This window comes from Sarcophilus harrisii, chromosome 1, assembly GCF_902635505.1.
Source record: "Sarcophilus harrisii chromosome 1, mSarHar1.11, whole genome shotgun sequence".
Taxonomy (NCBI): Eukaryota; Metazoa; Chordata; class Mammalia; order Dasyuromorphia; family Dasyuridae; genus Sarcophilus; species Sarcophilus harrisii.
The window spans coordinates 270,370,740-270,621,732 of NC_045426.1; the positions used below are offsets into that span (position 1 = coordinate 270,370,740).

General features: G+C 34.8%; 4 protein-coding genes across 12 annotated transcripts; 1 reads left to right on the forward strand and 3 right to left on the reverse strand.

The window, feature by feature from the left end:
• Window positions 1–5,355: 5,355 nt before the first annotated feature.
• Window positions 5,356–27,360, reverse strand: KDELR2 (KDEL endoplasmic reticulum protein retention receptor 2). Its single transcript, XM_031941912.1, has 5 exons — window positions 27,068–27,360; window positions 13,838–13,938; window positions 11,252–11,410; window positions 8,287–8,539; window positions 5,356–7,533 (listed from the first exon to the last, which is right to left on the reverse strand). Exons 1-5 carry the CDS (start codon window positions 27,156–27,158, stop codon window positions 7,499–7,501), a joined length of 639 nt encoding a protein of 212 aa, XP_031797772.1. The 5' UTR covers window positions 27,159–27,360; the 3' UTR covers window positions 5,356–7,498.
• A 22,901-nt stretch (window positions 27,361–50,261) lies between these two features.
• OTOA (otoancorin) lies at window positions 50,262–140,934 on the reverse strand. Of its 2 annotated transcripts, none has more exons than XM_031941922.1 (30): window positions 140,670–140,934; window positions 133,282–133,457; window positions 131,521–131,612; window positions 131,176–131,204; window positions 131,051–131,081; window positions 130,904–130,931; window positions 130,377–130,464; window positions 129,191–129,322; window positions 125,116–125,351; window positions 122,215–122,318; window positions 119,518–119,618; window positions 118,591–118,730; window positions 115,123–115,246; window positions 106,077–106,292; window positions 104,358–104,525; window positions 103,419–103,559; window positions 100,649–100,707; window positions 100,365–100,482; window positions 99,211–99,284; window positions 97,736–97,871; window positions 96,089–96,279; window positions 94,226–94,319; window positions 92,926–93,055; window positions 85,560–85,747; window positions 84,027–84,182; window positions 75,293–75,435; window positions 71,704–71,840; window positions 70,029–70,126; window positions 65,843–66,002; window positions 50,262–51,466 (listed from the first exon to the last, which is right to left on the reverse strand). In XM_031941922.1, exons 2-30 carry the CDS (start codon window positions 133,338–133,340, stop codon window positions 51,402–51,404), a joined length of 3,438 nt encoding a protein of 1,145 aa, XP_031797782.1. In that variant the 5' UTR covers window positions 133,341–133,457; window positions 140,670–140,934; the 3' UTR covers window positions 50,262–51,401. The 2 variants fall into 2 exon arrangements, with proteins under 2 accessions (XP_031797782.1, XP_031797779.1); XM_031941919.1 differs by having other exon boundaries at window positions 65,807–66,002.
• A 9,761-nt stretch (window positions 140,935–150,695) lies between these two features.
• On the reverse strand, window positions 150,696–224,879 carry METTL9 (methyltransferase like 9). 5 transcript variants are annotated; one of them, XM_031941936.1, is made up of 6 exons: window positions 212,076–212,355; window positions 210,857–210,964; window positions 193,750–193,940; window positions 186,596–186,805; window positions 175,460–175,644; window positions 150,696–151,413 (listed from the first exon to the last, which is right to left on the reverse strand). In XM_031941936.1, the coding sequence occupies exons 1-6, from the start codon at window positions 212,253–212,255 to the stop codon at window positions 151,211–151,213; spliced, it is 1,077 nt and encodes a 358-aa protein (XP_031797796.1). In that variant the 5' UTR covers window positions 212,256–212,355; the 3' UTR covers window positions 150,696–151,210. The 5 variants fall into 5 exon arrangements, with proteins under 5 accessions (XP_031797796.1, XP_031797791.1, XP_012398228.1 ...); XM_031941931.1 differs by having other exon boundaries at window positions 150,696–151,416; XM_012542774.2 differs by lacking the exons at window positions 210,857–210,964; window positions 212,076–212,355 and adding an exon at window positions 224,780–224,879 and having other exon boundaries at window positions 150,696–151,416.
• On the forward strand, window positions 152,744–165,239 carry IGSF6 (immunoglobulin superfamily member 6). 4 transcript variants are annotated; one of them, XR_004230118.1, is made up of 7 exons: window positions 152,748–152,871; window positions 154,395–154,757; window positions 158,078–158,184; window positions 158,919–158,972; window positions 159,247–159,324; window positions 161,057–161,358; window positions 163,003–165,239. XR_004230118.1 is itself a non-coding variant. In XM_012542778.3 (6 exons), exons 1-6 carry the CDS (start codon window positions 152,793–152,795, stop codon window positions 161,114–161,116), a joined length of 738 nt encoding a protein of 245 aa, XP_012398232.1. In that variant the 5' UTR covers window positions 152,744–152,792; the 3' UTR covers window positions 161,117–161,187. The 4 variants fall into 4 exon arrangements, 3 of the variants coding, with proteins under 3 accessions (XP_012398232.1, XP_012398231.1, XP_012398230.1); XM_012542778.3 differs by lacking the exon at window positions 163,003–165,239 and having other exon boundaries at window positions 152,744–152,871; window positions 159,250–159,324; window positions 161,057–161,187; XM_012542777.3 differs by lacking the exon at window positions 163,003–165,239 and having other exon boundaries at window positions 152,745–152,871; window positions 158,922–158,972; window positions 161,057–161,187.
• Window positions 224,880–250,993: the final 26,114 nt, after the last annotated feature.

The window sequence follows — 250,993 nt, forward strand, 5'->3', positions numbered from 1 at the left end:
AGCAGGGAGGGAGCATATTGGGAGAGGGAGTGATCAGGAGCAAAACACTTTTGAGAAGGGATAAAGTATAAGGAGAGAATAAAATGGGGGGGAAATAGCAACAATAATTGTAAAAAGAGTTTTGAAGCAAGTTTCTCTAAGGCGCTATTTCTTATAGAGGGAACTGAATCAAATTTATAAAAAATAAGAGCCCTGCCCCAACTGATAAATGACCAAAAGATGTGATCTATGCCAAAAGGCTATAATTTTTTTGATCTAACAACACCACTATTAGGCATGAATCCCAAAATAGGTTTTTTAAAAAGGAAAAGGACCTATATGTACAAAAATATTTATAATAGCATTCTTCTCAGGGTAAAAAATTGGAAATCAAGGTGATGCTTATCAATTGGGAATGACTGAATAAATTGTGGCATGAGATTATGATGGAATATTATTGTTGTATGGGAAATGATGAGCAGGATGCTTTCAGAAAAACCTGTAAAGTCCTTCACAAACTCAAGCAAAGTGAAATGTACCATATACAAAGTAATAGCAATGTTCTGGGATGACCAACTCTAAATGACTCTGCTATTTTCAGCAGTACAATGATCCATAACTACTCTGAAGGACTTTTGATGAAAAATTCTATCCACATCTAGAGAAGAAACCATTTGTGTCTGAATACAGATTAAAGCACTCTCTTTTTTTTTACTTTAAGATTTTTTAAGGGTTTTTTTTGGGGGGGGGGCATAACTTACATATGGTTTCTTAATAAGGGCAAGTAGAGAAAAGGGAAAGAATCTGAAACTCATTAGTTTTAAAAACAAATGTAAAAAAATTGTTTTAAAAGCAAGTGGGAAAAACTATTAAATAAATAAAGAACTACTCCACCATCCTAATTTTACAGACAAGAACACTAAGATCCTGAGGGGTAAATTAATCACACAAGCCAAGAACATATTCGAACCTAAGTTCTCAAGACTCCAAAATCATTGTTGCATCTAGTAGTTATACTAGCTACATTTAAGAATTTAATTTGTCTTTAGCCCTGCTTTTCTCTCATTACATTGTCATGCCTTATTAATATGTTACTTTATATTACACTAATCTGTATATATGCTCACAGCACTAATGTAAATTTCTTGAGCATAGGCAGATCTTAATTTCAAACCTCTATCTCTAGTGTCTAGGATAGTGTCTGTACACAATTAAACCTCTAAAAAAATATTTGAAGTAACTGAAATGTTGACAGTAGGAATGAAGAAAATATAAAAGATAGCTACAAGGAAAAAATGACAAGATCTAGTGACAGACTGAATATAGGGAATGAGAAAGAAGGAAAAAAACAATATTAACTCCATTGGCTAAATCTGGAAGAAGGTGGTTCATTAAAAGTTTTTCCCCATATATGTATAATAACCTTACTCAACATCAGTATTGAAAGTGTTAAAACAAATGAGGGTCAATGATAATATTTGGAGAAAGCATTTTTCTAACTCTATTGCACCAACTATGAAGTTAGATTCAAAACTCACAGCTCTTCCTGTTTTCATCAGCAAGCTATTTCTATTTAGGCCTCTCCATCTTTAAAAATTATTTTAAAGCTCACTTATAATTTTTATTGTTCTCAATTATCTGGTTAAGGGGAGGAGGGAAAAGGAACATTTATCAAACATTTATTATGTGCCAGGCACTGAACCAAGCACTTGGTAAATATTTATTGTAAATGTATCATAAACATCTCATTTGATACAACCCTAGGAGATAGGTGCTATTATTATCCCCATCATACAGTTGAGGAAACAGATAAAAAGAGGTTAGTTAAGTCACTCAGTAAAGGTCAGAGCTAGTAAGTGGCTGAGACTAAATTTGAACTTGCTGAGTCCAGGTCCAGTACTTTAGCCACTAATTATCAAAACGGAAAAAGAGATTTTGGTCACTCTACTATGTACCAAGCACTGTGGACACAAAGACAAAAGTGAACCAGTACCTAACCTCAAGGAGTTTACACTTTGGTAGGAGAAACAACATAAATACATAATCCTCAATACAAAATAAATACAAGGTGGGCATAGTAGTAGCTTCCAAGTGCATTAGGAAAAGCTCATAGAGAAAGTAGCATTTGAACTTTTAATTGGAGATTCCAAGAGGAAGAGATGCAGAATTTATATTTGACTTGAAAGATAATAGGAAGGCACTAGAGTTTGGTGACCAGAGATGAGATGACCACGCTACATCTAGGGAAATTACTTCCAAAGCAATGTGGAAAACAGATGAGTGGTGAGAGGCTTGAGAAAGGGAAACGAAAAAAGGTTATTGTGATGATCCATGTGAAAGATGAAAATCCTGAACTAAGATACCAACTGAGTGAATTACATGTGAGAAATGTGAAGATACTTGTGAAGACAGGGACAAAATTTGGCAAGTGAATAGACGTGGAGGTCAGTGAAGAATCAAGAATGACACCAAAGGTGCAAACTTGCATGATTACTGAGAAAAAGACAATGAGTTTTCTTTTAGATATGCTGAGTCTAAGATGTTTTTAGGACATCCATTTGGAAATTTCTAATAGACAGCTGGTGATACTGGATTTAGAACTTAGGAAAAAAAAAAACTAGGGTTAAATACAGAAATCTAGAAGTCATTTACATAGAGATAGTAATTGGATCCATGGGAACTAATGAAATCACCCAAAGAGAATACAGAGAGAAAAGAGGACAGAACTTTCAGATACATCCACAATTAGGAAGTCTGACATGGATGAACAAAGATCGAGACGGAGCAGAAAGATGAACAAGCAAGGGAACTGGGGGTTTTGAGACTTAGGGCAGTAATGACTTTAAAGAGTTTTAACTATGGAAATGGAATAGGTGAAACTTATATGAATATATTTCAAAATTGATAACCAATTCATAATGTCAATATTTAATAATATTAAGTAAAAAGTAGGTTAGGAAGTTAAAAAGAATTTTTAAAAATATCTAGTTACATAGATTAAAATATGATGTTCTGATAAATCTTCCTCAGCTTCTTCTTTGTACACATATCTATATCATTACATATACATATGATTCATCAACAATTAATTGATATTTGTAAACTAGCAGCCATCAAGTCTTTAGAAAAAACAATATAGCATATTCATTAACACATATACTCAAAATGAGGACTTACTTTTTAAAAATAGTATTTGTTAAACCAATAATTAGATTTTGCTTTTGTTATTAAAGTTAACTGTAACAACTTTCAATGTCATAAAAGCCACCATTAGTTAATTCTTTTATAGCCCTCAAAGTATTTCTATGAGACCATTCAACTTCTTAGTACCCCTGGGAGGTACAAATTATTTGTTCTGTTCTGGAATAGGAATATAAGTTTAGAAAGGTTAAGAATTTCTTTGGAATTCCTAGCTTAAAGTGGTTATATTATTATATTTTTAAAAATGATGTTCATATGCTCAAAAAGTTATCAAACTGTGCATACCCTTTGATCCTGCAGTGTTACTACTGGGATTATATCCCAAAGAGATTATAAAGAAGGGAAAGGGACCTGTATGTGCACGAATGTTTGTGGCAGCCCTTTTTGTAGTGGCTAGAAACTGGAAACTGAATGGATGTCCATCAGTTGGAGAATGGCTGAATAAATTGTGGTATATGAAAATTATGGAATATTACTGTTCTGTAAGAAATGACCAACAGGATGATTTCAGAAAGGCCTGGAGAGACTTACACGAACTGATGCTGAGTGAAATGAGCAGGACCAGGAGATCATTATATACTTCAACAACAATACTAGATGATGACCAGTTCTGATGGATCAGGCCATCCTCAGCAACGAGATCAACCAAATCATTTCTAATGGAGCAGTAATGAACTGAACTAGCTATGCCCAGAAAAAGAACTCTGGGAGATGACTAAAAACCATTACATTGAATTCCCAATCCCTATATTTATGCACACATGCATTTTTGATTTCCTTCACAAGCTAATTGTACAATAATTCAGAGTCTGATTCTTTTTGTACAGCAAAATAATGTTTTGGTCATGTATACTTATTGTGTATCTAAGTTATATTTTAATATATTTAATATCTACTGGTCATCCTGCCATCTAGGGGAGGGGGTGGGGGGGGGGGTAAGAGGTGAAAAATTGGAACAAGAGGTTTGGCAATTGTTAATGCTGTAAAGTTACCCATGTATAAATCCTGTAAATAAAAGGCTATTAAATTAAAAAAAAAAAATGATGTTCAAATACACTGCAATTTATTTCACAATTAGTGGGAAATAGGGAACACAAATTCAAACTATAATGCTCATATAAACTGTAATCCCATAGTGACTTGTTCCCAAGTTACTAACCAGCTAGGTATACATATCTATAGGACTGAGTTTCTCTGAGAGTTCCATTATTTCAACCAGTAGAGGGCAGAGGCCCACAAAATAAAGCAATATGCAATTCACACCAATATGCACATTTCACAGTCACTGGTGTACAAAAATCAACAGTTCTGGAAAATAAGTAAACATTATTTTTACACTCACATTTCCTTTGCTCATCCTACAACTGGTCAACTATCCTATAAAACAGATTGAAGGAGATAACCTCTAAGATCCATTCAAGCAACTTCTCAAAGCAATGTTGTTTCCTACAAATACCTGACTACTCCTACTTTATGATCTTTCAGTGTCTCATCACATCACACAAATATGACAGCCTAGGATTACCTGCATGGGTGCATGGCAAATAGAGCCCTTTAGGAAAAAAAAATGGGTGGCAACTTATCACTATAGTTGCAGTTAAGTGATATATGAGGTTCCTAAGCACTGCATCTTTCCTTTCATTTATTTACTTTGGTGCATCCCTTTCTTTTAGGGCATAGATTAAATCTAAATCCCACTTTGTTACTTCTTTTCTCTCCTAATACAATTCTTAATTCCTCAATAATGGGTTCTAATTCTCAAGACCTCTGTATTTAACTACAGAAAACATTCTAGAAACTCTGGAAAAATTGATCAGCACAATTTAATACTTTCTAGTCATTTCCTTTTTTTGTTGTGAAATTTAGTATGCATTAGGGAAGAAGTATTTGGATGGCCTTTATTGACATGTTATTGGAAGAAAGGAAACATTTGTCATACTTTGTATTCACCTTAAGAAGTTACTTGGAGAGATCAAGATTAATTTCTCATAAGTGTGAATGGATAGTAATTACCAGTTTATAATGTGTATAATTACAGCTTCTTAGTTGTATTAGATCACCTAGCTCATAAGATAAAGTATTCTCTAAATCTTAGAAGACTGTATAAATAAAATTATCATCTTTTGTTCATTTATGTATTTAAAAGAAGACAAAAACACTTTAGCAATGAGAGAGTATTACATTACCTGATAAACTTTATTCAGTAGGGCAAGGTAGCTATTTTAACATAGTGCTTAAGAAGATATATCACAGAAGATGCATTAAATTTCCAATGTGAATGAGAATTCTTCCCCAGCTTTCATCCCAACCCAAACACATTTATTTGAAAAATGTTATTCCAATCTTACCTAATTTTATTACAGCCTGGGAACAGTAACTAAAATAGTCATTCCATTATAATAAATCACAAAATGGGAATTTTAATTTTCAAAATAAGTTCATTTACTAACCAAGGTTTCAAATATTTTTATTTTTGGTTATTTCCATTTCTTTTTTGACTTATGATGCAGAAAACAGATGAATTATTTCATAGTGAATATATGATATTCTGTCAAACATATATCATATTCTTTTGCTTCTTTCCTATCCTCTCAGAATCACTCCAAGGAAGATGGAAAAAACAACACAAGAAAGAAAAAAAAAGCTGGAAAGCAGGAAAACGAAGAACTGGCATACAAAAGGGAGAAGAAAAAAAACAATGTGGAGGAGCAAAAAGGTATGAGATTCATAACTAAGCAGCTGTTCTGCTAGTTTAGTGACACTAAAAGAACATTACACAAAGTAAAACCCAATCAGCATATTCCCCTAAATAATTTTAGTGCAGAAGGCAAAACTATGTCCTTCTTGTAGTTAAGTACTGTTAGTATTCAACACTTATAATATTTATGGTGCATCACATAAAAATCTAACATCAATTTTTGTATAAATCAAAATGAAGCAATGCCAAAATACAACAGCAAACCAGAAGGAAACAAATCTAGGATTTTTACAAAATAGAAAAAGCAAGTATAATTATTAAATGGCCTTTAAGAGTTCACACCACGAGAGCTTTTGTTGCAAAAACAAAAACAAAACAAACAAAAAAAAAAACACCTAAATTCATTTAAACAGAATGCTCCAAAAGTTTAATTCATAAACAAAGACAGTTTATTCTGTGTTTCATAAAATGTTTATTTTGGATGGTAACACAGGGTAAGTCATGCAACAGCTCAGTTAAAAAAAAAAGTCATTATATAAAGAATGATAATTGGTGCTGTCAATTTAAAAACACAACTGTAAATCATAACTAATCCCTCAAAAGTGATATCAAATGAATCTGAATATGGATATTACTTGTAAAAATATTCATTTCGGAATACTTACTTTTTTACTCTTTATAAACAGAGAGCATTTAAAATGGGCTGCCTATAGATTACTGCAATCAACAATTAACAGTCCATTCTGTAGAGGTGCAATAATAAAGTTTGGGAGCATTTTATATTCAATATTATTAATACGCTTCTTATCTCAATCCACCAAATGAAGAACAGATATATGTATCACAAACCAAATAATTAAGAACCACTACCAATTTAAATCTAGGAGCTAAATAAGTCTTTTCTCATCAAAGCAGTGTCTTTGTTGTCTCCAATAATAGATTGTTCTCTCCAGTCACAACTTAAGGTTTTCTTTTTTTTTGGTAATGAAAAATACATACCTAGAAATCAATTTATCCTTGTCAACTTTAAATGGTACAGCTGTGATTTCCAAAGGTCATTTTCACATTAGGTGGTATAAGAGATACTGAACATAATGCTTCTCACTTTCCATGTTGGTATCTCAGACTTCAATTAACAAATATAATTCATCTTTTGGCAAAAATAAATATAGTGGAATGCAAGTGGAATTGAAGGAAAAATATATGATCTACCAACTGCCTAGTAGCACAATTTCATTGTAGACACAAAGTTAGCAATTTCAAAGAATTCTTGAAAATAAAAAAGTTTGCACTTATTCCTGGTTGTAAACAACCTCACAAAAACCTCACTTTTGGAACTATTCCAATTGAAACTACACACTGAATTTATTAATACAGCATTAAGTTTCTTTATGTAAAAAAATCTTTGTACATAGTAATAAAAAAAAGATAAGGCAAGATGCATAAAACAGAAATCCGCTGGTTTACTTTCCTCTGTGTTCTTACAGAGCCGCTGATGACTATCTGCAATAAAAAAGTTGAGTTTCTGATTTTCTGTCTCAAGCATCTTATGCCTTTGTTTGTGATAAGAATTCTGTCCAAACATCCTGAAGGACAGATGCTGGCGATGGTCTTTGGCACTTACGCTGGCAAACTGAGCTTCTTTCCCTTGAGTACTGGGAAGAAAGAGAAGAAAAATAATAAGAAAATGTTACAATATTGAGATTATAGGGTTCTCTAATTTCATTTGTCTTCATCCCTAAACATTTGAAAATGTATTACATATTGATTACACTTACATAGCATAAGAAAAATAGTCATATTACAACTAGAGTCAATTAACCAAGCATTTCTGAATATCAGAGTAGAAAATAGGAACTTTACTTGATTATACACTGACTGAATAACAGTCAGAAATGTTTGTTCAAGATACTTTATCTTGATACCCATTCTTTTCTTGTCATGTCTTAACTTTCACAAGGATTAGAATCCTATCTAAAATCTAATTAATATACTCACCAAAAATGTTCTCTCTTTCAAATTAATCCAAAACTAGATTCAAACTAGGTCAACTTTAAGAATTTATAAAACATTCAGAGAGTGAGAATATCTGATAAAGATGTTGAATAGTTATTTGCCTATTCTAGAACCAAACCTTTGACCTCACTGATGTAGGGAACTACTGAGGAAGAAACTATCAATTCAAATCAGCAAGTGCTTTGCATGTTATCATCTCAGAAGTGCCTCAGAGATTGAGAGATAAAGTGATCTGAGAGAGTCACAAAGTTAGTAGATTTCAGAAGTGGGACTTGAATCCAAGTTTTCCCAAGAGGACTCTTCTCTATCCAATGTCATCCATAAATTCAAGCTTATTCCCCCAGATTGCATTTATAAATAGTTGAATATATGAGATGCTCCACAATTCTTACCTTTTGTAACATACAAATAGAAGAAGTCACAGTAGAGAATAGTCTGGACCACACCAGCAACAACAGCTATGAGGTCAAAGAAACCCTCAAAATAGTAGCGCCAAACCCAATTAATTAGATACAAGGCACGGTATAGACCAAGGAAGAAAAGATAATGAGTGGTGATGGTTTCGGCTTCCCCAGTTTTGCTGATCATAAAAAGTTGTGGGAGGATGGCAACTGATTCAAGGTAGATTGAGAAGGTCCACAAGATCTGTAAAGTAAGTTAGTCAACTACAGTTAGTAGACTAATTATCACCACAAAACAGGAAAGGCACCTATGCTTTATAAATTTCTGCTTAAGATGAAGAATTACAGTAGACCAATTCTACTTCTTTGGTTGTGATTCTGGACTAAACCATAGTATCTTCTTACATAAAACACCACCAATTTTCTATACTTAATGGCTCTGTAAGGGGGAGCCAGCCCTTTATATGGGCAATATGAAACAGTAATTGTTTTCCCCCCATTCTTGATCACATACATTACCTCCAAAAACTTCTCTCTCACTACTTTTCTATATAGGTTAGCCTAGATTTTCTTTTTTTCAACTTGAGAACCCAATTTCATTTTAAAAAATCTTTAATATTTACATACAAGTTAAAAAATTTACATACTTCTTTTACATGAACTTTATGTTAAAAAAAAAACCCATGGTACTTCATATAACTTGACAATCACAAAAGTTTTAATACTGTTCTTAAACTATTAACAGAATCAAATTACCTATCAAACAGAAGCATAACAATATAAAACAATCTTATACTTTGAATGGTTAGAAAAAAGTTACTTCTAAGAGACACTCCTTATTGTGAACAATTTACAAACAGTATTAGTATGCAGTATTGTTTACATTAAAGAATGCTGTAAGATGTTGAAGAGAAATCATGGCTTTCAATTCTGAGGTACCACTTCATACCTCTCAGACTGGCTAAGATGACAATAAAAGACAATGAAAAAAGCTGGAGGGGATGTGGGAAAACTGGGACACTAATATATTGTTGGTGGAATTGTGAACTGATCCAATCACTCTGAAGAGCAATTTGGAACTATGCCCAAAGGGCTATCAAAATGTGCATACTCATCGATCCAGCAGTGTTTCTACTAGGCCTATATTCCAAAGTTCATAAAAAAGGGAAAAGAATCCACATGTGCAAAAAGGTTTGTAGCAGCTCTTTTTTGTAGTGGCAAGGAACTGGAAACTGAGTTGGATGCCCATCAGTTGGGGAATGGCTGAATAAGTTACGGAAATAAATGTAATGGAATATTATTCTACAAGAAACTATCAGCAAAATGATTTTGCAGAGGCCTGGGGAGACTTACATGAACTGACACTAAATGAAGTGAGTAGAACCAAAATAACACTGTACACAGCAACAACAAGATTATATGATGATCAATTCTGATGGACTTGGTTTTTTTCAACAATGAGGTGATTCAGGCCAATTCCAATAGATCTGTGACTGAGAGAGTTATCTGCGTCCAGAAAGAGGACTGTGAGGATTGAATGGATAACAATATAGTATTTTTCATTTTTTTGTTGTTGTTTGCTTGCTTGTTTTTTTTTCTCCTTTTTGATCTGACTTTTCTTGTGCAGCATGATAAATGTGGAAATATGTTTAGAAGAACTGCACATGTTTAACCTATATTGGGTTGTTTGTGTCTAGGGATAGGGAATGAAAGAGAAAAATATGGAATGCAAGATTTTCCATAAGTGAACATTGAAAACAATCTTTGCATGTATTTTGAAAAATAAAAAGCTATATATCCCAAAGAAATATTAAAGAAGGGAAAGGGACCTGTATGTGCAAAAATGTTCATGGCAGCCCTTTTCGTAGTGACTAGAATGGATGCCCATAAATTGGAGAATGGCTGAGTAAATTATGATATATGAATGTTATGGAATATTATTGTTCTGTAAAAAATGACCAACAGGATGATTTCAGAAAGGCCTGGAGAGAATTACATGAACTGATGCTAAGTGAAATGAGCAGAACCAGGAGATCATTATACATTTCAACAATCTTCAACAATGAGATGAACCAAATCAGTTCCATTTATTCAATAATGAATAGTACCAGCTACATCCAGTGAAAGAACACTGGGAAATGAGTGTGAACCACAACATAGCATTTGCACTCTTTAAGTTGTTGTTTGCTTGCATTTTTATTTTTCTTCCCAGGTTATTTTTACCTTTCTAAAAACGATTTTTCTTGTGCAAAAAGATAACTGTATAAAAATGTACACATATATTGTATTTAACATACACTTTAACATGTTTAACATGTATGGGACTGCCTGCCATCTAGGGGAGGGGGTGGAGGGAAGGAGGGGAAAAGTTGGAACAGAAGTGTTTGCAAAGATCAATACTGAAAAATTACCCATGCATATGTTTTGCCAATAAAAAGGAAGAAGAAGAAGAAAAAGAAAAAGAAGGAGGAAAAGGAGGAGGAGGAGGAGGAGGAGGAGGAGAAGAAGAAGAAGAATATAAAGCTATTATTAAAAAAAACAAAAAACAAAAAACAGGAAATCATGTCTTTCAAATAGTATCCACAAATACATTGTACCACAATAGGTAACATGTGAATCAAGATAATGAGATTCTGGTTTTGTTCACAACAAACATATATTGGGAAAAAAATTAATTTTTCTTTTAAAATCTTTGCCACAATGGAAAATGGATAAGGGATGAAGAAAATATACATTCTGAAATGAATGATATAAAAATAAAAGGCAATAATTAAAAAAACAACCAAGATTCACTTTATTCTTGAACTTTGGATATAACATTTTTTGTTCAATAACAAATTCCCACAATCACTGGTTTGAGGGAAAAAATATATATCATCTTAAAATCATCCCTTTCCTTAGTCAATATTCCCTCCCTAGACCTCCCCGTAAAGTTCCCAACAATATTTTAACTAACCTCAAGTGGAGAGAAATCATGATTGACTAGAAATGAAAGTCCTCCAACAGGGACAACCAGAAACTCCACTCGGAATGTATCGTGGTTTCCATCATACGTAGCCTTAAACTTCATGTAGATTAAGTACACAGTGGCATATGCACAAGCAATGTAGATAAGCTAATAAACAGAAAGTAAAAAATTAGAATATTATTAATTTATTCTGTAAGTCATCTCCTCCCTTCACAAAATATATGTGTAATAAAAGGAAATGTATTTTTCATTATAATTTGAAACTATAAAATATCAGGAAAAAATTTTAAGTTGAATTTAGTTTAGAAACCAGTTCATTCTTAAATTAGTAGAAAAGTATTTATTGGTTTGCTCTTTTCCAAGCATGGATAATTTAATTTACATGTTAAACTTATCAATCTAAATTAGTACTGATTATGATATATGTTGGTTGGACTCTGGACTTTCAAAAATAATAAATCACCATGCTTTCTTTGTGATGTGAATGTTTATTTGGTAAAGCTAAATCACATATGTGGATAGTGTGAAAAACTACAGGTGTTCTTAAAGGTATAATATATGTATATTATATAGTTGACCATTTTCCTGAAAATTATACTGTTTGCTTATTCTCATATATGTGCCTTTCCTGAAAAGACCAGCAAGATATTGTTTATGCTGAATATTTGAAAGATTTGTGATTTTATTTGTATAAGTGCTTTCTCTAGAGGGGAAATTGTACTTTCTCTATGATTTAGCAGATGATCTTTCAAGAATTGCTGTGATGATGATGAATTTTTCTGAATTTACCTGATGGGCATTTAGTTTATCAATGGACTTTTACTCAATCTTTTTTTTTTTTTTCCTAGTTTGGTAATAACCTATTAGATCTTAGCTTTGTGAATAGCCTTTGAGAACCTAGCATTACCTCCATGTTAATAAATAAGGCCGCATTTATGAAATTCTGTGGGCATAATTTTTAACATTCATAAATATTAAGAACAAATTATAATTGGTCTCATGTACAAATAAAATATACTCAAATTGGTTAAGCCAGGCAAAAATTCAACAATTCTGTGATTTTAAACTTGGGACACCCTAGGCAGGGCAGAATGAACAATCAATACTATTCTACTATTCAGGAAGTAGGGGTATGGTAGAAAAAGTACTGGACTTGGGAGTCAAGAGAAACCTGGGTTTGAATCCTACCTCCAACTTTTATTTTTATTGATTGTATGATCATGAGCAAGTCACTTTAATGCCTCTTCTATAAGATGGGGATAATAATATGTTTAATTCTTCTTTCACAAGATTGTATAAATCAAAAAAAGCAATTATGAAAAGGCCTGTATAAACCTTGATATGCAATATAAATGTCAGCCATTGTTAAATATCTTTTTTTTTTCTAATGGTAATTAAAATGGAATCATACTATCTATGAAACAATGAAAATACATCTTACATCCAACAACAAATGGCTGATTGGAAGAAAGGCTAATGGTGATGTTATTTGGATGAAAATATAAACCATTAGCAGAAGATTGTGAATTCTGATATCTGGTGGGATCTGTGCATTCTTTTTCTACTGAGTGATAGCAATTCCAAATAACTGAACATGGGAATATTAAACTCTTTAGTCATAAAGAACTGTCCTTGGTTATCTGGAGTTTCTAATGTAAGTTTATCAGTAAAGTTTATTAGTAAATAGTGAAAATAAAACCATATTTTACTTGATGCACCATTATCTACAAAGTTTTAATTTTATTCTTTTGAATTCCTTGTATACGAGAATAAGACTCTTATTTCCTTCTATCAAGCAGAATTCTAATTGAAAGTAGTACTTTTGGAACAAAAATAATCTTATCCATAAACATTTAAATTTGGAAAAAATCTGTACTTAGACCAATAAAGTTTTTTTTAAAGGCTAGAAGTCCCTGATAATTTTACATATAGCTCAAACCTTGTGATGCTAAAGTTAGTCAGTCACCCTTTGGGAACAATAACAAAAAAAAAAAATAGGATGAAATGAGAAAAGCTCATTCAAGACTCATAGGATCTACTTATTCAGCAAAGAAAATTTCAACTGAAGAAGGAGGAAGAAATTGGAATAGAGTCTGCACATATTTAACACAGTTTGAAAGTGCAAATAAATTCTGATTTCAATTCTTTGTTATTTATTCTTCCTGGGTTCCTTACTCAAACTAATTTCCCTCTCTGAATTAACAATACAAAGTTTAATAGTTGCTTTTCTTACATAGAGGGCAACTAGAAACTTAAAAAGTTTATAATTTTTTGAGAACCTGCAATGAAAGTTCAATGTATTTTAACTACTACCTATTTTCTCTAAAATAGAAATCAAATATCCATATAAATTTTATCAATTTCTAGTTATACTTTGTCCAAGTCATGAAAGCATATCTAAGAAATGGCCTTATGCTTGCAGCTCTTTATTAATCACACCGGTAAATAATAGCATACATGTAAAATATTTTACAATTTATAAAAGCATTTTCTGCACAATACCCCATTAGAGTTAAACAAAAATACAAAAGAGAATTATGGTAGCAACAAGCATTGCTAACTGGCATATTATACCTTCATAGATGTATTATACAGTGAAATAAATGAAGTGAAGAGATCCAGGTAACGAGTAGTGAAGACCAGTGCAAACAGAAGCTGGCTCTTCCCAGAAATACCTAAAGAAGCAAAAGGAAGTATTATTATAAGAAAATAATAAACTTTAAAATATCTCCAAGTGAATCTGTGAATTGGGTTCACATAAGAATAGAAAAAAGGGAAAAAAAACCTAAATAAGTGATATTCCAGGAATAAAAAGTATATAAAATATGACTTTATAAAAAAAAAACCCAACATACTAGAACACATAAATATGTATATATAGGAGGAAAGAGAAGGGAATAAGCATTTATATAGAACCTTCTCTGACAAGCACTGTGCTGATAACTAATTACCTCACAACAATACTGTGAGATAGTTGCTATTATTATCACCTTTTAGAGTTGAGGAAATTGAAACAAACAGTAAAGTGATTTGCTCAGGATCACACAGTATCTGTGTGAGGCTGATTTGAACTCAGGTCTCCCTGACTACAGGCTTAGTGCTCTATCCATGGTAATCACTTAGCTTGGCTTTGATATAATAATCTCCAAATGAGAATACTGTTTTTTCTTTTATTTTTCTTTCTTTTTTTTTTTTTTGCTGAGGCAATTGGGGTTAAGTGACTTGCCCTGGGTCACACAGCTAGGAAATGTTAAGTGTCCGAGGCCAGATCTGAATTCAGGCCCTCCTAACTTCTGTTTTTTCAAAGTCAAAAAGGAAGTGACAGACTTATTTCAAATGATGTTTTCATTGTTAAGAATATTTTTTGGATATTCTCTTCATAATGCCAGCAAATATTGCTCCTTTAAAGCTAGATTTTACTTTCAGAAACAAGAACTCATTTGGACTCAAGTATGGTAAATGATGCAGACAAGAAAAGAATAAAAAATGAAATGTGCTTATAAAATAAAGTAAGTTTTATTCTATGGCTTACAAATTAGTTTTTAAGACACACAGTATATACAGATAAACTAAAAGTGACAGCATTGTAATAAGCAAATAGTTTCCCAAGAGAATCACTTTGAAATAAGGAAAACACTCATTTGGATTTGTAAGTTCTAGGATGTTTGTTCTCTAACTCTAGTGATTATGTTATAGTTCTTTGGAGTTACAAAAACTATCAGACAGCCAGGTATGCCAACATTATATAGTTGGTAGAAAACAAGCTTCAGAATTGGGAACCTTCTGGCTGTGTGATCCTAAAGGACCAATCATTTAATCTCCTAGGAAGCTTTCTAAGACTGTAAGTTGCAAAGCAGTTGCACAGCTGCTTTGGTAGAGACAAGAGCTGCTCACTAGAAGTTCCCTACAGCAATGAAATGTGAGGTCAAATAAAAGGGGGGGGGGGGGGGGAGGAACACAATTATCCAGAATTGAAAGGTAGTAGTTGTGCTAATTACCTAATCTATTTGCTATCCAACAAGGTTCATGATATGAAAATAGTACATACTGTATATTAGTAGTAACACCAGAGACAGCATGGTAGAAAGGAAAAAATGCTGGATCTGATGTCAGGAAATCCAAGAATAAATGCCATCTCAAACTATTTCCTTTTGCAAAGTGGAGATGATGTTTTTACTATCTAGCAAAGAGAACTGTTGTAAGAAAAGACATTTATATATCTTGAGTGCTATGTAAATGTGAGTTATTAGCAATTCAAACACTGTGATCTTTAGATACACATTTGACATTTATGTAACCAAAAAAAAAATTACCCATAGGATTTTAAGTGCAATTACTGTAGAGTAGTATTATAAAAAGCACAATACTAGCGTTATGTCATTCACAAGGATCATCTCTATTGGAGAATCACAACTAATAGGAAACTTAGAAATCAAGTTGAACTCTATTTTATAAAAAAACTAAAACCCAAAGAAGTCTGACTTGTAGAAGTCAATGACATATTTGTTTTTTCTTTCTATGATATCATACTGTCTCTTTTCCCCAAATTCCAGAAGGTAATAATGAGAAAAATCACTGCTCAATCTCTAGTATAGTGGAAAATGTTTATTTTATTGGTGAGAAAAAGAGATGTTTCACATAAACTCAGGCTGTCACTTTCTTTCCTCCTAGCAAAGTAACTGAGATACTATTAACTGAATACATCAATTGATGAACAAAATATGGATAACAAAAGCCTTAGGAGCCAGAAAATATTGACTTCATCATGTTATCAACATATGAAACTCTACCATACATACAATAACATCATTGTTTTAGCTTTTTCTATATAAGAAAATATCCCAAATCAGTCACAACTAAGTTTATTTTCTACATATTTGCTCCCTTTCCTCCTTTATCAAATATCTAATTTGGGTTTATATACTCCTATCACATTTATACCTATTTTCACAGGACAGTATTTATGTAGTCTTAGCAAAAGACACAGTTTAATAAATATTTTGAATACCACTTCCTAGTTATAAAGCCATTTTATATAGTCCTTTTTTTGGGGGGGGAGTTAAAAATTCATTTATTTTCTTCCTTGGTAGAAGAAATAATTACAATGTTTAAGAGAAGATAAAAGGTAACTAAATTGTTACTTCAGAGTCATGGGAAGACAACAGGACAGAGCTAAAATTATCCTATCCCTCAAAACATCAAACCATTGCTGTACCTCAAGCCTAGAAGTGAAACCTATCCACTAAATTTTCTCATCTGTTGAAAATTCCTACTTCCTTTCCAAGGTCAATTTGTAAGTATTCCTTGCCATCTCTCCCAAGATAATTTTCCCATCTTCCAATTTCTCACTCATTAAGCATTTTTTAAACTCACTTAAAAGGCTTAATAGTAGGCACTGGGACACCAAGACAAATTGAAACAGCCCTTACCCTCAGAAAGCTTTCATTCTACTGGTAGAAACAACAAGTACCTAGAAAATTAACTATAGAATAATTTGAGGGGAAACATAGAACTATAACATGAAGGGCAGTCTCAACAATAGAATCAAGGGCAAAGAATAAAATGAAAGCATTTAAAAGCAGAAGAGAAATGTAACACTTCACTCATTTACTTTACAAAATTCAATGTTTTATTAGAAATTCAAATATTAGTAACTAGTTACTTAATTACTTATATCTAAATTTTATAATTTAAAATTGCATAAAATAGCAAAACATTTTTCAATTTTTCCTTCAGTTCTGTTTATGATACTTTTTTTCATGCATTCACATTCATTTCCCGCATATTATCAGTGGGTATGCCATTCTTCTACTTTGACTCTGTTCATTTTGCATTATTTTATAAAATTCTCTTCAAATTTTGTTGTATTCATGCAACAATTTGTTGCATTTATGAGCTCTTCAGAGAGTGCCCGATGCTAAGTCCACACCTCTCCCTATTCATGATTAGGTCAGATCATTATTATGACTATTACCATTATTACTGTTACTACTTCTTTCTCCTATATTCTAAAACTTCATTCTGATTTCTCATTAATTCTTTGACTCAGAAATTAAGGTAGATCACTTTCACTTTGTTACACTTTACAGAGGATGAATAGGATAAATAAATTCAACAATTGTTTCTTCATACTTTTCCCAACTTAATTTTCTTACAGGATTCTAATACATCAATGGTTATACTGAAGGATATTTAAATTTATTTTAGTTTTAGTGGCAATATATGATACAACTATGAAAATCTTTGAATAGTTAGTTTGTGATAATTCAGAGAATAATCCTAATAAAGAAATTAGTGAGTCAAAAGGAATTATTTTTGCAAGGTATTAGTTTTGTAACCTCTAATATGCTATCAGATTGCACTACAGAAAGATTCTAGTTAGAGTTTCTAATTAATTATATCATTAAAAACAAGAAATATAGGATCCTACTCAACAATTTTAAAAAATATACTTAAGTTCTCTATTATGTCCACTTAATGAATAAAAAAGAAAAAAAGCAATGGAACGAGATGAAAATCCTAGGAGGCATCGTTCCAACAAAGTTGCTAATAATTCCTCTTTGAGAGGATGGTAGGAATCTCTAATTTATAAAGGAAGAGGTTTTCCAGGATTTGCTATAAAAATACTTTCTTTCCTCTGGAGTTTTTGAAGCATATATATTCTTGAAAACCTCTTTTTAGTCTTCAAATGAGGAACTGGATTAGGGAAAGATGCCCAACATAACTTTCTAGGAAAAAAATTCAAAATATTTCATACTCTAATAGCCCCATTTATAACTGTCTTATATTTTGTGGTTTTGCAACTATCAACAGATACAGTATTACTTCTGGATATCAGGTATTTGGAGAGTTACATCTGGGTATGCTAATCTGAAATTCTCTACCCTCAACCCTATTTATTCTCTGTGAAGAGTAACTTAAGTGAAATTAGTTTGCATTAATTTATGAGTCAAAGATTTAATGAGAAGTCAGAACGGAGCTTTTAGAATATAGGAGAAGGAAGAAGTAGCAATAGTAATGGTGGTAGTAGTAATGATCTGTCCTAATCATGAATGGGAAGAGGTGTGGACTTTGCATCAGATATTCTCCAAAGAGCACATAAAACTACTGAAAATTTCCAGTAGTTTTATATACAGTATCATATCATTATTTTTTTTTTTTTAAAGAACTTTGTTTGGATTTCTTCATCTGCCCAAAATGCCCAGCTCACCAGCTGATGGCTAATAGTAGGTTTTTCATCTCACCCTCCCACACCCCCCCAAAAAAAGGTACATTAGCAGTCATGACAACTATAGGACATAGCTGAGATTCTCTGGAGGGAAATCAGGAAAGAAAACCTCTCTAGGTAAGAAATATGGCAGGTTAGAGTGATTCCTAAAAAAAAAAAGTTAAAACATTGTTTTTCTGTCAATGAGACATGCCAAAGACATCAGCAAACAGCTATTATTTCATGCAAATCACAATTTAGTAGCAATAATTAAACTAAATTTACTCCCTAAAGTATTTATATGAATTTTAAATTAATTAATTTTCCATGTTAAAGTGCAATTGCCTTGTCAAATCCAAATCAATTTAAAATTTAAAATACCAATGTTCTTTTGTGGGGTTAAATAAAATTTAACAAAAATTTTGCATTATAAATTTTGTATTAAAAATAAGAGCATAAAAAATTTGGTTATGTTGTACATTAAATTTGTTCCCAATATTTTTGGTGAAACATAAGATTATCATTTTCTTTAGAACATAAATAACATTCTTTATGTACTACAAGGACAATTAGTTCTGCAACAATACTAATTAAAACTCTAAATGCACATTATATACTAAATACAGAAAATGTTTACATTATTTATGAACCTATGGTAGGTATTTGTACCTGGTGAAAACAATGATTCATTCAGCCTTGTGTGCAGTTAGTCAACAAGTATCTGTTGATTGTGATGCAAACACCTAGAGAAATCATTACTTCAAAGAAGAGAGAAAAGGTATCAAAGCCAGAATACTGAGTAAAAAGGAGGTCTGGAATTGCCTAGAACTTAACATGTAAGGGATAGTGGTGGTGGCAGCATATACGTGGAATGAATAGTACCCTAAAATAAATTTTTAAAAAATAAATGCCTATATTTTAATACCCTTCACTCCTCAACATGTAAATTCAATTAAATATGTTGCATGGGAAAAGCTCAAAGCTTCTGATGACAATAGACAAAGGTGGGCACGATTTCTAAACTAACCTAGGGTAGAAGATTATTTTGCAATACTAAAAAAAAAGTGATGCAAAAATCTTCAAACCTCTGTAGTAATCAAAATATAAAGTACATTTTATTTGTTTTTAATACGAAAACCAACATATTAAAAATACAATGTGCTTTGGGGCATAGCGGATAAAGGCCCTGGAGTCAAGAAGACCGGAGTTCAAATCTGTCCTCAGACATTTAACACTTACTATTCCTGTGAGCCTGGGCAAGTCACTTAATCCCAAATGTCCCCTTCCCCCCAATGCAATGTGCCTCATTCTCAGATCTGAAGTATAAGAACTCTCCTTTATATCAAATGCCACTACAGATCCTTTCTTCAATTAACTTAGCAATAATTATAGATATCTGATTTCAAAAACTGAAATTTACAAAGGAAGAACCCACATTTATGGGATGGAAGATATAACAGAAGGATCAAAAAATATGAGACTATATTTTTCTTCTAAATTAAAATAAGTTATCTTCTTTCAAAAGCAGACATTTTATTTAAGATCATCTTATATGGGAATGAATTTAGTATTTGCAGACCAAACTACCCTAGTTGCTAAAGCTTCTAATCAATCTGTTTCCCCAAATACTATACAAACTACAAGCTATTGCAAAGTCCTTTATCAATGTTGAAAATGCTAATTATGAGCAAAATATCCAGGATTATAAAAAGTTATAGAGTACATGATAAAACCTTGTGTCGCACACTGCTTCTATGTTTCTAACAGTAGTAATTTCCATCAGTAGTAGTAAACTCAAATAGAAACAGATCCTTGTTGACAGCTGCATATTGATCTAGAAGACCATCCATTAACACTGATGCTGTATTGTATTTTTATTTATTGCTCAATTATATTTTATTCTGGTTCAGATTGGACCTGGGAATTGACCTTCTAAGTTTACATAAGGGCAGTTCAAGCTCCACAGCTACATTTTTTTTTTAAACATATATGACAATATTGGAAATATTGTTCAACAACGTGATAAAATATAAAGTGGAAAATATATTATTTCAGGACCAAGAAATAAAGAAACCAAAGGCTTATGGACTACCCAGAAACCTCATTCTCATACAATATGAATACCATGCTCAAGAAAGCAGAAAGTACTGAATTGGGCAAGTACTGATCATTGCTATCATTTAAAAAGTGAATCTGATTATAACGTAATAGAAATAACTTAAAAGACAATTCTGTGCTGTGAACGCAACCTATTTGTGTAGTCTCAAGATCTCAGAGAGTGATGCAATCTACAAGAATGGAAAAGATAATCAACTAATGGCATCTATACCCCCAAAATGGGAGACTGGGAAGCTATCAGTAATTATCTACTAATATACACCTATTTTCTCATTTTATAAAAGCTTAAAGTCCAAACATGCATAAAGGATGTGCCTCTATGAATCCAATTTGATTGAAATATGCATAGAGGCAGGTGGCATAGTAGATAGAAAACTAAACTTATGAGCCAGGAAGATCTAACATACTTGTTATACTAATTATGTGATTCTAGGAGTTACTCAACCTCTTTTTTTCATCAGCAAAATGGGGAAATTAAGAGCATCTATTTCATTGTTTTTTGTGAGGATCACAGGAGATACATGTAAAGCAATTTGTGAATCTTAAAAAATGAAAAATAGTGCTATTATTTATCTACTAATTTAAGCGTCTACTATATTCTATATGCTGAACAAGGATCTGACAATACAAAGGAAAAAAACAACAACATAGAACCTGCTCTCCCTACAGTACTTATAATGGGGACTTATAATAATAATAATAATAATAAAGTAATTATAATGTTCAAGTTAGGACACAGCATGCATACAAGTATACTGCAAGGTAGAATATGATAAGGGGAAAAGGGGGATACAAAGTTCTCTAAAAAAATTTGCAAAAACCCTAAATCACTAAGAGAAATGCATATTAAAATATCTCTGAAGTTTCACTTCATACCCATCAAAGATGACAAAAAAACATAAATAGTTAATCTTGAAGGGCTGTGAGAAGACTGCTGTGAATTAAAAAATAAAAAGGCAGAACCAGAATAATAATATACACCAGGATAATAGTATAAATAAGCAACATAAGTTAAAAAGTTTGTGCTCTTCCTACTACACCACATATTCTTCAAATCTAAAGAAAGCGTCAGAATGCTACCTAAAAGCATCTAGAAATCAAACTAAATTTTAACCAGAGAAATTTCATGTTTGGTTATGAATTTCCCCCAAACATAGGTCAGAAAAATACCTCCATCTATGCTCATCTAAATTGTTTTTTATGATGTGAATTTTTTACACTGAGAATCCTTAGGTGAGCAAAACATTTGACAAAGGCTTTCAAGCTAATCTAGTGAAAACACAGAGAGATGTGTATTGGACAAAGGACAAAAAAACACGGGTAGACTTGGAACTGGTTAAATGGCTGCACCCAAAGAGTGGTCATTCATTAAGGGCTTCGTGTCAACCTGCAAGATCCAGTAGAACACCAGAGAAATCTATATTTGCCCTATGCAGTTTAACATTTTAATGAATCACTTAAAGACATTGATCGCATATTCATCTAATTTAGAGAGAACACCAAATTAGAAGGGATTAGCACACATTGGATCTCAGGAGCTAAAAAAGATCTTGATAAATCTAATAAAATGATAGGGACAAATATAAAGTCCCACATTTGAGATCCAAAAAAAGCAAGTTCATCAATACACGATGAAATAAGTACGGTCAGATACCAGTTTAATAGAGTGGCATGGATAGAGAGCCAATCATTTAAATTCATTTAAGTTCAAGTGCCACTTTGTGCTTTATAATCCTGGCCAAGTCACTTGACTTTTCAGTGCTGTAGGGCCCAGCTTCTTCAATTGTGGTTTGAGATCCCATAAAGGACATCATAACCAAATGTAAAACTGATTTATTGTCAGTAAATATTTGATTTGCATAACTATTATATGTACCTACTTAACTGGGATCACATAAAAATTTCTTGGGTGAAAAAGGGGTCACAAGTGAAAAAAGTTTAGGAAAGTGCTGCTCTAGGGCATGAGATGTCAAACTTGAGGTCTGGAACCAGATTAAAATGTAACTGTAAAGTATTTAACAAAAATAAGGATAAAATACAACATTGATAATGTTAACTTGTGTGTATGTGTGGTTATTTAAAAAATCAATCTGAAACTTCCAGGGATCCTTTATTATAAAATTGCTAAGAAAGTATCAACCAATATTATTAAGGGAATTTCTTCAAGGGGGGGAAGGAAGTGGCCCTTTGATAATGAAATCTTAAGTCCAGGCCCCAGGTCAATCTAGATGTCTTGACAGACTTCATGTTCAATATAAGCTAAGAAAACAAATACAATCCTTAGGTTGTATTAAGAGAATAAGTGTCTATAAGACTAGGAAGGTGGTGGTCCTACTTGTTCATTCAGATCATATCTGGAATACAGACTTCAATTTTGAGCACCACATTAGGTTATTGATAAAAGTCTTGGAGAGGGCAGCAAGAATGGTTAAAGTCTTTAAGTTCATGTCACATGAAGATCTGCTGAATGAATTGGGAATTTTTAGCTTAAAAAGAAACAGCCAATAAGGGGGAATGCTAGTTTGTTTTCAAGTGTTTAAGGAATGTTATAGGATGCAAAGAATAGACTCCTGTTTGGCTAGAAGAAAAAAGCAGAAGGTATAAACAGTTTTAGATTTTGGTTATGGGAAAAAATGCTTAATGATTAGTTATCCAAAAAATAAATATGCCATCTTGGAAGCCAACGTCAAGTAACAATAGGCATCTTCAAACAAAATCTAGATAATTACTTGTATGTGTTGTACAGACTTTTCTGGTTTAGGTATAAATTGTTCTAGATGGTTTATGAGGTTCCATCCAATTAATACTTTGTGGAATAATGGAATCCACAGTCTGTGGAATCACAAGCAGATTTTTAATATTGTAGACCTCAACTCATAAAAGCTCAGCTATCTTATAAAAAATAAAGAATGTCTTAATAATCTGTCACTAAATGAACACAGATTGATAAAACAGGTTATCAAATAAAGATATTTCATCCATTTTATTGACCTGTAAATTTATTATGAGACTTTCAACACATCATTAAGTTTAAATTCAACATTTTGTGATACTAAAAGTTTATAACAATGATGAATTTTTGTTCCTATTTTTAATACACCAATAATAGGCACAAACAAGAAAAAGCTGAGCAAAAAGAAAATCTTTCAAACAACCTGGTTTTGATTAGACAGTCCAAAAAATAGCAGCAATTGGATTGTTTATGCAAGAAAAACACAAAGGTTTTCTTTATTTTTAACACTTGTAAAAGCAGTATTTTTTCTCACACTATTTGTGAAAAATAGTGATTTTGAAGTAATTTAAATAGCTTACCAAGGATGAACACTGAATAGATGCCAGAATTCCAACATTAGTCTAGATATCATTACTTTCAAAAGAACCAAAACATGTAATTGTCTCCTCTGACTCATCTGAGAAATATACTATGTAAAATGCTTACTTTTAAAAGAGAACCTAAACAATTTTTAAACTTTTATATTAGGATAACAAAGAATAGCAATTCAACTTTTTGTCCACATAGGAAACCATGTAACATAATTTGATATTTTTTAAATCAACCAAGAAACTCACATTAAAGAATTAAAATGATCAGAAGATCATCGAATACATTTCAAGTGTGAGAATCCATATTGTATAGTCTTCCAAAAAAGATTTATGATAGAAATGGTTTAGTTCTGCACTAACACTATGTTATTTACTTGCAAAAATATCAAAAAACACATAATACATTAATGTAATCTTTTCCCTTCTGATTTAGCAACTGCTAAGCTATGACATTTTCCTAAATTCTCCCAACCTATTACATGAAAACAACGAACTCTGGGAGACGGGGGTAAAAACTCTGAATTTTCTAAACTAATCCAAGTTTCTTTTAAAGAACTATAAAGTTTCCTAATCCCTAAATTTTTCCAAACCTAAATCTTCTATTTACTATCTTTTAATCTAATATGAACATTTACAAATTACATAAATAGGCCCCTCCTTACTTACTTTGAAGGCCTTTCTGTATTTTGGGAGGAAAATCTAAAGTATGTAATAGTAAATCACAAGTCATTTTTTTTTTTTCCACATGAAATAGAAGGCTAAATATACACTTGATGGAGTCAACAAAAAAAATGAATCAAGAATCTTTTTTAAAGGCCTAATGCTTATGCTAACATTTTATGATTCATAAGGGGTTATTATACCAATGTATTATTATAAATATAAAGAGAAAAGCAGGAATGAGTCATTTATAGGTAACCAAATATTCTGGATTGCTTAAACTATGAAAACTTTTTTATTTTAATTATACTGGATAAAAATTTTTCCAAAAGTATTACAGACTTGCAGGATTTTCAGAATATACCTAATATAGACATCATTTCTCGGTAACTCAAGGTTTGCAAGTGTGTACTTCTATTCTGCTGCATTAAAATATCTCCTAATTACTAAGGTGTCTAAGTCTGTCTTTCTTTAAATTAAAAGTCCCTCCAACTACTAAAATTTTTCTTAGTTGTGTTTTCTGTCTTTCTCTTGACAGTTGTTAATTATCACTGTCCTCCACGAGCATGACTAGAGTGGCTCTTTTGCCATTTTTAAACCACTGTTTCTTTTCTTCTGTGAGGCTGGAAACTAGATGAATCTTATTAAAATTATCTATAAGTGTAAGTGGTTTTTATATGGTAGCTGAAAAAGCTCTCCTATGAGTAACATGGATAAATTTTATTCATGGACTTTGTAAAATCTATTTTGGTTAGCCACATATTCCCCTCCTCCCTATTTCCTGATGAAGTTACTCATAGCAGAATTTCAAATAAATGAATTATTAGTATATTTGGGGAATAAGGAGAAAATGAGGTAAAGATGAATTAAAAAGACAACACTGTGGTCCTGAGGATCATGTTGAAGTCCACTTTTCATTGTCTCATCGACAATACTGAGAGTATATCACTTTCTGGAAAAAAAAATGTACAGCATTTGTCAAAAGTTCAATGACTCTTGATAATTATATGTTATAAAAATTATTCTTATTTTTTTTAAATACAAAGAGTCCTTCAGTTTCTAGGGCTGACTTCAAATTACCTCTCACCTCGATTGGTATGGCAAGGAATAAGTCTTTCAAATAATGTCTTCACAAAATTTATCAAGTTTAAGGGATGGGTCTAGATATTTAGTGATTTAGCAAAGTGAAAACGACACAATAGAGCACTATGTTCTATGGATTAAATATAAAAATCTAACTCTAGTAAAGTTAGTTCTTAAATGAGGGTGTATATAAAATCCAGTTTAATCCATAAAGCATAAACAGCATAGCAAATTTACACAAGGTCTGTTTGTTGACTCCTACCCATATAAACTGAGTATTTTTGCACATGACTCTCAAGCTTCCTTCACAGAAGTTCTTAAACTGAGTTTATTAGTTTTTATCTCAACCCAAAAGGTACGTACTAAGTCCTTGAAACCAGCAGGGACTCCGATATCATGACCTCTTCCAGCAGCATCCAGTGATTGCTACTGAATCCACCACACCTTCAAATAGCTGCCACGTCAGATGGGGCCAGGAAATGTAATCGAGTGCCCATCCTTCCAACGGATTCATTGATTCACAATTTTGAACCCAGAGACTTAAAACTTCTCTAACTCCGAATCCTCCCAAATGAAAATCACTCTCCGTTCACTTGCACGATAGAAAGACGTGAAAATTTATGGGGAGAAAAGCCACGGATGCTTAATTTCCGAAGTTTCAACTGTTCAAACAGGCAAAGGCCTGCGAAGTGCAGAATCAGCTAGATTTGTAACTTCACTCCCCAAACTCTGAGCACAGCATCTGAGGTTAATTGAGCGCCTCGATATCTATCTACACATTCTGCAAAAAGTTTAGCCACTGTAAAGGGTGCAGAAGTTACTTTCTCTCGGTAATTTTCCTAAGCTGAACTTTCCTCACTCCCTCCGCCCCCGCCCCATCACCTGGTACTCGGCTCGGGAAGCTACATGCATCAGGCTAAGAGGCGGGGGAAGAACTACAGACCCGAACTTTCTTTCCCTGCTAGGTGCACCGATTAGTGCACAGCCTTGGCTTCTGTGCGGCAGAGACTTCCCTGAAAGTAACCCGAGCCCTTCACCCAGGCGATGCAGGAAACCTGGCCCTTCCCCACCCAGGCAGCCAAGCGGCCCAAAGCCGAGGGGAGGAGAGGGGGACAACCCCGCGGGCTGCACAGGAGGAGACTGCTGGGGGAGCCAGGATGCCGGGGCCGCGCACAGGGCGACGCGGGGCTACGTCTTCCCCGTGGCTTCGGGAAGGGGCAAGGAGCAAGAGAAGTCCTTTGGGAGGGAGGAGGTGAGACAGCCCGGGAAGCCCGGTCCGAGGGGGGCGGAAAAGTGCAAGCAAGACCCGGGGTCCAAAGCAACGAGGAACCGCTAACCGAATCGGCCGCGGCCGCCCACCCCGCCCCCGGAGCATCAGGAGGCCGCTGCCGGCCCCCCGGGGCCTCCCTCACCGGCGCAGGAGCGGGTCTTCCAGATCTTCAGCAGCAGGATGATGATGGCCGCCAGGTGGGACAGGTCCCCGGTCAGCCGGAAGATGTTCATGGCGGCGGCGGCAGGAGCGAGCAAAGCCGGGGGCGGGCTGAGAGGGAGCGCGGTGGCGACTGGAGGGACTGGGAAAGGAGGCGGAGGCGGCGGCGGTTTAGCTGCTGCCCCTAAAGAAAGCGGCGAAAATGGCGAGATGAAGGAGCGACGTGGCCCGGGGACGTGGCCGAACAGCCAGCGCCGCGCCCAGGGTAGTCTGGGAAAGGAGAAGAGGCCCCCGCCCCTGTCTCCTGAGACCACGCCCCCTAGCATCCCAAAGTCACGCCTCTTAAAGGGAAATCTCCCTCTGAGAGGGCGCTTGCGCAGGAAGCGTGTCCGGGAGCTGTTGCATCTTCTTTCTCCTTTGAGTGGCTCTCAGACCGCCCGCACCCTTAGGGAGCTCGTGAGCTCCTTGCGTTGGCATCCTTTAGGTTTATGGCAGAGCAGGGCATGAAGTCTGATATCATGTGGCTCATAAACCGAGAACTTTCTCGCTTGTATTCTATGATGTTTTAAAGACTTGAAAGGGGCTTTGAAATCCCGTTCTGAACTATAAACTACGCGAGGGCGGGGAACTTCTTTCTACCTGTCCAAGTGCCTGGTACAATAAATAATCAGTGCGGGGCAAGCGGTTAAACTTTTTTTTTTTTTTTTTTTTTATTTAATAGCCTTTTATTTACAGGATACATACATGGGTAACTTTACAGCATTAACAATTGCCAAACCTCTTGTTCCAATTTTTCACCTCTTACCCCCCCCACCCCCTCCCCTAGATGGCAGGATGACCAGTAGATGTTAAATATATTAAAATATAACTTAGATACACAATAAGTATACATGACCAAAACATTATTTTGCTGTACAAAAAGAATCATACTCTGAAATATTGTACAATTAGCTTGTGAAGGAAATCAGAAATGCAGGTGGGCATAAATATAGGGATTGGGAATTCGATGTAATGGTTTTTAGTCATCTCCCAGAGTTCTTTTGCTGGGCATAGCTAGTTCAGTTCATTACTGCTCCATTAGAAATGATTTGGTTGATCTCGTTGCTGAGGATGGCCTGATCCATCAAAACTGGTCATTATAGTATTGTTGTTGAAGTATATAATGATCTCCTGGTCCTGCTCATTTCACTCAGCATCAGTTCGTGTAAGTCTCTCCAGGCCTTTCTGAAATCATCCTGTTGGTCATTTCTTACAGAACAGTAATATTCCATAATATTCATATACCACAATTTATTCAGCCATTCTCCAACTGATGGACATCCATTCAGTTTCCAGTTTTTAGCCACTACAAAAAGGGCTGCCACAAACATTCGTGCACATACAGGTCCCTTTCCCTTCTTTATAATCTCTTTGGGATATAATCCCAGTAGTAACACTGCTGGATCAAAGGGTATGCACAGTTTGATAACTTTTTGAGCATAGTTCCAAACTACTCTCCAAAATGGTTGGATTCGTTCACAACTCCACCAACAATGCATCAATGTCCCAGTTTTCCCACATCCCCTCCAACAATCATCATTATTTTTTCCTGTCATCTTAGCCAATCTGACAGGTGTGTAGTGGTATCTTAGAGTTGTCTTAATTTGCATTTCTCTGATTAATAATGACTTGGAGCATCTTTTCATATGACTAGAAATAGTTTCAATTTCTTCATCTGAGAATTGTCTGTTCATATCCTTTGACCATTTTTCAATTGGAGAATGGCTTGATTTTTTATAAATTAGAGTTAATTCTCTATATATTTTGGAAATGAGGTCTTTATCAGAACCTTTGACTGTAAAAATATTTTCCCAGTTTATTGCTTCCCTTCTAATCTTGTCTGCATTAGTTTTGTTTGTACAAAAACTTTTCAGTTTGGTATAATCGAAATTTTCTATTTTGTGATCAGTAATGATCTCTAGTTCTGCTTTGGTCATAAAGACCTTCCCCTTCCACAGGTCTGAGAGGTAAACTATCCTATGTTCCTCTAATTTATTAATAATTTCATAAAAACACTTTCTAATAATCCTTAAAGAACAGTACCAGGCGTGAAAACACATTTTATAATTGATTTATTGCTTGTCTTCTCAATGGATGGAGAAGATTTGGAGGAAAGGAGAGAATTTGGAATTCAAAGTTTATTAAATAAAGTTTTTTTTAATATAAATAAAATAAGATAATATTCATTTTATTTAAAAGGAAGCTGGAATAGAGGCTTCAACTGAGTCGGGAAGATCTAGGTCCAGAAGAGCATAATTTCTTAAGGAGTTTCCCACTTAAATACTTGGAGTTCGTGGATAGATTTCAGAGGGTCTGGGAACTTGAGTGGGAAAAGAATACATCTTTATTTTTATTATTCAAACTGAAATTGAGAAGGCAAGAAATATTAAGCCCCTTCTGTGAGTTAGACACTGTGGTAAGAAATGCAGATATAAAGAAAGGTAAAAGATTGACCCGAATTTCAAGGAGCAAGATCATAGTGTCATAGTGGAAGACAACACGCAATCAGCACAAATAAAATTCTATTTTCTTCCATTATGAATTTTTAAAAACTCAGTTTGAGAAAAGGTCCATAGTCTTCACCAGTTTGCCAAAGGATACACAATACAAAAAAGGTGAAAAATTACTAATGTAAACCAACTTCCTTCATTTTACAGATGAGGCAACTGACAGGTCCACAGGGACTTAAGCACTGTCACACAAGAATGTGTCAGAAACAGGATTTCCCCGAAAACTTTCTGACTCCTATTGTGGGTTCATTTTCTGCCTCTGGGCACATACTAGCTATGTGTTCCTGAGTATTATGTAATTTCTCAGTGCTATAGTCAGTTTCCTAAGACTATCAATTAAAAATGATTTCTTAGAATTAGAGGGCTAGAACCAGAAGGAAACTCAGAGACTATCTAATCCATCTTCTTTAATTTACAGATGATGGGTTTAGGAGATTAACTGACTTGTGTCCCAACTCCACAGGAACAGCAAGTGTCCGAACTGGGATTTGAACTCAGGTTCTCTGAACTCCAGTGAAAGTTACATTCCTTACTGCATCAGTGAAGGAAATATTTAAAGACTGTTTTTTTTTTTTTTCCTTTTTTCATTCTCTCTTCTGAGAATCTAGATACGATTCTGCAGTTTTAGAGTGTGAGAGGACAGATACCCTTTTTAACATTTAAAAAAGAAAAGAATTTCAATGTTTATGCAGTAAGAGTAAGTTTATTATTTTTACATTACTAACAACAAAATCTTAATTTCACATTAATCTCAATGTTAAACATTGAAACAAATTTAAACACAGAGCTCATTTATTAAATATCTACTAAGTACAGAACATTGTAGAAGAAATTGGGGAAAACAAAGTTAAGGAGATACTGTCTGCTTTCTCAGAGTTAAGTCCTCATATTGGAGGATCTTATATAACTACTATTTTCCCCACAATGAAAGAGGTATGTATATAGATCTCTGTTTATACACAATTTATGTACTTTTCCTTTAAATGACCAGGAAAATCAAAGACCTCTATCTCAGTGTTCTTGAAAGGGACAAGGTCTTTCTAGGTCTGTCTACATAATAACACATTGTCTTCATAACATATAGTTGAAGATGAGTTGAGAAAGAAAGTACATGTTAGTTATCTTTCCCCACTCCCCATAAAAATATAGGTATTATTATTATCACTAATTTTGACAAAATAAAAAGGTCAATTAATTTATTTATTTTTTATTTAATAGCCTTTTATTTACAGGTTATATGCATGGATAACTTTACAGCGTTAACAATTGCCAAACCTCTTGTTCCAATTTTTCACCTCTTACCCCCTACTCCCTCCCCTAGATGGCAGGAAGGTCAATTAATTTAACTAAAATTATAATGATGCCAAATTAGAGAAATGAAACATAATTGAAAGACATTTTAAAATTTCAATTTAAAAATTTTGTTATCACATCATCTTTGAAAAAAAGAAAAACCAACACTTTTTTTATTAAAGCTTTTTATTTTCAAAGCATATGCATGGATAATTTTTCAACATAAACTCTTGCAAAATCTTGTATTCTAATTCCCCCCCCCCTCCTCCATCCTTTCCCTTAGATGGCAAGTAATCCAGTATGTATTAAACATGGTAGAAAATATGTTAAGTCCAATATATACATACATGTTTATACAATTATTTTTCTGTACAAGAAAAATGAGGTCAAAAAGGAGAAAAAATGAGAAAGGAAAAAAAACCAAGCAAGCAATGACAAGAAAAGTGAAAATACTATGTTATGATTCATATTCAGTCCCCATAGTCCTCCCTCTGCATGCAGATGGCTCTCTCTATCACAAGTCTGTTAGAACTGTCCTGAATCAACTAGTATGCTTAGCATTGCACCTGACACATAGTAGGCACTAAATATAAATTCTGTTGTCATCATCATTATTTTTCTCAAAAAAAAAAAATCTTTGATTTTTAGATGAGCATCCCAGGAAGGAGATGGGGCAAGGAGACTTCCAATTACTAAGCACACCAGTTGGGGACTGTGCCTTGTATATGATTGTGGGCCCTGGCCTTCTGGACAGGTTACCCTTATCTTGCTACTTTCTCCTGTCTCTCCAGTTGACTTGTGTTGGTGGAGATGGCTTAAAATAGGGTTGTAGCTCTGATGTCATTAGAGATGCTGGTGCCAAGGGAAGGTACATCTCAAATCTTGAGCAGTGCTATGGTTGTAAGACTCAAGTTCTGTGAACTTGAGGGCTGGAAATGGGGTCAGTGGTCTTCTCTTGTTCCAGTGATCTTGACTCTACCAACTTAGAAGCCTTTACTGGGCAGTCATAAAGGGTCTGTGTCAGCTCCTCCAGCCATTCTCTAGGCTTTCTGGCAGAGAACCAGAGCCAGGTGCTCCTTAGGTGAAGTCTAAGGAAGCCTTATGTCTGGGGGTTGGTTACTGGGGCTCAAGAGAGACATCTTCCCTATCCCTAAGAAACCACTTTTTGGTTCCTTGTGGTCATTTTTTCCTCTTGTCAGTTGGATTAGAAATCTGGGGAGAGCCATTTTCTTGTTCCTTTCTTTTCTTTCTTATTTCTTTCTTTTCTTCTTTTATTGGAATTAAATCTGCAGAGAATGAATGGCTGTGTCAGGGAAGTAGGGAAATGTTTTTGTGTAAAGTCTCCTCTCCTTAAGACACTCATCTAGGAAGAGACAGAAAGCAGTTATGTGCAAATATGAAGACAGAATAAATGGGAGATAGCATGAGGAAGGCTTCTTGCAAAAGGCTCGAAGTCTCTTTAGTTGAGACTTGCAGGAAGCATGGGGCTGGAGGTGAGGAGGGAGAGTGATGCAGGCCAGGATAAAGCCAGTGAAAATAAATGGCCTTGTTGATTGTAATGTCTTGTTCAGGAAACAGCAGGGGGGCTGGTTTAGCAGAATTGCAGAGAGGAATAAGGTCTATGTGAGAAGACTGGAGAGGTAGGAAGGGGTCAGTTGTGAAGACCTTTAAAAGCTAGGTGAGATTTTATATTTGATTCTGGAGGTCATAGACAGCCACTGAAGTTTATTGAGTAGAGGGTTAAAATAGTTAGATCTGTGCTTTAGGAAAATCAAACCCAGTTCCAGCCCAGCTCACGTGTGTACCATGATTAGTTTTCCCCACAAACTTGTTACTTCTCCTGATATGCAGAAAGTGTTTGCTCCCTGGGAGTCTGGAGACATGAGAAATTAATAATAATTAGAGAAATTAAACATAATTGAAAGACATTTTAAAATTGAAATTTAAAATTTTTGTTTTGTCTTTGAAAAAAGAAAACTAACTTTTTAAAAATTAAAGCTTTTTATTTTCAAAACATATGCATGGGTAATTTTTCAGCATTAACCCTCGCAAAACCTTGGTTCCAATTACCCCTATTGCTATGTTGTGATCCACACTCAGTTCCCATAGTACTCTCTCTGAGTGTAGATGACTCTCTTCATCACAAGATCATTGGAACTAGCCTGAATCGTCTCATTGTTGAAAAGATCTGTACCTTGAGAAAGGAAGTTTCATTGTCTCTTCTCTGACACCTTCACTGCTTTTTTCCTCTTACTAGAGCTAAACTACCTTTAAGTACTCTAACTTACCTTGTTGTAGAGTCATTGTGTAAATAGTTCTTATAGTTCTGCTTATTTCATTCTGAATTACTTATATGTCAATCAAGGGGCAAGTTAAGTCAAAAAACATTTATTAAGTACTATGTGCCAGGCATTGTACTAGAGGTACCAAAAAACCCCAAATAGTCCCCAAATTGCTCACAACTTAGTGGGGAGATAACTTGCAAAAAAGAATTACAAACAAGTTTTATTCAGCATAAAATGGAGATAGTCACAGAGGGAAGATACAAGCATAAAGGAAGCCCAGTAAAAAAGGTTTCTTTTAGAAGGTAGGACTTTGGCTGAGAAGCCAGGAAAGCTAGGAGGTAGAGACAATTTTTCACAAAATATTTTAGTGTATAACAGACATTTGTTTATATCTTTGCCATCCTTAGGATCTATGCCCAATAATGGAATTGCTAGGTTAAAAGATATGGGCACTCACTTTTCTTGCATAATTCCAGATGAAAATCCCAAATCTTTGGTCCCCACTTTACAGCTTCACCAACAGTGTATCAACATTCTTATCTTCTTGCAATTCCTTCAATATTTACTATTCTCATTTCTTCTTTTTTCCCTCTTTGCCAATATGTATAATATGATATGAAACCTCAGATTTGTTTTCATTTGTTTTCCTCTTATTTTTGGTGATTGGGACATGTTTTCAGGAGAATATTTATAATTTGTAATTCTTCTTTTGAAAACTGTTCATATCCCACAACCATTTATTTATTGGAAAATGGTTTTTGGCATTAAATGTTTATGTTAATTTTGTTTGTTTTATATATCAAACTATTATTGATGAAACTTGATCAATTTTTTCTCATGTTAAACATTCTCTTCTAATTCCGTTTCCAGTGACTTTTTAAAAATGAAAATCTTTTTAATTTTATGAAGTCAAACTGCCTTTTATCTTTTATGATCACCATATCTCTTCTTTAGTTAGAAATTCTCCTCTACCCTAGTTGTGAAAGGTGTGATTTTCAATAGTGTGACATTTTAGCATAGAATTACTAATATATCATCTGAATAAAGCCATGGGAAGTGAGTGATCTTTTAAAAGACAAAGGAAAGTGGAGAAGAGACCTCTTATCAAATGGCAGAATGAGAATCTGGATTGTTTTTTTTTATTTATTTACTTTCTGCAGTTTTCATTAGAAAAACAGCTCTGTTTCAGTCTTTTCCTCACCCCTGGCATGTTCTGGTTGCCATGGGGCCAGAGGTATCTTGCAGATTTCCAGAAATGACTCCATTACAGCAGCCACAAAGGTTTTATTTGGTGATCAGTATCTTATTCTCTGAAGAACAGATGATTGATTTGCTACTTGGTAGGAAATTAATAATCATCTATGTACTATGACAATGCTTTTAATTCCAAGGGTCACAAGAGCATAAAACAAAGCAAGGTGAAGAAAAATTGCCCTGATAATTTCAGGGCAATTTCTTCCATGAATATCCTAAGTGTTGTGTCCTGCTTTCTAGAGCCCCCAAGTTGGGGTGATTAAAATGTTGTTCATTAAAATGTTCTACTTTCTAGAGCTCCCAAGCTAGGGTGACAAAATGTACCATTGCTTTCTAGAGTCTCCACACCGGGATGATTAAGATATACCTTCCTAGTGGAGAAGTGATGAGGCAGAACTCCCGAGGATTGGGGGGGGGGGGGGGGGGGGGGGGGGGGGGTGGAGTCCTTTTATTTCAGAGACCTTCCCTTTTATATAATGTAACAAAAACAACACTGCACACATGGGACCACATAAACAACTTGCTGTTGTACGTAGTTTGCCACCTGGTATCACTCTGCTTCCATCACAACACAGGTTGTCACGGCCCTCTGACTTCTCAGGAAGGCCGAGAGCCCTTAGGGAAGATGGGGAGCTGAACCAGACATTGTTTGTTAGCAGGTTCCTTCTGGGCTGAAGGGCCTTATACCTTACCCAGAGTTTCCCCATTGACTGTGACCTTCTACACCTAGGTACCTGAAAAATTTAAGAAATCAATTTAATGTCACACAGTTTTGTTGTTTTCTCTTCTAAGTAGTGTAATGACCACCAATGCATCAACTATTAGCTTGATTTCATTTAATTTGATTAACTTTCATTTAGGATTTCATTTAGTTTGATGCTACTAAACAATTATTTTATAGGGAAATAGCCAAAGATTTTAGCCATGGACTAAAATAAAACTAAAATGGAAATCTGATCCAATCCTAGTTGAAAAGAACCCACTTGAATTGTGTCTACCTCTCTGCTTGCATCACATTGAGATTTAATTTATAATCAAATTAGTTGCTGTCTTGGGAAGAGGGGAGATAAAGAGAAAAATGAATAATTAGAGGCAGTCAAGATGACAGAGTAAAGGCAGGGACTCACCTGAGCTTTTTCTCAAACCCCTCCAAATAAGTTTTAATAATGACTCTAAATAAACTTTAGAGCATCAGAACCCACAAAAATGGAGTCAGGTAGTTTTCCAGTAGGAGAAAACTTAGAAAGTCAGCAGGAAAGGTCTGTTGCTCCAGGGCGGGAAAGCAGTGAAGACCTGCCACAGGCACACCCCTGGCCCCAGTAAGCCAGGAGCAAGTCTTGGGCTTCTAGATCAGTGGCAGCACTGGTGGTTTCCGGACCTCTCAGCCCAGACACCAAAGACAACTTGGAATGTTGTCAGGAAAGATTTGTCTCACTAGGATGAGAGGGCCTTGGGAAATCAGCAAACCAGAATTGGGTTTTGGGAGTCATTGAATTGGCAGTCGTAGTGACAAGGGAGGCAGTGGGGGAGATGGCTTCTGGTGGGGGAGTATCAAATAGCTGGTCAGAAGAAGGTCTCTTTACTAACACTTAGGCAGGACTCTGTTGTTTTACCCACACTCAGATTGGGATATAGTTCTGACTCACATTCCCAGGGCAAGGAGGAACAATAGAACATTAGAACTTATAACCAGGGTGGATTGGGGACCTCCTCACAGTTCCAGGGCAGAAAAGAGTGCTTGTGGTCACTTACAGACAAGAATACAGTGCAGAAGAGTAGTTAATACACTTCTTCTTGGATCATACCACCTTGGAAGAAGTTAAAAACTTACAGGTCCTTAGAAGGATCTCTGAAAACAGATGCACAAAACCTCTGAAGCTTTGGACATTGCAACCTCCACCCTGAAAATAGAGTCATCCTTTAACAAAGAGTTAAGTAATAGGCTGGGGAAATGAGAAAACAACAGAAAAAGATTCTGACCATAGAAAGTTACTATGGTGAGAAGGAAGATCAAAGCACACAATCAGAAGAAGATAACAAGGTTAAATCTACTACATCCAAAGCCTCCAAGAAAAATAAGAATTGGTCTCAGGAGGCAGCTAGATGGTGCCGTGGACAGAGGAGAAGAATGCCTTAAAAACCAAAATTGACCAAATGGAAAAGAGATGCAGAAGCTCAATGAGGAAAATAATTCCTTAAAAATTAAAGTTGAGCAAATAGAAGCTAATGACTTTATGAGAACTCAAGAAACAACTAAACAAGACCAAAGAAATGAAAAAAAAAAAAAAAAAAAAAGAAACAATGTGAAAAATTTCATTGAAAAAAACAACTAACCTGGAAAATAGACCCAGGAGAGGTAATTTTCAAGCATGTGTGATGAAAAGACCACAGTTGAATGGAAAATTTGATTTTCTAACACAGGACTCTGGAGAAGCATAGAGAGATAATCAAGGATTTAATAAGGTTTAAGTAAAGAGCTGAAATTCTGAGTAGGTGCACTGGAATCAGACAATGGAGCACTTAAGGCTAATTATTTATTAGACAATACTCTATTAGCATATGGTTGGAAATGGCCCTTCCCACTATTCTGTGCTGGCTCAATCTTTTGGTGTATATAGAGAATTGTAGGAGGGATTAGGGGTTGGAGTAAAACAAGCCAGAGTCACTTTGGTGGTAGATGAGGAGAAGGGAGGTAGTGAAGAGCTTATGTCCATTCCCTTCACTTCTACCCCTAAAGACCAAGAACTTTTGCTTATCCTGACTCCAGCTGATTCTAAGGCATCCAGGATGCTAACTAGGACTTCACAAGTTTATCTGTCTATATTCTTACCTAAGAGAATGATACTTGTAACTCATAAGAATGTTCTCTTTATTAGAAGGAGTATGTCTCGATAGAGGGCACAGGTGTGAGTTCAATATGAAGGGATAATATCTAAAAATAATAAAATGAAAGGGTGAGAGAAATTACAGAAAGAAAGATAAAGGGAGAGGTGCAATGGCATAAATTATTTGCTACTAAAGAGGCAGTTGAGGGGAAGAGAAAGGAGGGGAGGGAGAGTGAATAAACCCTACTCCTATCAGAACTGGCTCAAAGAGGAAATAACATACACACTCTATATGAGTATAGAAATCTTTTTTTACCCTGTAGGAAAGTAGGAGGGGAAGGAGGATATTAAAAGGGGGGAGGGTGATAGAAGAAAAGGCATAGTGGGGGAAAGGGTGATCAGAAGCAAAAACACTTTTGAGGAAGATCAAGGTGAAAGGAGAGAGGGAGAAAAAAATAAATGGGGAAAATATAGTTAGCAAAAGTAATTGTGAAAAGAATTTTGATGCACATTTTTCTGATGAAAGCCTCATTTCTCAAATGCATAGGGAATTGAGTCAAATTTATAAAAAATAAGAGCCACTTCTCAATTGATAAATGATCATAAAATATGAAGTTTTCAAATGACCTAATAAATGACCATATGAAAAAAAATTCTTTAATTCACTAGGAATCTAAAAAATACTCTACCTTCCTCTTTCCTTCCCTCCCTCACTGAGTGGAGAAATGCTAATTAAAAAAATTCTGAGGCACTACCTCATACCTATTATATTGGCTAATGAGCCAGAAAAGGAAAATGGCAAAGGTTAAAAGGAATGTGGGAAAAATGAGACATTAATGCATTGTTAGTGGAATTATGAACTGATTCAAACATTCTGTAGAGCAATTTGGAACTATGCCCAAAAGGCTGTAAAATCATGAATATATCCTTTGACATAATAATACCACTACTAGGCATATATCCCAAAAGAGATTTAAAAAAAGAAGAAAAAAAAAAAAGGACCTATACGTACAAAAATGTTTATAGCAGCTCCTTATGGCAAAGAATTGGAAATTGAGGGGATGCCCATCAATTATAAATTGTGGTATATGATTATGATGGAATACTATTTTTCTATAAGAAATGATGAGCAGGATGCTCTCAGAAAAATCACAGTAATAGTAATGTTGTGGGATGATTGCTATTCTCAGTAATAACAATGATCCAAGACTACTCTAAAGGAAACAATACTATTCATATCCAAAGAAAGAACTGATTACAACTAAATGCATACTGAAACATACTTTTTAAATATACTTTATTTTCCTTGAGAGTTTTTTTTTTTTGAGGGTGGGGGGAAGTCTATGTTTTCTTTCACAACATGACTTTTATGGAAATGTTTTGCCTAACTTCACAGGTCTTCTCAATGGGGGGGGGGGGGAAGGAACTCAAAGATTTTTATTTGGTTTTTTTTTTCATCAAGGAAATGGAGGTTGTGTCTTGTCCAGAGTCACACAGCTAGTGTTAGGTATCTGAGGCTGGATTTGAACTCAGGTCTTCCTGATTTCAGGGCCAGTGCTCGATTCACTGTGTCATCTAGCTACCCCTTAGAATTCAAAGTTTTAAAAACAAATGTTAAAAATTGTTTTAATGTAAAAGGAAAAAATAAAATATTAAATAAAAAGAAATAAAGAATGTTGAAAACTATCTACATTTAATTGAAAACATAAAATACTATTGAGAGATTTAACTTTTAAATATGGATCTTCCATACCTTATATTTCATATCAATAGAAGTTCTTTTCCTTTCTATAATTTCTTTATATCTGAACAAGAAAATGAAACTGTCATAAGGACAAAGGCTGGAGAGATTTTCTAATAGTTGAGATAAGCCCAAGGTAAGAGACATGATAAGTCAAGAACAATATTATTTTAAAGTCAAGCAGAGCCAGGATAGCAGAGTAATAAGAAGTAATGTAGGCTAGTTTCATAAAATCCTCCAAAAAAAAAATTCTTTAGAAAATACACTAAACTAAACTCTAAGGAGGAAACCCCAAAAAAGTCACAATCAGTCCTTCATTCATCCCACATTAATATAAGGAGACAGACAGAATTCTGTTGAAAATGGGGACTAAATTTGGGGGCTCCCCCAGAGCCTATTGGTAGACTACTAAGGAAGAGGGTATGCACCAGGGTAAAAGGAGATTCTAAATCAATATAGGATACCTCTAGATTTATCTTGGGGCACTATGATGGGTATAAATGACCCCCAGCAGCTTTCATCACCCCCTGCACATCCAGGGTGTGTAAAGGGTATCTACTCACAGAAATGTTATTCCAGGTTAGGGAGGAGGAAGGTCAGAAGCAAGTAACAGTGGTTTGTCTGGGACTCCTGGAGCAGAATGTAATCTCATTTCTATTGAGTCTATAGAAGGATAGCCAGGGCAGGAATACTAGACCAAAGGGGAGCCTGTTCTGTCACTCTGAGCCAGTAGAACTTCCTAGCTCACTGCTAGGAATTGAGTCCTGCAGCATTCTCTTCTTCCTCTGACCAAAACCCAGGAATTTGCTGAGTTTGGAATGGTGTGGGGGGTAGGGCAACAAACAGACTTTGCCCTGGATCAAAACACTTTGTAAGCACTGAAGACTTGTAGATCCCTACTTTATTCTTGAGATTCTATAAAAACACAACACTCAATAACTGAAAAAAGCAGTAACAGTACTTAAACTATGCCTTCTCTCCAGAAATATGGTAGAACCCAGCCTTAATATCACATCTGAAGTTAGGAAGTAGACTGGAATAATAGGCAAACAACAACAAAAAAGAATCCCACCATACTGACATATTATGGTGTCTGGGATACTCAATATACAAATGTAGGAAATCATGACTCCAAAACATCTACAAACAATGCCTCATGGAAAAATTCAATTTAAAGATTTTTTTTTTATAAATGAAATAAGAATACTTGAAGAAAAATTGAAAAAGACATGAGAGCTATGGAATAAAGAAGGGAATTAAGAGGTTAGTACAAGAGATACAAAACTTTACTCAAACAATATACTCTCTGAAAATTGGAATGAACCAAATAGAAACTGATTCCATGAGACAATAAGATGTGTTTAAAAACAAAAAGAAGAAAAAAAGAAAAAAAACATTTCCCTGAAAAACAAATCATAGAAGAAAAGTTTAAGATTAAGATTAAGAATCATTAGACTTTCAGAATGCTATGGCCCTCAAAAAGTTTACACATTATTTTTCTAGAAAATTTTAAAACATCCTCTTGAAGCCAGAGGATAAAGTGGAAATAGAAGAATCTGTCAGACTCATTTTGAAGGGAATCCCAAAATGAAAACACTCAAGAAGCATAACCAAAATCCAGAGCTTCCAGGTTAAAGAAAAAAATACTAAAAACATCCAGAAAGAAAAATTTCAAGAATTGAGAGGCCATTGTGAGAACTGCACACAACAGTTACCACAACAAAGAATCAGAGAACTTCGAATATGATCCAGAAGGGGAAAAGATATGGATTTAACAATAGAGGAAAAAATAGATAATGATATAAAGCACTCACAAGTATTTCTGATGGAAAGACTAGAACTGCATAGAAACTTTGAAGTTTAAAAAGGAATTAAGAGAAACACAAAAAGTAAACATAAACAATGATAATTGACCAAAGATAAAGTGCTTACATTCTAATATAGAGAGATGATACATGTATTCTCTCTGATACAGATCATCTTGGATTATAGAGGAAATTAATAAGATAAGGTCTGGGAGTGGTTTTGTTATGTATTGATGTTCTTAATAGAATAATGGAAAGGAAAGGAAGGAATAATACACTGGGAGCCAGAGTGGAGAGGAAATGGAAGGTTAGGTAAAATTATCGCACATAATTAGGGTGCATAGACATATTTTTAATTTAAAGCTTTTTATTTTCAAAATATATGCATAGTTTTCCACATTCACCCTTGTAAAACCCTGTGTTCCAAATTTTTTTCTCCTTCCCTTCCTCCCACTCCCTCCCCTAGATGGTTAAACATGTTCAGTTCTTCTGTACGTATTTCCTCAATTATCCTGCAAAAAGGAGAAAAAATGAGAAAGAAAACAAAATGCAAGTAAACAACAACAAAAAAAGAAAAAAAAAATATGTTGTGATCCACACTCAGTTCACTCTCTTTGAATGCTCTCTTTGAATTTCTCTCTTTGAATGTAGATGGCTCTCTCCATCACAAGAAAATTGGACTTGGCCTGAATCACCTCATTGTTGAAAAAAGCCACATCTGTCAGAGCTGACCATCACAGTCTTGTTGCTGAAAACAATGTTTTCCTGGTTCTACTTACTTCACTTAGCATCAGTTTATGTAAGTTTCTCCAGGCCTCTCTGAAATCATCCTGCTGATCCTTCTCATAGAAAATAATATTCCATAACATTCATATACCATAAGTTAACTTTGTTTTGTGGTCCTTTAAATAAAGAAACTTCATAGCCCTGGGTGAGGAGGATAAATGTCCTCAGATGCTGTATCTGGCCCGCAGGCCGTGGGGCTTTAACAGATTCAGTGATTTAGGCTAAGTAAGAATTGAAGCAAAGAATGGCCTCTTTTACTTAGTCACAAAAAAGAAAAAAAATCCAATTTGGAAGAGGAAGACCTTCAGGTTTTCTAGTCGAAACAACTGCTATTTATATTCATTCTGAATCCATCAGAGCCCAAATAGTGACCAACTGGTCTCGACCTGGCACCTACTGTTGATCAGTTTATAGAGCCAAAGGGATTAGGATTTAAGGCATTTTCTTAAGGAAGAAATCTATCCAGTAAACAGCAAGATATCTTGGGAGGTTTCAGTGAAGAAAGAAGGGAGGGAGGGAGGAAAGGAGGAAGGGACAAATTAAAGGCAGGAAGAAAGGAAGGCAGGGAAAGAAAAAAAGAACTGTGCTGCCCAACTAATCAGTTCAGTTGGGTTTCCAGTTGGGCAACTACTCATGAAGATTGTTTGTTTTTTGTTCTTAAAGAAGACTATGGCATGGTGGGGATACCATAATATGCAAATGATTGGATTTAATTGATGGTAGGCTATGCAGAGTCACCAGCCTCATTCTCTGCTCCAGAACCATCTGGGTCCAGTTATAGGATATAGATTAGGGAATAGAGATGACCCCAAATAGGGAAATAGGAGTGTTAGGGGAAGAGGGAGAGGTAATTGGAGAGATAGTAATTTAAGGGAGGGATTAGTCCTAAGTAAAATAGATTCCAAGGATGTACAAATGTATTTATAGCTCTTTTGAAGTGTCAAAGAATGGAAATCTGAGGGGCTGCCTATAAATTTGGAGATGGATGAACAAGCTATGGTACATCAATATCATAAATATTATTGTGGTTTAAGAAATAATAAAAAGGATGTTTTAAAGAAACCTAGGAAAATTTGTATGACCTGATGCTCAGTGAAGTGAATAGTATCAAAAGAATAATTTCTACAATGGCAACAATATGACAAAGGCAAACAACTTTGAAAGAGTTAGAAACTTTTATCAATGTAACGACCAACCAAGTTTCAAGAGTGAAATATGCTACCCACCTCATGATCGAGAGGCTAAGGATTCAGAAAACATAATAAAGGAAATTTTTTGGACATAACCAAAGCAGAAATTTGTTTTTATATTTATGACAGGTTTTTATTTTCTTTAATTATTAAAGTTGGATGACTATTTGGGATGACAGAGTAAGAAGACCATGCATTACTAGTAGAAAATTGTTAGCAGTCTCACCTCATGACAAAAAATAGTAAGCAAATGAGAGTTCATAAATCTTAATATGAAATCAAGATATGTAATATTATTCTAAGAGTAAGTGTAAATGTAACTTGGAGGATAACAAATAGATGAGAAATGCAAACATATGCTTATGGGCAATGAGAAAAAAATCACTGCAGAACTCAATGTACTAAGTGTGGAAATGTCAGTAGCATTTAAGAAGATATTAGATCCTTTGAGTCAATAATACCACTAGGAAGTTTATATTTTGAAGAGGGCAAAGGCAGAAAGAAAAGATCCATATGTACAAAAATATTTATAGTATCTCTTTTTTGTTATGACGAAGAATTGGAAATAGAGTATGTATTCATCATCATGTAATGTAGGAACAAAATTATACTACATGAAAGTGATGAAATGTAGCATAATGAAGTATGGCCATGAGGGACTCTGAGTAGCCTGTAAAAACTTACATGAATTGATATAGAGGGAAATGAGTAGAACAAAAAGTAAAACAGCTATTTACTTAATCACTACAATAAGTAAAGGCAAACAACTGTGAAAAACTTAAAAACGTAGTGCAATGATCAATGTGTTGATTTGTTTTTCTTGACTATACACTTATAGAGAGAGGGTTTTTATGGGGAAAAGAAGGTCATTATAGTTTTGTAAAAAAAAGAAAAGAAAAGAAGGGAAATGAAAAGAAGAGACTATCAATGAAACATTAAAAAAATAAACATAAGGGAACAAACTGTTTCCTGTATATTTAAATTTTCATGTTTCTTAATGTGTGCTAAGTTCATCAGCTTTGGATAATAAAAAATAAAAATTTAAAAACAAAGACATCAGGAGGAACTACTAGATATGGCAATAGAAATCAGATCAAATTAAAAAAAAAATCCTCATCCTGCAAGTAAAATGCCATCCTGAAAAGCATATTGCTTTTGGAGCCATATTATCTAGATTTGAATCAGAATTCTGCTGCTTACTAGATGAGGTCTTTAAAGAAGTTACTTAACTTCTCGAGATCTCATTTTCTCGTCTATAAAATGAGAGGGTTAGAGTCAATAATCTATAAAGTTTCTTCCATCTCTACATCTTATGATCTCCTTGTAGAAAGTTTTCAGGCATAGATTTTCAAGATATCTAAAGCTGGTGCTTGAAAACCCCTTAATACAGTATTCATTCATTCTTTTCTCCAGCTCAGAAAGAAGGAGTCCTGTGAAAATAAATATAAACAAGCAATTTGGAAAACTGTAACACATCTTTTTAAGAGTGGGTAATTGTAGTCTTTTTAAAAGAGTCAGCAGAATTCAAATGTCTAGGTAAATTAAAAATAAAGTCACTTAACTGGAATTAAAATAAATCATGCATTTACCAACTTTAAATAAGAAACCAAACTGGTAAGTGGTACAATATATAGTTTCCCCCCCTGAAGTCAGGAGTCATCTTCCTAAATTTAAACATAGCTTCAGAAACTTAATAGCTATGTGACCCTGGGAAAGTCACTTAAATCTGTTTGTATCAGTTTCCTCTCTGTAAAATGAGCTGAAAAGGGAAAAGTCAAATCACTCCATTATATTTGCCAAGAAAACCTCAAATGGGATCATGAGAAGTCAGAAATGATTCAACAACAAGAACAACAAAAGTAAGAAACCAAATTGGAGGCAATGAGAAAACGAGAAAACTGAGAAACTGTTCAATTCTCATTAATGAAAATAAAGTTTTTTAATTAATTTCACCTTATTAAGAAAACATACTAATTTGCAAAAGAGAGACAATGCAGTGAAGAAAATTAGTTATAAGGGTGGTTTAAGATGATTTGGAATAGATTGTTAATTCCTCTTTTTATCTAAATGTTGTGATTTTGTAACTATGAACTATTATTTATTAATGGATTTATGTCTGGAAGGCAATGGCCTATCCTAAGTATTCAAAATAAGTATATTCATGTTTGTTAAAATTAACTCAGTACCTTGGAAAATGCATTTAGGATTGGGCCAAAAGAGAATAAATTTCAGTATAGTGATCCAAAATTGAAACAAAGATGTAATACTGATAAGTATGTGTGCATGTGTGTGTATATCAGTTGAATTACAGTGTATCCAGTGAGTTTCCATAGCTTTCATAGTCAGACAGTTCACCATATTTATAATTTTTTTTTTTGCCATAAGCAAAATTTAAACCATTCCCCAACCCCTTCTGCCCCACTTTTTTAGGCTGTGAATGTGAGTTTGTTTTGGGGAAAGTGATGTTAGTTTTTCTGTAAGACAATGTCTTAAAATTATCTTAGTCTCAGGATAGAATTTATAAGGTCCCTGTTTACATTCTACTACTAACCTAATCCTATCCTTAGCTTCTTTCACAAAGCTGATAAGAGTTTATGATGTTATTAATGTCAAAAATTCAGGGGCTCTGGTAGGAGACAAAATTTTTTAATGAAAATGGACTTCCCAAGGTAAGGAGATAGTTAACATGAAAAAAAAAAAAGAGAAAGTATTCAATTCTGATTAAGGAAAAAACAATTACTAGTAAAAATGTTCTAGTCCGTGGCTGGAACACATTGTGTTCCACAGACTTCCACTTTTCCCATCTCCAAGTGGGGTAACTTTGCCAAATATAATAATATATTCAAAACAATAGTTCCAGAAGCTATTCTCTGAGAAAAAACTGAGTTTTGAAAATTATCATGATCTTCAATTTTTGTTATTCCTTTTTATTCCTTCCCAGATTGATTGATTGATTCATTTGTTTGCTATTGATTTAATTATTTTTAAGAGAATATTTTGAATTTTGTATTGTTACCCACATGTTTTTGTTTTTATCACTACTATAATCCTCTTTAGACTAAGCATTTTATTTTGCTATGCAAATAATTGCCTTATGGTATTATGAACTCATACATTGAATAGGCCAAATTTGATGAGGAAATATCAAAGAGGGGAATTGTAGAAGAAATAGATTATGAGTTTTGGGGAAACATCTCTCCAGAAAAAATAAAAACAAACAAATAAAAACCCAGAATTCAAGGTTGTATAAATAGAGACTCAGGCCAGCAAGGACAAGATAAACCTTATAGACTTTTTATGGAGTTTTTTTTTTTTTTTTTTTTTTTTTGAGGCACTCCTAAGTGCGAATTTAGGGTTAGGGTTAAGTGACTTGTACAGGGTCACACAATAAGTGTCTGAGGTCAGATTTGAACACAAGGCCCAGAACTATATCTACTGTGCCACTTAGCTGCCCTAACCTTATTGATGTCTACCTTTTTTTCTCCTGATAAATATTTATTTATTTTAAAATTTTTAATAGTGTTTTATTTTTCCAAATACTTGCAAAGATAGTTTTCAACATTCATTTTTGTAAGATTTTGTATTCTAAATTTTTTCTTCATCCCTCCCTTGCTTCTCCTCTCCCCAAGACAGAAAGCAATCAGATGTAGTTTAAATATGTACAATTCTTTTTGTCATGAAGTACAAGAAAAATCAAACCAAGAGGAAAAAAAAAAACCATGAGAAAGAAAAAAACAAACAACAGAAAGTGAAAATAATATGTTTTGAACTATATTCAGTCTCCATATAGCTCTCTCTGGAGATGGCTCTTTCCATCGAAAGTCTATTGGAATTACCTTGAATCCTACATTATTGAAAAGGACCAAGTCCATCACAGTTGAATTGATTTTTATCTTGAACTAGACTTCCACTATCTTAGAGATCTCCTGATTCAACAGGCTATCCCGATGAAGTTAATTACAGAAAAGACATCCCCATTGATCCTTGACAACTCTTGAGACCCCAAAGTTAACATGTTTCAATTCCAAGGTTAATGCATTCTCTCCAAAATAACAACATCCAGGGCAGCTAGTTGTAGTAGATAGAGCACCAGCATGCATTCCTAAAGTCAGGAAGATTCGAGTTCAAATCTGGTCTCAGACACTTTAAAAACCTCCTGACTGTGTGACCCTGGGCAAGTCACTCAACCCCAATTGCCTCGGCAAAACAACAACAACAACAACAACAACAACAACAAAAAACAAAAAACAAAAAAAAAAAACACCCACACCTGCTCCCCAAACAAAGTGGATGAGTAGTCTCACTTGACAGGTTCATTTTGGTATGTCAGTCTTAAGACTGTATGTAACAATAAGTTTCCATTTCAAGAAAGAATATATAATAATAGAAGAGATTATATATTCATAACTGTCCATCTTTTCTTTGCTTCCTTGTAGGTTAACTTTTGTTTTCTGCTGTGCACTTTTTACTTTATTCTCTTTTTTCTCCTTTCATTCTCCTTATCTTCCTTCCCCAAGCAAGTTACAATTAAGCATGGGTACACACACACACACACACACACACACACACACACACACTTTTATTCTTCAAGTTATTTTCCACTTGGCAAATGTCCTTTCACTAATGTTAATTTAACTTTTATCTTCTAACTTTGACTCCTGATTTATTGTCCTCCAGGCAATGGAGCCAAGGTGGGAGGAATTACCTTGTGGATGGATCTTAGGATCTTTGTGTTGAGGAATTCCCCAACACAGGCTTTTTCAAGCAATATTCTATAGAATTCCTCATTTTCAAAGTGACACAAGTAAGGTATATGGAAAATATAAAAATCCTAAAAACAATGTACGTTATCTGTTAGTTACCAAAATATATTTGTTTCAGAACAAAAAGAAACTTTTCAAGTGCTCCTCAAACAAAGTTCCACATAAATGTTAAGATTATAAAAGATTCCATGGCAGAAATGACCATGGATGCATGGGCAATGATTAGTCATTGAGTATCAGGGTCAAGTAAGGAACTGGGAGGCAAATTCTCATTTAAAGGTGTTTCCAAGCATTGGAAGATGCCTTGTGCAAAGTTCAAATAGAAAGAGAATTCTGGACTTATGAAAAGATTTGACAGATACTTCTCTTTTGCAGATAAATATAATGGCTTTTTCTTAATCTTCACTTTTTTAAACTTTCCTGTGATACTCATGAAACTGATTAGATTACCAAGAAATATAGTATATCCAGAAAAGAGAAGAGGCACCAGAGCAGAGCCTTAGGGGACACCCTAAATTGGTGGGCATGATCTGGATAAAGATCCAGCAAAGGAAAATGAGGAAAAAACATATCTCCTGTTGTAGTTGGCTCAGTGTCTTATACAAAGTAGGTGTTAAATTCTGAATTGAACTGACTCCCATATAGTTTAACATAAATCTAATTTAAATCATAGTTCACTCTGCTAACCTGAAGTACTGACATTTTATAAAGAAAAATCTGTAAAATATCTATATTGCCATCTACTCTGAACACAATCTTTAACTTCCATGTTTAGACAAATCAGTAAAGTTTATGAAATGCAGAGCTGTTTGAAATTTGCATTCATAAAATAGATGAATACACTTGACATTATTGTAGCATTTTCAATTCAATCTCCTTTGACAGACTTTTATTAAGCAGCTACTATGTGCAAGGCATTAAGCCACATCAACATATGAACATGTTTTATCTCCCTAGCAGAATAAAAGTATAGGGTACAGGGACTGACTCACTTTTGATTTTGTAGGCCCAGTGTCTAGCATAGTGACTGAATATTTAATATAAATTTGTTGAATGACCAGAGGCAGCTAGATGCCACAATGGACAGAGCCAGGCTAGGAGTCAGAAAGATGCCAGTTCAAATGTGGCCTCCAATAGTTGTTGTGAGGATCAAATAAGGTATCTGTAAAACACTTAGTGCAATGTCTGGGATAAAATAGATCCTTGATAAATGGTTGGGAGGTAGAAGAAGGAACTACAGTCAAGGGCAGAGATACTAAGAAAGGGCTTGTTGAGAGTGACATTTGATCTGAATATTGAAGGAAATAAAGAATTCTATGAGATTGAAGTAAGAAGGGAGTATATTTCAAGCATAGGGAACAGAAGCATGGAAATACTACTTTATATGTGAAGAACAGCAAACTACTATGTAGTTATTTATTTTCTGTGTTATATCCATATCACAGTAGAATAAGCTGCTTAAGAGAAGGGGTCATTTTTCATTTCATCTTTTTATCAACAAACATTTATTAAATGCCTACTGTGTCTCAAATACTATACTAAGCATCAGGGGTATAGAGAAAGGTAGTATCTCAGACCTCAAGAAATATACATTCTGATGGGGGAGATAAAATGAACATAAATTGGTATGTAAAAATATGTATAGAGTAGATAGAAGGTAGGGGAAAGCTTTAGTAGCTAGGAGGAATAAGAAGGCCTCTTACAGAAGAGAACTTCTTAAATTGTGGGTTACAACCCCATGTAAAGTTGCAAAACTGAATATGAGAGTTGCAAAAAAAAAAAATTTGGCCACCATAAAAGATTTCTAAATGCACCAACGAAAAAGTAATTCAAAGTCAAATACATAATGGATCAGAGCTGTTTCTGGCAGTGCTTGTCTGTATTGCATTGTGTGACTTCACTGCAATCTTGATTCTGAACACATAATATATGCATTTTGCACTGGAAATGCATAAATGCTGCCAGAAACACCTTGGCTCAGATTTGAGAGAGTCCCATAAAAATTTCTTGGGCAAAGAGGGGGCGTGATTGGGAAAAGTTTAACAAGTCCTATTATAGAAGATATCCCCAGGACATCATAGGTGCTGAAAAAATGTTTATTGGATTGGACTGGAATAAATGTTTGTTGCACTGAATCCCAGAAAACAATAGGACTTTCTTTATGAGACCCTTAGTTACTAGAAAGAACTCATTCTTGCTTGTCCAGATTATAGCAGATAATACAATAATTTAGTCTATGGGGATAATGATCTTGATTCATGATCAAATAGGAGATTTGAGCCAGATCCTAATTAGGAAAGTTATCCACTGTTTTTAATGATCCCAGATAGTTCACTTGCTACTTCAAGAAGTTCTGTCTTTCATACCAATATTCTCCTACTGATGCTATGTGACTTCAAATGGCAGGATGTTTTAATTTCAGAAGAACCATAATTAAAGGTTTTGCCCAGAAGGCAACAGAAAGATGTTTAATGGATATAAGCAGCAAATTATCAATGATAACTTGTGCATGTGGAGATGCAGTATCAAAGACATACACAAGCTAAAAAGGAGCTGGGTCAGTCAGCTTTTAAGGGTGAAGGATAATGGAGAACTTGAATGTAGCATTTTCATCCAATTAACAGAGAAAGGCTTCTAGTGCATTAGATAAACTTTAGAAAAATACATGGACAAAAATAACACAAGACAGGGTGAATAACTTGTAATATATCAATTGATCAATCAACAATCAATCAGCAAACATTTATTAAGCACTTACTACATGCCAGGCACTGTGTGAAGTGCTGTGGATACAAAGAAAGGCAAAAAAAAGGCATGATCCTTGCCCTTTAAAAGAGCTTACATTCTAATGGATGAACAGCATGTAAACAACTATGTACATACTAGATATATACAATGTGTAAAAAGGAGGTAATCTCAGAGGGAAGGCAGTAATAGTGAGAGCAAGATAGTATTGATGAAGGTGGGATTTAAGATGAGTCTTGGAGGAAGTTGGAGAAGTCAGGAAGCAGATGTGAGGAGGAAAACACCAGACCTGGGGGACAGCCAGTTAAAAGCATGATCAATGAGCAAGAAGGCCAGTGTTGATGGACCATACAGTCTGTAAAAAGGAATAGTATTAGAAGACTGGAAAGATATGAAGGGGGCAGGTCGTAAAGGGTTTTCAAAAGCAAATAGAAGATTTTATATTTGACCCTAGAGGTAACAGAGAATGAAGAAGGCAGAATGATTTGGACAGATTTGCACTTTAGGAAGATCATTTCAGCAACTGAGTGGAAGGCTTGAGTGGGGAGGGACTTGTGTCACAGAGATCAAGCACAAAACTAGTATAGTAGTTTGGGTGTAAGGGAATGAGGGCCTGAATTAAAGTGGCTATTGTGTAAGTATAGAGAAAAAGGAATACACAAGAAATGTTGTAAAGGTAGAAATGGTAAGATTTGGCAAGAGACTGAAATATACAGAGTGAGTTGAAGGGTCAAAAAGGAACATGAGATTGCAAGCCTGAGATCATGGATACTTTGAAGTGATGTGTAACTTCTATCTTTTGCTGTTTAACAACCTAAAAAATAACTTCTCCAATATGATGATTATTTTTGGATTATCCAGGACCACTGGGAAAGGACAAAATGGAAAAAAAAGGAGGAAAGAGATGACTTAGACGAGCTGTAAAATGCTTAATGGAAACTAATCATAAAGATTTACAACAAAAGAAGTGACCTTGAATTCTTTCATAATTTGAACTCTCTTTTTCTTTCTATAAATTCTTTTGACTCCCAATTTCCTTGATGGTTTGGTACAGATGGAAGATTTTATGTTCATAGTAAGCTCACTGAAGCAGGATCAACATAGGCCAATATAGCCAAAGGCTAAAACCACTGAAGACTGGAGCACCTAAAAAAAAAAAAAAAAAAAAAAAAAAGAGAGAGAGAGAGATAAATACAGGGAATAATCTGTTATGACTAACAGTGAAGTCCACCCAAGTCTTCATACAGTGACAGGGCCAAAACAATAGGAACAATAATAAAGTAGTTTTTTTTTTTGTTTTGTTTTGTTTTTTTAGCTTTTAAGCTCTTAATTGATGTGTGGTATTTATTACATAGTTTTTCTCTTTTTTCCTTCAATAGTATGAATATTGAAAACTATCTTTACATGTATTTGGAAAAATAAAATACTATTGAAAATAGCAAAATCTTTTTAGCTTTGGAAGTCCTCCCTGAAGGTGAGCCTAGCCATAATAAATAAATAATGAATAAATAATAAATAAAATAAATAATAAAATAATAAATAAAAAATTGTTATTAACATCTTCTGGTTTTCTACATTGTCTAAATTTTCCCATGTCTTTCTTTCTTTTCTTTCTCACAGAGTCATCCTATATAACAAAGAAGAACAGTGGGATTTTTGGGGGTGAGGTAAGAATGAGAAAAAAGAGAAAATGAGCAAAACCAATTACATTGAATAGGTCTGAAAATATATGCAAAGTTCCATACTTGTAGACTTTCCACCTTTGTAAAGGAGTGGAGGGAGATGTCTTCTTAACTCCTCTCTGGGGTCGACTTGTTCTTTGTAATTTTGACACATTGTTTTGTCATTGTTGTTTTTTCTTTCCATTTTCATTGTTGTGGTCATCGTTTATATAATTTTATTGACTATGCTTACTTTACTTTGCATCAGTTCATGTAAATCTTTCCAAAGTTCTCTCTATTGATCACATTCATAGGACAGTAATGCTCACTGTTTCAATTTTTCCTTGATGCTTCTTTTAGTCAGCACTACTACTACAAGTCATGGAGACGCCAATGGTGGGAAGGATGAGTTGTTGAATTTTATAATTTTAATTTGGTTTTGTTGCATTTAAAAATTTTGATACATGATTTTTAAAGTACAGTTTTCCCTCTTTTCTTGCTGTTTTATTTCCTCTCTTTAACTGAAGTTTGTGGTTTAGTTTTTGTTTTGAATCCTCTTTCTGTTTTTTCTTTTGTTTTTCTTTTCTTTTGATTGTATCTGGGCCTACAGCTTCTTTCTTGTAGCTGATCTCAAAATGATGGTGGTGTTTACTTGTTCACTTGTGTTCCTGAGTCTTTGTGACCCTGTGGACCATACCATCCATGAAGTCTGGATTCAGACAGACCAAGATTAAGTGACTTGCCTAGGGTCTTACAGCTAGTGTCTGAGGCTAGATTTGAACTCAGGTCTCAAAGTATCTTCCCTCTTTATTCTCAATTTGCTGCATTCTTGCATATAATTTACATAAGAAAGCATGCATTTAATGGTGCCCTTAGTGATTCTGCATATTATTTAGATGCATGTGGTGGAAATGGAATGGTATTACTGTCATTACTACTATGCTGCCTATTATGTTACTATTATTTGTTACTATATTTTATACTTGTTACCATACTTTATCTATTGTTACTTAATTTGCTTGTCTGCTTTGCTGTTATTTGTTACAAATTACTTGAGATTTACTACTGGATGTAGAAAGATTACCTGCTTTGTTTTATCATTGTTATATAATATTACACAGCTAATTCACATTCATTGTGCAATTAATCCAATTAATAATCATTATGAACCAATATTTTGAAAAATAAGAGCTACATGTGAAATTATTTTCTATGGAGCATTAAGTACTGATATTTGGAGTAGACCCAGTGTAGGAGGCTAAGTATATTACAAAAAAGATTCTCTTACAATATAGCTATGGGCTGGTTGGGTGAACTTGTGAGAAAAATGATGATTGATTATTCTGATACAGATACCCTTTCCCAATGGCCATATAACACCAAACTATAGTAATATCTAAAAGACCAAAAGATGTACACACACACACACATAAATATATACACACACATCTATGTATATATGCATATACATATATGTGTATATACATATAGTCTTATATGCTATATTTATACACATATATGTATATATATAAACACACACACACACACACACACATATATACATAGCTAGAGTATAAGCAAATAGCAAAATAGCTGAAATTTTGAACTTCTGCCAGACAGTATGATAGCAATTTATGTGAATCTTGCTTTACTGAATCAACATTCTTCCTTTCACTTGTCTCGTTGATTGGCAGTGAGAATAGATGGCTGATGAGGGACTGAGAGAAATCACACAGTTCAAGAAGTGAGTTAGAAATGCTAAGACTCAAGCTCTACACTCTGAAGGCATTTTCTGTTAAAACGATGGCAGAAATTGGAGCTGTGTAATAGATAGTCCAGTGTAGTATACTGGACTGTCTCTAATCCACACAAGGTAGTTGTGTGAAAGCAGTTTGTACACCTGACACATCTCAGTCTATGGTCATGAAATATTTACATGATCATTTGGACTTATGAGTCAGGAAAGGACCCTAGCACTAGTAAGAAAGAAATTTTAGTGGCCCAAGATAAGTTGTTGCTATCACCAAGAAGTGTGAGACTTTGCCTTCCATTCATCTTTGAAAAGTAGCAAACCTTTGGATTTTGTCATTAATGACTTCCTATCTCTGGAAGGAGATCATAAAAACATAAATACTATGTAGATGATGACTGAACATTTGGTAAGATAAGCACAAACATATCCAAGCAGGAACCAGAAAGCTTTCATTATTGTTAAAGTGTTGTGGAAAAAAATTATTTCTCAAGGCATATACTTTTTATCAAGATCCATTTAAATCAAGGCACTGCTCCTGAAAACACATCTGTCAAGGAGAAGTGAGTTTTGGATAGCATCATCTAAAACCGTCTACACTTTACTACCCTCAAGGGGACCTATAACCTGAGTTTCCAATTGTATACTGCTGATCAAGTAAGGAACACAGATTGGAAGATCTCTATGGAGTCAACATGTGACTTTCCAAGTAAACACGTAAAAGTCCACTAGGAATAATGACACAGGCTCAATAATGACACAGGCTCCATATCCTACCTACTGATGTTTGGGTGAGAGCCAAGCTTACCTACTGACATGTTTTGGAGACTACATGGTGAGACTACAGACATTCACATCCAGTATACTTCTTGGCTGATGCACACCAGCCTCACTGGATTCTTGGTAAAAGATACCTACCATCAGTTGCACAAAAGCTATCTGAACCATAGCAGGGGTCCTCAAACTTTTTAAATAGGGGACCAGTTCACTGTCCTTCAGACTGTTGGAGGGCAGGACTATAGTAAAAACAAACACTTTGTTTTGTGGGCCTTTAAATAAAGAAACTTCATAGCCCTGGGTGAGGGGGATAAACATCCTCAGCTGCCACATCTGACCCGTGGGCTGTAGTTTGAAGACCCCTGAATAATGGCTCAGAAATTGACACTTCAAGAGAATTTGTGTATAAACCACTCCAGTATCTCTGTCAAGAAGTCCCTAAAATGGGGTCATAAAGAGTCGGACACAATTGAAATGACTGAACAAAAATGACAGAAAAATCCTTAGCAACTTGAATAAGGGGAGAAGACTCATTTCCTATCTGAAACTTCAATTGTTGAGATGTTTAGGGTATAGAATACAATAATGCTGCCAATTAGTCTGGGCCCTCCACATATTCAGATTCAAGATGTTAAACTATAATTCTAGAACTACCAGGGACAGATAGGTTAACATGTCATAAGCTATCTAAGTCTTTTAAACTTGTTTATTTGACTAATTTAAAGGAGAAACTAGAGAAATGGTTACACACATAGCTAGATGACATTGCTAATGTCTACCAACTTAACATATCTTTAGTATACAATTGTATATAGTTATATACTTGCTATGTTATGCATATATATGCATGTACTATTGTAACATGTGCATGTACTATGTTCTGCACAAAATTTAAATCTATATCACTAAAATTGCCCCTCAGGTATATTTTTAATGTTCTGTGTATTTTGCAAATATTGTTGCTGTATATTTGTACAATATATACAATAACTGGAGATGATTAACTAGGAGAGTAAGTTAATATTCCTTCTTCCATTAAGAGCTGATTATGATTGCTGTGATGTTTAATTTTACCTGTCAAGTGTGCTACAACTGTAAGGTATTGCAAAATTTTGATCTTTGGGGAAAAAGTAGTGGGATGCCAGAAACTGGTATCCTATATTTAACTTTAGAGCCTGAGAAGATTTACCCATTACTCATTCCTAAGGAAGCAGGAGGAAAAAAGGTTTCATGAGAGAGGATGATGTCAGAAAAGGTATTGGGGATGAGCAGAGAGATGCATGTTAAATGTCACTGCTGCTGGCACTGCCTTCCACTACTACCATGACTGAACAGTTAGGAAAGAATGATGAGATACAAAAGTTAGTTGCTGAGTAGCTACAGTTTTGTTATCTCTATTGCCAAAGTGGGAAACCCTAGTAGTATTTGAGCTTTTCCTATCACTTTTACACTCTCAGTTGAACTATATTCCCAATGTTTGTTTCATAAGTCCATTTGATTTCTGGGTTTGTTTAGGATTTTTTTGACCATTTGTTTTTTAAAACATTAGTTTTTGTAAACTGCAATGCTTTTTTAGGATAGAGTAGCAAGAGCTAGTATGTGTTTCCTATGGGGTTAAACAAAACTGAGAAAGAAACAATTGTGTGATAAAGTACCTATAAGGAGAGATTAGATATAATTCTAGCTGGGAGACATTAGCTGACAAAAATACAGAGGATCAATACTTAGAGATAGTTCTAAATACTCTTTTATCACACTCCAACAGCAGAGAAAAATACCACATGAATCTAGGAATAACCTGAGCCTAAAATAGCACATGTGAAAAAGGGAAAGAGACATCTGGAGTCTTTATAAATTCTTCTGAGGCCTATTGCTTCAGGTATCTTTGGTTCTTTTGCACTCAATAAACTCCAGTGCCTTTTCTTAGCTCCAGGATGAAATATAAAGTGCTGTTTGGCATTCAAAACCTTTCAAAACCTAGTCCCCTACTGTCTTTCCAGTCTTCTTAGACTTTATTCTTCTCCATAGCCTTTACAATTCAGAAACACCTTCCTTTTACTTGTTCTTCTCTTCATTTCTTGATTTTAAGCCTTTTGACTAAATGTTCTCTATGCCTGGAATGTGCTCCCTTTTCATTTTGGTCTACTAGTTTCCCTATGTTCCTTCAAGATGTTTTTTGTCCCACTTTCTACAGGAAATCCTTCCCAAACCATTTCTTTTTCTATTTCCCATTTCTAGTGCCTTCTCTTTGAGATTGGATCCTGATTGATTCAAATTGAATATAGATAGCAATCATTTCTGCTTTGGCTAGAAATCCTGAAGATTTTCCCCTCCCAGATTTGTTTATTTAGATTTTTCTCTTTTTTTTGACAAGTGAAAGAAGAGATTCTTTGCCTCAACATACCTAAAACCGAATACTGTTGAAAATTTTAGTTCAAAAAGGCCAAGGTCTCTCATTGCATCCAGGGCCATCTCCAGTCATCCTGATCTATGTCTGACCACTGGATCCAGCTGGCTCTGGAGGGAAAAGGGAGGCAAGTGACCCTGCCCAGTCCTCCCTCACTTAAATCCAAATTATGTCATGGCATCACTTCCCTGATGTTGTTATTTGTTCTTTGTTCTCACAGTCCTCTTCAAAGACAAAGAACAAACAACAACACATTCCATCTACTCTATACAAATTTTGTACATATATAGTTGGTTGTTAGTTGGCTCCTTCCATTAGAATCTTCCTGAGAGCAAGAACTCTATTTTTTTCTTTCTATATATCCCCAGTATTTTGCATGGTTCTTGACATGTGGATATGTGCTAATAAAGATTTGTTGACTGACTTTTAGCCTGCAAGGTTTGATGAAACTCCTTCCCCAAAGTGGAGAAAAGAGGGCAGAGACTTAAGAGAAAAACATATCTGATACCTAATGAAGAAATTGGAAATGAGAATACCACTGATGTAAAAGGAGGGAGGAAGGTCCATCAAGGAGTAACTACTTCTAAGTACAAACACCTACTACCCTACTCAACTGACAGACTATATCCAGACCCAAATGATGCTTAATATTCAGGTAATCCAAACATTTTGCTATCTGACCTATTACAATACACAGTTATTCTCATGACTTCTTATGTTTTTATCACTTGCTCTGGGAATAGTAATCAAAAACTACTTCCATTGCTTCTGGAAAGAGCATGACAATCTTTGCCCCTTTGTTCCACTCATCATTCTTGAGACTCACCAGGCCAAAACTACCACTATTTCATATATACCGTCTCCCCTAATTGGAAGATAAGATCTTTGAGGATAGGGATTGTCATTTTTGTTTTTGTACCTTACCTCCCAGTACCTAGCACAGTGACTGGAACATAGTAGATGCTTAATAAATGCTTTTTCATTCATGGAGAACAGAGAAAAGAAAGGTAGTCTAAGTTCAAAGAACTGAAACTTCATCAACTTTCACCTAAAACAATACTGCCTTCCTCAACTTTGTAATCTTGCTGAAAGATCTGTTTAAAAAAAAAAAAAACAGAATAGTGGGATAGTGGAACAATAGAAAAGAAAGAAAGAGTAGTAGAAGAGTGAGCACCAACCAATCAGAGTTACCCTGGTAATTGGTAGAGCAATTTCTTTACTAGAAAAATAGACCCACAAGAATATTCCTTTTAGGAAATAAAAAAGGATGAAAAAATTCTTTTGTGGGGAAAAAAGCTCCTCTGTCCAAATTTACTCTAATAAAAGATGAATCTTGAAGACTTAATGTACATTCAGACAGATTCTTAGTTACTCAAAAACTGCTAATCCATTATGGGAATTATTTTGGCTAATTTGCTTCTCCTCCTCCTTGAATTTATTGTTCATAATTTTATTATTATTTGTTAAGTTTGAGAGTAAAAAAGTAGGTAAAACACACATCAGGTAATATTACATATTGGGTCTAACTTTGGTAAATTAAATGCATTGGGGTGAATAGATACAAGCTATAGTTGAAGGAAGTTGGAAAAGTGATTTTTATTCCTGTCAGTGTAAAGGTGTGACCGCACATAACCTGAACCTTTGATCCTATGACAGTTTTTAACTACTAACATTTTAACTAAACTCTGACCTCAAGTGAGCAGGACATTGATTTAGCAATCTCAAATGAAATCAATAAGCATTTATCAAATGTTTTTCTATGTGCCAGGCATTGTGCTAAGCTCTAAGGATACAAAAAAAAGACAAAAAAAAAAAAAAAAAGCCCTGATTCCGATTCTCAAAGAGCTCACAGTTTCACTGATTCATAGTCTATTTTGCTTCAAGAAGGAGAGGGATTCAATTCTGTTTGTCCTTAGATCAAAGCAGTAATTGCAAGTAACAATGGCAGATTTAGTCTGAAGGGTAGGAAAACTTTCCAGAAATCAGACCTATTCACAAAGGGAATGGGCTGTCTTGAGAGAAAAAGTGACCTTTTCCTGAAGGTTTTCTAAAGCTAGAGGTCCACTTATCAGAAATGTCAGTTTGATTATTTTTTTTCAACAAATTTCCATTTTAATTGGCAACAAATCATTACTAAGCCAGTCAATTCCTTCAAGTGCTTGGAAGGAGCTAAGAGATTAAAAACCAGTTGCAATAGATTTGGGTCATAGGTAGGCTTAGAGTCCTGTCTTGATAACAAGTAAAATCCAGTAATTGAGGGATGGAGAAGAAAAAACTAGGATGCCAAAGTCAAAGGGACAGACAAAAAGTTATAATGAGGTCTGACCTAGGAGAGGCAGTGTGGTGTAGTAAAAAGAACACTGAAATTGGAGTCATAAGGCTAGATCTAAATTTTACTTTGCTTAGTTACTTGAGATGAGTGAATTTTAGGTAGAAGTTAGACTAGATAGCTTCTGAAGTCCTTTTCTCTTGGCTGCATGACCGTGCTTTATCCATTTCAACATCTAGCTGCCCCTTTATTTTCCCTCCCCCTTTTTTTGAGGCAATTGAGGTTAATTGACTTGCCTAGGATCACACAGTTAGAAAGTAAGTGTCTGAGGCTGGAACTGAACTCAGATCCTCCTGATTCTGAAATCCTTTCCAAGTCAGACTCTGATCTCAGTTGTTATCTCTTTGGGTCTCATTTTCCTCATCTGTAAAATAAAAACATTACATAGATAATTGCTAATGCCCCTTCTTTTTCTAACTCCTGTGATCCTTAGTTAGAAGGCCTGGATCCAAAGTCATTCTCCAAGATTAACTAGCTATGATACATTAATTAAGTCATTTAAATCTCTGAGACTCTATTTCTTCATCAGTAAGATAGGTAAAATAATACTTGTTCTAGATTTCTCAATGTTGCTATGACAAAAACTGTCACAAAATTTCAGAATTAAAAGGGACCCCAGAGTCTATCAAGTCCAATAATAAGTGAATGAATGATTAAAATTTTAAAAATCTATCCCTGAAATCTCAAAATATCTTACAAAATATAAGATCCTAGTCCATTACCAGTTGTTTTAACTTTTTGTCTTGCTGCTGGACTTCAGTGACTCTGGAAGAAAGAGTGAGATTGATGACTTTTCATAGCTCCACCTCACTTAAATTCAATTATCCTCTTGATATCTTCAAGAAAGAAGAACAATGAGCTGACCAAAAATCTACTCTTTAATACTTCTAACAAGTGATTATCGTTTCTACTTGAAAACTTCCAAAAAGAGGAAGGAAGAAATGAAGGAAAGGAGGAAGAAAGAAAAAAGAAAAAAAAAGAAAGGGAGAAAAGGGAGGGAGGGAAGGAGGGAGGGAGAAAGGAAGGGAGGGAGGGAGGGAAGGAGGTAAGAAGGAAAGAAGGAAAAAGAGAAAGAAGAGAAAGGAAGGAAGGCAAGGAAAGAGGAAGGAAGGAAGAAGGAAAGAAAGGGAAAGAAGGAAAGAAAGAAAAGAAAGAGAAAGAAGGAAAGAGGGAGATAGGAAGGAAGGAATGAAGGAAGGAAGAAAAGAAAGAAAAAAGGAAAAAAGGAAGAAGGGAGAAAGGGAGACAGGAAGAAAGGAAAGAAAGAAAGAAGGAAAAAGAAAGAAAGAAAGAAGAGAAGGGAAGGAAAGGAAGGAAGAAAGAAGAGAAGGAAGGGAGGGAGGCAGAAATAGAGGGAAGGAGGGAAAAAGTAAGAAACAAAATAGACCAAATTTGTGTCTTTGCAACTTTCATCCTTCGCTTTTAGTTCTGTCCTTTCATGCTGTTAGGCCCTGGTTGGCAGGCCATACACTGCCCCCCTGCCCTTTTTCATTTATGCAATTAGACTTGGAAAATTTGAGTTTAAAAAGAAAACTTTAAACCTTGAGGCTTTGACTCCCCTTCATATACCATTGCAACACAATGAAGGGTAGAAAAGAAAAACAGTCTTCAGGTGCTTGCCTCTCTGACTTCATCCCTATCCAAAAACTACCTGGGAATAGAATTATTGTTAAGGACAATCTCATGTCCTGCAGTTATGCCCTTGCTATAGCCCCTATTTCTCCAAGAATGGTCCTACTCCCCTGTCTGACAGGGCCTGAGCCACAATCTCCAAGCTGTAAATACCAAGTTAACTCCTCTCTCCCTGCCTTTGAAGTAAAGATAACAACAGCTGCAAGACTAATTGCATTCTCCCTTCTGTATTTTGCTCACTAAAAAACCTTATATATAAATGGTGTACCTCAGTAGCTCTGGACCGAATGCTTTGGGAGTATTTTCCCATTTCGGTCAGCTAGTTCAAACTCTCCACATTAAAGATCAAAACCAATCTCTTCTCGCCTCAGTTTCTCTGGCATTGCAATGCCAAGCAGAAGGCTAATTCCTCTTCCACATGAGAGGTATCACGTTCCTCCCAATTCTTTTTACCAGTATGAACAACCCCAGTTGCTTCAAAGGATCTTTGTGGGCAAAACTGAAGTGAAGTTGGGGTGATCAGAACTTTGACCCGGAGTGCTAAAATGTAGGGAGCCCTGATAGCCCAGGATAGCAGCATAGGAACAACTGAGGAAGCAACTAATTAGCAAAAATGACTAAAATAGGAAGCTACCATTAGGTGGCAGCATGTCCCGCTAGAGCTGCTCCGATATAATGAATTCTTCCTAGGGGCAGAGTTATCCCGAATCTTAACTGAATTTGTCTTTTAAAAAATTTGAGGGTAGGGCATGAGTTTGGAGAAGGTTTGTTCCAGGGCATGGAAAATGTCAGTTTGTATGATATGCTCTGTAGTTCCCTGTTCTTGGTCTTCTTGGTCAATATAGTTCCTAAAACATAGTCCTAAAACTAGACATAACATTCCATTTTTTTTTTAATCAGAGGAGAGTATAACATAATTTCCTTGTTTGGCAAAACTGCTCTGATGCAGAATTTGTGGGGTTTTGCTTTGTTTTTGCTTAACTCTTTTTGAGCTCATGAAGTACTAAAATCTCACAATCCTTTTTTTCCCACATGAATTACTGACTAGCCATACTTTGCACACCATAGAATTTGTAATAAATTTTTTTAATGCTAATGAAATTTCAGTTTTTTTAATCCATTTCATCATTCTAGTTTATTGACCTTTTTGTATCCTTATTGTCATCAAACTCTCCTCTCAGCTTCATGATAACTGCAAATTGGGTAAAAGTAACATCTCTCTTTTTGTCTGTCATGGATAAAAACACTGGAAAACACAGGGTGAGTTCAGATCCCTAGGACCTTCCAAGTTCGCTCCAAATTGAGATTGGCTTGTCAAGCCACTGGTTTGGATCATCCAACAGTTCTGAATCCGTGTGTGTGTGTGTGTGTGTGATTGTGTGTCCATCCTGTCCACAAGGAAAACATGTGAGACTTAAATGCCTTGTAATTTATAAAGCTCTAAAAACTTGGAAGAATTGCTATTGTTATTGTTGTCAAAGCTACTAAAATACAGTTAGGCAACAGAGGAACCAGGACAGAAATCAAAAGTCAGGAAATCAGGGAATTATTCAGGGGTGCACATAACTCTAAACATATTAAAGAAGAAGACAGGTTGCTGAGCAACCATGGAGCTCTCTCTCTGGCTTCCTCTTAACAGCAAGTTGGGGCATGTTAAGCTATTCCCTATGAACCTTTTCTCCCTTAAAGGAAACAAGGACCCAAAAGCTATTTCCAAAGTTTTCCTCTTATAAATCAAATTCAATTAGGATAAAAATTCTATAACAAAAACCTTATAATCCAATCAATGGTCCATTTGGCTGAAACAGTAGTCCAATCAAATTCCAGTACAGCCAATGAAGGGGATGATTCCTATCTATTTAATCTTTGGAGATTTGTCCTATGTAGACAACAAATCTCAGTAAATTATTAACTTTCTGTAGCTAAGCAGGAAGAAAAGGGCATAACATGATAATCGTGGCTCAAATATATATTGATAGATTTATATAGACATAGATACATTGAGGTATAGTTATACAGATATATATTTGTCTCATATCTGCCTTTTTATTTTGAAACACATACAGTGTGCCAAACCATTCTTTCCTCATAGAAATACAGAGTCTTAAAAGATAAAATCTGAGTTCTGATATGTTCTCTTAGATTTCTGCAAAGAAATATACATGCCAACCTCTACTCCTACTACCTTCATCATTTCCCCCAACATCTCATCACTTGCTTCTTTGGCAAAGTCTAAATTCCACCTAATCTATCATAAGAACTTATTAGGCACCTACAATATCCAGACACTGTATTGTATTTTGAAAATACAAATAGTAACATAAAATAATATCTATTCTCTATAAACAAGAAGAAGTGAACTTAGATGTTGTATGAATCCCAATTTTTGTCAGTTTTTAAGAATCCAGAAAAGTACATATGCTAACCCACCTTCATAGACACACTGTGCTCCACTCAGTTTGCCTTTAAGAAGCTATCAAGTCCATTGAAAAACAGAGAATTTACTACACTCTAATAATTTCTCTGGAGTTTTTGACTCATTCTTGTCTCCTCACATTCTTCCTACTCCATCTTCCTCTATTTAATCTGTTGTGCTCACTCTGTAAATTGTATCCACAGGTCATATTTCATTTACTTTCTGTGTGGAAGCCTGACTTTTGGCTACCTTACAATTTTGCTTTATTAAATATTGTTTTAAATAAATAGGTCATTGGCTAGAGTTTACAAATATCTCTGTTCACATAATTATTTCTGTTGTAATATTTATCCTTTGATCAGCACTTTAAATGAATGTTCATTTTAGATGATATACACTTTCTATTGGAACTTCTTCCCAAAGGAAGTAAAGATGGGGATTCTTTTTGTGATATTTTTCTTTAAACTTTCTCAGGTCTACTTTGACTAATCTGTTGGAGAACACTTAAATGCACTCAACAATGAAATAGCCCCTAACTGAAAATGCCATTAAGTACACATAATGGCAGCATTTCTATTATTTATGAGCTAAGTAAGTGATTTGTACTTGGATGTCCTAGGGGAGACTTTCCACATCTCAAGGAGTCCAGAATTTTATTTGTATTAAATGATACATCTCTTAAGTATCACTTGCATTTGTCCACATATACAGGATGATAACATCTATTTTCATAAATTTCCAAAATAAAATTTGATTTGAGTAAATACTTAAGTTGCTGGTGAAGAGGAATAAGAAGAAATAACTCTAAGTAGCTTTGATTCTATTTTATCTTCTGGATAGGTATCTAATATCTGTCCTATCTTTCCCTTCTCAATTTACCTCTTTTTTTCTTTTTCCTTTTTTCTAAAGTCCTAAACAAGAAGATGATATTTGGGGGAAGGGAAGTATATATAAAATTGGGGAAGAGATTCATGGAATTCCTTTTTTTCTTCCCTTCTCCGCCTTTTTTTTTTTAAAGAATATATACTCAAATATATATATATATATATATATATATATATATATATCAACAATCAAATCAAGTCAACATGCATATGGCTCTAAACCTATGTAGTCTAGAAACATCAACTTAAACCATTATTTTATGTGGGACAGGGAAGAAAAGGGGGAATTGCCATGATTCTCTTCCCTAATCTTGACCATGTTCATTTGAAATCAATTAGCAAATTTATGAAGCATTTGTTATGTATCAGACACTGTGCTAAGTGTTGGAGATACAAAGAAAGATAGAAATAGTTCCTGCTCTCAAGGAATTCAAATTCTAATGAGAGAGACAACATGCAAATAATTATATACAAACAAGATAGATTGAAAGATGATCGACATAAACACACACATATATACATATATATTAAATTAGAGATAATTTAAGAGGGAAGGCAAAGGTGTTCCTGGTGCCTGGGAAAGGCTTCTTACAGAAAATAAGATTTTAGCTGAGATCTGAAGGAAGTCAGGGAAGCCAGGAGGCAAAAAAAAAAAAAAAAAAAAAAAAAAATGAGGAATAGACTTCTAAACATGGGAGACACCTAGTAAAAACGTATGGCCTCAGGACATATGGATATATAATACCAGATCTGTGACTTCTTTGTTATGGACATCTTCTAGTAAGAAAAGATCTCCTAATACAGACTGGCAACTGTTCTGCACTTTATAATTTTAAAGAATGATTCAAAGAACTGATTTGACCATATTCGCACAGCTTGCAAACATAAGAAGTGAGATGAATCTATGTATTCTTGACTCCAGAGCCAGTTCTCTATCCACTATATTATGCTGTTTCTGATATCTATACTATATCATTTACTTTTTTATTATCAATGACCCATGAACTACATTCCATGGATTGAATATACCTTTAAAAAAGGGGAAAAAATACCAAGTGAGGTGAATTGTAGATGTAGAAACCAGATGGATGTAATATCCAAGGTCAATTTTAGATGGATGTGTGACCTAAAAAAATTATATAATGTCTTTCCTCTCTTATTCCATACCACTACTCCCTATCAACATTTTCATTCCAGGTGAAATTTGATTAAAATGAAAGGGTAGTCTTGAAGGAGAAAAGTAATCATGGGCCTTAATGAATATGGGGGAAGGACAGGATGCAATTCCACTTGCTCTGAAACCTCAATTGATGGCACCCTATATTTTTTTTTCTTTCTTGTGTACATTCATGAAAAATATCTATCTTATTACCAGCTAGTCGAAGCTACTTCCCCGTTCTAACATCATTAGCTAGTTGATCGTCACTACAGATAAATGGGACCTGAGTCCCCAAAACTTGGTACCTGAGTATTCACCCTAATTTGTTATATTTAAGGAATAACTTGAGCAGGAGAAAAGAAGGGAGAACTGTTTGAAATTTTCTGGGCACATCACTCTCTGGTGTAGTGTATTGCATACGTGTGTGTTGTAGGGAGGAAAAAAGAGGGATAGAAATGTGACTTTGCTCACAGTCAGAGGAAGGGGAATGTGTAATGCTGGTGGTACCCATGTTCAGGGATGCTTCTTGCTGGGAGCTGGTCTTGGCGCCATCTAGTGCCAATTGGAGACTCTGCAGCTGCAGCATGTTAAGGTGTCTCCTCTGGGGCTCTGTCACCCAAGCAGCATTCTCAGGACCCATACTGGAGATCTGCTCTGGAGACAGCTCCTGCAGGTTGGTAAAGAAGAAAAACACCTCTGAAAATGTCACCCCAAAGATTAAAAAAAAACTAAAGGTCTTCACATGTGCAAAAATGTTTGTGGCAGCCCTGTTTGTAGTGGCCAGAAACTGGAAACTGAATGGATGCCCATCAACTGGAGAATGGCTGAATAAATTGTGGTATATGAATGTTATGGAATATTATTGTTCTGTAAGAAATGACCAGCAGGATGATTTCAGAAAGGCCTGGAGAGACTTACACGAACTGATGCTGAATGAGATGAGCAGAACCAGGAGATCATTATACATGGTAACAAGATTATACAACGATTGCGGCTCTCTTCAACATTGAGATGAATCAAACCAGTTCCAATTGCTCAGTGATGAAGAGAGCCATCTCCACCCAGAGAGAGAACCATGGGAACAGTGTGGACCACAAGATAGCATTCTCACTCTTTTTGTTGTTTACTTGCATTTTGTTTTCTTTCCCAGTTTTTTCCCCTCTTTCTTGATCCAATTTTTCTTGTGCAGCAAGATAACTGTATAAATATGTATACATATATTGGATTTAACATATATTTTAACATATTTAACATGTACTGAACTACCTGCCATTTAGGGAAGGGGATGGGGAAAAGGAGAGGATAATTTGGAACAGGTTTTGCAAGGATCAATGTTGGAAAATTACCCATGCATGTGTTTTGTAAATAAAAAGCTTTAATTAAAAAAAAATTGTTTTCTATCAGTTGTTGTGTAGACCCTTTCAAATAACTTCCTTTCAACTTCCCCCTACTTTCTTTGCTCTACTGCATACTCAGTTTAGGGTCTAAGGTGTGTTATTCTATATTGGGGTTCTCTATCAGGAATCCACGAACTTTTTTTTCTTTATTAAAGCTTTATTTTTCAAAACATATACGTGGACAAGAGAACTGTTCGGTTCTGCACACATATATTGTATCCAAGATCTACTGTAACCTATTTAACATGTATAGGACTGCTTGCCATCTGGGGGAGGGGGTGGAGGGAGGGAGGGGGAAAATCGGAACAGAAGTGAGTGCAAGGGATAATGTTGTAAAAAATTACCCTGGCATGGGTTCTGTCAATAAAAAGTTATTTTAAAAAAATTGTTAATGTAGTCACAAACTATGAAACTATTAAATATTTAATTGGATATATTTTGCTTTGAAAAAAAAAACATATGCGTGGATAATTCTTCAACATTAGCCCTTGCAAAACTATGTGTTCCAATTTCCCACACCTTCCCTCACACCCTCCCCTAGATGGCATGTGGTCCAATATGTTTTTGTTTTTTGTCTTTGCTCTTTGTTTGTTTTTGCTGAGGCAATTAGGGTTAAGTGACTTGCTCAGCGTCACACAGTTAGGAAGTATTAACTGTCTGAGACCAGATTTGAACTTAGGTCCTCCTACTTCAGGGCTGGTGCTCTATCCACTGTACCACCTAGCTGCCCCAGTCTAATATATGTTAAATCCAATATATGCATACATATTTATACAACTATCTCTCCACACAAGTAAAATGAAATCAAACCAGAAAAAATAGGAAGCAAAATAAAATGCAAGCACACAACAACAAAAAGAATGAAAATACTATGTTGTGAACCACACTCAGTTCCCATAGTCTTTCTCTGGATGTAGATGGAGGAATCCATGAACTTAAAAAAAATTAATAATTGTATTCAATATAACTTGTTTCCTTAGTAAGTCAATGTATTTTATTTTATTCACTTAATTACATTATTCTGAGAAGGAATTTATTAGCTCCAGGTCACAAAAAAGATTAAGAACTCCTATTCTACATAATCTGGGCAGCTTTTGATCAAGGAGTTAAACTCAAGAAATATTTATTAGAGGAGAAAAATTTAGAACACAAGATTTTGTAAGGGTGAATGTTGGAAATTATCCATATATATTTTGAAATAAAAAGCTTTAATTAAAAAAAGAATACATCAATAACTAATGACTCAGTGCTATTTTCTTACTTGTATAACTTTTTAAAGAGATTGGTCTATGTACATATCAAGAGTATCTTTGATGAAATATAAGAAAGAAATAAGAAAAAAGAGAGGCCTTTCTTCATAGCAAATTGCTATATGGTTCCACATGGTTTATGGTTCCACAAATGATGACAATAGAAGTGGAATATAACATCCTACTGTTTGTTGCCAAGCTTTGACTTGGCATAACAAAATGTAATCTTAAAAGCTGTAGTCCAACAAAGTGCCTCCCATGCAAATATTGCCAGATGCACTGATAATGATAACATTGCTCAATAATCTTCTGATTATCATATCAAACAGGACATAAAATAGGGAGCTCACCACAAATATTAAGGAGAATGTCCTTTATATTTGAGTGGAGGAAGGATTTACTACAAATGATAACATTCTCCAGATGCTAGGTTGATTTTTTTTTCAGACATTGAGCTACTTGCATAGAGTCCTAAAGTATCATAGAATCATCTGAACAAAATCCATGACTATTTGAAAGTTGGCCCAGACATTCACACAGAAAATATGTGAAGCACAAAAAAAGAGTTGATTATGCATGGATATTGTTCAGATTATGACATTCAGTTGGGCAGGATAGGTCATTAGTACTTGTGTCTTGTATAAGCGCTAGAGCTAAACAAGGATTGGGCCCAGAACTAAAGTGAAAGAAAAAAATTAGCTGAATTTTTGGGGGGAACTGTGTAATGCTTTAACCAAATTGTGCCCTGATATAAAAAAAATCATATTTTTAACAATGACATTCTCTCAAATATGTTATAGCTACAAATTATGGGACACTATGATCTTAGAAGATTAAGTTAGAATTGACCCAAAAGCAACAGAATGATACATGTTAAGTGTAGGTAGCCTGCAGCATATTCCCAATGATGGTTTGGGTACAAAACGTGGTAGGGGATATCATAGACACACCTTTGCCCAGAAAATGTGGTGAATTGAGAATTGGGAGATAAGGAAGTGATCTGAATATTGCTGTGGTGACTGTAAAATATTAAAAAGACCGAGAGGAAAGTTTTTAACATTTAAAGGAGATTCTTTATGGGGGAGTTAAGATAGGATATAGACCAAAAGAGGCCTGGAGAGTTTATGATCCATATCAGAGAAGGGAGAACCCTTAATGATGAAAACATATGTCCATCAAAGCATCAAAATATGATTTTTCTTAGAACATTTTGTGCCATTCTATTATACTGAACATATTGAATTCTATACTAGAGTTATTTTTGTACTTTTCTTCTCTGCTCACTCCCAATAGATTATAAGCTCTTTGAGGGACAATACCATGATGCTTTTTTTTTCTTTGTATATATCTCAAAATCTTGTACAATATTTTGCACATAGGCAATTCCAAAAAGTGTTTCTTGCTTCTGCTGACCCATCCTTCTACTTTTTAAGACTAATGGTTAAGAGTGAAAATGACAATGCCCAGTGATATAACATAATGAGAATTTGTTCAAAGGAGTTGTGCAGGACTAGTAGACAATCTTGTTGGAGGGCAATGAGACTGCATGAGATAGTGGAGATGACTATCAAACAATGAAATTGTGCTTTTGACCTAAACTTGAATTGTGACTTTGCCATTTACTACCTATATAAGTATGGGCAAGTAATTTAACTTTTCTTTCTTTTTCCTCATCTTTAAAATAAAAGAATTGGATCAAATGATCTCCAAGGTCTCTTCCAGCTCTAGATCCTAAATCCAATACTCTACCCACAATAGCATTCCTATACTAACAGTTTATCTCTCTCTCTCTGTCTTTGTCTGTCTGTCTGTCTCTCTTACACACACACACACACACACACACACACACACACACATACACACACAAAAGAAACAGGACAGTTGCTTTAAAAACAAATTCATAACTCAAGATGATGAGGATGATATCATGGGACTCTATTAGGAGAATTCACACAATAATGTAGATTCCTTATTACTTAGGATCCTATTCCTCATCACTCTCTTGTATGAAGAAAAATTAGCACATATTTGTTCTTTACTACTTACTTTGAAGATCTTCTCAGGAATGCATTTTATGGCTGATGGCTGGAAATAAGGCATTAAATCCTTATTAAGCATCCTTAATTCTTCCTTTGTTAATCCAGCTAGGGAAAAAAAAATTAGGTTGTTTATTCCCTCATGAACACCTAGTTTTTTTTTTTTCAAAGTGCAGTGCAACCTAGAGATCTAATTTTCCCACACAATAATCATTCCTTAAAAGATTCTTAAATATTGCACTAGAAAAACATTACACTAGGAAAACAATTCTTTGCAATAATTCATCAAAAAAAAAAAAGAACACATTGTAAACCTCAGTCATTTCACTAATGTACTGCTTATGTCACATGCAAGAAGCCACATGCTTATTAATATACTAATGATTAAAATAATGTGGTTTTCCACATTAGATCACAAAATATTTACACAAACACACACAAGTGCGTTCAAATTTAGTTCAACTTCAGCCTCAGATAGTAATTAGCTGTGTGACTCTGTGCAAGTTACTGAACCTTTGGTTGCCTCAATTTCCTCCTCTGTAAAATGGGGACAATTATAGCACCAACCTCTCATATTTGTTGTGAAAATCAAATACAATAATATTTGTAAAGCACTTAGAACATTGCTTAGAACAGTAGATACCATATAAATGTCACCTATTGTTAATATTGTTCTAATATATATTATAGTTAGTAATAAAATGGTAGGAAGGTGATTGGATAGAGTACCAGGTCTGGAGTCAAGAATACTCATTCTTCTGAGTTCAAATCCAGCCTCAAACACTTAATAGCTGTATCATCCTGAGAAAATCATTTAACTCTGCTTGCCTCATTTTCTTCATCTGTAAAACAAGCTGGAGAAGGAAATGGCAAACTACTCCAGTGTCTTTGCCAAGAAAATCCCCAAATCAGGGCCACTAGATGGTGCAGTGGATAGAGCACCAGCCTTGGAGTCAGGACAACCAGAGTTCAAGTCTGCTTCAAACACTTAATACTTCCTAATTGTATATCCCTGGACAAGGTATTTAATCCCAATTATTTCATTAAAAAAAAAAAAGAAAAAAAAAAGAAAACCTCAAAATGGAGTTGCGAAGAGTCAGACACAAAAAAGAACTGAATAATAATATTAGAATTAGAAAATGAAAATACATTAGAATAAATACACAAATATCTATGTATATATAAAAAAAGATATACATATACACATGTGATATATATGTGTGTGTATATATATATATATATATATATATATATATATACACATTCATAGGATTTGATCTACAATTCACAACTATAAGAAACTCTTGAGATATCAATTCCCTTTTCCAAAGCAGAGGAGGTATTTTGAAGTTATGAAGTATCCAGGGTCACACAACTAATCATTGTCTGAAGTCAGATTTGAACTCGGGTCTCCTGAACTCCAGGCTGGAAGATCCACTGTACCACCTAGCTAATGTTTATGGGCATAGGAGTTAATTTCATTCATTTACCTCCAATTTGGATCTGAAACACAGTAGATTTTCTTGGTCTAAGAGAGAAAAAGTACAGGTGAAGAAGGCTAGTGTGTGGGCTAGCAAACTGTTCTATAATAAGATTCTATTTTTATTTTTATATCCAATTATTACGTTGGGATGGGATGGAAGGGAGAAATGGCAAGGCAAAGCTTGGATCAGAACATCTATTACCTGCAATGGTGCCCAGCTCCCATATCACTGAACTGCTCCATTCTGTAGGATCTCCAAACACAGCCTCCACCTTCCTCTTGAATGCTCCCAGGATGGGAGTACTGCAGAACAGAGTACCAATTCTAGCAGCAACAGTGCTAAGGAAAGAAAAGTTATAGTTATTGTTGTGTACCTTGCAGAAAAATATTTCAAATGTGATCTCATTTCTGAAGATGGATTTAGCCAAACTCCATTCCTTGACTCAGGCTGAGAGTGGGAAGTTGATCAAGAAATCAGAAATAGCAAGGTGATGATTTTATGTCTTTGATTTTGAATTTTCTTTATCAATTGGGAAAAGACAATATTCCAGGGGATATGTGTCTGGAACCGATAAGACTTTCACAAATTTCTTGATAAAAATAAAAAAAAAAAAAACCAAAACATAAATCCAGATAGAAGAGTATATAGCTACATGGAGGGACAGCTAGATGGGGCAGTGGATAGAGTGCTGGCCCTGAAGTCAGGAGGAGCTGAGTTCAAATGCAACTCATATATTTAGCACTTTCCAGCTGTAACTTAACCCTAATTACCTCACCACATTCCTGAAAAAAGAACAAATTCCATTAAGGAATGTTGAAAATTATCTTTACAAGTAATTGGAAAAACACTATTTAATAATAATAGTATAATATTTGAATTGATTTCAATTAAATAACTATGTGATTTAATTATTATTTAATTTCAATGAACAATGACTTAATAATGTTTAATCCTAAAAATTACTATTTAATAAAATGCTATTAAGTGAAAAAAAAAAAAAAAAGAATCTCACTAGGGATAGGGAATGGCCCTTGGAGTTCATCAGCATAGGAACTTCCCAGGTGAGGAGACTCCCTCTACCAAGACAGGTAGGAAGTTCCTCTACAATTTATAGTCTTAGAGAGCTGCAGAGGTCATCATCATGGGCTTAAGTGACTCATCCAGGATCCCAAAGACAGTATATATCAGAGGCAAGACTTAAACTAAGGACTCCCTGGCTTCAAGGTCTCTATAGGCTACTTCTCGAGAATTTATTATACTGATGAATTTCATGGAATTATAAATATGCAATTCTCAAAGAAATACAGTTTAAGAATCCAAAGTATTGGGGGAATAGATTATTTTCTTCATTTATTCAAGAAATATCAATTAGGCACTTGGTGTATATAAGAACTGTGCAATGGACAGCTGCATAGCACAATGTGTAGAGTACCTTGCCTGGAATCAGTAAACCACTGATTAGCTGTGTGACTCTGGGCAAATCACTTAACCCTAGTTGCCTCAGTTTCCTCATCTGTAAAATGAGTTGGAGAAGAAAATGGCAAATCCCTTTCAATACGTTTGTCAAAAAAAAAAAAAACCCAACCCAAATGGGGTCACAATAATTGGAAATGACTGAAATGACTCAATAACAACAAAAGAATTGTGTTAGGCTCCAGGAGAAATAGAAAATTTAAATAAAACATGCTTCCCATCTTCATGAATCTTGTTGACTGGGAGGGAGATAAGATACAAATACAGATTACAAACATAAATACACAATTTCACCCTAAGTGCATTAAAAATACACAGATGAGATCTGAGCAGGAAAAGGGTTTTAATGACTGTGGGAGAGAGAAGAGAGAAACCAGGGAAAGCTTAATAGGAGAAATGGTGGGGGAAGGTAAGAAAGTACATTTGTTTGAGAGATAGAGAGTTCTGATGTGGCCAAAGCATAGCTTATTTGGAGGCCAACAATATATGATAAGGCTAGAAAGATAGTTTAGATAAAAACAAATTGAGAAGGATCGCAAATGCCTGGCCAAAGAGTTTGAGTTTTATTTATTTGGTGACAGGAAACAACTGAAGATAGCTGAACCAAGAACAGTTCATAAAAATAATGTCCACCGCCCACTTGTCACAATGTGCTACCTATTAATCGAAAAATATGGCACGGAATCTTGAGAATAAATAATGAAATATAACTCCCTCTTCTCAGTTGAGAGATGAAGAACTATGGATATGGAAAGCATCGTATATTGTTAGACTCAGTTGCTTTGTGAATGATTTTGTTGAACTTTTTCTTATTAAACAGAAGGGTTCAAATATAGAGTAAGGGGAGGAATATTTTGGGAAATGACTAGTATAAAAACAAAAAAATTAATACAACTAAAGATAAATTAAAACAAAAAGTGTTATATAAGAACAGTTACTATAACCATGATTGTATTGTTATGTTACTATGACAAATTGCTCATTGGCATATTTAAATGAATGTTCTTCAAAGGATTAGAATAAGTATGTGGTGTTCCAAAGTGATTACTGTGAAGAGCACAATATTCATCCCAATTCTTAAGTTGTGGAACAAAATCTTGTATTCCAAATTTTTTCCTTCCTTTCCCCCAACTACCTCTCCTAGATAGCAAGTAATCCAATATATGTTAAACATGTACAATTCTTCTACACATATTTTCACGATTATCATGCTGCATAAGAAAAATCAGCTCAAAAAGGCGAAAGAAAAAAAAAAAGCAAGCAAACAACAATAAAGGTGAAAATATTATGTTGAGATTCACACTCAGTTCCCACAGTCCTCTGTCTGGGTGCAGATCGCTCTCTCCATCACAAGTCTATTGGAACTGGTCTGAATCACCTCATTGTTGAAAAGAGCCACGTCCATCATAATTGACCATGACATAATGTTGCTTTTGCTGTATACAGTATTCCCTTGGTTCTACTCCACTTAGCATCAGTTTATGTTGTCTCATGTAATATTTTTTAAAATCAGTTATATTATTTTATAATCAAACTTCAAGAACGGAACAAAGAATGATGGGGCCTTTAAGGAAGTACCTGAAATAGTTATGATTCTTTGTGCACTGAATTAGTCCAAATGAAAAAGCACTAAGTAAGTTTAGTTGTTTGTAGTGAGGCTCTATGTTAAGTTTTTAATAAATTTTTAAAAAATTAAAAAGCATATAATTTATATATCAGTATGTACTTTGCAGCAGAGGAAAAATATTAAGTAGATCTCAGATTCACATTTCATCAAGCTGGTTGGTTAGGCCATTATTTCACCCATATGCCTGCTCTTTCCCATCGGGACCAGCATTAACATACTTTCTAGAGTCTACAACTCACTCCTTGTGAAAATTAATCCAGTTATTTTTGGAGCTCCTTAGAGCCTAACCAGTTGATTAACGATACTGTGTGTATACAAACTAATTCATTTAATCTATTAAATAGACTATTCATCCAGGCTATCTCACTGCCACTAATTTATATCCTTCTTTCTCTTTTTTCTCCTTCCTAGAACAAAACTCTATCCCCAAAACTCTTCTTTTTATATGCTATCTTTCCCTATTAGAATGCAAGTTCTTTGGTGGCAGAAACTATCTCTATTTTAATATCTCTTCCTGCACAGCTTAAAATGGTACCTGGCAAATATAAGTATTTTTTTTAAATGCATTTTCATTCATTCATTTAAATATTGGTGATAATTTTGATAAACCTCAGAGACAGAATTTTATACTCAATGACATCTGGAAGACTTGATTCACTTGAGGATACCCTCATTTATATCATTTCTTACCTAAATTCTGGGATACTTATCAAAGGAACTTCATTAATGTTGATGGCACACAAATTTGTACCAAGTCCTACTAAATCAAAACTCTTTAATTCCTGTATTTGATGGCCTGAGTCTTCCAGAAATCCTCGAAGAATAGCACTAGCCTGTAACAACAAAAAAATTAGAGAAAAAGTAAAATATACATTAATGTATGAATGGAGAATGACAGAAAAATGAACTTGTTCCAGGAACACTATTCAGCTTATTTTTAAAAGAGAAAACAAGTTTATTATATTTTGAATCATCATGAAAGCTACTAAATATATGTAATTTTATTTTATTGACAATTAGGATTAAGTGACTTGCCCAGGGTCACACAGCTAGTATGTGTTAAGTGTCAGAAGTCATATTTGAACACTGGTGCTCTATTTACTACACCAGCTAGCTTCCCTAATATATAGAAGACACTTCATAGATTATCCACTTCAATCCTATTTTATACATGAGGAAACCAAGGTCCATAAAGATTACTCAGTTTACCTAAGATCACAACTAAAGAGAGAGTGCCAGGATTAGCAACTTCATCAGTTTCCAATTCTTGCTACCACACACAAAAAAGCTGTTATAGATTTTTCCTTCTGGGACTGGCTGAACAGGTGATGTTATATAAATGTGATGAAATCTTAATGTTCTCTAAGAAATGATGAAAGGGATGGCTTCGGAAAAACTTGAGAAAACTTATATGAATTTATGGAAAGCAAAGTAAGCAGAACCAAGGGCATAATGTACACAGTAAAAGCAATAGTATAGAAATAATTAACTTCAAAAGACTTAGTAATTCTGATCAAGACAATGACCAACCACAAATCCAAAAGGCTCAAGATAAAACATGGTATTCACTTCCAGAGAGAGATGATGGACTCAGAGTACAGACTGAAGCATATTTTTCTCTCCTTTTTCTTTTTTTGGCTAATGTGGCAAATTGTTTTCTGTGATCATTTATGTTTGTAGTGGGTTTTATTGTCTTTTCTTCTTAATCTCCTCAATAAGAGGGGAAAGGAAGAGAGGGAGAATTTAGAGCTGAAAATAAAACAAAACTGAATTGAAAAAATAGAGATTTATAGTCATTGTAGCCTCTTTGCTCTTGTATTTTTGAGCATATTTGCCATTATGTTTTCTTATGGACTTAAGCATGATCAGAGTTGAAATGCAAATCAAGCATTCCTTCTATTTTCTACAAATAATAAATAGAAAAACCCCTGCCTTGGTCTTTTTATTGCAACTAAGAAAAATACTATCAAAACACTAATTAATTAATTAAAAATCATGAATTGACACCTAACCATTTCATACATGAATTACCAAGAGTCCAATTTGCTTTTTACAAAGACTGTATAATTTTGGCGTCAATGTCCCTGTCTGTCCTAGAATGGAATTCAAAAAGGGCTGACAAAAATCCTTCCCCTTCCTATTCCTAACCTCCTAAGACAGGACTTGATAGTGTAGCTCCATTATTTCCTTGTTAATAATTCAGGTTCCCAGAATATCAGGCATACCTGTAATTAAAAGTGAATACAAACAATACATTTCAAAGTTAAAATATTTTCTTACTAGGCAGTATTAAATTGTTCTTGACACTAATGTCTATAAGAATGAAGCCCAGCACGAGAGATAAATCAAAATATATTCCCTTGTGTGATTTCTCAGCCTTTTCCTAATGATTCCAAGGCAATTAATGATATCACCTTCAAAGCAATACTGAGGGCCGGGAAATTAATAATTATAAGATTTCCATCACTCTGTTCATAACTGCACTTTTTTTTTTATCACTTCTTTCTTGTAATGGTTCTTTGGCTGAAGTAGCCATTAATACACTTTCAGGAAAGTTGACAGTTCCTATAACAGCATGCATTTAAGTAATGTCACATCACCACAGAATTTACTATTGCAAGGAATAAAATCTCTCTGAACACCCTCTTCATTTTATAGACAAAGAAACAGAGGTTGAAAATTTGCCCAAGATCAAAATGACAAGTGATGGTAGTGCTGGCACTAGAATTCAGAATGATTAGTTAAGAAAGGAGGCTGTCCAAAATAACTGTTTGGACATGTATACATATATGGTATTTAATTTATACTTTAACATATTTAACATGTATTGGTCAATTTGCCATCTGAGGGAGGGGGTGGGGAGAAGGAGGGGAAAGGTTGGAACAAAAGATTTTGCAGTTGTCAATGATGAAATATTATCCATGCATATATCTTGTAAATAAAAAGTTATAATAAAAAATAAAAATAAAATTAAAAAAATTAAAAAGAAAAAAAAGAAAGAAAGCTATCAGATGGCAGACTCCACCCCCATTTTCCTTTGCTGGCCTTTCTAGTTGAATGTATGTCTTATCCTACTGCTTCTGGGCATAAAAATTCCTAGTGTCCTACTGCACAGGTGTCTGGGGCTGCAATATTTCCTAGTATTCCTAGTAAATATTTAATGAAATAAATAAAAATATAATAGAACATAGATAATGTTAATACGTGGTTTTCTAAGTCAATAAGCAACCAACAGAAATCCTTAATGTATATATGTCCTAGTGGCCCTATTTCTATTTCAGTTTGACTACACTGCTCTAGATAGCACACCTTGCTGCCTCAAGTATTAAGCAGCAGAGATCATTTCCATCATTTCCTCATTCTGTCACACAATCTCTCTTATACCCAACAGTGTGCATCTGAAAAATGAGTGATTAAATTGAAAATACAGGCTGAGACCGTAGAATAGAATAAAGCTGACTGTCTCATTAGGAGACTGAGCCAATGCTTTGGCAGAGCTTAAATAAGCACAACAAAGCAACCAAATTAATCATATAGTACACATTACTATCAAAAGTGACTAACTCCTACTATCTTCCAAAATTCATTAAACGTTTCCTAAAACTAATAAGGAATAGAAAACATCAGAGGAAAGATTGGGAGACTCAAATTTTAGTCCTGGTTCTGTTGCTGTGTTGGATAAATCGTTTTATTTCTCAGGGCTTTGGTTTTTTTCATCTATAACATAAGGAGGTTAGATTACGAATCTATATTCCCGCTTCTTAAATTGTGGTTCATGAACTCATACAGAATCTCATAACTAAATGTGGGGGTTGCAAAATTATGATTTATTATCAGTAAATGCTTGATTTGCATAACTATTTTATATACCTATTATACCTGGGGTCATGTAAAAATTTCTCCAAAGAAAAAGGATTGTAAGTGGAAAAAGTTTAAGAAGCCTGGGTCTATGTCACATAAATTCCACTGAACAGGTGTTGGTATACTTTGATATTCCTTTATCCTCCCTCTCCATCTTCAACTGACACAATTTATAGACACTTTTGCATGAGGAATCATAACATCTCAATTAGTCTGTTTGTTCTAATTTCAGACTGGCATAATGGGTAAAGTGCTAGATTGGGTTTGAATTTTGCCTCAGATATTTGCCCACTCCTCTGCAAAATGGTATAATAATAGCACCTAAACTACAGGGTTATTATGAAAGTCTGATGAGATAATAAATGTAAACCCTCTGTAAACCTTGAAGAGTTTAGCTTTAGTTGCTTATCCTTAAAGTTTTTCTTGCTTTTGTTTGATGGTTTTAGTCATGTCTGACTCTTCCTGACCCTAGATGGAGTTTTCTTGGCAAAGATACAGGAGTGGTTTGCCATTTTCTTCTCTAGCTCATTTTACAGATGAGGAAACTGAGGCAAATAGGATTGAGTGACTTGCCCAGGATCATACAGCTAGTAAGTGTCTGAGACTGAATTTGAACTCAGCTCTTCTGGACTCCTGGTCTGTATCTCTATCCACTGCACCACCTGGCTGACACCATTATTGTTCTATTTTTTTCCTTATTATATTGGGATGTTTGGGTCTTCCCCAGTTGTATGCAAATTGTGAAAAATCTTTTTGTCCTGGACAGAAGGATCTTGTATGTGTTAAGTTCGAATGTGATCCTTATAAATGCTAATTTTCAGTAGACAAGAAATTGACTGACAAGAAACTGAAATAAATGGTTAAATGAATTGGTGCCAGTGCAGCTAGGGAGGTATGAAAGAAAAACAATGACTGACAGAAGGAGCTAAAGCAGTGAAAGGAAATAGAAAAAGGATGGGTGTCTAAACATTATGACTTTGGGTCAAAAGGAATTAATGAGACTTAAGCAATAAAATGTAGCTTCAATTCAATTCATTTAAACAGACATTTATCAAGCAACTACTTTGTACAAACCATTTGGGATACAAAGGAGAAAATAAAAATACCTGCTCTCAAGGTATTTATCTTTAATATGATTTTTCATATAACACATAATGATAAATGTGACACAATGTAGAAAATGATAGGGCAAGAGATAAATTAGATAACCTAAGCAGATGAAATTGAAAAGATTTTGTTTAAACAAAATTAATGAAACTAAGATAAAGGAAATTGATGATTGGAGGAAAATCTCCACATCAAATCTATATGATAATCTCATATTCACAATGTATAGAAAATTAACACAACACCAAAAGCCATTTCCTAATAGAAAAACAGTCAAAGAATATAAACAATTTTCAAAAGATAGATGCAAACTATTGATCCTATAAAAGATTGCACCCAATTAACAATAAAAGAAATGCAAATTAAAGTGAACTTCACATCCAGTAAAATGGAAAAGGTAAAAGATGAAAATAATGTGTAAAGAACTATGAAACACAGGCACAAATATGCCATCAGTAGAGCTAAGAATTAATCTATTTTTATAAAAAACAATTTGGAATTGTGCTTTAAAATTTTTTTTTAAATTTATGGCTAAAATATACAAATCTTTTGACCCAGAGATTCTTGTCCTAAGCATATATAATGAATATCTAAAATATTCATTGTGGTATTTTTTGTGATAGCAAAAACTGGAAAGTAGGGGCCCATGGAATGTCTAAACAAATTGTGATATGTGAATGCATCAGAACCTGAGAAAATGTACCATAAGAAGCAAAGATTATGAATAATTCAGAAAAACATGGTAAGATATATAAACACACAAATATATGTGTATATGTGTACATATATACACAAATACATGTAAATATAAATAAATATAAAAAAGTTACATTTTACAATTAATATAATGGAATCATCAAACCCATATACACAGGATCCATACATGTACACATATATGTGTATGAATATCTACATACTCACATCTGTGTATATATATATATATATATATATATATATATATGGAAAGAGAGAGAGAGATAGACAGACTGACTGACTGATTATAATGTAAATCCTAAGAACAAAAAGAAGCTAAATCCTGGATAATTAAAATCAATTAATCCAAGCTGAGATAATGTATTTCCTTTTCATTGCATAGAGGACAATATGTTATTGCACATATTCATGTGTTAGCTAGTTTTTCTGAACTGTTTTTTTTCTTTGTCACGAGGGATAGCTTGCTATATAGGGAAGGGCAAAGGGAAGGGATGTATTTGGAAGTAAATGTTATATTAAAAATCAAAAGGTATCAATTTAAAAATTCAAAACAGAATTTGGTATGCATGTATTAAGGATACAAAGACAAAAGAAAAAACATTCAGAATGAATTTCTAATTATAAAAACAAGAGGGACAACTAGATGGCACAGTGGATAGAACATGTGAGTTCAAATCTGACTGTAGACTCTTAACACTTATTTGCTGGGTGACTCTGGACTAACACTTAATCCCAATTGCCTCAAAAACAAATAAATATAAAAACAAGTTACATTTTAGAATCAATATAATAGAAAGAATCATATACCCAGATATACACATACCCATATGTGTACACATACACACATATACACACAAACACAACTGCCTACATCACTGCCTTGGTTTAACTATGGTATTTTAAATAATTTTAATTCTCATGTTTCAAGTGGCCAGTGAAAAGAGAAAATCTTATTTTTACAAGCCCATAGTTGTATTGCTCAATTTCCAAAATTAGTGGAACTAACTTTATGTTTGGGAGTATTTTAAAATGGAAAACAGATAATATTACTAAGAGAAAACTTCTGGCATAAGGCCAAATAAATAGGGCAAAGGGGCAGAATAAAAGAAGATAGAAGGTCCTTGTGAGGTGTGGCAGGAAGAAAGAAAATTGCATTAAAAAGCAGGAAGTAGAGAATGCAGAATGAAGGCTTGTACACTCAGATAACTAGAGAAAGTACAATTAAAATAAGATTTCTGGGCATAGAAATCAGGGAGAAAAAAAGCAGCCAATACTGTGCTATTGGATGAATAATCTTGGCTGAAATTTAGGGATTGCATCTGGAACAACAACCAAAAAGAACCAAAGGATCTTTTTCCTCCTCAAGCACCATGGGGATGAGAAAACCTAGTTGGTTTAGGGTGGGAGCAGGGTGAAACCTAGAGAGAAAACAGATTTCTCCTTCAAGCTGGGAAATTTCAGCTATGGATTCCATAGCTATGCTATATATTTGTTATTTATCAACTTGTATGTCACTAATACCTAGAGATTACTGAATGAAATTCACTATTTCTTTTTTTTTCTTTAAAAATTTTTATTGATATAATTTATTATTACATTGTTTAATTTCTTCTAGTACCCCTCTCTGTTCATCAGAGTCATTCCATATAACTATTTTTTTTAAAGAAAAAAATGGATAAAGAGGGGGGAAATGATAACAAAAGGATAAGCAACAGATTATTGGGTTTTATTTCTTTATTCAATCTGCTACATTTGTTTTATTGAATTATTTAATATATTTACATGTAAAGTTATAATATTTAGGTTTATGTTTTTATCCTTGTCTCTAATATGACTTTATTTTTCTGTAATTTGCTGCTTCCAAGGACTTATTATAGAAAGAAGGTCAATATCAACAAATAAAGGATTTTATTGGTAAGAAAATTCAGGCCACCCAAGCAAATCACAACAAATCTCTGTCTCTCCAAGTCTGCCTCAGCCTTCTGAAGGTTCTCTGAAGGTTCAGAGGTGCTCACTGACTTATCTGTGGTTAGAAAGTGTATGAGATAAGACCAAAAAGTTGGTTTTGCTGATTCTAAATTCTATGCACTTATAGAAGGAAAGCTAAAGAGAATTATATGTCAGAATTGCATTGCTAAGATTTTATTCTTCCAGAGGGGCAGAATATGAGGGATACAGGGAAATAGAGAAGGAAAGAGAGATGGAGATTCCCTTCATTTAATTAATTCATTTAATGAACATTTATTAAGCATCTGCCATGTGTCAGGCACTGTACTAAGTGCTGTATACAAAAAGAAGCAAAAGACATTCTTCTATCCTCAAGGAGTTTATAAACTAATGGGGAAGAAAACATACAAATAAATATATAGAAAGCAAACCACATGTACATATGGGATAAAAAAGAAATAATTAATAGAAGGAAAGCATTGGAATTATGAAGTTAAAAAAGGCTTCCTATAGAAGGTGGGATTTTAGTTAAAGAAAACCAGGGAGGTCAGTCATTGGAACACAAAGAAGAGTGTTCAGGTGGGTTCAGTCAGAGAGAATCCTTAGAACCGAGAGATGGATTGTCTTGTTCATGGAACAGCCAGGAGGCCAGTGTCACTGTATCAAAGGATCTGTGTTGAGAAGTAAGGTATAAAAAGATTATAGAGGTAGGAATGACTGGCATTTGTCCTGGAGGCAATAGGGACCCATTGGAGTTTGCTGAGTATGGAACTGAACTGATCAGATCTATGTTTTAGGAAAATCACTTTTGGGGCTGAGTGGAGAAGGGATTGGAGAGCAGAGAGATATGAAACAGGTGGTCCCAATGCAGACTACTGCAGAAATCGAAGCATGAGATGATTGTCTGCACTAGAGTGGTGTCTGTGTCAGAGGAGAAAAGGGCCATATTCAAGAGATGTTAAAAGCATATATTGGATTACTTGCTGTTTGGGGCAAGAAGTGTGGGGAAAGAGAGGGAAATTGGAACACAAGGTTTTGCAAAGGTCAGCACTGAAAAATTATCCTTGCATATGTTTTGAAAATAAAAAGCTTCAATAAAAAATAAAATAAGAGATGTTAAAAGATAAAATCAATAGGCTTTGGCAACAGATTGAATAAAGGGGGTTGAACGATAGTGAGGAATCCAGGATGACTCCTAGGTTTTGAGCCCAAGTGATTGGAAGGATGATGTTGCCCTCTACAGTAATAGGAAAGCTATTGGAGAAAATTTAGAGGGGAAGATAATGAGTTCTGTTTTGAGCATATTGAATTTGAGATACTAGATAGCAAAAGATCCGGCAAAGAGGCAGACAAGATTAGCAGCAAAATAATTCCTAGATGGTAAAAAATTCCTAGATGGTTCTTCTGAGCAAGGTGCAGAGAGAACTTGGGTGGGGCAGGAAGGACACCTGGATTTCCTTAGTTTACTAATAAAGAACTATGGTCCTAAACACAGTTTCAAAAGCAAAGTTGCTCCCAGGATAATATGTTCTTCTGGGACAATCAGCACCTGACCCTCTCCTGCCATGAAAACAAACCAAATTCTGGAGCTAAGAGCGTCTCCATGACAAGCAGGAAGAAGTCTTTGTTTCTAGATTGGATCTTTTCTTCTAAAAACTAAGCTAGCAGTTTCTATCCCTACCCCCTTCTCTGTCTATCCCTGTCCCTCCGTATCTATCTCTCTGTCTCTGAGTTTCTCTCTGTGTGTGTATGTGTCTGTCTGTTTGTTTCTGTCTCTCTCTGTTTCTCTGCTTACCTGTCCCAGAGTCCACTCTGTCTGCTGGCTCAGGGAGGTCACTGTGTCAATCGAGCTGAGATCCAGTTGTTTTAGTTCATTCTCATTCAGAGCCAGAGCTATGCGGCCCAGGGAGACGATGTGATGATTTTTCCAATAAGAAGGTACGTTCCAGACCTTGGGAAACAAATCCAGATTCAGAATAAACTTGTAGAATATGTGCTATACTCTCCCAATGTTCAATAGTCTTGGTATCCAGTACCTGCTATATTATTATCTATTGTGCAAGTACTAATTTGTAGGACCTAAAATAAATCCTAAAATGAGCTCTGAAAGCCAATTCTGTCTTTGCTCTTTCTGCCATTTTTCTGCTAGGTTATAAAGAAAAGTAGTAGGAATCTGGGCATTTGCTATAAGCAAGAACTTTGTTCTTTTAGTCTACCAAAAAGCTGGAAATCCTCAACTCAGAGCTAGAAGAGAATTTAGAGGCCATCTAAGAATTCTCCTCATTTTACAGATATATGCCTCTTAAAATCTCTGAATTCTTTTAAAATTCAGCTCAAAAGCCTTTCTTTGTTAGTTCCTCTAGGTGCTAGTGCTTCTACCAGTAGGGTTAACTACCTTGTGCACTACCTCAAATCTGTTTTGTTTATAAGTAAATGTCACCTTTTATGTCAGAATGTTAGCTCCTTAAGAGCAGGGACTGTTTTGCTATTTGTGCTTGCTCCAGCGCTTAGTCCAAAGTAGGTCCTTGATTGATTGCTAAGAGGCAGAGAAAAATAAGAAAGAAAGAAAGATAACCCTAGGAAATGTAGGCCTCTGTCCAGATTGTTAATATTAATTTTTGAAGACTGATGAAGAGGTTGTGTACCTTTTCTGTAAAACTGAGCTGCAATGGGCAGGTTAGGAATACTCACCAGCTAACTGTTCAGTCTGTGGATTATCTGTGCTCTAGATTATCTTGAACAATTTTGTGCCTTTTAAATGAGGAAAATGATATATTTTGCTAGTAAGCATTCACATATATCATCTCTACCAGATAATAAATGTGAAAAACAAAAGAAAAAGAAATCTCAATCTTGGACCAGCATTCAAATCCTACCCCTTACTATCTGTCTGATCACAGACAACTCGCAACCTCTGTGAGCTTGTTCCCTCATCTCTAAATGAGAGAGTTGGATCTGATGATCTCTAAAGTCTCTCCTAAGGGGCAGCTAAATGGGACAGTGGATAGAGAAGTCAGGAAGACATGAGTTCAAATTGGATCTCAGACATTTAACCCTTACTAGCTGGGTGACCCTGAAAAAGTCACTTAACCCCAGATGCCTTAAATTAAGTCTTAAATAAATTAAGTTTCCTCCAGTTCTAAATTTATGATCCAACATACTTTTGAACTTGTTTGTGAACATTAATAGTTATCACAGAGTTTGTGAATAGCCTGTGACCAGAAATCAATGGCCTCTCAGCCTTTTTCCTACTAAACCTTTGGCATAACTCCAACTGAAATAAGTGGGATTTTTTTTTTTATTGTTCCTTCTCTAAGGCAAGGTTGACCTGTTTTGCTTTCTCCTTCAGAGCCATCAGCTGAGACTGACTGAAACTCAAGATGGTCCCTAGCATCTCAACATTCTTGATAAATGTGTCCTCTTCCATACACAGCAGTTCTTGAGGAGACCAGCAGGCGTTGGCTTCTGCTAACTTTAAGATGTCATCTGAACTTGGAATTGTGATTCCTCGACATTCTAGAGGGGAAGAAATAAAGAAGAAATATTCTTCAGAAGGATTATTTCTTTTTTGTTTTTTAAATATTTTTTCCAGTTACATGTAAAACAATTTTTTACATTTTTTTTCAAAACTTCAAATTTCAGATTCTCTCCCTTTCTCCCTTATCACCTCCCCCATTGAGAAGGCACAAAGCATTTTCATAAAAGTCATGTTGTGAAAGAAAACATAGATTCCTCCCCCCAAAACCCCCAAGAAAAATAAAGTTTAGAAATTATGCTTCAATATGTATTCAGACACAATCAGTTCTTTCTCTGGGGATGTATGGCATTCTTCATTATAAGTTCTTCGAAGTATTCATGGTATTGCTGAGAAGAGCAAAGTCATTCACAATTGATCATCCCACAATGTTGCTATTAGTTTGTATATAGTATATTTCACTTTGCATGAGCTCATGGAGGACTTTCCATATTTTTCTGAGAGCATCCCGCTCATCATTTCTTATAGAACAATGGTATTCCAATCGTACATATATATCATAATTTATTCAGCCATTCCCCAACTGATGGACATCCTCTCAATTTCTAATTCTCTGCCTTGAGAAAAGAGATGCTATAAATATTTTCGTACATATAGGTCCTTTGGAATACATGCCTAGTAGTGATATTGCTAGATCAAATGGGTATACATAATTTTACAGCCCTTTGGGCATAAGTCATTTCTTTTGATCATTTATCATTTGGGGAATGGCTCTTTTTTAAAAAAAAAATTTGATTCAGTTCCAGAGGGATCATTTTAGAAGAATTTTGTTTAAGAAATGGAAGGGCTCTGACAATGGTCATCCTTCCAAGCTTTGAAGTAAAGCAGCAGAACAGGAAACCTGTCAAAAAGATTTTTCCCCTTGTAACTAAAATAGCTTGGATGGAGACTAAGAACTATAGAAATTTCACAAGCTATCCTATCTTGAAGGTTTTAAACCCTAGCAAACTTCCTTATTGGAATAATTTTAATTGTCATCTTTTGGAGAAAATTTATAAAGAAAATTGTATGAAGGATCTATAAGAAACTAACAAAACTATGTATTTTTAGATTGTTTGCTGTGATTACTGAAGAGTAGAAAAAGAAAGAAAAGTACTAATCCTGAGGAGAATATTGAGAAGATTTTTAAAGAATTTTAATCAATATTTCAAGTGAATTGAATTGTGTAAGACTGACTTTTTAGAAAAGCAAAGAGGAGTTAATTACTGTTACACTGAAAGTTTAAAGTGATTTAGTCTGTGATCAATCATAGCAAAAATAATGCAAATAGCATATTCCCATGATGTTAGGCTATTTAAAAGACTGCAGGACAGTAGGACATTGATGTTCCATTTCCCTAAAAAGTATAAGAAGTAACATTTCATTCACAGTCCTGATGGCAGGCATTCTTAACCTTTTAACATGTATGTCATGTACCCCTTTGGTTCACCCTTCTGGTGAAGGGCATGGAACCCTTCTCAAAATAATGTTCTCAAATGCATAAGATAGCATATGTGGAATTACAAATGCAGCCACTTATTAACATATAGTTATTAAAAACCATTAAAGTTCATGGATTCTAAGTTAAGAAACCCAGCAAAGAGTCCTAACTCTATTTATCATAGAGCTGGGAGATTTCACAGAGATTATAAATGCACAGGCTATTAGTCGGGCAGCTAGGTAACTCAATGGATAGAGTGATGGACCTGGAGGCAGGAAGACTCGCTCATCTTCCCGAGTTCAAATCTGGTCTCAGACACTTACTAGCTATGCAACCCTGTTTGTCTCAGTTTTCTCTCAAGCTGGAGGAAACCACTCCAGTAACTGGCAAGAAAATCCCAAATGGGATCATGAAGAGCCAGATATGACTGAAAAGTGATAAGGCTATTTAAGTAATCAGCTAGTCTAGCTCCCTCATTTTCCAGAAAAGGAAACTGAGTTCAAAAAAGTGATTTCATGGACATTAGGTTACATTTTTTTTGGATAACTTAGTTGAACAAGGATTCAGTTATCCTGTAATTTTCCTAGAAATTTTTAAAATAACACCTTCCCATGACATGAGGCAGAGAAAAATGGGAGTGAGGAGAATAAGATCATGATTATGGTTAGAGTTTTAAGAAATTTTTCTTGATAACCTAGCACCTTCCTACTTTGATGGTCTTCTTACACCTTACTCCCCCTTATGTACTCTGACCGCATTGCTATTCCTTAAGCAGGATCCTCCAGCTCCCAACTGAGTTTTCATTGGTTGTCCTCCATGCCAAGGATGCTTTCTCTCACCTCTGCCTCCTAGCTTCCTTTAAGTTCCAGCTAAAATCCCACCTTCTATAGTAAGCCTTTCAATTCCCCTTAATTCCAGTGTCTTTACTCTGTTGATTATTTCCAATTAATCCTGTATACAGCATGTTTGCATGTTATCTCACCCATTAAATTGTGAGTTTGAGAGCAAGGATTGTCCCTTGCTTTTCTTATCACTGCCTGGCACATGATAGATGTTTAACAAATATTTAATTACTGACTAATCAATTGATTGGTTAGCATTTTGACCCATAATAAGACCAAACAGAAGCACTCTGGTTTAAGAAAGTGCTACATCTGGCTTTTCTATTAGTAATGTGACTGAGTAAATCACTTTATCTCTCTCTAGGCTTAGTTTCTTCAAGTAAAAATACAAGGAGGTTTCTGGATCAGATAACTTCTAAAATCTTTTCCAATTCTAAAATTCTATGCTTCAAAAGCAGCTCATACTAACACAAACTAAACATTTAGACTTAAGGAGAGTTCTCAGTTAAACAAGGTAATAGAGGAATTGTTTAACTTTTATAGTCTAAGAAAGGAGAATAAACAAATCTACTTTTCCTTCCAGCAGATCTGGCCAGCAGACCTCTTTGGCTTTCTCTAAGAGACTAGGAAAGCCAAATAATTCCCTATACAGTTGATAGTTTCATATTTCCTTTTGTCAAAGGAACTCCTTTTTATGCAAAAGAAACATAATGTCTGCCATGGTTTATATAAAGAACAACCAACAAGCTCTGTCTTAGGAGAAAGTTTGGATTTATTTCCTGAGAACTGTCAACTAGAAATGCCATCCTCTAGTAGATAGCTATGATTATTTTTCCAGATGGAAAGCAGGTCCCTTCCTGTGGAGCTTAAGAGAATTTCTCTTTTATCCAACTTGACTGGATAATGGTAGTTATACATAATGATAAATTGTGGTAAATATATATGATATTCAGGTATTGGCACATCATTCTGGGATATACAATGCTAAACCCAAATTATATCAAACATGGTTGTAAGCTAACGAAGAAAGAATAGCAAAGAAAATACTAACTCCTCAAATTGGGGGCTTAGAGGAAAATAGTTAAAAACTAAAAGAGGACAATGAATATCAAGGCAGCATTCTATGAATATCAAGGAAATTAATGAAAAAATGCAAAAGAAAGTGGCTTAACCATACCAGACCTAAAACTATATTATAAAACATCAGACATTAAAAATCATTTGGTAGTGGTTAAGAAAGAAGTGGATCAGTGGAATAGGTTGAATACACAAGATACAATAGTAAATGACTTTAGTAATCTAGTGTTTGATAAAACCAAAGACTCAGTTTCTGGGATAAGAACTACTATTTGACAAAAATTGCTGAAAAAACTTGAAAATATTGTGGAAGAATCTAGGCACAGATCAGACCAACATCTCACAACTTATACCAAGATAAGATCGAAATGGATTCATGATTTAGATATAAAGAGTGATATTACAAACAAATTAAGAGAGCAAGGGATAGTTTACCTGTCAGAAATTTGAAGAAGGAAGAAATTTATAATCAAAGAAGAACTAGAGAACATTATGAAATGCAAAATGGATGATTTTGATTACATTACTTTTTAAAAGTTTTTACATAAACAAAACCAATGCAGCCAAGATTAGAAGGGAAGCAGAAAGCTGGGAAACAATTTTTATAGCCCGTGTTTCTGATAAAGATCCATTTCTAAAATATATATAGAACCGACTCAAATTTATAAGAATTCAAGTCATTCCCCAATTGACAAATGGTTAAAAGATATAAACAATTTTCAGATGAAGAAATTAAAATTATCTATAGTCATATGAAAAAATGCTTTAAATTACTATTGATTAGAGAAATGCAAATTAAAACAACTCTGAGGTACCACCTCATACCTATCAGACTGGCTAAGACGACCAGAAAACATTATGATAAATGTTGGTGAGGATGTGGGAAAACTGTCACTACCAAAGTGTCACTACCAAAGAGATCATAAAAGATGGAAAGGGATCCACATTAGTAACAAATGTTTGTAGCAGCTCTTTTTGTTGTAGAAAAGAGTTGGAAATTGAATGGATGCCCATTGATTGGAGAATGGCTGAACAAGTTATGACATTTTGATGTAATGGAATATTATTGTTCTTTAAGAAATGATGAGCAAGCTAATTTCAGAAAAACCTGGAACAATTTATATGAAGTAAGCAGAACTAAGAAAACATTGTACACAGTAACAGCAAGATTATGTCATGATCAACTATGAAAGACTTAGCTCTTCTCAGCAATGTGCGTTACAAGATATTTCCAATAAACCCGAGATGGAAAATGCCATCCACATCTGGAGAAAGAACTATAGAGATTAAATGTAGATCAAAGCATAGTATTTCACCTTTTTTGTTTGCTTTTTTCTTTCTCGCAGTTTTCATCTTTTGTTCTGATTTTTCTTTCACAACACGACTCATATGGAAATATATTTAAAGTGATTGTATATGTATAACCTATCAGATTTTGTTTGTTTTCTTGGAGAGAAGAGAGGCAAAGAAGGGAAGAAAAATATTTGGAACTCATATCCTTACAAAAATGAATACTGAAAACTATACATGTAATTGGAAAAATAAAATACTTTTGAGGGGAAAAAAGACAAGGTCCTGGTGTTGAACACACAAATTTGGAAGATACTGGAAATACATGTTTCTTACTGGTATTATAACATTTATCTCCAGTCAAAGATCAAACTTGCTTTAAGTTACTGCTGCTAAGGTACACAAGATTTCATAAGGAAAAACTTCCTAAGACACATAGTTATCGATATAACCTCCTAAGGAATCTTCCAATCTAAAAAAATTTACTATGGGATACAATTTATTTTTATTTTCAGTTCCAAATTCTTTTCCTCCTTCAACCCCCTCCCCCATCCATTTAGAAGGCAAGAAATAATGATACTTGTTATGTATATGAAATCATGAAAACCCCATTTCTACAAGGGATATATATAGTTATCTAAATAGATGATAGGCCTCAGGAGGCAGTAGGCTCCCTCTCACTAGAGATCCACACAAGCACTCCCTTTTTACTTTATTTTAATAATATTTTATTTTTTTAAATACATGCAAAAATAGCTTTCAACATTCATCTTTGCAAAACCTTGTGTTCCAAATTTTTCTCCCTTTCTTCCTGTCTCCTCCTTCCCCAAGAAAGCAAGCAATCTGATATAGGTTAAGCATGTGCAGTTCTTCTAAACACTTCCATATTTATCATGCCATGCAAAAAAAAAATTAGATCAAAAGGGAAAAAAACACAAGTAAACAATAACAACAAAAAAAGTTGAAAACACTATGCTTTGATTAACATTCAGTCTCCATATTTCTCTGTCTGGATCTGGATGACACTTTCCATCATAAATTTGTTGGGATTGCCTTGAATTACCTCATTGTTGAAAAGATCCAAGTCCATTAAAACTGATCATCACATAATCTTGTTATTACAGTATGCAATGTTCTCTTGGTTCTATTTCCTTCACTTAGCATCAGTTCATGTAAGTTTTTCCAGGCTTTTTCCAAATCAACCTGCACATTCTTTCTTACTGAACAATAATATTCCATTACATTCATACACTATAACTTATTCAGCCATTTTCCAACTGATGAGCATCCACTCAATTTCCATTTCCTTGCCACTACATAAAGGGCTGCTACAAACATTTTTTTCATGAAAGCACTTCTTAGACATATTAAAGAATGGATCCTGTTGAGGTACAATTTGGACTAGATTATTTCTGAAGCTGTGAATGAGATGTAGCATATGCATTTCTACAACATCCCCCTAATCCTCAGTGATCTATAGAGTTTGCCTCTTTGAAGAGATTCCATCCAGTACCTTGCTCTGTACACTGTGAACTTCCCCCCCCCCGAGGCAATTGGGGCTAAATGACTTGCACAGGGTCACACAGCTAGGAAGTATTAAGTGTCTGAGGCCAGATTTGAACCCAGGTCCTCCTGACTTCAGGGTACAGTGGACTTCTAATAAATCCTATTGGTCGATTGAGCCTTATACTAAAAAATTCCTCTCTTAGCTCTTCCCATAGTTTTCAGGATCATGTAATGAAATCTGGCATGTAGGTCAGGCTTATTTATAAACGTTTGATGATTTCAGGAAGGCTCTGCTGTACCTTTAAAGTATTATCTTCATTTTGCTGATTCTTGCGTGAAATCCCAGGTTAGGGAAACACTTTATCGTGAATTTTTTCTGTTGTTATTGTTCAGTCATCTCACTCATGTCTGACTCTTCATGGACCCATTTGGGATTTTCTCAGCAAAAATACAGTAGTGTTTGCATGAATATTTGACACCTTAGTAAAAATGAATCTCAGATCTTTTCCCAAGAGCAGTTTTCAACTGGACTTAGAGGAAGAAAGAATTAAGGAAAGGAAGAAGATGTACTTGGGATAACCCTTATGGGAAAAGAAAGATGTAGAAGAGACTAAAGGTGCTAACAATAAATTTTCCAGATTTCATGATTTTCCTTAGTCATTCTAGGTGAAATGTTAAGAACTTAGAGAAACATATCACCTGTTGATTTCCATTGTAAATTCATTCTCTGCTGAAACATGACCTAAGCAATTTTTTTTCATACGCAGAGGAGGATTTAAGAAAAAAAAAATAACAAGACATGAAATTTATCTCTGGAGCCTACCGGCTATGGTAATAAGCACTCAACCCTGACTAAAATGTTTTTTAAAAAGTCGAAATTATTTGACATTTGACTTTTTGTAATTCTGTCATTTAATAGACATTCAATTAAGCCCTGTGAAAACAAGAGGCCCCCAAACTTCTGGGAAGTCAGCCAGAAATGTCACTACTATGGAAATGGCCCAGATACCAAAAATGTACTCACCATCTCTGGGATCAGATGTGTAAACATTTTTGCTGGTGTTCTGGATGGATTCAAAAACAGTCCAGAGAAATTCTTTAGGGAGTTGGGTTCCCACCATTTTGGAAGCTGTTTGCTGAAGGAGATCAGGGAACTGTGTGGGGTGGAAAGGATGGAGAAGAAAGTGAAATACATTCATTAAAGCAAATAACTGCAACTGAGGATCATATAAATCTTTATTTAAACTGTAGCCCTATTACTTTCTCCTACAGCAGTTTCTTCTATTGATTAAACTCATTGTACAATTAATCCCAGTCAATTTATGTGTGGGCTCTGGCATTTGCTCCTTAGCAATGGACTCCCCAAAAGGTATTGTTATTAAGCTATTTCGGGTTTTTTTTCCAGTAGAGTTTTCTAGTAGAGTACTCCAGTAGAGTTCCAGTAGAGAAAAAAATTTAGGATTTTCTTGGCAAAGATACTGAAGTGGTTTGCCATTTCCTTCTCCATCTCATTTTACAGATTAGGAAACTGAGGCAAACAGTGATTTGCCCAGGGTCACATAGCTGGTAAATGTTTGAAGCTAGATTTGAACTCAAGAAGTTAAGTTTTCTTGATTCCAGGGACAGTACTCTGTGCACTATAATTATAACTTATTATAAATGTTTACTGAATGAATGATGTACATCATGAATGGATGATGTTCATTAACTCAGAGAATTAATCATGCTTTTCTATAAACCTATAGTTTTTCACAACAGATGTCATTCAAGTGATATCTTTTTTCCTATCACAATAGGCATAAAACCTAATACTTGTTGATAAGTAAGATTTAGATACCTCTGAATAAGAGTTTATGTATATACATCTGGAAATTCTTCATGGGTACATGTGAATGTGTACTGTGTTTATGTATAAGAATATATGCTGTCCACATGCATTGTGTGTAAGTGTTAGATGTTTTATATATACATATTTATGTAACATATCTGTGTATGCTCATGTATATACCATTATGTGGGGGCAGAGATTTATTAAAGTACATATGGGACCAAATGGCAGCCCATTAATTATATCAATCTCCCTCCATAAGAACTAGTAGAAAAGTCAATTTTAATTTAGTTGTTATTTTACTACTTCGTGGGTCTCTGCCTGCCTGAAGTAAAGGTACAAAAGTCCATTCCAAAAATTTAGTGAGAAGCTGGGCCCTCTAAGATGAGTCAGAGGTGCTTCTACCCTCACTAACTGTAAGTTCCTGAAATATATTATGTCATATGTTATCTTTAATCACTCAACTTAATCTCCTGAAATCTCTATTAATAAGTACCTTAGCAGCAATGACACTTAATTCATCTCTTGAAAAGAGAACTAGAAATGGCCCAATGTCCTTTGTTGTTTCAGCTGTCCAGTTTTGAGGGAGTCTGGAAAGGAAGGAGAAAAGCTGAAAACCACAAGGAATTACAAGAATGTAAGAGAAAAGTCACATGTTTTATCTATATTAGCAACAGAGATTCTTGTATGAGACAGAGTATTATTGGTTCAAAAATAATTTTCTCTTATATAGGAGGGAAAGAAGCCCATTAGAAGCAAATTATAGGATATTATTTCCCTGTACTTAATTCTGCAGGAGGGCCTAAAGTTAGAGAGAGATGATTTAAAAGTACATCACATTTGGTAGTCTTTTAAAGGGCCTTCCACATTGGCAGTTTGGTTTCTCCCTTCATAGTAGAGAAAAACTCGGTCCTTTAACTAAAGTAGTGCCTATTATTCAGATTGATGATAATAGAAGTACTACCCTGATTGTTGTTATTTAGTCATTTCAGTCATGTCTGACTTTTTGTGATCCATTTGGAGTTTTCTTGGCAAAGATACTGGAGTGGTTTGCCATTTCTTTTTCCAGTTCATTTTATGGATGAAGAAACTGAGGCAAACAGGGTTAAGTGACTTGCCCAGGGTCACACCTGGAGGTCACATTTGAACTCAGGAAAATGAGCCTTCCTGACTCAAGGCCCAGAACTCTATTCTCTGTGCCACTTAGCTGCCCAGTACTTTGTACCTGGCCAAAAAAAACTTAGAATTTCTTCTCTCAAATTCAAATTCTGTTTTCTCCAGAGAGATTTCTCTTGCCTAAAAGTGATAGTTCATTAAATATAATTAATTTTCTTTTACTTTAGAGGCAGAAGTATAGCATAGTGGATAAAACCAACCTCCAAGCCAGAAAGACAAGATCAAATCCCAAATTCTGATACAAGCTAGCTGTGTGACCCTGCTCAAATCACTTGCCCATTGGTATGGGATTCTCTCCCTGCACTGTGGAGACCAGTGTCCTGAGGCTGCATGAAGGATAGGGTAGAATTGGCCAGAGTTAGAGACGGAACTTTTCAGTTTCTTCAAGCTCTTGAGTCCATTGGTATCCACCAATGAGGAGACAGTCCCATGCCAAATGGGCTTTGGGATTGGAGTTACAGTTGACTGAAGAGAAGGTCCTGATCTACATTGATGGATGAAGTTTTCTTTACTAATGACATCATTGGCCTAATCCAGGGGTCCTCAAACTTTTTAAATAGGGGGCCAGTTCAAGGTCCCTCAGACTGTTGGAGGGCCGGACTATAGTAAAAACAAAAACTTTGTTTTGTGGGCCTCTAAATAAAGAAACTTCATAGCCCTGGGTGAGGGGGATAATCATCCTCAGCTGCCGCATCTTGCCCACGGGCCGTAGTTTGAGGACCCCTGGCCCCCTCTTCCTATTCCTATTATCCTATTAAGATCCACAATAATGTCAAATATTTTGCACAGCACCTTTTAACATTTTTCAAAGCCTGATAACAATTGCCTATCATGGATACAACCTACCTCTCTTAATCATAACCGTTTAACCCAGATAGGACAGATACCAATTTTAAAACACATGAAGAAACTAGCCCAACCAAGCTAAATGAATCCCTAAAGTCACATAATGAATCAGAGGCAGAGCCAAGACAAAGGCTCCTAAGCCTTGTGCAGAAAGAAAATTATGTCAATATATCATATGAGGGGGATCTGACTTCTGAATCAATTCAAGAGTTTCTCTGTTGCTAGAAATCTGTCTTTGCATTATGTCACAAGATAATAGAGGCAAAGTCATTAAGCAGAAAAAAACAAATAGAGACTAAGCTAGGCCTTGGGCAAAGCCAGAGGCTGACCATCTCACCCATGCAACTCCAGGAGCCTAAGTTTCACTTCAGCCTTTTGCTCAGGGCTGAGGCTGGTGCAGCTTTTGAGTCTGTCCATTGCTGTGGCCAAGGCCCTAGGGTGAATCCCACTTTGGATGATGGCTGGAGGCAAATGGCAGATGAGGTTTCCAATGATGTCAATGTCGTATTCATCAGTAATAGAATCATTCTGAAACCAAGAGGCCAGAGCTGGGGAAACTGTCTCCCAGGCACATCCAGGGGAATGTTTTGTTATAGTCACTTGACTTGAGATGGTTTTACTTACAACCCTATGACATGCCTTGGTTGTTAAAAGACCTTCATTCTCTTGGATTAGGCAGAAATAGAACATGACCTGAATTTGTTCTTGTGATGCAAGCATCAGGTTTTTGGAAAAGTGCATTGTGGACCTAGCATACATAAAACATAAACTCTCAAGGGATTAAACTATGTGAGTGGGGAGGGATAAGAAATAAAAAGTGGGTGCTTCATAGATGCACTTAGACAATTGTTTAAAAAACCAACAATACAACAACAAATCAAATAAACAGATGAATCTCTCTTTTAACAAAGTTTGAAAACGGTGCCACTGAAAATGGGCTGCTTCCAGTCCTCTGAAGAATTATATACCGTGGTTGGTCTTATACATACATCTTTGGAGTGGGAAGCAGCCAATATCCTGTAACTTGAAGAGTGCTCCCCCAAACTCTTCCCCCCTAAGATCTGACATTCCATCATTAGGGATTCATTCTTTGTTGTTAATCATTGTACTCAGTGTGCAATTTTCTTTTTAAGGGAATCTATCAAATTACTTCCCTTTCTCACAGGAAAGACTGGGACAATACAAAAACTGAAGGAATCCTAAGGCAAAAGAATAAGCCAAAAGGGCAGAGAGGGAGGGGAATGATAAGAAGGCAAAGAGTATTGAATAGACTTTGCTGCCTCTTGAATTTTGTATAGTATCAACCAGACTGAGTCATTTCTTTTTCTTTAGGATGCTGATACTTCCATGCAAAAATATCACTTCACCCTAAGAAAGGATGAATTGTCTGATGCACAGATGAATGATCTGATAAACACTGAAATAAACAGAACAATCTCCACAACATGCACAATGCTTACACATTAATATATTTGGAAAGATCAGAAAAAATGAAATGAAGCACCGTGTAACTATAATTAAATATAAATATAATAAATGCAATGACCAGTCTTAACCCCAGAGAATAGATGACAAAATATACCTATCTCCCTTTGCATAGATTTTTTTTCTTTGGGAGGGGAACTATAGGTTTGTAACACATTTAGGTTTATATATATGAGCAGATCAAATTGTGTGGGTTAGTTTTGCTTAGCTTTTTTTCCTTTTCTTTCATTTTTATTCTTTGTCACAAGAGATTTCTAAGGGAGGGAATAAGGTCTCTTGAAACTCAAGGCTTGAAGAGCAGAAGAATTTTTGTCAAACTGTTGCCATTCCTTTCTTCCCCCATTGTGCAGATTAAGAGGTGCTACTGAGATTTTACTTGAGAGGAACTGGCTACCAAAGGGATAACCAATGTTTACCTTGTGTAACAGAACTCTTGGGAAAGTGGAGGCATTATGCAACATAGGAGGGCTAAAGACAAACAGGAAGGACCTTTTCTTACCAAGCATTGCTGTATTTTTCTGATAATAGAATTCTTTTTGTGAGAATCTAAAATGAGATCATTCAGTCGGATCTTCCCTAGGCTAATCAGAAAGGGAACACACTGAGAGGTTGAGACCAATTCCAGATAACGGGCCCTGAAAAAAAGAGCAAAGGAAAGTGAGGAGGAAGAATGAGACTTTTCTGCAGCCTTTATTGGTCTTATCATAGTTTTGTATTTAGCTGTTTTCAAGTTGATTTGTGAGGGATTGCTTGATTAGATACCTGATGAGAAAGTCCTACTGGTCAGAAAGCATGTTTGATCCCCACAATGTCTACCACAGGTCTAGACATGTAGCATGAGCTAATAAATGCTTGCTGATTGAAGGGTTAACTTATTGGACATATGTAAAACACTTTGCAAACCCTCAAACTGCTATATACGTGTTTGATATTACTATTAAAGAGCGGAAAAGGTGGAAGGAGATGGAGAAAAGAGGAAAAGAAGAAAATGAGGAAACAAAAGAAGGGCTACTAGGAAAGTGAAAAGGGGAAGAAGAAAGGGAGAGGAGCAGGCAGGCTTTGCAAAGCTAGACTGTATTTCTTTGGAGGTTTGCCCTGAAATAATGAAAGCAAAACTTGTCAATGAATTAACATAGTGAGCCTTTTCTTGTAGCATCTGTAATTCCATCGAACTAGTGAGTAGAGCTGTAAGAATAAAGGATCTCTTTCTGATTTTTTTTTTAGAAATGCAATTTTTTATTTTTCAAAATATATCCAAAGATAGTTTTCAATATTCATCCTTGCAAAATCTTATGTTCCAAATTTTTTTCTTCCTTCCCTTAACTCCCCCCACCTCAAGACAGCAAATAATTCAATATAGGTTAGATATATGCAATTCTTCTAAACATATTTCCACACTTATTTAAATTTTTTTTTACACAGGAACCCAAAATTTAAATATGATCCTCTAGTGTGTAGATGAACTTTTTTTTTATCTTTCTGGCATTATAATGATTATTTTATTCTGTATATTAAAACTAAGTTCATTTTTTTAAGCAACATATTAGGAAAAGTCCAATTTACTGCCTTTAGAATCCCTTAAATTATTCACTTTATGGGGAGCTGAGGTCTCCAAGTTATTTAAAGGAGTAAAAGGTCATAGATCAAGCTTGCTTCCACTTAATAATAATAGTAGCTAATATTTGTATAATGCTTTTTAGTTTTACAAAATGCTTAACATTTATCATATTGTTTGATTCTTAAAAATATCTTGTGAGATGAGTGCTATTATTTTCATTTTGCAAGTGAGGAAACCAAAGCTAAGAAAAGTTAAATAACTTTCCTAGAGCCATATAGCAAATAACTGTCTTAGGCTGAATCAATATAGAGTTAGTGCATGTAAACTTGGAAGTGTTTCATGTAGATAAGGGAGAATTAGGATAAATTCCCATCAGTGTGACTGCTGAGCCAGGATTTCAAAAAATGCTTACTTACGGGAGAGCTGATAGGAGAAAGGGAGGCAGAGATGAACGAGACTCCTTCCAGTACTTCCAAGCTAAACAATTAACCTGAAAGAATAAAGTTGTGTCTGAAGACTTTTAGGCCTTACGAGATCTGAATGAGTTAAACCTAGTTTGCTAAAAGTAATTTAGATGAGCTTGACTTCTTCAAAGTAACAACATTAATAATATCAGCTATCATTTATATAAGCACTTTAAAGTTTGCAAAACACTTTAATTATGTTAACAACTCTATGAGTTGGGTGCCATTATTATCACTATTTTACAGAGAAAGTATAGTCTCAGAGTGTCCAATTCCCACCAATTTAATTGGGCGGGGACAGAGTCTTTCATACATCTAAGAAACAGATGCCAGGTTCTTTATCAAAAATTACCAGCCTCACCTAATAGAGCTATATTAAAAATATTTCTTTTCCATCATCCCTCAAAGAAAGAATTGAGTTAACTAATGGGATAAAAATCTTTTAATTCTAACATTAAACATATCTAAGTAAAAGGAAGAAAAATACTCTCCATATTCAACTGGGAAGGAGTACCTTCCTAAAGACCATGGGTTCTGCAGATATTGCAAGCTCTTCATATATATACACTATAATTTTAGTCACCTGATTCTCTCAAAAACTATGATAAATAAGATATGCTTTTGACATATCTTATTCACAGGATCAATCTCCCATTTGTTTGGAAGATAAAATTTTATATGAAAATTATTTTCAATATGTTTTAATCAAATTCTCCAATATAAAGAACAACAGTATATGTGTGGTAGGGGACATTTTTAATTCAAATAATTATCAGTACAAATGTAGTGATCTGAAAAACAATCACTACCCCCTACACACATTATAAATGCATTTATTGGTTCAATTTTGAATTTGGAATGATCATACCATGCTGGTTTTGGTTGCCAAGATATAAAGGTCACCAAGTTTAGATGCTTTGCCCCCCTTTAAAAATATGAAACTGGAGAAAACTTGGCTTTAGTCAAATACTTGGCCCCAAACTATCACTGGCATCGGAAAACCCTAGGAAAAAGACCTCAACCAGAGCAATCAATATTAATCCATTTGTGGGGGATGGGCAGAAAAAGAACCAGAACTGGGGGTTGAAAAAGGCTGCTAATGGTACCTGATATGGAGAAAGCAGGTGGAGATTGTTTTCAAAATACTTGAAATGGGTCAAAAATGAGTCAGAGCTCATGCTCTCAATCTGCTGGCATGTTATTCCTTTAACCAACTGCCCTACACTGAAAAGAGAGATGGGAGAAAAGGGTAGGGGAGGTGGGGAGGGAATCAAGTTAGAGACAAGAGGGATATAAAAAGGTCTTGAAGGCCATTTCATATCATTTTGAGTCACTGGGGTAAGACCCTAGTGGAAGATTCCATTGACACTGGTTAATTATTTTTTCTTACCTTAGGACGTCATCAGGCTTTCTCGTTGTTCTTGACAAAAAGTCATACAGAAACAAGGCCTATGGTGAGAATAATCAAAAGTAAGTTTGTGTGTATGTTTGCCATGGAGCAGAATGTTGAAAAACAAGTCTGAAGTTCTGTTTCCTGTGTTTTTCATGTCCTACTTATGAATTGGAAGGGGAGTAAATCAGGTTTTTGGTTTTGTCTGAAGCCCAATTTACATTCCACTACTCTTCCTAATCATGGTCCTCCATTCCTACCCCATCTAAGCAAAGGAACCTGGTCAGAAGTAATTGGAACAGAGCCCTAAGGAAAGTAGCTCTGAGGTATTCCTATCTTCCAAGGGACTGTTTCCAAACCTTTCTCCTACCAACATTTTCAGAAGAGAAAATATGCATTCAAGCTGGCTCCTGTTTCAAGGAAAAATTCATTTGCAGAATTTCTAACTTAGAGATTTGGGCATCTATTTGTTTTACAGAAGCTGTAATTTAACCCAAAGTAAATTACAGTATCAAATCAATAATGTGATTAATGGGGACCCTCCAGTTCTAGTTGACATAGAATTTTAGAAGATACAAAGAAACTCAGAAATCATTTGGCATAATCAATTCCCTAAACAGGAGAACCATGTCAGTAGTAGCCATCTAATCTCTACTTGAAAATTTCCTTTGGTAAGAGGCTCAATATCACTTGAAGTGGCCTTCTCTACTTTTGTACACCTCTAATTCTTTGGAGTTTTTGGTTTTGTTCTTGTTTCTCTCTCCTTCCTTTCCCCCATAAAAGATAGGTAGGTAGTGAGGTGGATGGAACACAGGTGTCAGAATGAGAAAGATCTAAGTTTAAATCCTACCTTAGATATACCTTAGCTGTGTGAAGCTGGACAAGCATTTAACCTGATTCTCAGTTTCTTCGTCTGTCAAACTGGAAGAATACATTATTCCTTACCCCACAGAGTTATTGTGAGGATCAAGTGAGTTAATCTTTGTGAAGCACTACACAAAACCTTAATGAGCTATATCCATGTTTGCTATCATTATTATCAGTCATCATTATTATTATCAATATAATCATCATAAGTGGAGCTAATATCTGGTTCTCTGAAACTTCTACTCATTGATCTCTGGGGCTAAGTAAAACAAGAGTTGTTCCATTTCTACATAATAGCTCTCCTGTCCGGCTTTCTAAAGGGACATAACACTGCATATTTCGTGAGGAAGACCTGTGTTAGAATCTTACCCTAGATGCTTACTATCCATGTGCTCCTATGTACTCCCTACTACCTAACCTCATTGGATCTCACTTTCTTGTTCTATAAAATCTATTTCCTATAAAATCTCAGAGGTTTTTTGCCATGATCAAATGAGATATTATATTTAAAGCTGCAAACCTGGAAGTGCTATATCAGTATAAACAATTGTCCTTCTAAATTTTTTCTTATTCAGATTAAACACCATTGTTTAATATATATATATTCACAGACAATAAGAAATGCCTGAGAGCTGCAGTAGAAAATATATGCCAGGTCTGAAGCCAGGAAGACATTTACTAGCCCCAGACATTTACTAGCTGTATGATCCTGGGCAAGTCACTTAAATCTGTTTGCCTCAATTTCCTCATCTATAAAATGATCTAGAAAAGAAAATGACAATCCACTTCAGTTATCTCTACCAAGAAAACCCCAAATACTATCATAAAGCATTGGATACAATCAAAAGAAATGAACAACAAAAAACATGTCAAGATCTATTTATATATAACATATGACATATAATATCATAATACTAATAATATATTAATATGATGTGATAATATATACCATGATATATAATAAGTATTATGTATTTTACAGTGAGGTTCCCAAGTCAAGAAAATATGGCAATATTTTGCTTTGGCATTTCTGACACCGCTATACCACTGGCCACAGTGATGGCCACATTTTAAAACTTTCCTCATTATTAAAATATCTAATTTAATCTGTTATTGTGGATTGTATATCTGATTTGATCATGTAGGGAAAACTTCTACCAATGCAAATTGGCACCAGGAGGTTCCAAAGTTGCAAAGAATTGTCTCTTAATAACCTTTGAAAGTTGCTTTAAGACTCAACATGAACTGATGTTAAGTGAAGTGAATAAAACCAAGAAAACATTGTACACAGCAACAAGAAGATTATGTGATCATCAGTGGTGATGTTTGGCTCTTTTCAACAAGGAAGTGATTCAAGGGAATTCCAATAAACTTGTGATGGAAAGAATCATTCATATTCAGAGAGAGAAAGAGAGAGAACTATGGAGACTGAATATGGATCATAGTATTTTCACCTTACTTTTTGATGTTGTTGTTTATTTGTTTTTTTCTTCTGTTTTTTTTTTCACCTTTTGATCTGATTTTTCTTGCATAGAATGATGAATATGAAAATATGTTTAGAAGAATTGCACATATTTAAGCTATATTGGATTGGGAGGAAGAAGGGGAGGACAGAGGGAGAAAAAGTTGGAACAAAATGTTTTGTAAAGGTGAATGTTGAAAACTTTCCTTGTATTTATTTGGCAAAAATAAAAAGCTTTTAAAAATGAGGAGGAGGGAAAGAAGAAAGTTGCTTTGAGATTAAGGGACTTACCTGATCATGTAGGGCTATGGTAAAATAGTATTATCTTTCAGATAACAATAAATAGTTAATAATAGTGTTATCTTTCAGAAGGCCAATTTACAGTTAGCTTTGCCATATGAACCTCTTTTCTAGAGAAGGAGATTCATGTAAACTAATTACCTGGCTCTTTCTGAGCTCCTTTTCTTTGACAACTGTAGAGTTAAAGCCTGGTTCTTTCCATAAATCAAAGAGAGATACTTCCTTAAAGAAAACTCCCTGTATATCCATGACTGTGGAAGAAACATCGCTGGCTTCAAGCATCTTACCAAAAACAAGAAAGAGACAGGTATAGCATGTAAGGTATATGATAAGGCTTTTAGAGTTAGCTTCTTGACAATTTCTACAATTGTATATAACATTTTTGATGACTAGATGGACCCTGAAAACTCTTTTATCTCTAATTTACTATGATCTTAGGATTCTAAGCAAAACATTAATATATACATTTTAGATAGGGGGAAGGGGAAGGGAAGATGCACAAAGCACTATTTTGTAGTAAGTCCAAAACTAGCCTTTGGGTTGGGAGAGATGGAGAAAATCTTGATAGCAATATCAACGTCCCTTCTAGCTCTAGTATTCTATGATAATATTACTAATCAATCAGCATTCATTAAGTATCTACTATGTGTATGCAAACAAGCCCAACCCTTAAGGAATTTACATATTCCTGGTGGGGAGGGAGTAAGAAATAATAGGATAAGAGATATATCAGTAAATATAAGATGCATATAAAATAAACACAAACTAGAATGGTACTAACAAATGGAGAAATCGGGAAAGATTCTTCAGATTCAGAAAGATGCCATTTATTAAAGAGTTAGGAGAGATCCCAAGCCAAGGGAGTTTTTGGTTGTTTTGTTTTTGCTTTCACTTTATACTTATGAGATCCCAAGCTAAGGGAGTTTTTGGTTGTTTTGTTTTTGTTTTCATTTTGTATTTATTTATGAGACAATCTAACCTAGAATTAATCCCATAGCCAAAATCACATTTCACCTACAGGGATTCTGAAACCAAGTGCTCTGGTTTGAAGTTACTGTTTATCAGATAGTTTCTCATTACCTTGCTGAGGATACCTTGTTGCTGGGCAGGTGACAAATCAGATATATGTTGGGAGATGGTGCCTTTAATGACATGTGAGAGCTCCTTTGGATCCATGCTGTAGAAAGCTTGGGTGCTGATACCAGCCAGCAACGCTCCCATCTGGCTGACGTTGTAGAATGATATGACCTAGTAGGGAGAAGAACAAACAGAAGCTTTAAAAGAAGATTTGGAGGCGATTCAGGATTCAGGTCATTTTTTTCCCCCATTAAAACCTGTCTAAACTTTAGAGCAGGAAATACAGCAAAGGAAAAATGGAAGTGTCCCGGTTCTCATTAGTGCTAAATAGGTGGGACTATATCAGTGGAACATAATGGGCAAAATGGTAATAACTCCTTGTATTTCTATAAGGCTTCAGATTTTTTCGTAACAACCAATAAAATAAAGAGTTATTAAGCAACTATTATATGCCCACCATATACTAAGGATAAAAATAAATAGTCCTGTCTATTAAGAATAGAACTTAAATTCTATTAGGAGAGACAAAATGTATCTAAATTCATACAGAATTTATTTTTTAAATGAAAGGTAGTTGGAGAGGAGGGACAGAAGAACATTTAGAAAAGAAGAAAAGCCAATGGAAGAGACTCCAAGAAGTAAAAGTGAATAAAAAGTACATTCCAAGAATGGGAGATAGGAAACAAAGAATTGGAGACATATGTGAGTTAAGGCAGAAAGCCAGTCTATCTGGATTATGGCATGTGAGAAGGGGAGTAATGTGTAATGAAGCTGGAAAGGGAAGTTGGGGCCAGATTACAAAGAACTTTGAATTTCAGAGAAATTCACATAGTATGGAGTCACAAGGGAGAATTAGGTAGGGATTCATGGTCAGACCTCCTCTTAAGGAAAAGTCCTCTGAAAGCTATGTGGAAAATGGATTGAAAAGAGGAAAGATTCAAGACACAGAAACCAAGTAGGAAACTATTACAAAGATCCAGACAAGAGATAAGGGCCTGAACTAAGGCTCTGAAAGTAATGATAAGGAGATTGATGCAAGAGATGTTTTTAGAAGAATGACTAGTATAATTTTTGACAACTTTTTGCTATGTGGGACAAAGAAGAGTATTGAGGATAATTTAAAATGTCCAATGGGCAGCAAATGTACAGAACTGAAACTGGGGGGAAATTCTGTGACTAGAGAGATAGAAGTGTGATTAATCTACACAGAAATGATAATTAAACCAATGGGAACTAGTGAAGTCATCCAGTGAGAGAATACAAACAGAAAAAATGGTCAAGGATAGGGCCCTCATATTTATTATTTCACTTCACTTTCTCAATAATCCTCTGAAGGATAGTAGGGATAGGCACCACACTCCCTGTTTTACAGATAGGAAAAGTGAATATCCCCCAGGATGGATGTCATAGATAGTTAATGTCAGAACCCAGACAACCTCCTACCCTTGTTCCCAGACACTTTGATTCCTACTCTAGCACCTTTTTTATATTATCTCTGTATAAAAAATAACTGTGGGATGACCCACTGAAAATAAATTTTCCTGATCAGGTCACAGATACTGAACTCAGTTTAGAATTTAAAAATAATTGCGTAAAACAAAACTATGGACTTTACAACTTAAGCTACTGCCAAACTCCCTAGTATTTATCACTGAAAGCATCTTTCCAATATTGACCTATACAATTTTTTTTAAAAAACAGCCCCAGTTTGAGTGAACTGACCTTCTCATGAGTCAAGTACTTGGTGGACAAGATAATGACCTGGCTCTTGGTCCACCCAGAGACCTGGTTGAGAGTTGAAATTGCATTGTGCACTGCTTCCGGAGACAGAGTCTCTAGCTGGCTACTTGTCAGACCCACCACTGCATCAGATAAAGAGCCAAGGGTATCGTTCAGGGTCTGGTTCTCCATAGCAATGTCCAAAAGTTCAGCCTTGAGCTAAAACAAAAGAAATCACAGTATGAATAAAGCAGAAACCAAGCGTTTGTCTACTTACACAAATTTGCTGAGACTGTCATTGTACAATTTCCTGGCTTACTATGATTTAATAACCAAGCCTTGGGAAGGTTTCCTGAAGCAGATAGGGGTTAAGTGATGAGTCCAGAATCAGATTTAGATAAGATTTAAGTCCACATTTTTATGACTCCTTTCCACAAACTGCTTCTTGGATTTGTTTTCTTTCTAGGAAATTCCTGTTGTCTGAATCCTTCAGCATAACCTGGAACATTCTCAGTCAAGTGTTGATGACTAGAAATAGCATGCAGAAAGAAGTGTTATAAGTACAGCAAACCAAAAGTGCTGCAGAAAATACTTTTTCTGGCTTTTCTGGCTTTTCTGGCCTTTACTTTGTCATAATTTACTCTGAAGCACCACGTTATCTGTTTTTGCCAAATGCTCCTGGCAGAGAAAGAGAGGATTTGACCATTCCATCTTTGAACAGGAAGGGAAGGGGGATATGTATATATAGAGACAGAAATATACAGATATAGATATACACATATAAATATATATATATGCATATACACAATATATACCATTATATACACAGAGGTACATACATATTACATATATGAACATACACACAGTAAATGTACAACATGCCACACACGTGTGCAGATATGTGTGCAGTGATACACATAACATATACCTATAAATATACCTACATACATGTACATATTATATACATACATTATAGAGACATATACATTATATAGAGACATATTGTATATATATATGTACACATTATATATATCTAATTTTTTTATTTAAAATTTAAATTTTTTTTTATTTTAACATCACAGTTATTTCTGATTATATTCTTACCCAGCAAACTATTTTTTTTTCTATATTGACAAGCACACAAAACTTTAATAACTTAAAAGTGCACCTAGTCTTTTGGGATACGCTATATATTCCTATCTATCTAAAATTCATTTTAGTATGTACATGTACATACTCTAGGCAATGTCTAACTGAAAGACAATGTGATCTAACAGAACAATTACAAGCCTGGGTGTCATAAAATCAGGGTTATATCCTGGCTTTACCATTCACAAACTGTGTGACCTAGAATAAAGTATCTCTGCTCTTTGTGCCTTAGTTTCCTCATCTGCAAAATGGAGGTGGAATACAACACTGACAGTCCTTCTAATTCCATGACTTTTTATGATAATCCACTTGCCTATTATTCCTTTTTTTTTAATAGCTTTTTATTTTCAAAATATATGCGAAGATAGTTTTCAACATTCACCCTTGAAAAACCTTGTATTCCAAATTTTTTTCCCTTCTTTCCTCCCCTCTCTTCTATTTCTTCCCTTCCCCTAGTCAGTAAGTAATCCAATATAGGCTAAATAGGTGCGATTCTTCTAAACATATTTCCAAATTTATTATTCTGTACAAGAAAAATCAGATCAAAAAGGAAAAAAATGAGAAAAAAAACAAGCAAGCAAACAACAACAAAAAATGTGAAAATAATATGTTGCAATCCACATTCAGTCTCCATGGTTCCCTCTCTGGAATCAGATGGTTCTCTTCATCACAAGTCTATTGGGATTGGCCTGAATCACCTCATTGTTCAAAAGAGCTACATCCATCAGAGTTGATCATCATATCATCTTATTGTTGCTGTAAGCAATGCTTTGTTGGTTCTTTTCACTTCAGTTAACATCTGTTTCTTACAGAATTCCATTACATTCATATACCACAACTTATTCAGCCATTCCCCAATGATGAGCATCCACTCAGTTTCCAGTTCCTTGCCACTACAAAAATGGCTGCTATTAAAAACATTTTCCCTTTTTTGTGATCTCTTTGGGATAGAGACCCAGTAGAAACATTGCTAGATCAAAGGGTATGCACAGTTTGATAGCTTTTTGGACACTCTACCAAATTGTTCTCCAAAATAGTTGCTTTAGTTCATAACTCCATCAACAATCTATTAGTGTCCCAGTTTTCCCATATCCCTCCAACATTCATCATTATCTTTTCCTGTCATCTTAGCCAATCTGAGAGGTGTGTAGTGGTACTTCAGAGTTGCCTTAATTTGTCTAATCAATAGTGCTTTAGAGCATTCTTTCATATGACTAGAAATGGCTTTAATTTCTTCATCTGAAAATTATCTGTATATATCCTTTGATCATTTATCATTTGGAGAATGGTTTGTAGTCTTATAAAACTATATATTTTACAAATAAGTCCTTTATTAGAGTTCTTGGATGTAAAAATTTTTTCTCCAGTTTTCTGCTTCCCTTCTCATATTGGCTGCATTGGTTTTGTTTGTATAAACCCTTTTTAATTTAATATAACAAAAATTATTCATTTTTCATTTCATAATGTTCTCTAATTCTTCTTTGACATAAAATCCTCCTTCTCCACAGATTTGAGAAGTAGACTATCCCTTGTTCTCCTTATTTATTTATAGTATCACCCTTTATGTCTAAATCCTGAACGCATTTCAATTTTATCTTGGCACAGGATATTAGGTTCTGTCAATGCTTAGCTTCTGCCATACTATTTTCTAATTTTCCCGAAATTTTTGTCAAATAGTGAGTTCTTATCCCAGCAGCTGGGGTCTTTGGGTTTATAAAACACTAGATTATTGTAGTCATTGACTATTGTGTCTTGTGAGCCTAATCTATTCCACTGATTCACTGCTCTATTTCTTAGCCAATACAAAATGGTTTTGATGTCCTTTGCTTTATAGTATAGTTTTAGGTCTGGTACAATTATTGCCTGTTATTTCTGATCAGTACTGCAGCTATCAAAAATGAATATACAACCAAAAAAGAGGGAGAGAAACTTAGCTATACATTGAAAGGGCAAAAACCAGCAAAGCTGGAAGGGGAAGAACTTGACTTTGGGTGGGACCCTGCCATCAAGCCTTTAAGTGTAAGCTTATGAGCCTTTCCCAGAAGTCATGTCTATATTCAAATATATACATGTATATTGACATATAATTGACACTTCTCCAGTTCCTTATTATTATTTTGTTTATGCCAGGAAGATTCTACTACCTGACAACTGCACAGTGGGCAAGTGAGAGGGAGGAAAGGGAAGGAGGAGAAGAGAAATGAGAAAGGCATCAAGAAAAAAAAGAAAAACAAAGACCAACCTAGAGCAGTTAGAAGTTATTCGAGCTCAAAGCATAGACAATGTTTGTCCACTGAGATCTACTCAGAGCTGGTGAGGCAGGTGAACTGTCCCTTCTATCAAATTGTTTAATTTTTTATTTCCCATATTTAATTCTGCAGATGCTACCTAGCCAAGGTAAGACCCTCTATAGCTGCTTGGTAGAGAAGGAAGTCAATATAATGCCTAGCATTTGAAAATGGAAGAAAAACCAAATACTGACTTTGTACTCCATGACTCCCAGAATGTAGAAAAAGCATTTTCAGACCTTGATTCAGGTTTTTTAATTATACCCTTCTCCCAGGCATACTCTCTGTATTTGAAAATTACACCTTCTATGTGTAATTTTTGTGATATAGTGGGTAGAGTGGTGGTTTTGGATAATGAAAACATCAGTTCAAATCATTTTAATGATAATAATAATAATAACAATACTTACATAATAGCTAAAAATTATATAGCACTTAAAATCTGTCAGACCCTATACTAAGCACTTTACAATTATTTTGATCCCTACAACAACCCTGGAAAATAAGTGCATTTTTATAAATGAAGAAAGTTAGATAAATGGAGGTTATGTGTCTTGCCCAAGGTCATACAATTGGTAAGCAGCCAAAGCCATTTTTGAAACTTAGACTTCCTGACTGCAGGCCCAGATCGCTAACTACTATGATCATGGGCAAGTCATTTAATTTCTATAAATCTCAGTTTTCTCATATATAAAATAGGGATAATAATAACTACAGTACCTCAGAGGTTTCTTGTGGAGCTCAAATAAGATAATGTATTCAAAACATTTTACCAGCTTTAAGTTACTATATAAATGTTAGTTACTATTATTATTGTCCCCAAAGACTTTAAACTTTTCTTTTAACATATACAACTTAGCATATATATATATATATATATATATATATACATGTATAGCACAAATATATATATACATATCTATATGCCACAGAAAATCGGATTTTATGACATTAAAATATGAAGGGTTAGGATTGGATCTATGGAATACAGAACTCCTCAGTGAGGATTTCCTCGTTCTACCAGTGTTTATCTGTATCTTTTCTGCAATTTACAGTCTCAGAAATGGGTTAGGATCAGAAGTGTCAAACACAGACCACCAAGGAGTGTGGCCCAATAACATTAAAATGTAATTGGGAAATGTCAACAAAATAAATAAAAATACAATTTGTCATTGTTCAGTCATTTTCAGCCATATCCAACTTTTTGTGATTCTATGGGATGTTCTTGGCAAAGATTTGGAGTAGTTTCCAGTTCATTTTACAGATGAGGAAACTGAGGCAAACAGCTAAGAAGTGTCTGAGATTTGAATTCAGGAATTCAGAAATCTTCCTGACTCCTGGCTTGGTACTGTATCCATTTAGTGTATCACCTAGCTTTACACCACTCAGCACCAATATGACAGAACATAGATAATGCCTAATAGGTGATTTTTTTCCTCAATAGCATTTTATTTTTCCGAATACCTATAAAGATAGTTTTCAACATTAAATTTTGTGAAACTATATCTTTTGTCTCCCTCTTACTTCCCCCTTCCCCAAGACCACAAGCAATCAGATATAGGTTAAATATGTGTAATTCTTTTAAACGTATTTCTACAATATGTGATTTTCTAAGTCAATATGAGACCCACAGAGATGTACAGTGTAGTAGTCCTTCTTTCTCTTCCAGTTTGACACCATTGGCTTATTCTGAGAGTTTCAAAGAGTTGTCCAGAATCATACATCCAGAGGTGAGATAAACTCAGGTTTTCCTGACTTTTGAAGCTAGTTCTCTGTTCACCATCTATGCCAACCTGCCTTTCATTAAAACATGAACATTTGGGGCAGCTAGGTGGTGAAGTGACTAGAACACCAGCCCTGAAGCCAGGAGGACCTGAGTTCAAATATGACCTCAGACACTTAACACTTCCTAGCTGTGTGACCCTGGGCAAGTCACTTAACCCCAATTGACTCAGCAAAAAAAAAAAAAAAATTTACAAAAAGTTAGTTTTATAAAAGTGTTTTTTGTCATTTCCATCCTTTCCCTGGCTGATATTGCAGAATGCTCTGATCTTCCCTATCTTTTCCATTCATATTGTAACCTGGGTATCTGCTTACCTTTTCCCAAGTATAGCTCTAAATACCATATTAAAGAAATAATATACATACATATTATATATATAAATAATAATATTTTATCATATTAATGTAAATGCCACACTAAAATAATATATATGCATATTATGTATAATATTTTATCATATATATTATAGCCTTGGACTATTATAATAATTTGTAGTTACTACATGTAGTAACTATAGCATCTAGATTGAATGTAAATTCTAGAGACTTCAGAGTTGAAAAATATTGTAAAGATAGGGAAGGGCAGGGGAAGAGAATAAACATTAATGTAATACTTACTATATGCCAGACATTATGCTAAGCACTTTACAAATGCTAAGCACTTTATATTTGACCCTCACAACAACCCCACAAGTTGGTGCTATTATTATCTCCATTATATACTTGAGGAAACTGAGGTAAATAGAGGTTAAATTAACTTGTTCATCATCGCACAGAGCTAATAAGTCTCTAAGGCTAGCTCTAAACTCAGGTCTTACAGAAGGAAGGTTAATTAACAGATCTGCAAATTGCCAATTTATTTTCTCCCTATTCCCTATTGATTTTCAGTCACATTCGACTCTTTCTGATCACATTTGGGGTTTTCTTGGCAAAGATATTGGAATGATTTGCATTTTCTTCTCCAACTCATTTTATAGATGAGGAGGGTTAAGTGACTTGCATAGGGTCACACAGCTAGTTAGTGTCAGAGGCTAAATATGAACTTGAGAAGATGAATCTTTCTGACTGCAGCCTTGGTATCCTATCCATTGCACTCCTTAGCTTCCTATTTATTTAGGCAGCATCAACACATTCCTTTGGGCTTACTGATCCTTTGGCATAGTTATAGATTAATTCCTGAGTATTCATGATAGAATATATTGAGACCAGAGTATGGATCCTATGGAGAACCTAATGTGGAAGGAGAGTTTTTAGACTCCTGGTCAGAATGATTGATTTAGTACAGAGCCTAAGTATGTTAGAGGAAGAAAACATGGCAAGATATTGAGCTGGAGTGTGGGTTGTTTGCATTTCAAGGGTGTGTTTGGGTGTGGATCCCCAGTGAGTTGAGTTTACTTGTAATGATTTAGGGAGCAGAGAGAAAAGCATAAATTTAGGTGGTCCCTGCCTGCGGTGGAACTAGCCAGCAAAATTGTATGCATATTGAAGTCCTAGTCTCTCTTTCAGAAAAGATTCCAATTTTTGAGAAGCAAAATTATAAACAATCAATTTGAATGGTACAATTCTGAGTCCTCCAGGAGTTTTTTCATAGAAAAAGTGTATATCTCCAGAGGTTCAAGCAGATCAGGAATTTGGAGTGTGTTTAAAAACAATGAGCATTGAAAAGAAGGTCTGAAACACCAGAAAATCTTTAGTTGTTCACTATTTTCTCTGGGATAAAATTCATACTCCTTAACAAAACATTTAAAGTTCATAATCTGTATGTGATGATCAAATATGATGAATTTGCCTCTTTTCAACAATGAGGTGATTTAGGCTAATTCTAATAGGCTTATGATGGAGAAAACTATCTGCATCTAGCAAGAGGATGGATATAGGGGACTGAATGTGGATCATAACGTAGTATTTTGTTGTTGTTGTTTGCTTGTTTGTTTGTTTTTCTCATTTTTATTCCTTTTTTGATTTGATTTTTCTTGCTTAGCATGATAAATGTGGAAATATGTTTAGAAGTACTGCATATGTTTAACCTATATTGAATTACTTGTTGTTTAGGGGAATAGTATGTGGGAAATAAAGGGAGAAAAAATTGGAACACGAGGTTTTGCAAATGTTGAAAACTATTTTTGCATCTATTTTGAAAATAAAAGGCTATTATAAATAAATGAGTAAAAAAAAAGCAAAAGTAAATAAATAAATAAACAAATAAACAAACAAATAAATAAAGTCCATAATCTGGTTCCAGCCTACCTTTTCCATCTCATTTTACATAGTTTCTCTTTATACTAGTTGAATTACTACCTATTTTCTGAATTCAACTGAGCATTTTTTGCTTCTTAGATTTAGTTTATCTCACAGGCCGAGAATGCAATTACTTCTCATTCTCACCTTTCAATTTCTTCTCTTGTTCAGAATTCACTTAGTGCTATTTCTTCTATATGAATTTCTCCAATTATCCTAGACAAAAATGTTTTCTCCATCATCAATTATTGTGTGAACATGTTGTCTTTGTTCCTAAAACTCTTTATGTTTTATTGTAATTATTTATGTACATGTCATCATCCTCCCAGTAGAACATAAGGTCTATAAAGGTAGGAACTATTTTAGGGATGTTCTGGAATCTGCTCCAGTTTCTTAGAGCAGATTGTTAAATTTTTAGTAGAAGCCTTTCCATTTCAGAAATTGACAAATACTTCATATCAGGACTTGATTTATTTTTTATTGACTTAAGAAAATAATGGTGAAATGGTAATAAATGCACTTTAAACTTAAAAGTGTGCTATGTACACATTTTCCCCCCAGCATACCTTTGGGATATTTAACTTTTTTCTTTTTTTGTTTTTGTAGTCCCAGCACTGAACATAGTACCTAACACAGTATTACAGGTGCTTGATAAATGTTTATTTGGTTGAACTGAAAGAAGGAAGGTAAAGAGAAAATGAAAGGGGAAAAAAGATGGAGGAAGTTGAGATGGAAAGAAGGGAATAGGAAAGAAGGATAGATAAATATTGCTGGGGGGATACTAGACATATGAATCTGCACAAGGTACAGACAAGGTATCAACAAATGTAGAGATCTGAGCAAGTGACACCATATAAATGTAAGAATGACTAGCAGAATTTTATTTTCTTTCTCATTTTTTCCCTTTGTGATTTAATTTTTCTTGTACAGTAAGATAATTGTATAAATATTTTACCATATTTAATATATATTGGATTACTTGCTATCTAGGGGAGGGGATGGGGAAAGGGGAAATTATTGGAACACAAGGTATTGCAAGGGTTAATGTTGAAAAATCATCCATACATATCTTTTGAAAATTAAAAAATCTTTAATAAAATAAGTAAATAATTGGAGAAACTACAAGGCCTTATAGGTAGGATATGATAGCGTAATAAAAACGATGCTATAAATTTTTTTTTTAAAAAGAATGACTAGTAGAGATGGCTGAATGGTAGACATCCAGAGTGACTACAGGCATTCCTAGAGCCTCCAGGCTGAAGACATTATTTGAGTGATTCTTCTGTATTTCTCATCTCTACCTTTGGTTTTCCCTATTCTCAATTATCAGGCCCCTGATCCAACATTTCCATGATGACTGCATTCTGTCCTCTGGATTTTTCTGGGTTTGCATTCTTGGTCTTTTGTCCTAATTAAGCATTCTTTTCCTTTCCAAGTCCCAGGTTCCTCACAAACCAGCTCTCCCTTGTTACACTACTCCCCCCCAAAAAAGATCCTGCCATTTTTTTTCATCAGCCAGAACCTTCTGAGTCTTCTCTGTCCTTACCAGTTTGAAACACAAGCTATCATGAGCTGGATGTGGGCTCACTCACCTTCTGAACATCAGCCTGGAAGCCTCTAAGTTGGTTGCACTTGATCATTTGATGTAGCAAGACTTGGGCTACTGTGGCTTCTAGCTCCTCCAGATCACCATAGAAACAAACAAGTAGCCCCAATCTGGGTAAGGAAATGAGAGTGGGTTGGTCAATAATCCAAAAGAATCAGAGTGACATAGAAAACAGGGTGCAGTTCATCATGTTTAATAACTCAATTACATCCAATGGAGCAGTAATGAACTGAACCAGCTATGCCCAGCAAAAGAACTCTGGGAGATGACTAAAAACCATTACATTGAATTCCCAATCCCTATATTTTTGCCCACCTGCATTTTTGATTTCCTTCACAGGCTAATTGTACAATATTTCAGAGTCTGATTCTTTTTGTACAGCAAAATAACAGTTTGGTCATGTATACTTATTGTGTATCTAATTTATATTTTAATGTATTTAACATCTACTGGTCATCCTGCCATCTGGGGGAGGGGGTGGGGGTGGGGTAAGAGGTGAAAAATTGGAACAAGAGGTTTGGCAATTGTCAATGCTGTAAAGTTACCCATACATATAACCTGTAAATAAAAGGCTATTAAATAAATAAATTAATTAATTAACTAAAAAATAACTCAATTACAGTATAACTCTCTATTATCCATGAGAGAGTTATCCATTTTGTAGATTATGTGGGCAAAATTTTATTAGGGGGTCAATCGCATCTGTCAGCTACCGTTTTTTCTTTCCATCTTCAGTAAATATGTATTCAGGAAGTGTCAAGTAGAATAAACAAACCAAATTGGGTACTCTCAAAGATTAATTTGTGGGGGGAAAGAAAAATCTCACACACCACAAAATGAAAACTATAGTTCAACTATAGGCAAAATGACCTGGAGATCATATCTGGTCTCCTTGCCATGGTCCTACTATATGAACATCTCCAGCTCATCAGAAACTTAGATTCCACCCCCTCTAATTGGTGTGGTTTTTCCTTATTTATCTGTGAACTAGATCTCCAAATTACTTCCTAAAGTCTCTTCACCATCCTTCCTACCCACAAGCACTTCCTACTTTCCATTAAAGCTTAATAAATGCTTTATCCAGTCATCCTGATCTATATCTGGCCACTGGACCCAGAAGACTCTGGAGCAAAAAGTGAGGCCGGTGGCCTTGCACAGCCCTCCCTCCCTTAAATCCAATTCACTTGCATGTCTGGTATTACCTCCCTGATGTCTTGATTCTCTTTGAGAAAGAAGGACAAATGAGACAAATGCAATAAATGCAATAAATACACTTATACACCTATCAATCAATCAATCTATCTATCATCTATCTATCTATCTATCTATCTGCTATTTTAGGGGATTTCTATGCCATTGCTTCTCTTACTTAACATAAGTGAGTTTTTAAGCAACAGAATCTAAACTCCAGAGAAGATATAAAAGAATAAAGAGGAGCCAGGCCTTGCCCTTAAGGCAATTCTCCTGAGTGCAATGAAGGGGGATGTTCTTTCTAGTTCCAAGGCTAAACAGAGGAATTCAGTTTCAGGGACTTGCCAAAAGCCATTTCTTAGATTACTGATATAGTGAAAGCTGTTGTTATCATTTGTGAGTTCCTGGCTCCAAGAATAGCAATCAACAAGTCTTGTTAGGCTGGCCACCCAGATGGCCAGATGATGCTGTGCTCAATAGTGATCTCTGATTACTCATAGCTTCTGACTCCCCTGACATGAAATGAATTCAATAGTGAGATGCTGAAAAAATTTTCCTTCTGGAAGAAACTTTAATGATCAGCTAGTCTAGAAGTTCTTTACCTGTATGAACTTTTTTAAAAAAACTATTTTTATTACTAAATTTCAACATAATTATTTTCTTTTATAATCCAACATATATATGTTAATAGTATTTTATTTTTTCCAAATATATGCAAAGATAATTTTCAATATTCATCTTTTGTGTCCCAAATTTTTCTCTCTCCTCCCCTTTTTTCCCTCACCAAGGCAGCAAGCAATCCAATAAAGGTTAAATATATGTAATTCTTCTAAACATTTCCATATTTGTCATACTGTACAAAAATATCAGATCAAAAAGGAAAAAAAAAACACAAAAAAGGGGGGAAAAAACCAACAAAAGGCAAAAATACTATATTTTGATACACATTCAGTCTCCATATCTCTCTGGATGTGGATGGCACTTTTCCTCACAAATCTTAATTGATTAAAGTAATTTCCAATGTATTCCTTCCCCTCCCAGGCTCAACAAGCCTTTCATTATAACAAAAAAAAAAAAAAAAACAAAAAAAAAAAAAAGAGGGGGGGGGAGAAATGTAGCTAAACAAAATCAAACATCAATTGTGTCTGATAATATAAAACACATTCTATCTAGTTAATCTCCAACTCCTGGAAAAAAGTAGAGGGAAGTATATTTTCTTTATTTTTCCAGGGCCAACCTTGATTATGACAATATATAAATATTTAGATGTTTTTGCTTGTTCTTGCTGTTTCTCATACATCTTTCCTTTAGCAGGTTGCATCTGCTGTATGTTACTTTCAAAAAGCAATATTTAAGAACGAGGAGGGGGGGGAAATGAACTATCCTACATCAGCACAATAATCTGTGGGTCAATTAAAAGAAAAAAATTACAATTATTCCCCCCACTTTATTTTAGCTAGGGGAAAAAAAGACCCTTATTTACAAAGAAAATGCTGTCCTCTGTGATAAGGTCCTGAATGGTGGGTGTGTTGGACAGAGAGAAACTAAAGGACTGAAATCAGTTTTGTCCCATGATCTCACCCTCTGGAGGTAACCAGTCAGAAATCCAACTTATGTCAAGTCCCTGAGACTAAATTCTCCTTGTATATTTACTTTTTGCCCATCCACTGCCATAACCTTCCTTTGGGTCACTCCCTCACCGCTCTCTGCCTGTAGGAATCTCTCCTTATGCTCCCCCATGCCTCGAGGTATCTCCTAACCCTACCATTGTGGTGTCTCTCCAGACCCTGCTTCTCCTCCAAAGAGTTAGCTAAGTCTGCCAGCTAAGGACATACCCTAACCCCATGGTTTCACCTTTCTCCTGGTGAATGGCAAGTTGTATTATTTCTATTATTAATTTCTTTTATTATTTATTAATTATTAAATATTATTTTTCTATCATTGTTAATGGATAGTTATTAAATTTCTGTTATTTATTGTTTCTATTATTAATTATTAAATTATTATTTTTCTATGATTAATTATCATTATTATTTCTATTCTTAATTATTTCCTATTCTTAATTATTCAAATACCTTTCTCTGCTCTCCCACTCTATTTCATACTTACCATCCCCAATGTCTATTGTATTCCATCATTTTGTCTGTAACCCATTCCCCAAAATAAATCTACCTTGTGCAAAATGAATGGCTATTGTGAATTCTTCACCCCAACTAGACTATCTGTGAGGAGTTCAGAGAGCTAGAAATCTTTGGGTTTTTACCTGTGAATGGTGGAGATGTTCCTCATGTCAAAGCTGGAAGAGTTGATCCTCTCCAGGAAAGCGTGGGCCAGCTTTGGTGTGATGTCATACACGGTATCCAGCTGCTTTGTGGCATTGTCATAGCTGATGAACAGCCCAATCTGATGGACAGAGATCCCAGAGGAGGCCAGAAGTCCCCAAATGTTATGATAACAACATCATTAATAATAACTACTGATATTTATATACTGCTTATTTCTCGCTCACAAAATCCTTTACCTGCAGTATCTCTTTAGACCATAACAACATCCCCAAAAAGTGAATATGAACAAGAATTATCATTCCCATTTTTTGGATAAGGAAACTGAGGTTTGGGTGAATTAAATGACTCGGTCACAATCATATGTCAAGTAAACACTGAAAGCAGGATGACCCCATCATACTCTTTCTCCTCCACTCTGACTTTCTGGGCTTTCTTTAAGTCCCAACTAAAAATCCAACTTTCTGGAAGCCTTTCAGAGGCTTCTTAATTCCAGTGTCTTATCTCTGATAATTACTTCCTATTTGTCCTGTACATAACTAGCTTTGTGTATATTTGTTTGCACAGCTGTCTCCCCTATTAAATTGTAAGTTCTTGGAAAGCAGGGACTATGTTTTGCCTCTTTGTATTCTCAACTTTTAGCACAATGTCTGGCACATTGTTTCTGCTTAATAAATATTGATTGATTAATTGCTGTTTCTATAATCTCATAATACCTCTCGGACTTAGCTATTTAGTGTGACCTTGATCAAGACATTAACAATCTTCCTTATCTGTAAAACAAAGCAAAGTTGACTCTGCGATCCTTTTCCTTTTCAATCTACTAATGATAGAGAACTGAGGGGTTTAGAGCACTCCTCACTCTAATCAAAATGGATTTGAGAACATGAATGGAATCTTACACTTACCTCAACAGGACTAATTTTTGTAATTTCTTCAAATGGGAGGTGAACCATGTATCTTCCCAAAATCCAAAGGTTTTCTGCACTAACCCATGATATAGAGTCATCTGGCCAGTAAAAGAAAACGTTAGAATAGTCACAGGGCTTTGGAATATTCACAGGCATCTTTTTTTGTTCAACAGTTTATTCAATTAAAATTTACTAAGAATCTACTAGATGCATTCAGCAGGGTATAGTGAGTCACAGTTAAAAGAGCTTTGTCCAGGAACCGGAAATTTAGTGGATGCCCATCAATTGGAGAATGGCTGAAAAAGTTATGGTATGTGAAAAGGTATGGTATGGTACGTGAAAAAGGTATGATATGGCAATGGAATATTATTTTTCTAGAAAAAAGATGAACAGGCTGATTTCAGAAAATCTTAGAAAGATTTAACATGAACTGATACAGAATAAAGTGAGCAGAACCAATAGAACCCTGTACATAGTAACAACAAGATTGTCATGTTCAGCTGTGATAGGCTTGATTCTTTTCAACAATGAGGTGAATTACAAAGTATCTACAATAAGCTGGGATAGAAAGAGCCATCCACATTTAGAGATAAAACAATGAAGAACTAATATAGATCAAAGCATAATATTTTCATCTTTGTTGTTGCTGTTGTTATTTGTTTGCTTGGTTTTTTTTCTTTTGATCTGATTTTTTTTTTTTTTTGCACATATTTAACTTATATCAGATTTCTTGCTTTCTTGGGAGAGGGGAAGGAAGAAAAGAAAAAGAAAAATTTGGAATATAAGGTTTTACAAAAGTGAATGTTGAAAACTAACTTTGCATGTATTTGGAAAAATCAAATATTATTAAAATTTTAAAAGTAAATAAAAGGGTATTGATCTTGGAGTAAGAAGAGTTCAAGTCTCAGTTTTGTTAATTATCTATGCAGCTATTTGTCTCTTTTATTTGGGCCTCAGTTTTTTGTCTCTAAAATAAGAAGATTACATGATATATTTTTGAAGGTCCCTTCTAGGTATAGCTAGGTGGTGTAGTAGATAGAGTGCTGGGCCTAAAGCTAGGAAAACTCATCTTCTTGAGTTCAAATCTGGTCTTAGATACTTATTAGCTGTGTGACCATGGAAAATTCTATTTGTTCTAGTTTCCTCATCTGTAAAATGAGCTTAAGAAAGAAATGGCAAAACACTTCAGTATCTTTGCTAAGAAAATCCCAAAAGGGGTCGTGAAGAACCAGCCATAGTTGAAAATGACTGATCAATAACAACAAAACTTAGGTTAAATGTTCTAGGAAAGCATTCCAATAAATAAAATTAATTCTAGATTTTCAACACTTGAGGTAATTTCAATTCTTGCATTCTAATCCTTTTTAGTTGTTTGAGCCACACTCATTTGCAATGGAACATCTGAAATTCATTCATCAAACAAGGCAATTGGACTATATGAGATTAAGATACTTTACACTTTATGATTTCTTAAAAGAAAGGTAATATACCAGCACATGGATATTTTTGTACCAGCATGGTCTCTTCTCAGTTAAGAATATCTGGAAACTTGGTAATGGTAATGCAAGATGTCTCAATCACATTGAATACTCTTATGAAATTCTTGGGGCAAACATTCTTGAATCCAACCCTTTTAGTAAGGAAGAAATTAACTGATCATATCAGAGAGATATTCATCTGCTTAGAACTCTAGAGTTCACCAAGAAAATGGTTTCTTCTGGTCCATTGAGGTACTAAATTGTAATTGAGTAGCCTGAAATTCAGGCCAGTAGATTCCTTCATGATCTCAGAATCTATCTTGCTGCCTATGTGTGCAAAGCAAACTGCTTATTAATTGGAATTAACATCATCACTAGGTTGTCTTCATAGAAACAGGTTTTGTGACTCTGTAAGGTATCTCCACTTATCTCAGAGATGTTATAATAAAAATAATAGTGATACATCTATATATTTATATTTTGCTTTACAATGACATTTCCTCATTTTATTATTGCAATGATTCTTTAAGATAGGCAGTGCAACAATTAATATCCCCTTCTTACAGAGGAAGGAACTGAGACTTATAAAGAAAAAATGAAATTTTTCCATTGTTACACAGCTTGTAGATATCAGAACCCGGACTCAAATGTCCAAAGTAAATTATTTTAAATTAACTTTGGTTAAGAATAAAATATGCTCCCTGAAGAATGTTTAAGAGGAAGGTGTCAAGATCTCTTGAAATCAAAGGCAATTAAATGTCATGATTCCAAGAAGTTTTGGAATTGCTGGTTTAGACAGAAAATGAATTGTTAGCATTTCTGAGAAAAGTTGTTCACATCCACCTTCTTTAAAGCAGTTCAGGTTAACCGAAGGATTTAATTAATTTAAAAATGATACATTAACTATGACATTTCCCCCTCTAGCAGACACCCACATCTTCTGAATGTACTTATTAATTATCGAGAATTTTGCTCCCTAAATCACTAGTTGAAAGGGTCCCATTATTTCTGATTTATAGTGGAAGGTACAAAAAACCTTGGGTGTAATGGATGTTCTTGACTTTGGATAGCTGATGCAAACAAGAAGCTAAGCAAGTAATTTTCCCCTCTCTCTTCCACAGAGGGGATAAGCTGCTATTTAGAAAGCTTTCCCTCTTTCTAGCATAAAGAAATGTGCTAGACTCCATGGCAATATTCTGTAGACTTTAAGTCTCACCAGTTGAGTTGACAGATTTCTGTAAAATCTGAGTCATCCAGGAGTAGAGTGCTCTTTGTGAATGGGCAGAGGTCTTGTCATAGAGATCTTTAAACACTGAGGACCTAAATAACAGAAATAAATGTCAATTAGAGAAAGAAAAAGATGGTGATTCATTTCCCACTCTGATTAGAAAGGAGAGTGGATATTGAAGATCCTCCTTTTAAACACTGTGCTTAGGGCAACCACCTCAATATTTTCCATCTCCCTATAGTACTACATCATGACCTCCATGCTGAGTATTCTCTCCTTTTTTATGTCATCCCCCATTTGATTGTAAGCTATGTGTTTTTAACAATAATAATTAATAATTATTATTATTTGATATAACATTTAACAATAAATGTATAAATAATATATGATATATAAAATAATAAGATAATTTTATATAATATTTAATAATAATAAGTTTTAAATAAGTACATCAGTTTATTGAATATAAAATATGAAGGGATCTTAGAGATATTGTACTGTCAAGGAAACTGAGATTCAGAGGGAAATTGACTTGTCCAAAATTGTATGATGTCTTAATGGGAAAAAAAAGAGCAGGTATGCAAACAGATATAGGAAACTTAGAAGGGTAGTGAATATAAAAGTAGGCTTCAACAGAAAGAATTCATTTTTCTCCTCCAAGAGAAATACTTTAAACTGATCAGTTATTTATTCCTCCAGTGTAAATGAGTTTCAGATCCTTTACTGAAATTAGGCTTTGAGTAGAGGAATGTATTTATGTAGATACTGACCACCTAAGGGAAATCAGGAAGGGCAATCTTCCAGAAAAGGAAAAAGGAACAGAATAGCATAGTTCTGGAAGAGTCAATGTAGAAAAAATCTATAATAAGACAGAAGAGCTGGTTTCAAATCCAAGTTCCATCATTTACTACCTATACGACTACAGACAAATCATGGCCTCATTCTGGACCTCAGTTTTACTCACTTGTAAAATGGGATAGGGACCTGACATGATTGGACAACATGATCTTTAAGATCCAGGAGAGCTATAAAGTTCCATGAGTTCTAGATTAATTATATCTATTTTGTAATTTTGTCTAGAACTTGTTCCTGAGCCCTTATTCTGGGTAGGACACCATGGTAGAAACAAGTTCTCCTCTATTTCTCTGCATCACAAAAAAAAAAAAAAATTCTAAGTGCAATAAAACTTCATCTATTCAGCTATCCTAGGCTGGAATTCAAGATAATTTAGGTTTGAATTTGTTAAGGAAATAGTGACAAGATTATATTTCTCTCACAGGCCTCTATTTAAAGAAAGCCCAAAGCAGCTGGAACCTGTTAGGAATGACAGGGCCCTAGTAACAGGGCTGTTTGGAAGCCTTTCCCATCACTGATATACTCCCGGAAGCAGCAATTATATGAGGCAGGTAAGATGGCAGGATTCACCTATCATAAACTATTGGGTGTACCTACAAAAATAAACTGATTTTCTGTACTTTTACAAAGCCTTTGCATTCTAAGGATCAATTGTTTGAACTTTGTTAAGTCATTATATGACTTCCCTTCTTCCTTAATTGTAAGCTTCCAAAGGCAAGAACTATGGATAGAGAGCCAGGAAGATTCTTCCTTGCAAGTTCAAATAAAGTCTGAGACACTTAACAGTTGTGGGGCCTGGGCAAATCACTTAATCCTGTTTGCCTCAGTTTCCTCATCTGTCAAATGAGCTGGAGAAAGAAATGGAAAGCCATTCCAAGATATTTGCCAAGAAAATCCCAAATCGTGTCATAAGGAGCTGGACATGACTGAAAAGCAACAACACCTTAGATGCCATTATTCTTAGTGAAGACAAAGCTTTGTACATAATGGGTGCTTAACAAGTGCATGAAGGTATTACCTCCTCTGTTATAACCGTGGTAATGAGACTAGAATCATATTATGTTCATTCTCAGTCCCATAGGTTTGAACACTCAGTCCCATTCAAGTCTCTGATAATTGAGAACTGATAATAGATCATGAATCATCACAACCATGAAAATAACTCCAAAGATATAACCTACTCATGATGTTAGTAGCATAAGGTCTAAGTATGGACAGGAACTTTCCATTAAATCCATACTGTGTTTCAGCTTAAAAATTTTACTGAAATCTCTTGCAAATTCAGTGCCCTTTCCAATCCTAATTCAACCTCCTTCAAAATTCACTTCCTACCTAGGCTATGTTCCCCACTATGAAACTCATTTCTTTCTCACCAGAGTCTTGGACTTTGCCTCTGTCATGCTGGGCACTGACAAATGTGCTTTCACTTTACAGCTAGCCCTTCCACATTACAGCTTTGTGATTTCTATATACCTAAGGTTGGTATAAGAAATTAAATGGGAATTTTGGGGGAGTTTTATGGAAGCCACAGATGACATATTAAAGCTACCAAATGACACAGAAAAGGCTTAGAAATTCAGAAATGTATGAAATATATGGATAATATTGTATAATATCAACCCAAGTTTTACTCCAAATACCCATAAAACAAAAAGAAAATCTTCAGAGTTCTTTAATACGAAGACAAGGCAAAAAATTGTATATGGATTTTCCAGGTGGGGGAAGCTGCTATACCATATGCCTTCACCCCTCAATGTGGAAGAGATAACTGTACTTTTTGAGATACCAGGTCACTTTTCAGCCATTTCCAAATTGCTACTCTGCTCCACCCCCTACTTTTGAAGTGTCCTTTTTTCTATTATCATCCTCCATTATAACACAAGCTCCTTGAGAAAAAGTGTCTTCTTTGCTTGTAGATGTGTATCTTTAGCATTTAGCACTGTGGCGGTAAATAAATAGTTAAGTGCTTAATAGATGCTTTATCTTTTTTTTATTCCCAAGACCATCAGCTGAAAGAAACTACAAGACACTCACAAATTCTTAAAAGAGTCTTCCTGAAGGTTCCTGGGAAGGTTCCCAATGATCTCTGGCTGGAGAAAGTTCCCAGGGGAAACCCTTAGCACTCGGCCTAATATATCCACACATTCAATGGAACTCATAACCAGGAAGCATTTCTCTAGGGTGATGAGGAACAGAGTTCGGTTCACCCCTGGTGTCTGCAAGGCAAGGTTCTGGATTCCCTCCAGATCAATCACTATGTCGTCCAGCTCCTGCAGAAAACAAGAGAGAGAGGAGTGGCCTATTGGCTTTTGGTGTGTTTTCTTCAGTTGGATCAGAACCTTTGGGGAAACAATACTTTGTGGGATGAAAATCAATGCAGCTTGACTTAGAGATATCTCAGCTCTACCAGCATCTATTTTTTTGAGAGAATAAACATTTAATAAGTGTCTACTATAAACCTGACACTGTACTAGGCATTTTACAAAAATTATATAATAATAGCTAACATTTATTTAGTACTTACTCTGTGCTAAGCACTATGCTAAGCCCTTTACAATTACTAGCTCATTTAAGTTTTTAAAAAATTTTTATTAAAGCTTTTTATTTTCAAATTATTCATAGATAATTTTTCAACATTGACCCTTGCAAAACCTTGTGTTCCAAATTTCCCCCTTCCTCCTCTTACCCTCTCCCCTAGATGGCAAGTAATCTAATATATGTTAAATATATTAAAATATATGTTAAATCCCAAGATAACTATATAAATATATATACATATATTGTATTTAACATATACATTAACATATTTAACATGGTCTACCTGCCATCTAGGGGAGGGGGTAGAGGGAAGGAGGGGAAAAAAAGTTGGAACAGAAGTTTTTGCAAGGATCAATGCTGAAAAATTACCCATGCATATATTTTGTATAAAAAGCTATTATAATAAAAAAAAGAAAAAAAATTGTTAAATTCAATACATATTTATACAATTATCTTACCAGCATCTATTCTTAAGAATAACACAAGAGGCTCATTTGAAGTCCTTCAGAACCTGGATCTATTTAGCCTTGGACTTGTTTGCTTCTTGTCTTCCACATTAGATTTTGAGTTCTTCCAGGGCAAGGGATGGTCTTTTGTCTCTTTTCACATGCCCATCACTTAGCACAGTGCTTGGCACATAGAAGGCATTTAATAAGTGTTGGTTAACTGATTGAACTAAATAAAACTGGTTTGCTAGTTCCTGACACAACAAACCATTTCCTATGTCCATGCATTTGAATTAACCATCTTCCAAGCCTGGAATGCACTCCATCTTCACCTCTGCCCCGTGGAATACTTGGCTTCCTTCAAAACTCAGCTCAAATGTCAGGTTTCAAAGGAAACCTTTCCTGACAGCTCCAGCTAAGGCTTTCTTTTTATAGACACATGTGTGCAACTAAATGTTTAATAACCAACTCTCCCTATACAACATAACATTTTCATCATCATTTTCTGAAATCTAGTCAGTCAATCAAAAAATAAATCAAGCCCTTGTTTGTAGTTTGCTGATTTTTGAGGTTTAAATATTTACAATAAAATTTAACAGTGGGCTCTCCAGCCCTGAGTATAAGGCAGCTGCAGTACACATGGATATATGTGACACAAGAGTTACCTCAGGGAGTCAGTGTGAGGAAATAAGTAAAGCTTTGCCCTATCCCTTCTAGCAGCTTCTTTAATAGAGAGAATGGGGAACTCAGAACATTTTAAAGGGAGAGAAAACTCCTGCTCTCACTCTATTCTTCCTCTATTTGGAGCATGTAGTTTGAGACTTAAACAGATCTTTATCACAGAGGCCAGGGAGAACCCATTTTCCATTGGTTGGCCATTGTTCATCAGTAGCACTATTTCTCCTCCTTGAGGGAATTTTTTTCTTTTTGTCTTTGTACCTCTAGCACCTAGGACAGTGCCTGGTATTTAGCACAGAATTAAATGCTTGTTGATTGATGATTAAGGTTTGAGAAATTGATTCTACTGATTCCATTTTGTTATTGATTCTATTCTGTACCACTGCTGCCATTTTGTTTAACTGCCTAAGTTCTGTTTCTTTGTCTTTGAGGTAAATTCAGAAGCTTATATAGATTCAGAGGTTCAGTTTTCCTTCTCTGAGTGAAGTTTAAAAGTTCAGTTGCACTATAAATCACTTTAATTAAAAGGAAATTTGTTATTTCTATAATACCATATGTTCTTATGTCACCAGAGGAATTCTGTTATCTATATACCATTAGTTATTCTTGCAGATGGACTCTTTTAATCAGCATTTTCTAGTGACAAGATGAAGGGCAGGATTGTTGTTAGGATCACATTCCTGATTTCCAGTCACTCATATTGTTTTACCCTTCTATGATGTCACTGGCTTTATAAGCAATCATATTGTTTTCCTAATCATATTGTTATTTATGATGATGTCTTCTAGTTTTTGGATATACCTCCTTTTTCCCTACAAAAATGATGTCAGTCTTTATTCAGGATCTTAACCAACTGAGGAGGCTGAGACCCTATTTATTGGCAAATTCATACTTTGCTAATAAATTGATCTTGCTTGGAATTTTGTAATTTGTAATTTATTTCTTTGGCAACAGAGTGTTACTTATAGACCATGATAACAGTATTCAAGAATTTTTGAGTAAATATATTTTGAAGGACCAATGTATAAAAATATTTTTAGCAGTTCTTTTTGTGATGGCAAGGAAGTGAAAACTGAGTCAGTTGGGGAATGGATTAATAAGTTATGCTGCAATGAAATAGTATTGTTCTATAGGAAATGATAAGCAAGCTGATTTCAGAAAATCCTGGAAAGACTTACACGAACTAATGCTGAGTGAAGTGAACAGAACCAAGAAAATGCTGTACACAATAGCAACATTGTGTGATGATCACTTATGATGGAATTAGCTCTTCTTAGCAATATAGTGATTCCCAACGATTCCAAAAAATTTGTGATGGAAAATGCTATCCACATCCGGAGAAAGAACTATGAAGACTGCAAAATGAAGTATACTATCTTCACTAATTTGGTTTTTTTTCTTTCTGAAGTTTTTCTCTTTTGTTCTGATTTTTCTTTCACAACATGACTAACATAGAAATATGTTTAAAATGATTATACATATATAATCTCTGTTAGATTGCTTGCTGTCTTGGGAAAGAGGAGGGGAGGGAGAGGGGAAAGGGGAAAAATTAGGAGTTCAAAATCTTATAAGATGAATATTTAAAACCATCTTTACATGCAATTGGGAAAGAAATACTATTAAGTAGGAGAAAAGAAAATATGGTTTGAACTTTAGAACATCTTATATTGTCTTCCCATTAGCCAGTTCTGAAGTCAACTAATTTTGCCTTGTGTGGAACTTTTATTTTGCCTTTTGTTTATCTGATAAGAATAAGTGAATTATTATTAAGCATTAGTCTTACACAATCATTACCACAATGTATTTAGAGAAAAACTGAATCATTTTCAGCTAACTAATTTCTGGAGTTATCTGTGATGAATGAAGATGATCTTCATTACAGAATAGTCAGGCACATCTTAAAGATGCTTTTCAAAATCTGACTGGCCAAATACCCTCTTCAACACCTGCCTCCAATATAGGAAATCTTTCCAAATCCTGTCTTTCTGAGTCCCAAGGACCCTCACACTCACTCACTTCTTTTTGCCTATAAGAAAATCATTTACAAATTATTTTTGAATGAATTAGAGATGGTAAAGTTTCCTTTCTTTTTTCTATCCTTATTCTATTTCTTATCAGAGTTCTGGTACTTTTTGGTTTCTGAGTACAGGGCAAAGAGGGAAACACCCTTTTATTAAACTCAGGAACTATTTCTTCTTGGATATTCTCAGATAGGAAAAGCAGAAGGCATTTGACATGCATTATTCCCTTAAGGATTAAGACAAGAATTGGGTCAGTTATGTATTTGTCTACCATTTAGCACAATGCCTGGTTCATAGTGGATACTTAATAATAAAAGCGTATTGGTTGCCTGCAGCATTGCTGGTGCTGAGGTAGACTCAGTAGTTTTAAGGACCTGACTCCTCTCTATCTACAGGTCCAGATCCACAATGCTAAGGCCTCCTTACCAATCGGCTCTTTTTGTCTTCAAACAGGCATTTCATGGCAGTCCGGAATTGCTGGTCATCCGTGTGTCGGAAATCTGCCAGCAGCTTCTGGGGCTGATACAGAAGATTCTCTAGGTAATTTTCCATGGTAGCCTGAGAATAAAGGGTAAAAGCAAATTGACGCAGGGCGGATGCAAGGATGCCTTTTAGATTGTTTGGTGAGTGGCCCTGCTTTTCAGTTTCCCCAGAGGCTTCCATTTAAAGAAAGCACAAAGCCATTGAGGGCTGCCAAACATTTCAGGGGCTACCTTAGAGTCTCTGTCACATGATGCCAACAAGAGATACAGGGAATTAGAGAAAGCAAACATGAATCCCTTTTCCTTGGGACCAGGAAGCAGGATACTGTGGTCTTTCTAGGTGACATGGTCACTCCTTGGGAGACTATTTTGAATCTGAATTTAAACAGGCCACCTCATTCTTCCTGGGTTTTCTGGGGAGGGACTCTCATATCGCAGAGGTTTCTGTTTTGGATTCCTTGGCAATAGCCAAGAAAGCTAGCTGTGCTATTTACAAGTGTTAAAGTCAGAATACAAACACACAGAATATTGGCCTTTAAGTAATTTCTCTTTTAGGTCATTCTCCCATTTTTCCATCCCTCCCCTTCTTGTTCTCATAGGATGGCACAAAGAAAATAGTATGTGTCAGAGAGTTTACCATCTAAAATGATGGTATGTATGAAATGAATGTATGAAAATGTATGTATGAAAATGAAACTACCAAAAAAGACCAAAACTTTTTTTTTATCTAATCAGAAAATACTACTCTCAAAGGGAGTGCCCAGAAAATCCTCCCCTAGCTATTTCCCCCTGTAGGAAAAAGTCAGCAGAGAGAAGGAGATGCTCTGTGTTACATTCCCCAGTTAGAATGTAAGCTCCTTGAGAAAAAAGATTGTCTCACTTCTGCATTTGTATCCCTATAGGTTGGCACAATGTCTAGAACATAATAGGTGCTAAATCAATGCCTGTTGATTGACTGATTTCAGTCATCATGGATCATCATGAAAAGTTCTATAAGAGTTTTTCTGAGGCTGTGGGAAGCCAGATTGAGAGCTCAGGAAATAATTCTAATGACAGCAGCAGTCAAAAAAATTTCAAAAAGAAATAGGTCCAGTGATGTGACTATGTCTTGAAAGTAAGATTGCACAAACCTGAAGACTGCTTACAGTAAAAGCAACGTTTCGTGAATGAAAATAGGCCATGAGTCTTTGGGATAAGTCCGATGTCCACACATTAGAACTTTAATTGGAAACAGAAAGGAGATACAGGTTAAGGATTTGCTGTGGTCAGTTACTGACTGTCAGAGTTAATGGGAAACAGGAATGTGGACAATATGGGCAATGAAAATAAGTAAGTTGGTAGTAGAATACCATAAGAGGTGAAAATAATGATGATAATTTTAATTATAATAATTTCCAAATATTCAATAATATAATCATAATCCACCAAATTTAATATGAAAGCCTTTTAATTTAAGGAAAATCTTGTTTGGGGGGTTCATTACAATCCCAAATCTATGATTTTATTTTGTGACTATTATTAAAAATATATAAGTTCCCATAATATTCCACATTCTGTGAAAGGCATTAACCCATACCAACCTCACCCTTCTCTCCCAAACCTACGGTTCTTAAAAGAATGCTCTGGAATATGTAGAACCTTGTATTCTTTGTATTACCTCTGAAACTGGATCAAATCCAGAAGAGCTATATGGGGAAATAAAATAGAAAGACAGCTTAAAACTGAATCACCACAGAGAGATCAATGTTGCAATTATATTTGAAACCATAATGAGAAGCAAGCAAGATCCTATGGAACATATTACCATTCAGATATCTTCCCTCTATTATTTCTTCCTAGAAGGCACAAGAGATAAAGTCAAATATTATCCCCCAATGTTAGGGTGTTACGGTAGAAGGAATTTTGATTAAAAGAAGATTGAATACTCACTGCCATTTTCTGCAGTAATGGATGCAAATCTGTTTTTTTAAAAAAAAAAATCCAGTGAGCATGTAACTAAAGTTAGATTATCCGACCTTCTAAAATACAAGAGTACCATAAATGAAGAGCAAGAAATGACATATATGGGTAATTCTTGATAAATTATCACCATGAATACCAACCTGTACATAGAATGAGACATTTAAAATAACTCTGAAAATTTGAATTATAACCTAGACATAAATATCTCTCCCATCTTAGAATATCATGTACCTAAATTGATCTAAACTTATTACAATATATTTCACAGAAGTTTTCCAATGCATGAAAAATCACTTTTCCTTCAGGACTTACCCTGCCTAGAATTTGGAGATCTCAAAGCTGCCACTGAATGGCCCATCAAGAAAAGAAGCAGGAAATAAATTCTGAGTTCGCTGAACATTATCCTGTAGTTGATTCAGTTAAAAGAGACATTTGGGTTTGCAAGAGGAAACAAAGAAAGAAAATTATGAAGGCAAATGAAAGAATTTCAAAAAAAAAAATCATGTGCCCTTTAAACTTTTATAACAATAGTGAGATTTTAAAATTTTAACATAGCTAGATTTAATCATAAGTACATTTATATGTTTATGCAAATATATAGCTATAGGGAAAAAAAAAAGTTGCTTTTGGAGGCAGCTTACCTAGGTTCAAACCCCAGCTTGGCTAGTTAGCTACTTTGTGACTTGGGCAGTCCTTTCTCAGCCTTTTTTCTTATTTATAAAATGAGAGACTAGAGGAACTCTAATGTCCCTCACATTAATTCCTATGATTTCTGATTTCCTATGTAAAATTTGTGAGTATTCAGCAACTTAGTTTTTTTTTTAATAATAGCTTTTTATTTTCAAAATATATGCAAAGATAGTTTTCATCATTAACCTTTGCAAAATGTTGGGTTCCAAATTTTTCTCCCTCCCTTTCCCCATTCCTTCCCCTAGACAGCAAGCAATCCAATATATGTTAAATATGCGATTCTATATATATTTCCACATTTATCATGGGGCACAAGAAAAATCAGTTCAAAAAGGAAAAAGAAATAAGAAAGAAAAAAAGCAAGCAAATAACAAAAAAAGATGAAAATACTATGTTGTGATTCATACTCAATCCCCATAGTCTTCTCTCTAGATGCTGATGGCTTTTTCCATCAGAAGTCCATTGAAATTGGCCTGAATCACCTCATTAGCAATTTAGTTTTTAATGGATAAATTAAATCGTGTGTTAGATAATTCCTGTCTTCCTTAGAGATCTTAAACATTTTGAAGGTAATATAGTTTTTTAAAAAACTATATAAAAATCAGGGTGGAATGTAAACTGTTTGCATTTTTGTTTTTCTTCCCAGGTTATTTTTACCTTCTGAATCCAATTCTTCCTGTGCAACAAGAGAACTGTTTGGTTCTGCACACAAATATTGTATCTGCACACATATATAGAATATACTGTGACATATTTAACATGTATAGGACTGCTTGCCGTCTGGAGGAGGGGGTGGAGGGAGAGAGGGGAAAAATCGGAACAGAAGTGAGTGCAAGGGATAATGTTGTAAAAAATTACCCTGGCATGAGTTCTGTCAATAAAAAGTTATAATTATGAAAAAATTAAAATAAAATTAAAATAAAAAAATAAAAATTGGGGCGGCTAGATAGTGCAATGGATAGAGCACCAGCCCTGAAGTCAGGAGGACCTGAGTTCAAATCTGATCTCAGACACTTAACACTTCCTGGCTGTGTGATCCTGGGCAAGTCACTTAACCCCAATTGCTTTAGCAAACAAAAATAAACTACATAAAAATCACCATGGAACTAAATGTGGCTCACACAGCTCAATAAATGTAATCTTAAGTGACCACTACAATTATGCTCTCTAATTCATGGTAGTCATTATCTCAGTTTACTTTGAGGCTTACCTGCTCTCAAAGAATGATCACCCATAAGGGCTAAGAGTGTGCTATCTTTTTATTTTTATCACACCTAATCTTGAATTTTCATGGGTTCACAGGATTGAAAGCTGGGAGAGACCTTAGAGATAATCTAGTCTAGTTTCCTCATTTAATACACAAAGTCTACAGAGGGTACCAACCTATTAAGTAAATCAAGCCAATAGAATTTGCTGCTAGCAGTGGATAAGTCCTCATCCATCAATGTGGCTCTCCGAAGTTGCCTTTTATTTGAGTGAGGACACGCTGAACCAGCCTAGAGACGTCTCTTCTATGCCTTAGGCTGCACCCTCGCCCGTGGAATAGAACGCTGACAGACCTGAGAATTACAGAGAAGAGCAAATTAAACTATGTGAATGATCTGAACACTGTCACCACATTAATCTTCCTGAAAGGTATTATGTCAATTCCCTGCTCAAAATCTTTCAGTGTCATCTGTCACCTTCAGAATGAAATGCAAATCAATCAATCAATCGTCAGCTTGACAATTAAAACCCTTTATAATTAGGTTCTACTTTATCTGTCCAACCTTATTTCACACTATTCCCCTGCAGGAACTCTTTGCTCCAATATTGTAAGAGTACATTGACAAATCTTAAAAGTGCTACATAGATTTACGGTTTTTTAATTCACTTGTTTCAGTTGTGACTGACTCTCTGTGACCGCATTAAGGGTTTTATGTTCAAAGATACTGGAGTGATTTGCCATTTCTTTCTCCAGCTCACTTTCCACATGAAGAAACTGAAGCAAATAGGGTTAAGTGACTTGTCCTGGATCACACAGATAAGTATCTAAAATTGTATTTGAACTCAGATCTTTCAGATTCCAGGTCTGGCACTCTATCCAATGGGTCACTCAGCAGCCCTAGATTGGTGTTCATTGTATTATTATTATTTTGTTATCTGATTCTTAAGTTTTATATTGTTATCTTTCACAAGTGGAAGTTAGATAGAAATGTTATATAGAAAATCAGAAATCATCAGAATTAGAGTTTGGAACACTAGAAATTCTCTGATTCTCTCATTTTACAGATAAGAAAAAGTAGCCTAGAAAAGTCACACAGCAGGTAGAAATTATCAAGAAGATTTGAATTTGAATCTTGCCTTAGATATTTTTAGCCATATTACTCTGATCAACTCACTTAAACTCAGTCTCATTTCCCTGTTTGTAAAATAGAGATAATGATAGCATTTACTTCACAGGATTATTGTTTGAATCAAATGGGTAAAAAAGGCATTTTATGAATTACCAAAAAAATTACATAAATGCTGGATATTATATTAATTTTGTCAATAATTTTTTAAAATTAAATAAAAATATCTCAATTAGATTATAAGTTCTCTTTAAGAAAAGATTATATATTATATTCCCTTCATTTCCCATACACTTCACCATGCTTACTGAATGAAGGGCAACTCCAGAAGCCCAGAATTTGAGTGGAAAGATCAAAGATCATACTCCCTAAAAGATTGCTAGCTATGATCCATCAGATAAATCCAGCTTTTACTGGAAGGCTTCCAATAAGGGAGTAGCTACTACTATCACTTAAGTAGTTTATTTTACCTTTTATCCTCTGAAAACAAAGGACAAACAACAAAAACAAGTAGGAGATTTTTTTTTGGGGGGGGGACATATCAAGTCTAAATTTTCCTCTTACAATTACTTCCTATTACTTTTAGTTCTTTTTGTGGCTAAAATGAATAAATATGATTTTTTTTTCTCTATCACATACAGAATTTTGTAGCAAAAGCCCTCCCCTGCAATAAGTGTGGACTTAGCTCCTCAATCATACAAGCGTGGCCCACAAAGCAGACTTTAATAGATGTGACTGCTCCTCTGATTCTCTCTCTGCTCCCATCAGTGGAAACTCTCAGGGACATTCCGTGGTATATCTGTCACAATTGTGGAAGCTGTTCACACATTGCAGCAGACATATGTTTGGCTTATGTCAGCCTGAGCCTGAACTTCAGGTTCAGGCTGCTGCTTCTGTTTGTTTGTTTGTTTGTTTTTCTGGAACATAGGTGACTAAACAGCAATCTGGAGATGAGGTCCCAAAGTCCTTTGGAGTTATTGTTTGGCTCATCCTTCTGTCACTGCTCATGTCTGAAAAGGCAGAAAGCACCACTTGAAGCCTGTCAGCTCTGATTGAGGGAGTCAAGGGCTCTGTTCCTCTTAAATTAATGAGATGTCTCAAATGCTGAAAATATGCATGACAGGATTGCTGTTCCATCCCATCCTCCAAGAGGAAGCCTGCTGATAGGACCAAAAATTGCTTGTATCGTTCCAAAGTCCTTCTACTCTGAGCTCGTGTCCCTGAAATGGCTAGAGGAATTCAGTTCAAATCCGAGCATGTTTCCTGGGTTGAGCCCCCCACTACACTTTTAAGTATTTGAAGAAAGCTGAATGTAATGCCAGAGAAACTGAGTCAAGATAGAGATTAGAGAGGGTTTTAATATTTTATTAGAGGGAGAGTTTAGACTGGGAGCAAAACAGGATCCATCTTGACCCCAGCTGCCTGAATCAGATTCTTGTCTCCAAGTATCCAGCAAGGAATGAAGGATTCGAGAGACTCTTATAGGGTTCCAGCAATCAGGGAAACAAAGACAGGGAGGAATAGAGCACTGGTGAGTGGGAACTTCCAGGAAAGGACCATAAATTCAGTTCTGACAGGTTGGGGGTAAGAAGGATCACAAATTCTAGGAGCCAGGATGTCTGAGATAGGAGATATGCCCACCTATCTTGAGACAAGCCATCTGGAGGTTTAGGACTCTTTGGAATGCTAGTGGTCAGGGCTCCCAGCTCTAATTATCTCAGTCCTAATGGCCAGGAAGGGGGGATTGCTACCAGGGAAAGTAAGGCAGGGAAACTGAGGCATAACATGTCATATCCCTTCTCTCTTTTTTTTCTTTCTTTTTTTTTATTTATTTAATAGCCTTTTATTTACAGATTATATGCATGGGTAATTTTACAGCATTAACAATTACCAAATCTCTTGTTCCAGTTTTTCCCCTCTTTCCCCTACCCCCTCCCCCAGATGGCAAGATGTTAAATATATTAAATTAATTAATTTTATTATTAAATTTATTTATTAATTATTTATTATTTATTAAATTAATTATATATTAAAATTAAGTAGATGTTAAATATATTAAAATATAAATTAGATACACAATAAGTATACATGACCAAAACGTTATTTTGCTGTACAAAAAGAATCAGACTCTGAAATATTGTACAATTAGCTTGTGAAGGAAATCCAAAATGCAGGTGGGCATAAATATAAGGATTGGGAATTCAATGTAATACTTTTTAGTCATCACCCAGAGTTCTTTCTCTGGGCGTAGCTGGTTCAGTTCATTACTGCTCCATTGGAAATGCATATCTCTTCTCTCAATTAGAAATCTCAGTACTGATCAACTATGAGGGCAAATTTGAAGTACAATTTTTTCACTTTGTTTTTCTGGCATTTTTGTGACATAGCTAATATGGAAATGTTTTGAATGGTTTCACATGTATAAGTGATATCATATTGTTTGCCTTCTCAATTTTAAAAAGAACTCTCCTCCTTTTCTCCTTCTGTCTCTATCTTTCTGTGTCTGTCTTCTTATAGAACACGTAACTTCACTAATGTATATTCCTGGAAAGGAAAATTCCTTCACAAATGCATATGGCAGCTGCTCTGTAACTAAAAGTGTTAGTATGTTTGCTCTTTCTGAAGAAACAGAGCTAGGTGTATATATGTATGTATGTATGTTATAGATATATGTATGTATGTATGTGGGTGTGTGTATGAATGTGTGTGTGTGTATCCATGTTTGACAGTAACTTGTTTGGGGAAGATAAGGAGGATGAAAGGGGAAAAAAGAGAATAAAGTAAAAAGTGCACAGCAGAAAACAAAAGTTTAACTTAAAAGAAATCAAAGAAATGACGGACAGTCATGAATATATAATCTCTTTTATTATTGTATATACTTTCTTGAAATGAAAATTTATTGTTAAATATTCTGAATCCTCTCTGATGTTCTGCTGGGCACAGGACAATGTTTTGTCTTTTTCTGTTTTGTTTTTTATTTTCCTTTTCTATCTTTCCTTTTTCCATTTTGTTTTTTCTTCGTATTTCATTTTAAATAAAAAAGAACTATTTTTTAAAAAAAGAAAAAAGGATCAAAGCTAGAACAAAACACTACTGAGAAGATATCAGAATGTTTCTTTTTACACAAATAATTTTTTCTTTTTAACGACCTTCAGGGGAACACCAATTCCTTTCTCTTACCACTGTAGGGTCTAACAATCTTCCTTAAAGCTGACCTAATTCCTCCATACTGCAATTTAAGCTTATCTTCTTTGATTTCACCAAGTAGAAAATAGTTGGCCACCAGCCTTCTGTGTGATAACCCTCCATGGCCTTGAAGCCTGATACATAATGTCCGCATGTATTTTAAGTATTTTAAATGGTTTTTACAGAGGATGAAAGTGTTAGAACAGAATTTGACCACAAAGCTTTATTTGCTCTGCTCTACCTACTATCTATGCAAGCAGAGTTTCCAGAAGTTGGTTTGAAAACAATTATTTTAATTTGATTGCACTCCTAAAACTAGAAGTGTTGAATGATAAAATGGATGGAAAACTTCTTTTAAGCCTGAAGCATATCCTCTAGATCTGAATTATAAAATGACGGGGAAGGTCTTATTCATGAATTCATTCAACAAGTAATTTATGAGTCCAAAAGATCCCAAAGCACGTGCTTTCTAGAAACTTTTTGTTTATGGTGGTCCTATTTGTTTATGGTGGTGTAATTCCTTCTCCTTGGGAAGGAGTCAGGTGAGGATTGAGGCTGCCAGATCACTAGAGTTTGAAATTTCTAAGCTGTAATTGTTCTGAACTGGATCAGGTGTCCACCCTAAGTTCAGGATCAATATAATGAATCCTCAATAACAGGCAATCATCAGGACTTTAAAGAGGGGTGAACCAGCCCAAATTAGAAATTGAAAAGTTCAAAGGTTCTTTGTCAATCAGTGGTGGGATTGGGCCCCTGCAGAGTAGCTGTAATTCCCAAATTAGATGAGATGGAGAGACTCACTCTCAAGAAAAGGAAGGGGACAAAAAGAATGCAACTTTTGCTTTTGACCTTCTATTTCACTTAATCTCCTGGGCAGCTGTTCCACTGGGTGCTCAACAGGGCACTGGCCTCATTCAGAAAGATTTAGTTTCCCAGACAATGAGGTTTCTTGTGTTTGTTGCTGCTTTCTCCCTATTAACTTTACTGGGAGAGTTTAAAATTACACTAACAAGTGCTTTTATTGCTTTCTACCAGGCATAATTTATTCATTCAAACTAAACTCCAGCAGATTACCAGTGAAGAATTTGGTTTTAATTCAAAGCATTTCAGGTCACTCTATTTTTAGGAAATTCACAAACAGACCAAAAAAATCTGAGAAAAATGATTGTGTGGAAGATGATAGTTTTTCTTATCAGTCCTACCTCCCCATTCCTTCTCTACCAAAAACTAAACTAAAAAAGTCATTCTGTGGCTACATGAGAAAATGTGTACATTTCAATGAAACAAGGAAAATGAATATATATGGCTATACTCAAAAATACCTATTTCTTTCTCTATATACATGTATCTATAATATCTTGTACAATGACTCTATAAAGTCCCATGAAGGTCCATTAGAAAAAATAACCAGTCTTCTGCTCAATTAGCATATTGCCAAATCTGAGCCTTAAAAAAGGCTACTATCTTGTTATTCCTTGCACAAATTGTAGGTGACTCATTAAGGGATTTTCCCATGCAAGGAATGAAAATCCAATACAGTAAATGTCAAAGCAGGTGCAGGATAATGTTCCTTATTCGTATTATTTTCCTGCAAAGATGTGTTTTAAATCAACCACCAATGGACTCTTCCACATGTCAGCTGAGGTTTAATGTCATGAAAGAAGAGGCTGTTGTAAACATCAGTAAAGAACATTACCCTTTCAGAATAAGGACCTTGGGAAATCCCAGTAATCTCAGATAGATATTAACCATCTGTGAAATACTATTCTGTTTACTATTACAAATAGCAATGTTTATGGCATTAAACCAATATTAGTTTGAACTGGGAAAAAATATCAAATTATATTTTATTTTAAAATAAAATTTAAATCAATGAAGCACCTGTCTACCTATAAATCCTTTACATATGAAACTTGCATTAATGTGGGATTAGGGAATTAGCTGGAAAAAGGATTAAGTATTTTATGATAAATAATCATAAAAATTTGACAAATAAAACAGAACATGGACTTCAAATGTATGTCTTTATATGATCTTAGATGTATGTCTTTATGTGATCCTCATAATTACAACCTATTTCCTTACTATACTGAAATAAAATACTGAAAAAATACATTCAGGCATAAATAACTTTTTTTTCAAAATGAAACATATATCAATAAGTGTTACAGTATAAAGAATATTGGACATGGAGTCAGAAGACTAGTTTGAATTCTTCCTAATTCTCTGGCTGTCCTGTGAAACCACCAATATCTCAGCCTCCAAAAGCATAGCTTATTCATCTGTAAAATAGGAATAATTCTTGAATTATCTCATTAGGATGGTTGCAGAGAAAATACTTTACAAACTTTAAAATCCAATGAAAATGCAAATTGTTATATGCGCAACCGTTTAAAATTTAAGATCCTATGATCTTTGTACTTTCCCCTACTTTGTAGTAGAATTTTAAAAAAATATGCTTTTCAATAGAGAATTCAAAGTCAAAGAGGAATATGTGTGTATGTATGTGTGTGTGTGGGGGGGTGTTTCCTGTGAAGGTTTTTTCTACATTACATTCCTTATTATAGAATGTAGAGTTAAAGAGCAAACTTAATTTCTGTCATAATTGCAAATACACTGACGGGAGATTGCTGAGAGTTGGGAATACCCCACAGTATATGTATATATTTCTGCATATGTTTTAGAGATTTTTTTTCCTTAGGCTTTACTCTGGATCATGGGGCTTTAGAATACCATGAGAAATTTTAAAATGCCACAATACAGAACATCTGGTTAGGTTAGCAGGGTGTTAAGTAGATTTCATTTTTCTCTTACACATGTAATTAGATGCTTTTAAGGGGTCATAGAAACCAAGAAAATAAGCAGTTGCACCTAATAAAATTCAGGAAATATTTGCTTTTTTTTTTCATAAGATCATAGATTTAGGAGTTACTTTAGTCCAATCCACTCATTTCACATTGGAAGAAGAAAAATGAAATTCAGAGAAGTTGATTGTTACCATAGTTCAACCCAGGTTCAAAATCAGTCCGGTTTCCTGATGATCAGTGTTTTGATTCCAAGCTAACCTTGCTGTGATCCGGGCTCCCCGGTAAGTCTGAAGTAACCTCCCCACCAAACAGCAGCCCCATTAGTTCCCAGAATCACATCTCTTACCAAAGTGCCATTATAATTGACCAAGAGACAACCATAGTGGAGGAAATTCCACCCAGCTTTGGAGTCTAGAAGCCTGAGGTTCAAATGCTCCAAACTCACCTCTTCCTGGTTCTGTGGATTAAACAGGCCAGTCTCCCCTACACTTCTCACTCCTCCCTGCCGATCCTTAGGAGTCCAGGTGTGGAGAGAAGTGTTGGGATGCTGAATCCCTGAGCTCAGTGGGAGGGCTCATGTCCTTGACCCCCACGCCAAAAGCCTCCTCCCTCCCTCTCCCTCGGGACACTAGCCAGCGATTGAGTTCAAAACTTTCCTCTGGTGCCTTCTGGAGAAAGCCCCATCCCCGGCCGACCCCTGCATCTCACCTGCCCAATCCTCCCGGAGCAGTAGTACTGAGCCCGAATGCCTGGAGAGGGGACCTGGATGGGCAGCTACCTAATCAGCACCTGACACACCGAGCTCCCCCTCCCTGTCCCTCTCCCCGAGGTCCCCGCCCCGAAACATCTCCCCTGTCACTTTTTCCTATTGCAGAAAGACTCCCGGCCTGATAGAATCCCCCCCACTTATTCCCCATAGAGACTGAGGAGCTGGGGAGGATGGTCCAAGAAGTAACTTTTCCCCCTTAACCTTAAATACTCCATATGGGATTATAATCTGATCCATCACTGAACATCCCCAACCTTCATCAGTCCTTGCTTAAGTCACAGATTTGGAAACTGAGGTCCTGGAAACAAGGACTATGTGTTTGCCATGTCGGTTTAAGAATAAAGTTCACTTAAAGGGCTAAATTATATGTTTGCTAAGTAATGTAAAATATAAATAGGTAAAACATAAGGATAAAATATAAAAATTACAACCAATCATCATGTTTGAAGTGTCATTGATTTATACACAGCAAGATCAAAATGCTCAGTCCAAAACAGACATTCCCCTGCAATTGTTTCTATTTTGGCAAAGATAAGCAATCTGTTTTCAAAAGCTCTGGCTATGGTCATGCTTTTTACTCAAATCTAAGGAAATATTTGTAAGTTCCTTCTTCCAAGCCTCTAGTTCTCTATACATCTAATGACGATATGATGTGTGTGATGTGATGATACATTTTTTTCATGACAGTTTGTAGTTCTTTGTTTTTTAATAAAAGTTTCAAGAGGCCTGTGTAGAAAACATTGTTCTCAAAAATCTTCAGTTCTTTTCATCAATGGCATTTTCCTAAAGCATTGGGGTTTTGTGTTGTCTAATTTTTCTAGTTGTGCCCAACCTTTCTTGACTCTACTTGGAGTCCTGCCAAAGATGTAATTTGACTTTTTCTTCTCCAGCTTATTTTACAGATTGGAAAACTGGGACAAACAGATCCCAGCTAAGAAGTGTCTGAGGCTGGATTTGAACTCATGAAAATGAGTCTTTTTGACTCTATCCATTGCATCACTTAGCTGACTTGAGTTTAGAGTATGATACTAGACTTGGAGTCAGGAATACTTGCTTTCAAATCTTATCACAAATATTTAACTATCTCTGTGACTATTGAGAAATCACTCAATCTGTCTAATCTTCAATTTCCTCATCTGTAAAATGGAGTTATAATGTCTTTAGCACCTAGCTCCTGGGTTGCTTGTGTAGTTAGAATGAAATAATTCATGGAAAAGTTTGCAAACATTAAAGCCTATATATTTTGGTTTTGAAACTGAACATGTTAGGGCTTAAATAACTCAATCTCTAAAGTTTCTATGTTCTTTTTATTTGTTCATTTTATTCTAATGTAACAAACACTCAACTGAATGAACATTTTCTTAAAAATACAGAACAGAAAAGAATGATTGTGCATGAAACAATGAATATTATATAGGCCACTTGCCATTCTTTTAAAATATGTATCACATATATGTCTTACAATTGTTTTGTTGTCTTATTTCTTCTAGTAAAGCTATAGTGTCCATTGCCTTATAGTCTATCTTAATGAAAAGAAGGTGATAATTTCCCAATAGGATTAATGATCAAGAGTTTAAAAGGAGTCATTTAATCCAACTCCCTCATTTTACAGATGAGGACCATGAAACTAAGAAAGGTTAGTGACTTGACCAATGACACCAGGTCCTAAGTATCAGAGGCAGGAAATTTCTAGGACCTCTGACTTCAGAATTGAATGATCAAAGATAAGAACAGTTTTCAAAATTAGAATTGCAAACTAAAATTTTAGAGAAGATTTTTTTAATGGTCCAAATAACTAATAATATGTGGAGTAAAGGACAAAAAAATAAAAACAGCCAATGCAGGAGGGGCTGTGGAGCTGAATTGATTCAACTGTTAGGACAGTGGTTTTTTACCATTTTTTTAAAACCTTAATGTCACTGATCCATTTGGCAGTCTGGTGAAATCTATGGATTTTTTTCAGGATCTTTTTAAATGAATAAAATAAAATAAAAAGATTAAAAAATAAACCAATTATGTTGAAATATAGTCCTCAAAAAATTATTTATTTATTTATTTATTTTACAAATTTTCAGTTCTTCAGGTTAAAAACTCCTGCCTTAGGGAAATCGATTGGGAATTATGTGAGGAAAAAGTGACCAAAGTGTTCATATCTTTTGATTAAAATTATGCCACTATTGGGATTTCCCTAGGTAATACAGAATGAAAAAAGAAAGGTCTAATTTATATATACCAAAGTTTTCATAAAAGTCCTTTTTGTCCCCTATCCTTTGCCAGATTAAGTCACTATTAGATGTCTATTTTTATTTCTAGGGAAAATTCACTGAGATGAGAGAGATGCAGAAAGACTGATATAAAAACAAAGTTTCAATAAAACATTTTTTAAAAATAGAAATGAGGGATTTGTATCATTACTGCTTAGAATAGAGCTTGGCATATAGTTAAGTGCCTAATAAATGTTTACTGAATTGAATTGAACTGTGATAAAACAAAGTGGGCAATTGGGTGATCCAATGGATAAAGCACTGGGCTTGGAATGAGGAAGACTCATCTTCATGAGTTCAAATCCAGGCTAGCTTGGCAAGTCACTTTACCCTGTTTGTCTCAGTTCTGTATAATGAGCTGGAGAAAGAAATGACAAACCTTACCAAGAAAAGCCCCAAATGGGGTCACAAAGGGTTGGAAGCAACTGAACAACAAAAATGTTTAGATCAAAATGAATGATAAATCACCTGAGTTTATTGCATACATTGCACAATGCCTTGTTTAGTAAATATTTATTGAATAGTCAACCGCATATATTTAGGTGAATAAATCTACAGTTTGAAAAAGTTATTTCAAACAAGGAAAATGTTTAAATCAATATACAATGTTGACTTATGAAAAGGACACTTAAAAAACATCCTCAAAACATTACAATTTTGTAACTGGTGCCACTAACTGATCACCATAGGAATGAGGACCTCTAGTCTTGGGTATTTATTTTGAGACAGTGCCATTTTAAACCAAATGGGGTAACTGATAGAAAATTATTTTCCCCCTTAAGATTATGTGAATGAACACACTGCTTGGACATAGAGATTGGGCGAGTTACAATGGAGAGAACTTGGGCCTGGAATTTGGACCCTGGACATACCATTTACTTAATAGTGTGATATTTAATAAACATATTTCATTATATATGACCCTGATCTTCTTCAGGAGTAAAGCAAGCACTTACCTTCTATGTGAACCAGGACAAATCATTTCATGTCTCAAGACTTTGGTTTCTTCCTTTATAAAATGAGGAAACTGAACGAAAGAGAACCCTTCCATGACTAGACATCTTTTAAGTTCCTTTCCATTGTTAAAAGTAATTTTTAAAAGGGAATGAAAATTTAATTATTTAGAGAATAAGTTTAAAGTACCAAGTATTTTATTACCCAAATGAGAATAAGTTTCATAAATTTGTATGCTGATATATTGTATAGATGGACAGAAAATATCTTTTGCCTCTTTTTGTGTCTCAAGTTAGCACAGTGCCCAGCACATAATAGGTGCTTAATAAATGTTGGCTGACTCATATGATAATTTAGGATAACCCATAAATTATTGCAAATAAGGGAGAAAAGCAGACAAAAATCTAATTTCTTCACTTCCTTTTACACCGACTTTAGCATTTGTCATTTAACTCAGTTCATTCAACGCATTAGTACTCTTGAAATTATTCTTTTTTTTCTCTCTCTCTGGATGCAGATGACTCTTTCCAATAGACTTTTCCAATCTATCAGAAGTAACTTGAATCACCTCACTGTTGAAAAGAGCCAAGTCCATCACAGCTGATCATTACATAATCTTATTATGTACAATGTTCTTCTGGTTCTGCTCACTTCACTCAGCATTAATTTATGTAAGTCTTTTCAGGCTTTTTTGAAATCAGCCTGTTCATCACTTTACATAGAACACTGTTCCATTACATTCATATACCATAATTTATTCAGCTATTTCCCAACTAATAGTCATTTACTCATTTTCCAATTCTTTCCCACCACAAAAAGAGGTGCTACATTTTTGCCAATGTGGGATCTTTTCCCTCTTTTATGTCCTTTTTTTGGGATACAGAACCAGTAATGACCCTGCTGAATCCAAGGCTATGCAGTTTTATAGTCCTTTAGGAATAGTTCCAAATTGCTCTCAGAACGGTTGAATCAGCTTTGACATTATTCTTACAGAACTGCAATATTCATGTTTTGTATTCATTTTCAGTTATCTACCTTTGCTTCCACTTTTTAAAAGTGTCTTTTTAACTTTTTTAAAAATTAAATTCTAAATTTTAAAAATTTATTAAAATTTGAAAAATAAAAATTTCCCAGTTACATTTAAAGTTTTTAATTCATTTTTTAAAACTGCCAAATTTTCTTCTCTCCTTTCCCAGTCCTTGAAAAAGCAATGTATCATTTTATACATGTGAAGTCATACAAAATATATATTTCCATATTAGCCGTGATGTCAAAGAAAACACACAAAAAAGCAAGAAAAATAAAGTGAAAAAACGTATGTTTCAATCTGCAGCCAGAGTTTGCCAGTTCTCTTTTTGAAGGTGGATAGCAGTCTTCATCATGGGTCCCCCAACATCCTCTTGGATCATTGTCTTGATCAGAAGAGCCAAGTCTTTCACAGTTGATCATCACTGCAATATTATTTTTACTGTTTTTGTACGCGTCTTTAAAAATATCTAAGTTGGTTGATGAGATTTTCCTGCCGTCAGAAAATTTCCTCTAGAATTGCATTCATCAGGGCTTTCTGATCATACTCCCTCTAACATAGTAGGTGTTTAATAAATGCTTCTTGTTTAGTTACACTTTTTTCTAGATTTTAAAGAATTTTAGTTTATGGGACCCTATTTTTCATTCTCTAGGCCTTTCAGAATCAGTTTCCAAAAAAAAAAAAAATCTAGGGTGCCTGTCACGCTATGTCCGGCTTTCTTCTCCTCTGACACAAATTCTAAGAGAGTGGTCACCTCCCCCAATAGTTCCCATTATTTAATCAGTCAGTTCCTCTTTGTTGCTAAGAATCAAATACAGAACAGTGGTTTCCCTTGTTTCCTCTTCCACTTTTTGAAGGACAAAATTATCACTAGGCAAGCCAAGAAGTTATTAGCTATTCTTACTTGGGCAGGGAGAAACCTAGCAGATGTCTGGCTAACTGAAATTTCCCACTGATATCATCCCATCCCTCAGTGCCAGGGTTATGATCTTCTGTCTAGGTGGTCTATACATATACTGATGACATATTCTTTTTGATTGATCTTCACCTAAATGAGCTGCTCTCCATCATGCTTCCCACCTGGGGGTCCTGGATTTCCCCATTTTAATATTCAGTGGTGCTGTCCCAAGCCTCCCGAATCTCAATCTACGCCACCTCTTCTGAATAGGTGTATTTGTCTGGTCATAGGTTCCTTCCCTCCAAGTCTCAATGATAACAATGAAATAAATTTTGTTTCTAGAGGATCTTTAAGTCACTGTTTCTTATTCATACTTTATACATTCATAAAGACTTTAGAGGCTAACCAAGGATTGAATTCCTGGTTCATTTAAAAGTTGAGTCCTGTGAACTTCTGGTTCTGCTGCTATTCTTTCTAGATTTTCACTATTTGCTATGGTTATCCAGCTTGGGAGATGTATGGGCAGTTTTGTCTCCCTTCATTTCTCTTTTAAAACTCCTTTTATTAGATTTTATGTGATCCTAGACTCAAAACTGAAAGGGAGGTGGAAAGGTCTTCCAACTCAAGCCCCTCATTTTATAAAGGTCATTCAGAGCTCATTTAGGCAAGTCATTTAGACTTGTTTAAGGCAATATAGATAATAATGAGCAAAGGAGGGATTAGAGGTCAAGTTGTCTGATTCCAAAGCCAGCATTTTCTTCCATTTGTAAGACTACAGGAAAATAGCTTTTATCAATTCCTCCATAGCCAAAGGACCACTATTAGCCATATTTTAAGCTCTAGGGTCCTGAAATCCAGGACTTTCTCAGAGACTATCTTTTAATCTGTAGTTCCCTTTCCAAATCTTCCTCTGTTTGAAACCTTTACTTTTGATTTGTATTAGGGATGAAAATGACAACGTTGGCTCTTAAGGCCTTCTTGCTCAAGACTCCATAGCCTTAGCAAAATGTTTTCTTGACTGTTTTTGGAAATATTTTTAATCCCCATAAGTGGAGAATACTCACTAGGTGTTTAAGGGTCTCCCTTTTGTCCCTGGAAGGCTGGATAATCTTTTGTTAATTAAAAACAACAACAACAACCACCCAGCAGCCTTAGTTTCCCTAAATGGAGAGTCACTCATTACTACCACTATAAAAAGAGCAAGCATCCATAGTTGCTTTAATATTTGGAAAACAGTTTACAATCTCATTTGATCTTCACAACTGTGAGAAATAGCTACTATTATACCCATTTTACAGATGAGAAAACAGAGGCATAAACTAGCCTGGAGTGACACAGCTAATGGGTCTGAGGCAAGATTTAAACTAAGATCTTCTTGGTTTCAAGTTTAGCACTCTGTCCACTATAACTACCATTAGTCTTTTCTTCTTCTAATTCTTGTTGGATAACTGCTCCCCCTACCCCCATCTTACTATACCTTGATGAATCCAAATCACCAGTGGAGCATTTCCAAAGCCCAATTATTCTCTTCTAGAACAGGAAGCAACCTACACATACAGCATAATTTAGTCACTTGCTTGTGGAAAAATTAACCCTACATATTTTATGCAGGCTATTGAGAAATTCATCATGTTCTTCTCTTGATGTATGGTAGGGCAAAATCTTCAGTCATCTGTTATTCTTGTAGTTTCTTCCTGACTCTCAGAGAGTCTAATAAACCAAGAGGAACACAGGCATACACAATATACTATTAAATAAGTATATCTATTTACTATTTATGAAGCCAGTACTTATCAATACTTTCATAGTCTAAGTTTCAGTTAGATAGTTCCTTCTGTCTAGAATAGATTCAATTTTTTAACAATTGCATGCATATAGCATCCACTTTGTGCTAGGTATTGTGCTAAACATTTTATAAATATTATCTCATTTGATCCTTACACAACAATCCTAGGAATTAGGTGCTATTATTTATTTCCACTTTACAAATGAGAGAACTGAAGCAACAGATTAAAATGATTTGCCTCTTCCACCAACCTTGACTAGAATCTGCTAAACAATTCTAATTCTTTTTCTTTAAGACTCATCTCTGGTAATACCACATTTATGAAAATCTTTCCTAATTTCCCCAGATGAAAGTGGCCTTTCCTTTACATGTCTCATCTTCAACCGTGTAAAAAATTATTTTATTTCTCCTCCTTATTGGATGTAAGTTTCCAGAGAGCAGAATTTATTTCATCTTTGTGCCTGTTAAACGTAAAGGAATTAATGTATCTTTATTCAATTACTGAAGACTATATATCCTCACAACATTTCTTTTATTTTGCCTAATAAATGAAGCTCTCTCTTTGGCTGAATATAAAGGATTTACATCAAGAAATCACTTCAACAAGTATTTATTAAGTATCTACTCTTTGCAGGGCATTATGGTAGGCACTGGGGAATGGTGTTAGTGATGGTATGACCAAAAGTTGAAGAGCTTCAATGAACCATAGCTTAACTATGATGCCATCTAGTGGAAGGATGCTTCTCCCAACCAGTAAGAAATTTTTATAGAATGATTTGTACAATTTAGTATTTAATGTTCATTATAAATCCTCTTAAAAAAAAAAAGTCTTCATAAGGGCTCGATATTTCCTTTACTGAAAGTTGATTTATGTTTTAAATGCTGAATATAAATTTGAGTTAATTTTATGTTTTATCTTTAAGAATTGTGAGATTAAAAAAATTTAAATCTTAAATTCATCCTTGATTTGGAAGGCACCAGACCTCATTGGGATAAATACAAATACTTATACTTTGAGTCTTTGAGTCTTCAACTTAACTCACGTTCAGTGACAGAGCAGCAATACTGAAGAAAGGGCTTCATAAAGAAAACAGACAGTTTTTATGCCATTGAAATTTAAATTTGCTCTTCTCTAAAGTTTTTATTTTTATAATGCAGGGTAAAATGTATGCATTTCATTTATTTGAATACCCAAAAAATGAAACATAAAACACGAGTATGCACCAATAACAATTTTGCATAACAGTCACATAACCCAACTCTGGTTATGATCCCATAATAGAGGAGCATATTGGAGAAGAGAGAATGTAGTCCTTAATGCATAATAAAGGTTTTTTCATGATTTTATTCTCCTTTTTATCTAGGTGTTAATGTAAAGTGTTTTAATTAGAAGGCATCTATGAACATATACAGAAAAAAAAATCCCACAATGGAACACCTGGATAAAAAAATAAAGTTGTGAAAAAAATAACTTCATAATGTTAATATACATATTCTCAACTTCATAATGTTAATATACATATTCTCAAATAGGTATTTCCATTATTTCAGAGCTATAATGGGATTTGAGTTAAGGGGTTGTGCCTTTTCGAGCTAGCCACAAGGGTTACTGATTTCTTTCTCTCTCTTATGATCTTCCTGCCTCAATAACATTTTGAGGTATATAATTAGAGATGCTTACATTTTGGAGAATGTAGAAGAGACACAAAATATGTTTACAAAAATACCCAACCAACCCTTATCTTTGTCGATAATAATTAAGTGTTGTAGAAAGGATAAGTGGCCAGACAGAAATAAGTACGATAGAAAAAAAAAAAATTAAATGACAACATTCAGAAATTGTGGCAGACAACTACCAATTTGCATCTTAAATAATGACACCAAAAATAAGTGTGAGTCTATCACACCCAGGATGGAAGTGCAGGAGGTTATTCACAGGCTTTCTTTAGGCAACTTTATTCTCAATTCCACCACCATCCCACTTTCTAATATATCTCCTCTCAGTGACTCATCATATTGGTGCTTGACTTAGTGCAAACACACTATAGTTTAGCCTAGTGCAGTTCAGAATTCCTGAGCCCCAGAGATTCACCAGCCTCAGTTTCCCTGGGAGCTGGGGTTATACAAATAAGCCACCAAAACCTAGCTACAAATTTGCATCTAAGCAGAAGACATTGTTTAAGAAATAAAGAAGTTAATGTCTAAATTTTCACATGCCAGAAATTAAGAAACCTGGTATTGGTTTTTCAACAATGATCCTTCCCATCAGAAAAGCTGCCTGGCGGGTTTCAGGTTAGTTAGTGTTAACTTGGTCTTCTCATTCTTTGTCAGAATGCTGAGTTTGATGCAGAGCTCAAGGATAGAGGAATGCTTTTTTTTTTTTTTTTTTTAAGTCTTCTTTAAGAGTCCACAGGAGTGGAGTATTTAAATTTTCTTTATCTTTTTTAAAATAGTTACACTACATCAACATTTCAGTCTGATCCCATCCTTCAAAAAGCTCAAGAGCCAAAGAGAATAAGCTGTTATGGGAGAGTGTAAGTATTGATTAATTCTCTCCTCCCTAAAGGAATACATGAAGGGTTTCTCCAAAGGCATGATGAATCTGACCTAAGACTGACTCAAAGGCCAATCTAGCATTGAAGATACATGACTGTCTTTCATGCAACACATCCATTCAACTTAACCTGGAGCCAAAGCAAATGAAAATGTCATTAACAAATTTCCTAAATTCTGACTAAACTTCAAATAAACTCAAACATGACACCAAGGAATCATTTAAAAAAAAAAAAAAGATTTATTAGCATGATTAAAAACATTTTTTGAAGAATGATAGTCAGAGAGAAAGTAACTTCTTAACATGGAAGAATATCAGTTGCAACACTATAAACAATGTTTGGAACTGAATGGACAGCTTTATTGCCAGTCTTCACTTGATTGAGAACAATCCATACACTGATTGTATGAAATTGTTACTATTGCTTTGTCTGGATATGAGTCCCATGGCAGTTAAGTATAAAAAATATCTATCATCATGGTTGGATTGTGGACTACACTGTTGGAATTAAGAACTGGTAAAAATTATTCTCAAATAAAAAGTATTTTTAAAAAAAATGACTGTCCTTTTAAACATACTACAAAGAAATGCATTAGTATTTTGGCCTTAAAATTCTTACATGATATTTAGAATGGCAATCCCCAAACTCCCTCCCTTTATATCATCATCAAATCAAACATCTCTTCCAGAGGCTGCTTCTTGGGTTTGACTCTGGAGACTTTTTTACTTCATGTTTATACTGGCTTGAGAACAAAGACAGCATCATCTAATACATAGTAGTCATTATACATGTCACCTTCACATAAGTATGGCAGCCTGGTGAAAGCTTCAATAACAAATCCAGCTTTTCTGAAAACTTCAGGCAGACTGTTCACTTGTTCTTCCCAGTTCTGTCCTTTGATTTCCAAAATTTCAGAAGGCTTCTCCCATTTGCCTCCTACTGAAACAGAACAAAAATAAAAAGTTAAATTCTTGACTAGTTCTCATTTCTTTAATTGTGGCATTTCGTTCAGATCCTGGGATCGTAGGATCTTAGCACTGGAACTTGAAAGCCCAAATCCTTATTTTATGAACATGCACACAAAGGGTGAAGAAACTTGCCTAAAGCCTACCCCAGCAGTACAGAACAAGGCCAAGATTTAAAACATATCTACCTCTTTTCTCTTTTCCACTTAGTAGATTATTATGCTGTTCCACCAGCTATTATTGCATATATCCTTCCAAAATCTGTTTCTGAACCTCTCTCTTTCTTATTTTCTTACTCTGCCCTTTCAGATTTGTGTCATACGATATATGATAGTAAATAACAACATAAATTTGGTCACCAAATCTGCAAATATCAGGCAAATTATGAAATGTAAAAGTTAGTTTAACACAAATAAAAAGTGTTACTTTCCCACTATCTATAATAAACTTGTAGAAATAACTTTCACTGGGATTTATCAAAATGAAAATAGAAATGTAGTTGGAAAGGGTTTAAAAATCTTTGAATTAATTATTATTTAAGGAAAACTAAGGTACATTTCTAATCTTTGAGAATAGTATCCTGAAAAACAACATCCTATCATTATCTTACCAGTATCCTAGAAGAAAATCCAATCATTATCAAAACATCCCTAGATGCTCATAAGAAAACAATACTGTTTAGGATCATGAGCATGACCCAGTACAGCAAATCTTTTTTTATTTTTATTTTTTAAATTTAATAGCCTTTTATTTATAGGATATATGCATGGGTAACTTTACAGCATTAACAATTGCCAAACCTCTTGTTCCAATTTTTTACCTCTTACCCGCCCCCCCTCCCCTAGATGGCAGGATGACCAGTAGATGTTAAATATATTAAAATATAAATTAGATACACAATAAGTATACATGGCCAAAACGTTATTTTGCAGTACAGCAAATCTTACATATGGTCTGAAACACAACTATGTTGTAAGGAAAGGATCATAGATTCTAAGCTGGAAGTTGACATCAGAAGTCTAACTCAATGGAAAATGACCAATCAGGTTTCTATATTCTATCAACTCACCATGTCTAGCATAGTGCTGAATGAATACATCTAAGTATTGATTGAATACTTGATTTTCCTTCATATTTAACCAAAATTAGGTCAAAATCCCTTAACAAAAGATATGTGACATCACGAAAAATATCATTTAATAAGTGGAAATTACACACTAAAATTTCTACTGTGAATCAGGATGAAATTCTGTGGCTGCAAAGGCAGCTGATGCAATTTTTAAAAAATTTCCTGATTATAGTTCCTCGTTATAGTTCCTCTCCATAGCTCCTCCTTTCATTTTCAAATACATGTTCAACAAGATGGCAACCCCAAACAGAGTTATCACCCTTATCACTCTGGAATTCAACCTGATCCTACTATACATTGGTAAGCTTCTCCCCCCCTCCCCCTTTAATAAAACCATTGTTTCTTCCTTTTGATATTTTAAGGTTTTAAGGACCTACATGTTAATTTTAAAATGTATAACATAATGGAAATTGTCTAAAGTATGACAATAGCAATTTTTACTAGAGATAGTTAAAAAAAAATAGTTGAGTGAGTTTTATATTTCTATTTTCCCCCCTCAATTTGAAATAGGAATATTTAACTAACCAAGGGACCAGAAGCATAATTTTAATTTAACTTGTAGTAGTAACCATAATTAGCCACTAATCAAGCTTTTGTTTTGTTTTATACACAGCAAGAACTTAGTAAATATGCTCAAGATATGTTCCTGAGAATTGTGTATACAAAGTCAAATTAGGTAAATCAAGTATTTTAAATTTAAAGGAGGCTTGTAATTTAAAATTATTTCCTATAAATTCAAATTTTATGTCAATTTTTCTCCATTGTAAATTAATGCAGAAAACCCACTTCTAATGGTCGAAATAAATCTCAAATCTACTCACAAAGAGAGGGAAGGAAAAACTACTTTTGAAAAATTAGTTTTTTCTCAATCTTATTTTTGAAAATAAGTACTCCCCCATCTTTGTGAGTAGAATGGAGATTTATTTCAGCGGTTAGAAATGTTTCTGCAATGATTTACACTGTAGAAAAGTTAACATATAAAATATGTTTTAAAAAACGGATTATATTATATTAGGGAATAATTTTAAATCTCTTTTTTTAAATAGGAAAGAAATATTTGCCACAAAATTTCATGTTGGATACCAGTTTTTTTTTTCTTTAAAAACTTAACATTTAACAATGAAAATGCTAATTTAAATGGAAAAAAAAAAGTTATACTTGTATGTGACTCTCATGTGAACAGATTGTGAAGTAACAGTTTAGCTAAACTTCCCTTTTTGTTAATGTATTGCTTAACATGTTTAATGTGAGATTAAAAAACCATTGAAATTTATTTTCTTTTTTCTCCCAAGTTTTTCTTTCAGTAAAAGGGAATGGTCCCCTTAAATTCTAGAGTTGTAAAATGTATAATTTGTACCATCTGCTATTTTACTGAAGGAAAAAAAGATGACAGGGTGGGGGAGGAGAGGAAAGAGAAGAGGAGAAGAAGAGAAAAAAAGAAAGAGGGAGAGGTAAGGGAGAGGGAGGAGAAAGGAGAAGGGAAGGAAGAGGGGGAGAGAGTGAATGAGAAGCTCCAGTATATTGTGTGTGACTGGTAAAGTATAAAATGGTCTCAGTTTCTTCAGCTATAAAATGGAGATCTGCTTTGCCTCAGAGCTCTTGCAGCATTAAAGTGATTTGGTAAAGCATTATGTAAATATGAGTTATCTTAAATGACATAGGAAAGTGTAACTATGACTGGGAGAATTAAGAAGAAAAGAGGAATTATTCTAAACAGAGAGTTCTCAATATCAGAAGAAAATCTGAAATCTCATTAAGATGGGGAGAGAGGAAAAACAATAACAAATCTAAATTTTCTTATTTTTTTTTCTTCTTTTCAACAGGCTCTACCCAAACATGTATTGTTCAGATAGCACAGCCTTCCCTTCTAGAAATTGACTATACTTATAAGATTATTACTATACCATGTAATTTCTCTGCTACCAACTGCTCTACATCCCAGCCTGAAGTTCTGTGGTTTCGCCAAAAAGCTGAAAACCAACCCGAACGTTTATGTCCAAAAGATCAATGCCTAGATGAGGCAGGCAAATTTACAACTAAATCACAGATTCCTCATCAAGTTTTTCTTACTCTCAACGAAGTAGATGTAAGTGACAGCGCAATTTACTTCTGTGGAATAGCATTTTCAGATTCAATTGAACCAAAATCTAAGCAAACTGGACCAGGAACAACACTGGTGGTAAGAAGTAAGTCATTTATTATTTTACTTCAAAATGCCAACCTTTCCCATTCTGTTTAACATCTAAAAATTAATGAAAATTATTTAAACTTGCTGCTAATAATATAGGCTAAATATGATACTAGCTAAATTTGATATACTAGTTCTTCACCGTCTCCATTTGTTTTCTGCCTTTCCCTATCACTCCCTCTGAAAACTAAATTTTATATATTTTTAGTAGGCGTTTATAAATTTTACTAGTTAAATCTGACCAAAGCCTTCTACCATCATCTTAATATTACAATGACTCCAACATGTTAAAACAAAGGCGGTGAGATAGCAGTGAAAAGGGTGAGGGACATGGGACTCAGGAATTCTGGGTTCAAATTTTGCTTCAAGTATTGTTGTTGTTGTTTAACTGTGATCACAGACCAAGTCATTGAAACTCTCAGATTCAGTTTTCTCATTAAAAAAAAGCAAGGTAATTCTTACTAACAGTACTACTAGCCTTATCAAGTTGGTGTATAGAAAACATTTGGCAAATCTTTAAGCACTATGTAAAAATTACTGTTATCATTGTCAGAAATAAAAATATAATATTTTAATACTTTATGGATCACTTTATGGGCACTTCTTACACCGATGTAGATAGTAATGCTAATATAACTTAGTTGATGACTTCTGAAGGTTGCTTGGTGCTGAAAAAATCATCACTTTATAACCAGTGACAACCTTCTCCAACGAAGGCTGGACTTTGGACAAGAGACATAAAGTCCAGTACCTGACTAAGTACTAGATGCCTTTCTAGAATGTGAAGGTTTGAGACCTACTAGTTAAGGCTGAGAATCCAGATCTCCTGCAAACCACTTCAGTCCAGTAATATAAGAAGGGAAACTTACTAAGTCAGTAATCAGCCTTTTCTTGATATCTCACTCTCCCATACCAAATAACTTTGAACATTGTAGATTATCAAACCTGAATTTCGGAATTTCTCTGGCCCTTTCTGTACTTGCACAAGGAAAACAGCAAGGCCATCTTCTTAATTTTAGCAATCCACAAGTGGACTAGAAAATGCTGACTACTTCCCTATTTTCATCGAACCCTCTTGTTAAATGGACAATGGTGTTGAAAATATCAAGTCATATAGTCAAAAAAATTTTCTACCCATTTAAAAATCAACAAGCTCATAAAAATATTTCTTAACTATAAACTAGACATTAAATTATTTGTGGTTTACTAATGGGATCCTGATAATAACATTTTTAATGAGTTAATTTCAATCCAGGGAAGAAGTTTCTTCTTTGTCTAGGCTTTTGTGTTCTGATGGAGCAAAAAAATGGGGAAAATTCCTTCCCCAATTTCCCTTGATCACACTTTATATAAAGGATTTCTAGAAAAGACCCCTTTATCGTTTTATTTGATGTATATTGTCCTTTACTAAAGTGTTGGGAAATGACCCAAGTCTCAACTGGAACCCACAAAGGTGGATAAAATCTACCCTCAGAGGGCATGGAAATGTCACTAAGCTCCTCATTAAAAAGTCAGAAAGTCCCACTGTTGGAATATATGTCTATCATTTCTGAATCAGTCTAGATAAGTTCAAAGAAATGAATTAATAGGGTAGTTACAGGCTCATGAATATTTTTGACCACAGCAATTCATGAACTCTATTATCAAGAGAAAATTTTACATGATAATTTTAATACACTTATACATAATAGATTTGAAATTTCATGTACAATCACCTTTTATTATTATTATTATTATGTTATGTTATGGAAATGATTTTTTCCCCTAAAAATACATAAATTTTTTTTTTTTAATGTTTCTTCCCCTTCCCCAAGGCACTAGGTGACACTATGATCTGCATGGCAGAAGAAGTAGTATGTATGAAATCCTAGATTTTTAAAGTACTATTTAAACCACACATAAGAGATGACAAAAGTAAAATCAATTTGTTTGTCAATTTGTCAAATCAAGTTTGTGTGCTTCACTATCTGTTGTGCTATCTTTCTATTAATACTTGCTTACAAGAAGAGAATAAGCTTTTAAAGAGACATTAAACTACACACAGAGAAAAGTACTTCTTGGAAAACAGAAACGGGGAGCTTTCCACCTTGCTTGCTTTTCCTGGCCAGACATGTAATTTGTATGTGCTTCAAAAACTTAAATTCAGATTTCTACTTTAAAGGCTTCTTGTCATTGACTTAGCCTGCTTATTTTGTTGCTTAAGGACCCTTTTTTCTTGAAAGGAGCAAATATATAGTATGTGAAACAGGCTATATTATTACTTTCAGAATTTCACTAAGAAAAGTAACTGGCACATTTTTGTGAAATGCCAGTCTTCTGAGCCATGTGCAGAAAGAGTCTAAAAACTCTTATTTACTTTTATCCTCTCTTGCAGAGTCCAACCATTCAGTTACATATGCAAACAGCTACATTTTAGCACAATATCCACAAGAAAAGTAGTAAGTAGATTATCTCATCTAAAAAAGGAATTATTTTTGGAGAATAGAAATGAAAATCTGAAACATTTGTTGCTACAAACAACACAATATTGGGCCAATATCCAGATTTTACATGTCAATACCTTCATTTAACAAAGTTGTTTTGATTCCATAAATAGAATTTTAATGGCATAAATTTAAACTCTTCCACATCACAGAAAGACTAGGCATAGGCAGAGGAAACATGGAACAAAATCCTAAATTCTTGAAATATTATTTAAAACACACATATGACAAAAGTGTAAAACCAAACATGCGAGACTGAATGTCTCCTTGAGTATTGTAGAAAAAGTCTTGGACTTTGGTCAAGTTGTGACCTGTCATTTATTAATATTAGTGACTATAGAAAAGTCATGTATAGTCTGTGTCACTGAATACAAAATGGGGAAGATAATAGTTATTTGGACTATCTACTTTTCGGGATTGTTGTGAAGTATAAGTTTTGTAAAAAATATGCCTTATAAATGTTATTTTTAAAAAATTACTTATGAGCAACAAATCAGTTTTAAATACCTATTTGTGAAATATTCAATGTTTTTTTAAATTCTTTATATAACATTTATTTTTTTTAAAAAATCATTTAAATAAATGATTACTCTAAATTTTGAAAATTCTGAATTTTTCAAGCAAATTTAATTTCACGTCAGAAGTCTAAAGAGATTATATAGTATCTTTCTATGTTTGGGTGTCCAGTGAGGCAAAAGACCTTATTAAATGTTCAAGCAGAATAAATTCCCCCTCTAGCATGTAAGTTAAGTTATGCTTGGTTTCTAGTTTTATATATATTAAAAAAAAATCCTAACAGTGATTATAGCTGTTTTTGTTTTTGTTATTAATAAAGACGAAAAGCTTCTCAGCCACGAAGGAGAGAATATCCTAATAGCCTTCTTAGCCCTGCTATCTTTTTATATTGCTATTCTAAGTGTGATCTTCATAATCATCTCCAAAGTAAGTCAAACTTAATTATTTTGTTTCCTTTGAATTTCCTTTTAACTTTTAATGACAAAGTATATTAATGCTAAATATTAATGAAATGTATTTATAAGAATCTTTTTAAATCTCAGAGCACCTCCTAATAACCTACATATAATCCACTTTTACAATAATTTCCTAAGTACATGATTTTAACTGAAGAACATAAACACATATCACTGTCCTAGTAAGTCTACTAAAGAGATAGTGTTGATGAAAAAATTAAAACGTAACTTGAAACATTTAATTAAGCCCAAAGTACTTGGTTCTAACATCTCTTCTATGTATTCATTACACATTTCATTGGAGTTAATCTTATCATTAATATCAACCTGACCTGTTCAATTTATTTTATTAATGATTTAAAATATTTATGTGTACATTTCAGAAAATGATGAGAACATCTATTTTTGTTTTATTAACTAAATATGTTGAATGTTATGGGAAAACTTGGATCTCATACTAGGTCAAGGATTCTTAACTTTTTGTGTCATGGACATCTCTAGTAATCTGTAAATCCCTTCTCAACCAAATGCTTTTAAATATATAAAATAAATAAGATCACAAAGGAAATCAATTATATTACAATATAGATGCATCTTTTTAGTTTTTTTAATTCACAAAATTAAGAAACTTTCTGCCAGAGCAAAAGGTAATTCTCATAATTCTTTAGAATATATAATTTGTTTATAAATATTCTCCTTTCTTAGCAGTTAAAATTGGAACCACCAAATAAAAGAGGAAGTGATAAAGCATCACAGAAGGTACGAAATATACTTAATACTTATACAACATTTTAAAAAGTATGACTGCAAAGAATGAGTTCAAATACAACATATTTTAAAATAAGTATTCAGACATTATCTTTATTGTCACTAGACAAAAAGACTTTTAGCCATAACTTTCATATCATGTATATATAGAAATTACACAATAAAAGTTAAGTTCTTGGGGAAGGAGGAAGTATGGGTAATACTATATTTCTGTGACCTAACAAGCTACAAAAGAGAGAATAACTTTCTTCACCTTTCTTTCTAGAAGAGGAGTGCTCGACGTATTTTTCAAGAAATTGCGCAAGAACTATATCATAGGAGATATGTGGAAACAAAACAAGAAGTATGTACTATATCAAACTTATAATGCTTTTTTTGTGAAAAACTGAAAGTTTACACTAAATGGCCATGCTTTCTTTAAAAAAGATTAAAACAGGAATCTGAAAAACATGAATTAATTTTCTCATGTATTAAATAATATTACATAGGAATAAACATTTATGGGATCACTGGATTAAGAATCTTTACAACAAACAACTATTTTGTACATTAGACCTCAAATTCCAAAAAGGTCTAGGATTATGTCTTACTTTTTTTTTTAAACATTTCCTACATCACCCTGAAAAGTGCACTGCACATAATAAATACTCAATAAATATTCACTAAATTAATGATAATTACTTTTTCTGAATGTATTATTACTATATTATTGTATACTACTACAAACAACCTAAGATTCATTTTTCATGCTAATCCCATAATACTGTCCTCATTGGGAAAGCCTAATTAGAAAGAAATTTTTTAAAAACATACAACCCTTTGGGTTAATAATTGTAAAGAGTACTATTTTAAAATGTGTGCCCTCATAGGGCAAAGAATTTTGCTTTGATAGGCACCAAATTAGAAAACAAAAATTCAGATGTTTAAAGATCTCTTCATTCACAAATCAAAGGGAATATGACAGAACAAGGTTTATCATGTGTAACTTTTAATGGATATTCTTTTTAAGTTTTTAATAATAAATTCTCATAAATAAAATAAGATCAAGTAAATCTATGGAATGCAAAAGCAAAAAGGAGGTGCTTGCTAGTAGTTTTATTGAATCCTGCTTTATTTCCAAAGAGGAAAATGAGAAATAACTTCTTTTAGATAAAGAAATAAACTGTTAGGGTCAGAAGGGAAGGAATCACATGTCAAAGTGTAGCATATATGTAAAATGGAAAACAAAAAAAAATTCCTAGAACATAGCAACAGATTCACATAAGAAAGGAACTGGATAAACGCAACTAGGAAAGTAGTTTTTCAATCAAGGGGAAAGAAAGTCAAACTAGTTAAAAAAAACAAAACAAAACAGGCAATTTAAGTACCAAATCCTTATAAATTTTTAACAATTCTTAGAATACCATAGAAGCAAACCTTTCAAACAAGGTACAACTTTAAAACTGATATGATAGATATTAAAGAATTAATTTTTCCATGAATGTAATATTATAAATTATTATCCCAGTGATATTTTAATTTAAATGATAACTTACTTCTTTACTTATATATCCTTGACCTTTGCTCTTTTAAGGGTCAAGACCCAGACCCTGTCTCATCACAAAATGCTATTTTAAGATGCAGTAAAAAAATTCCATAGTTATAAAACAGAAAAGATTGTTGTGCTATTAATGTCAATTGATACATGAATTTATTCCTCTCTATATTAGAGTACCAGAAAAAAGCAAGATATTTCAATGTTCGATGATAAAACAAATGTAAACCATCATTTAAAAAAAGATGCTTTCATAATCTTTTCTTACTAAAGATTGTATTAAGGAAGGGAAAAAGCAGGATACAATTAGAAATTAGGATTTCTGTCATTCCAGTTTGACAAGGACATCCGAACAAGTTAAAAATGTTTCTGCTTCTATTTCTTATTCTAGTAAAGAAAAAAACCACATTTTCCCTTTTGTACCTCTCCAGTGCTGCTGGAAAGATTATTTGTCATTTCCCAATATTAGCAATAATAAGACACTGCCTAACAACAGCAAGTGATGATTATTATCAACGTAAATACGTCTTTTTTTATTTAGGAGAGAGATGACTACATCTATGAAAACAGAAGAGCACATTCCAACTTTGAAAAATCATAAGAAAAAAAGGAAGAATTTATTACCAAACAAGAGATAGAGAACATTACCAGATATTAAAGAGGTTTTACACAAACAAAACCAATGCAACTAAAATTAGAAAGAAATCAGAAAGCTGGAAAACAATTTTTATAGCAAGTGTCTCCAATAAAGGTATCTTTTTTTTAAATATAGAGAAAACCAAGTCAAACTGATAAAAATACAAGGCATTCTCCAATTGTAAACGATCAAAGGATATGAAACAGGTAGGTTTTAGACAAAGAAATCAAAGTTATCTAAAATCATATAAAAATGCTCTAAATCACTTTTGATTAGAGAAATGCAAATGAAAATAATTCTGAGATACCACCTTACATGTATCACATTGGCTAAAATAACAGAAAAGACAAATGATGAATATTGGAGAGGATGTGGGAAAATTGGAATACTAATAAGCTATTGGTATATTTGTGAACTGATCCAACCATTTTGGAAAACTCAATTTCAAATTCTAACTTTGATTCATACATATTAGTTCAACTGTGAGTATGGCATTAGTTGATTTCTATGTGCCTCAGGTAGGCACAGAAAGTTGCTAATTTGCATTGTCTATAGTCCAGGGGTTCTCAAACTACGCCTGAGGGCCAGATGCGGCAGCTGAGGACGATTATCCCCCTCACCCAGGGCTATGAAGTTTCTTTATTTAAAGAAATGCCCACAAAACAAAGTTTTTATTTTTACTACAGTCCGGCCCTCCAACAGTCTGAGGGACAGTGAACTGGCCTCCTATTTAAAAAGTTTGAGGACCCCTGCTCTATATCAATGAAATCATAGGCTCAAATGTCCTTCTACCTACCCTGTACCTACTGTAATTCCTAAGGAGGGCTCACCTGAGCCAGAATTGAAATCATCTCTCCATATAGCTATGGTAGGCACATACTAAGTTTTGTCTCTATTGAGGCAAAACGAAACAAAGTTTCTGGCACTAAGATCTGAGTTAATAAAATATATCTTGAAAAAAAGCAATTCCACACATATAGATTAGCTTTTTCTACATAGCATCACTTTAAGTAAAACCCATCATTTTGCATAATACAGCAGTAGGGTAATAGTGTAGAATTTATTCATTTATCAAGCCAACACGCACCACCTTCCATGAATTTTGCAACAGAGTAGAATATAGGATCACACATTCCAATGCTGTGTCTACAGCATTTAAATGACTACAATAGAGTTCTAAAAGCTCCTCTTGGAATAAAAACCCTGTGACTTGTCTTCTTCAACTCTAGGTGTCACCATAGCATCATACCATAACAGAAAGAGATTATACCTGCTTACCATTAGTAGGTTTAAAAATCAGAAAAGGCAAGAAAAATATTTATTGTATTAATGAGCATTTCAGTAATGAATAGTGAGGTTTTTCCTTTGAATGTTATTTCAGTTTACAAAGAATTATCTTTTAGAAACACAAAAGCTTTGCAAGAATTGAGCCCTCATTATTTAAAATGAATTCCAATGAAAAATTTACTATGTACTTTCTTTGAATGTTTCTTTTGAACTAAGTTAATTTTCCCCCTTGTTTATTCATAAACTGATATCCTGTCATATGCAACTTTAAAATACTGTGAATTCTGGTGGAAATCTAAACTTAATAGTGTGGGAGAACAATATCACATCTATTTAAACAAGTTAAAGAAGATTTATTAACATAGCACAAGCTCGCTGAGCAAAAAAGGAAGCCAAGTTCATTTATTTTACAATATACCTTTCTAGAAGTTATTATGTTTTCTCTTTATTCACATGTTGATTAGAAGACTTAAGTTCTATAGTAAAATGGCACTTGATTTAGAATATGAAAATCTCAGCTACAAAACTGTCTTCTTAATCTTATGTTTTTTTTTCCCCAACAGAAGCCAACACTACTAGTACCACTACTATTGGTGGAGATGGTCCTAATTTGTCTCTTTGCCTTTAGTCTGTCCCCTCTCTCCAAATTCGCCTTCATAGATCACATTCCTACAGAGAAACTTTTGTGACTCCCTAGAGACTCTTAACATCTTTTAAATATTTTGGCACGTAAATATTTTGCTTTGGCACTTAAAGACTTCATACCCTGGTCCTAGACTACTCTCCTAACCTCATACAGTATGTATGTGCTCTCCAACATTGCTCAGACAGCCAAGCAGGCCTTCTCAGCTCCTCACGAGATCTTCCATTTCCTGAATCTGTAACACTCCCTTGGTTTTTTACCTGGAATGCATTCCCTGCTCAGCTTCACCCCCAAGACTCAGCTGCGGCACAATGGATAGAGTACCAGTGCATGGGTCAGGAGAACCCCAGTTCAGACCTCCCCTCAGACATGGAACCCTTACTAGATGTGTGAACCTTGCACAAGTCACTTAACCCCAATTGTCTTGCTTACAAAACAAAAAACTTAGCTGAGGCATATATATAAAGTCTTTCTCAATCACCTTTCCCTCCCTCATAAAAAGCACCTTCGATTTGTTCTTGTATGTTTATATTTGTCTATAATGTCTCCCCAGAGATAATGCAAACTCCTTAAGGAGAGGGATATTTCATCTTTGTCTCTGCATTCCCAGCAACGAGCACAAAGCCTGGGACATAGGAGCCACTTAATAAATGCTTGTGGATTACTCGACTGAATAGGCTTCCAGGCCAGCAATGAAAGCCTGCTTATCCTTTAACATCCCTGAAGTATATTACAAATAATGCTCTAGAACTCAGCCCCCATATATAATGTTTCTATTCAGTTTCCACCCTGAGATGCCAAAGACCTAAGTAAAAACTCCCCTTTCCTTCGAGCCCTGGGGACCTCAGGCTCCCAGCTCAGGCTTTAGTAGGGACCCTGTGTGAGGATGAGGAAATCATCTCCCCCAACCCGCTCTTCCCTTCTCATTCCCCTTCATAAAATCTTGTTCCTAATGAGACCAAGCTGGGGAGGGGGAGAGGGGGAAAGAGGGAGAGAATGGAAGGAGCAATAGCAGAGTGTCTGTAAGCATAGCAGCATCCTCTCTCCTCTATGCACTCTTTTCTCCTACATTGGTTGTGAGACAGTAAAGTTCTGGAGGGAGGGAGAGAGGGAAAAAGAGGAATGGAGACAAGAGCTTTGGGGAACAAGGGATGCCAGGAAGCCAGTAGCAATTAAGAGGAAAGGAAAAGGAGTATCTATTGCCATTCATGTATAAAGTCCAAGCTGGATATCACCTGCAAACATTTTTCTCTTTTTGAAAATCTTAGGAGTCCTAATGAATCTATCTGAAATAAATTCATTTGGAATTTACACATATCTATGTGAATTTGGCTATTTCACCAATTAGTACTCATGACATAAAAAATAGAAATAACACTGGAAATGAGTAAGCAGGGGAAACAAAGGGGAAGACAAATGAATAAGGAAGAATTCCTAGCTGCACCAACATGTAGAGCACCTAATAACATTCAAATGCTCAAAATGTCAGGAAACATGAGAGGAAATGTGTTATTAACCAACATGCATTTATTAAGTGCCTACTCTGTGCCATGCAATGCACCAGATGATGAGGATACAAAGACAAAAAAAGTTCCTCAAGGAACTTGCATATAATATAAAAAAAAGAATATTGACCTGGAAGAACCTTGGGTTCCAGTCAGCTCCTTCATGTGACTTTGAGCTAGTCATTTCAATTCTGCTTCCTGATATGTTAAATGATTAATCTATAAGTCCCTTTATAGCTCTAAGAAATTTAAATTTAAATCTAAAAATCCTAATTACTACCTCTACTGTTTGATGAGCTTTTCTAACATGTACTAAAAAAAAAAAAAAAAATCTAATGAAAATTCATCAGATGTGGAACCACTAAGTTCAAATGTTTAATGAATGGGACTGAAACAATGATAAATCTTTCTGTTACTATTTTTAACATAATAACAAGTATTTTTCCAGATAAAGAACTACGAAACTCAAAAACAAAAGACCTCTTTCTTAAGTTTAATAACATTTTTAGTCAAAATGTGTCAACTGATCCAACAACCCAGCATTACAAGTGAATGGGATAAACTGAGTGAAGGCATCTCATAGGAATGTGGCCTTAAACTATACCCTAATTGTGACTTGAAACTCTGCAATAATAAATTGAGCTATAGCTAAAAAGCTACAGGTGTTCCGATTGTCTTGGATGAACGTCTCCCCTCCTGTCCCCCCCCCCCCACACACACACCTTTTAAATAGCAGTTAAGTACTTCTTTTAAAGATGATAATGGCTTTAGGAATTCAAGTAACAGAATTCTCTCATCCAAGAATATCTGCTTGTATAATAGTTCTCCAAGGAAATTTAAATTAAGAGTTTTGTTTCTGAGACAGAATTCTCTGTTTAGAGTGTAGGCCTGGATCTCCAGAGGATGGAAGAAAAGGGAGAGAGGGGCACCTTCGGGTCGATTTAATTTTATGCTTTGCAATTTGTGCTTTGCATACTCTTCTACAAAATACCTTCTCTATTAGGAGTTGCCCTCCTCCTAACTCCTCCCAAGGAGATCATAATAATCCTTTTTTACTTTGAGAGTCTCTGATTTTAATTTGGGGAAGGGCCACTGTCCCACACAGTTCGGAGGCTCATTCCAGGGTATTTCCTGTTTGTGAGGGGTTTCTCCCTTACCAAATCCTTGGGCAGACGCCCTCCAAAGAATTCCCCCATAGTCTTTGGACTCAGCTCAAAAACTCCCGTTTCTATTGGAAAAACTCCCAAAGAGACACTCAAAGAAAGCAAAAACAGAAGTGGGCTAGCAAAAATGGAAGATTAATTTGGCCCAGGAGATAAGCTAGCTGAAAAAAAGTTTGAAATTGTTCAGGTAAGTGTACAACCCAGGTTGGTAAGAAACTGGTGAGGGGGGAAGAGAGACTTTAAGTATTAGATCCATAAGAGAGTTTTTCCTTGCCAAGAACTAGTGAACAACCTGGGTGACTGGGATTAGTGGAGACTTACGTGGCTAAAGTCAGTAAAGTATTCTCATTTCCCTGTGGTAAGATCAGATGAATTTTCCACAAAGAGGTTGAGGTACTGGCGACCTCGAGAAAAGAATATTCTATCTAGTGTCCTGGGAAGATAGCTTTCTAGGAAGAATTGGGATGAAGTACCAAAATGTATAGGGATTGAATACTGTTGGTTTGGGCAGGTGCCTGCTAGCTGGGAGGAACTATCCATCCCCCAAAGGGCTGGATATAAATTCAATACCCAGATGGTCAGCTTCTACAGTTTCCGTTCCAGATCTCTCTTCCCTGCTTCCATTCCAAAGTAGGGCCAAGAACTAGAGCTAGATGGATTTATAAAAGCAGTCTGTATGTGTGTGAGCCTGTGTTTGTCTTCTACCTTTCTCTCAATCAGCCAAATTACAAAGGAAAAGATCTGGCTATTTAGGATTTAAAAGCACTTGTTTTGTACATAATTGGACCTATAGAAATAGCTTTTAGCTAGAGAGAAGAAAAGACTAGTTCTGAGATGGGGGAAAAGTTTTTATCTGCCACACCAAAAACAAAACAAACAAAAAAACCCTGACATTTCTGTAGACCTGAAACTGGCTAATTTCTGCAGAAATGTTATAGACTATTAAAACATTTTAGCAGATTCTGGGGTTTTTGAAACTAATCATTAAATTACTTGGCACTATCTCTCAGTCAGCTGAATTGGTCTATAATATTTTTAGGTAAGGCTAATTTACATGACTAAAAGCTTTCTGAGGACCTGAATCTGAGATTTGTAGAATCTGTCTCAGTTAGACTGGCACCCCGGCTGGCCTGGACTCTTCTGGGGTTTGTGCTGGTGCTCCAACGGCCTTTCACAGGCCTCAATCCTGCACCTCCCCCATCCCAGCCACCACAATTGGACACCTGAGTCCAAATTACTTCAACCCTCTCACCCAGGATCCTAATGTCCACCAACTTCTTAAAACCCTGTAGAACTTGAAAGGGCAGTTTTCTATCATCTTAAATTTTGGGCCGTGTGTGTGTTTTAACTAATTCTGATTCTGTATTACTGTTCTGTAAGAAATGACCAACAGGATGATTTCAGAAAGGCCTGGAGAGACTTACACGAACTGATGCTGAGTGAAATGAGCATGACCAGGAGATCATTATATACTTCAACAACAATACTAGATGATGACCAGTTCTGATGGATCAGGCCATCCTCAGCAACGAGATCAACCAAATCATTTCTAATGGAGCAGTAATGAACTGAACCAACTATGCCCAGAAAAAGAACTCTGGGAGATGACTAAAAACCATTACATTGAATTCCCAATCCCTATATTTATGCACACCTGCATTTTTGATTTCCTTCACAAGCTAATTGTACAATATTTCAAAGTCTGATTCTTTTTCTACAGCAAAATAATGTTTTGGTCAGGTATACTTATTGTGTATCTAATTTATATTTTAATATATTTAACATCTACTGGTCATCCTGCCATCTAGGGGGGGGGGGGGGGGGGGTAAGAGGTGAAAAATTGGAACAAGAGGTTTGGCAATTGTTAATGCTGTAAAGTTACCCATGTATATATCCTGTAAATAAAAGGCTATTAAATAAAATAAAATTAAAAAAAAAACAAAACTAATTCTGATTCTGAAATTGTATAAGATAAATACTATCAATTAGTGTGTGCTAAAATTGTGAACCTATTTATTCTGGTATAAGATTTTAGAAATATGTGTGCATTGATATTGAAGTATTGTTACTAGAAATTTAAATCTGTATTTGATTTGATTTTAAGTTTAAATTTTTTTTTTTGGGGGGGGGGTTCTCTGGTAACTTACTTAAAGAGGTCACATGTTTGTATCTCCTAATTAAATCATGTTGCTTTTTAAATTGTATATTGGATAATTTGTAAAAATTGTATGAATTGTGGTACAAATTTTGTGAAATTTGGTCCAAAATTATTTAGACATTACCTACATTCTGAATCTTAAAATTTGTCTTTCTGGGGCAGCTAGTTGGTGCAGTGGATAGAGAACTAGCCTTGAAGTCAGGAGGACCTGAGTTCAAATTTGACCTCAGACACTTAACACTTCCTAACTGTGTGATCCTGGCTAAATCATTTAACCCCAATTTCTTCACAACAACAACAAAAAAAAATTTGTCTTGCTTTCTTTAACAAAGAAGTAAAAGTAAGAAAATTTGTTGTATAAGAAGATCTATAACTGCAGAACAAATTGTATCTGAAAAGTATGTAATATGTCTAAACATAAATAAGAAGATATTGAGGAGGTGTCTTTCCAGAGGGAGCTTCAAGTGGGGATAGGTGGAAGCTTTCCCCTGAGTTCTGTTTCTTTAAAAAGGGTTAGTGGAATAATATTGGAACAAATTGTATCTAAGTATGGATTGGTAGAAATTATTAATTCTGATAAAGGAACACATATTTTACTTCTAAGTAATAATGAGAAGGATTGCAAATAATAATGGGGAGGAATTACAAATTGAGTAGTAATTCCATACACCTGGGCATCTGCCCTCATCAAGGAAAGTGGAAAGAATGAATCAGAAATGATTACTAAACTGATGTTAGATACAAAACTGCCTCGGATCAAATGTTTGCCTACTGCTTTTTTAAAGATTTAGAACTATTCCCAGAAGTGATCTGGGACTTTTCCCATATAAAATGCTGTGTGGTTTACTTTTATTTGGGAGGAGAAAGAGAAATATCCTCTTTTAAAACAAAGGCTAAGTTTCTAAGAAATTATATACTAGCAGCAGTGTCCTCTTCCAGTCCTTAGGAAGCAAGGATTGCTGGCCCAGACAACACCTTTAGAGTTTGCAGTTCATGAGAGTGGGTGCTTATTAAGTAAGTCCTGAAAGAAGCAAAACGAGAAGGACCTTACCAGACGAACACCAGGATTAAAGGTTTTGTGCAGAAACCTCAAGAATGGACTGTTAAGGACAATTTATATCCTCTAAAATTGACTTTGCAATTAGGAATGTTTTGTTGGGAGAGGACATTAATTGTGCTTAGAAGAACTTTTAATACTGGTGCTGTTATATATTATTTATGTTATCAGAAAAGTTTGTAGGAACTCCTTGATTGGAGGAAGCTGAATTAACATTTTTTATGATGAAGAAATAATTAATGTTAATTCTGATAGAGTTCTTTAATGTGAAATTAGGACAGTTTATTCTATGTGGGTTTTAATTGGTTGTATTGAATCATTTTAAAGCTGTTCCTATTATTTAGGGAGATTCTGAGAACAGTGCTATATGTCTTTCTCCCTCTGAACATGATTAATACCTGAACATGTTTTGATATAGATTGATTACTGAGCATCTCAAAATAAAATAATTTGTAGAGATTAATATCTTGTCAAGAGTTGGGAAGACCACTTTGGCCTGTACTTAAGATGGTATCTTTCTAATTCAGTTTACCAGTGGTATTCCTCTGAATAAAAACCATCTCCCCAGAGAATTTACTAAAAAGCTATTAGAAATAATCCACAACTTTAGCAAAGTTTCAGGATACAAACTAAATCCACATAAATCATCAACATTTTGATATATCACTAACAAAATCCAACAGCAAGAGATACAAAGAGAAATTCCATTTAAAATAACTGTCAATAATATAAAGTATTTGGGAATCTGTCTGCCAAGGGAAAGTCAGGAAATATACGAGCAAAACTTCAAAGCACTTTCCCACCAAAATAAAGTCAGATCCAACCAATTGGAAAAATATTAAGTGCTCTTGGATAGATCAAGTGAATATAATAAAGAAAGATGATTAATAACTACCTAATCTATTTATTTAGTGATATACCAATCAAACTCCCAAGAAACTATCTACTGACCTAGAAAAAATAACAACATAATTCATCTGGAAGAACAAAAGGTCAAGAATTTCAAGGGAACTTATGAAAAAAAAAAATCAAAAAATCAAATGAAGGTGGCCTAGCTGTACCTGATCTAAAACTACATTATAAAGCAGTGGTCACCAAAACCATTTGGTATTAGCTAAGAAATAGACTGGTTGATCAATGGAATAGGTTACATTCACAGAACAAAATAGTCAATAACTATAGCAATCTAGTGTTTGACAAACCCAAAGACCCCAACCTTTGGGATAAGAATTCATTACTTGAAAAAAACTGCTGGGAAAATTGTAAACTAGTGTCTAGTTTGACATTGACCCACACTTAACAACGTACACCAAGATCAAAATGGGTTCATGATATAGGCATAAAGAATGATATTATAAATAAATCAGGAGAACAAAGGATACTTTACCTCTCAGACCTGTGCAAGAGGAAGGAATTTGTGACCAAAGAAGAACTAGAGATCATTACTGATTACAAAATAGAAAATTTTGATTATATCAAGTTTAAAAGATTTTGTACAAACAAAACTAATGCAGACAAGATTAGAAAGGAACCAATAAACTGGGAAAACATTTTTACATTCAAAGGTTCTGATAGAAGCCTTATTTCTAAAATACATAGAGAACTGAGTCAAATTTATAAGAAATCAAGCCATTTTCCAATTGATAAATGGTCAAAGGATATGAACAGATAATTTTCAGACGAAAAAATTGAAAGTATTTCTAATCATATGATAAGGTGTTCCAAATCATTATTGATCAGAGAAATGCAAATTAAGACAACTCTGAGATATCACTACACACCTCTAAGATTGGCTAAGATGACAGGAAAAGATAATGCTGAATGTTGGAGGGGATGTGGGGCAACTGGGACACTGATGCATTGTTGGTGGAATTGCGAACAAATCCAACCATTCTGGAGAGCAATTAGGAACTATGCTCAAAAAGTATCAAACTCTGCATTCCCTTTGATCCAACAATGTTTCTACTGGGCTTATATCCCAAAGAGATCTTAAAGAAGGGAAAGGGACCCACATGTGCAAAAATGCCAGCCCATCAACTGGAGAATAGCTGAATAAATTGTGGAATATTATTGTTCTATAAGAAATGATTAGCAGGATAATTTCAGAGACGCCTGGAGAGACTCACATGAACTGATGCTAAGTGAAATAAGCAGAACTAGATCATTATACACAGCAACAACAAGATTATATGAAGATCAATTCTGATGGAAGTGACTCTCTTCAACAATGAGATGATTCAAACCAGTTCCAATTGTTCAGTGATGAAGAAAATCAGCTACACCCAGAGAGAGAACTATGGAAAATAAGTGAAGACCACAACATAGCATTTCCACTCTTTCTGTTATTGTTTGCTTGCATTTTTATTTTCCTTCTCAGGTTTTTTTTCTTTCTTTCTAGATCTGATTTTCCTTACGCAGCAAGATAACTATATAAATATGTACACATATTTTGGATTTAACATATACTTTAACATATTTAACATGTATTAGACTACCTGCCATCTAGGGGAAAAGGTGGGGGGAAGGAGGGGAAGAGTGGAAACAGAAGGTTTTGCAAGGGTCAATGTTGAAAAATTACCCATGCATATGTTTTGTAAATAAAAAGCTATTAAAAAAAAAAAAAACTACCTGATTATTCCCGAGTCTGGCCATAATGTGGAATTGTTATTGCATACAATTAGCCTAAGGATGCTTTATCCTGTCATGTATGTGCTCTCAGGCTGAGGCCTAAAGGACCAGTTCTGATGCTATTATAATCATGTCCCTGCTTTTTCTATTTTATTTTCTATATTACTATAATTATAGAAATTATAGTAAATTTCTATATTCAGGGCAATTGTTCAATAGAAGATATAAGCATAAGTTCAAGTATGTAAGATCGTGCAGTTTCCTATCTGAAAATGTAGTCATCATATTCTAAATAAGTAGGTAAGTATTAGGTCTAGTCATCTATCTGTTGCTAGATGTGTATGTCTGTTTGTTTCTTTTAGTATTTCTGTTGTTGCTGACTTTCCTGATAAGCATTTTTATTTGTGAAGTTACCTACTATGATACTAGAGACACAAATGGTGACAGGTGGCTCCAGATGAGAGTTGAAGGTACAGAACCCCAACCTATATGCTGAATGGGCTCATCAGACTTCAGGCCATGGTTGAAATAATTATTAACCAGATGACAAAGATACTGAATTTGTAAGCAGACCAGGCCCACTAAGACTAAAGAAGCAGTACTCCAACATAAATTGGTATTAGATTACTTGTTGACTGAAGAAGGTAGAATTTGTGGGAAATTAAATTTCTGCTGTGTGAAAATTGATGATAATGGACAGATAGTGAAGAAAATTGGCAAAGACATCAGAAAACTGGCCCATGTCCCATTCCAGACCTGGTTCTCACTGATGTGATCGATGATGTGGAGTCTGTCTTCAAATGATGGCAGCCACTAAAAATTGGGGTTTGGTCATATGAAGAATTTACAATGGTCATTCTCTCTAGCAAAAGGTAGATTTATTTGGGGGAATGAGTTACAGAAAAAATAAGGAGGTACAGTGGACACTAACAGAAAATATGAAATGGAGTTGGGAAAACATATCAAAGACAAGTTCTCCCATGAGGTGAGAGAAAGTCATTGGCAGACTGACCAGAGTTAGCTAGAGAGAAGGCATTATGAGGTAGAGTATCTTATAATGGACTTAGTCCTGAAAAGAATTTAGCAAAAATTTTCATCAAAAACAGATCTTTTAGGAGAAAAATATAGTCTGGCGGTTGGCTAAGGTACAAACTAAAGAGGGAAGATCAGGCCAGACAAGCCTAACAATATGCCATCAAGATAGTCTGGGAAGGCTAAATTCCCAATGAGATTGTCTCAAAGGTTGTTGGGTAGGTCTTTAAAGATGCTAACTAGATTGGAGACAGGATGGAGGAATTAGCAGTGGTCTACAGACGTTACTGATCAAAATGATAAAGACTGAATAACCTGAAGAGTGAAGTCCAATTAGACAAGGATGGACCCAGTAGAGAAAAAAGACAAACTAGGTCCAGAGGGATTGGAGGCTGAGAACAACATAGTTGAGGAAATATACCAAGAATGGTGTGAAAAGTCTTCAAAGGTTAATAAATAAAGAAGAGGTACTGAATGAAATAAACTTGAGTGCAGGCCTCGAATAAGAATGTGGCCTTAAACTATGCCCTAATTGTGACTTAAGCCTCTGCAATAACAAAGTGAGCTTTAGCTAAAAAGCTACAGGTGTTTGATTGTCTTGGATGAACATTTTCCCTATTTCCCCCCCAACACTTAGTTAATTAGCATTTAAGCACTTCTTTTAAAGAAAATTGTGGGGGCAGCTAGGTGGCACAGTGGATAGAGCACCAGCCAAGAGGACAGGAGTTCAAATCTGGCCTCAGACACTTAACACTTCCTAACTGTGCGACTTTGGGCAAATCACTTAACCCCAATTGCCTCAGCAAAACAAACACACAAAAAAATAAAAATAAAGGCAATGATGGCTTTGGGAATTCAGGTAACAATTCTCTCATCCAAGGATACCTGCTTGAACAGCAGGAAATTTAAGAATTTTGTTATTTACTAATTTTTCTTTTTTTGGGGGGGATAGATTTCCATGTTTAGAGTGCAGGCTTGGACTCTTCTTTCCCCCCCCCGACAATGGGAGAAAAGGTCAAGGGGGAATGAGAGTTTCTGATCTATTTACTTTTGTGTTTTGCAGTTTGTGCTTTGCACTCCTCTACTGATACCCTATCTGTTAGGAGTTGCCCTTTCTCATGAAATTTAATAAATCCCTTTTTGTCTTTTCTTTTTTTTTTAAACCTTAAGAGTCTCTGATTTAATTTGGGTAAGGGTCATTGTCCCAAAAACTCCAATGCTTTCAGTCACACTCGATTAGTCCATAAGCATTTATTAAGTATATGTGTTAGTGTTGGGAACACAAAAAAAGGCAAAAGACAATCCTTGCCTTTGAGGAACTCATAATATAATGGAAGAGACAATAAGCAAACAGATATGTATAAATAAGCTATTTACAGTTTAAAAAGAAAAAAAATATTAAAGAGAAGGCAGTAGTAGAACTAAGAGGAGCTGTGAAAAGATTTCTATAGACAACTGCCTAACTCATATGCTATAATGGACTTAGAAAATAAAAATCAAAGCAGGTCAATAAGGGAAGAGGTAATTAAGTAATAAAAAGTCACATGCAATTCAAAGTCTGCAACTGGCACTGTTGTTGATTGTAAGGCCACATATTTCCCACTGCTATATTATCAGCATGACACTGACAAATATTATTAGAGTTGGAGAAAATGTTAAGTTGGAAAGATTTTGAACCCAAAGCTGACCAAGGAAGTGTATTAAGGAAATGATTATTGAAAGACTTCATTTAGAATCATGACTTCCTTTAGCAGGCAATGAAATGCAAATGATATATAGCTAAAAATCTGACTGGGGATTAAACAAGTTGCAGTCGAAAGTCACATTCATCATGGAGTGAAAACAAATCAAACTACTTTTTAGGATACATACTTTATCCTGAAAATAGAGGTATCAATGCTTCTGAAGAATATGGTTATGTAATTAAAACAGTATGTTATATTAATAAATAATACATGTCATAACACTAATGGTCTTCACAGAAAAAATAAGATAAAGATTTAATCTTTTAGAATCTATGCCAAGAAATGTACATCACAAAACAATAAATTAGGACAATGACTAAGTGTATAGGAATCATTTACAGCCAACACTTTAAAGTTTAATATAAATGCCTTATTCTGTATGCCAGAAGTCCTCTATGTAACTTTGGGCCCCAAAAAATTAAACTGTTAGATCAACAGCTTATTGGTACAGTCTAACAATTAGTCATCTCAAATGGCACAGGTTTCCCACAACCAAAAGTATTTAAGCAAAAGTTGGATGCCCTCTAGTTAAAAGAAATTGCAGCAGAGACTCATAAATTGGGAAAATGACTTAAATTCCATGACCTCTAAGGTCCCTTCTGAATTTATATTCAGATAAGAAATGTCTGTATAACTATATAATTCTAATTATTAAATGTGGTCTCACAAACTGCAGCAAAATCCACAATAAAACAAATATTTACCAAGTTTATGTTGGGCAAAACTTTTACAATAACCCATGGGTCAATAAAAAATATTTAAATCATTGACGATTTATCTCCCTCCCCTCTGCAAAGGCAGGGAAACCAATGGGGAATATTAGCTATTCTAACAGACATTATTGACAGTTAAAGCATTGTTAGCTCAGTAAGGCTACTCAATCTTTCCTTTCTTTTTTTTAACCTTTTGAAACTTCATGGGATAATTTTTAGAGCAGGAGAGGGAAAAAGGACATACAAGGAAATCAACGTAACATAAAAACAAAAATATCAATATAAGTACAATAAAGAACAAATAACGGGCCACTCAATACTTAATGAAATTAGAACATCCTAAGAATTCCCAGAACTTCAATCAGAACATACTTACCATTTTCCACATATGGATGAAAAGGCAAAACCAATGCAAGGATGACCCTGCCTCTAGTTGGCTCCAGTACACTCCTGATATCTTTTAATAAAGTCAGTGGCTGATCACAACGATCAAGTAGATTCAAGCAGCTGATAACATCATACTGGAATCCTGTGTTCTGCCATTCATTTATGCCAAGAACTCTAGGAAAAAACCCCAAAAATAATAAACTTAATATAAACATTAAATAAATATTTTAAAACAGCTAAAATTCCCTACTAATATAATCTTATTTTTGTCTTAAAACAAAGCAGATCCAAAACATTTGAGATCTTTGTTTATAACTGCTAGTTACAATTCTAAGACATAAGCAAAGGTGATATGGAATTATTTCCTCTACTACACAACTTAACTGGTTTCTAGCAACAGAAGAAATTAACACCCATATTAAGATATGCAAAGTAACTAAAAGCCTAAAGCATAAATAATACATCTATAGCTCATATATGAAATAATAGAACAGAAAGTCATAAAATGGTTATGAATCTAGTGTATCTTACAATTTTGAACATCACTTACGTATTACTTAAAAGTAATGAAACATGTTTATAAAACTACTAAGATTAAATAATAAAAGAGATATATTCATGTGTCCTATTTCCAAGAGCCTCTCTATAACTAAAGAATGGCAATATAGATGTGAAACTATTATTTTTATTTACAACCCTTGAAGAAATATATTCAGATAAAGTCCTGGAGAGAGATACTATTTTTGTGTGTGTGTGTGTGTGTGTGTGTGTGTATAAAAGTCATCATAGTGTAAAGCCTCTTGTGACCACTTAGTGAAGGGCAAGGCTAATACACTTTCATATTTCAATAAATAAAGTTACATACATTTCCAGTGTTTGACTACCCATTTCTAACAACAAAAAGGAATTTTTATAATCAGGATTTGTAGTTATATATCATTCAGGTTATTCCATAAAATTAATTAACTCTTGTTTCATTGTACTTATGACAATAGTATATGAGTCACATCATGAGTAAAACAGGTAAGGAAAGACATATTAAAAAGCATTTGCAGTGAATAAGTCTTTCAGATATTAAACAGATACCAGATTTATTTCTACTAAGTATCTTTAACCACAGATATTTTGAGATATTATCAGGAAAGAAAAAAGAATGAAAAAGAAATTAAATCATTAATTTGCATCATGTTTTCCACCTAGATTTTGAAAATTCATTTAAATAATTTTTAAAACACATAGAGGAACACAGAAAAAACTGTTTAGAAGAAAACAGATGACTAGGGCAAGACTAGAGTTGTATAAAATCTGAAATTACCTTTTTTAAAACTGAAGCTTACTTCACATCTATCAGATTGGCTGATATGACAAAAAAAAGTAAAGGACAAAATGTTGATGAGAATGTGGGAAAACTGGGACACTACTGCATTGTTGAAAGAGTTGTGAACTAAATCAGCTATTCTGGAAAGAAATTTGCAACTATGTCCAAAGAGCAATCAAACTGTGTATATAATAATAATGTCTGTATCCCAAAGAAATCAGAAAAAGGAAAAGGACCTACATGTGCAAAAATATTTGCAGCAGCTCCTTTCATGGGCAGCAAAATATTGGAAAGTGAGGGGATATCCATCCACTGAGGAATGTCATATGAAAATGTAATGGAACACTATTGTGCAATTAAGAAATGATAACAAGCAAATACCACAAAAACCTAGAAACACTTGTATGAACTGATGTAAAGTGAAATGAGCAGAACTAGGAAAACATCTATCAGCAACTCTATGTGATGATCAACTATGAATAATTCAGCTTTTCTAAACAACACAATGAACCAAGACCAATATGACCAATATAAAGAGCTCAGAAAGGAAAATGCTATCCAGACCCAGATAAAGAATTGATGGTCTGAATGAAGGTTGAAGCACACTTTTTTCACTTTTCTGTGTTTTTCCCACTTTTGATCTGTTTCTTCTTTCACAACTGTGACTAATACAGAAATATATTTTACATGATAGCATATGTATAACCTTATCAAAATGCCTACCTAATCTTAGGAAAAGGAGAGGGAGGGAGTAAAGGAGAAAAAACTGGAATTCAAAATCTTTTTTTTTTTAAATTTATTTAATAGCCTTTTATTTACAGGTTATATGTATGAGTAACTTTACAACATTAACAATTGCCAAACCTCTTGTTCCAATTTTTCACCTCTTATCCTCCACCCCCTCCCCCAGATGGCAGGATGTCCAGTAGATGTTAAATATATTAAAATATAAATTAGATACACAATAAGTATACATGACCAAACTGTTATTTTGCTGTACAAAAAGAATCAGACTCTGAAATATTGTACAATTAGCTTGTGAAGGAAATCAAAAATGCAGGTGGGCATAAATATAGGGATTGGGAATTCAATGTAATGGTTTTTAGTCATCACCCAGAGTTCTTTCTCTGGGCGTAGCTGATTCAGTTCATGGAATTCAAAATCTTATAAAAATGAATATGAAAAATTGTTTTCACATGCAATTGAGAAAAACAAAACACTTTTTTTAAAAGAATAAAATTTTATCTAACATTTTTCCAACTTCACATGCAGCACTATTTTCTCATTCATTTTGGTATGAGAAATATTCATGTTCTGCAAAGTTCATAGTAATAAAAAGGCCATTTTTCTTGTTTAAAAAAATCATTTCTTTAGTCTTTCAAGTATTTATTAAGTCATTTTCCTTCCAGGGTCTTGGTTTCCTCATTTATAAAATTAGGGGATTAAACCTTTTAATTCTAACACTCCTTAATCCTACAAAATAAAAAATCCAGTTTATAAGAACTATATTGACTATGTTGTGCTGGAATTACAGTTTCAAATTTGCTTGAAATAATGCTACCAACTAGGATTTAAGAATACTTTTGGCACAAATATACAAATGTGACATTTGTCATAACTAGATTATAAATGGATAGTACCTTAAAAAACAAAACTGGTTAAATGGGAAAAAAAAATCCACTAAAGAAAATAACTCCTTTAAAAATAGCATTGGACAATTAGAAAAAGAGGTACAAAAGCTCACTGAAGAAAATAATTCCTTAAAAATTAGAATTGAGTGAATAGAAGCTAATAACTTTATAAGAAATCAAGAAACAATCAAAAAACCCAAAAGAATAAAAAAATAGCAGACAATGTGAAATATTTCACTGGAAAAATGACTGACCTAGAAAATGGATCCAAGAGAAATAATTTTAAAATTGTTGGACTAGCTGAAATGTATGATCAAAAAAAATAACCTAGATAATACTTCACATCTCTCAGATTGGCAAATATGACAGGAAAAGATAATGATAAATGTTGGTAGGGATGTGGGAAAATTGGGACACTAAAACCTTGTTGTTGGAGTTCTGAACTGATCTAATCATTCTGGAGAACAATTTGAAACTATTCCCAAAGAGCCACCAAACTATGCATATCCTTTGATCAAACAGGGTCTCTACTGAGTCTGTATCCCAAAGAGATCATAAAAAAGGGAAAAGGACCCACATGTGCAAAAATGCTTGTGGAAGGCCTTTAGATAGTGTCAAGAAACCAGAAACCAAGTAAATGTCCATCAGTTGGGGAATGGCTGAATAAGTTATAGTATATGAATGTTATGGAGTATTATTGTTCTGTAAGAAATGATAAGCAGACTAATTTCAGAAAAGCCTGGAGGGAATTACATTAACTGATGCTAAATGAAGTGAGCAGAACCGAGAGCAACAACAAGATTACCTGATGGATGGGCTCTTTTCGACAATGAAGTGATTTAAGGCAATTCCAATACACTTATGATGGAAAGAGCCATCCACATCCATCCAAAGAGAGAATTATGGAGACTGAATGTGGATAAAAAGCAAAATATTTTTGATGCAGTTTGAGTGGTCTCAATTCCTGGTGGTCTAGAGGTTAGTGACAATAAGAGTTATTAAGAATCTCCTTTAAATCATCTGCAGGTTTTAGGAATGAAAGAATTCACTCATTCCTGAATTAGTAGTTGCAAAATGAAAGTTTATTGTTAGATAGAAATCAGTTTACCAAGAGACTGACTTCTATAGTGGCAGATCTATATTGGAAAATGGAGTTTTGCACTGAGAATGCTTTCTTTTTTTTTTTTTTTTTTTTTTTTTTTAATAGCCTTTAATTTACAGGATATATACATGGGTAACTTTACAGCATTAACAATTGCCAAACCTCTTGTTCCAATTTTTCACCTCTTACCCCCCCCCCACCCCCTCCCCTAAATGGCAGGATGACCAGTAGATGTTAAATATATTAAAATATAACTTAGATACACAATAAGTATACATGACCAAAACATTATTTTGCTGTACAAAAAGAATCAGACTCTGAATTATTGTACAATTAGCTTGTGAAGGAAATCAAAGATGCAGGTGTGCATAAATATAGGGATTGGGAATTCAATGTAATGGTTTTTAGTCATCTCCCAGAGTTCTTTTTCTGGGCATAGCTAGTTCAGTTCATTACTGCTCCATTAGAAATGATTTGGTTGATCTCGTTGCTGAGGATGGCCTGGTCCATCAGAACTGGTCATCATATAGTATTGTTGTTGAAGTATATAATGATCTCCTGGTCCTGCTCATTTCACTCAGCATCAGTTCGTGTAAGTCTCTCCAGGCCTTTCTGAAATCATCCTGTTGGTCATTTCTTACAGAACAGTAATATTCCATAATTTTCATATACCCACAATTTATTCAGCCATTCTCCAACTGATGGACATCCCTTCAGTTTCCAGTTTCTAGCCACTACAAAAAGGGCTGCCACAAACATTCGTGCACATACAGGTCCCTTTCCCTTCTTTATAATCTCTTTGGGATATAATCCCAGTAGTAACACTGCTGGATCAAAGGGTATGCACAGTTTGATAACTTTTTGAGCATAGTTCCAAACTACTGAGAATGCTTTCTTAATGGACAGAAGGTCCTGGCAGCTGAGTGAGCTACTTAGGTCTATCTGCAAAAGACCCTTGTTGAAGGAAGCTGTTATATTGGGTGTCTTAGTGGGCTCTGGGACAGCCCGAGTAAGTCAGACCCAATGGGGTGCTGGGCTTAGATTCTTATCAATCTGGATCTCCTATTGGAATTAACAACACTTCAAAACTTTTTGACCAGAATTTCTAATTGAAACAAAGGCCTTGGCATCCTGGAAAGATAACTTGTTTAGGAAGGATATGCCCAGGAAGAATCTGAAAGGGATCACAGATCAAAAGGAAATATAGTTTCTTAAAGAGACCACAACCTGCTTCATTTTCACTGTTGTTGTTGTTTGTTTTCTTGGTGGTTTTTTTTTCCCCTTTTAATCTGATTTTTCTCCTGCAGCATGACAAATGTGGAAAAACCTTAGATTATCATCTTTCAAGAAATTGTCAAGGAAAACTGCCCTTATATGTTAGGACCAAATGGTAAAAGAGAAACTGAAAATATCCACAAATCGCCTCCTGAAAGAGATCCCAAACTGTCAATTCCCAAGGAATACTATAGCCAAATTCCAGAACTCCCAGGTCAAGGAGAAAATACTGCAGGCTGCCAGAAAGAAAGAATTCAAGTATAATGGAGCCACAATCAGGATAACATAAGATTAAGCAGCTTCTACTTTAAAGGACTGGAGAGGCTTGGAATATGAAATTCCTTAGGGTAAAGGAATTGGGATTACAACTAAGAATCATATACCCAGCAAAACTGAGTATAATCTTTCAGGGGGGAAATAGACATTCAGTAAAGTAATGGATTTTCAAATATCCATGATTAAAATACAGATCAGAATAGAAAATCTGAAAAGAAGCATAAAAAGGTAAATAGGAAAGGGAAACTGTAAGGAACTTAATAAAGTTAAACTCTTTAAATTCCCAGGAGGTGGAAGGAGGGAGGGGAATAAAATTTGGAACAAAATGTTTTGCAAGGACATGTATTTTGAAAAATAAAAAGCTATTATTACATTAAAAAAAAAAGTTTACACTCCTACATGGAAAGATGGGAGCTGTTGGGAATATAATTGACAAAGAACACTGGTATTAGTTGAATATGAAGGGATGCTATCTTAAAAAATAAAATTAAGGGGCAGCTAGGTGGCACAGTGGATAGAGTACCAATCAGGACGACCTGAGTTCAAATCTAGCCTCAGACACTTAATACTTCCTGGCTGTGTGACCCTAGGCAAGTAACCCCAATTGCCTAAGCAAAATAAGCAAAATTAAAATTAAGGGGTAAGAGGGGAAAGGTAAAGGTAAAATGAGGTAAACTATTATGCATAAAAGAGCAAGAAAAAAGCTTTTACACTGGAAGGGAGAGAAGGATGGTAAGGGAGAGTGAATGAACGTTACTCTCATCAGAACTGGCTCAGACGGAATAACATACAAACTTGACTGAAGATAGAAATCTATCTTACCCTAGAGGAAAGTAGGGAGGGAATGGGATGGGGGTGGGGAGTGGGTTTGATAGATGTGAGGGCAGATTGGGGGAGAGGTAGTCAGAAGCAAAATACTTTTGAGAAAGAACAGAGTAAAAAGAGAGAGAGAGAATAGAATATGTGAAAGGAGAGAGAGAATAGAATAAAAGGGGGTGAATGGTGAAAGAAAAGAGAAAATAGAATAAAAGGGAGGGAAACTTGTTAGCAAGAATAATTGTGGGGGAAAAAAAAACTGAAGTAGGTTTCTCCAATAAAGATTTAATTTATTTCTCAAACATAAAGAGAACTAAATCAAATTTATAAAAAATAAGAGCCATTTCCCAATCAACAAATGATAAGAGAAGTAATCATAGCTAGCTATAGCCATATGGAAAAAATGCTTTAACACATTACAAATTGAAGAAATGCAAATTTTAAGTCTGATCTGAAGTATTACTATTACATACCTATTAGATTGGTTAATAGAACAGAAAAGGAAAATGTTAAGAGGAGATGTGGGAAAAATGAGACATTAATGTAGTGTTTGTTAGTGGAATTGTGAACTTATTTATCCATCCTGTGAGCAATCTGGAACTATGCCCAAAGGGCTCTAAAACCATCCAAAACCTTTGATCTAGCAACAACATTACTAAGTCTGTATCCCAAGAGACAAAAACAAAAACAAAACAAAACAAAAAAAAGAATCTATATATACAATGAATATTTATAGCAGTCCTTTTCTCGTGGCAAAGAATTGGAAAGTGAGAGGATGCCCATCATTTGGGGAACAGTTGAATGGGTTGTGGTAAATGTTAATTGTGATGGAATACTATTTGTGCTATAAGAAATGATGAGCTGAATGCTCTCAGAAAACCTGAAAAGACTTCCATGAGCTGAAACAAAGGGAAATGTCCTGTGTACAAAGTAATAGCAATATTATAAAATGATCAATTGTGAATAACATAACTATTCTCAGCAATACAATAATCCAAGACAACTCCAAAGGACTTAGATGAAAAATACTAGCCATATCCAGAGAAAAAACTGTTGATATCTTAATGCAGATTGAAGCACACTTTTTAAAAAACTACTTTTTTTCTCAAGGGTTTTTATTTTTGGTCTATGTTTTTCTTTCACAAGATGACTGTTATGGAAATGTTTTGCATGACTACACATGTATAATCTATATTAAACTGCTTGTATTCTCAAAGAAGGGTGATAAGAAGGGAGGAAAAGAACAAATCTGAAACTCAAAGTTTAAAAAAAATGTTAAACATTGTTTTACATGAAACTGGGGAAAAATAAAAAGCTAAATTTAAAATTGAAAAAAAAAATTTAAGATGCCAATCCCATATACTTATTATATTAAAATTATTTTAGTTGTTAATTTGCATTAGAAAGGCTTCCTAAAGGGGGAAGAAATCATAGGTCTAAAATAACATCCCAACTCAACAATTCCCATATTTCTCTTGTATATTGTCTGATGTTAAAAATTAAATACAGTTCTCAATTAGCTGCATATGAATAATCTACTTTTCAGATTATCTTCAGGGAATATTAATTCCTATTTGGCAGTCACAACTCTTATGGCACAATACAGATTATTTGTCACCACTGTTCAGGGGAGTAACACACTCAAAAGAATATGAATTAATTTTGTATTATTTGTATTTAAATAAAGCATAAATAGGAGGATAAATATGCTATAGCAAGAAAACACACTATTTCTCAACTACAAAATGCTGAGTTTTAAAATTTTATTTTTCAAGTTTGTGATTATTAGTCATTCTACCCTCTTCACCTGCCCATCAACAATTAAGTTTACAGTTCTACCATTCTTTAAAACAACAAACCTGTTTGCTGTCTTGAAATTTCTTGAAAATCTCCTTTAAAGTTTGCAACGAGATGTGCAAATTTTAAATCAAATTATAATTAAGCCCACTTAAGTCTCTTTGATAATCTTTCTAGTCCAAACACATTATTAAAAATTTCCTAAAAACTTAATACAGAAAAACCAATAAGAAGAAATCAAATCTATATGATCTCATTGATTTTTATGAGATATATTTTTTTTAAAGATCCAAAGAGTTTGATCTCTAAAGGTTTTTGGGTATATCCTTATTTACCTAGTCAATCTGTTTTACTCCCACCAAACTTCATCTTCCTTCAAATATCAGAAAAATTATTATTTCAGCCTTTTTGAAGAAGCTAATCTAGTTTCACTGCAAGTCAAAATAATGATTTTGCTATTTTCTAGTTGTTCTATTTACGAAATATTAGCTAGAACTATTACCAGGAAAACACCCCAAAAGTAATTTATTTGGGCCCCAGTTTTGAACATAAAATAATCTAACACTTAAAAAAAAATGAAACATTTACACTGTAAACTGAAAATTCTAACAAGTGCCCTTTTTTTTTTTTTTGGAATGGAGAAAAAATTAAGAGTAGTAGGGACTAAAAACAGAAATAAAGCTTTCTTGTTAAGAGCTGACAAAGTTTTTTTATATAGCTTTTTATAGCTACAAAATTAATCTCAATTATAAAATACGGTTAAGTCAGAATGCTTGAGCTTAATAGTTCTGAGGTACAGTAGAGGTTAAACAGATAAGACTATTTCCACTAACAATAGCACCAATACAGTGAATCCCTAAGGTGGAGATTGGGAGAAGCTCACAAGTCTATCTTGACAGGCAAATTGGCCTAGGTATGAAAGGAAGGAGGTCAAAGCTTCTACTGCTGAGCCAGTAGTAGAATCAGACCTAGAAGTGGCCACTGCACTTCCACAGTTTGAACAAGATAGAAAAGCTGAGTTTAAAAATTAAGTAGCAATGAATGTTACATTTCTCAAGTTGGTTAAAAAATCTTATTATACATAAGAGTACAGGGATTTCTAATGGCAACTAGATGGTTTACTAAATAGAGAACTGAGCCTCAAGTTGGGATGATCTGAGGTCAAACTTAAATCTCAAGACATTTATTCTAGCTATATGACCATGGGCAAGTCACTTAACCTCTATTTGCCTAAGAGGCAGCTAGGTGGCACAGTAGATAGAATGCCAGGCCTGTAGTCAGGAAGACCTGAATTCAAATTTGTTCTCAAGTCACTTACTAGCCGTGCAACATTGGACAAGTTGCTTAGCTTCCTATTGCCTTAACCCATTGACAAAGGAAATGGCAAGGCTTCATTATCTTTGTGATACTCCAGTATCTTTGTGAAGAAAAACCTATGCTCAGTATGCTCTACCAAGGACTGGACATGACTAAATGAATGAATAGCAGGATTTTCTCCATATGTAGCTGGAGTTTCCAAAATTTAAAAACAAACAAAATAATTTACAACACTCCAAAACTAACATCCTTTTATATTGTAGCTTAGAAAACATTGTAAGCTCTGGCTAAAACTGAATTATTAATTTAACTTTATTTTCCATTTGCCACTGAAATTTCTATTCCGGCACAAAGTCACACATAAAGCTTTAAAAACAAGGAAAGGAGCTCCATCAATTGGAGAATGACTGAATAAGTTGCAGGATATGATTGAAATGGAATACTATTGTGCTATAAATAGTGAGGAGCTGGACGCTTTCAGAAAATACTTGGCAAAGCTTACATGAACTGATGCAAAGGAAAATGAACAGAACCAGATGAATATTGAGCACTGTAATATTGTAATTATGATTAACTGTGAAGGACTTAGCTATTTTCATTAATACAGTGATCCAAGAAAATTCCAAAGGACTTATGATGACTAATGCTACCCCTATCCAGTCAAAGAAGTGTGAGAATGTGTGTGTGTGTGATGGAGTGTGAATGCGGAAAAATTCTGTCCTGCTTAAGAATCTGTTTTGCTTCCGACTACTGTTGCTTTTTTATTTTCCCTCTTCCCTTAACTCCTTTATCTTCTATCCTTTGTTGGGCAAAATTTATTTCTGTATTCACCTATGTATAAATGTATGCATAAATATGTATATTCCTTCCTTCGACCAATTCAGTAAGCTCAGAGAGTTTCAAGAGCTGAGACTAAGGGACTAGCCCTCAATGACAGAATGGGTCTTATGTGGCAGCTTTACTGCCTGCCACTGGGTCATGGATTCAGGTCAGAGCAGAGCTATGGTAAATAAAGGCTCTATCTGTGTATTGAGCAAGGAAACAGTTCTAGAAGCCCCCTGAGTCTGAGCCCTTTTTCTGTCCCTGGGTTCTAAAATGCTCCTTGCAGCTGCCAACACTGCATGTGCTCCTAGCCAGTTACTGTCTCCAATGTCTTACAGACCCTCTTTGTCTTGCCTTTATAAGCTGCCCTAGGTTGGAAACATTAATTGTGACTTTTTCTTAGCTTTACCAATCAAAATTCAGACAGGTACTGTGGAGAAGAAATAGTGACAAGCTAGATTTAATTCCTTCCTCTCACTCTGCCTCTCACGACTTACTTTTAGTTGAAACTTACAGAAAATCCTCATAGATATCTCTTCATTAATCCTGTCTGTCAGACAACACTATAGTAAAACTAAACTAGATTTTTGGAATAAGATTTTCTAAGACATGTTGTCAAAAACAGAAATTTCCCACCATCAGGATACACAGATAAAAAATAAAATATTTACACACACACACACACACACACCCCTCCTTAGTTCTTGTACTTAAAAAAAAAACACATCTTTCAAGGAAAAATATTCACAATACCACTTCTTAAACATATACCTGTATTTCTTTTTCTGAAGCTGCCAGATCATAGTTTCAGACAACTCAGTGGCGTAGATTTCTTCAAAATGAGGGCTCATAATTTTAGTGACTTCTCCATCTCCAGCACCTAAATCAAGGAGTCTGTGCGTTTTCCAGTCTGGATTTATTTTAAGTAGTCTCTGAAACTGATCTGGTGAAAACACAAACATTGAGCCTCTTCCTAGCAACCTGAAATACAAAGATAAAAATGGAATATTCTGTGAAAATTGAATTTAAAAAATAATGAATAAATGACCTACTGACCCACCTGTGGAAGCTTTTTGGACTTATTTGTAATTTAGAAAATGTTAACAAAAAAGAATAAATTCTGAAGTGAATAAAAGAGAATACATGAGAGATTAAGGTAGATGCAATAGAATCTCAAAGACAAAGAAGGAAAGGTGGAAAGAATAAGAAATAAGTCTTAACTGTATAAAAATTCAAATCAATCACAAAATGGATAGTATACATTTAAGAAAAAAAAGCTAAACAGAATCAAAGGGAAAAACTTGATAAGATATTTATTGGTTATTGAATATATGTAAGACATTGTTCTAAGTTTTGGGTATATAAACAGTAAAACTCAACAGTAGTCCCTGGCCTCCAGGGAGTTAGTTCTACTGGGACGGAGCTGGGGGAAGGGTAATTAGGAGAGAGGAGGAGGGGAGAGAAATAGTATACACAAGTAAATATAAAATGTTCACAAAGATATTTCCTTAGATCAAGTAAGAATCTTAACTAACAGAAATGGGAAAGATCTTTTGTAAAAAGTGACTCTAGAACTGAATCTTGAATAAAAAAGAGATTAGAAGATGGGAAGCATTCCTGTCATGGGACAGTCTGGACTGAGGCATAGAGATGGGAAATAAAACAAGTGGGCCAGTCTAGATGGAACATAAAAGTACATGAGAAAAAAATGTGAAATGAGTATGGAAAGGTTGAACAGAGATAGATTATAAAAGGCCTCAAACACCAAAAGAAGATCACAGGATCATGCATTTTGTGCCAGAAGGGGCATTAGCAGTCATTCTGTCTCATTTTACAGATGAAAAAATGTGGGCCCAGAGAGGCATCCCCAAAGTCATACATTCAACAAATGACAGAAGTAGCATTTAAAACCAATGCCTCCAATTACAAATTAAGTGTTCCTTCTACTGTACTATAATATTGCATGTGATATTTTATCCTCACAGGAACAGTTATTGAAACTTTCTGAGCACAGCAGTGACATGATCTGAATAGTGTTTTAGAAACATCTATTTGGCATTTGTATGAATATTGGCTTAGGAAAAGGAAGAGCATGGATTGGAACCAAGAAGGCAGCATCGTGCAAGAAGAAAGCTGATATATATGAGAGATAATACATAAGTACAACTGGCAAAACTGAGGGTGAAGGGATGACTTCTTCGGCAGGAATGTGGACGACTAGAAAAAAATCTGATGACCTTGAGAAAAATAGGGAAATCAGGAAGAAAGGTAGGCTGAGGGAGAAAGTTAATAAATTCTCTTTGGAAAATAGAATAACAGAGCTCTTAGAATATATGGGATCTCACATGCTATCTACTTCATTTTATAAATGAGGAAACTGAGACCCAGGAAGGTTAAATGACTTTCTGAAAGTCAAATAAATATTAAAGGCAAGATCTGAAACTAAGTTTTCTGACTGCAGAGTCTGGATCATTTCCACTATTCTATTATAGTACCTCTCCATCAATACCAAGTATTTCAATTGAGATGTCCGAAGAGACATCCAAGTGAAGCAGGAACTGTATGTAGCAGGTAATGTGGACTAAAGCTGGATATACAGATGTGGGCATCACTCACACAGAAATGATAAGCAAATCAATGAGAGCAAATATAATCAGCCAGAGAGAAAAGAAATTATATTCTGGAACAGAGTTCTAACCCATGCAAAAAAGAATGGGACATGAATGATGATCCAGTAAAGAAGTAGCAAGAAGGTAGGAGGAGAACTAAGAAAAAAACATAAAATACAAAAATCTAGAGAGGAAAGAATACTAAAGAGAAGGAGCTAGTCTACAATGTCAAGGTCTAGAAAACAAAGCTAGAGAGAATAGGGAATGACGTAAAAAGATTTTATGCCATGGGTTAAGAAAGAAGGCAAAATCAACAGTCTCAATTTTCTCAATAAAGACGAATTCTATTCTGAGGAGGGGATGAGAAAGGTGGTGAGCTAGAAGGCTTGAAGAAAAAAGAGAAAGTTTGAAACTGTTTCTTCAGATATTATTATAAAGTCTATGCAATCAAAGAATTGTTGTGCAGAAGTGAAGATCCAGATGAAGTTAATAAATATACATATTTGGTAGCACCTGCTAGCAAGATTGTATAACTTCTTCAAGCAATATTTAGCAGCAAATGAGTGGGATAACCCAGGATTTAGGACTTGAGAAGACAACAATAACAATGTCTGAGAACAAAGGAATTCGGTATAGGGTTTAAGGCAGAAAGGATGGAGTTGTTGTCCAACAATGTTCAAGATCATGAATATTAGTTATTCTGGGTTACGGTGAAACCAACTTTTGGGTGGCCAAAGTGGAGGTTCAGGTCCCTTCTAGCTCTAAACATAAAATATGGAAATTGAGGCAGATGAAGAAAGTCAAAGTATTTGTAGGGACATCAACTTGTACAATAAAATCCCCAAATATGACAGGCAGGTCTCACGTGAAGATTTTAATCAAGTATTAAACTCTGAAAAAATGGAGTGACTTAAAGGCTTGTCTCAAAGATTGAGACAAGAAGTCCAAATGATTCATGTGGACAAATGGAGAAATTCTCAAAAAAGCAAAGACTGTTGAATGACATGGAACAATGGGGTCAGAAGCAGCAATGAAGAACAAAAGAAGTGTTTCTCCTCTTCCTGGCCCAGACCATCAAGAGTATAAGTACTGGTCAGTACCATTACACACTGTAAGGTCTCACTCAGTACTGGTGAAAAGGGCAGGGATCCAGTATCTTTCAGAAGAAACTGGGCATGAGACAAACACAATAATAATAGCTGATACTTTAAGCATGTACACAGATACGCAGACACAAAAGCAAAATGCATAAAGGTCTAGTATGAAAAAAGGAGTGTGTTAAACATAAGAGCATAATGGAAAAGAAAGCAAATAAATAAAGTCAGGAAAAAACTTTATTTTAGAGACCAAGAAGTAACAGCAAAGAGGTTCTCCCCTTAGCAAATGATGGCTAAATTACAAGAAGGAAAGACAGGAACTTGCTACCATAGTACAGAGGGAGTATTTATTGTTCTGGTTTGCAGGGTGATGCCCTATGATGATAGAGAGCAGATCACTTCAAATACGAGGAAACTTGAGAGGTTGGATGTAGGAAAGGAAATAAATTGTATTTCGGGTCAGTCCTGTTCATCAGATCCCCATATTTGACTAGCCTCACAGATAGTACCAGGACCTTTGTCTTACCTTAAGATAATTGGGTTGATGTCCAACCAAAAGATATCACAGAAGTGAATCAAACTTTTTTTCCCCCAAATTCCACCACTAAATTTGTTATACAACCCAAGAACAAGTTGCTATCTGCTTCCTTTCTTGAAATGTCCCCAACTGTTGTTTGATGGATATGTGCTTGGATCAATGCAATCATAAACCTTTTCATCTTTTGCAATTTTTGCCTCAGTTTTTTCATAAATCTTCCATACTAAACCATCCTTTGGTTTTTTTAATAATCCACAAATATCCAATGCATTATTTGAGCTGACAATTTATCCTACAGCACAATTGCTATGGAACCAGCCTATCTTCTTTTGCAGAAATACATGTCCCTAATGATATGCTTTATGTCACTTATAACATGCTATCATTGCTTTTATGCTACAAGTCTACTAAGCATACTACTATGCATCTTTCCAGTGTTCTTTGGGTCAGTTATGATTCTTCTGAGATCATGTCACATGATTCAGAGCTATATGTTATTTACAAGGAGAATAGTGATATTTTGATAACTGTTGTGGCAACAAGCAAGGTGGCATCATTGAAAGCACCGAACAATTTCCAACAAATGATCCAGTCCCATTTCTTCCTCAAGTTTAGGTCAAATTCATTGTTTATTTGCAGGATTCATCCATGATATACTTTTTGATGAATTAGCTGCATATTGCAATCTGGAAATACATTTTTGTTTATTCATTTTGTTTTTCCAGTATAGATGACTGAGTCTCTTTCCAATGATTGTGATTCTCATGGAGGAGACCCTGAAATGTTCCAGGACTCCATGCAACTAATCTATTGTTTTATTATAAAAGGAGCAGCTGGAGAATCTCACTCTATCAAGAAAAAAAAAATCTTTCTATTATTAGGAATCTGTGCAGGATCTCTTCCAGGATAATAGGAAACACTTTAGATGAAGGTATTTGTTTTATGTCTCAATTTATATTGATAGTTATTCATCTAACAAATTTATCTCCATGGTTACATTTGTCCTAGAGTCTCATATGATTTTAACATAAATAAGAGTTGTCTTATTTGAGGAATACCTATAACATCTTTAACCTCTTGAGGTAAATCTTTGGCTTCTTCCATGAACTAAGTCATATTTTCCAACATAATCTTTTGACATTCTCTGCTGTGCCCACTTTCATAATGGAGTCCTCAAAAATCAAGGTATATATGCTGATTTAGTTTGAAGGGTTTTACCAAGTTCTTTAAATATTATCTCTGTCTTCGAGCTTGGCAACAAGTGTTGGCACAAAAGTTATGATTACCTTCATAGTGAGCTGTTTACTAATGGCCATTATGAACACTGCATGACAACCAAGTGTCCCATGAAATTATATTTCTTGTGCTTCAATGCATGATGTAACTCTGGCTCCTTTATCCTCTTCTCCAACAAGAGCCCATGAATTGGTCTGATCCTCTGATTTAATTTATAAAGAAAATGTCAAGATGGATGTGGTTCAGTAGCTCTAGTAACTAAGTGATTGTTGAACAAAGATCACATAATGAATACCCAAGTGAAACTCTTTGAAAAAAATCTAAATTCTATTGAGATTTTTGGCACCCTCGCCCCTGTATGGGAAGGCCACTCCACTACTTTAATTCTGAAGTAAAGGAGGAATTGTACAGGACTGAGATTTGTATTTTATTTGCTTTCTCAGTCATCATGACCAAAAAACCTCCCAAAACCCAAACATATCATCTAGTAGCTGACCTTCTGGTAATGAAGTAGTTAAAAAGGCTGGGTGAATGATGGTAATCTATTGCTGGGCCCACATTATCAAACATTCCTCACTTGTTTGGGCCCTTGCCAGAGTTTCACTGTCTGTACCAGTAAAGCACCTGGTCACTTCTTTCATTTTATAGAACTCAAGGTCACTGCCACAACTCAATGAGGCTGAATTCAACTTAGGCATAGATTTTCTATGGAGGATTAATACCATGCTTAAACACACAAAAAAGATAGCATATAAATTAATTAGCAGAATCAAAGCGAAAAAGGATCAAATTTTTCATGAATGGAGATTTTTTTTTTAAATGTATTTTTCCTGATGTTTTTGTTTTTTGAGAACCAAAAGCACTATCTGGCTAGCCTATGGTTTACTCAGTCCCATATTCTCTTTCTGATGTGAAAACAATAAAGAACAAGACAGGTAGCAGAAAAGGATGGTTATCTTTTGAATTTAATTACAAAGATGCAACTTCTACTTCCAACTAGTTGATGACTCAATAATAAATAGTTGATCTTTATTCCAATATCTAAACACCCTTTAAAATGACAAATTCTCTTGATAAACTTTTGCCACAATTTAAGATTTTAAAAAACAACAAATTGGTTTCCTGGTCTCTTTTACAGGAAAGTAATTTTCTTCTTCCTTGTAATATCTCCTCACATATTTAAAGACTAAATTATTCTTTTTTTTTTTTTAAGTGTTCTTTTTTGCTGACATCATCAATGTCTGTAAAATACTTGCTGGACTTCTAGAAGGTGAAGTTAAATCTTTAGGGAAAGCAAATCCTAGAGGGAAATCTTAGTAGTATGTAAGATCTTCCAAAATCGAATTATCTTTAACTGAGGGACCAATAACTAAAGCAAGTGATTTTTATAAAAGGATTATATCAAATATCCAAAGGATCAGGGAAATCTAAGGAATCTCTCGATACACTTCCTCACTTCCTTAAAACTAAGAAGGTTTTCCCACCTGTGCCATAGAGGTTCTGATTAAATTGCCAGAACTGGCTTTCAAAAGAAAGAAAAATCAACATAGGACAGAAGTCTTACAGAGTACACACTAAGAAAAGGTTAATTTAAAAGAGAAACTTTTATGATCTAGTCATTACTGAGGCTATATAAACCTCAGGCAATCCATTAGAAACAAAGAATAAAATCAAGTAAAGGAACCTGAGAAATGAGTTAGGGTACCTGGGGCCATGTTCAAGAATCAGATGATAAGCTGGCAAAATAAATGTGAACCATGACAGCTTGTGTGTAAGATTTTAGTAGCAAAGTATATGGGAGCTGGTACCACCACAGGTAGTTTTAGTAGCAAAGTATATGGAGCTGGTACTACCACAGGTAGTGACTCACACAGTACTTTTCAGCATTAAAAAATCATTTTTCTTTTCTTGGCTTTCCAATTTTGAGAGTTATGACTACATGTGAAAATTGAGTCAAGAAAGGACAAGAAAAAAAACTACTGAGGCTTTTTCAAGATTAACAAAATTGAAAGGCTATAGAATAAGAATCTATAAAACTGTGGCTGAACTTGGGCCAGTTTCAGAGAAAGAGAGAATTCATTTCTTTAAAGTGACTATCATTAAAAAAAAAAAAAAAAATGATCTTCAACTGATCATTTAGATTCCAGAATTCTTCAATATCTCACTGAAGTTCAAAAGTCAAGGTAAAAATGATCCTTTTTTCTATTCTACTTCAGCCTGTCGTAGAAATGCCTGTACTGGAGAGACTACATATGTTGGTGATTATTGCCACTAGAATAAGTGATGATCAGATGAAGATATCAATATAAATATAAAAAAGGATTGGGGTATTTGTATCTACTACTTGCCAATGCAAGAGCATAACCACCACTAGATTCTGATTAGTTAATTAATAGAAACTAATTTTTTTCAACATTAAGGAAAAAGTACCGTCATTTCACTTACCCATTGATTGATGTTCTAGACATAAACAGGCTAAAAACAGATGACACAAAAGAGTGATACAGTTGAATAAACAGCCAGCCCGATTTCTCAATGCTGTTGTTTAAGAAGATCTGTGTTCCTTGATCTAGGTAACTCTGGACAAAGATAGGCTGAAGTGATTCACATAATTGCTCTCTGTTGCACACATACCACTAAAGAGAAAAGAGAAAGAAATAGACATCAGAGGTGTCATCTAAAAAGAGTAACAATAAAAAAACAAAACCAGCAGAGGAATGAAAACCAGACTTAAATTTAAGAGTCTAAATATTACAATATGTAATCATGAGCATTTTAAAAAACGATATTATAAAACATCACCAACTCTTTTACATGCTACTGTTATTAATCCTGTTTTTCAGATGGAAAACAAGAAATTTGTCCAAGACTACCAAACAAGTCTGTAGCAGAAAAATGAATACAATTCAGATTAAAATGTATTTTTTCTTACTGGTTAAATAAACATGTCCAAAAAATTCTCAAAAAATGCTTCACAAATAGACTATTCCTCATTCTTACAGAAGGAAAAACAAAATTAAACCACAGAAAGGTTAAGGATTTAGTCAAAATCACTAAGTCAGTCAATGGCAAACCAGGGAATGACATTATAAGAATATGATTTCCAAGCATAATTCTTAACTAGTGAAATATTCCTCTGTTCTAATGGGTTCACAAATTTTAAATGCCAGTTAAAAACAATATAATGCTTTCAATTTTGACTTGTTATTTACCTTTTTTTTTCTCATTTATAAGATTGAACCTATTTAAAAGTCTGACAATCGAATTAATAGACTCACCCATGAAACTAGGACACAGTAATCTAATTGTAAGGATTAATGTTGCTTAATTCATTTTTTGTTTAAGAAAATAGTAGTTTTTTCTCATTTCATTTCCTTTCAAATCATTTTCTTTCAAAAAAGTAACTAGTAACCACCTTCTCCACAAAAAGTATGACCAAATTTCTCATAAATTTTGTAAGTTTTGTTTTCTGTCTCTACAAAAGGTATTGTAATCACTTGCACAACCAGTGGAGCAATTTTACTGTCACGTTAACCTTGCTAAATACATAGAGTAACTTTTATTCCCAACATAGATATTTTAAAAATATGCAGAACCAGCAGTTTCACAGCACAATTCAGACAAGTATCTGACAGCAAGGATTAGTTATTCCTTCTTGTTTAGAGAACCTTAAGCAGGCTCTAAAAGAAGATAAGACTTCTTTTAAAAACTAGATATAGTGTTTAATTTAGGCTGTGAAATGTATTAGAAATAATTTCGCATTTGAGAGAGACCTAGGTTCATAGCCCACTTCCATAATGTCTCATTTTGTGATTATAAGGAAGTTACTTATCTTTCTTAAACTCAGCTTCCTCATCTATAAAATGATACCCCGAGTACCTACCTCAAAAGGTTATTTTGAAAATCAAACTGAATAATATAGATAAAGTGCTTCATAAACCTTTAAGCACAATATAAATATCAGTTATTATTACCAAAACAGTTCGTAAGGATAGTGCATTAAAACAATTCTTTACCCCAAAATTCTGAACGATTTTTACATTGAATTCATACCCTTGTAAGCAATTTTTCCATTATTTTTACTTACTATGTACTAAACATTTTCTTGCTCATTCAGCAGTTTCTAATTCTCAATATAGTTCACATTATAATATAGTCTTGTGCTTATTACAGATCTTTTTATTGTATTCGTTTTCTTACTTCATCTTCTGAACCCTCTAAAATGCACACAACTTTAATCTTGACCTAATTTACATTCTCTAAAAAGATTGATGGGAAGATAAGAGTAGTTTATAAGATTTGCTATAAGAAGTATTTCCTCATAGCATATAATTGAGTACATTCTATTAATACAGAAATGAAACTGAATATTTAAGAGAAGTAAAGGAGCAGAAAAACAAACTGTTAAAGGGACAACAGTGATTCAAAAGATGGACTCTAGATTTCCTGAACCATCATGAATTGGCCCCATTTATTGTATATGTTTTCGGATGTTGGTGTTACTCAACTGCAACTTATTCAACTCATTAAAATTAACATTAACAAAACCAAGTCAGTCTTTCTTGTCTGACTGAACAATGTTTTGAAAAGAATGCTTCAAAATGAATTAGGGAAATGGCAGAAAAAGGAATGGAACAAGAGAAAGAAAATTCTCTCACTGAAAACAAAGATTTAAACCCATGTCCTTCATAGTCCAATGCTAATATGTGTGCTCTAAATTGCAGAAGATCTAGCATATAGGACTCAAAGCAGAGACCCCTGTCAAAAAAAAAAAAAAAAAAAAGTCCAAAAAGAGAAGACTTGTAAATTAAAAAAATAAATAAATAAAGCCCAAATCTAAATATCTGTGGCAGTTTTCTTTTTTCCAGGGCTTCTTTAAAGTAGTCCATGTTCTTCAACATTATAATATTTTTGATATTTCTTTACAAAATGCTTAAAGAAGTATGCACACTAGGTATCATTAAGTTGTCTGGTTCAGAAATTGAGCACAGTATAATAATAATAATAAAAAAAGAAATATCTTAGTTAAAATGGTTGTTTAGATGTGAAAAGGTAGATCAATGTATAGATCAATATTACTTTTGCAAAGACTCCTTTTAAGATATCAATTATTCTTACTTCCAAATGGTATTTGCTAAAACATCTACCTATGAAAAGCTAGGCTAAGTTCTTTAAAATACAAGTATAAAGAGCCAATCTTTACCTTCAGGAGGCTAACATTCCAGAAGATGATGCTGGCATAAAATTACTGAAGACGAATATACCCTTACAAAAGAAAACCAAAATACAGAGGTAACAGGTTGCTGGCCAGAACAATCAATCAGATGGGCCAATTCGTATAGTTACTCTTTTCTCCTATGCTGAGGTTCTGATTAGAGCAAAAACACCAAAACTTCCCACAGCAATTTGGCCCTTTCTCTTCCAGTTACACCCTGGCCCAGCCCTGCCTGGGAAAAGAGCTGCAATGAGATCACAGTACTGGTTGGCATATCATCAGGGCTTTACTTGAATAATATAGGTGATGCATATTTAGGTATATTCCTCCTCAAAGGCTATATAAACTCAAGAGCACCCAAGAAGAAAAACAAAATATTTTATATGTATGATTTTTTCCACCTGGAAATCTTTCATCAATCCTCCATTGCTAGATTGACTGACTCCTCAGCCAGAGATCCGAAAGAATGTGAAAAAAGAACTTAATAATGCCTTTTAAGATGCATCAAAATTTTCCACAATTGCTGTCAGAACTGACATTGTAATTTTAAGAAAGTGATTTCTTAAGAGCAAACTTTAAATCAAACCAGCTATTTCTCATTTTAGCTGATGTCCAGAATAAAAAAAGGATTTCAATCAATTAACAAGTATTTCTTACTGTTAGACATATGGTTGTGATGTGGGTGATGTAGACACCAGATGATGGTTGGCACCAAAAGTTGGGAGAGTTCAGTTATGTGAACAATTCACAATGACTATTCTCTTAGGTAAAAGGTAGATTTATTTAGGGAAGAGGTTGCAGACAAAATGAAAGGACACAATAGACAGGGGAACAGTAAATATGAAACAGAGTGGGCAGCATATCTCAGTGAGTTCCACTATCCAGTAGAAAGGGAGTGCTCCACGAGGTTGGGGCATATCCTTAGCTGGCAGGCTAAATCCTGAAAGGGACTTAAATACTCTAAAAGAGTTAGTTAACTATAAAGAGGAGAAGTGAGGTAAAGAAGCATAGTGGAGTTAGGAGAGATACCACATGGCATGGGGAAGGGGTAAGGAGAAAAACACACCAAGGCAGAGTGCCTTGTCAGACTGTCCCAAAGGAAGGCAGCAGCCATGGGATGGCCCATAAGTAGATTTTATAGGGAAAATTTAACCTTAGGGACATGACTGGGATTTCTGACAGGGCATTGGCAAAGTGAGACTGCTCAAGACCTCTAAATAGGGTGGGTCTCAGGGTTTGACATAACTTGGATTTCAGACAGGAGGATCTTCTCAGACATTGGGACCTTGGAGCTAAATAGATTTCTATCAGTGACTTCTCCCTTCTCAGGGATTAATTCTTTAGTTTCTCTCTGTCCTACACACCATTCAAGATCTCATCAGTTAGATGTTTACAGAGTTTTTCCCTACCACCTTGCAGCAAAACTACCAAAACCTTTAATGTGGATTGGAAATAACAAGACAAAAAGTATGGAATCAGAATGCTAAAGCTAGAAGAAAAAAGAAATAACTTAGCCCAAATCTTTCCTTTACAACTGAGGAAACTAAGGTGGAGGGCTTGCTTTAAGTTACATGATGAGTTGGCACACGAGTAAAAATAATCTATCGGGAGCAGTTAGGTGGCACAATGGATAGAGCACCAGCCCTGAAGTCAGGTGGACCTGAGTTCAAATCTGGTCTCAGACACTTAACAAGTCCTAGCCATATGATCCTGGGCAAGTCACTTAACCCCAATTGCCCGGGGGTGGGGGGGGGGGGGGGGGGGGAGAGAAGGGGAAGAGAATCTATCCACAAAATCTCTAGTAGGTCACTTCATGTGATCAATGAAACACTCCACTTACACCATTACCCCTATACTAGTTCCATAGTGCCCTGCATGTCTGTATACATTTTAACCATTCCTTGGAGAAGACGTGAAGAAGAGCTTTGTTTAATTGTGGCTTTGCTCCTTAATACCTGTGGGAATTTGGGGAAATGGTTTATCTGTTTGGTCTCAGTGTGTAACAAAGGTGTCAGACTAGATAATTTTAAGGTTCTTTTTAGTTTTAAACCACATTACCAAATTACCCTATGTACTCAAACTTCTCAACCATCTTTCTACTACCTGATTTTAATTGAAAAATGTCTCTTTCCTGAGGACAACATATTCTACACCTTGCATACTTCTCCATCTGAAACCATTCTTTTGTCCATTTTGTGTACGCAAAGGGCCAGGTGTAAGGGCACCTCTTTTAAATCGTTTATTCCTATACCAATAAACCTTGGTAATCCTTCCTCTTTTGTCATCCATTAAGAAACCTGTAACAGTGACACAAATAACTGAACCATGGTCTTCCTACCCTAGTGGTGTTAAACTCAAATAGAAAAGATGCTACTCATTACATGTACATTAGGATTTCTGTGAGCACCCTATTACCCACATATTATTATTGTCTATATTTTATTGTATGTCTGTTTACTTTGTAAAAATATTTCCCAATCACTTTTTAATCCAGAGTGCTGTGGACACTCAGGGAATGTTGCATAGCTCCTTCAATCCCACTCCCACCCCATCTCACTCTCCTCAGGCACCTTAAATGCTCTCAGTATTAAATGCTTACAGTATCTATCAACCTGATTATATTCAATTCCAGTTGTTTACTTTTTATAACCAACATCAGTTACACACTGACATCACTCCCTGATGTCATAGTCCTCCTCTAGAACAAAGTACAAACAACAAGCTCTGTAAAATCTGATCATTTCCAAGACTCACAACTTTGATAATTCTACTTTCTGATTATGACAATCTCAAAGTCTTAGTAAGTCACATTTATATAACATACATTCTCTCATTTTAACTTCACAAAATCCTGTCAGGCAAATGCTATTATCCCTATTTTACAAAAACGAAAATGTTTCAGGTGATATGTAAAACTAGGTCTCTTGTTTCTAAGTCCTGCATTCGATCTACATCATATTATCCTTTCACCTCTCCCAGTCTCTCACTCACACTAAGTCTGTTCTTCGTTCTTACTCTAGTCCCTCTATCCAACCATATTCTCCCATGGTGAATCCATTTATCTCCATACTTAGCCTTGGCCACCTGTCACTCTCTGTTATGTTTCCCTGGTATATAGCTGAAAATTCCTCTCTTGAGTACTACCACCTTCTACTAGTCCTGACTTAAGAATTTTTTTATATGAATTAGCCCTACTAGCCAAATGCTCTTCCACTGCTCCAGGGCTAACTGGAGAAAATCAGGAAACTAAGCTTTCAAACACTAAAAACATATGATACATTAACTAGTCACTTCCTTTTGTTCAATAATTCTAATATCATTATTAAGTTCCTAACTCATTCTCTTTGGCAAACCTTTTCTTCTCTCTTCTAGTCTCTAACTATTCATGGTACCCTACATTTACATCAGATGACTAAGCCTTCTATTTCTCTGAGATTAAGATCCTAATTGAGTACCCTCAGTTTACCTTCTCTATTCCTCAAAACTTCTTAACATTGCCATCCACTCATTTTTCCCTTCCCCCTTAAATAAAAGTGGGACATTCTTCATTAAGACATGATCACTGCATACTTGATTCCATTCCTTCCTACATCCTTTAAGAGTTTGCTTAAACAGCTAGCACCTCTCTTTCATATTATCTTCATTCTTTTCTTTATCCTCCCTCTTTATTCATTCGATTTCTCCCTACATTATAAGTGCTTGGAATTAGTGAGAATATAATTTGAAACATTCCTTAATCATCAATTATAAAGCAGAGACTAAGGAGAAAAAAAGCTGATCCAATTATAATTTTAGAACATCAAAATATCCCATGTGTAGAGGTTTGGTTATTTTCATCACCTTAATGAATGAATGCTGGATTTATTTGCCTACACATAATACCTAAGGTCTCTCCAAGATCAAGAAAAAAAAAAAAAAAAAAAAAAAGACTTTGCTAGACCCTATTCAATTTAGTTATATACCCCAACTCTCTCCTCCCCTTTGCTACTAAACAAACTCATATGCAGCTTTCTGGGAGTGCAGAAAATTCAATAAGCATCTATTACGTCCTTGTGCTAGACACTATAAATTAAAGGGGACACAGAGAACAGTTCTTGCTCTCAAAGAGCTTACATGTACAAGAAAATTAAATACAAAACATACAAAGTAATTTTTTAGGTAAAAGCACATGTCATATATGAAGGCAATTAGTTAACACAACAAGGGTTTCAAAGAGTAGAATGGAAGGGAACAAGGTAGAGCGAGTTAGGGAAATAGTAGGTCTGACATGGATGATATCAGCAAATGCTGCATGACCACGAGGTAAAGGAGCTTCAGTTTAGACAGTTAATAACTCATAATCACAAGGATACTGAGGGCTGCCATCCAAAAGGAGTAGATTGTCACAACTGTCATGCTCTTCCAATAAAGGTACAGCAAATTTGAGGTACTGACTTTTCAATCACCAGTCAGATCAGTTTTGCTTCAAGATTGCTAGACTTCTATATCTCCTCTCTCTCTTCAAAAGAAGTGCTCTCTCATTTTGAACTTCCGAGGGCATCTGAACTACCAAGGGGAATGAAGTCCTATGGATATGCCCCTTACTTATCTATCATTTGTCACCTATCTTTTGTAGCTTGAAATCTGAATCTTGGGTCCCACTGTTGCTCCTCCCTCCATCTTATTGTGAATTTATATTTTTTACCCCGCTTTTATTCTGATACTATATTCTTCATCTGGTTTATCCCTATCGATTAAATGTCTGGTCATAAATGGCCCCAGATACATAACAACAGACTTTCTGTCCTCCATTTCCCATCTTTCACTTTACCCTAACCAATCCAACCTTCATGTCACTGCTAAGGAAAAAAATACATAAAAGTTTTTTAAACTCATAAATCTGGTCACATCTTCACACGTCAGCAGCTCTCCATTGCTTACCAAATACAGTTCAAATTCTTTTGTCTGATATTTAAGATCCATCATAATCTGTAACTACCTTGCCTTTTCAGTTTTGTCATGTTATTCCCATCTACATACTCACAATTATAATCAAAATTACATATTCTTTGTCCTTTGAACACATATTATGCTTGAGCGTCCAAGTCTTTGATAACATTGTTTTGATGTCCTCCCTTGTTTTTTTCTGCTAAATTCCTACCTATCTTTTAAAACCCAAGTCATATGATGCTATCCTACCATGAAATTTTCCCTAATTCCTCCCCCTACTAATGTCCTTCTCCCTCAAACTTCATATAATCTTTTTTATTATACATCTCTTAACATACTTATAATATTTATATTTGTCTTATCCCTCCATTAAAAATATTTATATTTGTCTTATCCCTCCATTAAGTAGTAAGCTCCTTGAAGATAGGAACTATGTCTGTCTTAAACTTTTATATATAGTTTTCTCCTGCTCCTGCAGGTGATCTGATAAATAAAACTATCATCTTCATAAGGGGTAATGCCATTTTCTCCCTCTTCCTTTCTGTAAAACTGTGTTGACACAGGATAAGGAAAAGAACTGATGCAATTAAAAATGATACTCCAATTTGTTTCCTGAAGAACCTCAACAAGTCATCAAATATGATTCTTAAAGAGTTTTCTTTCACTAGAGAAAAGATTGATCATATTGGTAGGGGGATCAGTAAAGCTCTAAAACATCAAAGTGAAATTTTTTTTTTAAATTATTAAACAAATAACAGCAAAATCCCAAATACAAGACTTTTGCAGAGGAATATTCTAGTTCCTACATTCTCCTAACAGCCTAAAAATTTCAACAGGAGTTTTTATACTAATACATAACACAAGTGTCCATGCAAGGCCTCCTGACAATATATAGGTAGGATTTTATTAAACAAAGTCAACATGCTCCAATGGACCCTCAGATACCTGTGTTTCTTTGGGTTATCCTTGGTCCACATACTAAAGATTTAGATCACTTAAATCAAAAGGAAGAGTCCTGAACTGCAAGAGCACTAGTAGGAGAAACAAGCCAAAGGAAGAAGGAAACTTTTAATTAGTGCTATAAGTTGAGCACTGCTCAGGATTTGGAGTCAGAAGGATACCTGGGATTCCCAGGTTTGAATCCCATCTGAGTTCCTTACTCTATAAACCCCAATGTAAAATGGGAATAACTTCCATCTCTGCAAACTTTAAAATGATCCACTAAGATTAGAAGAAATTATTACTGTGAACCTTCAGTAAAAATGGTTATTGACTGAGAATCACTGATGTATTGCATTTTCTCTACTTCTAGATTCCTTGTCTAAAATGGCAGTTCAAGCAATGTTAAACCTTAAACCTGTGGGTTCAGAAACACCTGCAGATTTCATACCACTCCTATCTTTTTACTTATGAGTGGTTTACTATATATAGAAATTCTAGAAAATTATGTTGTAAGTAATGTGGAAATATGATTAAATAGACTATACATATTGGATTGCTTGCTATCTTGGAGAATTGAGGGTAAGGTGTTAGAATCTTTACAAACTGTTAAGTCATTAGAATTGATGGAGACAATAATTATCTAATTTAGCATGGTTCAGTAAGATTAATCTGATCCTAGGAGATGTTATGGGCCAGAACTTGAAACAAGGTACTAAGTACAATTGATAGACAATAATGCTTGTGTTCACACCTTTAGAGAGCTCTTATAAGCAAGAAGTATTTAAGTACTCATTGGAGTTCACACGATTGGGAGATTTCAGGGTTTAGTATGAGATATCTAAATTCACACCTCCCTTGAAGCTCTCAGGGCCAGAGAGCACTCTGGGAGAAACCCATAATCCCTCTCTCTCAGAAGAGATCCTATATAAGAAACAGATAGAGGCTCTCTTGGGGAGTTGAGCTGAAAACACTGAGAGAAGAGTTCAGCTGAATTAAATTGGAGAAGGGAGCATCAGTTCAGTTGAGGAGAAGCACTCTCTCGGAGGCACAACCAGATTCAGCACTCTGGGAGATTGAAAGCCAGAAGCCCTCTCTCAGAGACAAGAGAGATTCATTCCATTTGGAGGCTGAAGAAAGCAGAGGCAAAGGACAGAGCTCTTGGAACCAAGGAGAGAGAGAGCAGAAGTAGAAGCAAGGGACAATCTGCAAGAGCTCTTGGAACCAAGCAGAAAGAGAGGCCTCCAAGAAAACTAACCGGGCTATATTGGAGACAATAAAAGATCTGAACTTTTAGCACCTGGCATTTTGGGTGATTATTACTTTCAACTGAAACTAAGGCTGCCTCCAGAAAACCTCTCCAAGAAATCTACACCCAGAGAGAACCATTATTATTTTAAAGAATAAGAACCCCACAGTAAGGAAAAGAGAAAAATCTGGAACTCAAAATCTTAGAAAAGATGAAATGTTGATTTGGATACAGCCGTTCTGGAGAGCAATTTAGATCTATGCCCAAAGGGTTATCAAACTATGCATACCTTTTGATTCAGTGTTACTACTGGGTCTGTATCCCAAGAGATCATAAAAGAGAGAAAAGGACCCACATGTATAAAAAATGTTTGTAGCACCTCTTTTTGTGGTGACAAGGAACTGGATACAAATGTAATGGAATATTATTGTTCTATAAGAAATTATGAGCAGGCTGATTTCAGAAAAGCCTGGAGAGACTTACATATACTGATGCTGAGTGAAGTGAGCAAAACCAGAACAATCTTTGTACACACTAACAGCAATACTGTGCAATGATCAATCATGGTAGATTAACTATGCTAAACTTGGGATAGAAAATGTCAGCTGCATCCAGAGAAAGAACTATGGAGACTGAATGTGGACCAAAGCATACAATTTTCATCTTTTTTTTTTTTTTTTTTTGGAGTTTTTTCCTTTTGTTCTAATTTTTCTTTCACAACATGAATAATATGAAAATGTTTATACATGTATAATCTAATCAGATTGCCTGCTGTGTTGGGGATAGAAGGAAGGGAAGAAGACAAAAATTTGGAACTCAAAATCTTACAAAAATGAATGTTTAAAACTATTGTTACATGTAATTGGAAAAAATAAAATACTATTATGCGTGGAAAAAAAAGAAAATTATAATGTTGGAAGTATACAATATGTTATTTCATCAAGTGTTATTTCTTACACCTTCATGTACTATCATTAACAGAATTACAGAGTTGAAAGTGTCCTTAAATCTGACCAAGAAAACACCTTCTACTACATTAAGGGTGGGGAAAGTCCAGCCCAGGAAATCATCTGCTAAGGTAACCACAGGATAATGAGCTGAAAGCCAGGTACAAGTGATGTGAATTCTGAAATGAATTTATTTTCTTTCCCTTATCAGGAAAAAGCCCATGAGGCTATTTATCAGCCATAACCAATTCCCAGACTATTCTGTATGTTTAGTGTGATATAAGGATGGAATTCTTTATCATTCTCCAAAGTCATTCCTTCCAAACTGAGCATCTTCAAACAACTTTTGGGATCTTGATTAGCCCTTGATCTCTCCCTCAAAGGTACCAAACTCCTCCATAGTTTCTCCCTTTACTGCACAGATCTTGCCTCTGCTTCTCTGAGACCTTAAAAGCTGTGTAGCCTGAAATGTAAGCTGTTCATTCATTTATGACTGTGATGTAATTGCTTGAGACCATGAAGCTGTTTTCACATAAATAAAATAGCACCCCTTTGTACTATGATAAATGCCTGACTTTATTTCTTTGGGTTGACTGAACTGTAACCAAATCTCTATTACGCTATTTTTATAATATCCTTTACAATTATGCTCCCTCAAATCTATTGCTCTCCTGAATCTATTACTTATTACCACTCCTGCTGTTCATTTTACCTCTTCATTTTGTCTATAACTTAAATAAAGACACCTTTTGGCAAAGAGAAAGCCCTTGTAAACCTCCTATTTGAGTTCTATAAGATGATAATTTTTTATGGCCCATGAACGATGTTATATTCAGATGGCCCAAGGAAGAAAAAAGGTTCCCCATCCCTATTCTACATCTTCCCCAACAAGTGGTCATCTCTACATGCAAGCCTCCCTCCAGTGAAGAAAAACCTATTGCCTAATAGGACCCAATTTGCCTTTTAATTAGAGGATCTTCCTTACATGGAACTAAAAGCTGCTTCTTTGTTACTTCCAGTCATTTGCTCCCATTTCTTCCCTTTGAAGCCAAGAATTAATCCTTCAAAACTCTCAAAGACAGTTATGTTTCTCCCACGTGCAGGTTAAACATCCTAGAGAATTAGTTGCTCAGATACCATCTTTTTTCTAGTACGTTATAGCCCTTTGCCAAGAATCAAAGTCAAGTTCACTAGTAAATAGTTTGTAAAATTCACTTTCTTTTCTTTAAATAATAATAAATGAAGGCCTTTACTTTTCTCTAGTCCAGTAGCAGTCAACAAGCATTTATTAAGAACCTATTACGTACCAGGCATATTGTTAAGTCTTTTCCACTGTCCATATACAATGATCACTGACAGTGGCTCAACAACCATCCATAAGCAATTTTGATACTTGTGATTTAACTAGTTATGACTTGAACTCACTGAGGGAAACTATGGACTTTCTGTCATTACTTTAGATTTTAATTCACAATTAGTCATCTTTGTTCTTGTCCTTTACAGAGTCATTCTCCTCAGTAAAGAAAACACAATATACCAATTTAAGTAGTTCTGCCTTTTCTCCATTCTCTATCACCAGGTATTTGGCTTCCATTCCAGGGGAAATTGTATGTCATTCTCTCCAAACCAGGCTAAGTTGATCTCTTAAAATCTCATTAAGTGAAGGCTCAGGTTTTATTACACCTTCCCCATTCAACCTCAGTTGCCTCACCCTTCATAGACACTACTAGAGAGTGGAGCACTAAATTCCTCTCAAAGCCTTCCTCTCTTTGTGTGCAGTCTTCCCCCAAAAGATAGGAAGTATCAAGAGGCCAGGAATCGTTTCTTTTTATTTGTATCTCTGGGGCTATTACTGTGCTTGATACAAAATGAGTTTAAACAAATGTTTATTGACTAGAAATGAAATGGGCTGAAATCAACCTCACCATTAGCCCAAAAGGGGGGGGGGGGGTTTCCTGGTTTTTCCTCTGGATTCAGTAATATAAACAAGATCTGGATCTAACATATGTATATACTCTACATACCATCTAGCCTACAATGTTAGTAATTGTATTCCTGTCTTCTTGACTCATCTTCTGAACTCGGAGAACAGTTACCACTTTGACCTAGATCTCTCATATTCTTTATATGAGGCCTTTTCTGACCTCCCAACCCTAGTTCTTACCCTCACTCTCAACTTCTTAAAAATTACCCAGTATTTTCTTTTAGACTAAATATGTGTTTTCATTGGTATAAAGAAATATGGAAGTGGAAATTTCCTCTTGACTCTCTAACATTAGGTCTTCAAGAGTTAGTTGCTTAAAGTACTGGGAAGTTAAATGACTTACCAGGGGCACAGCTAATATGGTCAGCCAGAACTGGAACTCACTATCTTCCAGATCACATATGCCAAGCTACCTTGAATATAATTGGTCTATATTTTATAGTGATGTTTATATCCACATACTGTTTTCCCCGACGTAAAGTAAGATCCATAAGATTGGGGAATTATTTCATTTTTGTCTCTTCCTCTCCAATGCCTAGTACAAGGGTTCAGAACACAGGAAGCACTAAATACCTGTTAAATGATGTAAAAGACCAGTATTGAACCTGTTCAAGCCTAATAATCTTTTTTGTCTTGCAACTTCAGTGAGTAGAATACTGAAGTGCTCTCACTTTTGATAATGCTTGAAATGCAGCTTTGTACAAAGGAAAAAATGGTAAATTTGAAGTCCTAGGACTTAAGTTTCAATTCTCCTTGTCACTTAACTGTTGTGCCCTAAGGAAAGTTAACTTCTAAGCCTCAATTTCTGGATCTATAAACTTAGATGACCAGACCTGATTATCCCTAAAGCTATTTCCAGCTCTAAATCTGTGATTACGTTAATATATAATAAGAGTAAATTGTGTGGCCTTTAAATTATAAAAAAAAAAAAAATACTACAAAAAATGATGTCGTTCACTGGCAGCCTCACTTAGAATATTCACTCACCACTACAACTAATCCAATATTGTATGGTATTTTAACATAGATTTTAATATAGACTTTGGCAGCAGCTAGGACATAAAAGTAAGGTCTTTTATTGGAATTTTCATGAGTCTCTAATGGTAACACCTAGGAGAAAAACATAGACACCTGAAATACTGATGGCAGAAGTGAGAGATAAGAAGGAACCTTACTGTTCTTTGTAATTGGAAGAGATCCTTCATTTGAGGTTTCAAAAACTTCTACTACACACAACTAAAATGTGCTTTCCAAAGTCTCATATGTCTGGCTGTAATTTGCTATCAGTGAATGAGACAGTCTGGGTAAGTAGGAGTAAAAGAAGAAAATTCATCTCCCTCCCCCCTCAAAAAAAGTCCATAGACTTTTTTGACTTCTCTGTAATATTATGGATTCATGCCAACTTGGGAGAAATTCTATGGTTTTCTCCAAGGAGATTTAGGTAGTAGAAATTTTTGTAAGAATCTAAAACTATAATTTGATACAATCTATCTGACCTATAGATGTAATTATGAAATTGCTCAAAAAAAATAACACAAAGTAGGGAGGTATACCAAAAATAAATCATTTAAGTACTATATTGGATTTATCAGCTATGACAGAGGAACATCCTGAGACTAGGAATCTATTTAAGGGAGAAGAGGAAAAAAACTCACATATATCACATATACTTGTGATTTTGTCATTATACCTTAATAATTTGGGGTCCTGAATATTATTTTTTGCTTTTAGAATATTCCTTTTTAAGAAATGGGTAAAACGAGATTTAACCCAGAACCGAAACAAGTTTCTTTCAAAATTAGAATATTTAACTCATATCTGTAACAATTTTGTTTCAAATGAGTATGTCATTAAAATGACTATTATTACAAAGTAGTTAGATCCTGAAGCTTATTGGCTCTTAAGTTCTAGAAGCTCCAAGACAATTGTATTAATTTTAAATACTAAGCTATTCCATGGGCAAGTCATCAAAAAGATCCAGATCAAAGGGTTTGTTCTGGTTCAAACTGGCTAGATTGACGTGTTAAATCTATTTAACATCTACAAGAGTCTCACAGTTTGCTCAGTTTCAGAAACAACAGAAGCCTGTAATTAAGAATGAGTTGCTGACTGAAAAAGGTTTTATACTATAAGTCACCTATGCACTCAAAAAAGAATCAGAAAAAAAAAAGATTATATAAAGTACAGCTCTGACTGACCCTTTCTTTCAAGCCTTTATATGAGCAACTACAGAACACACATATCTGGGGGTAAAAACAACACTTCATAAAATCTATTAGCTTGTGAAAATGGGGAAAAAAAACAATCTACCATAATTTCATGTACAAAAAGTTAACATGCATATTCAGAATCCAAAACTGCATGAGACTATATTTCAAATTTATAAGAATGTGCAGAATGAGTCATATCTATGAAAGGTGAACTCTACCTAGAAATCCTTAAAGGATTACCTTCATTTTTCCTCCAGTTTCTACACATCCATTTCTTTGGTTCATTTTAGTTTTTATTGATGAAAGCTCTAAAAGAGTAAGAATTTCAATTATATCTATTTTACTCATCTCAAAAGAGTGCTTTAAATAAATATTCTCTCTGAACAATCAGATGGCAGCAGATCATTTCTCAATAAGGAGAAATTATCAGTAAAAATTTAAGGGAAATTATAATGAAAATAACTTTAAAAATGAGAACGTGTTAGTGTATGATGTAAATGTGTAGTATCTGAAACCAGTAACAAGTGTTCTGAAAGTAGTTCATTGCAAAACAAACATCGGCTGATAGGTTAGGTTTCTTTTGTTTTGTTTTGCTTTGAAGTCATACTTCTAATTATGCCCCATAAAACAAGAATCGTTTAACAATTTTTATAAGTTTGAAAATAAACTAGTTTTTCACAGATAATGAAAACAAGTATTAAAACATAACCATGCAATTATTGCAAAACATTACGAACAGCCAAATCTCAGTTTCATCAGTAACTACCAAGCAGTAGGTAGATAGTACTAAGGCACTATCACTTGTCTGTTATTTCTATTTCATAATTTTCTACCTTTTCCCATTTATCCTTATTTCTAGAGAAGTTATCAATATAATATGTAATAGTTTTATTTTTTACATAGTCAGTGGGTCCTTTTTTTTTTTTTTAAAGTCAATCACTACTTTGCACATGTATAACATATCAAACTGCTTGCTGTCTTGGGAAGGAGAGAAGGGATTAAAACAAAAAGGAAAAAAAAAATGGAACTCAAAATATTACAAAACTGAATGTTTAAAAAAAAACTACCTTTACACATAATTGGAAAAATAAAATGCTACTGAAAAAATAATAGTAAGTTGCAATAATCATGGTTTTGCAATTTAAGAAGTACCTATCCCCATTTTTTGTCACATGGTAATCACCTAACAATGAAAATGGGATATCTGGGACTTAAAATAGAAGATTCCAATTAAATAATAATAATTATTATCATTAGAAACACTTGACAAATAAAACACTAAAAATTAAAGATACACCTACTATTTTTCTACAGAGTTGCTTCATCATTTAGGGACCGAAATCAACTTTTTCAAGAAACACTTTTATGTGTTTTAGTGAAGAAAATTAAATTGTACCGAGTGCAAATATTATTAAGAATTAATTATTTACATTCCTTTCCTGGTATTACAAAGGACAATATAATTAGAAGACTATTAAACAATGATGTAAAGACATGCCTTATTACAATGGCAACTTAACTTTTTAATGGTGTCCCCCTAATATTTATAAATGATATCTCTGAAAGGATTGTAAAAGCTTAGTACTTTTTTAAGTGGGTTCGAAATTAACTTCTAATTAGTATATCTGTACATCTTAAAGATTTCAGCTCTAACATTCAATAGTCAATATCCGCCATTCTACAGTTGCAAAGCAACTCAGTGTATTCGGCTCAGTGTATTACTTCTACCACTAAGTGATAATACTGGATCTACTATATATTACAAATCTGAAAAAAAGCTTGATAAGAATTCTAAGAGGCTTTACTGAAATAACTTCACCTTTCTGCTTCTTACAATGCCTCTGGCAAATACATATAATAAAGTTTAAATGAGTTCTCATTTTTCAAGAGAAGATGATTGAGGGGTATTGTCTGAAACCCTTTAAACATATTTCAGAACATAAATATTACAAAAGTGTCACCAAAGTAACTGCTGTGTTCTGTGGCTCATACAAGACCACTGAAATTGCTTTAAACACTGTAAGCTTTTCGCGAATTATAACCTAAACCATACTACATGAATAAGAAAAAGAAACCAGCCTGGTTAGGGGAGTCCAGATTTAGTTTTTTGTTTTCTTTAAATCTCAGTCTACGGTACCAGGTGTGTTCCTTTCCACCGCATTGGCCCTTAAGTTCCAATTCTGCAACCTGAGAGAAGTAGAGAGGCCAGGCTTTTGAATATTTAGGTCCCCAAAGTGAATAGGTGGCAAAGCCCTAACAATAAACTCACCAGGGACAGAACAATACCACCCACTCCCTCTATCCCTGCCTAGGAAACCACACCAGGGCACCAGCGGGGGAGGGGGGTCTTAAGCATTTGTAGTCCTGAGTTCAGTGGGGAGTGTGTGTTTATGGGAGGGGGAGTGTAGGGAGCAAGCGGAGATAAGGAAAAAAAAGAGGTGGGAGAGGAGACGAAAAGGCCATTTTCCTTCTACACATGGCAAACGTCTCCAACCCGCAAAGCACCCACTTTCTTAACAAAAGGTCCCCTCCCCGCAGGGAGCCTGGGGTGGAAGAGTCAGGTCTGGGCAAAGAGTTTTGGAAGGGGGAAGGGGGTATGGACGTATGTGTAGTGGGCGGGGGTGGGGGGAGTGCTGCAAGAGGAGGGCGTCCGAGTTTGGGGGAGAGGAGCAGGGAACGTGTGATATTGTGTGTGTGCATGAAGGCGGGGGAAAGGAAGAGGGGGGGCAGTCTGAGTTTGGGGAAGGGGAGCAGTGGGGGGGGGGATTCAAGTGGGAGCTTCCGAGTTTGGGGAGGGGCAGCTAAGATGTGTGTGTGCAAAGGGGAGCGGCGCTCGAGTTTGGGAGGGGGAATGGTGTGAGCGGCGGAAGGGAGGAATGCTACAAATGGGGGCGTCGGGGAGAGGAAACTGGGAAAGGAGTGCGGCAAGTGGTCCGAGTTTGGGGGGATGGGAGAGCCGTGTGTGTGCGCGCACGGAGGGGGAGGAGGGCTGCAAGTGTTGGGGGGGGGGGCGTTCTGTATCCCGTGGGGAAGTCTAAAGTCGGCTCGTGAAACTTTCTGGGGTGGGGGAGGAGCGGCGGTGGGGAACAGGATCAGCCCTCTCCTCCCGCCCCGGGCTTCCTCGGCCAACCTGGAGGGGGTGGGGTTGAACTTGACCAGGTACCCCCACCCTCGGCCCTCACAATAGCTGCGGCCCCCCTTCCCCGCCTTGGTCCCCCGCCCGGGCACACGCAGGCAGCCCGCCCCTCCCCCCACGGCCGCACGGGCCGGGCCGGGGTCGCCGGGCGCCCCTCCCCACCTGGTGGTTGTCCTTCCCGCTGCCCGCGGCGGCCGGCTCCCCGGGGCCGCCGCTCATCATGTTCATGTAGAGGGAGCGGGCGAGGGGACTCCGCAGGGACCGGCCGGTGCCCGTCCACATCCTCCTCGCCAGCCACAGCGAGACCAGGGTGCAGCCCAGCCAGCCCAGGAACAGTCTCATGGGGGGCCGCGGGGCGGCGGGGTCGGGGTGGCTCCGCGGCTCAGCCCAGCCGAGAAGGAGGCGAGGAGGAGAAGGAGGCGCCGCCGCCGCTGCCGCCGTCGCTGCCTCCGCCGCCGCCGCCGCCGCTGCTGCTGCCGCCCGCCGCGGCGACTCTCTCCATCGCGCCCAACTTACCCATCCAGCCCCTCTGAGGCTTTGGTGGGGGGTGGGGAGAAGCGGCCGGCAAACACACCAGCCCGCCTCCCCCTCCCCCTCCGCTTCCCCTCCCTCGGTCCCCCCCCGCACCTCTTCTTTCACTTGGGCGGAACGTGGTTTCCGGCGCAGGCGGTTTCGGGCCGGAGCGCGTTTCCAAGGGCACGCCGTGGCTCCTAAGTTGTGGCTTCAGTATTCGTTCTGTGTTGGGTTCTTAGCCGGACGCCGCGCGCGCGCCGGGAGTGACACCTCGCCCAATCAGCTCGCGCGGGTTCCCGCACGCAGGGAGCGCGCGTGCTTGCCCAGCAGCACTATGCCCAGCCTCACGCAAAACAGGTTGGGGCTCATTGTGTCAGAGCTGCGGGAGGAGGAGGGGAGGCCGGCGCGCGGCCCCGACACAATGGGCTCCGGCCGGCTCCCGCAGGATTCTCGCGTCCCTCTTTTTCTTCTTCCTCGTGTGGGGCGGCAGAAACCGGAGCAGGAGCAAGGGCAACCCCTCCCCCCCCCTTGCACGGTCCGCGCGGGCGCCGGGGTTTTGGGCGCTAGCTGCTGCCTGCACGGCGCTTCTCAATTCGCCCTTTTCCCGTTTGTCTGCTCTTGGCGTACCCCCGCTTTGCCTCGTCGCTTCTCGCTTTTCGAAGGCCGGTGCCACAAAGCAAAGCTTCCCCCTCCCCGCCCCCCGGCCAAGGAGACTCGGAGGTGGGTGCCCCGGGTGTAAGCCTGGCACATGGGGCAGCTGGCACGGATGCCCTCCCCTGTCTCCCACGTTTCGTGGAGGTTGCCCCCCGGAGCAGTCAGACTTGGCATTTATAAAGTAGATCCGCTCTCCCCGCTCAAAGCTAAAGAAGCTCTCCAAACTGGTAAATCTCAGATTGTGTATTGGTTTCCCAGGTATTGGACCTGCCAGAATAAAGGCAGGAAATCAGGGAGCTTTGACCCTTGTCACTGAACCTACAGACGAGGTTGAGTGTATAAAATGGTCCTGTGTTACCCACGTTCTTTAATTGTTGCTTAGTAACAAATAAAAGTACTACTTTCCCTAGTGAATCAAAAGGGAAAGTCGTCAGCCCAGCTTTAAGGACCTAGTATAAATTAGTGGGGCAGTTGGGCGATGCGAAAGAGAGAGCAGCAGCCTGAAATCAGGAGACTCATCTTACCGAGTTCAAATAAGCCATCAGCAGATGTGTCTTTTTTGCAAGTCACTTAACCTTGTTTGCCTCAGTTACCTCATCTGTAAAATGAGCTGGAGAAGAAAATGGTGAATCACTTAAGTATTTTTGCCAAGAAAACCCCAAATGGGGTCATTAAGAGTCAGACATGACTGAAAAATGACTGAATTGGAAATGTTTTAGTCACTGTGTTAACAAAGACAAAACAATAACATTTTTTAAGTCCCTGTTTTCAAATAAAAATTTCTATTCCAGTCTTAACCACATTACCTCCTCCACTGAAGAAAAAAAATGTCTTTGTTTAAAAAAATACAATGTAGGTAAGCAAAACAAATTCTTGCATGGCTATGTCCAAAAATATATCTTCTTCTGCCCTTTAATTCCATTACCTTGCTGTCAGGATAGGTACCAATTTTAGTATGGTCTGAAATTTCCCTTCTTACTGTAATAAGAATGATTTTCCACGTCTTTTTTTGTTTGTTTGTTTTTGTTTCTTTTACTGAGGCAATTGGAGTTAAGTGACTTGCCCGGGGTCACACAGCTAGGAAGTGTTCAGTGTTTGAGGTTAAATTTGAACTCAAGTCCTCTTGATTTCAGGGCTGGTGCTCTATACACTTCACCAACTAGCTGCCCCCATCTTTCTAAGTTTTTAAAGATACTTTCTTATTTAGTATTTTGTGGTTCCTCAGGAGTGACCAATTTTTTGTGAACTTATGGATTTGTCCATGGAGTTTTTTTTTTAGTAAAGATCCTGGTGTAGTTTGCCATTTTCTTTTCCAGTGTCTTCTCTTTTGGGTTCCACAGCTAGTTAGTATCTGAGGACAAATTTGAACTTGGAAAAATGAATTTTCCTGAATAGGACTGATGTTCTAATCCAATGCCACACCTACCTGCCCTAAAAATTAATAATTAGTTTTGGATAAAAATACATTTAATTTTAGCTAAAAATAAATGCAATAGAAAGCCAAGATGGTAGAGATGGTCGAACTTAGTTCTCTCCTACAACTATAGGACTTGATAGACCTCTACTATATTGTGAAGTGAAGGGCTTCAACATATCAATGGAAAAAAAAGTCTCCCCACTGACTGCTTAGGGGAAAAAAAAAGGGCGGGGGAGGGATCTGTGAGAACCAGATGAGGGTTTACTTTCCAGAGTCATCAAAACTTAAATTAGAGAAATTAAACCTAAAACTTATGAAATTTATAAAGGTAAGCCAGAAATTAGAATAAGAAACAGGGGACTCACTCACATGGCTAGAATTAGGTGTCCCAGACAGGTTGTAAGCTCTGTAGTTCCTAACCAATGGGAAATCAGGGACTGAACTATGTCCAAATTAGGTGACCACCCAAAGGAGATGTCACTAGGGCTAGAGACTCATGTAGGGAAATTGGCTCTCCAGATAAGCTGTAACTTATATAGTACCTGAAAATGAGGAATCAGGGCAGGGATTTATTTTGGAGGACAGGTTATAAAAAGGCTTTTCTTAATGATTTTAAACAAGTCTACAAGCTTAGATGCCCACTCTTGCAAGAATGTAGAATAAAATCCTTTTCTGGCTTCATCAGATCTGTTTGGTTCTTGGTAGGACATGTCTTTTACAAATTGGGTGCTCTTCTGGAATCCAGACATCCTGAGTGGGACATGGACATTGTTGAAGGATGGGAAGATGAGTCCCATTGATTTAAACAGACTCATGGATTGGCTTATGGGCAGCCCTACTCACACTGTTCTGGATTTTAAGACCACATTGATAAGACCGATGATGAATCCAGGAAATCAGAAAGGGAAAGAGAAGGTACCTCGGAATCTAGGCAACTCTGTGCACAGGTCAAGGATAAGAAAGTGAACCATCTAGTATTGCCTTTGGTGGTTGGGGCATCTTATAAGGGTCTCAGATGTCTCAAGTAAGATGGATAATAAAAATTTAAGATATAATTTGCCTCATAGAAGACAAGGAAAAGGCATGAAACCCTTGGTGGCCATTATTTCAAAATAGTTCCTAAAGAGGGATGTGGGAATACTAGGAAGGTACATTCTGTACTAGACAGGAAAGATAAATTTAAACCATGTTTTTTCTTCTCTCAGTCTCTCCCTCTCCCAATCAGCTAGATTGCAGATGAGAGGATTTAGCTGTTTGTGCTTCAAAAGCTAAACTGAGTTTCCTTGAAGGTTGTTTTCCTGAAATAAAAACTTAGTCTTCAGGTTACTAGCTTGAAAAGGGTGACAATGCCCTCTTGCATTTGTTTCTCTCCCTTTCTGACCCAGACAAAGCCACTGGTTCTGGACCCTTGCATACAGATCCACCACTTCTTTCAAGACATGGACTCCTTGTGTCCTTGACCCCAATGGACTTTAGTAGCCTCCTCATGGGACTCCATACATGTACAGGGGTCTTATTTGTTTCAGTTCTCCCTAGACCAGAGATCTGAGTAGTTCCTCCCTCCCCCTCAAAAAAGAGTCTGCTTTTCACCTGGCTTGGGAAAATCTGGGTGGCTAACCAAACAGAAGCTGTCATTTAAAAAAAACTCTTTTCTTTTTCCTCAGACTCCTCAGAGTAAATAGGTGGAATAGAGAAAGGGGAAGCCTACAATTTTAAAAATAGCCCCTTGGGAAGACCCAAGCCACTATTACGCCCCTAAATGAGATCTGGAAAAACGGAGTCTGTGTCTCTCAGTTTCCAGGCGCCACCTCATGTCTCAGACAGTTTACTGCCACATTAAAAATTTGGGGAATCTGGAAAAATGGAGTGTCAAGGGGGTGAAGACCTAGACCTTTTGAAATAAAACTGGCATATTTAACATTTCTCCTGCTTCCCAAAAGAGAAAAAGTTTTCTCTCCAAAATGTAACAAATTTGTGTGTTTAAATCATAAATCTGATTCTAAACTGAATAAGATTAGAATCACTTTTAATTGATGCATGCTAAAATTGTTTATCTGAGCATAAAATTTCACCTATATATATATATATATATAATCTTTAATCCTGAAGTATTGCTACTAGAAATTTAAATTTGAATTTGATTTGACTTTAAGCCAAAAATTAAGCCTTAAAACAAAAGTTTTCTATAGTAACTTACTCAAACTAATGAATTCACATGTTTATATCTTCTTTATTTAAGGTATTATGATGCCTTCTAAATTATATATTGTGCAAATTGTAAAATTGCATGAGCTATGTTTTAAAATTTTGTCAGCCCTGCTGAATACATGATATAAGAAAGTTATATAAAGTTTCATCCCAAATTATTTAGTTATTGCTTGTATTCTGAATTTTAAGGTTTGTCTCCCTGACACAAAGAAATTTACTTAGAAAGGAGGAAAAGGCTTCCCAAATTGGATCTACAAAAATGAAGTTAAGTAATTGAAGCTATAACTACAAAATTTATTACATTTTATAAAATGTTTAAAAAAGGTTTTAAAAGCAAGTGACAAGAAAGCTTGGTTATAAAAGCAATTGATAAGATTAAAAGTTTTATTGTTCTAAGAAGGAAAGTTTGTTTTTCCACACCCCACCACCCTACTTACTCCCTGATTGAAAAGATAGGTGGGTGGGAAAGAGAGAAAAAAAAAGGAATTGTACTCAGTATAGTGAAGACTGTTTGAGATGTAATGATAGGGGTAAGTAGAAGGTAAGAGAAGTATCAGATCAAAATAAGAAAAAAAACAGAACATGCACTTTTGAAGGGACTTTCTTCGAAGTCCTCTAAAGGGATATGTATGTGGAAGGGAAATCGAGAAAGTTTAAGTGTGTAGCAATGAGAGGAGCATGAGCAAAAAGGGATTTGAAAATTTAGGAACTTTTGGGAAAAGAAGCAATTTGCTACCACTTTAAAAATTGGTGAGAAGTAGCCTATATTTGTGTTATCAGGAGTCAGTCTTGTGGGGTTGTGTCAGTGAAAATTTCAGGGTAAAAAGGCCTGCATCTTGAAGTAAAAACTGGCTGGCAAAGGGCTAAAAGGTTTATGTTAATTGGGAAACAACCAAAAGGTAAATGAGTTTGAATGGAACATCTAGTTAGAAATTTGTAGAAAATATGTTTAAAACCTGTTATGTTGTTATCTATCTATATTTAATGTTTTGTAGCTCGTTTAGGGAATGACACAATTCTTTCTTTGCTTGTAAGTTAAGAAGTTATAGCTAAAACAAATTGGCTATCACTTACAAAAGTTGTAAGATTGTTAATTACTATGTATAGAAATGTGGGGATGAGATGAAAACTTTATGCAGATTGTTTTTACATTTTAGAGCTGTTCACCTAGACATCTGGGAATATGCAGTTCCATTTCTCTCTCTACAGAATGTATCAAAGAACAAAGCCTACAAGGATAGTTGGGGTGAACAGATAGGAGCAGCAAGTTCAGTCCCTTTCTCTAGGGTTTGTAATAGGTTTCTTAAAGTCATTTTGTGAGCAAAGTCCATCAGTCCTAGGAAAAAAAAATTATTTGGGTTATATAATTCCAAATAAGGAATGGGTTTAATAACTTTTTAATAAAAATGATTGCTAATGATTGGTTTTTACACCAAGATAGGCTTAAACTCAAGAAGGAGAAGGAAGGGAAACAATTGAAAGATGTTAAATGAAATATCTTATGTATGTAAAGCCTGGTAAACTTTATTGTTTATAAGAATAATTATATTTTATTATATAGACAATTTTTATATTGCTACATGTTAAGTCGTTGGTTGTTGTTATTGATCATCTTAAATTAAGAATGTTGTACTTAAAACTATCTCAGATATCAAATTGTGAATTTTCTGTGATAAATCTCTTTACTATTACCAATACAATACTTATTATTTAGGATATGTGATCCTTGAGAGCTGAACCTACCTAAAGGTATGATTATTTTCTATTTGTGAAACTTGCTATTTGAGATAAAAATCTCTTGAGAATTATAACTGAGTTTGGATTCAGGTGTGAAGAATGGACCATTAGGTCAGCAAATCCACAGTCTCAGAGAAATGCCACTATTAAAAATTTAAAACAAAGAAATAAACACAAATCTTACTCAAATTACAAAAACTGCTAAAAACCAGATGTACCAAATAGAAGTTAATTACTTTAGAAAATAAGAAATATTGAAGAGATGGAAAAATAGAAGAAAATAAGTTATCTTATTTCAAAAACAATTGACTTGGAAAACACATCAACGAAAGATAATTTGTGAATCAATGGAGTACCTGAAAACTATGACCAAAAATATCACATATTTCAAGAAATCATTAAAAAAAAAAAAAAAGATCAAAAAGAGTAAGGCAAAATGAAAATAGGATGTACTGATCACTTGCAAAATGAAACTCCCAAATGAAAACTCCCAGTAATATCACTGCTCAAATCCAGTGCTTTCAAGCCAAAGAAAAAAGTACTGAAAGCAGCCAGAAAGAATTCAAGAACCACATTCAGGATCACACAAGACTTAGCAGCTACCATTTCTACAGGAGTGGAGAACATGGAATACAACATTGCAAAAGGTAAAAGATATAGATCTACAAACCAAGAATAACTTAACAAGAAAAAACTGAATATAATGCTACAAAGAAAAATAAAATGCATCTTCAAAGAAATAGAAACCTTCCAACAATTCCTAAAGAAAAAACCAGAGCAGAAAAGGAACTCTGAAATACAAATATAAGAATCAAGAGAAACATAAAAAGATAAACACAAAATGAATAATTGGAAGGAATTTATATGGATAAACTATATATCTTCTAATGGGGGAGGGTTCTTTCAGAAATTCAATTTCTGAAACTTCCACCAAGGGTAATGGAGTAAAATAAGAAAGCCTAAAAGTAATTTCTGTTACATCTTGATAATTCTGAAAGAAGAAAGAAAAGAAGATAGGAAAGATGCACTGGGGGAGAAAAGGGGACAAGCTTGGAGAAACTTATCTCGTATAATTGAAGTGCTCAGGTGAAAGTTATTTGCACTAAAACTGGTTTAAAAAAGCAGGAAATACACCCATACCCACATAAAGGTTTTGGTATAGAAATACATTAAACTCAGCATAGATATGGGAGAGAACAGGAAGAAAGGAAAGTGGGGATATAAGAGGAAGCATAAGTTCAATGATTAACACAAGACAAATCTAAACTTGGAAAGGGGATAATTAAAGAGTTGAAAAGAAACAAAGGATAAAAATCTATAATAAAGAGGGGATAGAGAACAAAGAAAAGAAAAAGGTTGAGAATAATAAAGTTGAAGGGAAATACACAATTAACTATTATAATTATGAATTGTGGGATGAAATTACCTCAAAAATAGAAGACATGAGAATTTAAAAAGTAGAATATGATAATGGATTTAACATATAATTTAACAATTTAACATGTATTGGACTACCTGCCATCTAGAGGAGGGAAGTGTAGGTAAGGAAGGGAAAATTTGGAACAAGGTTTTGTAAGGGTCAATGTTGAAAAAATTACCCATATATATGTTTTGTAAATAAAAAGATATAATAATAAAAAGACTATGACACTACTTTGTTTACAAGAAATACACTTGAAATATAAAAATTCACACAGAATTAAGAAGAGGCTGGAGCAAATCTAAAAAAATGGGTGACAATTGTGTTTAGAGAAGGCAACAACAAAAATAGCTTTAAAGGAGATAAACAGGGAAATAAGGAATTTTGAAGTAATTTAATTCTTAAAATATAAATGCTATAGTATAACATCTAAATAAGGAAAAACCTAGTAAAATTGTAATAGATCCTCAATATACCCATCCCTAGAGCCAAACAAGTTTAAAAATCAGCAAAAAAAATAGAATTTTAGAAAAGTTAGATATAATAGATATCTGATTATTGAAAGAAAATAAAAAGTCTAAATTTTTCATAGTTGCTCCTGACACTTTTACAAAAATCATACATGTATTAAAACATATAAACCTAACAAAAATGTAGAAAAGCAATAAATTAAATGCATCTTTGAGTGATATAAAATATAAAATAACCAGATTAACAGAACATGAAAGACATTTAAACAACTCAATCTCAAAAAAAAAAAAAAAATCACAAAATTCCCAAAGGAGGAAAAAACCTCTGGATCAGATAGATTCACAAAAGAATTCTATCAAACATTCAAAAAAGCAATTCCAATATTACACAAACTGTAAAAATAGCAAAAGAAGGATCCTACCAAATTTCTTCTCTGACACAAATATGGTCTTGATATTTAACCCAAGGAGAGTCAAATAAATAGCCTTTAATATACTATTGCCAAAAGTTTTAAATATATATTATATGTTAACAAAGAGGCCACAGCAACATATCACAAAGATAATACACTATAAAAAGGCTTGATTATACTAAGAATTGAGAGTTGGTATAATATTAGAAAAACGATAAACAATATTGACCATATTAATAACAAAACAACCAAAAACAATTTTATCAATAGATGCAAAAAACTCCAACTTTTGACAAAATGAAACATCCATTTCTGTTACACACACACACACACACACACACACACACACTACCCTGGGGAATATAAGAATAAATAAATACTTAACATATTAAATAGTATGTATCTAATCAGGGATGAAGCAAAAATGTCCATTTTCACAATTCTATTTGACACAGTGCTAGAAATATTAGTCTTAATAATAAAATATGAAAAAGAAATAGAAGGGATAAGCATAGATATAGAAGAAATAAAATTATCACTTCACAGATGGTATGAGGATATACTTAGAAAACCCTAATGAGTTAATTGAAATAACTTTAGGAACATTGCAGAATATAGAAATAACTTTATACAATCATTAACCTTTCTGCATAATACCAATAAAACTCAGCAGGAAGAAATAAAAGAATAACTTTCTATCTCTTAGAAAATAATTTCAGAATATATAAAATACTTGACAAACAGGACAAATACTTGACAAGACAAACAGGAATGGGACTATATGAATACAACTACAAAATAGCCTTTATAGATATAAAGCAAACTTAAATAACTGGAGAAATAACAATTACTCATTGATAGGCTGAGCCAATGTAGCAAAAATAATACTACCTAAATTAATTTATTCAATGTTATACCAAATTACCAAAGAATTACTTTCTAGATCTAGGGAAAAATAAAATTCATTCATAATAAAGTCCAATGGGGCTTTTTTCAACAAGATAATTGAGGCCAGTTCCCATGATCTTGTCATGAAGACAGCCACCTATACCCAGAGAGAAGACTGTGAGAACTGGGTGTGGATCACAACATAACATTCTCTTTTTGTTGTTGGCTTGCATTTTGGTTTCTTTCTCATTTTTTTTTCCCTTTTTGATCGGATTTTTCTTGTTTAGCATAATTGTAAAAATATGTATACATATATTGGATTTAACTTTAATATATTGGATTTTTTTTTTTTTTGATGAGGCAATTGGAGTTAAGTTACTTGCCCAGGGTCACACAACTAAATTAAATGTTAAATGTCTGAAGCCAGATTTGAACTTAGGTCTCTCTGACTTCAGGGCTGGTACTCTATCCACTGCACCACCTAGCTGCCCCAATATATATATATAGTATGTATTTTAACATGTATAACATATATTAGATTACTTGCCATCTAGGGGAGGAAGCGGAGGGGGGGAGGGAGGGAGGAGGGAAGAATTTGAAACACCAGGTTTTGCAAAGATCACTGTTGAAAAATTATCCATGCATATGTTTTGAAAATAAAAAGTTATAATAAAAAATAGTCCCCAAATCTGAAGGGAAATAATGAAAAGAAGTGGGAAAGAAAGGAATCTAAAATACCAAATAATAAACTATACAAGAAAATAGTTATTCTTCAAACAATTTGGTACTGGCTAAAAAATATATCAGTCAGTGGAACAAATTAGGTATTTGACCTATGGAAGAAAAAATATCTGGGAGTCTAGTATTCAATAAATCCAAAAACTCACTATTTGGCAAAAAACTGTTGAGAAAATTGGACAGATCTGGCAGAAATTAGATCAACATCTTTCACCTTATACCAAGACAAATTTCAAACAAATACATGCCCAGATTTGAAAGGTTATATCATAAAACAGAGAAGGAAAAAACTATTATCTTTCAGATCTTTGCATAAAGGAAGAATTTATGGCCATATAAGGAACAGAGAGGATAACAAGATAAAACAGACAATTTTGGTTACATAAAATTTATGTTTTTGTACAAATTCTATGCTGCTAAGATTAGAAGAGAAACAGTTAACTAGAAGGAAAAATCTTTGTAGCAAATTTCTATGGAAGAGATTTCATTTCTAAGATATATAAGGAACTAGTTCAAATTTAAAAGAATAAGAACCATTATGCAGTTGATAAGTGGTCTAAAGATATTAACAAGCAGTTAATATGCTTTATTAACCCACAAGCTCTATCCTTATTTAAAAAACAAAAAGATGTTTCAAATCACCAATAGCTAAAGAAATACAAAGTTACTCTGAGATTTCCATTCATACTCATCAAAATGACAAAACTGACCAAAAAAAAAGGATCACAAATTTGGAGGAATTGCAAGAAAAAAGATACACTGATAACTGATAAACTGTTTTGGGAGCCATGAATTGAACCAACAATTCTGAAAAGTAATTTGGAATTTTACACAAAAAATCATTAAACATTGCATATTCTTTGACCTAGCAAAAGAGGAAAAGATTCTATACACACAAAAATATTTATAGCAGTTCTTTGATGGTGGCAGAGCACCAAAAAACTAAGTGAGTGCCTATCTTTTGTGGAATGATTGAACAAATAATGGTATATAATGTAATGAAATACTATTGTGCTGTAAGAAATGAAGGAAATAATTTCAGAGAGATTTGGGAAAACTTGTATAAACTGACTCAGGATAAAGGAACCAACTAGAAGAACACTTTAAATTATAGCTTCAATATTTTCAATGTGAATGACTATGAAAGACAACAAATAAGTATTCAAATATTAGTTCATATGATTGTTCAAAAAGGATCCTGCCAATCTCATGACAGAGAAATGATGGACTAATATGCAGAATAAGAAACATATTTTTGGATGTGGCCAATGTGGAAATTTGTTTTCTTTGATTATGTCTTGATTATAATACAAAGCTTCTGTATTCCTGTCTTCTGTCTTCTAAATAGATTGGGGAGATAAGGGGAAGGGGAGGGGAATTGCTTGCTAATAGAAAAAAATGAAAAATTATTTTTTAATTAAAATACTCCTTTTACTCTTACCTAGAACAGCTATATTCTTTTCTTTTGTAACAGTAAGTAATATGCAAGAAAATTCATTTTATTGATAAAGACTTTATTAGTCTCTAGGTCTGCCCAATCCCCACCCCTAGGAGATAGTTGGTGTTAAGTCACTTGCCCAGAATCACATAACTAGCAAATTTCTTAGCAATATTTGGACTCAGGTCCTGATTCCAGGACCAGTGCTCTATCCACAGCACCACCTAGTTATCCTCTATTCTGTTCCCTTTCATAAGAATTAGGCTGGTATTGTGCAAGGAATATCTGATTACTAAATTAATATCATACATTCTCCTAGGAAACTATTTTATTTCTGTGAAGAATATCATCAGCACTGTCTCTTCACCAAATCATTCATTAGATCCTATTCCTTAATTTTTTTATAATCATAAAGCTATCTAATGAAGCAATTTCAGATTATCCAGATGGAATTAAAGCATCAAGTACAAACTTATTAATTTGTTTGCTATATCAGTGTGTTTCCTGTGATATAGTAACCTAATTACTACATGCCAAAGGTCATCATTTTTTCAAAATGAGAAAAACTAGCAAAATTGGATAAAAAATCTAGTTACTGGGGACAAATAAGCTTAAAATTGACACAGAAATATCTTTTGTCTTTCTTCTTTCCTCCCTCCCTTCTCATTCTGGAGGTAGCTTGCTAGATTGTAAAGCAATTCTATATTACAGTAAAATATGCCCCTTGATCAGAGAATCCGTATCAGATTTATGTACCTTAAGAACTTGAACTAGCTGATTGTCAAGAGTTCTAGAATCTCAAAGTAATGGGTTATTTATAAATGAGCACTGAATTGAGATTGGACCACCCCAAACCATCCAGATACTTAGAAATATCCCACAATGATATCAAAAATACTTAATGTAGATTATTTACAAATGTAAAGCAATGAAGAAATCAAAACATAGCAAAAGGAAATGATTTGCAGACCTTTGTAACGAGCCTGGAGAATCTGATGAACCTATCTTCAGTTTCTTGCTCCATCCACAAAGCCTTGCTACTTCTTCTCAGAGAGTCTTCTCAATCATAAAAGATGAGGAAGGAAGCTAGCAAGAGTAAATAACTCTGACCTCAAGGACTGCCCCCTGACCTCATTGACTAGAAATGCTGTGACTATAATAAAATTTTCATTATACACAAAAATGGAAGGCAAAAACATGATGATTACATAGAAACTCAGGATAATCTAGACATTTTATTATGTTCAGGAATTTAGTCAAAGACAGGAGGATATAGTGAAATATCATTGAATTTGGAATTAGAAGACCTTGCTGTTATTTTTTTGTTCTTCTTAAGTCATTTTTTCAGTAGTATCCTGAGACTTTATTTGGGGTTTTCTTGGCAAAGCTACTGGAGTGGTTTGAATTTCCTTCTCTACCTTAATTTTTCAGATGGAGAAATGAAGCAAACAAGGTTGAGTAACAACTTGGCCAGAGTCAGTAGCTGAGGCCAGATTTGAACTCAGGAAAATGAGTCTTTCTGGCTTCAGAGCTAGTGCACGACCCACTGCACTACTTAGCTACCCTAGTTCAATTATTGACCAGGTAAATAAGTTACTTATCATTTTTGAGCCCATCTCTTTGTGTTAAAGCTCTCGATCTCAAAGATTATGTAAATAAGGCCTCAGGTCATACAAGTAGGAAGCAGTTCTGATTTCTGACTCCAGAAACACTCTGAAATTAAGTGATGTTAACAATTTTTGTAATACCTATTTCACAGAAAGGGGCAGGTAGATGGTGCAGTGGATAGAGCACCAGCACCTGAGTTCAAACCTGACTTCAGACATCTAATGCTTCCTAGCTGTGTGATCCTAGGACCCCAATTGCCTCAACAACAAAAAAAAAAATAAACATATATAAGTGTGTATATATATATATATATATATATATATATACATATTTTTTTAAAATTAGAAATGCTATGTAAATTTTAGGTAGGTAGGCTGCTAGATGGTACATTGGAGTCAAGAAGTCTTGTATTCAAAGTTGGCCTCAGATACTTTCTACTCTTTCTCAGTTTCCTCAGTTTGCATCCCTTATTCCTCAACTATTATCCACTCTAAAAGAATATAATAACACCTATCTTGAAGATTCTTATGATAATATTTATAAATGTTATCTAAGCTTAAAGTTTTCACTTGTGTACAACTCTTTGCAATCCTTTTTGGGGTTTTCTTTGGGGGGTTCTAGCAAAGATACTAGAGAATTTTGCTATTTCTTTTTCCAGCTCATTTTACATATGAGGAAACTGAGGCAAACAGAGTTAAGTGACTTCCCCAGCGTTACACAGCAAGTAAGTTTCTAAGGCCAGAGTTGAATTCAGGTCTTCCTAAATCCAGACAGCACTCTATCCACTGTGCCACCAAGCTGCCCTTGTAAATCTTAAAATGCTTTATAAACGCTAGATAATTATTATTGCTGTGTGTGTGTGTGTGTGTACACACACCCTTATTGCCCTTCTTTATCTGACTCCTCACTTTTCCTTACTGCCCTTAGCTGTATCTTTTGGATAATATTTTCACAGAAAATAGAGTTATCTATACCATCTTTTTTTTCTAAAATTTAAGAAATCTGTGTGTGTGTGTGTGTGTGTGTGTGTATGTGTGTGTGTGTGTGTCCCAACAGCTACTAATGTAAATTGTTTTTTAAGATTCAGAAATACAGGACTTAGCCATGACAAATATAGCCAGGGATAGTACTCCTCAGATTGGGTACAGAGCTTTTCAAATAAGAGAGGTTATTTAACTATGATTTGAGCTGCCATCTAGTGCATTCTTTAACAACAAATAGCAAAGTCTTTAGTTGGCGCAGAATAGCAAAGTAAAGAATTTATGTCAATCGGACCACAACATATCTCTAACCTGTACATGGCCGGAGCCTAACAAAGCAGATAAGAGATAAGAGAGGAAGTTTGATTTCAGAGTGAGGAAAACAGGTTTGCAAAATGAAGTCTTTCTGAGAAGGGCTTGTGGCTTGTGTTAGGGGTAGAGTTTTTATACATGAAAACCACAAAAAAGGCAGCACCCAACACAGTTATTCTTAGGTCTTGAGTAAAAAGTTCCCAAAGCAAGCCAATGCATGTAAGGTATTTTGGGGACAATTTAGATGTTCTTTCATCCTATGGGAACAGTCCCTAAGTTATTGGAATCAGTGAGCTTGTGATTATTTTAGTTTTAGAATTGGCATGACAGGAGCAGGAGTGAGCTCCTGATTTGGTTCACTTAATTGCAAGCACAGGAGTTGTTCAAAGTCAGGAGAGATTGATCACTTTCTGCTGCAGCATATTGGCAGCTTTTGGCTCTGAAATCCTGGGGAAATAAGAGAGCTACAACAAATTTAAATAATTATTGATTAATATAGAAATCATAAATCTGTCAGAGAACACCTTGTGCTGGTCAAAGCAATACATTTTGTCAGAGGGTGAAATCATCTCGCAGGGGTCCTGAAACTACAGCCTGCAGGCCAGATGCAGCAGCTGAGGACGTTTATCCCCCTCACCCAGGGCTATGAAGTTTATTTAAAGGCCCATAAAACAAAGTTTTTGTTTTTACTATAGTCCGGCCCTCCAGCAGTCTGAGGGACAGTGAACTGGCCCCCTATTTAAAAAGTTTGAGGACCCCTGAGAGTGCAATGGATTATTGTTATGCCAAGTTTAGGGCACAGCCTGACTGCTGGACTTTAGCGCTGGAAAAATAGGGTGTCTTCTAAGATCTTGACATATGTAAAATATGAAAGCATTTTTTCAGTTACAAATTATAATGGTAGGAAAGATAGCCTTTTTCTCACTGACATTACTTATAAAGGGAATACAATGTTTTAGACATTCTCTACTATAGGAAACATACCAGCCACTGCTTTTATCCTCAAGGAGACTACATTCTTTTTTTAAATTTTTATTTTATTATAGCTTTTTATTTATAAAATACGTGCATGGGTAATTTTTTCAACATCAACCCTTGCAAAACCTTCTGTTCCAAATTTTCCCTTCCTTCTCCCACCCCCTCCCCTAGATGGTAGGTAGTCCAATACTAACCAATGTTAAATATGTTAAAATATATGTTAAATCCAATATATGTATACATATTTATACAGTTATCTTGCTGAACAAGAAATATCAGATCTAGAAAGAAAAAAAAAAACCTGAGAATGAAAACAAAAATGCAAGCAAACAATAACAAAAGAGTGAAAATGCTATGTTGCGGTTCATATTCAATTCCCACAGTCCTCTCTGGATGTAGATGGCTCACTGAACAGTGGGAACTGGTTTGAATAATCTCATTGTTGAAGAGAACTACAACTACGTTGATCATCGTGAAATTTTGTTGTTGCTGTGTATGATCTCCAGGTTCTGCTCGTTTCACTTAGCATTATTTCATGTAAGTCTTTCCAGGCCTCTCTGTATTCATCCTGCTGGTCATTTCTTACAGAACAATAGTATTCCATAACATTCATATACCATAATTTATTCAGCCATTCTCCAATTGGTGGGCATCCATTCAGTTTGCAGTTTCTAGCGACTACAAAAAGGACTACTACAAACATTTTTGCACATGTGGGTCCCTTTCCCTCCTTTAAGATCTCTTTGGGATATAAGCCCAGTAGTAACACTGCTGGGTCAAAGGGTATGCACAGTTTGATAAATTTTTTGAGCATAATCCAAATTACTCTCCAGAATGGCTGGATCCATTCACAGTTCCACCAACAATGTATCAGTGTCTCAGTTTTCCCACATCCCCTCCGACATTCATCATTATCTTTTCTTGTCATCTTAGCCAATCTGAGAGGTGTGTAGTGGTATCTCAGAGTTGTTTTAATTTGCATTTCTCTGATCAAATAGTGATTTGGAGGCATCTTTTCATGTGACTACAAATAGTTTCAATTTGTCTGAAAATCATCTGTTCATATCCTTTGGCCATTTATCAATTGGTAAATGGCTTGATTTCTTATAAATCTGAGTCAATTTTCTATATATTTTAGAAATGAGGCCTTTATCAGACCCTTTGAATGTAAAAATGTTTTCCCACTTTATTGCTTCCATTCTAATCTTGTTTACATTAGTTTTGTTTGTACAAAAACTTAACATTTAATATAATCAAAATTATCTGTTTTGTGATCAATAATGATCTCCAGTTCTTCTTTGGTCACAAATTCCTTTCTCCTCCACAGGTCTGAGAGGTTAACTATCCTATGTTCTTCTAATTTATTTATAATCTCATTCTTTGTGTCTAGATCATGAACCCATTTTGACCTTATCTTGATATATGGTGTTAAATGTGGGTCAGTGCATAGTTTCTGCCATACTAGTTTTCAATTTTCCCAGCAGTTTTTGTCAAATAGTGAATTTTTATCCCAAAAGCTGGAGTCTTTGAGTTTGTCAAATACTAGATTGCTATAGTTATTGTCCATTTTGTCCTGTAAACCTAACCTATTCCACTGATCAACTAGTTTCTTAGCCAGTACCAAATGGTTTTTGATGACCACTGCTTTATAATATAGTTTTAGATCTGGTATAGCTAAGCCACCTTCATTTGATTTTTTTCCCCATTAATTTCCTTGAGATTCTTGACCTTTTTTTCTTCCAGATGAATTTTATTGTTATTTTATCTAGGTTAATAAAATAGATTTTTGGGAATTTGATTGGTATAGCTCTAAATAAATAGATTGGTTTAGGTAGTATTGTCATCTTTATTATGTTTGCTCAACCTTTCCAAAAGCACTTGATATTTTTCCAATTGTTTAGATCTGACTTTGTGTGGAAAATGTTTTGTAGTTTTCCTCATATAGTTCCTAACTTCAATAGGATTGGCAAATAAATTTCAAAATATTTTATACTACCAACAGTTATTTTAAATGGAATTTCTCTTTGTATCTCTTGCTGTTGGGTTTTGTTAGTGATGTATCAAAATGTTGATGATTTATGTGGATTTATTTTGTATACTGCAACTTTACTAAAGTTGTGGATCATTTCTAATAGCTTTTTAATTGATTCTCTGGTGTTCTCTAAGTATACCATCATATCATCTTCAAAGAGTGATAATTTGATTTCCTCATTACCTACTTTAATTCCTTTAATCTTGTTTTCTTCTCTTATCGCCAAAGCTAGCATTTCTAATACAATATTGAATAGTAATGGTGATAGTGGGCAACTTTGTTTCACCCCTGATCTTATTGGGAATGGTTCCAGTTTATCTCCAGTACATATGATGCTTGCTGATGGTTTTAAATAGATGCTACTGACTATTTTAAGAAAAAGTCCATTTATTCTTATGGTCTCTAGTGTTTCTAATAGGAATGAGTTTTGGATTTTATCAAATACTTTTTCTGCATCTGTTGAGATAATCATATTGTTTTTGTTAGTTTGGTTATAGATATAGTCAATTATGCTAATAGTTTTCCTAATATTGAACCAGCCCTGAATTCCTGGTATAAATCCTATTTGGTAATGGTGTATTATCCAGGGGGATGATTTTCTGTAATCTCTGCTAATATTTTATTTAAAATTTTTGCATCAATATTCTTTAGGGAGATTGGTCTATAATTTTCTTTCTCTGTTTTTTTGTCCTATGTGGTTTAGGTATCAATACCATGTCTGTGTCATAAAAGGAATTTGGTAGGAGTCCTTCATTCCTTATTTTTTCAAATAGTTTATATAGTATTGGAATTAATTATTCTTTAAATGTTTGGTAGAATTCACATGTAAATCCATCTAGTCCTGGAGATTTTTTCATAGGGAGTTGATTAATAGCTTGTTCTATTTCTTTTTTCTAAAATGGGACTATTTGAGTAATATATTTCCTCCTCTGTTAATCTGGGCAATATATATTTTTTATAGGTATTCCTCCATTTCACTTAGGTTATCAAATTTATTGGCATAAAGTTTGGCAAAGTAACTCCTAATTATTGCTCTAGTTTCTTCTTCATTGGTGAAAAGTTCTCCCTTTTCATTTTTAAGACTAAAATTTGATTTTCCTCTTGTTTTTCTAATCAAATTTACTAAAGGTTTATCTATTTTGTTGTTTTTTTCATAAAACCAACTCTTAGTTTTATTTATTAATTCAATAGTTGTTTTTACTTTCAATTTCATTAATGGGATTACATACTACAAAAACTTAGAAATGAGGCCTTTTTTTTCAATGGACAAGAGCTGCATAAAATGGGCAGGCATAGATGGAAAAAATGGCCTTAGTGTGGGTATTTTTTCCATCTATGCCTGCCCATTTTATGCAGCTCTTGTCCATATAGTTAGTCTCATACATTTGCTATAGTGGGTTCACCCACTACTTGGCTTTCTCTTGTTTTACCTAATGTTTTACCCCAAGTGCTATGTTTCCCATCCCTTTTTTTCTTCCTAATTTATTTTATTTTTTAATGTGTCAGGAGCCACTTCTTTGCATAAACAAGGAGAATAGCTGTGAAATAATGCATATACTGTCAAGTGATATATTGGCTAGTTTTACTGAAATGCTTCCCTCCCCTTTCTTTTAAAATCTTTATTACAATTATTTGCTATCTAAGGGAGTGGAGACATGGGGAGGGAGGGAGAAAAATATGCAACACAAGGTTTTTTGCAAGAGTGGATGATTTTTGTCTGTATTTTGAAAAATAAACAGCTGTTATCATAATTTTAAAAATAAAACCTTTGTTATAAAGTATGGTTCCATGGCAATGGGAGAGGAGGATATATTTATTTTAAAAAATGTATCAATAAAAGAAAATTTTAAGTCATCTACTACCCCCCTCTTTAGCAAGGCTACTCAATCTACTCTAGAGATGAAACTCTGCCTACTTTAAATTTAGCCTTATCCAACATAATTTGTTCATATACCTGATATACTTAAATATTTAAATGATGCTATAATCTCATTAGTGTGGTTATTTTTTCCATCTATGCCTGCCCATTTTATGCAGCTCTTGTCCATATAGTTAGTCTCATACATTTGCTATAGTGGGTTCACCCACTCCTTGGCTTTCTCTTGTTATCATGTAGGCCATGTGAGTTAACAGTTTTCCTTTGCTCTATGTGACCTATCTTTATATTTTTTTAATGATACCCTTCATATCACTTTTCCTTCATAATTACTTTATAATGAGGGGGCAAGCTGATCATAACCATTATGTGCTTTTCCAATGTCCTTTGGAGGTGTGATAGTAGTAGTATTTCTAAGGTCCTTGCCACATAGACTTGGCTAGTTATTCCTAAAGTCATAGTCCGCGTAGGATAGGCTGATTTTTACTTAAAAGTCATTGAAACTGTCCTCAAGACATGTTTGGCTCCAGGGATTATGGCTTTAATTACTGATGTAGCTTCTAGGCCATTTGAATACAAAAAGGATCAAGAGCCTGAATAACTCCAGTTACTACCTCATGCTTCTGACTTAGGTCCACCATTGATAATAGAGGCATCAAAGCTCCACTCAATTGAATCAGGGCTGTATCCTTGAATATTTTTTCCATACTATGTCTAAGTAAAGTTCCTTTGTTAATTGCCAAATTAATCTGGAGTACCAGACCAACCTAGTCAGCCATAGGTTATTTCATTTGATGAGACTGGCAGAATTGGAACAACAACCCTTACCAAGTCATGACTCAAAGGAACAACTATTATGAGGAAAGAGCCTGCCAATTCCACTAACCCCACTATCAAGTGCCAACTAATCACTGGTGGGCAGATAAACTCAAAAGCAGTGCTCCATTGTCCCAGATTGCCAGCATCCAAATGATAAATTTTATGTTTTGTTTTGTTTTTAGATTCAATAAAAAGGAAGTCCAATGGAATACTATACAGTGGTACCTCAGCACTGTTGTTAATTGGTTCCAGAAAGCATGATGAGTAGTGAAAGCATGTACCAAATGAATTTTCCCCATAAGGAGTACATCTCCAGTCGACAGCCTGACCATCCCTCCTCATCCAATTCCTCAAAGGAACACGTGGGGCTTCCAGCAGAGAAATGAGCTAGCCCAGCTGGACTCCTCCCTTTTTGGCCCAACTCACTTTCTAAAAGGAACAAGGACCTTTATATTCTCCCCCAACTCTCGCTGCCCAAGCTCTCTTGGCCCCTTTCTCATGATCACTCCCCCTTTACTCCCAGCTCCTCTATATTGACATGGCTCCTGTTGCTGCTGCTGCTGCCTTTTCTCCTGTTTAGCACACTGGCACTCTGTTCCCCTTCCAGTACTACTGTTTTGGGACTCAGGAGACTATATACTTCAATCACATTATCTGGCAGAAACTGTCCTTCCACCTTCCCGCCAATATGATACCCTTAGTCAACTTAACCTCAGCATCATGGGCTCCAACCTGACAGCCCTGAGCATAGCTGCTGTTACTAGGGAGGAGCTGCCCTGAGTGCTGAACAGGTGTGAAATCCTTAAGCATTTTTTTTCTCCTCCATTTGGAAGAGTTTCCAAGCATAGAAGTGCTCAAGTACCACTGAATTTTTACATTTTTCAATCAAATGTATGATGGCAAGATGTGATTTACTGTTTTTGTAGGCCAGGCCTGACAGGAATTTGTTTTGCTTATGCATATTTGTCACAAAGATTTTGTTTTTCATTTTCTCTTTTAAATTGTGACTGGGAAAGACGGAGAGAAGAAAAAAGCTTGCTAATTGTGGGAGAAAAAAATCATCTACAAGCTCAAAGTTCAAAAGTAGTTATCTGTGAAAAAATTTAAAGAGATTTATGAGCACTACAATACAAGATGATCAAGTGTTCTATGAAATTAAAATTCTTATTGCTTTTGAACATTGCTTTTTGGACTTTTATCATTTATAAAAGGAATTCTTCCTACTTTATTTGCTTCTCCAAGGAGAAACTATTTACCATTTTTGCTGCAACTTCCTTATGGTTTTGCTTATTGTGACAATGTCAAAAGTAACACAGTCATTTCCTCCAGTTGCATATCCACGTGTTCGTCATTAGAAAAGATGCTCAAATGTAATGAATCAACAAGCAAATTCCTGTTTATAGATGGTCTAAAAACAGGGTTTCTTAATGACTTCTGCCCTGTTTTCCATCAGTGTGTCACTGTGATCGCACAGCCATTGTGAACCCAGAGTCACATATCTTGATGGGGCATTTAAACAAGAACTTATGGACGATATATCTAGAATACTGTGAGCATTCCAAAAGTACCAAATAATTTAAGATATCTTTCAATCTCTTGCCTATATCTGAAGAATCCCAGGAACCACTAATATAAATTATTTTTTGAGAATGAGAAACAAATGGCTTAACCAAATTAGCTAGGAACACTAGCAGACCTCAGGTCTGGTATGGAGCTTTTTAAATGAGAAGGGTTATATAAACATGATTTGACCCCCCTACCCCCAATCTAAAGCATTCTCTAGTATCAAATAGCAAAGCCTTTACTTGGGACATAATGGCAAAGAAAATAATAAGGAAACATTTTCCCTACAATCTCCCATAGATACCCATACTAGGCAATTCACATTCCTAGGGTTAAACCTCAACAAGAATACTTTTCACTCCTCCCTTTCTGAGCTACCACCTATGTTCTACTACACCCTCTCTAGCTTCTATCCCTTTCTGCCTGACCCTATCCCGTTTCTCTAAAGCTACAGCTAGGCTTTTTCACTTGTGATGAAATATTATTGCCTACTGCTGCTAGATAACTTTTCCACAAAACTGACTATTTGCTTGGGTTGTATGTAGATGCTGCAACTTTTCCCTTAAAAGGCAGTTATCATTCTTTTGTAAAACTGCTCAATGCCTAGAATTAATCAACATTCTTTTAATTTTTTATTAGTCATAGACTCATGCAATAAAATAGAAAATAATCCCTCAAACCAATATTTTTTTTGAGGCAATCAGGGTTAAGTGACTTGCCCAGTATCACCCAGTAAAGTGTTTAAGGCTATATTTGAACTCAAGTCCTCCTGACTTAAAGGCCAGTGTATTATCTACTGTACCATCAATATGTTTATTTAGACACACTCTCTCTAGGACCTTTCAAGAAGAATTTTAACTAATATTCTTTAATATTTAAATTGAAACAGAGAAATTTCTTAAATCCCTGCAAGCATCAGGCCCACTGCACATTACCCTAGAACATGCCTTAAGGAAGCAGATCAGAGTGGGGGCAGAAGAGGCAATTTTTGCTGTGTTCTTGTGGCTACACACCCATGCTGATGTCCTCCTTATGCAATTTTTCTTCTCAAATAATATTACCTTCTCAAAAGAAATGAACTACAGAATCTTTATATTCTGTCAAATACCTTGAATTTTGTGAGAACTCAATTCTGATTGTCAATAGTTGATAGTAATGACATTTACCTAGACAAATGTTCTCTTTTCTGGCTATGGTAAAGAGAAATCCACTGGTAAATGTTAATTTTCTGTGCCTTAGTTTCTCCATCTGTAAAATATTATATTGGCTGCTATACCAAGCAAGCAAGTTATTATCATAGCAAGATCTGAGGTCATTTGTACAAATTCATATACCTATTAAAAACAATAGAAGGATGCTGGGAAAATGGCAGAGTAGGTCAGAAAATTCCAAGCTCTCCAGATTTCCCCCACAAAAAAAAAAAATGCTCCTCAAGGTAAACGAAGGCTAGCAAAAACAAATAAGACTCGGGACAGAATGAGGTCCTCCTGGGACGGGAGGAGAATACCCGAAGAAAGATCCCAGGACTGAGGTTTGGTCGGTCAGATTGTAAACAATCCCAGGCTAGCTGTAGGAACAGCAAGTAGTGAGCCCTGGGGCTAGCTGGGTTCAGAAGCAGCTTCAACTCGAACCACAGGTATTTTTACCATTTAGACAATACAGGAAGTTGGGAAGTCTAAGATCAGGAAGACTGAGGGAACCTCTGCTGATAAGGAACACCAGGCCCAGCTGTGATCCTGGGTGAGAAGGAACCAGCACAGGTCTGGTGAGTGGAGAAGCATCAGGAGAGAGAAGCAGCTGACAAATAGCACTTACAGGAAGGTAGCATTCTTGGATTGGGTTCCAAGCTAGAGAGGAGAACTGAAATGAAACCAGAGATTCATCCCTCCCATCCCAGGACTAGAAGTGATTACACTAACAAGCTCTTATTTAAAAAAAACAATAAAAAACAAAAAACAGACAGAGGAGAAAGAACCCAATCATAGAAAGTTACTATGGGAATAGAGAAGACCAAGATTCATTTTCAGAGGAGGATACTGAAGTAAAAAAGTCTCTCCTACCCCAAAGAGTAATGTGAAATAGTTACCTGCCCAAAAATAACTTGTAGAACTCAAAAAAGACTTTCAAAATCAAATGAGAGAGAATGAGAAAAAACTAAAATAAAAAAAACAATAAGAACAATCCAAGAAAAACAAGATTATGAAAAGAAAGTCAACCAACTAGAAGGGAGATCCAGATTCTAAAAGAAGAAAATAAATCTTTGAAAATTAGAATCTGGCAAGTGGAAGCCAGTGAAGTTATGAGACCAAAAAATAATAAAATAAAATATAAAAAATTTTAAAAATGGAAGAGAACAGGAGATATTTCATAAGAAAAAACGATCTGGAAAACAAACCAAGATGAGAAGACAAAAGACTAATTAGTCTACTTCAAAGTTATGATAAAAAAAAATAACCTTCATACAATAACACAAGAAATAATTAAAGAAAATTGTCCTGAATAAGAACAACAAGAAGGGAGAAAAATAGAAATAGAAAAAAATCCACCGATCAACACTCCAAAAGACATTCTACAAGGAAAACATACAGGAATATGATTGCTAAATTTCAAAACTGTCAGATCAAAGACAAACTTTTACAAGCAATAACAACAACAAAAAGCAATTCAAATATGCTGTAACTACAATTAGAATTGCATAGCTTATTAGCAACTACATTAAAAGACTGCAGTTCCTGGGATATTATATACAGACAAATCAAAAGACCTAGGGTTGCAGCTGAAAACATTATATGCAACAAACTAAAGTATAATAATAATGGAAAAAATTGAACATTCAATGAATTGTCAGATTTTCAAGATTTTGTCTCAAACATGAACTCAATGGAAATTTAACATGTAAGACCCATTATGGAAGACTAATTTCAAGGGACTCAATAAGGACAAACTTTATGTTTTATATGTGGAAATGTAAACCATATGTCTAATTTGGTCATTAATAATTGGGTAGTCCAAAAGAAAGATTGGGATAAATTGAGATGATATGACTCAAAAAAAAAGGCAAAACCTGAGGAAAGGTAAAAACAGTAATTATGTATATGAATGAGGTGTTAGAGCAAGAACTGACAAAGAGGAATTAGATGGGGGATGGGGGGGGGTAGTAGTTCTGAAATCCTACTCATATTGTAAGTTAAAGAGGGATCAATACATATACATCCAGAAGAGTATTATAGCCTCCAAAATCTACAGAGAAATAGGGGAAGGAATAGGGTAAGTCTGAATATAAAAGAGTGTATAGATTAATAGAAGTGGGATAAGGTGTATAAATTAATGGGAATGGGATAAAGGGGGAGGGAAAGAGTTGGGGAGGAGAAAATAAGAGTAGGATGGAGGAGGGGTGATGTACTTGTGTGGCCAGGAAAGTCATGAGTAAAAGTAAAGTAGAAGAGTTAGCAGGGATAGAAAATAAAAGATACATACAAACACAATAACAATGATCAGGAGTAGAATTTATGAGGTTAAAAAAGTAAGGGTAGTAATCATTGATCTCAAAGTAAAAAAAAAAGATTCTATTGAGAAAAATCTACATTATATATCAGCCATATTAATATTGTTTTAGATGTATGTGTAGGCATATGTATATGCATATGTATATATATGTGTATGTGTTGTATATTATGTATATGTATGTGTGTATATATATGTGTGTATGTATGTGTATATATATATATACACATATGTAAGTATACATACAAAAATATTTATATACCCATGCTTGTTTGGGGGATGCTTGGAGCAAAAGGGAAAAAAAGAAAAAAGTAAAAAGTACACAGCAGGCTACAAAGAAGCAAAATAGACAGTTATGAATAAAGTGTCTTCTATTATTATATATGCTTTTTTGAAATGGAAACTTATTATGACATATTTTGAATCCTCCCTTATGTTCTGTTGGGCACATGACAATTTTTTTCTTTTTCTGTCTTTCTTTTTCTATTTTGTTTTTTTTCTTATTTTGAATTTAAATTTTAATTCTATTTTTCTATTTAAGTTTTTAATTTTAAAAAAATGAAGCTTGTAAAAAAAATATTGCCTTACCCATTAGATAAGGTGTCAAATAAGAGCAAATGGTTCTTAAAAGAATTATAAACTATCGATAATTATACAAAAAGTGCTCTAAGTAAAAACAATTCAATTTAAAACAATCCTCACATTGAGAAAACCGGCAAAGATGACAAAATATAGGAATTATCAAAGAAGGATGAATTGTAAAAAAAAAATAGGCATTGTTGATGTATCTGTAAATTGGAACAATTGTAGAAAGCAGCTTGGAATTGTAGAGGAAAATTCTGTACTTTGTGGTTAAATATAAACCTGCCAGAAACAATTTTTATTAATTTATATGATTGTTTATAACCATTTTTGCTTAGAATGAGAGAGAAACAAGTTTGACAGAGACAACCCATAACTCTGAAAATCTCTCTTAAGCCATTTTCTAGTTACAATTTGTGATATCCTCAAAATAGACAAAATCCTCCCATAAGTTAAAATATAATTATAGCAATCACAGTAAAGTTACATGAACATTTTTCCTCATCAAACAGAATAATGGTCACTTAACTTTCAGTATATCCTTGTAAAAATCATTTTTCTAAAACTATTCACTCTTCCTTTGATCATTCTCTTTTAGTATTCTCCTTTCCATCAGTAATCAAAGAAACTTCTTCCTCCTTCTCTTATTTTAATCATTATCCTTATTTTGTTAAAGTGGATCATTCCAGGATTTGAAACTTCATCAAGGCATCCTTTCTTGGACAGATTTGGAAAAAAGAGCAAGGCCATAGTTTTGGATTTGATAAAGATTGATAAGATAAAACCAAGATTTTCCTTTCAGATTATTCAAAGGGCTTCTGACTAAATCAGATTTTTAAATGCTTTTAAAAGATTTTTAAATGGTATGTATATATTAATCTGCTTCAATTCAAGTGAGCAGTTGTCCACAGTAAATGGAAAGAAAAAATGGAAGGTAATTTCATTTAAAATATACTAGATTTAAATTCCTCTCCCAGGCACTGGCCTTTTAATTGTTTTCTCCTGTGTTTATTGATCTTATGAAGAAATGCTTTTAACCCCCTTTCCTCATATAACTTTACATTATTTTGTTTTTATAATTTGTTGCTCAGTTACTAAAAGCTCCTTTTGAATCTATAATGCATTTACGGCTGTAGTATTGAAAACGTAAAGTTGTTCATACCAAAACTTATGGGGCACAGCCAAAGCAGTTCTTAGGGAAAATTTTATCTCCAGATGCACACATGAATAAAATAGAGAAAGAGGAGATCAATGAATTGGGCATATGACAAAAAAAGCTAGAAAAAGAACAAATTTAACCCCCCCTCCAATTAAATACCAAAGTAGAAATTCTGAAATAAACTAAGAGTTGATTTTATGAAAAAAAAAAAAGATAAACATTTGTTTAATTTGATTAGAAAAAGGAAAGAAGAAAACCAAATTACAAATATCATAAATAAAAGGGGTGAACTTACAACCAATGAAGTAGAAATTAAAGCAATAATTAGGAGTTACTTTTTCTGATTGTATGCCAATTAATCTGAAAATCTAATTGAAATATATGAATATTCACAAAAATATACATTACCAAGATTAACTAAAGAAAAAATAAAATACTTAAATAACCCCATTTTAGAAAAAAAAAAAATTGAATAAGCCACCAATGAATTCCTAAGAAAAAATCTCCAGAGTCAGATGAATTTACAGGTGAATTCTACCAAACATTTAAAGAACAATTAATTCCAATTCTATATAAACTATTTGGGAAAATTGGTGGAAAAGGAGTACTACCAAATTTCCTTTTATAACACAGATATGGTGCTGATAACTAAATCAGGAAGAACCAAAACAGAGAAAGAAAATTATAGGCTAATTTCCCTAATGAATATTGATGCAAAATTTTAAATAAAATATTAGCAAAAAGATTATAGCAATTTATCATCAGAATAAAACACTATGACCAAGTAGGATTTATATGAGGAATGCAGGGCTGGTTCAATATCAAGAAATCTAGTGGCATGCTATATTATATTAATAACAAAACTAACAGAAACCATATTATTTATTATCTCAATAGATTAAAAAAAGCATTTGACAAAATACAACACCCATTTCTAATAAAAAATAGTAGAAAGAAAGGAATAAATTTAATTTTCCTTAAAATAAGTAGCATCTTTATAAAACCATCAGCAAACATTATGTGTAATGGGGATAAGTATTCCCCAAAAGATAAGGTATGAAACAGAAATGTCCATTATCACCACTGTTATTCAATATGGTATTAGAAATGTTAGCTTTAAACAATGAGAAAAAGAAATTGAACAAATTAAAATAAGCATACACTCAAAGAAAGAACACTGGGAAATGAATGTAAACTGCATTTTTGGTTTTCTTCCCAGGTTATTTTTACCTTCTGAATCCAATTCTTCTTGTGCAACAAGAGAATTGTTTGGTTCTGCACACATATATTGTATCTGGGATATACTGTGACATATTTAACATGTATAGGACTACAGAAGTGGGTGCAAGGGATAATGTTGTAAAAAATTACCCAGGCATGGATTCTGTCAATAAAAAGTTATAATTATTAAAAAAAAATTAGAACAAGCAATGAGAAAACAAAATTCTCACTCATTGCAGATAGTATAATGGTAGATTTAAAGAATCAAAGTTGCAGGATATAAAATAAAGCCATATAAATCATTGGCATTTCTATGTTTCCAACAAAACCCAGCAGCAAGAAATGGAAAGAGAAATCCCATTTAAAATATGTAAACGCTATAAAATATTTGGAAATCTACTTGCTGAGACAATATCAGGGACTACATAAATACAACCACAAAACACTTTTCACACAAATAAAGTTAAATCTAAATAATTGGGAAAATATCAGTTGCAAATGGGTAGACTGAGCTAACATAATACAAATGACAATTCTACCTAAACTAATTTACTTGTTCAGTTTCATACCAATCAAAGTGCTAAAAAGATCATTTGATAGAGCTAGAAAAAAATTCTAAAAAAAAATTAATTGGAAAAACAAAAAGTCAAGAATATCAAAATTAATTTTTAAAAAATACAAAGGAAGGTGGCCTAGCCATACAAGCCCTAAAACTATATTATTTGGTACTGGCTAAGAAACAGAGTAGTGGATTAGGGGAATAGGCTGTGTACGGAAGCCACAATAGTCAATAAACTTACATGAATTAATGTTGAATGAAGTGAATAGAACCAAGAAAACAGTAAACATAGTAACAATTACCTTGTATGATGATCAACTATGATAGACTTTGCTGTTCTAATCAGTGCAACAATCCAAGACAATTCCAAGGGATTCATGATGGAAAATGCTGACTACATCCAAAGAAAGAATTATGGGGTCAGAATGAAGATTGAAGCTACTATTTTTGCTTTTTATTGTTTTTCTTTCTCATGTTTTTTCCCTTTTGTTCTAAGTCTTTTCACAATATTATTAATGTGGAAATGTTTAATATGATTGAACATATGTAACCTATATCAGATTGCTTGCTGTCTTGGGGGAGGGAAGAGATAAAAAAATTGAAGCTCAAAATCTTACAAAGATTAATGTTAAAAAACTAGCTTTATATATAATTGGAAAAAATTAAAAACTATTAGGAAAAAAAAAAGTAGGCCTTAGAAATAAGCCTTTTTGTTAGTTCTTTTTAGTTCTAGATGAAGGGAGGGTTTTTTGGAAGGTTGGGACAATAGGCCACAGGAATCTGGGGGTTGGAATCCAGCAACTGAGGAAAAAGGAGCAACCTTTGGGAGTGACCTTCAAGACCTCAGTTGGCTATAATTGAGACAAGGACTTATGTAGCAGAGATGTCACATCTGAACATGAGTTTGGCAAGATCACAAATGTGTAGGTACTGAGCTAAATCCTATTCCCCCAGAGATGGAGATAATTTTGAAAGCATATATCCCTTGAGATGGGGGTGGAGTGGAGAAATATCTGTACATTTGTCTTGTTATTATTTTTAAAACAAATATCCCTTTGTAAAACCTAATTGTAAATATCCCTTTCTAAATGGTTAAATAGAACTGTGCTAGTCACTGGCTCCTGACCATAAGGATTGTGTATGTGTGATATAGATGGTAAAAAAATCAGTCAATAGTATTAAAGGAATAGCATTTTTGTCCCTTAGGGTTACTGCCCAAGACACAGGTGTAGCAACCTGACTCTGAGAGAGAGAGAACTAGAACATACATACTGCATGTAAAAAGAAAGCTTTCCATACTAAATAATCCAAACTGGTTTAACTAACATGCATAAAGGTATATATACTTATTGGTTTAGGTTTCTTTTATCTCATTTCCCTTTCTTTTCCTCTTTCTTTTTTTCTGTTAGAGAGGAAAGAGGGAGGGAGTGAAAGAGATACAGAGAGACAGAGGAGAGAGTAAGAGAGACAGAGACGGGAGGAGGGAAAGAGAAGGAAAGGGGGAGAGAGAGAAACAGAGAGAGAGAGGAGAGATGAGAGAGAAGGAGGGAGAAGAGAGGGAGGGAAGGAGAGTCAGAGAAAAACAGAAATAGAGAGGGGGAGGGGTAGAGAGGGCAGAGGGAGAGGAGGATCAGAGACAGAGATACAAAAAAAAAGATAAAGAGGGGGAAGGGAGGGAAAAGGAGGAAGGAGGGAAAAAGAGGGAAGGGGAGAGGGAAGGAAAGAGAGGGAGGTGGAGGGAAGGGAAGATACACAGAAAGAGACAGAGGGAGGAGAACAGGGTGGAGAGGAAGGATGGGGGGACAGAGAGAGAGAAAGAGATGAATAGATATGGACATATAGATACATATTTATATTTCTATCTGGCTTACAACCAGAGCCATGGTTTTATCTTGGCTTCATTCTTGAAGGCTTATTGCACAATCTTTTTGGCATATGAAACTTTTCTCTGGGAAATTCAAAATTTGGCATGTGTCTGGGCCAGTACAGAAAAAGTAAAAAGTCATCATCCTAATGCAAGCACTCGGGCTAACATAACATTGAATATAAGATAGACTTATTTAACCTACCTAAAAACAAAACAACTCCCTACCCTCCGTGGCAGGCCTTCATTTCCTCACCCTTCTGGTAATCCCACATTCCTCAGGAACTCTTCAGTGGAGCTCCAGATCCCTCAGGGATATATACATTCCTCCAGATTTATTACCACCCTGAAAGTGATACTTCCCTTGTAAGGAAAACCATTCACGACTACTAGAAAGTTGACTTCTTTTCTCCAACCAACACAGTCCAAGTAATTTATAGTACAGGTGAAGGAAGCAGGCTAGTTTTATTCCATCACATAGTGGCTTTGACCCCGCTGGGGCTCCTGCTTGTTGCAGGAACTCTTCTGTTTGGCCCAAGAACTACTGTTTGGGGAATGGCTAAACAAATTGTGGTATCTGATTGTATTTGAGGAATGCTCAGAAGGATGTCCTTCTCCCTTGCTTCTTTTAACCTTTTCCTGACAGTTCTGGGTTGCCAAACGCCACCAACTGGAAATAATAACATGACTATTGATACCATTTGAACGAGCTATGAGTCACCCATTACATGACTTCCAATGAGACAGAAGACTACTAAATCTTACTATCTATTTTGTCAGTCAATCCTAAATTTCCATGGGAATTTCTAAATTTCCCCCTAAAAACCCTTGAGCACTGTTATCTGAACTTTAAAACCTCTGGTCTTTTCCATTTGCATCACAGCTCTACTTTAGGACATCAAACCTGCAGCTGAACTCTAAAATATATGTTATCTTCCCCAATTAGAGTATGAGCTTCTTAAAAGCAGGACCTATAGCCTTCCTTTAAAAACTTGTAGAACCTCAATGCAGTGCTTGGCACATAATAAGCATTTAATAAATGCTTTTTCATTTATTCATACATACATCTACTGTTTACAGTAAGAAACAATAAACATAATGACTATCAATTCAGAGAAATCAGGGAAGAGAAATGGATTGATAAAAAGTAAGTAAAACCAGAAAAAAATATACAAAATGACTATAGCAATGTAAAGGGAAAGAATGACAAAACAATTAAAATTGAATGCTCTGAAATAATGCTTTTTCTTCACAGAAAAAGGAGGCTAGAAATGTGGAACATTATAGTTAATTTCAGATCTTTTTTGATGTTAGTCAACTTTCCTGATTTTTTTCTTTGTTGTAAGGGAAGGGAGGAGGGAAATATTGAGAAATGTGTGTAATGTTGATGAGGGGAGTCCCCAAACTCACTCTCTCTCTCTCTGACCTGGGGGGGGGGGTGCCATGAGGTAGAAACTCCTTGAAGGAAAGAGTCTCCTTGAATCCTTCCCTTTGCAAAAGACCCACCCACAGGGATTCAGGATAAGTAGTTTCATTCTGTTATCCTGGAAGAGACTGCCCCATTGATAACACTCACTACTGATTACACCCTCTATTGAGTTGAAGATTAGTCTAGGCCTACTAATTCAATTAGAAGATTCTCTATTCTGATTTCAACTCAAACTTCCCCCAGGCTCTAGCCAAAGTTTCAATTATAAAAAAAGAGGCAACTGGGCTCAATACCTTGCAGAGGGCCAAAAGCAGGAATTATGCCAGGCCAAGGGACCTCCCTTGGCATAGCTGCCTGCAAGGCCCCCCTGCCTGCTGAGAAGGCATTCTCTTCTCAATGCCAGCCCCTCTTTATCTCTCTCACACATTTCCCTAACAGGACCACTCCCCTCTTTACCTCTCTACCCGGATTTCTCTGCCAGGAACTTTATTTTTCTCTCTGCCAGGCCTTCTCTGCTAAACTTCTCAGCCTGCAAAAGCTGACTTCTCAGTTCTAATAAACTTCTTTTGCCAGTCTAACTTTTTGGGTTGGTAAATTCATTTACAAAAGACCTGCGCCGACCAGAAGGGGGTTTCCACAACTCTCTGCCCTGCGCTGAACTTCAACAATGTAAAAACAAAAATACTAATAATCTTTTTAATGTATTGGTTTAATTTTATTTTATTGGTTTAGGGAAGTCAAGTTACTTGGCCAAAGGTGCTTGGCCAATGTGGATAACTCAAATGACAACAATTTAGGGTTAGGTTTTTGTTTTGTGGGGTGTGTGTGTGTGTTTGAGACGCAATTGAGGTTAAGTGACTTGTCCCGGGCTACACAGCCAGCAAGTATTAAGTGTCTGAGACTGGAATTTCCTCCGACTCCAGAGCCAGTGCTTTCTTTAGTGGCCCTCCCTGGTTTGGGGTGTAGTTTTTTTTCCCTATAAAAGTGTCCCACTATTTAATTCTTCCCCATTTTTGTCCCTATTTGGTCTGGGTTGTGAAAGTTGATGAGATCAGAGATTCATATTTTAAAAGTTACCAAATCTAATTTTAAGATCATTCATTTTAGTACTCAAAGAATTTCTCAGCAGTGCTTTAAATGTGATGTCAAGAAGCAATAGAAACTGGTGGGATTTTTGTCAAGCGAATATTCTGTCCTTAGTTAATAAGACTCAGATACTTTCTCCATTTTTTTTCCCTGATCAGGAACCTCAATTGTATTCAATTTATTGTTTATCAATTCAGAACAAGCTGTTCTCCCTCCAGGAAAAAAAAAAAAACTTTTACAGCCAAAACGATAAATGACATTAAGGCCAGATTTGCTGCTTTTCAAACAGACATCTGTTTGTAATGTATAAACAGCTGACAAAATGCTTCAGGTTAGTTACATGAAGTTTTTCAGTTTCAGAAGAAGTATATGAAGGGCATTTTCACCACATCTCCCAACCTCATCATAATTATTGAATAGAATAAACTTTAGAAAAATTTAAGCTATCCCTGTAGGGTTTTGGAATACAATGGGATCCTTTTAGAACATTCTACCCACTGTTAGATGCTGTGGAGGAATTTCTCCATTTTTTTACGCTAAGTAGCAATATATACAATAGGAATATTTTCTTTCTCAACCACATCATATTTCAAGTCAACAAACATTTATTAAGTGTTGATGTGCATGATACTGTGCTAGGCACTGGAAATACAAAAACTAAAACTAAACAGTTAAGAAACTTGCATGTTTCTGGGATCATAACACCTTAGATTTAGAGCTAGATCTTCCTAACGCTCTCATTTTATAAATAAGGAAACTAAGAACCAGGGAAGTTTCCCAAGGTTTCATAGATGTGATAGAATCAATATTTGAATAAAGCTCTTTGATTCAGCAGTTCTTTACAGCAGCAGTTCACATCTTGGTCTTAGTACCCCTTTACACTATTAAAAATTGAGGACCCCCCCCCCAAAAGTTTTTTATGTGGGTCATAACTATTATGATTTACTGTATTATGTACAAACCAACAGATTTCTAAAAATAACTATTAACTCATTAAAAATACAAATAATACATAAATAATTAAATAAAATAACATAATTATCTTTTTTTATGAAAAATATTTTCCAAAAAAATTAATGAGATGAGTGGAATTGATGAGGGTATGAAACTGTGCTCCCTTTTGATCTGTGTAAAATTAACATTCTGAAATTTTGTCCACTTTTTGATTCCTGATCCTCCCAGGCTCTGTGGAGTCTGTGAGAGAGCTTCTCAGGCTGGGCCATTTCTAAGGTAAATCACCTCCATTGATAGCTGAATCTCCATTCAAATTCAAGCTGAAAAAGCTTTCAAAGTAATTTCAATTAGGAAATCCTGGTCTCATAAATTCAATCAGCACCCCTCCCCCCCACCAAGATCTACTCATAAAATAGGTTTCTGCTCTTTCATTTTTTACAGAATGTCCAAAGCCTGACAGGACTTCTGCCTGCTGTGGAGAGACCCTCTTCTCAGTGGAAAAACCTTTTATTATTTCCCTAATAGGACTTTGCCACTAGGAAGTCAGTCTCCTACCAAAGCTGACTTCTCATCCAACAATAAACTTCCATTTTTGCCACCTAAAACTCTTCGGGTTAGTGAATTCTTTCAAAAAGGACCTGTACCTCTGCTCAAAAGGGGATTTCCACAACTCTCTGACTGTCACTAAAACCCCATCAGAATTGTTTTACATATTTTTTGCGAATTTCTTATGCCTGGTTTAATAGAAAACAGTTGGATTCTTATGAATCTTATTGAATATTTCTGCATTCAGTCTGTTGGGATATATGAAGAAAAAACAGCTTTTCACAACTATATAGTTGGAAAAGGAAGAATATTTTTAATAGACAAATAACATTTTATAATTATTATGAGAATAGTTTTAACTTCAGTAACCTTCTGAAAGGGTCTTGGGGACTCCTGAGGATCTTAAGATCACATTTTTAGAATAGCTGCTTTATAATATTAAGCAGAGCTGCCTCAAAAATACCATTGGTACAGATATGTAAAGAAAAGATAATTTGAGAAGGGAGATTTCATTAACTGCTGTGGGGATCATGAATTGAGTTCTGATGAAAACTAGGGATTTTAAGAAATAGAAGTGAAGAGGGAATGAATGTATTTTAAAAATGAGAACAGCCAATGTAAAGTCATGAAATTAAATTAAATGTTTAGTTTAGGGAAAAGACAATAGTCCAATTAGGCTGGGTTGTAGAATTAATGAAAAAGTAATGGGGAAAAAATGGTATAAAAATAGGTTAGAATTAAGTTGTGAAGAATGTAAGCTCCTTGAGGTCAGGGAGAGTTTTGTTTTTTGTTTTATTTTGTTTTTTAAATCTCTATGTTCTCCATGTCTAGCAGCAAGCCTCATACATTGAAGGTGCTTACTAAGTACTTATTAAGTTGAATGGGGAAGGGGGGTTCTAAATGCTGGACTAGGTAGTTGGTATTTAATTCAAGGGGCAGCTAGGTGACAGAGCGGATAGGTTGAATGCTGAAGAAGAATAAAAGTTCAAATACAGCCTCAGACACTGTATGACTCTAGTCAAATCCTTTAATTCTGTTTTCTCCAGTTTCCTCATCTGTAAAATGAGCTAAAGAAGAAAATGGCAAACCATTCCAATATATTTGCCAAGAAAACCCCCAAAATTGGATGTGACTGAAAAAATGACTTAAACAACAATTAAATGTTGAGTTAATAAGATCTTTGACATGGAAAATGGAAAAAAGGAGAAAAGTAACATCAGCCTCTACTTTCTCAAATAGGAAGCAGGATCTTCTGTTAAAGAGAATCAGGAGAAGGGTTGTATGGGAAGAAGAAAAAATTTGGAATAATGTGGGAATGAATCAGGACTAAAAGGAAAACATGTAGCCATGAAGCCTCAGTTAAGATCAAATTGTGGGAAGTACAATAATAGGGCAGTTAATTTTTCCACTGTTTGTGGTAATGTTGATTTATTCTATAAATATCATGGGAAAAATATGCAATGGCAAGAAGAATGACAAGATATCTGCTATATGTCTGGATAGGATGAGAAGTAGAGTTGTAGGCAATTAGATATAGTAAGTAAGGTCAGTTTGCACTCATTTGCTCAGTAGTTCAGATCTAAGATGCCAGACTAGTTCGTTTCCTTTCATGTCCTTGATTAAGACTTATATGTTACTTCTCACATAAAAATCACTGCTGGAAATATATTATAGCAGTTTACTTTTTCTATCATGTGTCTTTTCTTTTGACCTATAATTTTATTTGTTTGCAATAATAAAGTTCCCTGATTCATAATCACATAGTATCACCATGAAGTTACTGGTGTTTAAAAAAAAAAAGGACTTTTGAAGCAGCAATCAACTTGGTCCTACCACTTCTTCAATTCTAGGTCCAGTTCACTGTCTATCAGCAATGTTCTTCCAAGACATATATAATGACAGACTAATTCAAAGGGCTTTCTGATCAACTACATTCACAATCTAGGAAATGCTTGGTCTTGTTCTATCTTGTCTTTCTAAGTTGAATTCTTAATCATTAACCATAGATCTCACTGAAGAAGTCCTTGAGTATTGGATATGTTGTAATTAGCACAATGCCTTCAGTAAATAAGTTCCTCTTCTATTTATGTTGGACATCTTCCATGACACTAATGAACATCACCAGAAGGATGGCCACAATGTCCAACTTTGATCTATTCACAGTAACTTATTTATGAATGACAAATTTCCTATATATTTTTAATGTTACTTATTTTATACATGAAAAGTATGACATTTTTCTATGATTCAAGTGAATATCTCACAAAACCAGAATTCTGCAAGTGTTTTGGATAAGAAAAAAGTTTACTATTATGAGCATGAATAACTGGCCAAATTTATCTGCAAGGCCTAAATTGTCCTTCTACTTTAAACTCCCTATGTACTTCAAAATGGGTTTCTTACTCCCTGAATATTATTGCTTTAACTACTGCCCTGTTCTTTTCCCATGCCTTACCTGTTCTATCGTCCTTACAATGTAAGGATTGTCCCTTATAAGACAAATCCTTGAAAACTAATGGGCTTCTATGAGATCCATGGTGAAATAAAAGAAATTGGCCTAGCCATCCACATTAGAGAAACAAAGTAGTTCAAGACCAGACATTTATGAGAATCCTGAAGGGATTGTCAAAATGAAATATTTTCAAAAGAAAAAGCTCTAGGAATGAAAAATATGGATAAAAATATTTCTACCTTTCTTCTCTCAAATTCGAGTATCTATTAAAATGAGTATTTGCCAACAGAAAAATAAGGAACTAATCATTTGCATGCTATTATAGAGATGGCAATGTTTTTGATGGGCACAGTTTTTACAAATGCCTATTCTTTTTAATGAGGCAATACTTATCAAAACGGCACATAAGCAATGAGATTAATGGTCATAGATCAGATTACCCCTTATTCAAGAGTAAGGACCTTCTAATGGAAATTTTGTATGGGAAGCTTATATATATCGGGATCTTTGCTTGTAACAACTTATTATGCAAAATGATATGTTAATAAATTAATATTGTAATATAATAGTATATTATAATAAACTAGTAATATAATACTATAGTAATAAAATAGTACATTGGTTAATAAATATCAAATGTTCAAAGATAAGTGAGGATAGGGGGAAAAGTGTGTCCTGCTACAATATTTCCTTTAATAAAATAATAAAACACATTAGGAAAAGAAGACAAAAGAACACCAAAGAAGCCACATGAAAAAAATACTGAAATATGTTAGGTTTATTATTACTAAATATCACAAAAAAGAATTAATTTTTAAAAAGTGCCATTTTACATGTCAAATATTAGAATTAAGTCATACTTTCTTAATTCAGAACAATCTTTTCAAATAATGTTAATTTTCATGAATTAATTTACTTCTTTTTAAAGATAGTACTGGCAAGACAGAAGATACATAATTCCCTATTACATATATCCCATTTTAAAAACACAATATAAGAATCTTGAGAAATTTCCCACCAAAATGATTTTTCTAATTTTCTAATCTCTATGTACAATATTATAACACATAAAATATTCAGAGAGCTGGAATTGTTTCATATTTCCTGAGTGTGCCAGAAATAAAACAAAGCTGTCTGCCATCCAATGTAAACAGCGAAAACATCAGTGTTTTGTACAACTATCTAAGTGTAAGGCATTCTCTCTGGAAAGACTTCTTAAGAAATGATAGTTATAAGGTTAATGTAACCCTCATTTGATTGATTCTAGTACCCCAGATTCATTAAGTTTATTCTTCTGGGTTCAATATTTTTCAACTAATAATAATTCACATTCATGTAATTAGTAATGGTTTATAATGTGCTTCTCCTCAAAATAACCTTAACTGAGTTAATTGCGCATTAAAAAAAACTTTTTTGTAAAAAACATAAACCAAATTTCATTTACATTCACGTAAAAACATAGACAAAAGCTACTAGTGAGACTGCTTTAATAAAATCTTCATTCAAAGTCTAAAGCATCAACATAAGGGGAAAAGGGACTATCAATAGCAGGTCCATAACTTCAGCCATAATAGAAATACCCCAGATGGCTTATCTAAAAACTACATACCAAATAAGATGGATTAAATTTTTAAAAAACAGATCATTTCAATTAAGTAAA

Bases quoted from the DNA above. Each gene is read 5' to 3' on its own strand.
- IGSF6 (XM_012542776.3), top strand. From the start codon at position 152,793: ATGTTCAACAAGATGGCAACCCCAAACAGAGTTATCACCCTTATCACT. The intron at 152,872-154,394 runs GTAAGCTTCTCC...TCTTTTCAACAG, and splicing joins CCTGATCCTACTATACATTG to GCTCTACCCAAACATGTATT. The intron at 154,758-158,077 runs GTAAGTCATTTA...TTATTAATAAAG, and splicing joins AACAACACTGGTGGTAAGAA to ACGAAAAGCTTCTCAGCCAC.
- OTOA (XM_031941919.1), bottom strand. From the start codon at position 133,340: ATGGATGAGGACTTATCCACTGCTAGCAGCAAATTCTATTGGCTTGAT. The intron at 131,205-131,520 runs GTAAGTCCTGAA...TTAAAAAAACAG, and splicing joins ATCTCCAAATTCTAGGCAGG to ATTTGCATCCATTACTGCAG. The intron at 84,183-85,559 runs GTCAACCTTGCC...TTGTTTCCCAAG, and splicing joins TGAAGGAGAAAGCAAAACAG to GTCTGGAACGTACCTTCTTA.
- METTL9 (XM_031941931.1), bottom strand. From the start codon at position 212,255: ATGAGACTGTTCCTGGGCTGGCTGGGCTGCACCCTGGTCTCGCTGTGG. The intron at 186,806-193,749 runs GTAAGTGAAATG...TTTGTATTTCAG, and splicing joins TCTAGAACATCAATCAATGG to GTTGCTAGGAAGAGGCTCAA. The intron at 151,417-175,459 runs GTAAGTATGTTC...GTTCTGTTTCAG, and splicing joins TCATCCATATGTGGAAAATG to TAGGAGGCAAATGGGAGAAG.
- KDELR2 (XM_031941912.1), bottom strand. From the start codon at position 27,158: ATGAACATCTTCCGGCTGACCGGGGACCTGTCCCACCTGGCGGCCATC. The intron at 13,939-27,067 runs GTGAGGGAGGCC...TTGCTTCTTTAG, and splicing joins GAAGACCCGCTCCTGCGCCG to GTATTTCTGGGAAGAGCCAG. The intron at 7,534-8,286 runs GTAAGAATTGTG...CTTTCTTCCCAG, and splicing joins CTATTTGTATGTTACAAAAG to TACTCAAGGGAAAGAAGCTC.